This window comes from Haliotis asinina, chromosome 10 (assembly GCF_037392515.1).
Source record: "Haliotis asinina isolate JCU_RB_2024 chromosome 10, JCU_Hal_asi_v2, whole genome shotgun sequence".
Taxonomy (NCBI): Eukaryota; Metazoa; Mollusca; class Gastropoda; order Lepetellida; family Haliotidae; genus Haliotis; species Haliotis asinina.
This window is the reverse complement of record NC_090289.1, coordinates 4,032,890-4,300,149: the sequence shown is the minus strand read 5'-3', so window position 1 is coordinate 4,300,149 and position 267,260 is coordinate 4,032,890. Positions and strand designations below refer to the sequence as shown.

At 39.9% G+C, this 267,260-nt stretch overlaps 12 protein-coding genes across 15 annotated transcripts in view; 5 read left to right on the top strand and 7 right to left on the bottom strand.

Annotated features, from left to right (window-relative positions):
* Nucleotides 1-11,026: 11,026 nt before the first annotated feature.
* LOC137299208 (cytochrome P450 3A21-like) lies at nt 11,027-24,153 on the bottom strand. The gene is made up of 14 exons (XM_067831796.1): nt 23,948-24,153; nt 21,558-21,645; nt 20,682-20,734; nt 19,471-19,567; nt 18,386-18,502; nt 17,648-17,736; nt 17,069-17,220; nt 16,760-16,896; nt 16,349-16,454; nt 15,668-15,825; nt 15,009-15,097; nt 13,223-13,360; nt 12,778-12,928; nt 11,027-11,807 (listed from the first exon to the last, which is right to left on the bottom strand). Exons 1-14 carry the CDS (start codon nt 24,019-24,021, stop codon nt 11,727-11,729), a joined length of 1,530 nt encoding a protein of 509 aa, XP_067687897.1. The 5' UTR covers nt 24,022-24,153; the 3' UTR covers nt 11,027-11,726.
* Nucleotides 24,154-31,122: 6,969 nt separating this feature from the next.
* Nucleotides 31,123-42,166, bottom strand: LOC137297827 (cytochrome P450 3A29-like). The gene is made up of 12 exons (XM_067829784.1): nt 41,892-42,166; nt 38,409-38,505; nt 37,394-37,510; nt 36,688-36,776; nt 36,112-36,263; nt 35,774-35,910; nt 35,473-35,578; nt 34,804-34,961; nt 34,155-34,243; nt 33,647-33,784; nt 33,202-33,352; nt 31,123-32,234 (listed from the first exon to the last, which is right to left on the bottom strand). The coding sequence occupies exons 1-12, from the start codon at nt 42,164-42,166 to the stop codon at nt 32,154-32,156; spliced, it is 1,590 nt and encodes a 529-aa protein (XP_067685885.1). The 3' UTR covers nt 31,123-32,153.
* Nucleotides 42,167-52,658: 10,492 nt separating this feature from the next.
* LOC137298218 (uncharacterized) lies at nt 52,659-60,764 on the bottom strand. Of its 2 annotated transcripts, none has more exons than XM_067830389.1 (11): nt 60,576-60,764; nt 58,993-59,062; nt 57,454-57,525; nt 56,942-57,091; nt 56,123-56,215; nt 55,768-55,830; nt 55,322-55,366; nt 54,957-55,042; nt 54,645-54,720; nt 53,425-54,334; nt 52,659-53,064 (listed from the first exon to the last, which is right to left on the bottom strand). In XM_067830389.1, exons 3-11 carry the CDS (start codon nt 57,523-57,525, stop codon nt 53,042-53,044), a joined length of 1,518 nt encoding a protein of 505 aa, XP_067686490.1. In that variant the 5' UTR covers nt 58,993-59,062; nt 60,576-60,764; the 3' UTR covers nt 52,659-53,041. The 2 variants fall into 2 exon arrangements, with proteins under 2 accessions (XP_067686490.1, XP_067686491.1); XM_067830390.1 differs by having other exon boundaries at nt 58,993-59,059; nt 60,576-60,741.
* A 1,812-nt stretch (nt 60,765-62,576) lies between these two features.
* Nucleotides 62,577-72,431, bottom strand: LOC137298191 (cytochrome c oxidase assembly factor 1 homolog). The gene is made up of 4 exons (XM_067830347.1): nt 72,193-72,431; nt 67,394-67,545; nt 64,490-64,566; nt 62,577-63,696 (listed from the first exon to the last, which is right to left on the bottom strand). Exons 1-4 carry the CDS (start codon nt 72,287-72,289, stop codon nt 63,606-63,608), a joined length of 417 nt encoding a protein of 138 aa, XP_067686448.1. The 5' UTR covers nt 72,290-72,431; the 3' UTR covers nt 62,577-63,605.
* Nucleotides 72,432-72,650: 219 nt separating this feature from the next.
* On the top strand, nt 72,651-150,506 carry LOC137298143 (dynein axonemal heavy chain 7-like). The gene is made up of 71 exons (XM_067830253.1): nt 72,651-72,806; nt 74,755-74,938; nt 78,678-78,816; nt 80,554-80,656; nt 80,949-81,053; nt 81,572-81,650; nt 81,958-82,156; nt 82,276-82,395; nt 82,770-82,953; nt 88,690-88,869; nt 90,593-90,751; nt 91,090-91,203; nt 91,493-91,620; nt 92,051-92,354; nt 92,576-92,722; nt 93,363-93,499; nt 93,906-94,041; nt 94,202-94,465; nt 94,974-95,122; nt 95,615-95,888; nt 96,332-96,438; nt 96,563-96,761; nt 97,165-97,518; nt 102,839-102,948; nt 103,500-103,668; nt 103,789-103,891; nt 104,344-104,471; nt 104,951-105,163; nt 105,848-106,081; nt 106,346-106,459; nt 106,677-106,826; nt 107,366-107,548; nt 107,917-108,096; nt 108,447-108,578; nt 108,773-108,868; nt 109,317-109,442; nt 109,759-109,956; nt 110,488-110,643; nt 110,925-111,093; nt 111,769-111,895; nt 112,202-112,418; nt 112,986-113,302; nt 113,690-113,831; nt 121,953-122,066; nt 122,207-122,325; nt 122,785-122,965; nt 123,403-123,632; nt 124,244-124,433; nt 125,092-125,232; nt 126,726-126,929; nt 127,533-127,675; nt 127,955-128,206; nt 128,779-129,057; nt 129,482-129,635; nt 130,670-130,861; nt 131,219-131,352; nt 131,819-131,951; nt 133,681-133,959; nt 134,544-134,789; nt 135,169-135,261; nt 135,678-135,854; nt 136,134-136,295; nt 137,368-137,568; nt 138,050-138,067; nt 140,191-140,352; nt 140,677-140,862; nt 141,339-141,476; nt 145,839-146,069; nt 147,163-147,493; nt 147,846-147,949; nt 148,982-150,506. The coding sequence occupies exons 1-71, from the start codon at nt 72,792-72,794 to the stop codon at nt 149,186-149,188; spliced, it is 12,045 nt and encodes a 4,014-aa protein (XP_067686354.1). The 5' UTR covers nt 72,651-72,791; the 3' UTR covers nt 149,189-150,506.
* Nucleotides 150,507-152,979: 2,473 nt separating this feature from the next.
* Nucleotides 152,980-163,470, bottom strand: LOC137297723 (uncharacterized). Its single transcript, XM_067829660.1, has 2 exons — nt 163,154-163,470; nt 152,980-153,292 (listed from the first exon to the last, which is right to left on the bottom strand). The coding sequence occupies exons 1-2, from the start codon at nt 163,468-163,470 to the stop codon at nt 152,980-152,982; spliced, it is 630 nt and encodes a 209-aa protein (XP_067685761.1).
* An 8,957-nt stretch (nt 163,471-172,427) lies between these two features.
* LOC137297826 (uncharacterized) lies at nt 172,428-178,551 on the bottom strand. The gene is made up of 4 exons (XM_067829782.1): nt 178,398-178,551; nt 176,263-176,395; nt 174,018-174,125; nt 172,428-173,359 (listed from the first exon to the last, which is right to left on the bottom strand). The coding sequence occupies exons 1-4, from the start codon at nt 178,549-178,551 to the stop codon at nt 173,350-173,352; spliced, it is 405 nt and encodes a 134-aa protein (XP_067685883.1). The 3' UTR covers nt 172,428-173,349.
* Nucleotides 178,552-183,198: 4,647 nt separating this feature from the next.
* Nucleotides 183,199-208,706, bottom strand: LOC137299056 (uncharacterized). The gene is made up of 2 exons (XM_067831541.1): nt 208,603-208,706; nt 183,199-187,572 (listed from the first exon to the last, which is right to left on the bottom strand). Exon 2 carries the CDS (start codon nt 187,513-187,515, stop codon nt 186,334-186,336), a length of 1,182 nt encoding a protein of 393 aa, XP_067687642.1. The 5' UTR covers nt 187,516-187,572; nt 208,603-208,706; the 3' UTR covers nt 183,199-186,333.
* A 36,446-nt stretch (nt 208,707-245,152) lies between these two features.
* On the top strand, nt 245,153-246,770 carry LOC137254676 (uncharacterized). The gene has a single exon (XM_067792521.1). The coding sequence runs from the start codon at nt 245,280-245,282 to the stop codon at nt 246,768-246,770; it is 1,491 nt and encodes a 496-aa protein (XP_067648622.1). The 5' UTR covers nt 245,153-245,279.
* A 68-nt stretch (nt 246,771-246,838) lies between these two features.
* LOC137297825 (uncharacterized) lies at nt 246,839-248,269 on the top strand. The gene is made up of 3 exons (XM_067829781.1): nt 246,839-246,953; nt 247,281-247,785; nt 248,164-248,269. Exons 1-3 carry the CDS (start codon nt 246,839-246,841, stop codon nt 248,267-248,269), a joined length of 726 nt encoding a protein of 241 aa, XP_067685882.1.
* A 601-nt stretch (nt 248,270-248,870) lies between these two features.
* On the top strand, nt 248,871-263,749 carry LOC137299106 (cytochrome P450 3A13-like). 3 transcript variants are annotated; one of them, XM_067831608.1, is made up of 15 exons: nt 248,871-249,110; nt 251,683-251,804; nt 252,398-252,485; nt 252,788-252,840; nt 253,411-253,507; nt 253,695-253,811; nt 254,036-254,124; nt 254,321-254,472; nt 256,121-256,251; nt 256,764-256,875; nt 258,095-258,252; nt 258,891-258,979; nt 259,265-259,402; nt 259,868-260,018; nt 262,183-263,749. In XM_067831608.1, exons 2-15 carry the CDS (start codon nt 251,731-251,733, stop codon nt 262,258-262,260), a joined length of 1,527 nt encoding a protein of 508 aa, XP_067687709.1. In that variant the 5' UTR covers nt 248,871-249,110; nt 251,683-251,730; the 3' UTR covers nt 262,261-263,749. The 3 variants fall into 3 exon arrangements, with proteins under 3 accessions (XP_067687709.1, XP_067687707.1, XP_067687710.1); XM_067831606.1 differs by having other exon boundaries at nt 248,888-249,110; nt 256,761-256,875; XM_067831609.1 differs by lacking the exon at nt 262,183-263,749 and adding an exon at nt 260,406-260,567 and having other exon boundaries at nt 248,902-249,110; nt 256,761-256,875.
* A 2,742-nt stretch (nt 263,750-266,491) lies between these two features.
* LOC137297824 (cytochrome P450 3A13-like) overlaps nt 266,492-267,260 on the top strand; it is a 13,187-nt gene continuing 12,418 nt past the window's right edge. Inside the window, exons 1-2 of the mRNA XM_067829780.1 lie at nt 266,492-266,572; nt 267,031-267,118. Coding sequence (XP_067685881.1) covers nt 266,499-266,572; nt 267,031-267,118 — 162 coding nt within the window. The 5' untranslated portion in view covers nt 266,492-266,498. The remainder of the gene's footprint in view (nt 266,573-267,030; nt 267,119-267,260) is intronic.

Here is a 267,260-nt window from a genome sequence, read left to right as displayed (position 1 = left end):
TGCCTATACTCATAGTAAATTTTTAACATAACAGCAACATTTATACATTGTATAGATTGCCAATGTGGATCCTATTTCACATACATACGCGATCTAGTGTGTGTTTTCTGTCATACAGATTCTGCTGAATGCTACAACAAATAAATTAAAACAAAATGCAAACAATGAACGTAAAACAGACTAATTTTATAGCAACAGTGTCAGGCAACTACCTTGTTCAGGAATGTATCCATCAATATCCACGTAAAAGAAATCGTATTCCATTCATCTGCAGCTGGTAAATAATCCTGCTCTGTGTCGCGTGTCTTACAACTGTCTCATTTGCGAAAAAGTAACACATCGTTTCACGTCTTTCGTTGGTGAAAACTAGATAAACCTCTCATTGGTCTCCCAAAATAGCACACCTGGCAACTAATTGTATGATGTCCACTATTCTAAGTAATTTAGTTGACCAATATTGAGCAACCAATCAATCAACGCAAGGGTGGTTAATTCTTTGAAGGGAGGATGTTGTTTTTGCACTCACACTTTACGACAGGGTGTAGTCATCTACACACACTGCCTTTTGACAAATCCGCTAGAAGAACAAAAGTAATTAATCAATCAGTGTGTTATCGGTTAATCCTTTGATCGATGTTTGTTTTTGTAACTCAGGTGATAAACCCTCTTGCATCACTTACATGCACATATTACATAACATACAATACATTTGCCATTACAGACCTTAATTTATACTGTTGAGTATTTACTCCAGACAGGAGAAATGCCAAATGGGAACCTTTGTTGAGTAACCGAAGTGGTGTTGCTACTAATTATACCTGTTATAAATTCATGAATTGACCATCAAGAGAATGATGACAAATAACACGTGTAGGTTTACACCATCAAACGCGAGTTACAGCAAGGAAGATGTAATCTCTGTGTCGCATGCAGCCTGAAAACACTTATGGGCCGAAACTGTTTTGAGGATACCAACGGAATTTCGTTACATAAGGAATACACACAGGCATTTGCTGTGTACTTTGGTAAATAAGTGAAATAAGTTTTTTTTTACGTAAGACAATTTTCAGATTTCTCTACCAAAGCCCAGGTCATCGTTTTTTTGTTTACGAATTCAAATAAATCAACTGTGTGTTTTATTATCATAAATAATAAACCATTGTAGCTACCATAGCTACCAAAATTTACGTATGCTATTTGCTATCACAGCTCAACCAACACTCAAAACTACCTAAATATAAAGCTTTGCAATCTTCCGTACTGAAACAAATGGGTTGCTACGTGCCTGTAGACATCATATTTTCATGTAACATGATTAAATATCGAGGTTAAAAACACAGAAATAGTAAGTATACCATCCAAGCATCCGAAAAGAACTACACTGCTGGGATATATGGTTACGATCAAACAAGGAATACCATGGATATTTTTAAACAAATGGCATGTGATGGGCATCCGGCCTCCTGACTGTTTAAGTGAAGAAATTTTTCTAATATGGACAGGAGCCCAGTTCCTTTGTCCGTCACGGTCGAAGGAGTGGGCGCTGACCAATTTGCGGTCTGCTTTCGTAATTAGACCGTTGGCGAGAAGCATTATTCGCTCCGCATCAGTGCCCCTTTAATACTCTCTGAATTTGCGTTCGATCCAATCGAAAATCATCTCAGTAGAGATGGTGAACTACTGCGTGACTGGAAACTGTCATTTGTCCAAGTACAAAGCAGGACTTGAAACTGACAACAGTTTGCAACAGCTTCCGTCAGATCAAGTCATCCCAGACAAAAATTGATGTAGTTTGTTTGCAACCCACAGACGTAAAAACATGTCATGTGTACAAGTATCACAACTGCCTAATTACACAATGTGGCAGAGACAGAGTTATGTTATAAGCAATGTCATGTAAAATCCTAATGTCCATCAATAAAATAATTATTTTAATACCAGTGAAAAGTAATTTTGATTTTGTAAGTCAGTGAAAACAAACTTAAATAGCCATTCATCCACAGACAGGGCGCCGCCATTTTTGAAAATCGTGAAGTTACGGGCTAAAGTCCGTTAGAATTATTGAGATTATGGTTTGTTCTCATCAAGTTAGAAAATGAAAACTACTTTTTGCTAGAAAGTTAAATATGCTTTGGAATCATGGCTAAAAGGATTTTGCATGACACAACTTTTAACATAAGGACTTCTTCCTCGGAAGCAAGGTGGTGGTCGAAGTGACATGAATATTGCAAGCAATACTAGTATTATATTGACCTCCAACTCCCTTCCAAGAGTGAAATTGTTATGGTATAAACAATGTCATGCAAAATCCTATTGGCCATTTATAAAATACATATTTTACTACCAGTAGAAAGTAATTTTGATTTTGTAAGTCGGTGAAAACAAACTTAAATAGCATTCATCCTAAGACAGGGCGGCGCCATTTTTGAAAATCGTGAAGTCAAATCCATTGCAATTAATGAGATTATGGTTTTTAGCAAGTTAGAAAATCAAAACTACTTTCTACTAGTAGTTAAATATGTATTTGAATCATAACCAAAAGGAGTTTGCATGACACAACCTGTAACATAACCTAATCGAGGTCGGTGTCGAAGTGAAAATACTGCGCGATAAATTTCTTCACTGGCTAAATTTACATGGTTTGAAACGTTCACTCACCAGTATGTAGACACTTGTCAATATACGTCTTTATACTTGGTCTCATAAACCTAATTACTTTATAATCATACTTGTATGCATTTTGAAACTTAAAGGTCACATGCAATGTAAAACACAACTTTGCAGATTCTGATACCTTTCGGCATGCACTTACCAAAAAATCATCAAAAATGGCAATTCAACCTATAAAGTTGAAAAAAAAACGCGATGAAAAAAAGCCCTCGAAATCGGAGTCCTAACGATTCACTAAAGTTCCCCCAGCGCTGGGGTAAAAAGTGGTTTCAACAACTGTGCTGCGCTGCGCTCTAAGCGCATTCGTAGTGAATAGGTTGGTGGAGCTTGAAACAGTATGTGTCCGGAGTATGAGGTCGTGACCAGTAGCCCAATCTTGGTTGTGTACACAAACAAGTAAATAATCTACTCGTTACATGAAAAAACTTGTTGATTGTGGTAAGCAGCCTCTGTCACAGAGAAAGCTCAATGTCTGGTTTATTGACACCCATATGTCCGCCTGCCTGTCTGCTAATGACAATATGCAATACACAGCTTCAATCATTGACCACATGCAATTTGAACTTGACACCTATCAGGCTATACGCCATAAACAAAATAAGTTGATTTATGACTCGTGCACCCGAGTCTTGTCTCTGGCACATTATGTAATCAGGCAGGTATGATACTTGTACACATGACATGGTGTTTTTTTATGCCTGTGGGTTGCAAACAAACTACATGTACAATCATTTTCTCAGATGATTGGGATCTGACAGAAATTGGTGCAAACGTTGATCAATGGCTTGTCTGGTCCACACTCGATTATTTACAGACTGCCGAGATATAGCTGGAATATAGCTGAGTGCAGCGTAAACTAAAATTACCCACTGTCACTGATATAGCATTATTTACTTTTTTTCTGACGAGGTAATTCAAGACTTGCTCCATGTTGCTCTCCATATTGCTCTTGTCGTCTGCGAGCCGACCTACAACGGAGCTTATCAAACCAGAGTTGTTGATAATCAGTAGTGTACTGATATTATCTATTGTTCAGGGCCGAGCAGCAGGGTTTGATGGGACGTACGTAATAACACTTATATACACTTCCAAACATACCACATTTTGAACTGTCATACATACTGAACCCTTCTCAGTTGTGTCTGAACCCTGCGTTAGCGCTTTGATAGCAAACATGTGAAACCTTTGTATTCTATGTAGGTCATTGTGCAATATGTATTGGGCAATAAATGGAGTGTGGTCAGTCTCGAACACTACCCGTCTCTCCAAACAGTTATAGAATCAGTAATAGACGATTTGACTGAATTTGGATTTTGACTGAACTGCGCTTCTCATTCATAGGTACGTGTGTACTCAAACAGAACATGAACATTGCTTGTTGAATGACCTGACTTCACATTACACTTGTGAGTGTAAACATGCTTTGTTGGGCTAGGATAAGAGGATATTTAACCATGCCGTTTAACCTATAAAATGATGGCGTTATTTTAGGCGTATTACTGATGGCAGTCTTGGCTTGTCAGTACAACCCTGACGGGCTGGTATAGCTTGTTTATATAGCAGGGTCAGTGTGGGTACAACAACTACCAACGCTCTTCTGGGTATGAGGCTGTTTATTCTGGCCAGGAGAGAATAGTCAGCGACACACTGTAATAAGGAATACAATAACATATAACATACATCACGCGTAATAAATACAAGACACATAATTCCATACACGGGTAAATACATAGGGATAACTACCAAGAATAATGTAGTAACCTGAAGTATGAATAACGTTACTTATTGTACATATAAAACATTAGAATTATATAGTAAATACTACATCATTACGCTTATAGTAATGATAATACACACACACACACACACACACACACACACACACACACACACACACAATGAAGTTCGCTTAGGATAGGTAATGATACATCATTACATATTAGTCGTAATAATAACGTATACATGATTATTCATTCATTGCGTGATGATACTATATACATGTACAACACAGTGATAAAATACACATGTACACTTACCGTACGGGTGGTGCAAGGATGTACACCAATCGGGCATACCACCGGTATTATAGACGGGGACTTATCTGTTATGAATAATATCAAATAGTAAATCATATACGAGGGGATGTCAATAAGTTTTGAGCCTTGAGCATTTGTCATGCCCAGGTGTCACAGCCTATGGTACGACATTGAACCTTCAGGTGTAGCTGATGTGATATATAAGTTTTGGTATTCTACTCTCAGAAGTTATTGAACAGCTCACATTGACAGAAAGAGACCCCCCTCACAGCAGTGAAAATGAATAAAATTGAGTATAGAGCAGTAACTAAGTTTTTAGTTCTTGAAGGAAACTCGGCGAAGAACATTGAAGAAAGGCTTTCAGCAGTTTATGGGAAGTCTTCCCCTTCATCTGCTACCATCAAACGATGTGTCAATGAATTTAAGCATGGTAGAGAGAGTCTTGAAGATGACCCCCGTCCAGGTCGCCCAACAACAAGCACTAGTCAGGAAAACATTGACAGAGTGCATAGACTTGTGCTGGAAAATCGTCGAAACACACTCAGCGAGTTTGAGGAGACCACAGGCATTTCACACGGATCCATCGAGACAATTCTTCATGAACATCTCGTCATGTCTAAGGTGTGCGCAAGATGGGTGCCAAGAATGCTTACACATGAAATGAAGTATACAAGGGTCAGCATAAGCAACTTCATGCTAACCAGATTCAACAAGAATCCAGAAGGTTTTCACTTTAGGTTAGTAACCTGTGATGAAACCTGGATCCACCACTATGATCCTGAGAGCAAACAAGAATCCATGGAATGGAAACATGTCACTTCTCCCAGGACCAATAAGTTCAAAGCCTCCAGATCAATGCAGAAGGTAATGGCGACAGTCTTCTGGGATAGCAAAGGCGTCATCCACATAGATTGCTTACCAAAAAGAAGAACAATGAATGGGGAATATTACGCTAACTTGTTGAGGCAAGTGCGACAGTCAATCAAGGATAAGTGTCGGGGCAAGATCAGACGTGGTATTCTTCTACATCAAGACAATGCTCCAGTACACACCTCTCACGTTGCAGCCGCTGTTGTCCAGGAATGCGGGTACGAAATCTTGTCGCATCCCCCCTACTCTCCAGACCTGGCACCAAGTGATTACCATCTGTTCCTAAATCTCAAGAAACACTTGCGTGGTCGTAAATTTCAGGATGATAATGAGCTTATTGCTGCTACTGAGGCTTGGTTTGAGGACCAAAATGGCGCCTTCTACAGAGATGACATGAGCGACTGGCAGAAAAGATGGAACAAGTGTCTTGACTCACAAGGGGACTATGTTGAAAAATAAATGTGGTTCGTACCAATATTTTGTGTTTTTCTATGCAAGGCTCAAAACTTATTGACATCCCCTCGTACAATGTAATGTGGAGTAGAGTTGGGGCCACATTCAAGAACTTGAAACTACTTCCACACATGGATAATTACACTTATATTTATCATACTATTAGTTAAATTATAGCAACTTATGTCAAGACACATCCTCTCATCTCACACATTCAGCGAAATGATAGTTAAGATAAGAATATATTATCGATTCATGTTTATAAATAGGAGAAATTGTTATGGATAACAACTTCTTTATGGCCCGTGTGCCATAAAGAAGTTGTTATCCATAACAATTTGTTCCATTTGTACATGTCAACTTCTAAAATGCCACTCAAACAAGTGATTCCTATTTATGTTTATAGCCTGGGTTTGGAAAACTAATTAACATAATTACACACAACACACTTGCATGCTATACAATATGATACCTATTTAAGTTATGGTAAATAGACATACTTTTATGACGAAGATACTGTAAGGATTAAATGCAATAATAGTTTAATTAAATGAATACTAACCTTAATGTTACAAGCTCTCTGTCGGTACATGGAAAAAGGGTCAGCGCAGAACGAGTGAAACTGTGCACGGAGTTAGAGTGACCAATCAGCCGAAAAGCGTCATGGCTTGGACAACTAGTTGATATGGCCAAGCTGTAAAGCTTAATTAACCCTGAAAGTGACTACTAATAACATGACTCTCAGCCCTCCTGAGGTCGTACGCATCCTGGAGTCCGAGGGCTCCAGCAACCGCATGACTGATGGAATGGTCAAGAGTCGAAAATATGGTGGCTGTTCGAGGTAAGAGGAGTTGAACTCCTTCAAGTCATGAATCAGCCGCCATTTCTCCGAGTTGCGTTTGGGCCTGACAAAAACGGAGGAATAGAACCCGGGAGTCAGATCCTGAAGGGGGATTTCCTGAACTGCCCCCTTGGAGATGAGACTCCACCTATTCTAAGGTGAGTTGGAACCTGAGCGAGTCCATCGGACGTTCCACCGGAGAGCAGGTTAGAGGGGGCGGAGAAGAGATCGGGATGCAGAAGCCCTGCTCCAGGATCTAACACACAAACGGGTCTAGTCCTAGCTGACGCCAGTTCGGGACAAAGAGGCCCAGACGGCCGCCAACGGGCAAATCAAGCGGAGGAATGATAGGTGGTGGAAGGACTGGTGGGCACCAAGAGTCAATTCTTCTTGAGGGGTCCACTTACCTTTGGTCCTTTTCCGGGGAGTTGCTGGGGATTTGGAACCCCTGGTTAGCCTGGCTGGGCTGGTTAGACTGGTTCGTGGGTCCTAGGCCACAACCTCCGAACCGAAAGTCCACCTTCCCCGTCTGCTTCCTAGGAGTGAACTGGTCCGCTGGAGGACCTCCCTTACGCTTGTGGGGGGTGGAGTCTGCGGAGGGTCAGACACTTGTCATAATCCGATTGGTTAGATCCTGCTGCTGGATCTCATGGCGAGTGCAGAGGGCTTCTGGGATCTCCCCCGCGAACCAAGTGTCTGCGGACACTGAGGCGTCACGGATGGAATCCCTAATCTCAGGAGGGAGATTAGTACGCCCCAGGAAGCCTTCCCGTCTGAGGTTGATAATGACGGCCGAAATCCTAGCAGCTGATAGGGTGACTTGTGCTGGCTACAGCTCCAAATGCCCTATACAGAGGCTCCTCGCCCTGCTCCATCCCCGCCTCCTTAGCGAAAGTGGCCATTGGCAGGCGTGGGCAACTATGTTGGATCTTGCCTCCTTGTCGAAATGGATGAGGTGATTGTCTGACACCTTGTGGGGCACATCTACAGATGCCAGTCGAGAGATGTCCACGTCCAAGGAGGGAGTATCTAGCGGAATGGGCGAGTTCGCCACCGGAAGCCTAATCCTCCTTATCCGAAAGGAGGAGCTGAGGGATAAGGAGACCTGGTCCCGCAGAGACAACAGCCTCCTTTAATTCCTTAGCAGCTGCCTCAAGGAAGCGGTGCTGAGGGAGGACCTTCCATGGGGAGAAAACCGAGTCTTCAGGGCAGAAGTACTCTCCTCTCGCCTTAGACGCGGCGGAAGGTTGGTCCTCTACCTCCGCCAACACCACGCCAGTCCATTCGGCAATAGCCTCCAGCCTAGAAGCAGAGACAGAGACTGGAGGGTTAGGTTCCAGAAGGATAAGGTCGCTGTCATCCCCCACCTCTCCGGAAGGATGGGAATATGAGGAGGGTCTCTTGTGTCAATGAACTCCGGCCGGACTGAGAGTAGAACTCCTGTGCCTTCTCGTGAATAACTAACTCCTCAGAGGCGGAGGGAGTAGGAGGACGGGGGGGAGAGGGAGGCACCGATCGTCTGGACGACGCCAAAGAAATGGGCGAAGGTGGATGGCGCCGCCTTCTTCCGGTGAGACTCCCTCTCACTCTTCTTAAGTACTGCCAGGTACTGACGGAAGTCCCGCTCAGATAGAACATCACACTCTGTGCAAGTGTTTTCCTCAGAGGCTCTTGCAAAGCCTACACAAGGTGTGAGGGTCCCACTTAGTCGACTTCCAAGTGCCGAACTGAGTGCAGAAGGAGGAAAATACCATGGTGGGAAGGGGCGAAAGGGTTCGCTACTAAGGGGTGACGTCCGTTTAAGACGAGGAGAGACCCGTCACAGGTGAAGGGTCCAATCAGATGGAAGGTTCGCCTATCCTCTACTCCGCACAGGGGGCGGAGGGAACGACAGAAGAAACGCCTAACTGAGGGTCCACCTTGGCGGAGGGTCCGTCTGTCCTCCGCTACTCCGCCCAGAGGCGGAGGGGTGCGATAAGAAAGATAACTAACGAAGGGATCGCCTGTCCCCCGTCTCTCCGCACAGAGGCGGAGGGTTTCGATAACTAAGAGAACTAACGGAGGGTCCGCCCAGGGGAAGGGATCGCCTGTCCCCCGTCTCTCCGCACAGAGGCGGAGGGTTTCGATAACTAAGAGAACTAACGGAGGGTCCGCCCATGGGAAGGGATCGCCTGTCCCCCGTCTCTCCGCACAGAGGCGGAGGGTTTCGATAACTAAGAGAACTAACGGAGGGTCCGCCCAGGGGAAGGGATCGCCTGTCCCCCGTCTCTCCGCACAGAGGCGGAGGGTTTCGATAACTAAGAGAACTAACGGAGGGTCCGCCCAGGGGAAGGGATCGCCTGTCCCCCGTCTCTCCGCACAGAGGCGGAGGGTTTCGATAACTAAGAGAACTAACGGAGGGTCCGCCCAGGGGAAGGGTTCCCCTGTCCTCCGCCTCTCCGTCAAGGCAGAAGGACAATGGATGAGACAGATTTGAGGTAATAGTAAAATACAGGACAGGAGCAAGGAGCGCCCATTACAACAGTGAAATATCAAGGACGTGTTTTTTGGGTTACATTGAAATATTTTTCATTATATATTTCGTCATATCTATGTAATAATAGGATCTAGCACCAAATTTCCCTCTTCATAAAATAAAAAATGTCATCCAAGTGTCTTTTGATATCAAATATAATCACCACGAGTTGATAAAGTTACTATCAACTCTTCATTTGTTTTCAGTGAACACGATATTCCATTGTCATGTCACAGCCTTGTGATGTCATCAACTTCATGGCGTCGTAGCATTGTCAGGGCATTGTACAAAATCTACTGTGAAAACGTACACACGTATTTTCTAGGAGATGATAAATGTTTTATGATAAATGGTAAATGTTGTAAATGTTTACAGAAAGAAGGGATTTTTATTATTTTATCACCCAAAACTGTGTTCCACTGGAGATATGGCTTGTGTGAGATCCTTGGAGATATCGTTTGACAGTATAGTTTTTAAAATGTCCTGACAATGCTATGACGTCATGGAGTTGATGACATCACAATGCTATGACATCGCTGCAGTGCAAATGTAATAGCAGTACTGTGTTCAGATTTTTACATTTTGTATTAAAAGCCAATGAAGGATGATTTTGGATGAGAAATAGAATCTCACCCTCAGTTATATCAACACTCGTTGATAAAGGTAAAAATATCCTCGCCAAGCCTCGGATATTTGTTACTTTATCAACCTCGACAAGCCTCGGATATCTGTTACTTTATCAACTCATGCTGATATATTTGATATCAGTAGACACTTGGACGAGATTCGCTATTTATTCAGATCCTTACTGTGTAAGTTTTATCAAGCAACAATCCTCTTAAAATGAAAAAAAAAAAACGTTTCCAGACATGCTGTGTTCGAGAGATGTGTTTCCAGCAATTTTCGAAAAGACTGATAACAAACATGTGAAACGTTTTTCGTTCGACGTAGGTCATTGTGCAATATGTATCAGGCAATAGGTGGAGTATGTTCAGCCTCGAACACTACCCGTCTTTCAAAACAGTTATAGAATCAATAATAGACGATTTGACAGAATTTGGATAAAGGTCCTTATTGACAGCGCTGCTCATTCGTTTCTTTTGGACGCTAGTTTATGTACGTTTGCAGCATCTTACATTCCTGATTTAGTGTTCACGTATATAGTCGAATATGATTCGGGTCTAACCACAGATTGCGCCTCTTTCCTCTGCAGCCTTGCAGTCTGCGGTGACGTCATCTACACCTCACGCTGGATGTACAGTGAAGCCTTTCTTCAACGTACAGGGCAGCTTAACATGTAAATGAGTTTTGATATATTTGTTCTACGAAAATACGCTTCAGGTTCTATTTGTAATCTGTCAACATGCTCAGTATGCAAACCCGAAAATAAACGTTAAACCCCCCCCCCCTCCAAAAAAAAAAAAATACAAAACAAAAAAAAACCCCGAAAAACATCACGGCTCAAGGAGAGACTGTCATGGGGCAATCATTTGAGTTTTTGTAACGTCATGATAACCTATAACATTAATTATAACTATCAACAAAGCTACGAAGCAGTTTCATTGATATGAGTAGTGACGTCGGGGATATGGACGCTTGGATGAAAGGAACACTTGTTCGAACAATTATCTCCACTTGCAATTTCTAGAAAAAATGTTTATTCAAGTCAATAAATGTGGAATACAGTACAATTGCTAAATGACACATAATAATATAATATATACATATTTTGCTATACACTACATGTGGATGTTCGACGTGATCGTGGAAATAATACACAATTTCTATGAAACAAGGATTCCAAAGTTAATGTTACATGTCATTATTTAAACTAGCTCCGCTTCTATTCTAACATCACAGTTATGTGGTTCTTTACATTTGATACAACAAGTGGAATCATCGGAAACATATTTAGCAAAGACTGGAAGGACCTAACAATTTGTGATCTGCTGAAAACATTAAATCTAAAAGTTGGCGAAGACTCGGGTGCTGTTGTACAAAACAAACCGACTACCTTAACTCTATGTTAAGGTATGGGAGTTACGATCGCCTTAGCGCTTTTTACAATGGCACATCGGAAACACGGTGTTAGCTGTTAAATTCAAGCGTTTTAAAATGCCGTTATGAATCCTTAACAGGCACTTGGTTAATACATTAGTTCAACTCTAATGTTTAACTCCATGACAGATAAGCCTCAGCATTACTTGTATATGTTTTCCCCACTTGATGTTATCAGGTGAACAGGTTCTTGTTTCTGGCAGTACAGGCCACTTCCATACTAGGTCATGCGTGCTCTGACCGAGCGAATCTGTTGTGTTGTGTTGGTGTCGTGTCTCCCTCCTCAGCATCTTGGCGACACTTTCAGAATGATTTCTTCTTTCGGCTGAAGAAGGATACTGTCCTGTCTGAACGTCAACACCTCCTGTGAACAAAACAACAAATGCAGACATATTATCCATAGTGTGTTCTTTGTGTAAGGGCACGACTCACTACACATACATATGGCATCCATTGTTGTTTTTATCCGCACTCAGCAGTATTCGAGTCTGAACAAGACTGTCATCATGAGCATTTTTTCTACCCAATGGGGATACAATGGCATGAATCAACCGAGTCTGGCTGGATGCCTATCCACGAAGGGTTCGTAACCTTACGACCTGCCGTAACTCATTAGTCCGTCTTACGAACGTTGTAGCTCTATGGTCACTTTGTGGATCGGGGCCCTGTAGATCATTTCTTATCCTGAAATTTATAGGTTAAAAGTCATGATAAAGAACTGGCACTTGTGGAATACATTAGAAGGATGTTTCCTCAAACGGTTCACCGAGCATCATGTTCTTGGTTAAGGTCTATCACTAACCTTATGCTTCCATAACATGTAATAGTCGTGATGTGAGTCTGACATTGCCATCATGTCATGCGAGTACAGCTGACATGACGATATTGTCATGAATATGGTGAAATCACGAGCACAACGTATTGTTTCACGATGTCACGGATGTGATGAAGCCATAACAAGCACAAGTGAGTGAGTGAGTTTAGTTTTACACCGCACTCAGCTATATTCCAGCTATATGGTGACGGCATGTAAATACTCGAGTCTGGACCAGACAATCAAGTGATCAAAAGCACGAGCATCGATCTGCACAACTGGGAACCGATGACATGTGTCAACCAAGTCAGCGAGCCTGACGACTCGATCCCGTTAGACGCCTCTTACGACAAGCATAGTCGCCTATTACGGCAAGCATGTGTAGCTGAAGACCTATTATACCTCGGACCTTCACAGGTCTATAACAAGCACGATGTTGTCACCGTGATGTAATATATTAAATACTATTTTGGAATATCAGATGTAGAAACATCATAACTCATATTATATAAAATAGTACCGGTGTGTGTGGAGCACGTTCAAACTTGATTGTTCTCAGAACATGAACCAAGGCAATCTTCGCCTCAACCAGAGCCAGGCGCATCCCAATACAAGCTCGAGGCCCATAGCCGAAGGCAAGGAAGGACAGCGGATTGGTCTTCTCGTCTTGTCTACAAAGCAGGAGTAAAGGGAAACTCAAACAGTATGCTCAGCTCAGTCGTCTGGTATTTACGTGGAATTCATATGCGGAATGTAATCATAATACACACACAATAATTTGTCAAGCAAATAGATACAATTTCACATCCAAGTCACTGGTCATCGTCTCGACCTGTACTGGAGATAGGCAAAAGACCACTCCGCTAAGTCCCCTTTGACGGAACCCTCCGCGATAATGTGATTTGGTGAAGAACAATGTACATTGTAATGGTGGCTACAGATATATACGCTAAAGACAGCATTACCTCTCTGGTTTGAAGGTATCCGGATCCTTGTACAGCTGAGGGTCTCTGTGCATAGCCTGGGCGGGTACAATGACGGTTTGACCCTCAGAGATTGTCACGCCCTGGACCTTGATGGTCTCAGAAACTTTACGATTTATCCTAAAAAGAGGAACACAAGCAAGTGTGAATTATAACTTGTTGTCTGTCAAATAGCGTCTAAGTGATGAAGCAGAAAATATACACTGACTGACGATAAAGGAGGTTCAATACACACTGATTAACAGTAAAGGAGGATCAGTACACCCTGATTGACGATAAAGGTGGTTCAATACACACTGATTAACAGTAAAGGAGGATCAGTACACCCTGATTGACGATACAGGTGGTTCAATATACACTGATTAACGGTAAAGGAGGATCAGTACACCCTGATTGACGATACAGGTGGTTCAATACACACTGATTAACAGTAAAGGAGGATCAGTACACCCTGATTGACGATACAGGTGGTTCAATATACACTGATTAACGGTAAAGGAGGATCAGTACACCCTGATTGACGATACAGGTGGTTCAATACACACTGATTAACAGTAAAGGAGGATCAGTACACCCTGATTGACGACACAGGTTGTTCAATATACACTGATTAACAGTAAATGAGGATCAGTACACCCTGATTGACGATAAAGGTGGTTCAATACACACTGATTAACAGTAAAGGAGGATCAGTACACCCTGATTGACGATAAAGGTGGTTCAATACACACTGATTAACAGTAAAGGAGGATCAGTACACCCTGATTGACGATACAGGTGGTCAATATACACTGATTAACGGTAAAGGAGGATCAATACACCCTGATTGACGATACAGGTGGTTCAATACACACTGATTAACAGTAAAGGAGGATCAGTACACCCTGATTGACGACACAGGTGGTTCAATATACACTGATTAACAGTAAATGAGGATCAGTACACCCTGATTGACGATACAGGTGGTTCAATATACACTGATTAACTGTAAAGGAGGATCAGTACACCCTGATTGACGATACAGGTGGTTCAATATACACTGATTAACGGTAAAGGAGGATCAGTACACCCTGATTGACGACACAGGTGGTTCAAAATACACTGATTAACGGTAAAGGAGGATCAGTACACCCTGACTGACGATACAGGTGGTTCAATATACACTGATTAACGATAAGGGAGGATCAGTACACCCTGATTGACGATACAGGTGGTTCAATATACACTGATTAACAGTAAAGGAGGATCAGTACACCCTGATTGACGATACAGGTGGTTCAATATACACTGATTAACAGTAAAGGAGGATCAGTACACCCTGATTGACGACACAGGTGGTTCAATATACACTGATTAACGGTAAGGGAGGATCAGTACACCCTGATTGACGATACAGGTGGTTCAATATACACTGATTAACGGTAAAGGAGGATCAGTACACCCTGACTGACGATACAGGTGGTTCAATATACACTGATTAACGGTAAAGGAGGATCAGTACACCCTGATTGACGACACAGGTGGTTCAATATACACTGATTAACGGTAAAGGAGGATCAGTACACCCTGACTGACGATACAGGTGGTTCAATATGCATTGACTAACGACAAAGGCGGTTCAGTACACACTGACTGACGATAGAGGAGGTTTAATACACACAGGCTACGACAAAGGAGGTTCAAATAGGGGAATAGCGTGTACTTCATCTGCTCGGCCATACAAGCAGCCATTCGGCGTCAATCTTACCATATCACTTTATTCACTCACATAACAGCTGCTGGGTAGAGTCTGAGCGTCTCAGTAATGATGTTGTCCAGATACTTCAGTTTCCCTATATTATCGTAGTCAGGCTCCTCCTGGAGATAGAAACATTCAGACTCTTTGTGTCTGGCATTGGGTGCCTCTTACAGAGTGGTAGGCATTTTCGTAGGATTTGTGTAACTTGATGATATCTTGAATGTGTGCTTGTAGTGTTTCTTAGCTCTGGTATTACAAAAACAACTTTAAAACAGTTACTGGTTTATTGAAATGTATCTGTTATATAAAACACACCTGTTGCTAGTCGTGTTTCATGCTGGACTTATAATATGTGACAGTGACCTGTTAAACATCAAGCCTTGACCAGACAGTGATTGATATCATGAGTGTCTGTCTTCACAACTAGGATAAGTCTCTGTTGACAAGCATGATCATGCTGCTGAAGATTGATTCTAGTTTGGACACTTGGTCCAGAGGGGCGATGGTGTAGTCTAGTGGTTAAAGAGTTCGCTCGTCACGCCAAAAGATCCGGGTTAGATTACCAACATGGCTACACTGTGCAAAGCCGATTTCTGGTACCCCGCTGTCGTGATGTTGTTCGAATATTGCTAATTGTGGCGTAAAACCATATTCAGACACTCACTTATTCCAGAACCTACAACACATACATTTCCTAGCATTTCCTTTATTTCGTTGTATGCCTTCTCCTGTATTTCCGGGTGAGTGGCCAGACAGTAGGACGCAAACTGCAGTGTTGAAGCTGTTGTGTCGTATCCAGCAATGAAAAACAGTATCCCTTGAGCAATTATTTCATCTGTGGCAAGACCTAAAAATATAAAGAAGTACATGCTGGATCCTGTTGAAGAAACGTGTTTTTTGTTTCAGGTCAGCAAAAAGCTAAGAAAAACCGGATAAAACTAAAAATCAACTAATACCATTCCACACAACATCTTCCGTAACAAACAGCGCGCGTCCTCGTAGAGTGATGATACTCTCAAACTGTTTTCCAGAGTACAACTAACTTACTTGTAGACACAGCATGCTTAAGCTCGTATTTTTAAATTCAGATTATTATCTGTTTCACCTTACTGATGTTTTTACAAACAGTATCAGAAATATAATTGCACAAAAGCAATCGAACGTACTAGTGAAAGAATTCTCGAGACCAACTAGAGCGATGATGTGAATGTCTTGGTACAATTAGGGTCAACTGAATCAAATGTATAAAATCATGCTTGTGACCTTGAATGTTCATGTGATGCAGAGTTAGAGCTATTCTACACTAAAACTGTCTCGATTTGATTAAGAGGGACATCACCATACGCTGCTTCATGTTTGGCTGTACTTACGGCTGATGGAATGATTGTTTGTAGTTCCGTTAGTCGAGTTACCATTTTCTTCTTGTTTAGTCTGCCATTCTGCTTCGATCAGGTGTTGCAGGAAGTCATTCCTCTTCTGTAAATACACATTAAAAAAATATGCTTAAATTGTGTTACGGTAAGATTCCCACTCCCTTAACTGACAAAACATTGGAGGAACAGTGTCCTTTGTACATACATGTATTTATCAGTCCTTTGTCATTCATGACTGAAACAATTACCAAAACAAACAAAAACTTAATTTTATTTCCATTGTTCCTGTCAGCTCAAGTCGAGTTTGGTTGCGAACGACATACATCCTCAACCATATCTTAAACAGACGAGGACTTTTGCCTCATGTTTAATTTCTGAAAACTGAAAAGAACAATTCTGATATCCAACCTGTCGCTCTTCCTTTGTGTCATTTTGACGTTGTTTTATCATTTCTGAGATGTTGTTCCGGAAGAAGTTGATGACGCTCATTGGAAAGAATCCCATACCAAGTTTCACCATTAAAGGAGATGCCGCTGGACACAGCACTGTAGAGTGAAATGACGCTATATACAGCAGATATAACCGTGATGGATAGGGACGTTAAGGAGAGAAAATATGTAGCATTTAAGTATACTGTGTGAAAAACTAGGGGCACCTTAACATTCCATTTGGATTTGTTTTTCTCTAGTGTGAAGCACATATACTGCATCAACTTACCACCAAGGAATGCGAAAAAGGTTCTCAGTTTTGTGGGGCGAAATATCTGTTTGGCGTTGAAAACAAAGGGGTGGTTGAAATCGTTCTGAGAATCCACTTTAATACCAAAGGCAGTTCTTGAAATCACGTCCATGGTGTATGCTCCAAAAAATCTGAAAAAGATACATACAGTAAATGAACCTTTATCTCCGAATTAGGAAGGTTTCAATGTAGAAGGCGTTCCTAAACACAACGTGGTAATCGTGAGATAATTGAAGTAGTGAGTGAGTGAGTGAGTGAGTTTAGTTTGACCGACAATATCACGGCGGGGACACCAGAACGGGACTTCACATACTGTGCCCATGTGGGAATTCGGACCCGGGACTTCAGAGTGACGAGTAAACGCCTTATCCACTAGGCTACCCCACCGTCCCTTAAAGTTATCATTCGTGTAACATTTATAAGTAGAAAACATCAGAACCTGAGAATTTGTAATTGTCAATATCGTGGGCGTACAACATTTTTTCAGTGTGTAATGGATTATGAAACGTTTCGTATGACATTTGATATACATTGTATACTGATGTGTAAAACACTTACGTTTTCATAGGCACCCCTTCATCTTTTCCCACGACTTTAGAGAAATTACGTGCAAGTGTCCGAGCACAGTCGTTGATAGGGTCACACATCTAGAACAAGGAAATATCGATATTCGATATACTACCTTCTCCACACACTGCCATCTAAATATTTTGCTACCTTTGTTTGTTAAAAGCAATGCTGAAGAGATATCATTTTGCACGAGGTTTCACAAACATACACAGTTCGCTTGCTATAATGCCCTGACAGATTGTGTGTTCTCCTGTAAGTGAATCATCCAGACGTATTGTCTCTGTGGTCAAAACCAAATCCTATTTAAAACATCCTGCATTTACTTAGGGCTGACATTTGGTACCTGGAACTCTCAAAATACACGAAAAGGACACAAAATATTGAAATGATAACCCACTGTATGATACTATGTATATCACATGTTATTGCATTGGTTTGTGGCAATAGCAAACGTCAACTTGACCATACACGGGGACGCATGTGACCAATGAAAACATAGAACTGCATCCACCAACATTTCTGTCACAGGTGGGTCAAATTCGGGAATGTCCTGCAAAAGTCTAACTTGAATCGTTATAGGATCTCGGAAAACAGTAAACTTGTACGAAACGTCCTCATTCACTGACTTCGTGCAAACAGAAATAGCTTCTGTTTCTTGCGGTAGGCAGCCGTTATAAAGGTGATCACTTAGACGTTTACCATTGGGAGAAAAAGAATGTTGCTCACCCGTCTCAGTTTGGCGCCACTGAAAGTTGGGCTGATGATGCTTCTCACTCTCTTCCAGGAAGCATCCTCCAAGAATGCCAGCCCCAAATTAAATGGGTAGGGTATGACCACTGGAAACTGAAGTTAGTTGAGAAACGTATGTATTGAGAGTCTCACAACGTGAACACAACAGACAAACCCTTCCCATGATAAGCTGCCATAGCTGTCACAATAAACCAACCAACCGACCAACCGACCAACCGATGGACCAACCAACCAACCAACCAACCAACCAACCAACCAACCAATCAATCAAGAAAAACTATCTGGGGTTCAATGCGGGATATGATGCATGCATGCAGCCTTTTCATGACAGATACTGCATGTGTTTTAGGCATTATACATCGTACTTGTCAAAGTAGGGAACTGGATAGGACATCTTTCTTTGTCACTGATGCAGTAAACGTTTCTGGTCGTGACTGTTATTACAATCTTTACTCAGGACTCATTAACATGGAATAATGATAATAATAATGATCCTGTTTCCTGTTCCTGTTTCCACACGCTTTTGGATGCTCAAAGCATTCTACTCACTTGCCCTTATAGTCCAAGCTGCCTGTTAGACACCCGAAGGTGATTGTCACGTGACTTATCACACCGAATACCTATTTTCTGCTGGGTGAAAAGAAGCAAAGTTTTAACAAACACACTCGCCCAAGGTTAGACCGCATGTGTCACATGTGCTCTCTAATGGGGCAAGACAGAAATCAATCAGGAGCCAAGCTGCCAAATTCGCTCACCCATTCCAAGGACACTCCATACCCAGCATTGCTCAAGTTCAACTGTTTTGTGACCTGAGCTCTATGAACTAGACCACACACCGCAACCAGAATAATTACTATTTTATCTAGCACCAACCTAGAAGCTATCTTTAGTTAAAATGAACACTAACATCAGATGTTACCACGATAGCTATAGGATCATGCTAGTCACACCCCACCTGACACTGGTTATGGTTTCAGAATGGTGATTTGGATATGTATAGGTACTGGTAGGTACAGGTTTGTATTAATAAAGTAATTAAAAGAATTTGCATAATTACTCACTGCACGGTTTCGGAAAACGTTGAAACTCTTGACGAGGACCTCTTTCAAGATTTCCAAATCGGATATGACGTAGAATGGCTGTCTTCCCCTGAAGATCCTTAAACACAGAACAAGAAACACAAGGATAATACATCCCACATAAACCGAGACGATTGCATCAGAACAAAACATTGATGGTCTGACTTCAGTGTAGTACTGCCAGAATTGTAACATACACTGTGAGTGACTAGAAGTATGCGACATTGCCTTTATCAAGGGATACCTTCTGGCGTCAGGTTTAGGCTAGGCAGCTAGTGTTGACTATATTTGTGTTGAAGTCTTCACAGTTATCTTAGACTTGAACTTACCCAAACACATTTCTGTAACGTGTATGTGTCTTAGACTTGAACTTACCCAAACACATTTCTGTAACGTGTATGTGTCTTAGACTTGAACTTACCCAAACACATTTCTGTAACGTGTATGTGTCTTAGACTTGAACTTACCCAAACACATTTCTGTAACGTGTATGTGTCTTAGACTTGAACTTACCCAAACACATTTCTGTAACGTGTATGTGTCTTAGACTTGAACTTACCCAAACACATTTCTGTAACGTGTATGTGTCTTAGACTTGAACTTACCCAAACACATTTCTGTAACGTGTATGTGTCTTAGACTTGAACTTACCCAAACACATTTCTGTAACGTGTATGTGTCTTAGACTTGAACTTACCCAAACACATTTCTGTAACGTGTATGTGTCTTAGACTTGAACTTACCCAAACACATTTCTGTAACGTGTATGTGTCTTAGACTTGAACTTACCCAAACACATTTCTGTAACGTGTATGTGTCTTAGACTTGAACTTACCCAAACACATTTCTGTAACGTGTATGTGTCTTAGACTTGAACTTACCCAAACACATTTCTGTAACGTGTATGTGTCTTAGACTTGAACTTACCCAAACACATTTCTGTAACGTGAATGTGTCTTAGACTTGAACTTACCCAAACACATTTCTGTAACGTGAATGTGTCGACGTGTTCATAGTTATCTTAGACTTCAAGTTACCCAAACACATTTCTGTAACGTGTTTGTGTCTTAGACTTGAACTTACCCAAACACATTTCTGTAACGTGTTTGTGTCTTAGACTTGAACTTACCCAAACACACTTCTGTAAAGCGTTTGTGTCGACGTGTTCACAGGTGTCTTAGATTTGTACTTACCCAAACACATTTCCGTAACGTTTCTTCCAGGTCCCCAGCTTATAGAAGATTCCCTGTAAGAATAAACACAAAGAACTTTGGTTTTTGGTTGCGTTTCCACACTAGAGCTTAATCTAGAAAAGGTGGGTGGTGTTGCCACATGAGAAGAAATGGTTACCTTCCAACTGAGAGACACCCATCTAACAGACAGTCAACTTACAGACTCTGAACAGGAAGGTGAATTAGGGTAACACCTATGGATATACTAGAAAAGCCTACTGTCTTGTGAGTAGAGTAGGGTAGGATGAAACAAGGTCGTTACTGAGAAGTAACTTTTCTTTTCAAAATGAAATTGTTTTTACTATCATTTACTATCGAATATGAAAACAGGTTTGTCACTCATGTTTCTTATTGAAACATATTTTCACTCAAGAAAAGGGTTGGGGAATTATTCAACCTACAAAAGCCCTCTCCAACTCAAGGAAGTAATGACAAACATTCTGATATCCATAGCCAAGTTGCCATGATGTGGCATATTTCATATTTATTAAAAATAAATCACAATTAAATGTACTCATCATATGTCTTAATCTTGTGTGGAAAACATTTAACCTCCTTACTCCATATGAATAATGTTTAGATTCACTATTATGAGATTTGAGGTAAATAATGCAACAGAGTAAGTTTTAACAGCGAAGGGAATATTATTAGAGTAAATGATGATGTTTAATTTTGTACATGGTTGGCTAGAATTATTGGAGTTTCTTAACTCATAGCTTTTCTTCAAACTTGTGTGTAAGAATAACTATCTAAAGGAACGGACTAGTTGGATGCTAAAAGAGGAATGGATTAACGATGAGGGAAATACTGTTAAATATATTTATCATTTAAACCTACAAATCCAGCGTTGTTTCCAATGAAAGGGTACGGTGCTGGCCCTGGAATGCCCATCTTCTTGAAGTGGTTGAAGTTCCATGTTCCATATCTGTAAACAGAAACCATCTTTCAGACAGATTCATTATGGCGTTGCTACCGTTCAGTGATGACGCCGTTTATTCGTGCTTGGGGCAAACAAATAAATTCCTGTCCTGTCGCTATAGCGACCACTAGTTATTCAGTAAAGGTGTTTAGTAAAAAGTATTCGTGATCCGTGATGCCGCACACACAAAATTTGGCTTTACGTTTCTATGACATTTGTCCGACCAATTTACGTAAAGTTGTTGAATAAACAAGTTCTTTTATCGGTGTGTATCGAAATTGGAGAAACTGTAAAAAAATGTCTGTCAGTACTCAGAAGTCTTTTTCATTTTTGAACCTGTTTATATTTACACCATCAGACCGTAAATATAGGTAGGTTTATGTCAAAGTACTTGTCCCTGTTCTCAAGAGACAACACCTCTAAATATGTCTGTATAGTTAAAAGGGACATGAACTAACACTACACATGTGTCTATTGTCACTAAAAAACAACATTTCACATGTGTCTATTGTCAACAATAAACAACACTACACATGTGTCTATTCTGCTGCAGCTATATTTACGGGGAACAACCCTCTCTACAACACCCATTATCAGTTTACACAAAGGAACATCCTAACCAGTGTCTACTGCCAAGGTGCCTATGGGAACAATATTTCATATCTCGTGAAGGTGTATCTGGTATAACACTCCTACTGATGTCGGTTGTTGTAATGTCTAATTTAAGACAGACGTCAAATGTTTCTAAAAACCCCAAAACATGTAGCCAAACCATATGAGACATAACTGTTATTATTCAATCTGCGTTCTTTATCTTCATCACTATCATACTGTACATTGATATTTCTGCCACACATTCACATCACATTCATGTGTACGTGTTTATGTCATGTGGTGTATAACTATATTTAGAAATTTGAACTCAACGTATTCGTTCGTCTTCGTCAACGTAAACGTTGTCTTAATTCCAAACTAATTCCCCTGTCGACGCACCACATATATCATAGTTGACACCATTAAGGGAGTATCTATGGAAACGATGCTATTAAGATCTTTCGACGATGTATCTAGGATACCACTCCTACCAATACCTAGTGCCAAAGTATCTATGGAAACGATACTATTAACATCTTTTGATGATGTATCTAGGATAACACTCCTACCAAAACTTAGTGCCAAAGTATCCATGGAAACGATACTATTAAGATCTTTTGATGATGTATCTAGGATAACACTCCTACCAATACCTAGTGCCAAAGTATCTATGGAAACGATACTATTAAGATCTTTTGATGATGTATCTAGGATAACACTCCTACCAATACCTAGTGCCAAAGTATCTATGGAAACGATACTATTAAGATCTTTTGATGATGTATGTAGGATAACACTCATACCGATACCTAGTGCCAAAGTATCTATGGAAACTATACTATTAAGATCTTTTGATGATGTATGTAGGATAACACTCATACCACTACCCCGTGACAGTCTAACGAATCAAAGGCACTGATGGATGTGCAAATTGGAAATGAAAAAGGCGTCGAGGGCGTCTCGTCAACGTTCTAGATAGTGAAACCTGACGTCTCTTACACAAACTATACTCTTCAAAAACTTGAACTTTCAATTTGGATAGAAAGTGTTAACGTTAAAAAACGTTTCAGTGACAGAAACTTTATGAATGAACCGCCATTTCCCTCTATTACCACCCCTAAACACAACGCATGATATGCACTTGCACAATGCAGTAGCCCAATCACGTGCATGGGGTCCCATTCTTGATTTTGATGTTTCTTTTCAAGAAGGTCGAGAAATCAATTAGAACATTAATTTTGACACTCATCGTGTTTTGACACTCGTTTGTTTTAAAATGAAAATCGCATACATGCAAATTACATGCCATACACCTATCATCTTTCAAAAGCGACCGCATTCCAAATAACTATGGTTGTAAGGAAGTGCAAATAGTGAAGCACTCTCAAAACATCCAATACATATAATATCATATCAACGCTGATTGACTCCGATAAATCTCCCACATAGTTTTAATCGTAAATTTTGAAAAAATGATGATCCCCTACTTTTTATAGAGTATAGATAGAAAGCATTGCCATGCAGGCACAGTTTACCATCAGCTATCAATATTTATCATGCCAACAAAGTACGATTTTGACAACTCACAGATTTCCAGTTTTTAAACACTCACCCAACAGTTTCCGCACAAGTAGACATCCTTCAGACTCAACATTGACATTGTGTAAAATACAGTTCACATACATTTCCACAACTATCACAAATGTCTACTTACATGTAGAGCAACACAGTCGTCGACAGGGCAAGAATGAGATACAGCGGGACGTCCACTAGACCCAAGATCTCCATGTTGTTGTGGCGAGCTGCAGCCAGTCAGTTGCAAATTAAATTTATCTCACATGACCTCTTTATTCGCCGTGTCGCGCTGACATGCGTTTTGTTAAATTATACCACCTTGCCCACCCGGCTCGCAAATGTGTCGGGGTTACCGCCAGAGGTTAGAAAATAGGTTGTGTGTATTTGTGTCTGTGTTCATGTTTGTCTCTGAAAAAGTACATGCGACTGTGTGTTTGTGTACGTGGATATGCGTATCTTTTCGTCTGTGTGCATCTTAGTACTTGAACCTGAATGTATCTTTGGTATAGTGAGCGTTTTGAGTCTGTATATGTGTGTTGTGCGTGTCTGTTTATGTGTTGTACATGTCTGTATATATGTGATTTGCGTGTCCATATGTTTGTGTGTTGTACGTGTCCATATGTTTGTGTGTTGTACGTGTCTGTATGTTTGTGTGTTGTGCGTGTCTGTATATATGTGTTGTGTGTGTCTGTTCATATGCTGTGCGTGTTTGTATATATGTGTTGTATGCTTATGAGTATGCGATAGGGGGACTGTATGTCTATTCATGTTTTAGCCTGTCTGCACATGCGTCTGTGTGTGTGCGCGTGTGCGGTTTTTTTTTCATGTACATATGAATTAATGGGATTTTGCGGGATTTAATTAATAATTACTGCCAACCTTCCTGAAGGACTAAACTCGCTGTTCTGTCAGAGATGGTGCCCACATCTTGTTACCAGCCGGAAACATGTTTGCCTGTTTAAGAGTTGGCAGTACTTGAATCCCTTCAATACCAAGCACCAGATGACGACGACATCATACAATGTGTTTTGGAATGACACGATCAGGGATTTGACCACTAGCCTAGCTGATTCAGATCTGGGTAGATTCTTCTATCGGTGGCGATCAACTTACTGTGACATTTATACCCATTAAACTCCCCTTCTCAGGACGTTGATCAATAGACATGGTCGGGGTACATGCGTTTATTGGACTGGACATGGACTGGTTATTCCCATCTATATCCCATGCCACATATCAAAAAGTACCTCGGTGACTCGTCGTTTCTCATAATATATCTAACATCTTTTATCCAGCATATTTGCATATAAGGTTCAAACTTCTGACACGAGTGCTTTCAGCCTGCTAACACATGTAATGTAAATAAAACAGGTTATCATTTGTACTCCTTTACTTTGACCTTCCTCTTGCTTGTTTTTAATGTCCGCCAGTCTGTATGACGTTGGAGACCACACTATGTACGTTCATGGGTAAGTGTACACAGCTAAGGTGCCTGTAGGTGACGGTGCATTACTTAAACGATGTGTTTGGTTGGTGAATATTCATCTTGTAGATCCAGTAATAGCTGGTTTCAGCGTGTGACAGCCCCTCATTACCTGGCTGTTAGAAAGGGGTACTGGTGACGAACGAATTGACACAAATGAATATGAGCTTATTTATCACGTGAATGCTTCTTAGAACTCTGCTTATGTTCTTTGTAAAACAGTTGTTAGGAACATACTTTCTGAGTGTCCTGTATATAATCTAAACCATGGAGGTCAGAGGTTGAAAACACGACCAATAAGTCACTGAATGGGACACAGGATAAACTATCGAGAACTGCTTTACATATATCTGGGACACAAAATCGGTTTACCTACCAAGATCACTGAAATGGTAAAGCTACTGAGGACTCAGAACATGTTAACCTATAGAGGACACAGAGCCGGTTAACCTATCGAGGACACAAAACAGGTTAACCTATCGGGGATCAAGGACAGAATGTTTACTTTGTACTGAGGGGATACGGGGAGGGTTAAGTATGGTGGCGGAATCCGGCTTCAGTTGTAGAAGGTTATGGTTTGTTTTCTGTTCGAGAATTTACCCACGGTGTTTATACTATTTATCCATTATAGGATATTGATATAGTGTACATATCCACGCAACTAGTGCTTGCTCAAGGCGATGGTATTTTTTTATGTCAATCTCAAAGGCACATAGTATTATCATGTTCAACTTCATGAGGAGTATACAAGCGTAGGTGCAGAGTGCGAGATGGATCGGTATGTAAACGATTTCAGTTTGTAGGATGGGATGACCAGTAGATTTTGTGTGTGACCGCAAGTTGCATGCGTGGATATACGGAATGTTTAGAAGTCTTGCTGATGATGAGGGCGGTAGTGTTTTGTATCTATTCAAGATCATTGAGGAGGTTAGATCCGAGGTGCTGTTGCAGTAGTCAAGCCTCCGTGTAACAAGGACCGAGTTCGAACAAGGACTTCACTTGTCGCAGCATGAAATTGTCAGGTATGGCCGAATGTTACCTATGGATCTTAGGTAACAGTAGCAGATCCTGCTCAAACGATTAACATGAACACTCAGAGTCAGCGGAGAGTCGAGAGCCAACCAAATCCCAACACCCAAATCCTTACCAATGCCAGACACGTCTGCCTATGCAGCTGTAAGAAAGTCGGTTTGACCTTGTTAACTTATTGCTTTGTATCAACGAGATCTGCTTCTGTGTGTCATTAATGTTTAAGCATATTTGCTGCACATACAATTACAACACCTTTCATCTCTCACTACCAATGACAGACAGACTGCCCTCGGTCAGACAGATACATCCTTAGCTCAAAGACACTTGCTCATCCGTGACGTGCAACAGGGCAGTCTCCTTGCTATAGTATTGCCCCCACGCTACCTGGAATTCATCAAACAGATGTTTGGGGAGATGGACTTTCAGCATCACATGCACAACCTTAATAATTCTCAGTTGTCTTGTTAACGAAGGATAAATCTCAAACAGGTCGAAAGTTATGAAGATTCTGAGGGTGCAGATAAGATTTTTGTCAGTAGAGGCTTGAATCCAGCCTGCTTGAATCTGTTTGGAAATACACTACCCTCCAAACTTAAGTTGACAAGTTTGGTAATGCTTGGCAGCAACAAGTCAAGGTTTTGAAGAAGTTTAGCAAGCATGGTATGTTTCGAAGGGCGGATAACTTTCAATGTATTCTGGACTGGAGGATGCAGACTGTGTTAATTAGTAGCCTGTGAAGAGAGGTTCCCTAAAACACCTATCAACGTCCGTCACTGTAAGTACTTGTCGAATGGTAACAATCTTTGAAGTGAAGAATGAGTTGAAGGAATCAGCGAGTTCCTTGTGATTTTGTCCAGAAGATAATCTATCACCATTCCCTCCCTTACCAATTAGGATATTAATAAACCTGCAAAGGAAAACATGCTTCCCTATACCACCCTCTATACTGTCAAAACAATATTTCCTTTTAACGGGGTTGATTAATGGTGTGGTAGTATTTCGGCACTGATGATATATCTGCTGATATGTAAAAGTCGTGGTGGGGTGGTAGTGATGTAATGGCTTTATGAGTGTGGGTGAGTCGGGTGTCAGCAACTTTGTACAAAATAATATTGAACAAAATATGCTTAATAATTATAGGAAGGGATGTGTGTCAATTTGCGCATGACATACAAAGGTTCGGGAGGGGGGAGGGGCAGTGTATGTGTGTGCTAAAATTGCTTTGTACCTAAACTTTAAGGGGAGGTGGTCCGTTCATATCATATATGCTTCTCCATGAAAATCATCATCAACCCTGGTGGGAGGGAGGGTAGTCCAGTGGTTAAGGTAATCACTCGTGACGCCGGAAACCCGTGCTCTATTCCCCATATGGACACATATGGGCAACCCCTTTCTGGTGTCTCCCAGCTACTTGATTATCAGAATATTGTTAAAAGCAGCGTAAGACCTAACTCACACACTCACTGTATTGCGGACCGGAATAGCGGCATAAAAGTCATTCACTCTTAGTAAATCTCACTGAAAGAACCCGCGAAGATCCGAGTTAGAACATTGGCCCTCAGTAACTCAGGCTTGTCGTAAGAGGCAGGGAGCTTATATAGACAGGGAGAAGAAACGTATGTTTCGCCTGGTCACGTGTAGACAATATGGCGGCAGCTTAGTATTTAAGATTGAGCCCGGTTTATTTTCAACAGCTGATTACATTCGCTGAGTGTTGTGACAACTGAACACCTATATGTAGAAGATAAGGTAACTATGTTGTCATTTCAGATTAAGTCAAATAATTGTTATTAGTATTGGGACAGTAGATTTGTTGTTAAGTTTCAAGTCGGTATGTTATAGCTCACTGGCTTCCATTCTCGATTCACCGCGAAGATAGACTAAATTGTGCCGATAAAACGTATTTCACACATTCGTTTAATTTTCAGAAGGGAAACATGACTTTAGTTGAAATGTATTTGCAAGCAATAGTAATAGTTTTATGACTTAAGAATGGTTACGGTGTATTTGAGGTGTGTGATAAATGTGACATATCGCCGATCTGTTCTGATCAGCCATTGATATACTACACAACGTTGTTTGAGTGTTCCTAGTTATTGCTTCAAAAACATCCATCACATACACCTTTCATTCTTATGAGGGGAATATACTGTCAAGTGAAATGTGTTTGCAACTAATAGTGATAGTTTCATCATCTAAAAAATGTGTTAGAGTGTATTGGAGGTGTGTGAAAAATGTGACATACCGCTGATTTGAGCTGATCAGCCATTGAAATACTGCACTGCGTTGTTCGAGTGTTTCTACTTATTATTCTAAAACTTCTTCACACACACCTTTAATTTTTATTAAGCGAATATACCATCAGGTGAAAGGTGTTTGCAACTAATAGTGATAGTTTTATGATTTTAGAAAAAATGTTAGTGCGTATGTGATGTGTGTGAAAAATATAACAATCTGACCTGATCCGCCATTGATGCTGGTGATGCTAGAGGGTTATAGTTCTGTAACTTCTTTCTTTCTTGTTGATCTTGATATTTCTTGTTGATCTTATTATTTAACAAAACTGGAAAGGTGTTTATAACGCTTTCTGATAACTTTACACTTTCTGTTTTTGAGGGATGCGTGACAGTGTCAATTAACATTTTGTTAATATCCATGCCATTCCCCACGTGCAATAAGATATCTGAATTATTAATGTAAACAATTATGTAAAGGACAACTGATGTTAACACGTGTGTTCTAGCGATACTTTTGCGTTCGTAAATATGTTTTGGGAGGGATGGCCGTGGTGTATCATTTATTCTTTCATTCATTCACACGTACTTTTGTCTTTATTTCTTTCATTCATTCACTTATAATTCTTGCTCTTAATTCTTACTATAATTCATTCATTCATTGTAAAATTCCGACTGATACAATACACAGGCTGCAGTATTGTTACTGTGGTAAACACAGCTGAAGTAGCGCTGGGAACGAGCCATGTCACTGTGTGCGATGGAGCATGACGAGGCACACGTTATTTGGTACAAATGGTAAAGAAAGCAAAGGAGGGACCTGTCCTTGTTGTAGATTATCCCTATAAGAGGCGACTAACGGGTTCGAGCGGTCAGGCTCACTGACTTGGTTGACACATGTCATCGATTCCCATTTACGCAAACTGTAGCTCATGCTGTTGATCAGTGGCGTGTCTGGTCCACCCTCGATTATTTACAGACTGCCGAGATATAGCTGGAATATAGCTGAGTGCGGCGTAAACTAAAATTACCCACTCTCTCTGATATAGCATTATTTACTTTTTTCTGACGAGGTAATTCAAGTCTGCGAGCCGACCTACAACGGTGCTTATCAAAACAGAGTTGTTGATAATCAGTGCTGATATTATCTATTGTTCAGGGCCGAGCAGCAAGGTTTGATGGGACGTACGTAATAACAATTATATACACTCCCAAACTTTCCCACATACCGAACCCTTCTCAGTACTGTTGAAACCTTGCGATGGTCCCTTTGATAGCAAACATGTGAAACCTTTGTATTCTATGTAGGTCATTGTGCAATATATCTTGGGCAACAGATGGAGTGTGGTCAGCCTCGAACACTACCCGTCTTTTAAAACAGTTATAGAATCAGTAATAGACGATTTGACAGTTTGCTTAAAGGTCCTTTTGAACAGCGCTGCTCATTCATAGGTACGTGTGTACTCAAACAGAACATGAACGTTGCTTGTTAAATGACCTGTGAGGGCAAACATGCTTTGTTGGCCTAAGACACTACGATATTTAACATTGTCATTTGACCTATAAATGGCTTGTCAGTACAGCCCTAGGATTGGTTTAGCTTGTTGTTTATATAGCAAGGTCAATGTGGGTAAAACATCTACCAGCACTCTTCTTGGTGTGAGACTGTTTATTTCGGCCAGGAGAGAATAGTCAGTGACACCCTGTAACAATGTATACAATAATTTTTAACACACATCACACATAATTCCATACAAGACACATAATTCCATACACGGGTAAATACATAGGGATAAATACAAAGAATAATGCAGTAACTTGAAGTATGAATAACGTTACTTATTATACATAAAGAACATTAGAATTATATACTACATCATTAAGCATATCGTAATGACAACACACACACACACACACACACACACACACACACACACACAATGCAGTTCGCTTAGGGTAGGTTATGATACATCATTACATATTAGTCGTAATAATAACATAGGCATGATTATTCATTCATTGCGTGATGATACTGTATATATGTGCAACACAGAATTAAAATAAACATGTGCACATACCGTGTGGGTGGTGCAAGGATGTACACCAACCGGACACACCGCCGGTATTATGGATGGGCATTTATCCGTGAGTGAGTGAGTGAATGAGTTTAGTTTTACGTCGCACTCAGCAATATTCCAGCTATATGGCGGTGGTCTGGAAATAATCGCGTCTGGACCAGACAATCCAGTGATCACCAACATGAACATCGATCTGCACAATTGGGAACCGATGACATGTGTCAACCAAGTCAGCGAGCCTGACCAGCCGATCCCGTTAGTCGCCTCTTACGACAAGCATGGGTTGCTGAGGGCCTATTCTACCCCGTGACCTTCACGGGTCGGATTTATCTGTTATGAATAATATCAAATAATAAAGCATACACCATGGACAAATTGTTATGGATAGCAAATTCTTTATGGCGTGAGTGCCATAAAGAAGTTGTTATCCATAACAATTTGTCCCATTTGTACATGTCAACTTCTAACATGCCGCTCGAGCGTAAAATAAATAAAATAATTCATTTACACTAAAATACACCTACCACATGTAGCATCGCACTCAGCAATATTCTAGTATTCCGACTATATATGGCTGCGGTCTGTGACTGAGTGTGGACCTTACATTCGACTCTGTGAGCATTGGTCTACACATTTGGGGTGTGATGACACGTGCCAGCCAGGTCATTGAGCCTGACCACATCCCTAGATCCCAATTCAGTGATGATGTTATAGGTGCATGTGTACTGAAGGTACGCCACGTCGTCCTCGACCTATCAACACATGTCTTGTATTTCCTGACGACGATGTTTTGGGTGTGTACTAAATCCACGACTTGTCGTCAAGGAATATATGCTTAGTCGTTAATCAATGGATGAGACAGATTTGAGGTAGTAATAAAATACAGGACAGGAGCAAGTACGCCCATTACAACAGTGAAATGTTAAGTTCGTGTTTTTTAGGTTACACTGAAAGACTTGTCATTATATATTTCCCCATATCTATATAATAATATTATCTAATACCATATTTCCCTCTTCATAAAACGGAAAATCTCATCCAAGTGTTTTTCGATATCAAATATATCAACACGAGTTGATAAAGTTACGAATATCCGGGGCTTGCCTATGATATTTTTGACTTTCATCAACTCCTCAGTAGTTCTCAATGAACACTAGTTTCCATCGTCATGTCATAGCATTGTGAGGTCATCAAGTTCATGAGGTCATAGCATTGTCAGGGCATTGTACAAAATCTACTGTGAAAACGTACACACGTATCTCCTAGGAGATGATAAATGTTTTATGATAAATGGTAAATGTTGTAAATATTTACAGAAAGAAGGGATTTTTATTATTTTATCACCCCAAACTGTGTTCCACTGGAGATATGGCTTGTATGAGATCAGACGTATATATTTTCCCCACTTGATGTGGTGAACAGGTTCTTGTTTCTGGCAGTACAGGCCACTTCTATAGTAGGTCATGCGTGCTCTGACCGAGCGAATCTATTGTAGTATGTTGGTGTCATGTCCCCTCCTCAGCATCTTGGTGACACTTCCAGAATGATTTCTTCTTTTGGATCAAGAAGAAAACTGTCTTGTCTGAACGTCAACACCTCCTGTGAACAAAACAGCAAATACCGACATATTCTACATAATGTCTTCTTTGTGTACGGGCACAGCTCACTACACATACATATGGCATCCGTTGTTGTTGTTTTTATCCGCACTCAGCAGTATTCGAGTCTGAACAAGACTGTCATCATGAGCATTTTTCTACCCAATGGGGGAACAATGACATGAATCAACCGAGCCTGGCTGGATGCCTATCCACGAAGGGTTCGTAACCTTACGACGTGTCGTAACTCATTAGTTCGTTTTACGAACGTTGTAGCTCTATGGTCACTTTGTGGATCGGGGCCCTGTAGATCATTTCTTATCCTGATCTTCATGGGTTAAAAGTCATGATAAGGAACTGGCACTTGTGGAATACATTAGAAGGATGTTTCCTCAAACGGTTCACCGAGCATCACGTTAAGGTCTATCACTAGCCTTATGCTTCCAAAACATGTAATAGCCATGATGTGAGTCCGACATTGCCATCATGTCATGCGAGTATAGCTGACATGACGATATTATTCGTGTAATGTCATGAATATAGTGAAATATTGTATTGTATCACGATGTCACGGATGTGATGAAGCCATAACGAGCACAAGTGACTGAGTGAGTTTAGTTTTACACCGCACTCAGCTATATTCCAGCTATATGGTGACGGCCTGTAAATACTCGAGTCTGGACCAGACAATCCAGTGATCAAAAGCACGAGCATCGATCTGCACAAGTGGGAACCGATGACATGTGTCAACCAAGTCAGCGAGCCTGACGACTCGATCCCGTTAGTCGCTTCTTACAACAAGCATAGTCGTCTATTACGGCAAGCATGTGTAGCTGAAGACCTATTATACCTCGGACCTTCACAGGTCTATAACAAGCACGATGTTGTGACCAAGATGTAATATATTAAATACTATTTTGGAATATCAGATGTAGAAACATCATAACTCATATGATATAAAATAGTACCGGTGTGTGTGGAGCACGTTCAAACTTGATTGTTCTCAGAACATGAACCAAAGCAATCTTCGCCTCAACCAGAGCCAGGCGCATCCCAATACAAGCTCGAGGCCCATAGCCGAAGGCAAGGAAGGACTGTGGATTGGTCTCCTTGTCTTGTCTACAAAGCAGGAGTAAAGGGAAACTCAAACAGTATGCTCAGCTCAGTGATCTGGTATTTACGTGGAATTCATATGCGGAATGTAATCATTATACACACACAATAATTTGTCAAGCAAATAGATACAATTTCACATCCAAGTCACTGGTCATCGTCTCGACCTGTACTGGAGATAGGCAAAAGACCACTCCGCTAAGTCCCCTTTGACGGAACCCTCCACGATAATGTGATCTAGTGAAGAACAATGCACATTGTAATGGTGGCTACAGATATATACGCTAAAAAAAGCATTACCTCTCTGGCTTGAAGGTATCCGGATCTTTGTATAGCTGAGGGTCTCTGTGCATAGCCAGGGCGGGTACAATGACGGTTTGACCCTCAGAGATTGTCACGCCTCGGACCTTGATGGTCTCAGAAACTTTACGATTTATTCTAAAAGGAGGAACACAAGCAAATGTGAATGATAACTTGTTGTCTGTCAAATAGCGTCTAAGTGATGAAGCAGAAAATATACACTGACTGACGATAAAGGAGGTTCAGTATACTCTGAATTTCAAAATAAAATGACTAACGATAAAGGTGGTTCAATATACACTGATTAACGGTAAAGGAGGATCAGTACACACTGACCGACGATAAAGGTGGTTCAATATACACTGACTAACGACAAAAGCGGTTCAGTAAACACTGACTGACGATAGAGGAGGTTCAAATAGGGGAATAGCCTGTACTTCATCTGCTGGACCATAGACTGTAAGCAGTCATTCGGCGTGAACCTTACCATATGACTTTATTCACTCACATAACAGCTGCTGGGTAGAGTCTGAGCGTCTCAGTAATGATGTTGTCCAGATACTTCAGTTTCCCTATATTATCGTAGTCAGGCTCCTCCTGGAGATAGAAACATCCAGACTCTTTGTGTCTGGCATTGGGTGCCTCTTACAGAGTGGTAGGCACTTTGGTAGGATTGTGTAACTTGATGATATTTTGAATGTGTGGTTGTAGTGTTTCTTAACTCTGGCATTACAAAAAATCAATTACTGGTTTATTGAAATGTATCTGTTACATAAAACACACCTGTTGCTAGTCGTGTTTCATGCTGAACTTACAACATGTGACAGTAACCAGTTAAAAATCAAGCCATGACCAGACAGCGATTGGTATCATGAGTGTCTATCTTCACAACTAGGATATGTCTCTGTTGACAAGCATGATCATGCTGCTGAAGATTGATTCTAGTTTGGACACTTGGTCCAGAGGGGCGATGGTGTAGTCTAGTGGTTAAAGAGTTCGCTCGTCACGCCAAAGACCAGGGTTAGATTATCAACATGGCTACACTGTGCAAAGCCGATTTATGGTACCCCCGCTTTCGTGATATTGCTAGAATATTCCAAACTGCGGCGTAAAACCATATTCAGTCACTCACTCATTTCAGAACCTACAACACTTACATTTCCTAGCATTTCCTTTATTTCGTTGTATGCCTTCTCCTGTATTTCCGGGTGAGTGGCCAGACAGTAGGACGTAAACTGCAGTGTTGAAGCTGTTGTGTCGTATCCAGCAATGAAAAACAGTATTCCTTGGGCAATTATTTCATCTGTGTCAAGACCTAAAAATGTAAAAAAAGTACATGCTGGGTCCTGTTGAAGAAACGTGTTTTTTGTAATTTCAAGTCAGCAAAAAGCCAAGAAAAACCAGAAAAAACTGAACATCAACTAATACCATTCCACACAACATCCTCGCTAACAATCAGCTCTCGTCCTCGTAGAGAGATGATACTCTCAATCTGTTTTCCAAAGTACAGCTAACTTACTTGTAGACACAGCATGCTTGAGCTCGTCCTATATGTTTTTAATTCTGTTTCACCTTACTGATGTTTTTACAAACAGTATCAGAAATATAATTGCACAAAAGCAATCGAACGTACTAGTGACAGAATTCTCGAGCGATGATGTGAATGTCTTGGTACAATTAGGGTCAACTGAATCAAATGTATGGAATCATGCTTGTGACCTTCAATGTTCATGTGATGCAGAGTTAGAGCTATTCTACACTAAAACTGCCTCGATTTGATTAAGAGGGACATCTCCATACGCTGCTTCATGTTTGGCTGTACTTACGGCTGATGGAATGATTGTTTGTAGTTCCGTTGGTCGAGTTACCATTTTCTTCTTGTTTAATCTGCCATTCTGCTTCGATCAGGTGTTGCAGGAAGTCATTCCGCTTCTGTAAATACAGATTAAGTAATTATGCATAAATTGTGTTTCAGTAAGATTCCAAGTCCCTTAACTGACAAAACATTGGAGGAACAGTGTCCTTTGTACATATTTATCAGTCCTTTGTCAACCCTATTCTAAACAGACGAGGACTTTGACTCATGTTTAATTCCTGAAGACTGAAAACAACAATTCGATGTCCAACCTGTCGTTCTTCCTTTGTGTCATTTTGACGTTGTTTTATCATTTCTGAGATGTTGTTCCGGAAGAAGTTGATGACGCTCATTGGAAAGAATCCCATACCAAGTTTCATCATTAAAGGAGACGCCGCTGGACACAGCACTGTAGAATGAAATGACGCTATATACAGCAGGTGTAACCGTGATGGATATGGACGTTAAGGGGAGGAAATATGTAGCATTTAAATATACTGTGTGAACAAAATAGGGAAACCTTAACATTCCATTTGGATAGGAAGTATAAGCCCTAAACATCTTAGCTTGTTTTTCTCTAGTATGAAGCACATATACTGCATCAACTTACCACCAAGGAATGCGAAAAAGGTTCTCAGTTTTGTGGGGTGAAATATCTGTTTGGCGTTGAAAACAAAGGGGTGGTTGAAATCGTTCTGAGAATCCACTTTAATACCAAAGGCAGTTCTTGAAATCACGTCCATGGTGTAAGCTCCAAAAAATCTGAAAAAAGACTCATGTAATTACCCTTATCTCCGAATTAAGGAGGTTTCATTGTAGAAGGCGTTCCCAAACACAACGTGGTAATCGTGGGATAATTGAAGTAGTGAGTGAGTTTAGTTTGCCGCCGCTATAAGCAATATTACAACAATATCACGGCGGGGGACACCAGAACGGGACTTCACATATTGTGCCCATGTGGGAATTCGAATCCGGGACTTCAGAGTGACGAGTAAACGCCTTATCCACTAGGCTACCCCACCGTCCCTTAAAGTTATGATTTGTGTAACATTTATAAGTAGAAAACATCAGAACCTGAGAATTATTAATTGTCAATTCCGGTGGCGTACAACATCTTTTCAATGTGTAATGGATTAGGAAACGTTTCGTATGATATCCGATAGATAGTGATGTGTAAAACACTTACGTTTTCATGGGCACCCCTTCATCTTTTCCCACGACTTTAGAGAAATTACGTGCAAGTGTCCGAGCACAGTCGTTGATAGGGTCACACATCTAGAACGAGGACATTTCGTTATTCGATATACTAACTTCTCCACACACTGCGATCTAAATATTTTGTTACCTTTGTTTGTTAAAAGCAATGCTGAAGAGATATCATTTTGCACGAGGTTTCACAAACATACACAGATTGTGTTCTCCTTTAAGCTAAGCGAATTATCCAGACGTATTGTGGCTGTGGCCAAAACCAAATTCTATTTAAAACATCCTGCATTTATTTAGGACTGAGATTTGGTACCTTGAACTCTCAAAATACACGAAAAGGACAAAAAGTGATAACCCACTGTATGATATTATGTTATTGCACGTTATTGCATTGATTTGTGGCAATAGCAAACGTCAACTGGACCATACACGGGGACGCATGTGACCAATGAAAATAAAGAATTGCATCACGACAGGTGGGTCAAATTCAGGAATGTCCTGCATGTTCTTTCTAACTTAAATCTTTATAGAATCTCGGAAAACAGTAAACTTGTACAAAACGTTCCTATTCACTGACTGTTTGCGTGCAAACAGAAATATCTCCTGGCAGCCGTCGCCATTGTTATAAACGTGGTAGCCATGATCACTTAGGCGTTTACCATAGGGAGACATAGAAAGTTACTCACCCGTCTCAGTTTGGCGCCACTGAAAGTTGGGCTGATGATACTTCTCACTCTCTTCCAGGAAGCATCTTCCAAGAATGCCAGCCCCAAATTAAATGGGTAGGGTATGACCACTGGAAGCTGAGGTTAGTTGAGAAATGTATGTATTGAGTCTCACAACGTGAACACAACAGACAAACCCTTCCAATGACAAGCTGCCATAGTTGTCACAACCAACCAATCAATCAATCAGTCTGTACCAACTGGATGGGGTTCAATGCGAAATATGATGCATGCATGCAGCCTTTTCATGACAGATACTGCATGTGTTTTAGGCATTATACATCGTACTTGTCAAAGTAGGGAACTGGATAGGACATCTTTCTTTGTCACTGATGCAGTAAACGTTTCTGGACATGACTGTTATTACAATCACTACTCAGGACTCATTGACATGGAATAATGATAGTATTATTAATAATTATCCTGTTTCCACACGCTTGTGGATGCTCAAAGCATTCTACTCACTTGCCCTTATAGTCCAAGCTGCCTGTTAGGCACTAGAAGGTGATTGTCACGTGACTTATCACACCGAGTACCTATTTTCTGCTGGGTGAAAAGAGGCAAATCTTTAACATACTCACTCGCCTAAGGTTAGACCGCATGTGTCACATGTGCTCTCTAATGGGGCAAGACAGAAATAAATCAGGAGTCAAGCTGCCAGATTCACTCACCCATCCATGGACACTCCATACCCAGCATTGCTTAGGTTCAACTGTTTTGTGACCTGAGCTCTATGAACTAGACCACACACCACAACCAGACTAATTACTATTTTATCTAGCACCAACCTAGAAGCTATCTGTAGTTAAAATCAACACTAACATCAGATATTACCACGATAGCTATAGGATCATGCTAGTCACACCCCACCTGACACTGGTTATACTTTCAGAATGGTGATTTGGATATGTATAGGCACTGGTAGGTACAGGTTTGCATTAATAAAGTAATTAAAAGAATTTGGATAATTACTCACTGCACGGTTTCGGAAAACGTTGAAACTCTTGACGAGGACCTCTTTCAAGATTTCCAAATCGGATATGACGTAGAATGGCTGTCTTCCCCTGAAGATCCTTAAACACAGAACAACAAACTCTATGATAATACATCCCAAACACATTTCTGGAACGTGTTTGTGTCTTAGACTTGAAGTTACCCAAACACATGTCTGGAACGTGTTTGGGTCTTAGACTTGAAGTTACCCAAACACATGTCTGTAACGTGTTTGTGTCTTAGACTTGATGTTACCCAAACACATTTCTGTAACGTGTTTGTGTCTTAGACTTCAATCAATCAAAGGCCATCGGGCTCATATACACATGGCTTCAACATACAACAGAAATTACATATATGTATACACACCCATCCACATACATACATACATACATACATACATACATACATACATACATACATACATACTTACATACATACATACAAACATACATACATACATACATACATACATACAGACATACAAACAAACATACATACATACATACATACATACATACATACATACAAACATACATACATACATACATACATGCATACATACATACATACATACATACATACATACAGACACACACACACACACACATACATACATACATACATACATACACACATACATACATACATACATACATACATACATACATACATACATACATACATACATACATACATACACTTACAATGTGGGTTAATAAGGGTACACATCTGTAAGCGTAAAAGTAGATTCTTAAAGTTAGACATGTTCGCAACGAGGTCACTGGGTAAGTATTTACGACGTAAATTATCATATCTTGGACAAATGATAGTAAAATGGTATTCGTCCTCTAGGCCTCCCGAACAGACAGGACATGCTCTCAGATTTGTGTTAATTTTATACCATCGTCCTTCATTAAATTTTAGCCTTAAATAATCCACCTCTAAATCTAATAAATATTTACGTAATTTGTAAACTGCAATTTCAAATAAGTATTTTCAGGGTTTAATAAGGTTTTGAATTCCCTGTATAAAACATATCGTGTACTGTTGTCAAGATCAGATCTCCAGTTTTGTTTAGAAATATCCACTAAACGCGTTTTAAATATTCTGATGAAACACACACGATTTCCAACAGTTTCTGAAAGCCAAACAAATCCAAATCCGTAAGAAAACAGCAAATACCGTATTTATCAAGATTAAGTAACATTTCATAGACTTTCCTTGGAATTCGATCTTTATGCATAGTTGTTATTTTAATCCTGTAGTTTAGACAACGGGTAGCTGCGTTTACAAAAATGGAATAACGGCCACATTCACCATACACCACTGTGTTAGGTGCCTGAAATCCAACATTTAAGTATAATTTACAAGCAGAAAGATGTATTTTCTCAATACATTCATATTTTTATAACCCCACATTTCTGAAGCATATAATAGTATTGATTGTATTTGACTATCGAATATTTTGAAAAAGATATCCGGTGATAACGCACCAATTTTTCAAGTTTGCCATTTAGTTACATTAATGCTTTTTTGCCACGTAAGGAGAGATCTGATAATGACTTGCCGAAGCTAACATTGCAGTTGAACTGAAAACCAAGATACTTATAGCTATTGACTATTTTCAAATTATTACCTTTAAAGTACCATACATCTGTACCTTTAAGTCTACCTCCCCTCCTAAATACAACAATATTAGATTTATCAAGGTTAACGTTTAAACCCCACTTGTCTGAATACAATGCTAAAATGCGTAGCTGGTTTTGAGGACCACATTTAGTGTCTGAAGCTAAAATAACATCATCAGCAAAAAGTTTTTGTGAAATTTCTGTGGAGAGCTCATTTATGAATAGAGAAAAGAGTACAGGACTTAGCATACAACCTTGTTTTAGACCACAAGGACAGTTAAAGTAGCACGTTAAAAGAGAATTACATTGTACGCATGATTTAATGGAAGAGTAAATACCTTTGAGCGCTAGCATCATTTTTCCATCCAAACCATAGCTTGAAAACAACTTCCATAATTTATATTTGTCTATTGAATCAAAAGCCTTCTTAAAACCTTTAAAAGCAACAAACATTTTTTTCTTTTCTTGCTCAGGCATTTTTCGATAAGCACATATAAAGTGAAGATATGACCCATAGTAGAATAACCTTGTCTATAACCCGCTTGGGTTTCTGATATCTTGTCCTTCAGAACTGCCCATTGTGTTAGACGATTATTCAATATGCTAGTATATAATTTACTTAGAATACTTAACAGAGAAATGCCCCTATAGTTATCTGGGTTGTGGATATCACCCTTCTTATGTAATGGAATTATTATTGATTTACTCCAGGGATCTCGGAAGTTACCACTCTCGGACAGTTTATGAAATAAAACAAACATAAATCGCGTAATGACCTTTTCAGATGATTTGATCATTTCTGCTAAAATATTATCAACACCAGGCGACATACCAATCTTCAACCGTTTAACAGCATCATGAATTTCTTCTTCTTTAATTACAGAATAAAAAATCTGTTCCTCAGCATCGCTTGATTCAGGACATAGACTTGTGGCACATGTGGCAAATGTATTTTGATATTGGTCGATAAGATCAGTTTTATCATACAGTGATTTGAAGTGATTAAACCATGATTCGTCAGAGATGTTAGGCATTGGTTTTCTCGGGTTAGATATATTTCTCACTTCCTTCCAGAATAATTTAGGGTTATGTCTAGAGTTATATAACTTTCTGACTGTTTGCGGTTGACTTATTTTTTTCCATTTTCTACAAGTATTCCTATAAGTATTTCTGAGTGTGCAGTACTTCTTTCTGTTTAAGTTATTTCTATCATTTCTAAAGCGCTTAAGACCTTTTCTTGCTCCTAATTTAGCCCTGTGACAGTCGCTACCACAATTTAAGCTCTTAGGTCTAGTTTTACATGGAGGTGGCATTTTCATACGACTTGCCGCTTCTACAATATAATCTGCAAACTTGGAGACAGCACTATTAATGTCTATTGAAGTTTCATCTGTGAGTAAATCTAGTATATGTTTTCTGTCATATATGTTACCTACGAATATTTGTTCATCACATGGTTTCCATTTATATTTTACGTTGTAATCCTTTTCCTGTTGTTGCTCATAGTTACTTTTTGCACTTTTAAAACTAAGTGCTAGTGGCATGTGTTTGCTTTCAACTCTATCACCTATTTCAAAACTAATAAAGTACTTGAATAAATTGGGGGTCGAAATAATAAGATCAATAACACTACAGGGGAAGGGAACAAAAGTGTTCTTATTGCAGCAATCGCTACAATTTGTGTCATCAGCAGGTATTTGTAATTGGTTACAGGCCCGGCCGATGTCCGATTGTGGTGACATTGTATGGGCGCTTCTTGTGGGTATAGGCGTGGGTGCGGGTCTCGACGTCGTCGGATTGTCAACAATAAAGCTGACGTTGTTCAGGCGTCTCACTGCTTTCGCAAATGTCCTGTCCAGGCCTGTTTCGGTTCCTTTGGGGAGTGTTCCTTACGTCGGGTGACTAGACGTCCATTCTTGTAATAAGCAATGAGACCGCTATCTGTGTGTTCACTGATTTTGTCACGTTGACGCTTCGTCGGGTCTTTCGATACTCCAATTGCAGACTTCTGGAGTTCTGGTCGGAGCTTTAATGCGCTGATTATATCCTCAGAAAAAGCGAATTTGACAATGAGGAGGCGTGGTCGTTGACTGTCGCGTTTCAGTCCCATACGATCTTTACGCTTTCCCAGGTGCGTTGGGAATGCTGATTTAAGATATTTAACACAGTGTCTTTACAGTTTCGTAAAAAGGTTTGTTTTGGCTCTCATTTACATTGTAAAATATCACGTTGTCTCTGCGACTAAAGGCCTCGAGCTTATCCAGAGTCTCAGCTTGTTTTCAACTTGATCTGTCACATTGTCGAGCTTCGTTGATAAATTATCCATATTTGAACAAAATAATTCCTGTTGATTTTCAATCCTGTTAGCATCCTCCTCAACCATACTGGCACGATTTTCTAAGCTTCTGAGTTTCGCATTGATCTCTTACATTTCTGATTTCAAAAACATTGATGTCATCTTGCATAAATCTGCGATAGTCTCTAATTTCATCCACAAGAGCATTATTTACAACGATCAGATCTTTTTGTGTGGCATAATCTGGTCCAGGATTTGTTTCAATGTCATTGGAGGGAATGAGCTGGGAGCGAACCACTACACCCGCAGTAAGATTGTCCATGGTATCCTTGATACGGTCGAGCGAGCACAGGTAGATGACTGGTGACGTCACCAATGCACAGGTGTAAACAATCGCATTCCCTTGGTAAAAGACACTCAAACCACTGGTATGACTGGACAACAATATTCCCAAATCTCATCATAGTCAGTCAAAGAGATAGATACACTGTAAAAAACACCGCACAAACACTCAGTCTACACATGCAGTGAAAACTGCTACTGCGTTGTGTGTCAGGGGAATACCTGGCCTACCTGTCGTGTCCCGGGTGGGTGTGAGAAAGTCCCGATTCCAGCCCTATACAACCCTAGATCGATCATCCTTCGGGTTAAAAATGCTCTCTGATGTCTTAGAAGTGAAGTAGATGTATTTGTTAAGGGTGGTTGTTCGATTTTTTCATATTATAGACACTACTTCATTAGACAGATTGATATGCGATGTATGACAGGGGCATGTAACTTGATGTTACCCAAACACATTTCTGTAACGTGTTTGTGCAGACATCTTCACAGTTATCTTGGACTTGAAATTACCCAAACACATTTCTGTAACGTGTTTGTGTCTTAGACTTGAAGTTACCCAAACAATTTCTGTAACGTGTTTGTGCAGACGTCTTCACAGTTGTCTTAGACTTGAACTTACCCAAACACATTTCCGTAACGTTTCTTCCAGGTCCCCAACTTATAGAAGATTCCCTGTAAGAATAAACGCAAAGAACTTTTCAGGCAATATACCAGTGGCAATCTTAGAAACACAGGCTCCTAAACCTGACCCTCTTCCTGTCTTACATATTATGCTTTAAAACTCTCATCTGAAGCCTCTTCCTCTTCTACGCTAACGTAACCAAGAGCGGAGACATTGTATTCACAATTTTCAGAGCATAAATTAGAAAAGGTAGGTGGTGTTGCTATATGGAAAGAAATTATAGAGGAGTGAATTTGCAGGAACCACAGATGTTTTTCATTAGTGGCAATGTCAAAACACAGAAAAATAGATCATTTTATTACTCCGTGAAAAAAGAGTTTACAGAAACATAAACCGTTGTCGGTGTTGTCATGTCAGTGTTGCCATGTCAGTGTTGTGAAAACTGTTGGTTATCATTTACGGAAACTAACTCATAATTACATATACGGGTGATTAATTTGAAAGACCTACGGAGGCAACAATTCGTCACAGAAAGTGACACTTGCTCATCTCATGGTTCCCCAGGCCTGTAATCTTGAATCAACCAATATTTTATACTAACTGTTAGCTATGCCTCTTGATTGCTGCATTACGAATTACTAATGACCCTGCTGCGTAATGGAAGAGTAAGAATTAGCCTGGAAATATAAATGTCTTTTCTTCAAACTTGTGTGTAAGCATAACTATCTAAAGGAACGGACTAGCTGGATGCTAAAAGAGGAATGGATTAACGATGAGGGAAATACTGTTAAATATATTTATCATTTAAACCTACAAATCCAGCGTTGTTTCCAATGAAAGGGTACGGTGCTGGCCCTGGAATGCCCATCTTCTTGAAGTGGTTGAAGTTCCATGTTCCATATCTGTAAATAGAAACCATCTTCCAGACAGATTCATTATGGCGTTGCTACCGTTCAGTGATGACGCCGTTTATTCGCGCTTGGGGCAAACAAATAAATTCCTGTCCTGTCGCTATAGCGACCACCAGTTATTCAGTAAAGGTGTTTAGTAAAAGGTATTCGTGATCCGTGATGACGCACACACAAAACGTGGTTTTACGTTTCAATGACATTTGTCCGACCAGTTTACGTAAAGTTGTTTAATAAACAAACCGAAAAGTTGTTTTATCGGTGTGTATCGAAATTGGTGAAACTGTAACAAAATGTCTGCCAGTACTCAGAAGTCTTTTTCATTTTGAACCTGTTTATATTTACACCATCAGACCGTAAATATAGGTAGGTTCATCTCTGTGTATTTTTACATATGTAGGTTCATGTCGTGTATAACTATATTTAGAAATTTGAACTCAACGTATTCGTTCCTTTTCGTCAACGTAAACTTGGTTTTAACTCCGAACTAATTCTCCTGTCGACGCACCACATATACCACAGTTGACACTATTAAGGAGTATCTATGGAAACGACACTATTAAGGTCTTTTGACGATGTCTCTAGGATAACACTCCTACCAATACCTATTGCCAGTCTAACGGAACAACGGCACCGATGTATATGCAAGTTGGAAACGGAAAAGGCGTCGAGGGCATCCCGTGACGGGAACAACGCTCTAGATAGTGAAACTTGACGTCCCTCTCACACAAGCTACAGTGACATGCCCTAAGTATTGCAACAAACACATTAGCAATGAAAAAGACGGAAATATTTACGAACAAAAGCCTCTGTTTGGAAACCCACTGAATGTTTTCTTGTAAAATTTGGAGTGATCATATTTGAGAAGCTGCCTCTTCGTATGACACCGTTTATGACGTCATTAATTGTTTGTGTTTACGTCCTTCACGTACCTAGCAGACGACATGGCTCGCAGTGCGAAGGAACTGACTGGAGGGCAAAAAGAATTGATAATTGAATTACATCAGAAAGGTTTGAAAAATAGTAAGATTGCAGAATTGCTAGCTGTTCACAGGTTTACTATTGGACGAATTTTGAAAAAGTTTGGCAACGGTGAAAGCTTAGAAAACAGGCCTCGAAATGGTCTGCCTCGTATGATTGGTTTGAGGGGTGACAGGAGACTCTATCGCGTTGTTCGTCAGAATAGGAGACGTTCTCTGACAGATATAACTGAACAATTTAATTCTCAACATTACAATCAAGTTTCTAGCAGAACAATTCAGCGACATTTACATCATGCTGGCATTTAAAAATGACAGATAAGAAAGGGTATCACCATTTCACAGGTCAACCGTCAGAAGCGTATCAGATGGTGTAGGGGTAAATTGATGTGGGGACTTGATAGGTGGAAGAAAGTGTTGTTCACTGATGAAACACAAGTTGCTTTGGGAAAAAGTAAAATTATTTCTGTTTGGAGAAAGGCCGACGAAACGGGGAGACCGGAATGTCTAAACGTCTTGAAATGTCCTGTCACAGCGAGTGTAATGTTTTGGGGATGTATTAGTTACAATGATGTTGGCGTACTGACTCCAGTCGAAGGAAATATCAACTCTGGCAAGTATATTGATGTACTGGATACCAATATGTGGCCTGTTGTAGCTAAAGAATTCGGAGACGGACCCTGGATATTTCAAGATGACAATGCGCCTGTACACCGATCTCGGAAGACCACTTCCTGGAAAACTAATAATAACATCCCAGGAATGGACAGGCCTGCACAATCCCCGGACATTAATATAATAGAAAATGTGTGGAGATGTGTAAAAATTAAACTTCAGAAACGCTGTGAAAACATCTACTCCCATGAGGATTTAATAGCTGCTGTACAGCAAATCTGGGCCACTCTTCCACAAGTGTACATTCGGAGTTTATACCGGTCGATCCCAAAGAGAATTCGAAGTGTCATAATCCATAAGGGTTTTATTACCAAATATTAACAAGTTTCGGTAAGTCACTGCATCTGTTTTTATTCTACGACGTATTTTTGTTGAGCCCGTTTGGTTCCACACCGGTGACGTCAGCCATGTTTGTTGCTTATGGCACGTCACTGTACGTACGAACAGGGATAATCTACTGATTCCTATATAGTCTCCCTGCTACAAAGCATTGCCATGCAGGCACAGTTGGCCATCAGCTATCAATATAGATCATGCTAACAAAGTACGGTTTTGACAAATGGTCATCACAGATTTCCAACAGTCCACGCACAAGAAGACAACCTTCGAATTCAACATTGACACTGTGTAAAATACAGTTCACATATATTTTATATTACAAATGTCTACTTACATGTAGAGCAACACAGTCGTCGACAGGGCAAGAATGAGATACAGCGGGACGTCGATCCACTAGACCCAAGATCTCCATGTTGTTGTGACGAGCTGCAGCCAGTCAGTTGCAAATTAAATCCAGAGGTTAGAGACTAGGTTGTGTGTATTTGTGTCTGTGTTCATGTTAGTCTCTGAAACAGTACATATGACTGTGTGTTTGCGTATCTGGATATGCCTGTCTTTTTGTATGTGTGCATCTTAGTACTTGAGCCTGAATGTATCTTTGGTATATGAGTGAGCGTTCTGAGTCTATATCCCATGCCACATATCAGAAAGTACATCGATGACTCGATGTGACAGTGTGTTTAGGTGCATGTGTCTATATGTCTGTGACTGTGTGCCTGGATATACCTTCCGTTTTGTCTGTGTGCATCTTAGTGCTTGAGCCTGAATGTACCTTTGGTATATGTCTGTGTGAGCGTTTTGAGTCGGTATATATGTGTTGTGCGTGTCTGTTTATGTGTTCCGCGTGTCTGTTTCCGTGTTATGCGTATCTGTATATGTGTTGTGTCTGTACATATGTATGTGTTGTGAGTGTATACATGTGTAGTGCGTGTCTATGTGTACGTGTGTTGTGTGTGTCTATAAAAATGTGTTACACGTGTGTGTATATATGTGTTACACGTGTGTGTATATATGTGTTATACGTGTGTGTATATATGTGTTACACGTGTGTGTGTATATATGTGTTACACGTGTGTGTATATATGTGTTACACGTGTGTGTATATATGTGTTGTATGTTTGTGAGTATGGGATAGGGGGACTGCATTTGTATTTATGTTTTAGCCTGCCTGAACATATGCATGTGTGTGTGCGCGCGTGCACGTGTGCACGCGTGTGCTTTCCATTTACGTAAACCCCGACACACGTACATATGGAATAATGGGATTTTGCGGGATTTAATTAGTAAGTACTGCCTTGCTAGAGGACTAGACTCACTGTTCTGTCAGAGTTGTGCCCATATCTTGTTACCAGCTGAAAAACATGTTTGCCTGTTTAAAAGTTGTCAGTACTTGAATCCCTTCAATACCGAGCACCAGATGACGACGACATCATACAATGTGTTTTGGAATGACACGATCAGGGATCTGACCACTAGCCTAGCTGATTCAGATCTGGGTAGACTCTTCTCCGCGGTGGCAATCAACATTTATACCCATTAAACTCCCCTTCTCAGGACGTTGATCAATAGACATGGTCGGGGTACATGCGTTTATTGGACTGGACATGGACTGGTTATTCCCATCTATATCCCATGCCACATATCAAAAAGTACCTCGGTGACTCGTCTTTTCTCTTAATGTCTAACATCTTTTATCCAGCATATTTGCATATAAGGTTCAAACTTCTGACACGAATGCTTTCAGCCTGCTAACAGATGTAATGTAAATAAAACAGGTTATCATTTGTACTCCTTTACTTTGACCTTCCTCTTGCTTGTTTTTAATGTACGCCAGTCTGTATGACGTTGGTGCCTACACTACTGGTAAACACATATAAGATGATCCACGACCTGACAAATGACCCCAATTTGCATACTTGGGAACGCCCCACAGAACGATCCACTTGAAACAAGAGGGAGACAGGTTGTCTGATAAATATCGAGAAGTTCATTTTCCTCGTGCGTTTCACGCATGAATTGTTATAGCACACTCGATTTGGGAACAGGTACAATCCCAACGAATTGAATCAACACAATATACTGAGCAAATATGTTTAGGACCACCGATCCATTTCACGAAGCAAATGACATTTTCCTGGGGTTTTTTTTAACAAAATTGTTGAATGTCTAAAGTGCTTATCAATGCCCCAATCGTCTGTTTGTCTTCGTCTTAACTAAAGGTTAGCGTGGAATATCAGTATCTTATGCCTGAAATTGCCGTCTTATCATTCGAAGGAATATGCGGTGTTGTTTTAATGGGTAAAGCTGACTTTTCGTTTGCTAAATATTAAATAGATAATAACTACATATAGTTAATTGTGTTTCATTTAACTTTTTGATTTGTTAAAAGTTATCTGTTACTGAATGGTGGTGGCTAAATCTACGACGGCGTATTAGGGCCACGGTGAAAAAATTTTTTGGTGTCGCTATCTCCTACGTAGGAAATATTAAGTCCTACGTAGGTGATATTAAGTTCTACGTAGGAGAAAGTATGTCCTACGTAGGAGATAGTGACACCCAAAAAACTTTTCACCGTGGCCCTAATACGCTTCCGTATAAATCAGAGTAGCAAGGGGAAATATTTTTATCCCATAATTTTGTTCCTATTTCTCTGTACGGGCTGATTTTCGTCCATAATTCCGCTGGTGATCGAACGGGAATACGTGTCTTGGAAATTTATATAACCGGTTCCAGAGAAATGGTTAGTATTCAAAGAATATTTCCAAATTTCTGTCATCTTTTTATTATGGTCACCAAAATTGTGTACAGAAAACTGAAAATACCTTTTGACATTGATAAGTCAGTGAGAAATATCTTTGTACACAAATTTGTCGTTTTGGGGATTACTCAGTACCAGACGCTGTTGCTTCAGCATCGTGTCTACTCTGTAGACAGGGCCCGATTTGTTGGATTTTGCAAGAAACAATAGTTCGGCTTTAAGCACTTTCTCATCAAATGAGATATTGTGCCTTTGTAGCCACGCTTTTATGTCATCTTTTCTGTTGGCGGTTGTCGGACACTTGCTTGCTATGTTATGGCGCATTATCCATAACGATGACAGAGTGCAGTGGAAGGTCTGGGGTCAGCTTTTCCTGGAGCCATTTAAAAAAATTATCAAAGATCATCTCGTCATGATAGTCTGCTGATTTGAGTTTGGAATCAAAAACAAGCAAAGCATTTGGGACAAAACCGTTTTCACCCCCTGCATGAACCACAATAAGCCGAGGTCCTGTGCCAGACGGAGGTTGAACCCATTTACAGTATGGTTCAAAATTATTGAGAATAGCTAAAGCATTTCATATTATTAAACGAGAACAAATCAGATAAAATTGAATGTATTGTGAAAGTGAACTGACCTTTTCATGTTGTGTAGGTAGCAATTTAATATTTTATCAAGTCTCCTTGAGCTTCACGGCACAGTCTAAGACGGGTAGGCATACTTCCTATCAGAGAGGTTAGTGTCTCGTGAGTTATGCTGTCCCAGTATCGGACCACTTCTCTCTTCATGTCTTCAATTTTTGTCAACCCCTTTTGATTCACACATTCCTTCATCATCCCCCAAATGTTCTCAATGGGATTTAAGTCAGGACTATATGCAGGAAATGGTAATGCAGTCACATTTTTCTCCTGAAACCACTGCTTGGCATGTTTTGCGGTGTGTTTAGGATCATTATCTTGCTGCAAAATCCAGTCATTTCCATAAAACACATGTGCACTTGGAAGGAGAAAGTTATCTAATATGTTAGTGTAGCGTTGACTTGTCAGATTTCCCTCAAACACACACAGCGGGGTCGTTCCTAATAAGGAGATCCCTCCCCATACATGAAACTTTGGGCTGTATTTAGGTCGTCGATACAACGGTGCTGACGCAGACTTTGTCCCTATTTTCACATTATTGGGATATACCCATATTGAGCTTTCATCAGTAAAATACACATTTTCCCAGTCAAAGTTTTCATGTGCCAAACACCACTCAACACGCCTGTCTTTATGTTTTTGTTTCATGAGAGGAGAAGGAATTCCAGTCTTTTTCTCCCATCCAAGATCAATCAAATTTCTTCTAACTGTAGATTTTGATACAACTGTTGATCCCCTTTCTATCATTTCATACCTGATGTTGGAGATGCTTGCCCTTTGCTTTTTAGACACTAAAATTCCCAGCCGGACGCGATCTGAGAAGTCCAATTTTCTGGGTCTCCCTGCTCCTTTCTGGTGCCCAAAATCCTTTCCCTCTTTAAAATTCTTCCTAATCCTATACACAGTAGAAAGAGGAGTTCCTGTTCTCTCTGCCAATGTATTTACATCATCAATTCCTTGATTACACAACTCAAAAATCAACCTTCTTTTATCTTCAGCAGACATTGTTGACAGTGCTGAGGAAAATGACGTCTGCTACAAATTCAGGGGAGGTAACTCTAATTGTACTATACTCAGTAGGCCAAGATGAGTTACCTCCCTTATACCATTACTTAGTTTTAAGTATCAGTGAATCAGTTGAGGTGTTAGGATAGCTCAAAGTAAGAAGACAAAATTCTCAATAATTATGAACCAGACTATATTATGACTTCACCCTCAAGTTGCCAACACTTTGGGACAATGTGTTGTACATGCAGCCATGTTTCATCGATAAAGATGAGTGTTCGATTTTCTTCTCTGTATTTCTTTACTGCACGGAAGTATTGCAAACGCTTGGAAACAATGTCTTTACGTTCCATTAAAAGTTTACGGTTTGACTGCGTTTTTCGCCACCTAAATCCCATGTCTTTGAGATTTTTTCGAAAACATTCCTTACAACCCTTATAGTTCAACTGGCACTTTGCCATATCATACATCGTATCCAGAGTGGGTAGTTGTTTTTGTTACGCCATATAAACTTTGTACAAATTAACGGACTGCACACCGGTCGAAATCATCAAGTTTGTAACTGCAAGTTTTGGGTTTGCGCAACTTGGTGGGACTGATAAATGTAGGTCCACTCGCACTCCTACCACCTTCTGCCTTAATGCGCTTTAAAGTTGCCGTTGAGAGTCCAGTAGCAAGGCTACTTTGTAAAAGAGAATCTGCTTTGGTTGCACAATGTTTGTCCATATACATGATAACATTGTATGCTATCTCCCTTGTCTGAGAATGAACTATTTGCCCACTTGGACATTTTTTACTACAACTGAAATCTGTTTAACAGTAGCGAGACAGGTGTTAATCAGTAGCGAGACAGGTGTTAATCAGTAGCGGTGTTGATTTCATGTCACGGTTAGCATGTTTTGCACGTGCATAATCGTCAAGCTACCTGTAGCAGCCAAGTGTACTCGCCCAATTAGTTGTACCGCCTCTCTTGTCAAAAATGCGTTTAGTGCGCAGGATCATCTAATATGTGTCTAGTAGTAGGTAACTTCATGGGTAAGTGTTAAACAATGGGTTTGGTTGGTCATGTAGTAATAGCTGGTTTCAGCGTGTCGCAGTCGCATTTGTCTATTCCTAGCGCTTGTATTACCTGTTTACAGATCTGTAGTTAATACTGAGGTGGATACTTGTACTACGGCAGCGGGTCCGGGCCATGATGACAGTCAGCAGTGTTCTACATGGATATCACCTGTAGCAGCTGATCACGCTCTTATCACCATTACCATTACATGCTGCAATGACCGAGAATGCATATCACTCACTCAATCACTTACTCATTCACGCACGCAAGCACGCACACACACACATACAAACACACACCTCTATGACATACAGACACACTCCTGCACACACATGCTCGCAGGCATATTCACACACGCACGCACGCGACATTAAATCACACACATACACATATAACCCCATACCCAAGTACACATTAACTCAATCATGGCTCAACCTCACAATTATGGTTTGATATATATTCCATGTTCAGAAGCTGTAATGCTGATAGCACATGGTTGATTCTTTCATTAATTCAATATAATTTCGGTACCCCCACATTCGTTTATATCGACTAATGTACCCACGAGTGGACGATGGTAGATATTGGAACACATGTTATCATTCTGGATGATTGTAGATGTCCTCTACCGGGTTCATTACTCCAGGACGTCATGGGCACCACCTGTATCATGAAATAACGTTTCCGTGCTCACACAATGAAAGATTGGTTTCAAATTGTAATTATTACAGTATAGGAGCTAGGAATGCTGCGAGAAGAGTTAGGAGAATTTAGGCTTACTAGAGCTTTGTGGAACGGGACCGCGGCAGACAGACAAATGGACGTCGTGATGGTATAGCTGGGACGTGGCTTGATGGGGATATGTTCAGTGGATGATTTGAAAACATGCTTGTGAACATACTAGCCATAAGTTCAGATATTTTTGCTTTACATTTGAGTATTTGGTGAGTATTGTAAATAAGTGAACATGTAACAGTCATTACGAATGTTCGACAACATGATTTAATACAGCAAGGTAGTACAAATAAATGACTGATTAGATCTGGACAAACAAAGCACCTTGGCGGTTCATACCTTGGGAGATAATAATTTCGGACACGGAAGCTTTGTGAAAGGTTGCACTCAATCTGCGTAGATCTGGACATTATTCTAGAAATGTTTTAAGAACAAAACCGGAAACATCAAAAGTTTCATCCTGTTTACAACTGTTTGATATGTTTACCGTGATACAAACACCATTGTCCATACACGGGCTTCGACTGTGATGTAACACAGGGAATCGTTAAAACTGTTAAAGTCTGAACATTAAAACCTTTCAAGAACAAGGAAAAGCAACGTCATCTCCTTCTCAACATCAAGTTCTCATCCGTTGCATTCGTAGAAAACTGAAACACAAAGCAACAGTTATGAGGTGAAGAATGATTTGGGAGGTGTGTGCTAAAACAATGACGCTATGCTTGACTGACGCGAGAGATGTGCTGTAAAACTAAGAGCTGTGCTTGATTGACGTGAGAGGTATACGCTGAAACAAAGAGTCGTGCTTGGCTCACGTGAGATGGGTTTGCTCAATGAAAATGAAAACAGCAGCACAACTTTCGACAGATTATATAGAGCCCATTTTACCGGTCCATTTGAAATATGTAACAGAGAGAAAAAAATCTACCATCTGCAGGATACCAGAGATTTTCGACCAATCAAATAGTAATATATTCCACCATTCGTAATTCACTAGACGTGGAGCTCACCATTATCGTGGCTATCAGGATTGGTTACTTTGAAGGGCAGCCCAGACTTTCTCTCACCAGACCATGTCCGAACGGGTGTCTGTGTCTGTCTGTCCTGCCCAGACGACCTCTTGATTCCACGAGTCTGCTCTGTTGTACTGGTTACAACCGTCTGGTCCCTGACGCCACTGTAGTTCTGTCTGCTTGAGGTCGGTGGTCGGGATGACATCACCCCATTGCTGTCCAAGTAGCGGGCAGTGTCATCAGCATCAACACTTGAGGATCTGCTTTGTCGCCCCGAGTTTTCTCTACCATTGCTGGGAGTGACGTACCTAGTTCTCGCCCTGGTGGTAGTGTAGGTAGCTTCTCTGATCCCTTTCTCATCATCGTAGCGATAGCCCTGTCGTGCACCATATTCATAGCTGTTCACAGTGCTCGAGTTGGCATGAGAGGTGGCTGTTTTGGGACGTGTGACTCTTGTCACCTTCACTTCTTCATGGGCAAAGGTAGTGCGGTAAGGACGGGCAGTGCGGTTGAATTCGGTGTAATTGTCAAGCGACATTCGGCGCGGTTCATTCCTGTCTCTAGAGTACTGGATTGCACTAGCAGGTCGATCTTGTTCAGATGCTTCTGGTCTGGTGGTAAGCTCGGTCTGAGGTGGTGACTGGGGTTGAGCATGTGTTTGCCGAGGTTGGATAGCTTTAGTTTGGGTTCTACCTTGCGGCGTGCTTTGACCTGCAGCCTCTGGCTTTGCTTTCTCAGGGAAGTAGATTGCCCTCTTGGAACTCAGATCTACAGGTGAGGAGCCGACCTTGTCAACGACCTTCTGGACGTGGTTCAGGACAAATTCAAGGTCATCAATTTGTTCACCTTTCTTGTTGGTTTTCTTGACAGGCGATGCCCGCAGAGTATCTTGAATTAAATCTGAAACCTGGAAATGTGGAAATGTGGAATGAACAATTTTATGCGCGGTGGACATTTAAAAGTTGGAAGGTAAAATAACAACGTATAGTATGAATTTAAAACTGCTTCGGGTGAACGATAAAAGGGCATGAAGTAGCCCAGAAACGTAGTGCTGTAACAAAGAAGCTCATACCGTACGCTGTTGTAGTCGCCAATCATGACAAATAAAGAGAGTTATTAGGAAATGGGCCAAATCAATACCCGTGGTCTCAACGACATCAAAGGTTTCAGTTTACTGTTTAATAGGACATTCTAGGGTTATCCGTTGTAGACGTTACCTGACCACCCTCTACACAGGTAACTTTCACGATATCCTCAAATTTCAACAGCAGTTCTTTTCCAAGCTCGGTTTGACTGGAAATGAAATAGTTAAATTAAACAGTTACATAAAACAGATTTACAAAGGAAAGACAATCAAACATAGATGGTTCAGATAGAACATTTTTTATTAAATTTAAAAATATGTTGCAAGAAGGATACAAGTGTATTTCAGTTATGCGGTAACGTGTCTAAAAGACATGTAAACGAGTGCTCAAAAAAAGAATTTTCCTTAGATAGTTCTACATTTGAGATTAAGAGCCAATACTAACGAGCGTCTGAATTTCAGCATCTTGTCCTCCACCACCTTCCGGATGGCCACGAGAGCACGTCCCGACTCGCGGAGCATGTACTCGATCTGCAAACAGCAGGTGTCATGGTACGTCAGGTGTTCACTCAGTTACGTTTATTCACAAGAAACAGCAATGAACAGTTCCACCGGCTAGTGAATTAACAGTATCGCTCTGGCGGATATTCAGGTGTGAATTTCATATAACATCTGTGTGTAAAGGTTTATCATGACGCATACACGTTGAGTATTAGGCAAGACTTTACCTCAACTGCTACAAGAAAATATGCAGCGAATGGTAAACGCGTTTCTTCTTTACCAACACTAAATACAAGGTACGATAACTACCTGAAACTGCTGTGCCCTGGAGACACGCGAAGATTTCTTCATGAGCTGTAAAACAGTCGTGTAGTTTTATAAACGTTAGCAGAGAATTGACTAAGCATGTGGTTTTAAAGATTGTGGTAGACTTGTTCATGTAAACATGAAATGGTTTATCAAAACAAAGGCACTTGCAGAGTGTGGACGTTCTATCAAGTGATACTGACAGTAAAATTCTGATGCCTTAACATACTTAGTATTTCAACAGTTAATGCTAGGGTTTTTTCAGCATAATTTAACCCGGTTATCTGTTGTTTGTTTACCAAAAAAAACTTATGACCCAATACATATAGCGATGTAGCTATATATTGACCAACAGGCGTACACATGCAATAACCGCCGCCATATAGCTAGGACGCTCCGGAGTGCGGCGTAAAAATAAAGTCACTCACTCACACGTGCAATAACATCACCTCATATTCCGCACTCATTATTTTAACTTCATTGAGGCGAACTTCAAACTCCAGCAAAGCTTGCTGTAAGACAGATAAAGCATACTGTGCAAAACGAATCGACTTGCAGAACAACATGATAGCATATCATTGAGAGTATACGTGAATATGTTCATAACAGAATGAGAACCAAGACTGTTAAGTATAAGAAATTATCGAAGTTTCGTAAAATCTGCATTTCTGGTAGATAAGTGACTGTACAAATAAAACTGTATATGCGGAACTGTGATATAATCGTATTCGTGTGTCAACTTTTTTTGATACCTCATTATGTGCATATTTCAAACAGTTACGATACCATCATGTCATGTTTTACCTTTGCTCCCTCTGCGATGGCCTCATAGTTCCTTAAAGCGGTGAACAAGGGCCGAAGCGACGACCCGACAAGACTCCATAACATTGACTGGTCCTTTGTAGAAAATGGTTACACTGCAGTTAATACCATCTAAATCCAAAACTAAAAGATACAGATTAAGTACATATCACTAGGTGAACGATACATTGACACATGGGTCGTTAACACATAACGATAGTCCCCTGAAGAACTCGAACTGTATGGCAGAGCGTGGACATTCTTGCGCTGGGCATTAGTGTTAGAATAAGGATAGGAAAACACACACATACAATAGTGCTTTTAGCAGTATCAAAGCAATATCACGGTGGGTACACCAGAAACTGGCTTCACACACTGTATCCACGTAAGGAATAGAACTCGGGTTTTCGGCGTGACGAGCTAACCACTTGGCTACCCCACCGCCCCGGCAAACACGATAAGACGACCTGAACCAAGGACTGGTGTTTCCCGCGCGAGATACCCCAACAAGCGTGCACAACCGCTATTTCAGTTTAAATAAACATTGTACACAATACTGTATTTCCGAATAGTCATCTATACCATACACCCTTATTTGTATACAACCCCACTATTAGGACCGGATGGCCGTAATGTGTATGTCTGTTTGGATACGACGTGGGTCGTTGCACATTTCAGTGACGAGATCGCCTGACCAAGCTTTCTTACATACGTGATTTAGAATGTACTGCTGTCTCTAAGCTGCATGCAAGACTGTACAATATCAATTACTGCGCTTTCACATCGACACTGGGTGTATGTGCTCAACATTGACAGACTGACCTCGAGGTAGATCTTCAGTTCCGGAAGGATCTTCCATGTCTTGGGACACATGTCCACCATGGTGGTCAGCAGATGGGCGTTGGCGTCCTTCGTCAACTCCACCTTCTCCATGTAGGCTTGTAGGGCCTTGGTGACCCGGGCCACGTGGCGCTGGTGGAAGTGTGTACAGACAGTCTCAACAACAACAACAACAACAACAACAACAACAACAACAACAACAACAACAACTAAGTCTTATTTAGATTAAGTCGGAGCCAATACTAAGACAGATTTATTTAGATCACACTGGAGCAATAATTAAGATAGTTTTACTGAAGTTCGTCTGTAGCAGCAACTAGGATGGCCTTACTTAAGTTAGTCTATAGCAACAACTAAGATAGTCTTGCCTAGATTATTCGACTAATGACTATCTGACATGATCTTCATAATATTTCAGTTCCTAAATCTCGACGACGAGCATGGTACCAACGCTTGTTTAAGGACGAGAGAATGGCGTGATGGAATCAACTTACCGGAGGTCCTTTGAATATATTAAAGTAGGAGGGGGCGTCATGCCCCTTGTCTCCGTGGGCGGGCTTGTCCATCTGAATGGTCGCAACACATCGACATTAAATGATATAATAAGGGGTATGTATGTAATGCAGCGTATATATGTGTGTATATGTTAGAGTCAATCTGTCAAACCGGTCATCTGACCAAACGACTGAAAATTTCAGTTATTTGGTCAAAGGACTGAAAGGATAGATGTCTAGCTAGACTGATTATCATTTCCATTCCAGCAATGGGTCGCGGTGAAGCGAGGAACAATGTGGGTGTGATCACCAGTGTGAGTGACAACGGACAGCATATATATAATCCCTGGTGTCCTCTAAAGCAAGTTCTCGAGGAACCAGTTGGATTTGTGTGCACAGAAACTTCATCAGGTCAACGCTGAAATGTCAGTATCCCTTCGTACTGCAGCTGTTGGAGCCGAGTCTTTATCAGGAAGCCAGGGTTTCGTGAAGTGTAACTATGTTGGTAACAAGAAATGTGGAACCAAGAAATGCAAATGCTTAAAGAACACTATTCCGGTGCCATTCAAGTATTCAGTTCTCACTTGTCAAAACACGTAATGCCAAGTTCTGTGTGGACACTGAATAAATAATGCGTTCGCTTTATTTGCTTGTGCGTTTCATGTTTTAACTTAATCGATCTAGTCACTTGGTCAAATGACATTTTAGTCATTTGGTCGAATGACCGATTGTTTCACTCATTTGACCAGATGACTGGTTTGATAGACTGACTGTAACATATATGCATTGTTTTAGATTGTAAGTTGAAGCAAACATTGTGGTGTTTTTTTTGTCTGAAATAATTTCACTAACCACGATGTGGTTACATTTATAATTAATCATAATCAAAACATTAATGTATATATGTATATACATATTATTCTTATACATACGTTCAGCAACACACGTATGAATACGAATTATTGCAGCTGTACCGTACGTTATCTGTGCAGGTTTAAAGGTAAAAGTATCACGACTTTTAATGTATCTTTGTTTTTGTTCCAAAAGTAAAGCAGAAGATAAGACATTTCGCTGATCATGAGCAACGTCCCTGGATGAGCAGGATGAGATCGATTACATCACTCGATGCTCTTTTGACATACAACGGTTTCGTCATGTTATTTGTGCTGAGCATATCTTTTGAATGGCCTACCTTTAGAATACAGCACCACAAACTTTAAAGAACACGTCATAATACTCTTGTAGGTAACTGCAGGTGATTAGGGTTAGGGTTAGGGTTAGGGTTAGGGTCAGGTCAGGTTAGGTTAGGTTAACCTAACCGTAACGTCCTCATGAGAAGTTGTGGTGCTGTATTCTAAAGGTGCTCCCTGTTGTATTTATATATAGAACTATTTCATGTCAACTGGTCTTGGACAATGACGTGGATTCGAAACAACCAAAGCTTTCTCAGCCTAAGAAAGACGTTTGAAAGACTTTCCGACTTGACAGATAAACATACATATGTCTTTAAAACATGTCACAAGCAGTTTGGGATCTCACCTTTAATGTACGTCCGCGCCTGCACGTCTAGAGGGCAATGTCGACGGACGGAAAGAATGACGACGTCCTTCTATGACGTCACAGTGTTTGTTACGTCATGGTGTCCATGAAAGCAGGAGTGTAAAATGTATGCGGAAATGCATTTTTGTATTGAAATATTCGTTGATTGTAAAATAATCAAATAATAGGAACTGAGAACCCGTGTCATCTCGTTTGTTTTTTTTTTAAAAAAAATCTATGCTGTTATACCCTTTAGGGTTTAATAGCTTGTGTGTTTTGCAGTAAGCTTGCTTCAAGCCCATATTTGTAGCAGTGCTAACTGCCTCTCAGCGCCTCGGCCATTTATCTATTGATATGTTTTTCTCATCTCTAACTTCAACCAGCTATAGAGTGAGTGGGCAAATTTTGTTTTTACGCCGCACTCTGCAATATTCCAGCTATATGGCGGAGGTATGTAAATAATCAAGTCTGGACCAGACAATCCGGTGATCAACAACATGAGCATCGATCTGTGCAATTGGGAACCAATGACATGTGTCAACCAAGTCAGCGAGGCTGACCACCCGATCCCGTTAGTCTCTTCTTACGACAAGCATAGTCGCCTTTTATGGCAAGGATGGGTTGCTGAAGACCCATTCTAACCATGGACCTTCACGGGTAAGCAGCTATAGAGAGCAGGCGGAGTGAAGTAAATAAAAATGACAGGAAAAATGTTTTGTATGTTTTGAATTGCATAATTCCCTGAAAATCATTTAGTATTTAATTTTGTTTATGCAGATTAGGTCACACTGCCTTTGGAAACGTTTGTTTTAATACGTGTAAATGTAGTAGGTCGGATAGGCCTGTTTTCTGAAGTGCATGCAACAGTAAGAGTATATTTGTTTTTCACATCAGATCTGAAATTTCTCCAGTGGAGTGTAAAAGTGTATTCAGGTCTGCATAAATATTCAGGGCGGGTGGGAGATGAGAAAGTATAAAACACCGACAGAATTCTCATACTGACATAATCCGTGCAGTGACAAGTCAATATCAAAATCGTTTATTTGGAGTACAGAAATATGTCCATTTGTTATAAATCTTGTGAACATAGTCGTCTGCCAACACACTTCAGATGTCTTACGTCTTTTTTCCCCTCCTTATATGATCAACCAGCAGTTCCGTATTTGGACAAAACTATCTGAAATGCCACTATTGAAACAGGTCACTTCCTTTGCAAACATGAAGCACTTGTGTCAAGACATTACGTGGAACTGGTCAAAAGTCCGACTCCCCGTAGCCGACCGAGCACTGTCTGGTCGGCGAGTCGGCACTGTCTAGGATGTGGGTTGTTGTGGGTGATGTGGACGTCTGAACCTGATGTAGCGATCCTGAAAGCGATCGTAGCGCTACGTACGACAGTCGCAGTGTCAAAGTATGGTATAGTTACGATTATCGTAGCGCTACGATCTATTTAAGGAACGGGGCCCAAGGCGGCGGTGGTAAGTGGGTGGATCTGACCTAGGTCTATCATTATCACTCTCAGTATTGTTATATTGGGTCCTGAGGTTTGAGATGGTCCGTCTGGACACGCCGAAGAGCCTTACCACTTCATGCTGCCATGCCCGTTACGTCCTTGTAACGGCGATGGAGTTGTGCTCTTGTACGTCTGTCAGTCTTGGTATTCTTATGTCGTCTGTAGTGGCTTAAAACGACGCTTGTGAAGTACCATTGACGTGGCGTTTTAAAGCCCACGGTTACAGGCTTCTGATCGGCGGGATACACAATTTCATGATTCACGTGCATTCCATGAAGTGTGCATTTTAGTGATTCAGCTTGACCTGAGCTGCTCTACATATGCATGAGTCGTCAGGTCATATGTCACAAACGTCAGGTCGAGTTAACTTCGTTATATAGGGGAGCTTTTTCCTTTTTGGTTCTATTCGGCCCAGAAAACACCAGTTGCCGTTGCTGCTCTCTGACTAAAATCCCGAGTCCGAGGCTTCTCGTGGGAGGACTAATTGGGCATCTAAAATTAAATCCTTGCTCTATACCTAGGGTTTTGACTATATCTGGGAAGCGTAAAGTGTAGATTTCCTTGTTTCTTTTCTGGCAGAATTTGAATCTAGATTAAAAGCCATTTACAAACAGAATTGGCATTCAGCTCTTGACAATAGCCCTAAGATGTGTTCGTATTCTCAGTTCAAGACTGCCCTCATTGTTGAACCTTATTTATCACTAACCATTGAGAAGTTTAGAACAGCTTTGGCGCGTTTCCGTTGTAGTGTCCCAGGACATCAAAGGGTTTGTACACTCTCTAATACTGGTACTGTCGAAAATGAATTTGTCTTCTTGTATGCAGCGCTTACACTAATCTTAGAAAACAGTTTATACCACATGAGAATTTCACAAACCCAACAATCCATAAGTTTAACCTCCTGTTGTCCAATATTGATGCTGAAATATTGCAATGCTTGTACAACGTGCGAGGCAATAACGTAACTCTATTGATAAATGATATACATGTATGTGCCATGGCCTATACTACTCTTGAAATTATGAAACGTGCTGCAGTGATTCTACTGAGGGAAAATACTGAAACTCTGGGGATCAATGACATATGATTACTAATGTTAACGTTACGAAACCTACTGCACCGAGCGCACTATGGGCGAGAAACTAAAATTGTGCGTGCAATGTTGTATGCTTGTATATTTACATTATGGAATGTGTTAACCAAACTGTGACCAATGTACCATGGACCGATGGCCTACATGTACCTGTCTGCAAATAAAACAAATCGGAAACATTAAACCATACGCAGCTTCTTTTTTAAATCAAGTTACGAAACTGCTGATGATTTCTCGACATTGAGATGTCAAACCGCGACCTTGTCTCGGCTGTTCGGACACCTGATAAATGCGCACCCCTACACAATAATAGACACAACCAGTTGCCACACGGTCACACCATGCATTAGCAGTCACTTGATCAGCACTCCGTTCCTCAGAATGACCGCAGAGCCCAGATATCCGTAAGTCCATGTTAAAGTATAGCATTTACGATCACGTTAGCGCTACGACCCTTTGCGGTCAAGCTGTACAAACGTGAGTGTAACGTTACGTTTTTTCGTTCACCGTTCCTTTTTTCAAACGTTTTGTCGTCGGCCAATGCTGTTTGTACCTGCACATGTTGAGATTCAGCACGGATTGGTTTGTGAAAAATGTTTTCCTAACCTTCCACTTGTTCCTATGTACAGTTTCTCTTTTTTTCTCTTTTTGAAGAGTATAGTCCTCAGTTCTGTGTTGTGCTGTGGAGCACAGTGGTGTAGTGGTTAGTATGTTGGCCTCTCATGCCAAAAGCCCAGGTTCGAATCCCGGTGGAGGCACTAAAATTTGTGACCATGGTCGCATACTGTGTTGCGTCCCTGGGCAAGGCACTTCATCCACATTGCATTCAGTCCACCCAGCTGTTTAACAAAGGTACCAGAAAAATGTAGGTACCAGTGGATGTATGGACCGATACAGTCGCGTTTAGTAGCAGCTTTGAAAGTACAGTTCTGTCAGGGTAATACTGTGAGCATACTTGATGTATGAACTATTGCACACTACAAGCATCCACATTATTCTTTTTATTATAATCCCAGATTTATCCTAGATTCGTCAAGACAGGGATAATCTGTCAGTCTCCCTTGTCCAGATCATGTACACAGTGAATGGGCAGATTTGCCAGATGCGAAATCCTACATTCTAAGATCACCCTTATACACCCCTACCCCTTACCAGAAATTCAGACAACATCCACTGAGAGGCAGACCTTAGGTATTTGTCACCCTCTTCATGGCAGATTGGTACTGCTTAAAGGCAACAATACTGCATGCAAAGAATGACTTTCTAGTAGTATCCATTGAAGATACAGTTGTGGAATTTCATGGTTTGTAATAACTAGCTGACTTGTGAAGATCTAGGTTCACTACTTGGTTCACATATATGTCATTGTATCCCAAATGCGTATATCTACATGACAAGTGATTTTTTGTTTAATTCCAATTTTAGGAATATTCCATAATTATCGCTTTTAGGGCAGACCAGAAATGGTCTTAACACATTGTACCTGTGCTGGGAGTTGAACCTAGCCCAAGGCATGGCGACAAGTGATCACTTTAAGCAGTATGCTACCTCACCATCTTTACCCTGCATAAATACAACTCCCTGAAATCACATTTATGACTGATCTCATTACAGTTCAACCTGTACACTTAACTATACGAATCTGAATTCAGAACCAAATACAGAGTTGGATATCAAATGTTCAAATTACCACTTCAATCAAAGACCTAAGAGGAGGAGAAAGAGAATCTTCTCAACTATAATGTGACAGAATTCAGTTGATGACTTTCCAAACAGTAGGATGTCAAACCAAACCATCTAACAGGTAGATGATGCATGACGATGCTAACTTCAAGCTGAAAGACTGATTTTTCACACACAAACGTAATTTATCTGTGCGGAAACAAACATTCACAAGGAGCAACTACTGTTTTCATGACAGTTCTCCAACATAATCTGAGTGCATGGTCAAGTCAATCCTGGTTCATGATGATAGTCTTTGTGTTATTCCAATCTCCAACGAAGGTGTCAAGAGGCAGGCTCTTCTGCAGGTTTTCTGTAAAATGTCCACCGTTGACCAGTGCTCTTCAATTCCAGGTCCAGTTGGTCAACAGCCCAGCTGAAACAAACAGGGAGTGAATACACCATGTGTGGGAGAGATTTGGGTAATATACAATGAATGACTACACAGTCTGTGGGAGTGACTTGGGTAATGTACCATGAATGACTGCACAATCTGTTGGAGTGACTTGGGTAATGGACCAAGAATGACTACACAATCTGTGAGAGGGGCTTGGGTAGGAAGCAGGAGTGAATACACCATCTGTGAGAGGGCAGGGGTTCAATTTTTGTTTAAAAGCCATTAGCCACAGGACAGGTGACTTTCAGAAAGTCTTGAATAATTTTCCACTTGACCTGATTTTTATGACATAATCATGATGATTTAATTATGAATGAACAAATCAACATGGAATTTGATGGTAATGTTTAGTGGGCTATTTATTGAAAAGTGATAAATAGCAAAGACCGATAACTCTACTTAATGATCCTTTGTGAAATTTAATAGCGACACATTGAGCACATATGAAATGAAATCCAAGTTTATTTGCAGTGTGAAGCCATAAGCAGAAATTATGGACAAATAAGACACCATTATTGCCTGAAATGAAAACTGGCTTGTCCCAGGTGTCAGGCAATGGGATTTTTTAACCCCTGGGGAGGGATTGGATAATATAGCAGCAGTGAAGTAAAGACCACCTTTATCCTTGAGGCACACCTACCTGTCTCTACCACTAAGTTTGCTGGCCTGAATGTAAAGACTGCCTTTATCCTTGAGGCACACCTACCTGTCTTTACCACTAAGTCTGCTGGCCTGAATGTAAAGACTGCCTTTATCCGTGAGGCACACCTACCTGTCTTTACCACTAAGTCTGCTGGCCTGAACGTAAAGACTGCCTTTATCCTTGGGTCCTTTCACTGGTATAAGCAGCTGAAAAACATGTCATGGCAAATCACAATATCTGTCCTCACAGAAAATAGATAATAGCTGAACAGCCTTTCCTAGTAAATTTGTTTTGTACGAATGGTTCAATGAAACCATGCAAAATAGAAACATTTGCATCAGACCTTGCTTTCCATGGTATAAATACACATAACCATGAGTTTATCGTGTGTTGAATTCTGTCAATAGGTGTACACCATTATGATGTCACACAATGGTAGCTGCAGATGATTCAGAGCCAGGAATTCACAGGACATTATACGTCATTATACAGCAATATACATCACCCAAAACATGGTTAAAGTAAAAGAAATCACTCAAGTCCTTTGAATCCATAGAACTCCCAAAATATCTCCATTGCACAATTTCCCATGCAAATGAACACTACTGTAAGGAGTTTAGTTTTGTCAGGATTTGACATTTTCATGAAGATTCAGTTTGTGACTGAATCATTTGATGATCCTAAGAATAAATACCTTGCATGATAAAGTCTTGAAAATTGTTTACTTGTATGTTATAAAAGGCAGTAAGTGAGTATGATTTTGTGCCGCCTTTAGGAATGTTCCAGCAAGATTTCACCAATATCACAGCAGGCATAACCAGAAATGGGCATCACACATTGTACCCATGTGAGGACTTGAACCCAAGTCTGGAGTGGTGTCTTAACATTTTAACCACTAGGCTACCCCACCACCCCTTATGCAAGGCAGTGTCAAATCTTTTATCACCACTGATCATGCATACAGTCTAAGTAAACTTAGCCTCAGTACTTTTCCTTACACTACACTGCTGAGTCTAACAAAACCTTATGGGAGGTTGTGTCATGTGACCTTTGAGATTGCCCAATCAGAACACAGCTTACCAAATCGAGAAGGTGGACATTCGCACATACCTTTTGAACTTTTTATCTTGAAAAGGTTCGTACCCAAACGATTCCAAATCCTGCTTTAGTGTATGATCACTTCCTGGTGATGCGCATGGCGCACGTTACAACCATGACGACAGTGAGTCAACAGTCACTGAAAATAGTGTATTTGGCAATATTCAAGGATGTCATCTTGCGGAAATATTAGCTAATGGTAACCATGTCGACAGAAACCTCAAAGCGTACACACTGCAGGTCAAATAACTGTTATATGCAGATTTTTGTTTGTGGAGAGATCTGTGTCAGTGACCTGAATATTTTGTAAGTCCCTCCAATCCCTAAGTACATTCTTCAAAAAAAAGAAACTACACATTGGAAGTTCAGATGGATTTAATGTGTGAGCAAATGTTAGGTCAACAAAATGAAGAAAATATGACAGCAAGGTCATATCAGCACAATACACAGCAAACAAAACCACCGTTAATGTCAAAGAAACACACGTTATGCAGTCACATTGATGCCTGGGGTCAGTGAAAAGTCAATAGCAGGTATGACCACCATGAGCGGTGATGACAGCATGACATCGCCTGCCCATAGATGCAGTGAGGGTCCGAATCACAATCTGGGGAATGTTCTGCCGCTCTTGTTGAAGCGCCAAGGAGAGTGTCTGAGGTGGTGGCTGTTGCTGATGTACATGGTGGTCAAGCTCATCCCAGAGGTGCTCGATTGGGGATAAATCCGGCGAACGTGCAGGCCAGGGTAGAATAGGCTCATTGTTTTGCTGCAAAAAGTCCATACACACACGTGCGACATGTGGCCGAGCGTTTGACGTTGACGTTGATGAATGAGACGTGTGGCTGCAAGATCTCGTCCCGATAACGTACGCCAGGTAAAGCTCCTGCCACGCCAACGAGTGCTGTCCTCCCACCATGTTGAATTCCTCCCCACACCATGACACTTCCTCCACCGATAGGATCAACACGTTGAATACAGTTTCTGGCGTAACGTTTGTTCCGACGTTGATACACTCGGGCACGTCCATCAGCTTATCTCAGCAGGAACCTCGACTCATCGGTGAATAAGACATCCTGCCATCTTGCCAGAGGCCACCTGACTCTTTGACGACACCACTGAAGACGTTGCTGGATGTGACGTGGCGTAAGGACATTACGTCGAACAGGCCTCCTGGCGAAAATACCTGCTGCCCGCAGACGATTACGGACAGTCTGATCAGAGATTCTGCACATACCCGGGATCTGTGAGGTTGTTGACATTGCTGTAGTGAAGCGATCCCATAGGTGTTGTCCCGGATGTACCGATCCTGAGCAGGTGTCGTTACTCTAAGTCGTCCTGACCTGGGTCTGTCACGGACATTACCGGTGTTGTTGTACCACAGGTTAGTGATGGTTAACCTTGTCACACCCATAGCCCTTGCCATTTGCTGCTGAGTATGGCATGCTTGTAGACATCCAATGGCGTTGTTCCGTTGTTGTTCTGTTAGACATGGCATGTTGATGGTTGCACTGTGGATTTCTGAAGTGTGTGACAGTAGTCGTTCTGCCCTTGATGCACATGCAATTTGCTATGGCTGTGTTTTGGCTGATCGTAGAGCGTGATGTGAGGAAGTTACACTTCGGCATCATTTGATGTTTGGGCGATGATGTGGTAAAACAGCATGCCAACTTTCAAAACTGACAGTTACCTAAGCCATAGAAATACTCTGATATTGTATTTTCACCATATTTATATATGTATAGTTTCTTTTTTTTTTAAGAGTATAGTAGCCATTGTCTGATTGGTTAAATCTATTTAACCATCTCACGTTTGATTGGACAGTCATAGGTTGCTCAAAGGTTACATGACATGACCTACTAGGGTTTGCTAGACTCAGTGGTGGAATGTAACAAATAACACAGAGACTAAGTTTACTGATCATGCATACAATCTTACACTGGCATTCAGCCCATCCACTCGGTTATGTTGTATGTCACCCAGGTCAAGTCTCTTGCTGACTATTGGCTGACCAAATGCCTCTACTGCTGGTTGATAGTTCCTCAGCATCTTCATTGGTAGACGATAATAGTCTTCCTTCCTAAACCTTTCTGAAAACCATAAAGTATGTTGCTATACCAATGGTGACACTACACAAGCGTTTTATGAGCATTCACCACATATTTTATGGTTAAAGACAAACTATACCTTTTCTTCCTAAACATCTAGATGCTGTTATTATTACAATGGGTGAAAGAGATATTATTGCTGAATAACAGAGAATTTGTTTGGTAGACATACATGGTTCCCACGAGTTACGTGCTTACTGACGTAAGAGGAGCCATATTGGGGTTAGTTGCAATTTCATGATGGGGGGTGAGGGGTGAGGGTGGGATGTGTGTGTGGGCGGCTATAATGTCACTTAGGAAGAGGTCTGAGATTTTACTGTTATTAGTTGATGGTGCTTTATGTATTTACATAAGTAATAAAACATATAAACAGGTAAACTCTGTTAATGTTTAAGGCTCCTATTGCTTCGGGATATTCAATAAACACTGTGATGTCTGCAAGCAGATTTACAAAGCTCACAATAGGTGTTGGGTGAGGGTTTGCTGGTAACATTTTATGTAGCTTACATGCATCTCTGTTATATCCCTTTATCATGTTTATGGAATATCATCATCTCTGAGGAAATGATGTGGTTAAGTTTGGCCCCAGTTTCACTTGTGTATAATGTGATCAATTTCCACATAAGTAATTTGTCATGAATATTTATGAACCTCAGTGTCTAAACACATGGCAGTTTGAATCTAGCCCCTTAGAAGACAGCACAGCAACACTTACCTAACAGGGAATAAAGTGCTAAAAGGGTAGAGATTAAAAAAGAAAAAATTCTATCAGTGGGGCCATGTATTGATCTGCTGACTGCCCTATGTTAGTAAAAGTAGCCTCGTCCATACACCCCTACCAGCACGTTTGTCATTGAAGAGCTGGTCAAATAATAATTAATGATATTGATTGATTGAATGATTGATTGATGGAAAGACTTCAGCCTGTATCTCCACCCCCTTATATTTCATTCTATTCAAATCATATCACCAGAATATATATTCCTCATCTGTTAAGGATGAGTGACTTTTTAAAATTGTATCCGAACTGTCTGAAAGACATATTTAACTTCTATATAAGGGCCAGAAGATAGAAATGTTTCCTTACCGCAGAACTTTAGGGAGAATAAGGCAGATTGATTGATTGGGTACCGGTATGTGCTATTTCCAGCAATATTCCATCAATATCATGTCGGGAATCGAACCTGGGTCTTGAGTGTGATGAGCAGTCGCTATAACTACCTGCCGCTCCATCGTGAATAAATGATAATCACACGATAACTTACTTTATTTGGTTCTGTAGCAACATTTGAGTGCTATACTTCATACACATTTATCTTATAAATAAAACAATTAAAAACTGTTATACACAGAAAGTGTCATGTACTCATGTACCACAAACTTCTAACTCGACTGTACTCTTTAAGAACCATGAGCAAAGTGAATTCCAAAACTTGCGTAGATGATCAGGATGCTCAATTAATATGCTTGAACCAGGGATACTCTATAACAGGGATTGGTCGCTTGCTTTCCTTACCATTTGTACTAATTAACGTGTGCCTCGTCATGCTCCACTGCACACGTGGGCTTGGTTTGTTCTCAGCGCAAATCAGCTGCGCTTAACAGTATTTCAACCAGTTTACTGTCGGAAACTATCGGCATCTCCTGGAGTAATACTCGGTAAATTGGAGTAGGCTCCCCTGAATGTTGTCACAGCAAGCTGGTTACACTTCCTGTCGCCGAATGATGCATGTGTGGATTAATGAGAGGACTTGAGAATGTGTTTACACATTGCCTTGTTCAAAGACTCTCTGTTTATGTGACAATTTTGATACAGCGTTCGAAACGATCGCCAGCCCAGAGGCCCAGCGTCGGTTGTTAATGTATCAGGCCAACAGTTTCAGTTATCTGCAGGCCCTTGTGGTCTTCTGTCAATTAGATCTCATTTCTTTTCAACTAGCATCTTGCCCATAATTTGTATTAATGTTCAGGAATTATCCTTGATCCCTCATGTTTGGATAGCTTCCAGTTTCACTTCATAGTATTATATATTCAGTGCCGCATAGGAATGTCAGCAGTCTATAACTAATGTAAACTTCTCTGTGCTCCATACACTTCACTAATGGATTTTGTAGGGACTGTGAAACTCTCTACAATGAAGACTATTTTGTTTTTATTGGTTTGATTTCAACAAAATGGGTATGCAGACTTTAAAGACTGCAAGTGGCAGCAAGCCCTGATGGCCAAATGGCAAACTAAAGGTTATTATGTTATTATATGTATTTGAAATGATCTGTTACACAATTAAAATGTCTCATTATGTTTCAGTGGTTTTCTGTTTGTGTGGAATGCTTAGGCTGAATAAAAATATGTTTCTCAGGCACATTCTTTTCAAAAGTGACGAGTAAGCCTTTGATTTTTAATTTTTGATAGAAAAAATGTGACGAGGGAGGAACACATTTTTATTTCTTTTTCCTTCAGGAATACAGTTTGGAAAGTCAAGCACATGTTAATGAGTTGTAGATTCAGTCACTCTCATTCTTACAGACACTCAGTCTATAATGGACGGTCGTGGCAAAGTCGAAATTACTTTTTTAAGAGGGCAGTTAATGAAGATGACCAGATGTCTTCCTGCATGTGCGCAATTGCATGGATACTGACAGAATGTCAACTGACACAGTCACTCCCCGCTAAAAAAACAGAAAGTTTAAAACCATCACAAAGCGTTAAAAAGTCCTTTGCAGTTTTGTCAAATATCAACAATAGTTTCAGAACTAAAACATTCAAGCATCAAAGGCATCCATGGCAGATTAGAACAGATCAGATATGTCATACCTCACACTTTCACCAGATAGAATATTCCCCTCAATACTTAGAGGTGTATTTGAAAGAAATGAATTTTAGGACGACTAAACACATTCAAACATTGGCTTGTAGTAATGAGTGATCAGATCAGATCAACGATATGTCATATTTTTCACACACATGAAATACTTGTGAATGTATACACCCTACCAATTATTTTTGTAATTCATAAAATCATCACTATTACTTCCAAACACCTCTCATCAGATGGAACTTTTTACCCTAACAGAAATTAAAGGTGTGTGTGAAAGAAGTTTTTTGAGCAATAACTAGAAACACTCAAAAAATGCTGTGTAGTATTTCAATGGCGGATCAGAACAGATCAGCGAGATGACACGTTTTTCACACACCTCAAATAAATCCTAACAATATGTTTAGATTATCAAATTATAAATATTACCTGCAAACACCTTTCGGGTCATTGTATATTCCCCTCATAAATATTTAAGGTGCATGTGAAAGAGGTTTTGGAGCAATAACTAGAAACACTCAAAGTTATACTATTTCAATGGCGGATCAGAACAGATCCGCGAGATGGCACATTTTTCAACACCTCAAAAACACCCTACCGATTTTTTTAAAATTATACAATTAGCACTATTACTTCCAAACACCTTTCACTAGATGGTATGTTCCCCTTATGGAAATTAAAGGTGTATGTGAATGAAGTTTTTGAAGCTGAAACAAAAGCACTCAAACAACGCCTTGCAATATTTCAATGGCGGAACGGATCAGGTCGGCGAGATGGCACATATTTCACACACCTCAAGTACGTCCTAACAATTTATTTTAGATTATGAAAGTATCACTATTACCAGCAAACACCTTTCGCCTGATGGTAAATTCCCCTCATAAAAATTAAAGGTGTATGTGAAAGATGGTGTTGAGCAATATCTAGACACACTTCAAACAACGGCGTGTAGTATTTCAATGGCGCATCAGATCAGATCGGCGATCTGCCACATTTTTCACACACCCCAATGAAACCCCAACATGTTTTTAAGTCACAAAACTATCACTATTGCTTGCAGATACCTTTCAACTAAAGGTATAATTTCCTGCTAAAACATAAAGGAATGTGTGAAAGAAGCTTTTATTGACGAAACTCAGTCTATCTTCGCTGTGTACCGATAATTGAAGCCAGAGAGTTACAAGATGCCGACTTGAAACTTTACTACAAACATATTTTCTTATACTGACACTAATTACAAATATGTGACTAGAACTGAAGTAACAGAACAGGTGACTTATGTTCTACGTGTAGGATCCGAGTTGTCACAACACTCGGCGAATGTAATCAGCTGTTGAAAATGAACCGAGCTCAGTCTTTAATACTAAGCTGCCGCCATATTGTCTCCACTGGTCACGTGACAAAGCGAGACATACGTTCAGCGGTTTCGAGGAGTTTCCCCTCCCCTCTCTATATAGGCTCCCTGCTTGAACTGACATTTGCCACCTGAAACTTTTTTCAGTAACTTCTGTAATTTGTAATAATGATTTTGTTTGAAAACTTAAATTGGTGTGTTAAACATTTCTTTAAGTGCACATCATTTAGAAGCTGGAATATGGTGAAGAACAAATTTTATGGACTGTCAACTTTGTAGATAGATGAAACGTTATCAGTCATAAACGTGAATAGAAATAAAAACAAAACTATCAAAGACGTGTTTTAAGTTGGGACGAGCTGGGTTGTATTAATTGCACAACTAATTTTGTTAACTGCGGGAGATATACTGAATAGCTCAAAGCCTTTGACAAAGGTCGACACACGTATCTTTACGTTACCTTGAATTTTTTCAGTCATGTAGAACGCACTGCCAAGAACAAACATCCCACCAAAGGCAGCGACATTCTTCAACGCACTTGTTGGTATATGTACCATCCTGACAGTACTGTGATAATCACGTTCATAAACTTATAAAATTGTGTTGTACAGCATCATTTATGTACGTAACAGTAAGACCCTCCATTTTCGTGCATTCGCGCATGTGAAGGTGAACATTTTGACTGGGTATCAGTCTACTAAAGGTCAAGCGGTTGCGCTTGTTAATGGTATTTCCAGTTGTTAAGTCATAATGTGCATTTGTACATTCGTTATTTTTTTACATGTCTGTCAAACATGCTTCCACAAGGTCCAAAGTAAAGACACCCTTCCAAGAAGATATATCCATGCCTCGGTACATTACGTAAATGTACGGAAATTACCGAGTTGAAAAGCTTCTAATCTCCTAGCAACCATCCTCATCCGCCATATTCCCAATGCACTAGCTTTGACAGCTAATTACACACTGGATATCACACAGTTTGTGCCTTGAACAGGTTGATGCAGGGTTAAATTACATCACATGAAGTTATAACAAAACAGAAAATACCTTTGGGAAGTAATGGCGGAGATTCAGGTGAGTGACAAGGCGAATTTCAAGCGAGAAATGCACACCATCATTGTTTGTTTATCTCGTTGAGTTTTGAAACCGTGGTGTCTATAGACTATTACTATTTGCAGATTTGCAGGAATATTTCACTTTTTAGTCGACCACAGTCGTTCAGGCGAATTCACTATTACAAAAGTAGCATATTCATTACTAGATCAGTGATACACATAAGTGGTTTGGCTGTCAAATGTCCAGTTTGAAAGTCATGGAGTTGGGATCGGTGCTCGATATAGGGGAATGTCGGTTGAGAGACAGCCTTGGCATTTCGTAACAATAATTCATGTTCAGTGGTAACATCTCAACACTTGATGCTTCAAAAATGGGTGCATGTATAAAGTGTGTGGTACAGTATTCGGAAATTCTGCCGTTTACATTCCTTTCCCAAATAATATTTCCAGTGACAACTCAATACTTACACCTCTCCCGTCAGTATGAATATAAATTAGTAATTGTCATATAATCCATGCAGCCCTACACTACCTATAGTTTCCTGAGGTCTAGGATTTTGTCAATTAAAGGCTTTTATGTTGCATAAGGACTCGTGGCCAGAATACATTCAGCCACCTTTGAAAGCTGGCTTGTTTACTTTTGGTTTGGTTTGGGGTTAGTGATAGGGATGGGATAAGTTTTAGGGTTAGGGTGATGTGACAGTGAACGATATGCATGGTTAACTTCCACATAACTTCTTGAATAAAAGTTTTTGTAAGTAAGGCTAATGTATAAACTGAGAATTGGTAAGTTACTGAGGGTTTGTTAAAAAAAGTCACCAAAGATAGTTGTCACATGCTGTTATGGAACTTCTGTGCTTTTGCAGTGATAATTACATTCAGCTGGAGGTTAACCTTGAACATGGGAAGTGTCCAACATTCATCAGAGCCATATATCAGGCCATGTTTTAACTAACAATACATTTTTCGTGAGCTTTTACTTAAAATAGATTTAATGTTATTTAGGGCAAAGGCCATTGGCTAAAATTGTGTCTGTAGAAGTTAGAAATAATTGCTAAGTATGTACTTATCTCTTACCAAAATGTCAGACGAGGTCCGGTTGATAACAATCTAGTCAAACTGAAAAATCTGGTATATCTGATAAAGCAGTAGGGTTTGGTTAAAACATTTGGTTGTCACGCCAAAGACCTGGGTTCAATTCCCCAGATAGGTACTATCTTGGAAACCCATTTCTGGTGTCCCCTGTCACCAGGTATTGATGGAATTTTGCTAGAACTGAAAGTGGTTTAAAACCATACTCTCGAACTCCGGATAAAGAAGTTGTCATATTGAGTGATATATTATCCTATTTTTCTTTCTGTACTTTTTATACTCATGAGCCCCGTGAAGGTCCCGGGGTAGAATAGGCCTTCAGCAACCCATGCTTGCCATAAAAGGTGACTATGCTTGTCGTAAGAGGCGACTAACGGGATCGGGTGGTCAGGCTCGCTGACTTGGTTGACACATGTCATCGGCTCCCAATTGCGCAGATCGATGCTCATGTTGCTGATCACTGGATTGTCTGGTCCAGACTCGATTATTTACAGACCGCCGCCATATAGCTGTAATATTGCTGAGTGCGGCGTAAAACTAAACTCACTCACTCACTCACTTTTATACTCATGATTGTTAAAGTTTTGCAACAACTTTTGATAAATATTTGATTGGAAACTTTGCTCCATGTATGTATCATATGTAAAAGTAAACCAGTAACATTTTAATTATGTCAACTCACTTATTGTAATAAGCTAGTTCTTTGTCATCAAAAAAATATTTTAAAAATTGGTGGGCACACCTAAACACTCTATAAATGCACATAATAATACAATATAAACATCTCTCAGATCTCTACAAGATAAATATAAATATCTCTTAGATATGATATCATAAGGCATATCCTTTGCATAAAGATGGCATTGTATTTTCAGCCATCCCCAAGAGCTGCAGGGGGAAGCAAGGGCAAAGGAACCGATGATCCAATCCGGTTCCTGCCTGTACTTCCATCCAAGCGCAGCAAGCCAGCATGGCAGTCCAATCCACCACCATTTTTCCTGTCTGGGAGACCAGATGATGAAGAACGTCCAATTGACCTTGTGGGAGAACTTACAGCAAGTGAGTGACTTCTAAGAAATTACTTTTAATCTTTATACATAATATTTTCTGTTTAACCCTTTGGGAGAGGGTGTCATCAAGTTGGATAACTTGTGCCCAATCCTTTTCTTCAATGAGTAAAATTTGTTTAAATCATACTCTTGAACATAATTATCAATGTAAAACATGTATCTAATTATAAGAGTTCCATCCTTTGTTAAACATATGTTCTTATACTCTAGATCCCCTACAGGCACAGTTGTGCTGTATTGAATCACTGCTTTGCCCTGCTTTGGGAAATATTTGAATATCTAAATGGGTGTTGTAAACATAGTATGACACAGACTCCCATATAATATTGTCTATCTAGCTGAATCTTTTGAACCATCTGAATAAGATTTTCTCTTCCAGCAAAATAATATTAAAGATTATCCTTCTTCTCTGTTCCATTGTTTTCTAAATATAATGTTCTTTCAGTTATCATTTCCTTTGCATTTGAAAGAAAATTCAATTTCACTTGTGTTAAAAAATTATCAATTGAGAGGTCTATTTCTGTAGCAAGCCTTCCCAGTATATATGTATATGGTGTTGCAGAATATTGTTGCTTAGTTTTGCTGTTTTGTTGTTGTTTACACATAATAGTCCCGTGTCATGACATTTGCAGAAAGCTGCTAAAGGTGGTGTAACTTCCTCACTGTATATGAATGTGTCTGATTATCATCATTAAACATTTATCAAACTGCTTTCACAAGCCAGTCATTATTGTAAGTTTTTTCACAGCATTTTCATTTGTTGTACATACATGTATAACTCCTGATTATAAAAACGTAGGAAAACACAGGAATGTGAATGAATAATTCTACTAACAGTAGAAATGAAGACCTACATGTAGTGGTTTGAAGATAGCAACCTCCAGTAATTAATTGATTGATTCTATGCCCCATGTCTGTGATTGTCTTATTGGCATCAATAATTTAAGTGGTGGCAGCATTTGTTACCTGTCTAGGTGGAGTAGGTAATTAGATTTGTAAGGTAGACACATCTTGATTGGAACTGAATCTTTACTGATGTCTGGTGGAAGTACAGTGCCACATGTGTTCATGGCAATATAAGTCAGGGCTAGTTTAAAAGTTTGCCAAATTAATGTTGTGTGTACATGAATAATTGAGATTGGTTTCCTGTAGAAGTGCCCGATAGTTGATCTTTCCATGGATGGATACTTGTGGGTGTTGGAATCAATCAGCTCTTTGGTTAAGTGCAGTTAGGACAGTTGATGGACATGTAATGCTTAACAATGAAGAGCTTTCTTGATGCCTTTCATTTTACATGGAATCAGGGGACCCTCTAAATTTATAACTTTCAATACTTATGGGTTATAACAAGAACCATTTTATTTAATGGAGAAGAATCAGTATTTATTGTTTTGAATTTTTTATTTGAAGGGCTTGCATGAGAATTGATTTCTGAATCTACGATTTCTTTGTACATGTATTGTTCATTCTTTCAACCTTCATTACTTGTTGTCTGTGTTGATGTACTTTATCACAGGTCTTTAACATTTAGTTTTGATCTCTTCAGAAGATAAGAAATATATAAAATACATGTATTTGAATAAGAGTTGATCATCCAGAATGGGAAAAGATTGCCACAAAGACGTTTTTGTAAATACAGTCAGGCCGTGTTTAAGTTCGAACCTTGATCTGGTTTTTTGCTGTGTCTGAATGGTAGGTAGCTGTAACTAATCTTGTTTACTATCGTTAGCTCATTAACTGTTGATTCATTAATCCAGTGCTTCACTCTCTGGATCTGGAGGTGACTTAACAGTAACAGATTGGCTAATTACACTTGGTTTTGCTTCATTACTTTGGCGGTACATCCCAAATTTTTGGATAATCCCCTTATTATCTTGTGAGCTACATTGATTAGCACTTACCGTCATTAGTAAATGTCAATGGTAATTGAGAAGTGAGGTGACACTTTGGAGTTGATCATTTTAATCAATAAATAGGGTTTCACGATTAGCTGGAGTAATAACTGTCAAAATTAGATCAGCTGCACGTGACACTTGTCATTCACCTAAAAAAAGAAATCTGTAGATACAAAGACAAAAATCCTAAAGTGAGTTTTGATCATTAAACATTTTGAATAAGAATTGTGACATTCTATTGGCAAGTGCCTAATATCAGACACTAAGTGATGTAATGAGTAGAAATGGTTCAACATTGCTGAAGATTTAATGTTTCTTCATCTTGGACAAGTAATGCAAAGCCTCCAAAACTGGCAGAGGCACTTTCATTGGACAAAGGAAATGACTAGTAAGAATCTTTTGTAGTAAGCTAGTAAGCAAAGGAAGTTGGTAACAAAATGGACTCTGACTTTGGCTATTCTCATGGATAGCTTTACTGCTTCAAATCTCAATCATTTGTCTCAGTATGTCGAAGTGAAGTAGCTCTACTGTACTGTTGTACATAATGGTTTAGTTTAGGATTCCCTACGCCTCACGATCTGAACGTGTTTTTATGAAAACGGAAGTGTTTGGATAAACATGTCCTGAGTGTATGCACAGTGTTTCTTAAGGTGTGATATTACATCAGTGTACAACATTTTAATACCTTTTTTACTTTGATTATATGTTGGTTTTGATGCTGATCCGGGAATATTTTTGAATTAGATGTTCTTTGGATACTTAGATTTAATAGATCTAATAATAATTCATTATATGATCTGTGGTGTTGCAAGTGCTTAGATGTGCCAAGTCTTTGTTGTAACCTTTGGGAAAAGGGTAGGGCAATAGTTTGTAAGTGGCAAGGTTATAATCTATAGCTTATTGTAGCTCTGTTGAGTCATCGCTATAAGTAGTGTTGTTGGCACAGCGTCAAGCCCAGCTATAGGTGGTATTGTTCTAGGTCACTTTGAGTTGGTCTTTTGGTGACATACTTCAAACAAACATGCAGTGTTCACGAATGGTGTTTCAATGTAACAGGACATTGGGTCCTGTAAGTTTCAGATGTCTGTCTGACCCACTGAAAATTCACAGGACCCACAGAATAAAATTAAACACACATTTCAGTTTTTTCATTCCTCATAACTGACATTAAAATTAGTAATATCATAGATGATAAACGCTATAAACATAGATTTATTGACAGTGAACAAGCGTCATGTGCCACAAATAACAACTTCAGACAAAGTCATAGTGATATATTCAGTCAGACACTGGGGCTAGCAGGTTAAGGACTTCTGTCTGACCGTTGGTAAATCTACCGGATTTGTCAGAGGGTCAGACACTATTCGTGAACACTGAACATGTTATGTGATTATTGTTGCATGTTAATCGTGTAATGATACATGAAGTTATTGGTGTACTGTTTAGCGTATGGTTTGATGGGCATCTACTTGGTACTGTTTCAAGAGTGCAATTTCTTTTCTATTTATGAAGCGCTCAATCTTTGAATTCTTTTCATGACACGAAACCTTTATTTTTTATGGAACAACATTATTAACTACCTACAAATTCAAAAGATTGGTTTAGCTCACGGGATTAATCTTTGAGCTGTAACTCAAAACACATGAGTATAAAGTAGAGCAGTGTTTGCTGTGGAAGCCAAGAATGACCAGGTCAGTCATGTGTAAAAGTTTAGTTGGTTGCCACAGACTCATCTGATTGAAATAATATCAAGAATCCTAGGTCCCCTTGGACATGTATCACTGTTTCATTTGGGCAGTCATATTTTTCATATGATTCCATCTTTTTCTGCAGGAGATAGTCGAAGGAGAAAACAGCCCAGCAAGTTGAAGCCAATAGAACCTCACAAACAGCAAGATGTCAACATGGACCAGTTCAAACAACCGAAGAAGGACAGGGAGAACTTCCGAAAGGCTCTTGTGGACATCATCATGTAAGTCAAAATGTTTTTTGGAAGTAGTGTAGTGTTTTAGCAGCTAGTAAACTCTGTTGTTCTTAGTCCATGTACTGATGTTCAACACTAATGAACATGAAACCACTTTAGAGACCAGTTTGATGTTGCAAGATTAAATACTTTCCAAGTTTGGGCACAAGCTGGAAGTAATTTATGGTGTTTGACATTTATCAGAGCAAATTCTGAGACATCTACTGGAGTTAAACACTTGTGATGTGATAGTTGTCTGAAATGAGAATGTGTACTCTTGTGCATGGTTGCAGTGGTAATTGTGAATTGAAGTTTGTTTCTAGACTTCTCTCTTTTGGCCAGGCACTGACCTCTCATTTCTAGATTTTTGTAGAGATTTCCTGACACAGATATTGTCATAATGATAATGAATGGTGTCAAAAAGTTTTAGGATTTAATCTTTTTATCCCCTGGCATGTTATGAGGGAGGATATGGTCGACACCTCGTGCGTCTGTCCCTCTGTCCATGCATTGTCTAATCATTTTGTTTCCTGAGCATATTAAAAAAAGCATTCAATATTTTACAACAAAATGTGCTAGGCATATGCTCAATATGCATGACAAAAACATGAAATATATTACATAAACAACAGAAAATTTACAAATATGTACAAAAATGAGGTACAAGCATTTCTGGTACACAGTGGGGATGAAATGAATATACTAGAGATAGCGTTTGAAAAGATGTGTTTTAAGACATGACTTGAAGAGATTGAAAGATGAAGTTGTTTTCACATGGAGAGGTAGAGAGTTCCAATATAACAATCATAACCTATGATGGTGTCTTTTGCTATTTACAGATTTGTCGTTTTTATTTTTCTCAGTTTCCATGACAACGTTTCGGACTTAGTCAAGGGAGGGGTGGGATTCGTTTCTGGAGCATAGCTCAGAAACTGTTCAATATTTTCTGCAAAACCTGGTAGATATATCAAATTTGAAACTTGGTAGAAGTGGTGCCTTTTGCTATTTTGCAGGTTTTTGTTAGTTTTATATTTCTTCGTTTTCATGGAAATGTTTTGGATGGATGAAGGGAGGGATGAAATTCGTTTCTGAATAACAACTCAGAAACCATTCAGTATCTTTAAAGAACATAAACATGGCATATATATCAAACAGATCTGAAGTGGTGTCTTTTGCTGTTTACAGATTTTTGCCAAACATTTAGACTTGGTCTAAAAAGGAAGGGGTTGGGTTTCATTTCGAGCACAACTCGAAAACCATTAAACCATATCTTTCTACAAGACATGACAGATATATCAAATGGATCTTGAAGTAGTACCTTTTGCTATTTGCTGATTTTAGGCATTTATATTTTTCATGATTTCGATGGAAACAAATTGGCCTTAGTTAAAAAAATCATGTTAGTTAAAAATACATCAAGGTGGACTTCAAGTAACTGTCGGATGATTTTTTTTTTCTTTCAAATTTGGGGCAGGAGGGGGGTTAGGGATTTGTCATCTTCTGATTACGGTTGTATTCTTGATATGTTCCTCCTGGTCAGGAAGATAAGCCATTACTCTCCCATGTGAAAGCACCCCAATTTATTGAAGGTGATCTGAGGAAGGGAGCCACATGACCTTACATGACAAACCCATACTCCATACATATTTTGTACCTTATCCTCAGTTTCCATGTGTCAATACAAGAAACATGCCTATCTGCACTAATATGTTTAATAACAACTGAGGACATATTTGCTTGTTATAGGCAAGAAGAGAGCCTACCCAGGAGCAGTGCTGGGTCCCCTAATGGTGAACTCCCCCCACTGTCCCACACTGGCTCCCCTACTGCTGCCGAGAAGGATATTCTGGTACGTATTCTGTCATGGTAGATCAGACACTCTGGGAAAGGGTTTGGTGTAACAGCTGTCTGAAAATTATTAGTGTGTTTGTTCATTGCTAATTTTAACCTCATCTAAAGAATATTGTGTCACATCAACTTGATGTGAAAGGAAAGCCCAAAGTGATGAGGTATCAAATCTCTGTATTGTAACCTGTGAACAAGAATATAATGTTTGCAAACCCAGAAACAAAATAAATATAAGTCTGAGCTTTGATCCAATGATTAGAAATTGTTCCCTATGAATTGTTTTCCTTTTCCAGAGATACTACTACTACATACACAATGGTATTGACACAGAGCATGTTGCGCCAATGGAAGACTCCTGGCTGGAGAATGTTCTGTTTCTTGTACCCCAAACACTCAAGGTAAATATTTAAACACAGCATAAAAGAAAGTAGTGTAGACAGAAATATTATGTTGATGTGTCTCTGATACAATGTGCATGTTGTATTTATGGTTCACAGATCCAGTGTACATGTTGTATTGGTATTTCACAGATCGAATATACGTCATCTCGATGTTTCACAGATGTAGTGTACATGTTGCATTGGAGTTTCACAGATATAGTGTGCATGTTGTATTATCACAGATCCAGTGTACATGTTGTGTTGGTGTTTTACGGATCCAGTGTACATGTTGTATTGGTGTTCCACATATCAAGTGTGCATGTTGTAGTGGTGTTCACAGATATAGTGTACATGTTGCATTGGTGTTTCACAGATATGGTGTGCATGTTGTATTGGTGTTTCACAGATCTAGTGTACATGTTGTACTGGTGTTTCACAGATCGAGTGCATATGTTGTATTGCTGTTTCATTGATCCAGTGTACATATTGTACAGATTGTGTAGATACAAACTGTACATGATATTTCGTTGTTACAGGGTGGTCATGATGAGACGATAGAGAACTTGTCAGATGAGATGAGAGAAGATTACCTGCTGAGTGTGAAGAAAGCTATTGGTGAGCAGAAGTTTTCTGTTCATAGTGTTTTTAATAACCCTTCATTATTTGATCAATAAAAAAAGTACAATATAGTTTTCACTAGGCACAATTTACGAAATAGCAGTTTTGTTATGTCCTTGGAAAATACAATTTTACTTGGCCTTTGTTCCACACTACGTAACAGGTACTATAACGCTGATGTCTAATATTACGGGGGCGTTGTCATCCATGGACCCCAAGACCCTCGTTATGGTAAGGGATGACTGTATATAGAATTTTTGGAAATGTTTGAAGTAATGTATACTGACTTGTTTTCTGTGGCCAGTTGACTTTGTGCTGAAAGATCCCCGGGAGAAGGATGAGGACAAAAAGGAGAAGCTGCTGCCTCACCGAGAGGAGCTGGCTGTCGTCCCCAAACCCTGGAACAAGTCCTTCCTTGGCGGCCTGGAGCAGATGACTCACCATCTCCATGTCACAAACCCTTGCATGCTGCAGGTGCTTGATCTCTGGCATGTCTCCTTTGGGTAAGTACTAGCATAATGAGTCCTAGTATCACACAACACAACTACTGTCCCTGGTACAACTCACAATGTGTTACAATGGCCATTTAGGTGCTAAGATTTTGATGTTTCTTGTGTTCCAGACTCCTGAGGTTCATCGACATCGAGGAGTTTCACAACCGACAGGACTCCATGGAACTGGCCACCTTCCAGAACCTGTGCATGAGACACATTGAGGCTGCCAAAGAGAGGCTGCTTAAGAAGTCAGTGATAAGTGTATATTTTTGCTTGATTTTCAGAGATACCATGAGAGGGAAATGTGTGGTATATTAGAATGTTTTTCCTTGTTCCTTACATTGCTTTGAGGGCTCGTAAACAGGTTAAGAATTGAGGAAATAGTATGACTGATAGTCAGGAGAGGGTAGTACAATGTTTGTGTGTCGGGAGAAGGTTGCTCCGGTTCTAACAGTGTCATCCTATCAACATTATGCATTTGCAGAAATCTTGCACTGTAATTACTGTATTCACCAAATGATCCATAAGCAATTTTTTGCAATCTCCAATTTAGGTCATTTAAGATAGGGCCTGTTCCACAAATTGATCGCGGATATTGTAATTCCCATTGATTCTCCTCTAGATGGTTCCCAGAGGTGCAGAACATCTTCTACCAGGGGAACAAGAGGAAGCAGGTGCCTAGCAACCAGGACCAGGAGATGTTGGAGTCCTTCTTCAACTGTGCAGCAACTCTAATGACTGACAACCTACAGCAGCTAACCCTGAATTCACTCAATGACTACACCGACCTGCTGTGGCAGCCCGAGGTAAGTAGTAACACGCTGGGACATTGTGCAAGAAGTTCATATAGGTCAAGGCGCGTTCTTGTTCCAGGTTTGAGGTTATTCTTGAACCAGTCTTGCAGTGTCTGTTACTTATTTTCAAGATCAGTTAGTTGACTACCAGCAAAAGGTGATTCTTGGATCACTTGGTTTCACAACATTTAAGCCAAGTTATCAGCTTTGCAGGAAGTCAATGGGACCAAAGAACTTTTGTTGATATTGAGGGAAAGCTGTTGACGCTTTCTGACCATGTCAGTCACATAGTTTGTGAATGTTATTCGTGAATGTCATTAATATGAGGGATTAGCACCTGATGAAACACACACTGTGTTGACACCTGCTAACTCTGCGTTGTGTGACTGTCGGTCATCACTGATGTTCATTTCACTATCTGGTGTATTCCATGCACTGTTCATAGATATGACTAAACACTTCTAAGAGGTGGTTTTACTTCTCATTGTTAACTATATCAGACTCTTTGCTCACAAAATCAAACAACAGAATTCTTGCTGTTCTAATCTGTTTTTCCTACTGCAAAATACACTTTCCAACAACATACCTACATGGTGCTTATCTGTGCATGTTTACTTCTCCTTACTATCTGTGTGATTAAATGTAACTTACCAAAATAGTTTAAGAAAATGTGTCAATTAAACTTAATCTTAAAGTAGAGAAATATGTGTCTTAGGTTGAACCAGCCTTTGTATATGTTCATCACTTGTCTGTAATATCAGTTAGAATATGTCCCCTGCAACATGGGCTGGTTGTCCTCAGACTGTAAGACTTGACAGCTTGTGGTGATATTGTTGCTGTATCCTGACAACAGTGATTACTGATCATAATATCAATCACTGGATTGTCTAGTTCACAGATTATTTACAGGCATTATACCTGTATTATTATCTTCTATAACGACCAAATAGACAAAGCCAAAAAAGAATTTAAATGCATTCGTGAATTTGTTTCTACATCAGTGGATTCTCCATCTGTATAAAAGTGACAATTAGTCATGTCTCTTGTATAGTAAAACTGATACATATAATACAAAGAAAGAAAACAGATATATGATTACTGTGTGTTTTGTCACCTTGATTCAAGTCTTTTAACTATATGTCACTTTAATAGTTGCTTACATTTCCCAATCGAAGGGTAAGTTTGTCTTGCTGGGCAGCTGTCTTTTTCCGCTCCCAACACTTATTTTGATTTTTTCAGACTATCTGATATTTATGACCTCTCTCTCTGCTCCTTCTCTTCAAACACTGTGCACTGTACAGTTTTACAGATATCACTGTGCATGTAAACCATTGAGTGATACTTTGATGCTGTCAGATTTTGAAGATGACCCCAAAATTATGTAGTGTGACTTAAGAAATAATAGTTCATGGTGAAAGTGTGCTTTATTTCACTACACTTGGTGGTAGAGCCAACTGTATTTATTTTTATTTAAGATGCCAAATTTAATACTTTCTAAGGATAATCTTGATTAAAAGCTAAGGCAGAAAACAAATGACTGTGTCGGTGACCTGAATTAGGAATTCTTGCAACAGTCTTTTGATGTGTCTGCCCCCTACATTAAGAAAGACATTAGCAGAAAAACAAATGATTAAACAGTTTGGTGATATCTTCTCTAAATTCTTTTAGTTACATCTGTGAGTAAGGTAAACAAGATGGGACAATGACAACATCACCTTTCTACTAACAACGTAAATTTAGATAAACACCTCCACATGAAGCTGAGTAGTGAAGCGACATTCCACGACTCCATTGTGGGAATGTAAACATTTTGAATGTTACCATGTCTCTGTAAAATTGTGAGTTGAACTATGAGACATTTTATCCATCGAAAAACAAACACAATGTTTCCACCAGTGATGTAAGCTGAGTGACATTCATTGTGACGTAATACAAAAGAGTTTGATTATGAGGGGGCAGACTAGAATGGTGCAGTGAGGCCAACACATTGTGATGTAATGCAAACAAGTGCACATTATTGTCTGATAAAGTACTGTTGGCGCCCTTGATCTTTGATTGAAGCACCTTAAAATAGTGCTTTGAGACTGCTACCACTTCAGTACTAGTCAAATTCAAACTGTTACTCCTGAGATTTTAAAAGGCACCCAAGGACTTTAGAGTGACTGAATGTTTTCATGCCCTTTGAAGCAGTGTCCCTGTTACAGTGGTCTTTCCTGTGATGATCCAATGATAATCCTGGAAAATAAATTTGAATAGTTTGAGAATGACTTTTTCTTTTGACAATATCCATAAAATCTTCAAATCAAAGAATGTGAATGGGTACTTCAGGACTTTATAATCCCCATTATCACTGATATTCTTGTACTTATAGCCGAACTTGGCCTAAATAGCATCCCCACTTTCACTTTTCAAAAGACATCTCAGGTACAACAATCATTTGTTAAAGAATGCTGCTGCCCAGAATGAAAAATTTCCACATTACTGAGGTCCATTCAGTCTCCCAGCATATCCAGGTTTGAAATTGTACCTAAAGTAGAAAAAAGCTGTTATTTAAAAAGTAAATTCTCAGACATTCCCTGATCATGTTACGCTACCTTCTAGTTTATGAATGTTAAAATAGTTAAATTTGCACATGAAAACAGTTTGCAACATGTTTTTTTTATTCTTCCCATCACATCCAATTCGGCACATCAACATCATCAGTTACTTTCTAATTTTGAAATGTTTTCATGTTTGATTTCCAAAGTTATTTAAGTGGTAGAATTAATGTGAGTTTAGGTCACCTGAACAAGCACTGTGTTCCATCACAAGTGTAGTGTTCCAGCTATTGATGACACTTGTACACCTGTGATGCAGTCACCAAGTGTAACCTGTAGATCTGCACAACATTGTCAACACATCAAGGCATTGTACACACCATGGTTCTCCGTCACGTGACCACAGTAGTAGTGATGTGTGTAGGTTTAATCAGGAAGTGAGATTCAAAATATTAATTGACATAAGCCCAGTTCTCCATAGGACATGGAGCTACAGTTATCAGATATGGAAGTAATGTTTAGAATAGATAGTCAAAAACTGTGGCTCATGTTGAACAAAAATATAGAAAACTGATGCTTTTTGTCAGAATTTGGTGTCCATTCTTTAGTTAATGACATTAAGTATGCTTCTAATGGGCAGTATGTATTTGTGAGTGATGGGAGAACATAGTGTCTGCAAACCATTGAGGTTCTCATCATGAACCATGCACTACTAACACAGTAACAGAGACAGTGTCTTGCCTGTCTTTTACTAACATTTCTTTTCCTGATATGAAGAAATAAATTGTTGATTGGTGGTTTTTAGAATGACATTATATTTGCTAATTACATATCTGATTGTACCATACATTATTTTGGGGTGTTTTGGTTTGACAGAATTTTATTACACAAAAGTTCATATTCCATACTTTATTCTGAATTTGTTGTAATTTGAAATATTTTTTCGATGTAACCAGTGCAGAATTTACCTGATAAATGAAATAAGAGAAGTGTTAATATTTCTGTCAGCATGGTACCAAATGATCACTGCTTTCTGAGGTAGTAATGATTGTGTACACACATGCAATTATATGTACATCACATGTAATATACATCTGTCACTCAATGTGTACACATGTATAGATAATCTGTCACTTGGGACTGTTGTAGTATGTTGTTGCTCATGTTTTACCTGTGCTAATTAACTCTATTACTGCTGGCTGTCATTTCTTCTTAAAGATCATACAGGTATGACTGATTGTTTTATGTTCTCAAAGCTGTATCAATACATGCTGCACATTGCAATATCATGCCACACACTTGCATTACATGCTGCATGTGCTGGCTATATTGAAGCCAGTTTGGGGAATCTTTTACAGGTGTTTATTTATCAGTTGGTGGAAGGTTGACTGTGTGTGTCATGTTTCATTTCACAGAAGTGACATCCTTGGTAGTCCAAGGTAATATATCTCCATTCTGCTGTGATCCATTCCCTGGACGCAGTCACTACCACTGCCCTGTTGTACAAGCGATGTCAACAGTTCCATCTCATATATCACTAATTAACTAAGTAGCATTTCTCCTATCAGAATGAAAAAATACAGATCTCTTTTGCATAGATCTACATCAAAATTCATGCTGCCTGTTTCATCTGGTTCCCATGGTAGCCTCTGGAGCTGCTCATTTGTGACGTCATTCTGACTTTCGTCACAATATGATTTGAATGACGTCACCACTGTGGATGACGCACCAAAACAACTATTTGCGATGTTTCTTCATGTCAATACGCAGCAAATAGTCTTGCAATATCCGGGAATCAAATCCCATTTGATAATGTTTTTCAACCAATCAGATTACAGAACACAGTGATTTTGGTTTACAATAGTCAGTTGAGTGATTTTGGTGGGAAGAAGGGAGGTAACCTAGGGGTGAATGATTGTACATTTGCTTCAAGGGAACAGAAGGGATGCAAGTTTCCATTTAACCATTCAGAGGAGGGGAATGTGAAAGCCAATAAGCATGATTCAGGATACATATAAAATATTATTTTATCATAAAAATTACATTATTATCCTAAAATATGGTGAATATCTTCATATACATGTCTGGATTTTAACCCAATATCGGGCTGGTGAATTCGAGAGTCTGGCACTCCGTGTTGAAAATCACACGTCCCGGTGATTTATGTTGGAAAACATGATTTCCTGAGTCCCAAGACCTTATCCCAAGTTCCAGTATGTTCTTGTGTTTATGACAATACGTAGACATTGAGACAAAACTGCTAGCTTACCTCATGTGAGAACACTTTAAGTCATTTTTATTTGATATCTGTATTATTCAAGACAGGTTCAAGACAAACCTGAGGTGGTGACTGTTCACATATCCATCACACTGAATAGAGATATGATACATTGGAATTCCTGGATGGACATTTGATTGTTTTGGCACTATCTTCCCATTTTCAGGTGGAGGCATGGTTGTGGACTTGTTTTTCAGAGTTATGTTTTCATTGAATGCCGTTTGAATGCTTTAGTAGAGGTGACATACATTGTGATTTTATCAACTGTAGAATAATAATTATTTGTTCGGTGTTTGTATTTGCATTACTGAGATGTATTACTTATGTCCATTTGCCAGACAGATATCAGTGTTTGATTTTAGACATGCTCTATGATTGTTTTATTATGCAATAAATGTCTTTTTAAGAACATTTGCTTCCTGTTTATAGTCAGATATGTCTCTTCTTGTCTTTCAGTTTTGATTAAATGCAGATATTCAAATTAACACAAGCTTTTAAACAAATGTTTTCTTTCAGCTAAAGTTTAAAGAAAATATTAAACTTATTTTGTACAGATTCTTAAACCTCGGTCTATAGTCAGTGTCCCTTGACTTAGTGTGAGGACTAACTATTTTCAAAGTATGCAATGTGATGACACATCCAAATCATATCACCAAATAGTCACTTCAACCTGATTGGTTTTCTAAGAGGGGTTACTTATATTAGTTTATAAATGCAAGAATGGTAAGAAGCTCTTGTCTATTCTCTTACATCAGTTTAGGAACCTCTTTAAAACATGTTTTGCTCTTAAAAGCAACATATTTAGCTAACCTTGACATGATTTCATGATATTGATGCTGATCGGTAGACGTTTGGATTCTAATCCTGGCCTTTATGTACCATGAGCATGTTATATATAGCATTCACCTGACCTTTTTACCTTTTTCATTCTAGGATTCAACAAGGGCATATGAACATTCAGGCTTTGTCCTGAGACTGATCTTGGATGAAAATCAAATCAAGTTTGAACCAACTTTCAAAGATTTTGAAGTTGTGCTGTTGAACGTCTATGATGTTGTCATCAAAGCATCTGCCGTTGTACCAAGAGTGGAGACCAAACTGTACTCAGAATGGGTATGTCACTTGTTTTTAACATAGCAGTCAAATATTCACCCATTCCAGTTTGTAATTGATATTGATTTCAAGGTACAGAGTGCTTAAACAATCCAGAGTTTGAGAGACATGCAGAGATTCCTGTATATACTTTGACAGAGTTTAATTGAAAGTTTAGCAATGTGTTGTACCTTTTAACAGTTAAAGAAAAAAAAGCGAAAGAAAACTTTTGTAAGTATGTCTTGATGGTGTGTGCAGTCACCGAATATTCATAATATCTTTGTGAAGATCATTGTACATATTCACTCTGCTGTTGTGACACACAAATCACTCTAGATATTGTGACCCGTGGAGGTCCCGGGGTAGAATTGCCTTCAGCAAGTCATGCTTGCCTTAATATGCGACTATGCTTGTAGTAAGAGGCAACTAATGGGATCAGGTGGTCAGGTTCACTGACTTGGTTGACACGTCATCTGTTCTCAGTTGCGCAGATCAATGCTCATGCTGTTGATCACTGGATTGTCTGGTCCAGACTCGATTATTTACAAATCTCCGCCTTATAGCTGGAATATTGCTGAATGTGGCGTAAAACTAAAGTCACTCACTCACTGTAGATATTGTAGAGGATACATCAGCAAATTTCTTCCTTGTGCATGACATATCTTGCTTGGAAGGTGAGCCAGTAAGGGATTTTTATTGTATGATATCACGCATCTCCGTAACACACTGCATCAAACCCCAGACTTAAATAATGGAGAACAGTCTCCGCACAAGAATGAAGATCAAACACTTGACTTACGTATGTTACATTTCACTTCATTGATGAGAAACATTCATACATACATCTCTCAACATGTATTGGAATCAAGTTTACCAATCACTTCTTTGGGAACAATCAAACATCTGACTTCATCTGTTAGAAATAACACATGCTTCATTGATGAGAACAAAATTCTTTTCATTCATTGAAAACAGTCACCTTATCAGTGGGAATTAAAGACAACCTCAAGTATGAAGCTGTCAAATATTTCACTTCGTCATTGAGTCACCCCTCTTTCTTCATCAGTGTATCCCACTTTGAACTTCATGAACTAGAAACAAAAACAAAGAGTTCACAGAAATATACTTCATCGGATGGAGTATTTGTAAGACATTTCACAACACTTTTTTTATGTGCATCAGCATGGTCAAGTGATTTTTCATTGAGAAGGATACGTCACGGAGCATGCACAAGTTTATTGCACAAAACAAAGCATGTGATTTTGCATGTGAGTTTAAGCTACCTGTATTATGAAACATGTTTGCATCATAGTAGTTGACTTTGAAACAGGCAGTTTCCATACCACTATTTAGATGAGTTTTTGAAAAACGATGCCTGCATGAGTAATTCTAATAGAAGACTTCATAGAAAGCATGAAACTAGATCTTCAAGTAGATGATATGTGCCACTAGAACAGGAGAGTAGGACAGACCATTCACTACAGATCGGAAACTTTTTAGCATAGTGTAGCTGTTCGATTCTGAAACAGAAACTGCCTTGAAATTTTGATTGTTGAAAGTAGAAATAGTATTTTGTGTATGCATTTTTGACATAGCAATATATGGTTGAAAATAGAATTATGATAAACAGTGTTTTAGTTTTGCAGAGTAACTGCTGATGGTAAAACATGTAGTTAATGATGGGCATCTTGTTTGTAAGATGTGAAGGTTCCCTGTCTGATCAGTCAGTGTTGTGATATTCTAGAATGGCAGCAAGAACAAGGCATTCCTCAAGCCTGTAGTTCTGGAAGAGATCCTGGAGGAACATCGGCAGATGGTACGGGAGCTGATCAAGAAGGAAAGTGTGGGACCAAGTGAGCACTGCAAGGTGTACGACCAGTACAGCTTCCTCATCACTAAACAGGTGAGTGTTAGGAAGGATAAATCATCATTGTCAACATGATTTTCAATGTCTTATTGACTTTCTTCCTTGTGTGATGGAGACACGTATGACAAGTGTGCTCAGTGACTAAGAGAGGGAGATTATGTCAGCTTATTCTAGTTTGTGCAATAGCTTGCATGCTCTGCTTGATGTGTACATGCTTCCATCATGCCATTTGGGCTAACTTTTATCCCTATTCTGGACAGTTACTGAAGAAACTTTTGATCAAATTCATTTGAATGTGCTGGTTAGACCCTAGAGTATAATTGATGTCCCTATGTATTCTGTTTGTAATGCTTGATGCCATCTTTTTCTCCAAGGCTGAAACAGATGTGGATGAGTTCATGAAAGAGGAACACAGCTTTGATGATTATGCGAAAGAAGTTGCTCGTTTCCACCACCTGACAGAGGAGATCTCCTTCAACTCTCGCAAGGTATGTCCGCCACCCATATTGCAACTGTATCACTGGTTGATGCTTCTGCAATTACAGCATTAAGGATACATACTGCATTCCTCATTTGAACCATCTGGTGCTTTCTTCAAAAGTGATCTTGCTGTTACTGTTGTACTTCTAAGTGTGGACGTTATAATAACTGTTTTGCTCTGAGACCATGTTATTGACTTGTTGAGATGGCCTGTAATTATCAAACACAAACCAGCATATCAATGTAGTGCAGTTCTTTGTGACTTGAGAAAGAAGTCAAAGATGTATTTTTGTTCAGGTTCTGCGTCTAGGGATGTTTGAGGTCCACTGTGATGAACTGATCCGTGCCCTCACGAAACGGGCTGACACACTGCGCAGTCGACTCTTGGTCCGCATGTGCAAGGATCATCAGGAAGCAAATAAAAAGTGAGTTATCTGCCCTTACATATCAAACCCAAGAAGTATACTTGTTTTTCTTGATGCTAATGCAACAGTGTTTGAAGGAGGAAACCTGTTTATTCCTTGACATAAACCCACAGCCTGTGAAAAACTGTGTACCCAAGCACCTTGCTAATTATTTGTCTAATATGAAAGTAGGATTCTGGTTTCATTGACTTAGACGTGCAAGAAACATAATCTGTATGTTTCATCCTGATGATATAAAGTTGGGTTCAAAGCCACATTCTTTGCATGGCTTTTAACTGTGATGTATCTGATCTCTTGTTCAAATCTGCGTTAAACCAACAAAGTCATTTTGTTCTTCTGTGGCCCTGCTTCTCCATCCCACTGTTAGTAGTCTTTTCTTGAGTTGGAACAGTAGTGATGTATGTTGTCATCATATTCGTCCAAATTCCAGGCTCTGTGATGACTATGAGCAGATTGCTGAGAAGGCTTTGACTACGCCCGCCAACACAGATGAGCTGATGAAGCTCAAACAATTCATCGAGAAAGTTGAATCAGACACCATCTTTGTCATGGAGAAGAGGCTGATGGAATCCAAAGATCGTCTGGCATTCCTGTCAGACTACGCCCAGTTCAATCCAGCTGAGATCCGTGTCAATGCTCAGGTGTTCATGTGGCATGGACGGATGCCTGCAGTGTTCGAGGAACACAAGCTGATCGTATCTGAGAAGAGGAACCAGTATGAGGATGCTCTCAAAGTAAGTCATGTTGGAGATTGGTAGAGACCCCAAGAAAACCTTATTTGTGTTCCATTGAATTGTTCATCACTATCTTAGGGCTAATTATGAAATAAAATAACTAGTAAATATTACATATGGCTTAAACTGGTCCTTGTTCTATGAAACAGTGAAAAGCTACAGAAGGTTCTTTTGAGTATCTTATCTGTACAGACAGTACATTTGATTCCTGTGTGTTACAGCTACGTCGTGACCGCTTTGTCGAGGAGCTGGAGAGTTTTGCCAAGCAGGTGGAGGAGTTCCAGACATTTGGGGATATGGCTGACATACAAAAATACCTACGTCGTGCACAGTCCCTGGACACCAAGTTGCAAGCTGCAGCAGAGAAGGTACACCTGATGTCCATCAGACATGCTAGGAAAACAGTGGTTTATCAGTAGGTGTGAAGTGAAACAAGCTTTTTGCGATTTTGCATTCAGGAACTTTCTGTATGTGATCCGATTTTGCATTCTGAAAGATTTCTGTATGTGATCCAGGATGGCAACAGGTGAAAGTGATTTCATCTGAAAATCAGCTTGGTGTCTGGGAGTCGCATGCCCCCAACTGGGTCCAGGATGGGTCAATAACGATTGATTTGTATTTAAATCCACAGATTTCTGTGGATTCCCAGAAAATTACCATCCCTGTGTAAGGAATATTTGTGAAGTTCCTTTATTTTCGTTGTATTGATATAAATGTTACCTAGGTCATCTGAAATAAGATCAGTGTCACGAGCCATGTTAGTTAGGCCAGATCATTATGATCTTCACACGGTCACAGCAGTTGGTATTCATGAAAGAGGAAGTCGACTTTGCTATTTATCGATACATGATGATACATGATTAAATACTGTAACACAATATGTCATTTTTAGTCATTTTCTGAGTTGAGGTCAGGAATGATAAGCATTACTTCATTGATAACCAGACATTTTAAGTATTGTTGATTTTGTAGTTTGAAAAGATACTTTATGTTCCCTGTTGTGTTCAGATTGAGATGTTCAATGTGGAAGAGGAAGCGTTTGGCTGGCAGACAACAGCCTACCCTCAGCGACAGACAGTCATCAACACACTCAAGCCATATTTACAGTTGTATGAGACCACTGTAGACTTTAACTCCAAATACAAGTAAGTTCTCGTCATCGTGACACTGATTTCAGTGAAGAACAAAGGGTAGTCCACCATCTGGTATCAAATGAAATAAACTTGGCAAAATAGTTAGAACTAGTATTGGATGTGGCTTTGAATGAGAAGACTGAAATTCTGATGTATAGTGTAAAGATAGTCTGATGTACTTCATGGCTTTGAATGACTGAGTTGGTGGACCATTGCAATAGATGGATGTACTTTGTGGTTCTGAATGAGTGAGTCAGTGGACTGTTGCAACAGATGGGCATACTTCATGGTTGTAAATAAGTGAGGGAACTGCTACTGTTGATTCTAGTTATAGGTATCACACTGCTACAACTGTATAGTCAAGTGGCTAAATGTCTGGCTCAGTGGCAACTTGTGATGTTTAACTTCTGTCCTGCAGAGAGTGGATGGATGGCCCCATGGGTGGTGTAGATCCCGATGTGGTGGATCAGGAGGTGGGCAACATATGGCGAGGTCTCTACAAGCTTGAGAAACAGTTTGATGGAGTTGCTGCTCCCAAGAAAATAACAGCCAAGGTATGTTTCTTTAACACGGGAATTGTGTATGTCTGCTGCCAATTTGACAATGTGACACAATTAAAGACCTGTTATAGTCCTTGATGACATGCATTTTCATTGCAGTTTCAATATTGTCCTAAAATGTTCTTTCGATTCAATGGCACAATTGTTTATGCAGGTGAAAAGCAAAGTTGAGGAGTTCAAGGAACACATGCCCCTTGTGCAGACCATCTTCAACCCGGGCATGCGGGATAGACATTGGGAGCAGGTGTCCGAGATTGTTGGATACACCATTCGTCCCGATGAGTCTTACTGCCTGTCCAAGTTTGTCGATATGAACCTGGATGCGTACATCTCCAAGTTCGAGGGCATCTCGGAGGCAGCCAGCAAGGAGTACTCTCTTGAAAAAGCAATGGAAAGCATGAAGGGAGAGTGGGCTCCGGTAAGTTCTCTACTGGACACTTATACTGTCCACTGCATGGAGATTCAGGGTTCAAATGAGTCTCAGCAGTTTAAGTTAGTCGTTAGAGCTGACCAGATGGAAAGGGTCATCAGTGTCATTTACATGGTTAGTAACATAACAATGTACCGTGATGTTGATGCTCATGATATCCATCACTGGATTGAAACAGGCTCTATTATCTACTGACTGTTTACATGACTGTTTACATGACTATGTTTCATAGTGCAGCATTAAACAACACACACAAACATCTTCAGGTTGATATGTACGTCCCCATTCTAAATCCAAATCGGTAACTGCCAATATGCTGATGTGGTATTTAGCAATAACCAGCCAATCAGCCCATTTTTAAAGTCTCACAAATAGGCTGAGCTCCGTATTGTCTTACTTATCAACATCTTGACCTTGCAGTTTTTACTTGGTGTGACATATCCTGTGTATGTGACATATTGCTGTATTACATAACATCTCATCTATGTGACTCCAGATTGAATTCACGATGATTCCATACCGTGAGACGGGAACGTCCATCTTGTCCTCCGTTGATGATATCCAGCAGCTGCTTGACGACCACATCGTCAAGACCCAGACCATGAGAGGTTCACCGTTTATTAAGCCATTTGAGACGGAAATAAAGTAGGTTTCATAACTCTTTAGCCTCGCTTAACTGCTTAAGCCAGAAGTTGAATTAAGTATTTCCATGCATAAAAGCTATAAACTATCAGTACAAATTTGTATAATTTAGAACTTAGTCTTACAAACTCTAAAAACTGCGAACTGATATTTAATGATGTACCCTTGGGAACCATGAAATTATTATGAAGAAAAAACTAAACAAAACAGCTGTGAGTAAAAGGGCTTCATTATTTATGTACATGATGTGTAGTGTGAAATCTGCAACGAAAACTTTACAATCAAGTACATTAACCAGATTGTCATTGTTTTTTGATAGATGTTACATCTTGCAGATGCTGCAGCATTTCATATTTCATTTGAAATTCTGATGTAAGATTAGAAATTATCTTTGTCAATGTCTACTGTTCCTATGTTTGATTAGTAAAGTTTAACACAAATAACCTGCACGTTTATCATAAACACATTTGGCAAGTGACTATGATCTGGTTCCAGGGACTGGGAGTCGAAGCTGATGACCCTGCAGGACATACTGGACGAATGGCTGAAGGTGCAGGCCACATGGCTCTACCTGGAGCCCATCTTCAGCTCCCCAGATATCATGGCTCAGATGCCTGAAGAAGGACGCAGATTCACCACTGTCGACAAGAACTGGCGTGACATCATGAAGTCTGCCATGATTGACAAGCATGTTCTGGCTGTTCTTGATATTGACAAGATTCTTGAAAGGCTGAAGAAGTCAAATGAACTTTTGGAACTTATCCAGAAGGTAAATGTGTTATGTGGAAGATACGTCAGAGCTGCCTTAGTCAAAGATTTTAGCCCAGGAAAGTGGATTTCAGATTTCATAAGAAAGAAGAGGGAAATTATCTGATATTACTTACACTCAGAATGAAAAGTACTAAACAACATTTATCAGATATTGTTTGTTCCAAAGACACTTTCAGGAGTTGGGCATAAAATCTTTTCTTTAGAATCAGAACCTCTAAAGCATTGCAAGGTAGATGGAGGTTGATAACTTGAAATATCATTTTGTGATCTGGAACGATGGATCTTTGCATGATTACAATAATTGACCAATTATGCCGTTTAGGTGTTTTGACTCAGTGACATAGCCATGTCACTGTCTTGTCAAGCTGGAATATTCCTGACTCTTCTGTTCTAGATGGCATAACTGGTAAATCTTTGTTACTTTGACATTGTTTTATTCAGGGCTTGAATGAATACCTGGAGAAGAAGCGACTTTACTTCCCCCGTTTCTTCTTCTTGTCCAATGATGAACTGCTGGAAATCCTGTCTGAGACCAAAGATCCTACAAGGTAACAATCAGTATGGCAGTGATTGTCTGGGATTTGAATCTAATCTTACCTTATTCACTGGAACCTCATCAGTAATGTGATGATCAAATCGGTGTAAACCAAGAAATATTTATCATTTTTTCAGAGTGCAGCCCCATCTGAAGAAATGCTTTGAAGGAATTGCATCTCTGGAGTTCACAGATGTCTTGGATATCACCCACATGAAGAGTAGTGAAGGGGAGGTAGTTGAGCTGCGTGACGTCATCTCCACGTCCAAGGCCCGTGGTCAGGTGGAGAAGTGGCTACTAGAGCTGGAGGGTGACATGATAAGTTCATTACACAAGGTAGGAAATTATGATGAACCATTTTTAAGACATGGTTGAACATGTGCAAGGCTTGGAATTATTTCGTAGTCACACTGTTAGATTACAAATTATAGTATGACAGTATTTTTCTTCATGGTTAGAAAATTATTGAATGTCATTTTCTCTGTACAAAGTTGTGACCAGGTTGTGACTCACCAAGGCATACTCTCACTAGTTGCTTGTCACTCTTAATCCAAGACACTGAAAACGTTCTGTGCTATATTCCCCAAGAAAGTGTCTTTGAACAAGCTTGGGAAGTTTTCTAATACAATGTCTCTGTACAGTGTGAGGAAATTTTTCAGTGAATCATGGAGTAATTTGTAGTTTTTACTATTTTGCTGGATTTACTTGAATACTGTATTTCCTGCTGCACCAATTTCAGGTTATTGCAGAATCTCAGGAAGCCTACATGAAGACCCCCAGAGGAGAGTGGGTGAGAAGCTGGTCTGGTCAAGCTGTCCTCTGTGTATCTCAGAAATACTGGACATCATGCATCCATGAGGCCATCAGGAAAGGCCAACAGGCCCTTGCAGACTACTTGAATATCAACAACGAACAGATTGATGAGATTGTAGCCCTTGTCCGTGGTAAACTTTCCAAACAGCACCGTGTTACCCTGCAGGCTCTGATTGTCATGGACGTCCATGCTAGAGATGTGTTAGCCCACCTGGTGGAGAGTGGTGTCTCTAGTGAACTGGACTTCAAGTGGTTGAGTCAGCTCCGCTACTATTGGGAGGTGAGTTTCTGATGGAAACTTTTGAACAGCAAAAGAAACACAAGTTTAAAAAAGAAATCTCATGAAAGTAAGTGTTTATATTTATGTCTTCTATTTAAAAACTTGACAAAAAACAGTTCAGTGTACATTGCTTAACAATCAAAGCATTTAAGTAAGCTGCAAATTTTTCGTTATCCAGACTCATGCTTATTATGCTTATCTCCTTCCTCCATGCGAAGATAGTGGATCTATTGAAACCCCTTGAAGTTCCCATCAAATTGAAGCAGACGTACAATACACTCACCCTCTGGAAGACTCCCTTTCCTGCCTTTATAGTCACATGGCAATGCATGATTGACACTCTCTCCTTTATCACCTGACACAGACGATTGGAGGCAACTTGGATCCTGTTATGGCGATAAATGTTTTGCTTATATTTCGGTCATGTAAACTAAATTGTGGCATATTCGGTTTTTGGTTTGTAAATATTATTGTCGTGATGTAAAATTATTGTTGAAATATATAGCAGTTCATGTGTTTTGGACATGTTTTTTTCAACTTAGACTTAGTCTAAGGTGATGAAATCGGGCCTCCAGTTACAGCTGTCGGCGGTTAATCCGTATATAATTTGTCCTTCATGCAAACCAATTTGTTCTTACCCTGTTAGCTGTGAACCTTGTAAGAATTTGTATGATTTGCACATATTTATATACTGTTCAAAGGCGTGCCAAGGACAAACAATGTAGGCTCCCTCAAGTCATGTCAAATAAATCGGTTGATTCTGCTGCTAGTAACTGTATGTTGATCACAGCTAACATTCATGGTTTTAGTGATCAACCAGACCTACCCTGGGGGCATCGTCAAGATACCATCGAGACTTTGTCAAGATCACAGTTGTGGATATCGTCAGAATCTGGATCATATCAATGTGAGGAGTTGATTTCATTGTCATTGGCTGAGACTAAGTCATCAACAACTAGATCAGTGTTGAAACTACACACTCTATGGCTTCTTTGAAGTCCTTCAGCAATGAGATGGTCCCTCCCAACGAATGTCACATCTACAATGAACCTCCACAACTACTTCCTGAGGTACAGATCATCAGCACTTGTATCAATGTTCAACGTCTGCTAGGCTTTCATCAGCTACGTCGACAACAGCGCTGCAACCTTCAGAGAGTCTACTTTCTATGCATACATCTACAACGTCTACATTCAACACGTCAAATGCCTCTGTGAATCACCCACCACTGCATGCACCAGTCTCTTCATGCAACAGTTCACCACTCATATGATGGATCGCTGTTTTGAAGAGGAACAAAAACACCATTCAGCAGCTACATCTACAGTCGTCCTACATGATGGTTCATTGGCTGCATTAGGTCCATCGGATAAAGAGAAAGCATTGAATGCACGTTCCTGACGGAAATCATCGTCATCGGCTGTATCATCTCATCACAGTCTGGATGAAGTTCCTTCCATGGACTTGCTGAGTGCTCGCGCTCAAGGATCTTGCTACAACTGCAAGCATTCACTGTCAGCATCCCCTGTTCGTTGGAGATGCCATCATCATTTGTCTTCTTCATTGAATGCAGATTCACGCAGGCATGCTTGAAGGCATTCACACAATGACATTATTTCCAGGGATGCACACAGATCATGCAGACGTTGGCTGCATGAACATCAGTCCCCACTCGCAAATGCATTTGCAGAAGGACATAGGGGGTTAGATGGAGAGAGATAGAGGTAGATCTCCTTCACTGGAGAAAGCCCTCTTCTCCAACTCAGAGATCATGTCGTGGATTACAAACGGGTTGGACCTCATGTCACCATCAAAGGACTCAACGAAGCTCGACATGTTGACGTTTCTTCCTATTGCGCCGACATCTACGATCCCAGAAACTTTGTCAGCAGCCTTCCAGAGGGCGACCATGTACCAGCAGCAACACATTCCTGCCTTCAGTGCTCGTAGATTCCCACCACATCACATGGAGCCCATTATGAAAAAAAACCCAATGTAGATGAGCCTACAAGCTCATCAGTGAGACTTGCAACAGGCCCTGCAAAGTGGATGATAAGCGTTTGACTCACTGGATACAACTACTCGGCATACCTTCTTCAGACTCACCCGTTCCAGGGCTATCAACAAGGCTCTCATCTCAAGTTCAGCAAACTGGAGACTGAAGAAGAAAGGATGATCTCCTTGCACTCACCACCCAGAAGAATGATCAACAATTCATCTCAGAGCATCTAGCATCTGTGTCTGCAGAATTGAATCTACTATGCTGGCAAGGATTATTATCAGCATCATCTTAAATAAACTCTTGTATTAGGCTCCCTGGTCAGCATCTACATTATTCAATGGCAGAAACGAGGATGTTGCTTAATCCGTCACCCAGGACTCCAGGGAAGTAATGATGATAAAACTGACACTTTGACTACTGTCCTCAAGCAGACATCTCAGTGTTACTCCAAGAAGTCAAAGTTCTCTGAGTTCGGAGACCGAGAGACAAGAAGTACAACGCTTGTGGCGGCAAGAGCTCTTTTCGGCACTCAACTGGAGGAAGTAAGCGCTCCCCTGGAACAGGACATCCTGCCAGGGATGCTAAAGGAGGAAAGTGCTGAAGATCAGGTTTGGAACAACTGGAGTGTTTCACCCCTAGCCATTCCTGTACAACCTTCACAAGTAGGTGAGTGTGTACAGCGCTACTAGTAGAATTGGGGGCTTCTCAACAACATTGCGTTATGAGCATCTTACGAGACGATTACAAGACCCTGCTACAGGCAGCACCACCGCATTCAAGCTCATCATGAGACAAGTCAACTCAAACTGCATTTAGACTTCACCATCAGACTGCTAAGTCACCTTGGATGGCTTGTGAATCTACGGAAATTAGAACTGCAGCAAGATCGTCAATTCCTTGGGATTTGATTCCTCACTCCAGTGAACTGCATCGTTGTCCCAGAGGATTGGTGGGTCAAAATTCAAGTCATGACAGAACAAGCTCTACACCCTCTGTTGCCACTAAGACAGTGGCAGTGTCTACTCAGTCTGCTCACATCAGCGCAGGATTTGTCCAGAGGAGAATGTCTACAACTATGACCCTTACAATGGTTCTTGATTCTGCACCTCAACACCTCGGATGTGATAGCTTTGCCGGACAACTTGAGACCATATCTACTATGGTGGACTCACTGATCAAATGTCTGCACAGGGACCTTTTTGATAAAGCCAGCATATCAACCACCTGGAGATGAAAGCTGTAATCAGGGCAGTAAGTCATTGGTCGACATCACTGATGAACAAACTACTGATGCTTCATACAGTCAACTCCACAGTTCTACTCCACGTTCTACATAAACAAGCAAGGATCGACACAATCTCACATACTGCTACATCTGACCTTTCAACTCTTCGACATTGTCAACAACTTGAACATCCACATAAAGGCATGTCTCATACCAGGTACAATATTTGTATCTCCGGTGCCAGATCCGTTAGCATGGGCAATAGACGCTCTCAGCATCTTGTGGGAAGAGGTGAAAGGTTATGCTTTCTCCTCTCCAGTACTACAACCAAAAGTCATCGGAAAGATAAAACAGACGATACTGATACAACTAATTTTGGTTGCACCTTATTGGCCAGTGAGAGACTGGTTCCCAGTACTGATTGAGGAACTAAAACTACAACTGCCAGAGTGGAAGAACCTACTCGTCCATCCACACACCAAACAAGCACACAGATATACCTGCACCTTATATGATGATAAATGGATGTGTTTTGAAAGATACACCAGGAAGAAAGGCTTCACTGCAATGAAGGCCACACATCCTCATATAGCAGACTACTTATGTCATCTATGACATATCAGAGGACTGAAAGGTTCTACACTCTCGATATACTTGGTGGCTTTGTTATCATCATGAAAGCAGGGATCAAGCTGACTCAAGAACCGGAACGACTTGCCATACTACATTCAATCTGGAAGACCAGCAATGCAGATTTAGGCTCCAGCTTGTGATTTGAATATTGTACTACAATACCTTACGAGTGATGTCTACCAGCCACTAGACCAGACATCAACTGCCTGGACAATTCCACATCCCGGCATTATCTACAGTCCTCGGCCCTCATGATACACAGGATTTATCATTGTGCCCAGTCAGAGCATTGAAAGTATATCTCCAACGAACTGAAACAAGGAGACAACGTTTCAAGCCTCTGTGAGATTCCAGTCTACATGAAGTGAGAGTCTTGGCATTGACACTTGCTCTACATGGAAACTGCTCGCTAACAACTATAATGGAGGTCTGCTTTTGGAAATCAAATACGGTGTTTGCCACCTACTGCCAATGGGACATCGCCATGGAGGATGTCTCTGACATTCACCAGTTTGGACCGCTTGTTGTCACACAACAACTAATTGTTCTACAAAGGTGCTGAGTTTCACTCAGTCTTTATCATGTGACTAGTTGAGACCAAGACTCACTGCGGAGTAAAATGGTTGAGAGTCCATGCGCATGTCCTGAACAGGCTTGCATGAGTGATTATGACCCTCTCCTTGTAATGCAGATACTTGTACATGGAGAAGGATCACGACTGGCCGCGATGGAAATGGTGCCATACAATTGTATTAGAGACTAGCAGGAGGCTAGCTGAACTATATGTAGCATGACGTTCCAGTCAACAACTACTTCACGAGAAGACAAGTTTGACTGGATGTGATTCATCAGATTCTGTAAGCATAATAAGCATGAGTCAGGACAAGGAAAAAATGTACTTTTCTGAATAAAATGGATATTTTATACTTAGACTCATAGCTTCAAGCCCTCCCAAACCCCTCTCAGGCATGTTGAATTCACAATAATTCTCGTGTCTTATGAGATTTCAGAGAGAGTGACAAGCATGGCTGGTCATTTGACCGTATCCATTGGTATTGTATGTCTGCTTCAGTTAGAAGGGAACTTCAAGGGATTCCAAGTGTTCCACTATCTTCACATGGAGGCAGGAGATAAACATAAAAAGCATGAGCCAGTATAAGCATAAAATATCAATTTTACTCAGAAAATTACAGTTTTGGACTTTCTTTGCACCAATGTTCACAATGCCATGTTCTTGTGAGGTGACTTTTAAGAAATCTGATTGATGGCATGCTACTGTTTTGTTGCTATAATGGATGGCTTTCAAGCATGGTATATACCTGTTCTGAAACATTACTTTCATGGAAGAGAAGCTATGTAAGTCCATAAGTCAACCTGGTCCTAAGTATGTCGGTTTGACAGCATGGTTACAGTGTGGAGTGTATCCTACTTCAGTGTCAACCTGGTTTCTGTGTTTTCAGGATGGTCAGATGGTGACCCGTATGATCAACTCCATGCTGAAGTATGGCTACGAGTACCTTGGTAACACTGGCCGTCTCGTTATCACTCCTTTGACTGACAGGTGTTACAGGTGAGTTTACATCAGCGTCTCATAAACCATTCAGGTAGGATTGTGATGCTGACTGTGGGTTTGAATCCCAGAACTGTTTCCATGGGTTTTAGTCTGTCGATCTCTACAATTTCATAGATGCATGCGAACATGATTGTCATAAGTTATGTCTTTGGTGCCTCAGGCTGTGTTTCCCTGCACTGGGGTTATATCTCTCATTTTCCTAAATATCAGTGCCATTGACCAAAGTGAAACTTTAAGTAGTATTTGTCTCTTCTGGTCATTAAAAAGTCATTCATTTATGTAGTATGTCTAGTAGTGATTTCATTTACTAAATGCATTGCGTTGTGAGGATATAACCTGTTTTATAATCAGTTCTTATCAATACAGTTAGAATGAGAAAGGTAGGTGGGAGATAAATTGAAAGTGATAATGTTGGCTGCTGTGTTCCTCCAACACTATGAGTCAAAGCCCATTTTGAGCTTTATATCTTCACCGTTTGTATCACAGTGAATGTTACTGGTGTGGAGACTTACTGTCCACAAGACTATAGTGTGGTTATTATGTGTCAGAACCCTGTTCGGAGCTTTACATCTTCACCTGGGAGGAGCTCCAGAAGGCCCAGCTGGAACTGGCAAGACAGAGACCACCAAGGATTTGGCCAAGGCTGTTGCCAAACAGTGTGTCGTCTTCAACTGCTCAGATGGACTTGACTACATTGCTCTGGGAAAATTCTTCAAAGTGAGTGGCACCATAAGAATCTAACAGTTATGACAGACATGTGATGAGTCAGGTGACATCGTCCTACTAGGTTTGTTTATGACTGTGAATGGTGACTGTTCATTCATCTGTCTGTTCCAGGGTTTGGCCTCCTGTGGTGCCTGGTCCTGTTTTGATGAGTTCAACCGAATTGATCTGGAAGTGCTGTCTGTGGTTGCCCAACAGATCCTCACCATTCAGAGAGGTAAACTATTGTGGTTATATTTTTGCATATTTCCTTTGTTGTGAAATCACTTTCTTTGAAAGTCAGCAACTTGCAGGTGCTTCTCTAGCTACTCTAGGGATGAAAATCTTCTGTCATACAGTATGTCTGTGTTATACTGTATAACCTGCGACATATCTTATCAACAGCAAGTCTGCATTTGCAAATGGTTTGTCATCTGAAAAATGTTCTTTTCCTCAAATCTCAAGTAGAAGCATCAGCTCAGTGAGTGTATTGCTAATGTTGTTTGAACAGTGTCAAGTTAAGACCATTTGAAACATCATGACTATTTGTCTACAAATAATGTCATTTGCGACTGTCTTCTTTCAAATAGTGAAAACTCTTGGGATGAACTAATTCATCAGAATGAAGTGAAAATACTCAGTGATAATTCTTGAAAGTAGATGTTAAAGCAGTGTAATGTTGGTATACAGGTATCGGCGCTGGACAGGACACCTTGTTGTTTGAGGGGACTGAGATCCATCTGAACCCAACCTGTTCTGTTTTCATCACTATGAACCCAGGTTATGCTGGACGTTCCGAGCTGCCAGACAACCTCAAGGTAGGCTTCAACATGTCCATATATAGCTGGATTCTGTGTGCTTCACAACATTCTGATCAAATTGGAGTGGAATAATAAGATGTGAACCTGTTTGTGCCAAAACAAAGTTCTTGCAATCTTGTGAGGTATTTTTTGGAGTTTAGGAACACTTTTAAAAAACCCAACGGTCTGTGACATCAATGGACTGTGTATCCAAGGTCCACTTTAATTCATCAGCCCTGTACACACAAGAGGCACTGAGGTTACCTAGTGGCGTAAGTGTTTGCTTGTTGTGCTGAAGGTGATGCTGAGTTTATTTCCACACATGGTTGTATTGAATGAAACCTATGACCTGCGCCTCCTTCTGTGGTATTGTGTATATATTGCTGAACACATTGTAAAACCATGTTCACCCACTCCCTGACTGTACTGGTCATGTGTTTACTGGTACTACACTGGAATGTGAAAAGTCTTTTCTGTGTATTGCTGTCTACTTTCAGGCTCTGTTCCGAACTGTAGCCATGATGGTGCCGGACTATGCCCTAATTGCTGAGATCTCGCTGTATTCCTGTGGCTTTGTCCAGGCACGCCCGCTCTCTGTGAAGATTGTGGCAGTATACAGATTGTGCTCTGAGCAGCTCTCCTCACAGCACCATTACGATTATGGCATGAGAGCCGTCAAGTCCGTGCTAACTGCTGCTGCAAACTTAAAGGTACTGTAGTCATGTCAGCTGATAGTTGATGGTTCTGTGTCCTTGGTAGTGTTAGTTATTAATAATCATTTCAGTGAAGTACTAATATTAGGCATTGTTTGTTATTAAAGGTGGATTAGACAAAGCACTGTGTATGTACAACCACTAGAGGTTAAGAATCTGTGATGGTCATGGTGATATTTGCGACAAACCGATTTAATGGTCTGGCTTGCTGATTTGGGTGATGCATGCTATTGCATCCAGATTGCATGTATTGATGCTTTGACGTCAATCACTGGGTGGTCCTCATTCAGTGATTTACATCCTGATGTCATATAGTTGAACTATTGATGAGTGCAGCATTAACATAGCAAAACTTATACTAGATCAAGGTCAGTTAATGCACACTATGATCAATTATTCTGATCAACCTATGGGAATCAAGTGTTTATAGTCTGTAGAATCTATGAATGACTCAACTGAGGATGAAAATAAATACAGCTCAGAAATCTAGATTGATGATAATTGGATGCATGAATATATTTAATTAAAGATGGTGTGAAGTGATCTTTAGAATAACTGATTGAAACTGTATTTGATAAAATATTATACTTTGAGTTTGGTATGAATGATTGATAAAGGCTTGCAGATGGAGTATATGAGGACTGAAGGATGCTTAAGGATGTCTTCATTAATCTTCTCCAGCTGAAGTATCCAGATGAAGATGAGAATATCCTGATGCTGCGATCCATCATTGATGTCAACCTCCCCAAGTTTCTCAACCATGACTTGCCGCTGTTCCATGGCATCACATCTGACCTGTTCCCGGGCATCAAGCTGCCAACCCCAGACTATGAGGTCATCAACCAGGCAGTGGCCGAGGTCTGCACCAGGATGAACCTACAGTGCACAGACTTCTTCCTGGAGAAGATCCAACAGGTTAACTTCATCATTCTCAGTAATTCCAATTCTCTGGAGCGTTCACAGTTGGATTTAGCTAATATTTGGCAATAACAACCCTGTCTTTAACACCCAGAGCTGAGTTTAACGTTGCTTCTCGTACGTGACTAACTTACTTCAGATTAGACTTTTTAAGGTCTTTGTGTTATGAAAATGCTAACCACTTGAACTGAAGTAAAGATGAATGGGTGGATGGATGGGTTGAAAGATGGATGGATAATGTTTTCTGGTCATGTTTTGTAGATCTACGAGATGATGATTGTGCGTCATGGTTTCATGATTGTGGGAGAGCCATTTGGTGGCAAAACATCAGCATACCGTGTTCTTGCAGCAGCTTTGGGAGACATCCATGAGAAGGTAAGCACCAGCTATGTCTAGGACAACAGGAAAAGTAATTACTGAGTAACCTCAGAATAATGCCACATGTGTCACATCTAGCTTGCTCACTGGAGCACAGGTTAGAGAGAATGTGATAGTCAGTTCTCTAACCTTATAGATGAATTTGTCAGCAAGTCTACAATTGCTTGTACTGTTTGGTTTTCATCCATGGCTAATTCAGGATGATGTTTTCCAGGGACTGCTGGAAGAAAACAAGGTCCAGATTATTGTCATCAACCCAAAGGCCATAACTATGGGACAGTTGTACGGTCAGTTTGACCCTGTATCCCATGAGTGGTCAGACGGTATCCTTGCCGTGTCCTACAGATCCTTCGCCACATCTACAGTGAGTACTGACAACATATCAGATTTCAGTGTACACTTAAATAGTTCCACCCGTAAGTACTTATTGTGTTCATGGTTCAGTGAGGTGCAGTGTTGTCAACTCTAATCACTCTTTGTCTTCTGTACTGTGAATTCCTTTTCCAGAAATACTCTACATCATCTTGCATTTTCAGACTATTGGTTGCTTTCTTCTTGATGTAATTAGCAATAGGAGTATCAGTCTCATTTATAAATATGAATATATATTTCTACCTAAGATACCTATCAAAGATATAAAGGAAGTTATTCTTCTTTCATTGTTTGTTCTTGAATTTTAAGACTGAATTCATAACCCAGTTAACCTACATGAAAATTATAACTACTAGTATTAGCATGAGGATCCATATGCTGGAAATTCAAGTGTAACACTTAGCACTGTGCTGATAAAGAGCTGTATTTTGTACTTCTGTTAGACCAGTCTCTTGTGAAGTGGGACTCTGACAGTTGGATATGGTGCGCAGAGAATCCATTTTTTTTCAAACATTTGATCACTTCTTCCAGACCCCTGACCGTAAATGGCTGATCTTTGATGGTCCAGTGGATGCCATCTGGATTGAGAACATGAACACTGTGCTGGATGACAACAAGAAGCTGTGTCTGATGAGTGGTGAGATCATCCAGCTGGCTAACACCACCAACCTCATGTTTGAACCCATGGACCTCGAGGCAGCCTCCCCAGCCACAGTAAGTCTGTTTATCACTCATCTTACCAGTTGTTGCGCTTTGATGCCAGTTGTGATTGATGCCGTCAGCTTGCGAGGCCAATTGTATTCAGTGATTCTGAGACAAATATTATTTGTTTTTAGGCATGTGTGTCTCTTCTACTATTCATTTCAAACCAATGATGTCAATACAAAGTTACAGGTACTTTTAGTGATGATCTTTTTGTCTGTTCTCAAACAGCTGGGAGGAACACATAACAAGCAGACTTGTTTGTCTGGTTCAAACTCTGTGCAATAATTGACTGTATATATGAACTGAACCTGTCTTTATGGATCAAAAAATAAAAGGTGGTATTAACTGAAGACAGTATGACTTGGTTTTGATTTCAGGTATCTCGGTGTGGTATGATCTACATGGAACCTTTGTCTTTGGGCTGGAGACCACTGGTCAAGTCCTGGATGAATGTCATGCCGTCCACCGTCACAGAGACACTCAAGAGCATCATCAATGACTTGTTTGAGAGATTTGTTGATACTTGCCTCCAGTTAGTCCGCAAGGGAGGAGTCAAGGTAAGAAAGAAACCTGATTTATTGAAGCTAGATCTCATGACCATTGCAATTTGTCACTATGTGTCTTGTTACCATGATTACCTGGACTTTCATCACGGAAACGAATCATAGTAATGTAAGGTTATCAAAAAAGTGATCATCATTCTGTTATCCTTTTCATAGTTTTCAAATAATCGTTATGCAATTCATGTTTGACAATGCTTCTGCTTTAACCCTCACTAAACATATGTCCTGTGTGACATATTGTCTCTGGATGATAACATTGCCATTTTTATAGAAACTGAAATATGCTGGCAGATGAGTTTCAATGTGTTGAATGAAACAGTGACATTCCTCCCTTGTTACTCCAGGAACTGTCACCAACTAATGATTCCAACTTGGTCAAGTCCCTGATGAACCTGATGGATTGCATGATGGATGAATTCCAAGATGAGGCTAAGATCTCCCAGATGGAGGAGAGAGAGATCGTCACATGGCTGGAGGTTGGTATTTTCACCGACAGGTCAGCTGTTATCAGTAATCATTCATTTCAAACCATATCTCAATGCAGCATTCATGTATCCTCTCCCTATGAAATTGCTTTATGTGTCAGAAACAACGTCTGTTGACCAACTGATTAATTACACCATTTAGTTATGGGATGGAAATCCTAAACCTTGCAATTTTATTTTTTCAGAGTATATTTTTCTTTGCGATCACCTGGTCAGTTGGTGCCAGTACTGATGACAATGGCCGGGTCAAGTTTGACAAACTCCTCCGGGAACTTATCTCTGTGAGTTCTCATGAAGCAGACTCTCATTTTTAATGTTCAGAGTGAAGGCAGTTTTAAATCAAGAAATGAATTTTTTTTCTTAAGTAATAGATTATATCAAGTTGTACAGCTGTCCATGAGCCATGCCAGGATTTATGTCTAGCTTTGAATCCTAGATTCACCTTGATTAGGATCCTGTGAACACCATTCCTGAGTTTGCTTTAATCACTGACGTGGTTTTCTCCCCACATAAATTTAAACCACATTATAAAACTGACACATTGCTAAAAACAACATATGAATCAGCCAGACTGGTTGGAAGGATGCCAAATTGGTGAAATTTTCATATCCTTATTAAAAAGCAACTAATTATGGTAGAACCTGCAGTGTAAAAGTGAGAGTAGTAATGTTGTGTTGCCTGCTGTGAGTGAGTTAAGACCAGCTGTTGTATGTTGTATGTTGTTTATAGGGTGGAATGACAGAGGAGACGAGGATCGCACTGAGTCTGTTGGAGTTGGTGGAGCCCCCGATGAAACCTTACCTTAACCCATTCCCTCCCAAGGGCAAAGTCTATGACTACAAGTTTGTGAAAGAGGTATGGTACTGTTTCGACTGTATCACTGGTCACGTGGATACTTCCGTTTGATATGAAGAATGTGCAGGGAGGTTGGCACCATCTTAGAACTATATTGTCATTTATCTTAAAGTTTGAAGCAGCTTTTGTTAGTATCAGAGTGACATATCTGAACTTTTCTGTCGAAATGCTGTGATAATTATGACAGTTAGACACTCAAAGACATAGGACTGTGTTACATGTCATTGTTATGCTAGTAATCCATCTCATGTTATGGCCAATGATAGTTTTGATGATGATGATGATGATGATGATGATGATGATGATGATGATGTAGGGTTCTGGCAAATGGGTACCCTGGAGTGAGGAGATGAAGGAGGCTCCGCCCATCTCCAAAGATGCAGTGTTCAATGAAATCATTGTGCCCACCATTGACACCATCCGTTACACCAGTCTGATGAACATGCTGGTGCAACACAGCAAGCCCTGCCTCTTTGTGGGACCCACTGGCACAGGGAAGAGCTGCTACATTATCGTGAGTACATCACCTCTGCAAGTTCCAAGTCCTTGGCTCCATACAAATATACTGAACAAATATAGTTAGGGATATTTGTAAATTTTGAAATTATGAATAATGATGTGTTATTCATTGACATAACTGGTGAAATATCAGTCAAAGAAATAGCAATATCCCTAACTTATTTTGCCCAGTATATGTGCAAATGAGTAATGTTATATTTCTTTAGCTCTGTTACAGTTTCTTTCATAATTTGAATAGAAAATAAGCAAAGTTGAAACAAGAAACTACTTTAGGTCATATTGTACCTTCACATTTGAAAATTAGTAAAACATTTCATATGCATAACAGTCAATCAATAATCCGATGATATTTCTTCATATCATATGATGCTCATCGGTAGCCCCATTATTTAAGGAAACTCACTGTACTGTGCAGAGTTCAATGGTCAGATGTTTTCATTCCTATATTTGCCTCATTTTGTATCCTTGGTTACATGATTTTACAGTGCACTATGAGTCTAGCATGATGTGTTGTCTCATTTGCCAGGACTTTCTCCTGAACAAGCTAGACAAGGAGGTATACAAGCCCAACATCATCAACTTCTCAGCCCAGACCAGTGCCAACCAGACACAGAACATCATCATGTCCAAGCTGGACAGGAGGAGGAAGGGTGTCTATGGACCACCACTTGGAAAGAAGGCTGTGAGTGATCCATTTATACACTCCACTGTCTATTGCTTTGTGTTATTTCAACTCATGTAATTATTTTGCCAAGACATTAATGAAAGAAGGAAGAAAACTGATATGGGTCCTTTACCAACTACAATCTGCCATAATCTCTTCTGTGGTGAATTTAATTCAAACTGAATTTGCTTATTTTGAAATATTGATCAAGATAGCCTTAATGTGAGATGAAGTGTTTTTTAGTGTCTGGTGTTTTAATTCTAAGCCTTGTTAAGTCCATAATCCACCGTGATTTACAGATTGCCTTTGTTGATGACTTGAACATGCCAATGCGAGAGACATATGGAGCGCAGCCCCCAGTGGAGCTGGTCAGACAGTGGCTTGACCACTGGAACTGGTATGACCTTAAGGAGGTCGTACCCATCAAGCTGGTGGACATCCAGTTCATGGGAGCTATGGGCCCCCCAGGTCAGTTAAGGCTACACCTGGTCTGTGACCAGTTAGTCTTTGGAGAACACTCAAGCATTAGCTATCAACTGGTTCAGGCAGTTCTCAGAAATCCTATGGCCCTGGTATTAGGCTTCGCTGTCAGACATATATACTCTGGTACGTAGTAGGTTCAATTTGAACCTGGTGAACGTAAGCAGGGAGAGCTGGCTCTAACATTCAGATAGTTGTCTGCAGATTGTACAAGTTAAGGGAGTGGGCAGGTTTGGGGTTATTGTTCTGGGATGCGAGTTGATTGTTCAGGAAGCTTTGACACTTTATAGAGATGTCTGCAGTTTGAAGCGTGTGGAGTGACAACATGAGACCAAAATGGTGAAATGTTTCATTGCTTCTAAGAATTACATTCACTGGAACAAGTGTGGTGTAATAAAAGCTTTAGTTCATTACATGGTAGGTTGACAAGTTTTATCAAAGTCATGGGACTGCATTGTCTACCAATGTTTCATCTATCTGGTTATCTCAGTGTTGTAAGTGTTGTAACTCTCATGTTTCATACACAATGCCTGGCTTGCTAGCTAGTAGGATCACGGTGTCCCAGTGATATCACCCTGACCATTAAACAGATATAACATCATGATTTCACAGTAATGTGTGCTCGAACTGTCATACTGAAATGTAACTTTTTAACTTTAACAGGAGGAGGACGTAATCCAGTCACTCCGCGATTCTTGCGTCATCTCAACACTGTCACCATGAATGAGTTTGATGATGACAGCATGACAACCATCTTCAGGAACATCATGGAGTGGCACATCTCAGCCAGGTACTGACAGCTGAATCTGTTGCATGTGTGAAGCATTCAGTTGTGATGGCTCTTCAGTATGAATATAGTGGTAACAGTATTTAAGGCATGGGATGATCACAAGAAACCCGGGTTTGACTGCACCCAATGTTCAAAAACCTTATCTATAGTTATTAAAATGTGCAAAATATATATTGTTCATATATAAATGATGATATACTTCAACATACAGAGTATGCTCAACAGAATAGTGCTGACACGACTTTATCAGTGGACGTTAGGCATCTATAGTTTCCCAGCTAACATTATTGTGAATGTTCCTTGCAGAGGGTTCAGCAATGAGTTCAAACCATGTGTGGACCAGATCGTGAATGGTACACTGCAGGTGTACAGAGAAGCCATGACCAACCTGCTACCCACTCCTGCCAAGTCCCATTATCTGTTTAACTTGCGAGACTTTGCTCGAGTCATCCAGGGTATCCTGCTGTCCACCCCCGACACCATGGAGGAACCTGCGTCCATGAAGAGACTGTGGGTGCATGAGGTAATGTATTCCTCTTGATAATGTTACAGTGACTATATCGACAATTTTGTCAGATGAGTTGACATACAGGGCATATCAAATAAACAATATGTTGTATATGTTATGGTTAGGATGTCCTGTCTTCAATAATTGTCTTAACACTAGGTTTACGTCAACTATGATTCATAAAAACAAGAATCAACTTGCTTTATTCTGTCACTAACTTGCCTTGTTAGACATTTTGCACTTGATGCCCAAGTTCTGCCTATGCTAAATTTACCTGAACTCAGGTTCCACAGCATGATGTGCTAATAATTCAGGCTTCCCGGCCTTCTGCCTTCTGTTTCATGGAATAATTTTAGCACCCTCATAAGCCATGGAAAAAAAGGTATGGGGCTACAATCAGACAAATGTTCACATTGTATTGTAAGGCATGGCCTTAGTGTTTTGTTTCATATCTTACTTACACCCCATAAAACTGAAAAATTCAAACAATGTATATTTTGTTCAAGGAAACATGAAAAGGCTTCTTTAAATACATGTTTTCCTTTTTCCTTGTTCTGATCCACTCAAATGCTTGTATTGCAGTTGTACAGAGTCTACTATGATCGTCTTGTTGATGATGGTGATCGTGACTGGCTCTTTAACTACTCTCGGGAAGTCATCAAACAAAAAATGCGTGAAGACTTTGACCAGCTATTCATTCATCTTGATTCAGACAGTGATGGCAAGGTTACTGAAGATGACATCCGTAGTTTAATTTATTGTGACTTTGCTGATCCTAAATCGGACAAGAAGGATTATGTAGAGGTGCGAGACTTGGAGCAGCTGCGTCATGTGGTTGAAGGTTATCTGGACGAGTTTAACAATCTCAGTAAAAAGCCTATGAATCTTGTTCTGTTCAGGTATGTTTCCTTGTTTCCTCAACATTTTAGTAAATATGAATATTTTTACCATGTTCATATATAATTGGAATTTACACTGAAGTGAAAATGTTAGCTGTGTTTGATAATATGAAAATCTGTACACAAGCCAGATATGATATAAAACAATTATTCTGTATTTGGCCCCATCTAATGTTATACTGTTCCTGCAGAATAGATGCACAGTATGCTTAGAGCCAGAAATTTGAACCTGTTAATGCCTGACAAGTAAAACACACAATGGCACTGACGCCCACAAAGTTGAACTCAGTCTTATCCACTGATGTTTACAGCAGCAGATGAACATCAGTATAAGTTGTCTCAATGAAACTTTTTGTTGAGCTAGTTATGTTTTCAACATATTTTCAGATTTGCCATCGAGCATGTATCCCGTATTGCTCGTGTAATCAAGCAACCCAGAAGCCACGCCCTGTTGGTAGGTGTGGGTGGTTCAGGTCGCCAGTCCCTTACAAGGCTTGCAGCTCACATGGCTGACTACGATTTACACCAGGCAAGTAACTGTTTACTTCTGGAAAGTGAGGAACACTTGGTGTTGCTGACATTATCTCCCCTTGATGTATTGACAATATCTAATATTTCCTTGTGACATTTTAGATGTCCAATTGTAATTTTCGTGAAACTTTTTTTTAAAGAAAATAGTCAATTATTTGAAGACCGCAAACCAAACTCTGACATGTGGTGCTTTCATATTGTTCTACACAAAGGGAGATAATTCTCAATGAAGTTTGACTATTTCCTTGTCAACAAATATCATATAGAGGGGATGATTGTATACCACATCACAGAGCCATGCCTAGAGATGCTATATATTTAGGTGTATATTATGTATATATTGGAATGTTTATATGTCAGTCCATGAAAGATTTCACTATTTCATGATCCCAGGACGTCTCTGCTGACGTGTTTGAAGATGTATGTTTCTTTGCAGAAGAAATATAGATTTATTTAATATGTATGTTCAATCCCAGTACTCTGAATTAAATCATAACTGAAATTACTAAGGCAGAATTCTTCCAACAGTAGAGGTAATGTGTTATGTGAGAGTATGTTGGAAAAGTTGTAGAAGCAAGAAAAAAGTTCCTATTTTGGATGTATTTTTCAATGTTTTCCATAAGATTGAGAGAGTTAGATTCAGTTAAAGTGTACTAATTCTGTGTTAATCTATAGTTATTACTGTATTACTGCCTGAATTACACACCACAGAAAAATACATTTCTTTCTTTGAGTGCTAAACACCTACTAGTGGGATGCTTGTCAGCAGGGTATTGGGTGGAAACATATGAATTTCTCCATGAAATCCTTCATGGACTGATATATGCATGCATACTAGACGTCATTAATAGGCCTATATGTATTGGGTGTACAGTAGACTGTGTGTAGTATTGGTAGTCTCAACAAAATCAGCTGGTTACTGGTCATGAAAGTGTGATTTGTGTCACTCTGCCTTATAACCATCATTTTCATCCCTCAGTAACAACATAGAATACTGACATCCATTCCATTACCAGTATGTGCATTGATTGATAAATGATGGTACTTTAGACCAAGCTTGTTGTCGCTGCAGTCCTTTGTTTATGGCTGTTTGCTCTTATTATTTTGTAACATGCTATCAACTTTATTGTTTTGCACATCTCAGGTAGGTATTTTGGCTGCGCAGGTAGATTTTCGCTCTTACACCACAATGCATCAGAGTTATCTGCTCTTGGCACAGTTTTTCTGGTTGTGCGCGCTCCTGAAACCTGTTATGAAAAGATTTGGTTTGGTATTGAAAGAAATCTTTTACTTTTATGGAATGACTCTTGGTACCAAAATAGTTCTTTGTAAGAATGTAACGTGCATGATAGATCAAACCTTCACTCTTGGAGGTTTATTATGGTAATTTTGCTATGATTTATAATTTTAGAGTGAAAGGATAAATGTACAAAATGTAATGCAATTTTGTTTTTGACAGAAAATTGAGTAAATGATTTGATTGCACTTAGCCACATACAAAAGCTTCATTTATGCATTAAACACAAAATCCAATTATATTTTTTCAAATTTCACAGTGAAATTTATTGTTCATCACCTAATTAGTTTTGGGTTTCTGGAGTGATTATTATTTGATCATTGAGATTTTTTAACTGAATTTAACTCTACTTAAATATCTCTATGAGAGATGTGATCCTAACATTTTCAGTAATTTACCTCATTGCAAACTTTACGAAGCTAATGCGCTTGCGAGTGTTTTATATTGGTCATGTAAGTGTTGCGATTGCTTCATTTGAAACTTATAAATCATAATGCATTTTCATTAAATCATACATGTTGAAATTGTGACATTATTTTGTGAGGAATACTTACAAGTTCTACTTTTATTTCATTATACCAAAGACCAAATTCAAATCCAAATGAACATAGTTGTTCATAATAGTTTTATACTTTAATTGTGTAAAGATGTGGATTACCTGTTCAAGTAAAACATGTACTGTATTCCATTATCACCAGAAGTTGAATGTCATTTGGCTTTGGGTAGACTGTCATTTTTCTATAGAAGCAGAATCTCTTTAACACATTTTCACACTTCTTGTAAATAGTTTTTGTCATGTTAATATTGACAACAGATTTGAAGAAAAATGTTGAAGTAGTTTGCATCAGTTTCTTGAATGCTGCCATATTGCTGGAATATTGCTGTGTGCAGCGTTAAAGAAAACTGTCTCACTCAGTTGCTTGAAGTATGAAGTTTTGTCTTTGATTGTGAAATATGTTCCCCAACAAATTATGCACCGGTATGTCTTTGAGGACTTTCTGTGTGAAGTAGTAAGACGTTTCCTGAATCTCCCTGATACTGTATTCTGTTTGTCTCTGGAATCGCCAACTCATACCCACAACTGATCACAACCATCTCACTATCCCTACACACAACCCCTTCTCAAATCCCAGCACAACCATCCCACTATCCCCATACCTAACCCCCATACTCTAACCCCGAACTTAACATCCACACCCATCCGGCCTTTACCCCAAACACCCAGCTCTATACCTGCATCCACCTCCCATTTCCACACTCATCCCTGATAACCCCAAACCTTGTGACATTACATACCTAAATAAACCACACCCAACCCAATCCCCTCTGGGAGCAAGCCAGGCTCCCAGTCCAAACCTGTTCTCTTTTAACCACACCCAACAGACTGTATACTATATTTGCTAAATTTATTAGTACCTGATAACATGAATTGTGCATGTTCAAGAAGCATAAAGCTTTGTTGGAAGCCTGATACAAGCCAGGGCAGTTCTACAAGCTTGAGGACAGTCCTACAAGCCAGTATAGATCTAAAAGCTAGGATAGTTCTACAAACTAGGACATTTCTACAAGCCTTGACATTCTACTTCTGTAATGTCCTGACATAATCATCCATGTTCCCATGTAGAAGTGACTTTAGTAGCAAGCCAAAATAAGAAACAAACATGACAGTGTTGTCAAACATTAATGTTACTATCCTCTGTGTCATAAACAGGAATTATTCCTCAGGAATCTGTAAAATTCTTGGCACAAGGTTCCTGAAAACTATAACCACGGTGACCACTGTTATGGCTGTACCCAACACATTGTCAGTTATGTTGAGTAAGATTTTCATTTCTGTTTTGGCATCCTTACAGTTTTGTGAAACAGGAGTATTAATAGTTCCTTGAACATGTACTTCTAATGGGAACATATATAACCACACTCTCTCTCAGAAACACTTCACATCATACAATTTCTTTTCTATTCTTCTAAACAGTATGCATATGATCATCAAGGTCATGACTTGATTTGATGATTTCAAAAATGAAGAAACCCTTTGTTTCATGTCTGGAAAAGTGTACTGATGGAGAGAGTGTGGTATTTCATTGTCTTTGGTCATGCATTTGCGCTGATGTCAGCAAGATACCGTAGATTGAGTTTATATTCCTTCGAGCTTGACATGGTTCCTGTACAACAGACAAAGGCACCCGGGAGCAAGGTGGGTCATGTGACACAGGTCACCAGAGGTCATAGGTCACGTGACTGGAATATTGTACTTTTCACATTCACACCATGGGTCAGAAATGATTACATTAAATCAATGTTTCTTGCTAAAAAAAAACCCCGTGAGGTTAATGGTATTCTTGTAAAGTTGAAATACAGAAGTAGATACCCATCTAAATTTTGAATTTTCTTGATTTTTATTCGTGTATTTCAGGGAAAGAAATAAATATAATCTCATATCTTCTAGGCACACTCTGAAGCACTATGGATACGTTACAAGGAAATCTTACTGCAGTATCACTACGATAAGCAGGACTTATCTTTTAAACTGTATATATTTAATTTTCTTTGACAACCTGTTCCTGTTTTGACTGATTTGAGGCAAATATGCCTATGGATTGCTTTTGCAACAATTTTCACCCTTAGAAATATGAAAAATGGCCCCAGTTTGGTATTAACACCAAACAAGTTAATCATGGGGTGTGGAAACACTTTAGAGAACTTATCTGACAGTCAATTTTTTTACAAGACCAGCAAATCTGTAATGAGGATGACAGAAGACTGATGATCTAATGAAAATATAGGTAACCTTATAACTTCTCTGAGTACTTCAGAAAGAAACACAGTGAAACTTAAACTTCAGTTCCTACCAATGAATTTATTTATCAGTAGCATGTAATCATCTCTGACCCTAAGACACAGACGGTTGATACATATTTCTGACGTTGGTATTGTTTCACAGACAGTGTGGACATCAGTCACATGTCTGTATGTTGTGGCACAGACAGTGCTTGTCTGTAACAGTGTCACACAGATTTGTCTGTCATCTGCTGTGAGCTGAAGTAAAGTTGTGCATGTCTGTTTCCAAACCTTTGAAAGTGCTACAGCTTTTGCTGTTGTTCTGTCACTGTCAGGGAAATCCGAGCATCAGGAGAGTTTGATACACAAATATATTCCCTTCTCATTTATCATTTTAATGGGGATTTTTTGTTTGATTTTTTTCATTGTATTTTTTTTTAAATTATTGATTCTGTATCAAATGAAATCTGTAGCTTTTGTTGTCAAGACTTAAGTGTTCTGCTTTTAAGATGTAAATGAATGAGAGTTGCACAATCACCATTTGGAATGTCACCTTGATTTTAATTAGATCTGTCTTGAGTCATTTGTAGTAGCTGAAAAAATAAATTTAGCTCAAGTTTGTTAGAAATAAAACTGAGACACTGAAATTACTTTTGTTAGTATTAGAGAAGTTTAGAAATATTTCCATTCCTGGTAAGATATTTGTCTTGACATTTTATGTACTTACTTTGTGTCTTCAACAGTTGTTCCTAATGTTTACATTGACTCCTTCTTAAGCTATATGTCAGACCTCTTCTGAATGGAGGACATATTACATGTGATGCTGTAACGGTTAATTACTTCTTCAAATTAGTATAATTGTTTTGTACATATTTCACCTCAGTAAGCTACATGATATTCAGATATTGTACCTAGTGTATATGCAGTGGGGTTTTGTCACAAAGTATCCATATCATATTGATCTTTTCTTAGTTAAAGGGGCACTGATGCGGAGCAATTTCCGTGGACTGGTGTAAACTTTTGTTATTGTTTTTCTCCCGTGAGTACCCGGATGATATCCCAGAATTCGTGACTGGTTCGTGACCTCTGCTGCGCAGTCCGTAAGCGCAATTGATAGTTTAATCATAGACAGATCAACTGAGGTGAAGTCATTTTTACTTCATTCCAAATGTATTATGAAAACAAATGAAACACTTTGAAGGTTAATCATCTGCCCGTGGCAGAAATGGTAAAAAACTATTAGGACGGAAAACGTCTCTATATTTTGTCTCATAACCGTAGTTAGTTTATTGTCATACTAGTATGATTCTGAAAAATAATAAAAGAACACACGATCTGCTTATACTCATAGTAAATTTCTAACATAACAACAACATTTATACATTGTATCAGGGATACTCTATAACAGGGATCAGGGATACTCTCTATATAGGCTCCCTGATTGTATAGAATGCCAATGTGGATCCTATTTCACACGCTTACGCGATCTAGTGTGTTTTTTCTGTCATACAGATTCTGCTGGATGCTACAACAAATAAATTAAAACAAAATGCAAAAAAATGAATGTAAAACAGACTAATTTTATAGCAACGATGTCAGGCTACTACCTTGTTCAGGAATGTATCCATCAATATCCACGTGAAAGAAATCGTATTCCATTCATCTGCAGCTGGTAAGTAATCCTGTTCTGTGTCGCGTGTCTTACAACTGTCTCATTTGCGAAAAAGTAACACATCGTTTCACGTCTTTCGTTGGTGAAAAACAGATAAACCTCTGATTGGTCTCCCAAGATAGCACACCTGGCAACTAATTGTATGATGTCCACTATTCTAAGTAATTTAGTTAACCAATAATGAGCAATCAATCAATCAACGTAAGGGTGGTTAATTCTTTGAAGGGAGGATGTTGTTTTTGCACTTACACTTTACGACAGGGTGTAGTCATCTACACACACTGCCTTTTGACAAATCCGCTAGAAGATAAAAGTAATTAATCAATCAGTGAGTTATCGGTTAATCCTTTGATCGATGTTTGTTTTTGTAACTTAGTTGATAAACCCTCTTGCATCACTTACATGCACATATTACATAACATACAATACATTTGCCATTACAGACCTTAATTTATAATGTTGAGTATTTACTCCAGACAGGAGAAATGCCAAATGGGAACCTTTGTTGAGTAACCGAAGTGGTGTTACTACTAATTATACCTGTTATAAATTCATGAATTGACCATCAAGAGAATGATGACAAATAACACGTGTAGGTTTACACCATCAAACGCGAGTTACAGCAAGGAAGATGTAATCTCTGTGTCGCATGCAGCCTGAAAACACTATTGGGCCGAAACTGTTTTGAGGATACCAACGAATTTCGTTACATAAGGAATACACACGGGCATTTGCTGTGTACTTGGGTAAATAGGTGAAATAAGGGTTTTTTACGTAAGAAAATTTTCAGATATCTCTACCATAGGCAAAATCATCGTTTTTTGTTTACGAATTCAAATAAATCAACTGTGTGTTTTTATTATCATAAATAATAAACCATTGTAGCTACCATAGCTACCAAAAGTTTCGTAAGATATTTGCTATCACAGCTGAACCAACACTCAGAATTACCTAAATATAAAGCCTTGCAATCTTCCGTACTGAAACAAATGGCTACGTGCCTGTAGACATCATATTTTCATGTAACATGATTAAATATCAGGTTAAAAACACTGAAATAGGATCAAATTGGATCAGTAACTATACCATCCAAGCATCCGAAAAGAACTACACTGCTGGGATATTTGGTTACGATCAGACAAGGAATACCATAGATATTTTTAAAGAAATGGCATATAATGGGCATCCGGCCTCCCGACTGTTTAGGTGAAGAAATTCTGCTAATATGGACAGGAGCCCAGTTCCTTTGTCCGTCACGGTCGAAGGAGCGGGCGCTGACCAATTTGCGGTTTGATTTCGTAATTAGACCGTTGGTGAGAAACATTATTCGCTCCGCATCAGTGCCCCTTTAATGATGAGTATCTGTGATGGATAAAAAATATGTAAGAAATTATGTCATTGTTTGAAATTATACAAGATAGTCTAAGCCAGTATGCCTTTATCTAATGTTGAAAATTTGAAATCCATACGGCATGTGTTTTAAGTTGACGCTGTTATCAGAAACATTTAAAATATCGTAATTTGGCCTTCAGCTGATTGATGCAGGATCAATGACTCACATGAAACAGTCACATCACAGCATTGCATCATTTCCCATGATGGATCTGATCAAAATGATCGATATTGTTCCTGACATTCATTTAGATGTATTTCACAATGTGTATGAGTGATACATTACACATGCCTTACGCATGTCAAATGAGACATTTCAACATTGTGCATGCATATTACACGGATGTGCATCCCAGCATGAAGTCACAGAATTATCAGAAATATTTTCAATTAATACCTCTTTCTGAGTTTTCAGGATCTTGAGAGAATAATGTTGTATGAGTATATTGATGAATGTTTGTACGAACTATGATGCATGCAGATTCTTTGAATCGTGGGTAATTGTTATGTGAATTATCAAAGCTGTATTTTTATGCAAATGGTAAGACAATGTTGTTGTTTGCATGCTGTGGGATATTGTTCACTGTCTGGGATTGACTGCATGCTGAATTATCATCATGCTCATGGTTTTGTTTCAGACTTTCTATAAAATTTCCAGATGAAAATATAAAATATTTTGAGGACAATGTAAAGTTAAAAGGACTTTTTTGTGTCTTAATATATTTGACATTAACATAAACCTTTCAGAAAGGATTCCATCTTAGTACATCTTACCATGTTGGTTGATACAAGCACAGTTAGGTTGTAATTGACCTTGTTTTGAAAACAACAATTGAACCAAGTTTTAAGAATAGCAACTGAAATGGTCCATGAAATATGCTGTAAAGGATTTTCACTGAATACATTCTGTGACAGCTCAAGTAGGTTTGTTACTTCTGATTGATATTGTGTGTAACTCCTGATTTGTCCATGTGCAGGTTGAGATCACAAAGAGTTACACATCTACTGAGTGGAGAGAAGATCTGAAGCGGATCCTGAGAAAAGCAACTGAAACTGATAACCATGCTGTCTTCCTGTTCTCAGACACACAGGTGAGCTACAGTGTGAACTCAGTGTATACAGCTTCTTGACACGTCTGCAGCTGTGGCTGGTCAGAAGCTGAGTCGAGCAAAATTTTTTTTTCCAAGTACAGGTCACTCTTAATGCATCTTCCATTTTGTAAATGTTCCAGATCAAACAAGAATCCTTCCTTGAGGACATCAACAACTTACTGAATGCAGGTGAAGTCCCCAATCTTTACCCTATAGACGAGAAACAAGAGATCTGTGAGAAAATGCGGCAGATCGATAGGTGAGGTCGTTGAACATTTCACAGCTTCACATAACATCATTGTCCACTTGACAGTGTCTTGTGGCTGGTGGCATCCAAAAATTTACATTCTGTTTTAACTCTGTTGGAAGTCAGAAGAAAATTAGAACCCAAGATGCTGATCCTTGTAAGGTCTAATGATATAGATTTGGGTGACAGATGACTTTGTGTCTATTATGATCACTGATACTGATTGTCTTGTCAAGACTTGATGTTTTAAAGGCTTGTCTGATATGGCTGGAATATAGTTTACTGCCGTGTGAATATATGGCTTGGGATTTCCTTCTTGATCCTCATCCCCAGCAGCCAGTGATTGTGATATAAGATATTCTGGCTCGGCAACTTAGTTGACACTTCACACACTTACAACAGACTGATCCACAGACTCTCAGACCTATTTAATGCCATCTACTCACTCTGGTTGCATGTATGTATTCACAGGCAGAGGGATAAGGCTAAGCAGACAGATGGGTCTCCAGTAGCCTTGTTCAACTTCTTCATCCAGAGAGTCCGAGACCAGCTTCATGTAGTCCTAGCCATGAGCCCCATTGGCGACGCCTTCCGAAACCGCCTCCGAAAATTCCCTTCTCTCGTCAACTGCTGCACCATCGACTGGTTCCAGGTGAGACTGATGACCAGTTGGAAGTGTTTTGACAGTGTTAAACCATGTCCTATTTCTCAGGAAACATCTTTTCTGAATAACCATTCTTGGTGATCTACATAGCACATTTTTCAGAAACAATGGTTCATTTATCTACTATTTGTTTAATTTCACAAATTACCAGGGGTCAGTAAATCTTGGATAAACATGCCTTTTGGGGGATTTGTTTTGTTATATGTTCTGAAATAGGTACAGTAGCCAGAAGGATTGCTTTGAAAGAGGCTTTAAAAATTAAGTCAAACACACTAATGCCAAGAAATATTGTGGGGAATTTGATAGAATTGATAGTTGGAATTGAATGGTGAGACTTATTTAATTGGCTAAACTGCATGCCATCATGACCCTGTGGGATGGATTACCGATCAATCCTTTAAGACACACACTCTGTGTCTCCACAGTCCTGGCCTGAGGATGCTCTGCAGGCCGTAGCAACCCGCTTCCTGGAGGAGATCGAGATTGTGGAGGATGAGCGAGTGGGCTGCATCAACATGTGCAAACAGTTCCACACATCAACCAGAGACCTGTCTGAGAGATTCCTCCTGGAGCTGGAGAGACACAACTATGTCACACCCACGTCTTACCTTGAACTCATCAACACCTTCAAGAACTTACTGGAGAAGAAGCGAGGGTATGGAGAACATTTCTTCTGTGTTCTTTAACATTTGGTTCTTTATATATTTGGAATGTTTTTTTGGCATGTTTGATAGTTTTGATAAATTAGAGAAACTAAGTTACTAAGAAGCTAAGAAACAGAAAAAGCATCAGTAGACCTTTTGAACAATATTTGATCCAGCCTATTGAACAATTTTCTGTCTGTCCCTTATCAAGTAAACAAATTGGTCAGAAAGCCTTCTCTGACTCAAAACAGTGCATTTAAATTTTCAAAATATTTCCAAGAGGCATTTTAGTGTATTTGGGCAGGATTTTCCCCACCATATGGACTGATAGAAACAGATATTGGACTAAACCAAATTATATTAAAATATGTTTTCATCCAACTCAGCCTCAGGGGTTAGCAACAAACTGGTAAACCAACCAAACAGCCACTAAAAACCCTCAGATGAGAATGAGTGATCAAACCCCACTCTCAGCTACCAAGATTCATAACAGGAGTTCTTATGCTTAAGCCTCTCATGATGGTCTTTAGGAGGACTTGCTGTCATGCTTATGCTGAAAATTTAAAGTAGACAATAATATCTTGCCTTTATAAATTTGATAGATATGTGTTTATGTTTCCAGGGAGGTGATGACCGCCAAGAATCGGTATGAGAAGGGTCTGGAGAAGCTGGACTCGGCCTCGTCCCAGGTTGCGATCATGCAGAAGGAGCTGACCGATCTGCAGCCACAGCTCATAGAGGCCACCAAAGATGTATCTGAGATAATGGTCATCATTGAGAGAGACTCTGTTGAAGTGGCAAAAGTAGAAAAGGTAGGTAGGGTTTGTGCTTTCAGATGTTTGTTTATTGTCTGAGATATAATTGAAAGGGTGAAGTTGTGGGATCAGTATCTCTTTAGTTATTTTAGGCAGTTCTGTATCCATATCTGTTGTAAATGTACTTGTTGTGATGTATTCAGTTGGAAAATTCCTGGAGTTATGTCACTGAACAAGAACATTCTTTCATTTTGTACTGTCAGTGAGATCAGAAGTCATAATCTGTTATCACTGAAACCAAAAGGGCTAATATTGGGGAAGAAAGAAGAAGTAACAGTTTGTGTAAGAAGTGAATAATCATGGAAATCCATGGTCAGTAGTCGGGGTAGTCAGGGTAGTGGAGGGGATAAGGGTGGTAGAGGTGCAGGGTAGTGGAGGGACTGGGTAGTCAATGCTTTGTAGTCAGGGAAGTGGTGGGATGGGGTGGTAGAGGGTCAGGGTAGTGGAGGGACGGGGTGGTAGAGGGGCATGGTAGTGAAGAGATCGGGTAGTCAGTGCTTTGTAGTCAGGGAAGTGAGAGGACAGGGTAGTTGAGGGTCAGGGAAGTGAGGGGTCAGCTTAATGGTTAGTCCTTATTGGTGGTAATTCATGAAAAGAGAACTATTGAGATCGACAAGGTTTGGCTGTTGTATTATGATATGCATGTCCATTCTAGGTTGTAAAAGCAGATGAAGCAGTAGCCAACGAGCAGGCCAAGGCTGCCCAGTCAATCAAGGATGAATGTGACCATGAACTGGCCGAGGCTATCCCGGCTTTAAATGCTGCTCTTGCTGCCCTGGACACTCTCACACCACAAGTAGGTGTCTTGTAACCTCCACACTGAAATTAGCTTTTGTCATATTGCTTTTGTTGGTAGTTTTTGTTTTGAAAGTTTTATTAGAAGACTCATGTAAATGAGGTTGCTTTGAGGCTTTGTCTGATATTTCTTCTCTCCTCTAACACTACTGCAATGTGTTTTGAAAACAATGTAATGCTTGGAAACATCGCAGGAATATTTTAAGTTGTTCACTGGTCACGAGGAGACCATGGGTTGATGTACCCTTGATGTTTGTGTATGTTCCCCTTGCCGTTCGGGCTCAGGGAACATAAACAAACTTTAAGGGTACATCAACCCATGGGCAATGAGGGACCAGTGAACAGCATGTTTATCTTACCGAACACCTAATTGTTAATTTAAAACTGTTTGAAGCCAATCTGTGTCAATCAAATGATTCGAATTCTGCATCTTGCTGCTTTTTCTGCAGGTATTGTCTTAGTAATATCACCACAGTGTAATTCCCCTTCTTAATGTTCACAGGGACTACATTTGAACGTTCTGTCAAAATTTATTTATTGGAATGCGATTAAAATCTAGCCATTGCTGCATTTAGCAGATGACACAAGTTATCTCCCCTCCATCGATTTGCATTCAGTAATTTCTGTGCATTATGCTTGAGTCAGTGTTATTCAAGATAAAGATGTACTACTGTGAGGTACCAAATGAGTTCCTATTGGCAGCGGGGATACATTGCAATGTACCTCACTTGTAAGTAGGGTACAATGAAAATAGAGCGATCAGACATATTTTGTGTGAGGTACATGTAAGATAAAATATCATGCTGAGATGAAATCGAACAATTTGCCCTAAATGTAGCACACTGATTAGAGAGGTTTTTGGAGGATTTTTATTGAAGGTCAAGGTCTGTGGAATGGTCTGTTGTAGCATGGTTCTTTGAATTTAAATGAAATGTTTGTAGGAGCAAACACACGTTTTCTGGTACAAAAAGTCAAGTATGATTCACTGAAACTGTGGGTAAATGTCTTAAAACTGGATGTATTTGTCCCCATTCATGTTCATATGGTTATGTTTGGGATATTCTGTCTCAAAACTGCAATGACTATGGTATTAGTTTTCACTAACAGAGAAGGCTGTTTTTACCCTCAAAGTAGTTTTTGCTTTGAAAATATGTTCCCACCATAACTGGGAGTGCTCTTAACTTTGTCAAGAACGTAATTATAACAACATAACAGAAGAAAGTTGCACTGCAGGTTTCTAAATCAGAGGTGATGTTACTCATGGTGGGATTAAAACTTGGTTATCAAACTGGAAGTGCTTTCAGCTGTAATACTATGTTTGACTGGAGGCACTTTTGACCTATAAATGCAAACACTCCTCTTATTGATACAGTCAGTGTTTCCAATTTATATAATAAACAAAAAAATGTTGTTGCTATTAACATTTGAGAAATATTCTCTGTTTAATCAATATGATTCTTAACAAACTTCCTCAAAGGTTACTGTCAATTACAGGACATCACAGTTGTCAAAAGTATGAAGAGTCCACCCTATGGTGTCCGTCTGGTCATGGAGACCATTTGTGTCCTGAAGGGTGTCAAACCAGACAGGATCCCAGACCCTGCAGGGACTGGTAAGAAGATTGAGGACTACTGGGGGCCATCCAAGAAAATCCTGGGCGACATGAAGTTCCTGGAGTCTCTACATAACTACGACAAAGTGGGTTTAGTCCTAAGCTTCTACAGCCGTGAGTGAGTGAGTGAGTGAGTGAGTGAGTGAGTGAGTGAGTGAGTTTTACACTACACTACACTGCAATATTCCAGCTATATGGTGGCGGTCTGTAAATAACCGATGGGAACCGATGACATGTGTCAGTGAGTCTTAACACCCGATCCCGTCAGTCGCCTTTTATAGCAAGCATGGGTTGCTGAAGGCCTATTCTACTCCAGGACCTTCACGGTCCATGAAGATCTCTGTTAGATTGGTCTTCAACAACGTATGCTTGTTGTAGGTGACAACTAATCATGATTTGATGGCCAGGCTTACTGACTTGGTTGACACATGTTGTCTTATCCCAGTTGTGTAGATCACTGCTCATGTTGTTGATCACTGGATTGTCTGATAAAAATATGATTATTTACAGACTTCCACCATGTAGCTGGTATGGCTGGTATATGGCTTGGTGTGACGTAAAGCAAAACAAAGCAACCAACCTTCTTGTTTTCTACCATTGCCTTGCTACATATGGCAAAATCTTAAACTTTTTTGAATACCCAAGAACACACTATTTGCGTATGGTTGTGATGCTTACCTCTCTTACAGGACAACATTCCAGTGGCATACATGAAGACAATCAGATCAAAGTACATCTCCAACCCTGACTTTGATCCTGAAAAGATCAAAACTGCCTCCACTGCTTGTGAGGGGTTGTGCAAGTGGGTTCGTGCCATGGATACCTATGACAGGTCAGTACTTGACCAGCTCCTCACTTGAATGTCCATTTATTTGGATTAGTGAAAAAGTACATTGTCATATTGGAAAAAGAAATCCATAGAAATGCTTTTATTTTTTTGTGATCGTACATTGTCATATTGGAAAAAGAAATCCATAGAAATGCTTTTATTTTTTTGTGATCTTACATTGTCATATTGGAAAAAGACATCCATAGAAATGCTTTTATTTTTTTGTGATCTTATTATCATTGTTGTACAGTGTTTCTTGACAAAGTGTATTCCTGTCCACAGAGTTGCCAAGGTAGTGGCTCCAAAGAAGGAGGCCTTGAAAAAAGCAGAGGGTGAACTTGCTGTTGCCATGGCATCCTTGGAGAAGAAGAGAGCATCGCTGAAGGAAGTTCAAGACAAGCTCTTCAAGCTGGAGGAGAAGCTGGCTCAGAACAAACAGAAGAAGGCTGATCTGGAGAACCAAGTTGACCTCTGTCGGAAGAAGTTGGAGAGAGCTGAACAGCTGATCGGTGGTTTGGGTGGCGAGCGAGAGAGGTGGGTGTTTGTGAGACAGTTAAAACTGTAGTAGTAGTAGAGATTGTGAGACTTTGAGGCATTGGGCAGTTGCAAATATTGAGAAACAAGAATTCAGAATGTTAGGTGAAAATTTAAGTATGGGTTGAGATCTTTGATCTAGATATGATTGAATCAAAGCAATTATGCAAGACATACATTTGATGTGATTTCTCAGCATTCTCACTGGTAGTCAGTGTATTTGTTGGTTTCTAAAACTGATAAATGCAATAATTCATAACAGGTTCTTAATTCATTACCTTATTATTTACAAAGTGTAGGTTATATTGTGGCATAATATCAAATTCAAGGAACAGGTCTATTTTCATGCAAATAGCTCCTCCCTAACACTAGTGTTTTCCAATGGGGAAAATAGTGTATAAATTGAAAGAGGATCAGAAGAATGTGACAGTATTGATGACATCACATCAAAATTGATATGGAAACAACATGAGGGCAGTGATGACAGTGTGATCACAGATCAGATATCAGCCATGGATGCAAGTCCCTCATACTTGTAGGTACGTGAGTTACAGTTCCTTTTGATGTTACAGATGGAGCGTTGCAGCCAGAGAACTGGGCAAGAAGTATATTAACTTGACTGGAGATGTTCTCATTTCCTCTGGAATTGTGGCCTACCTTGGTGCCTTCACATCAGCTTTCCGTCAGGAACAGGCTCTCCAGTGGCAGAAGCGTGTCAAGGAGATTGGTATCCCATGTTCTGATGATTTCTCTCTCATCCATACACTTGGAGAACCTGTGAAGATCCGGGCCTGGAACATTGCTGGACTGCCCACAGACAGCTTCTCCGTGGAGAATGGTATCATCATCAGGTCAGTGAGATAATGTTGATTCACTGTATGAAATAAGGCCTGACTGACCGCCAAAAATAGGCTAGATTTCTTATGGATGGTCTAAATGTACATCTAGTCAGTACGATGGTCTGGTCAAAACTTACATGTTCCGTACATTTGAGTAAGTTCATAGTATCTTGATGTCAGATCTGGTTAAATCCAACATGCACTTATTCCATACAGTGGTTGATTACAAAGATGATATTGCTACTTATGATATTTATGATGCATATTAAATTCCAGAGCATATGGTTGAAGGGTTGTACAATATAAAAAAAATTATTGACAGTTTGGTAGCTAACAACTGAAACTTGTTCATGTAAAAATGTCTTCTAATATTTTTTAGCATAAGAATTTGAGACTGACATTTGGACCTGGACTGAAATCTGATATGTTATTTCAGCAATGCCCGTCGTTGGCCTTTAATGATTGACCCTCAAGGTCAAGCCAACAAGTGGGTGAAGAACATGGAGAAAGCCAACAATCTCCATATGATCAAACTGTCTGATGGAGACTTTGTCCGGACCCTGGAGAACTGCATTCAGTTTGGAACACCTGTAAGTTTATTATGTCAGAGTCATTGAATAAGGTTATCTAACTCAAACCAAACTCCTGTCAAGAAACATTCTCACACATCATCCATGAATGATTGAAGTACCAGTACTTCTCGCTGCTGACCAAGGTATCATTCGTGTAGCTACATATGATGTCCCCAGCTGACTGATTGTACTTTGCGTCCTCATTATAGTGAAGGATACTCGTGTTATCAACCATATGATTGTCTGGTTTTGACTGGAATTGTTTGTCTGGCTCAGATTTTAATTTCTTATCTGTCTTCGGTTTAAATTATTTGTCAGATCCAGTCCTGAACTGTTTTTCCAGCCATAGCAAGAAATATTGATCACTTTTATGTTTTCTGAGCTTCATTTTCAAACCAGAGGGTTTGATCAGTTGTCTAGTCCAGACTTGTATTAGGCTGGTTTTGTAATTGAACACTTAGGTTGGGGAGATGCTTCTATGATAGGAAACATGGTTGTCATGTTTGAGATGGAGAATGCAGATATTGTGGCCTGAATGCTTCTTTCACACCTAATAATCTACAAGCCTCAATGCTGATTGAACAGATTGTAGATCCAATATTAAAGTAATTGTTTTGTTGCCTTTTTTCCCCCTCAAACAGAGCAGTGATGTTTATACGATGAAAATATGATCAGTATGATTGATATCCTTTAGCTGAGCTCTGTAAATGTACTGTTCTGACACATCTTTGATTGAACCACTCATTCCCAACATTTTATAGTTATGTTGTTTCAGACTCAAATTGGTTGTCTGTGCCAGGGAACCATTTCACAAAGCTCTTGTAGCACTATGACTGTTGTAAGTGTATGTTACAGTATAGGAGGTACAATTGGTATGAGAAAAGTTATGAGATCCGAGGCTTATGAGACCTTTGTGGAACGGGGCCCTGGCTTGAGTCCACACCATCCTGTTGTTATTGTCTGATATTACATACATGGGGTACTCCTGCCCTGCAATCCCAAATTCTCTGTTTCATTCTCCTGACATAGAGTACTTTTGTGTGTGTGAACAGGTACTGCTGGAGAATGTGGGTGAGGAGCTGGACCCCATCCTGGAGCCTCTGCTGATGAAGCAGACGTTTAAGCAGGGAGGCAGCATGTGCATCAAGCTGGGAGACAGTACAATAGAGTACTCCCAGGACTTTAAGTTCTACATGACCACCAAGCTGAGGAACCCACACTACCTCCCGGAGGTGGCTGTCAAGGTACCACAACTACAACTATGTTGTCTCGGAATCACTGGCTTTGTGAAGGAATACTGACCTGAAACACTAGTTTTTTTTGTTTGAGAGGCTTCAGATACAATTTTGATTGAGTAGAACATTCCTATGGAGGGTCACCAAAATGCAGAGAGAGATGTCCTACCACACTGTAGATGTGATTTTTATGTAATTGTTTTGGTACACTTTTTTCCCCCTAACAGAGCAATGATGTTTCAAACGATGAAATATGATCAGTGTGATTGATATGCTTTTGCTGAGCTCTGTAGATATAAGTTGTGGCACAAGTGTGATTTTATTCCCAACATTCCCAACACTTTTTTGTGTGGTGTTTCTTCCCAGGTGACGCTGCTGAACTTCATGATCACCCCGGAGGGTTTGTCTGATCAACTGCTGGGGATTGTGGTGGCCAAGGAACGTCCTGAACTGGAGGAGGAGAAGAACGCACTCATTCTTCAAAGTGCAGAGAACAAGAGGTGGGTTCAGATGGAGGACTGGGTTGTTTGGGACCCACACATTTAAAGCCCATAAATCTTCCTGTGAAATGAGGATGTGAACAATTCTTAATTCACAGTGTGTTCATTTTTTTAGCTTGCCTGTCAAATGTACTTATCTGTTCCTTTTGAAATTTGCAAAATATGTGTTCTGTTATTTTCTGGATCAAATCATCTCCTCAGACAGACACTGACATCACTAATCACATGGTCAAGGCCCCTGTACATATATCTACTCCTTAGGTACTTTCTTACTTCATGAAACAAAAGCTGTCACCGTACAAAATGCATCCTTAACAATCATATGAAAAAAAACATTTATCTTTATAGAAATCAAAAGCCCTCATTGTAGTCGGAATATAGAATGCAAGTGTAAATAAACACAAAGACAAGACATCTCTTCAGTGAATTACCCTCAGTGTCACTAAGATGTGTGCTTGTGTTACAGACAGCTACAAGAGATTGAAGACAAGATCCTTGAGGTGTTGTCCAGCTCCGAGGGTAACATCTTGGAGGATGAGACTGCTATCAAGGTCTTGTCTTCATCCAAGAAACTTGCCAATGAAATTTCGGAGAAGCAGGTGAGTCCTACAATGCCATTTAAACATGGGGGTGATACTGACATACTTGAGGTGATACTGACATACTTGAGGTGTTCTTTGGTGTTATTTGAATCGTATCAAATGTTAATGATTTAACATCAGGGCTATGAACATGGCCCCCTAGTTTTCATTCTCTTCCCTCTGTCTATGTATATTGTATGTATATGCCCATCACCTTAACTCTATTAAAGCATGGTAACTCTGTATTATACACTGCTAACCAAGTCAGTTTGTATCCATGATACATTCTCATCTCTGTAGGGAGTTGTAAATATTTGGCCTGTTGTTCAGTAGTGTAATGTTTGATTCGTCTCTTATGGTTGGTGTGTTAAGACCTTACTTACATGATATACCTGGACTGTTGCTGAGTTATTAGATGCATTAAGATACACATATCTCCTCAGTAATACATACATACCATCTCTTTGCACATTAGAATAAACAGTGGCCCATTCAAATTCTGAAGTTTATTGATACAAAAGCAGTGTCCCATTCTGAATTCAGAAAATGGCTAAATATCCTGAAAATGACCCATTGTCAAAGTTCTCTATCCCATCAGATTTAGCGTGATGTGTTCTGAATGACAGTAAGATAACACTGAAAAGTCTACATCAATCATTGGTAGACTTTCATTTTCAAATCATTTTGAATTTTTATGAAACAATACATCACAAATGTGAAAGTCTAATAAGTTATTGAACTAATGAATGAACCCAATATTTATCCCAGGTAAAACAAGGATATGGTAAACAGCGTGGAGTAGTTAGTTTGCTGCAGGATGAAGGAGTATATGTGTTTATAGCACAAATCCTCTTGAATGAATTATTCCAGTTCAGGAAGATTTGTGTTGTGATGTTTATTTGCAAATACATGAATATTTCATCCTACTAAAATGCTTAGTCTGCACAAAAGAGGTTTGTGATGCGTGTAGTCATCAGAGTGCATGATGCAGTGTGGGATGACGTGAGTCACTGGGATACTGGAACCTGCACATGGGAAGTGGCACATTTTGCATGATTGAGATGTTTAGGGATGCAGTTTAAATATCGAAATTGAAGTGTAAGGCTGTTTTTAAGGAATAACTGTTCCAATGAACATTTTGTTTATATATATATATAGACACACATATTATGTATATTGTGTACCACAATATAGAATAGAATTTGTAGTTAGCCAAGCAATAAATTGTGTAATGTCATTTCTTTCATGTTACATATGCTGCCATGTTTAATACTGTTGTGCTATTTTCTTATCAAGCATGTCATAATCAAAAATAATATTAGGAATTGAATTGTTTAACTTTTTCAATAAAAATGCTAAATATCTTTAATTTTTGCTTTAGTGTATTTATATGTTCAATACAAGAATATCATTAAAGAACATGTTTCTAAGTGGTATAGCCTATAAACTGAATGTTGTTTTCCTTGGAACATACCATAGATATGCAATGTATCATAGGCGTAAGAATTCAGTGAATGCTGTAAAGTTTTGCAAGTGCCAGTCTAAATTGAGATATCTTTTTATGATTGATATCAGTTCTTTTTCAAACATAATAGAGGAATTTTAAACCCAACTAAAGAAATATCAGTCCAGTGTTTATGTAAAGCTTGTATAATCAGTTTTAAGTACAGGCTATCAAATGTTGTATGTTCTAATTTTATTCTGAATCACTGAAATATACATCACTCATCTGAAATGTACATGCTAGGCCGTAGCTGAGGAGACAGAGAAGAAGATTGACACAGCCAGAATGGGTTACACGCCAATTGCAATCCACAGCACCATCCTGTTCTTCTCCATTGCTGACCTAGCCAACATCGAGCCAATGTACCAGTACTCTCTCACCTGGTTTATCAACCTCTTCACCATGTCCATTGAGAACGCAGAGACATCTGAGGATCTTGCAACCAGGCTGAACAACCTGCATGATCACTTCACATACTCTCTGTACTGCAATGTGTGTCGTTCCCTGTTTGAGAAGGATAAGGTAGGAAGACATTGCTGTAGACTGCCTTGATGAGGGAATGGTTAAGATCATTCATGTCAAGAACTGTGTCTTTTCATTCTAGCTACTTCAAAACACATGGTGTTGATTTCTGGGCAGTCTATATACATGCTGATCATTGCAGTTGACCTTTGGTCATTAATTAATTACAGTGTGAGACCTGTTCAAGTGTGTGGTATTGTACTCATTATGGATTGTCATTAATGCTATCAGCCACTGATCGGCCTTATAACTCTTACATTACTGCACTGAGTGTCTAGAACTTTCAAAATTTGTATGTCCTTTATTTACAAAACTGACTTTGCTTGAACTTTGTTTTATTCTTTTTTTCTTTATCATGAAACTTAGATGTCAGTAACAATGATGCATGTATATGGATTTCAACTTCTAACCACTTTGAGTGTTATATTTCGGGACAGATGCTATGTATCACTTATGTCAAAGTATTCTAAAGATATCTTATCCAAGGTTGTGCATAAAAGGTAGAATATTGTTGAATGCAGGACAAGACAACATGCACTCAGCTTGCATTCATTCACTGACCAGGGCTTATTCTTCTATTTCAGCTTCTGTTCTCCTTCATCCTGTGTGTGAACATCCTGAAGCACAAGAAGGAGATAGATGATGATGAGTGGCGCTTCCTGCTGACTGGCGGCATCGGCCTGGACAACCCTCACAGCAACCCAACCACATGGCTGCCAGCCAAGTCTTGGGATGAAATATGTCGTCTTGATGAACTTGCACGCTTCAAGGGAATCCGCCAGAAGTTTGTCAGCTACAAGGATTCATGGAAGCTTGTCTATGATAGCCCAGTAAGTGTATTGTGACAAGTTGATGTTGATGTTGTTAGTAAGATGACAGTAATATACTCACCGTCTGTGCATGAACATAATGAACAAAATAATCTCATGATGCTGGAAGTGATTGAAATGACAAGGATGATGGTGTCACTGCAGGGAAACCTGGATTGATAATTAGATATACATTTCCAACAAGGATGAACGTGATGATAATCAGTCTTTGAGGATCATGATATTTGTGATGAATCATCCAAATTGTGAAGTAGTGATTTGTGAGGGTACAAACTTGCACAGTAGACAATGTTCAGTTGTACTGAAGTACTACTGACAGCAAGTTGGCTGTTATTGTTCTGTGGCAAGATGTCTCAGTGACAATTTCTTGTTCTTGTAGGAACCCCACCATGTGAAGTTCCCGGGAGAGTGGGATGAGAAGTTAGGATCTTTCCAGAAGATGTTAGTGCTGCGCTGTCTCCGGTCAGACAAGGTATGTAATCATCTAGATATGTGGTTGACGTTTCTCTGAGCTTACAGAGGGAAAGAGTTGGGTCATGAAACCAAACATTCCTCACCAGGATATACATTCTGATGCCCATGCCACTCCACTGAACTGTTGCTGGGATATTGCAAAAAGTAGCATAAATCTTTGGTTTAATATCACCTCAACTGACCAATCCATCAGCGTAGAGAATTGATTCAAGAGAAAGAAATATTAGAAAGTGACTGAAGTTCTCATTTATATATTAAACCCGTGAAAACTTTGTTCTCGTTTCATATTTAACTCGGACTCATGATAAATCTCCATATGGAACTTGCAAACACATGGTAATATATAATATAGGGGAAGTGAACCTTGCCCAGCCCATTTGAAGTTTGACATCACATGAACTTTCTTTCCAACAGGTGATCCCGTGTGTCCAGGAGTTTGTCACAGAGAAGATTGGGAAGAAGTTCATCGAGCCTCCACCTTTTGACCTTCCCAAAGCCTTCGGAGACAGTCACTGCTGTGCTCCATTGCTGTTTGTTCTGTCCCCTGGTGCTGACCCCATGGCTGCTCTGCTCAAGTTTGCTGATGACCAGGTGAGCTATAACAGAATTCAGTGGATTTCACTTATAGCTCTCTTTAAGTTTATATTCTTGTTTAGGATGCTTGATTAGCCACTGCCTCTTTGACACATGGCAGTAAAAGAGGAGTCATTAATATAGTCATATAGTGCAATGGCAGTTTTCAGGAAAACATTTGTCACATAGGAGAACATTGTCTTGGTCATGTGAGTCAGTTTATCAAAGGAGATATTCTTAACATTTTGGTATTGAAATTTTATATTTCATTGTAGTAATAATTACTTCTAAATTCAGGGCTTTGGCGGTGCCAAGTTTGACTCCCTGTCTTTGGGTCAAGGTCAAGGTCCTATTGCCCTGCAGATGATAGAGAAGGGCGTGAAGGAGGGAACCTGGGTCATGCTGCAGAACTGTCATCTCGCAGCATCATGGATGCCCACAATGGAAAAGATCTGTGAGGTGAGATTCAAGATCCTGCATGTGTCATCACAATGACTGCAGCAGAAAGCAGTTGTCCAGGCATTCCTGGCAATGGTCGTTGCTGTTAAAAAGATCTAGCTAAGCCCTCACAGTTTCCAGTTGTCCTGTGAGGATCTTCTATCAACAGTTTGGATCCCAGATAGTCACTGTTTAATTGTTTGTCAACACTATATACATTCTGACTGGTGGACAATAATATCTAAGCATTGCGTCACTTTCTTTTAGCTCATGTATCATTCTGACACACCATACATGAAAAAACTCACTTGTGTACTTATTATACCAGATCTAGATCTTGCTTGAATGCTTGAGTTTATGTATCATTCATCTGCTTCCAGCTCTAGCAGTCTGTCATTCTTGTTACAGCTCTGGAATCAACAGACTTAAGGTTTAATTTACACATTGTTTCCAGGAACTATAATACAACAGTTCAGGGAAATATCAGGGCATGAAACTGAAAATTTCAGCCGGACCACAAAAATATGCTAATATACATGTCTTAGAGTTTAACCCAACTGTCAGGCAGGTGAAATTTGAGAATCTGGCAGTTAAAAATAACCTGTCCTAGTTCATCGGGCAGTTAGGTATTTCAAACGCTGAACATATGGAGAAGATTTGTTCTACAGATGTCATGGAAGGAATGGAGATATATAAATCACAATGGCAAATTGAGTATCAACTGCATTAGGTGTAATGATTCTCTTCACAGTCTGAAGTGATAATTAACAGTCTTTCTCATTGGCTGAGATGTATTTTTACAATCAGCTCCTTAAGGGGCAATGCCTTTCTTTATTGTGGATTCAAAAGTTGCTTATTGTTTGCATTTCAATGAGATAAGCTTGATGGTTTTGTGTTCAGTATTATTCACTTTTACTGGTTCTGCAAAGTGGTTTGTAATTATAATGGTGGCACTAGTAAGGTGACTGAGATTAGAATAGTGTCCTTTAAGAAGTAGTCTGATTGGCTGAAAACATGTAAGTCTTTACCGTCAATGCTGATCACACAGTTCACAGAGGAGGACTCCCTGTTCACACATGCCCCTCTGCTTCAGGAGTTCAACCCCGAGACCACCCACCCTGACTTCCGGCTGTGGCTCACCAGCTACCCATCAACCACCTTCCCTGTCTCCATCCTACAGAATGGAGTCAAGATGACCAATGAACCACCCAAAGGTCTCCGCTTCAACATCATCAAGTCCTACCTTAGTGATCCTATATCAGACCCCGAGTTCTTTGCTAGTGTCAAAAATGAGGTAAATTTTGTTTTTCATGTTATTGTAGTGATTCAATACAAGATAGAATGTCATCATTTCATGTCAGTTTTGTTTCAACTAGCAATGAAAAGAAACAGCTGCGTTTGATGATATGCCAAACACTGTGCAGTGTTCTCACTCTTCATCTTGCATAGTCAGCTTAGTTGTTTACATGTTTTAATGATGATTGTGACGCATCTATGAATGATATGTTGGAATTCTGTTTACAGTTAGCTGAAACATTTTCATTCCTTTGAATTTGTTAAAAAAAGGGTTTCATTCACATTCAATTTTTAAAATATCTTCAGAGTTACTTATAATGAAAATACTTTCCTAATCTGAAAGAATAAGCTGATGCCAGAAAGTCATTTTTTCTTTATTTTCTTTCACATTACCTTTGATACAACATTCATGTTATCCCATGTATGACTGTCTTATATGGACACAAGTATATATATGTGGGATTTTGCCATTTCAACAGGGCACACTTGATAAAGCGGTGAGTTTCAAGGATCAAGTGCACAGTAAACGCATGTTCTGAGATATTCTTGTTGGTTATTTCAAATTTGAGTTTGTTGAAAAGTTTCCAGAGTCCAGGTTGGTATGATGCAGATTAAGGTTATTGTTACAAAGTTTCAAGTTTTGTTGAATGTTATTTTTTAGAATTTCTCTACATTTCTTTACATTTTCTTTGAACCTTAGGATATTTCTTACATAAGCAGTCATCCTGGTGTAACTGTCCACTATATCAACATAATGCCACATGACAACAGAATCTGTCTTTGAATTCCAAAAGGATAAAATATTTTTTGTCAGACATTTCCACACTATCAAATGAAAAGGAAATGTGAATTGAAATACTATAGTCAAAAGCTGTATACACACACTGTCCTCGCCCGAACAGGCAAACCCTGGTGTGTGAACACTAAGAAATACTTCAACACTACATCCTTTAAATGACTGAACTATCAAGTGTTCTTCAATGTAAATGTTAAAAACAGAAGCAAGTGTCATATCAGATTTTGGAGCTTTTTTTACTTAGTTTGTACTTGATATCAAATTTGATGTGTGACAGTAAATTTCTGAAGAATCAGTTTGAATTGTCTCGGTTTTCACATGGCGTCTTTGATGGACCAAACGTAGGAGCCAGTACATTTGTTCATTTTTGTCATTACTCGCTGACTGTCTGCTGAAAATGTCCATGGTTTATCAGAATATAGTCTGTTGTTGAAAAGCTGAAATATTGGTGAAACTGACACAAAACATTCATTAAACACTTTGAACTTGTTCTGAACTACTTCATTCTGACTTAATGACTTAAACATTTGGTCTAGTTACACATGGTGAGTGCTTGTATATACTGTAGTATATTTTTTACAGTGAATGTTGTACTTGCAACAGATTGCCATTCAACTGAATGATGAAGTTGATATGTTCTTTCCCAGTAGAAAACTAGAAGCACATCTGCGCATGTATGCATATGTATGGTTGTTGATTGAGAAGCGTTTCCTACGGAAGTAGATTCATGCATATTTGTTTTTCATATTCTGATTTGAAAACAATAATATGGCAGTGAATACACTGTATGATTCCAACAATGTATGTGGTAAGACAGGAAACATGCTATTCAAGCTTCATATCAAGCAATGCAAATACTTGTTAGAGTGATCCCTCACTCATTCTTCTCGGTCATCAGAAATAATCTAATCTTATGTATATTTGGACAACTCAAGCTGGATTTTGTACTGTCATGTTTGAAATACTGTAAGGCTGATGAACTGCATCCACAATGACTCAGTGACATGGTTGACGGTATGTGAAGTATCCTGATGGCATTAAGTTATGGTCACAATTTCGGTGACCAGATAATGATTCTAGACTGTATACTGAAGATATAATTAGTTCAGCTCTCACTCGTCTAACTGGAATATGCTGAGTTTGTTGTAAGAAACAATGTACAAGTAATAAACCCTAAAAAATTCAGGTGGCAAAGAGTTTATTGCTTTTAAAATATCATAGTGAACAAGGTTTTATTTTTATATCAAATTTGTACTACCTAAAGGTTTTCATGTATTGCCAACAACTATTAAAAGCAGAAACAAGAGCACCTTTATAGATTTTTAAAGGATTTACATACTCCAAAATACCAAAGTGAAAATCATTTGGAAACAACTTTGATATAAACATTTCAATGCTATACCTCGATGAGGCTGGTTGTAAACTACCGGTACCCTACAGAGTGGAATGTGTCTAGACTAGATATCTGTGCTGCAAGAAGTAAACTATTGTTTAACAACATTTATAATGTGTAACAACATTTATAATACAGAGAAAATACAACAGGGTAACATGAGAATTTACTATTGCATGATCAGGATGTAAGTGTATGTTTATATTTTTCTTATATGGGTATTTATATAGTGCTATAGCCCATCCCGCATGCATTCTCAAAGCGCTTCTTTGTTTTTCTTTCAATCATTAGACGTCAATACAGTTTTGACTCCCAGAATCATCAGATATGGTTCCACTGCATCATGTTCAGATCAATCATTGCTCATTGTGTGCAGTGAGGTTCCTCCTTTAGAACTGTTTATGTCAAGATACTATTTGTTGTTGTTTCAGGCTTGTTGGAAGAAACTACTATATGGCCTGTGCTTCTTCCATGCTCTGATTCAAGAGAGGAGGAAGTTTGGTCCACTGGGCTGGAACATCCCATACGAGTTCAACGAGACGGATCTCAGGATCAGTGTCCGTCAGCTGGCCATGTTCCTCAACGACTACGATGTAAGTATGAAAGTATAGCTGGGTTTAGTTTTAGAGAACAGAGTCATCAGGTACATTTTCATGTTTTCTTGACTACGACCGAAACTCTGGATTGTTACCATGGTTTGATGAGCTGGTAATGCAACTGTCAATGCCCATGTGCCTTACGACTTTTGTTTTGTATACACCTCAAGGAGATGAGAATAGAAATCAAGTGAACTCTAATTCATTGAACAGGTTTGTAACTTTTGAAGACTTTGTAGACAAATGTGAAATAAGCACATTATAATTGTTACTTCTTGTATGTCCATCCTTCTCTGACCAATGACATTGCCCTGTGTCCAGACCGTCCAGTTTGATGCCCTGCGCTACCTGACCGGAGAGTGTAACTATGGTGGTCGTGTCACTGATGACTGGGATCGACGAACGCTGCTCACCATCCTCAACAAATTCTACTGTTTTGACATCATTGAGCGTGAGGACTACTATTTTGATGTCAGCGGTCTCTTCTACTCCCCACCCACAGGAGATGTATGTTTTACTTTTCATTACAAGCTTCGTTGAAGCCTGCCACTTGTCTTCGATGTGACAGTAATATTTGCCAGCTTGCTTCAGTGTACTTTTGATCTGCAAGTAGTGTTGGTAAAAGCTTACCACACACATGATGAAAATGAATTAACAGTCTTCATCAAATTGAACATGTGATATATTCTGAACAAGGTTCACATAGTTGAAAGTGTCATCATGCACCATCATTTTGGAATGTGACGTCACATGTTTATCGCATCACAATTCCACCAACTCTGACACAAAATGTACAAAATTCTTCACAAAGATATATCTACATCCATTTTCAAAGACAAGTTGGTTGCTAAGTGTCCTTACAGACTTTACAAGATAAACATTTGAGTGTACAACTTGACCTTCAGTTTTCAGATATACAAGCCAGTTCACATGTGTGAAGCACCACATATGACTCCCATTGCATATGGTTGTATTTCTTTCAGTACGAGAGCTACATAGAGTACACTAAGAACTTGCCTTTAAATCCGTCCCCGGAGATCTTTGGTATGAATGCCAACGCTGACATCACCAAGGACCAGAAGGAAACTCAGACCTTGTTTGACAACATCCTTCTAACTCAGGTCAGTGGATCTCTAGTCAGATCTCTAGGGGGAGTCATGGTTATTGTAGGTTCTAGAGGATAGTTTGGATTTAGGATTGCCTTTTAAGAAAATAATTATGATTTTTATGATTGGGGGTGCAAAGTTATCTGCAAATTTATATAATGTCTCCAAATGCCTGAACATGAGTGCTGAGTCATGCATTACTCTGGCAGAAAATGTAGTAGGATTACTTTCCATTTGGTTTTCAAATGTTAGTTAATTAAACTGGAGCCTCCTAAGTACTATTTTCTGCCACCAGTTGGATCATGTTCACATGGGCATGCTCCTCTGGCCATAATTAAAAGTAGAGTTACATCCCTTGGTTAATTCAGAATCATGGGTGTGAAACATCATGATTATTGTATGAAACCATGATCAACCTGTTGGTTCACCAAAGTTGTACATGCTTTTGACAAGTGTCACTTTGCTCTCACTTCAAGCTGGGCAGTCTGTCATAATAATTTGAATATTATCTCGATTAGGCTGTGATCATTGTGGTTTACAAGTCATCACTGTGATTTCAATAGGGAAAGACAATCTTTGTGTCGTTGGCTCAGTTTGTGAAGTTGGAATTTTCCTTGTGTCATCTGTTTGTTCATGTCAAAAAGCATGTCAGCGTTTAATTGCTTTTTGTCCGTGGCAGTGGGCCGGGAAAGCGAGCTTTGTTTGGTTATTTGACATGTGTTTGTGTATAGACATTAATGTACATTAACTGGACCAGAATAATTCTCCACAGTGACTTTTTAGATGTGATGCAGTTGTCTTGTGGTCAGTAGCATTATCAATTTATTTGTAGCAAAATATATGCAAATATTTGAGTTGGTGATATCTAAGTGAGTTTGTTGTCTGTATATGTGATGAGTAGTAAAAATCCGTCATGAAATGGTAGGCATTACATGATACACTGTGTATATTGACATTGCAGTAGATGTTCATGTTATGCTGTGTGTTCTCGTCTCTTGAGAACCTAGAGGGCAGAAGAAAGCGTTAAAATTTAATTCAGAACACTACTGGTCTGTTGTATGGCTGTAAATTTGGAAGAATCACCAAAATCCGATCTGCTTCCTCTGTCTGCCGCTGTATCGCTGTTTGTAAGGGGACAGCATAAAAATGGATAGCTGAAGCTGTAAGGCAGAGTTACTCAACTTCATTTAGAAAATACTTCTGATGAAATACAACAGTCACATTTCTCTGAAAGAAGAAGTTTTAATTTGTGTCTAAAGATATATTCACGTAGGAAAATAGGTTAATATGTATATATTTAAGTTTTGGGCAGGATGGCACTTTAGGACCAGTGTCAGATGAGCAACACACAGCAAATATGTATATATGTATAAACACACTAGAAATGTTCATTATCCAAGACAGATGGCCACAAGTAACTGCCACATGTTGATGTGGCACCAGCAATTTCACACTGTTGACCAATTTCATATCCGTATACATGCACAGTGTAGTATTCATGGAAAAGCACACAAATGACATAAAATTTGGACATTGCATGAACTAATGTATTATGTATTTCATTTTTTGCATGCTGTATGCACTCTCCACTAAAATTTCATGTGGAATGCGTCAACCCCTATTTGCTGAATACGCTGTGTTGTGTGTTTGGGGTTTGTAGAAACGGGTAAGACAGACATATATAGTACTTGACTCAGTCTGTCCCTTGCTGCATAGATACTCACCTTTCCATCTCTAGGGTGACTTTATTTCAGTAAAATCTGAATCTAAATCTGTTGACAATTTGAAGTCAGATCATCCATCTTGGAAAAAATTTAATGGATGAAATTTTTGAAAACCGACTTTATTTTAAACATTTTCATATTTTGATGATTTTTTATATAATCACAGCTAGTAAAACTGTAAGTCTTGTTAAGACTGTTTTATTTTAAGGTCATTTGTATATATTATTTTGGCTTTTTAAAAGAAACCCTCTAGACTTTAATGAAAAAAAATTGTTATGGAGGATTAGCTACAGAAACATGTCTTATTTTCAAATCCTAATCAAGATCTTCAAAATGTCTGACAATCCTACCTGGCTGTCGCTGAACTGTGACCTGGTTATCTTACATAGACTTGCTTCTTTTTTTCCTTAATAAAAGCTCATAGAGGTACTTAAGCATTTCTTGCCAATCTAACAAATGCTTATCTTAAAAACACTGCCTGTATAAGATGTGATCTATTTGAATTTTTTTTAATTTTATAGAGAAAAACCAAGAATTGAAGTCAAAGTATGTTTTAAATGACGCTTCATTTTCCTTCACGTACCTGAATGAATGGTTGTCATTAAGGATCTTTGATTCCATGATGGAATTAGACCTTATACAGGCAGTTGTACATGTAGTACTTAACAATTGCTAGTTTCTTAGTGAGTGAACTTATATATGTATAATCACTAAACATTTACTGAGGACCATGCTTTTGAATTATGATGACTGTTTTCGACTGACTTTTCTCATCTAGTGTGGAGTTTAGTATTACAAGTATTTATTCTTTGGCACTTATATCTCATGTGAATAATTAGACCTTTTATGTGGTTGTGTAGATTTAGTGCATTGTTTGTGTCACAATGGTGAGAATTTTGTCAATATTTACGGTAAGTACCAACAAATGATGTTAAATGTTCATACCAAATTAATTTAAACCATGGATCTCATAATTACTGTTACTAGGATTCCAATGTGAGTTACAGTGTGTGATTGATGTACATTTGAAATTGACAACACTCACATGCATGCTACACTCCTTTCTTACATGTCATCAGTGAAATTTACAAATGTAATTTTCTAATTACTATATACAGGCAGATATCCAGGTAGTATAAAATATAGTGTAATGAACTAGACAGGTAATGCTAGATGATGAATGCTAGATGAACGCTAGATAGGATATAAGAATAGTGGATGACATGTCCTCACTGTCACATTATCCTTCATGTCATGTTCATTGCACACGTCTCACTCACAGGTGACCATTCTTGACGAGAAATAGAAATGTAACAGTATTTAATAGTAATGTACATATTTGTACAGAAATTGTGCCATGTTTAAACTGTGATGCATCTTGTAAATAGTAATGGGTATAATTTGTGAGCCAGTTTTTGGTGTTTCCAGTCATGATATTGCTGTAGTATTGTTAAAAGCAACACAAAACTAGACTCATTCACTGTAACTTGTTATCATTTGTCTCAAATATTCTTTGAGTGAGTGAACCTGCGTCCATCCAAATTTTACAGTTACAGGATTTCTTTTTTGGTAAGATGTACTGATATTTCTATTTCTGTATCTCATCAGCACTTCATTCAAGAATTAATTTTCATTAGATGTCCTGTGCAAATCCATATGCATACATCACCTGAGAATGACGATAGTTTAGATGTTAAATCTTTATCATTACTACACAATGGATATTTGGCAGCAAATTGGAGAAAAGTATTCAGTCATTTAGAATGTGTATTGGTAAATTGTTTCTGAAAATGATTTTGTCTACAAATTGACTCTCAGTTTAAATGAATCTATGTTATACTTTGTAGTTTGATCCTTATAACCCCAAATAACTCATTGACAGATTTACATTGTACAAAGGATATAGTCATTTGAAAGGAATATTCTGTCATTAAAAGACTTAAATTGAAAACTGTAACCAAGCTAGTGAGACCACAATTGAAAAATAAATAACAATTTGCTTTGTTTACACAGATAAGTAGAAAATATATCCACAGCATGAATATCAGTATAAGCATTGTCCAGTAAAACTTGCATGAACAGATTTTTCATATCTATATCTATATGTATATATATAAAGATGGATATAAATTTCTAAATATTTTACCTGTCTGCATGACCTCATTTTTTAATTTCAAAATGCACATTTTTTCAAACTTTATTCCATATAAACATAAAGTCACTTTATGAATTAAGACATGTGATTTTATGTATGATTTCATTCAAAAGTAACAGCCTGGAACAAGTATCTGTAATCAATATCATTGTTATTTTCATGAAAAGAATTATGTGAAATGATTTGTTTACTTTAGCAATGCTATAGAAGGGATTATCAGTATTGGACCATCTGTCATATCCTCCGTGTGCCACCATCACTGTTGTTGATTTCACAGTATACCGTACAAGGCTGCCATGTAAAGATATTCATATGTCATTATTGTATTGTGAAGCTGTATTCACTCTGTTCCAATGTGGCTTTCTTGCACCTTCAGAACGCAGAAGTATTGTTAGCTTTACAGGTGCTTTTGTTTTCTTCCAGATGTAAGACCGTTTGCTTACATGTAGAACTGTGGAACAGAAAACAATATCGTCATCATTGTTTACCTTCTTGCAGGCAAGAGCTTCAGCAAAGGGAGGTAAATCTACTGATGATGTTGTGGACGAGGTTGCGGCAGACATCTTGTCGAGACTACCCAACAACTTCGATACTGATGCAGCTCTGCGTAAATATCCAACATCCTACAAGCAGAGCATGAACACTGTGCTTGTACAAGAGATGGTTCGCTTCAATCGACTGCTCATCACAGTCAGAGCCAGTCTCATCAACATCAGGAAGGCAATAAAGGTCAGTATACACATCAGAAGCAAATGATTGGTCATGCTCGGTCAGAGTTATTGAATCATCCTATGACTCAGATGTTTCGGTAACACTGGGACAGAAGTATGGAGAGGTCACTACTGCTAAGTCACAAGTATCAAGTCACCAGTTATTCTCTGAAGTAGACAAGTTGCATATTTCAGCCAACAATTTTGTCATTAAAACATTGTAGTTGTAATGTATGTAGCTGAACTATCTACACCTTAGTTTTAGGGTGTGTTTCTTCTTCTGTGTCTGGACTTTCCCTTAACTGAGCTATGATTTCGTATTGTGAAATCATATGTGTGGTGATTCTCACTGTTGAAATGCTGAGAGACTGGTTTGTCTCTTGTATACTCTGAAGTATTTATGTGATTAGCCATGCTTCATCAGATGTGTTAGTTGATAGTCATAAAGGAGTGACATAGAATGATCTATCATGCTTTGACTAACATGTCAAACACTGGTATGGCAACAATACTGTTGTAAAAGATATGCAGTATTCCATCTTACAAAGTTGTTAAGAATTTACACTTTCAATGCCTTTACACTCGTAGATGAGGTGAATCTGATCAGCAAAATGGAACAAAAAATGCATTTGCATTATTTTTTTTGTGAACCTTATTTAAAACCACCTAGTAAAATCCTTCAGTGAGTTCATTATGATTTATATGTCGGTCATGATGATTTATATTTATATGTCAGATACTTCCAAAGAAAAACGCCAGCTGAATGCAGGTGTTATATGATGAATCACTGGCCAAGGGAAGATTGTCAGTATGTGACAGACTTTCTGACACTATGTTCCTCCATCACTTTGAATACCAACATCCGCTTTTCACCAGTGAAGCAAGCCACTCACTGGTTCCACCACTCCATACAACAATTATGACTCCCAGGAATTAGAGAAGGTGTCACAGCATTGCCTGGCACACATTAGATGTGCAGCTTTTATGCCACATTGCTGTTGTGTTTATTCTGTGGTCATGTACAAACAGCTGTACAGAAAGTATTGACTTTGGTCCAGAATGACTTCACATAGGGACCACACTGTAATTCTTCCTTCTCTTTCCTTGTTCAGGGCCTGGTTGTCATGTCGTCAGAGCTGGAGGAGGTGGTGATGAGCATCCTCAAGGGCAAGATCCCTGGGATGTGGATGAAGAGGTCCTACCCATCTCTGAAGCCATTGGGCAGTTATGTAAATGACTTCCTGTCTCGTCTCAAGTTCCTCCAAGACTGGTACGACACTGGCCCACCTACTTGCTTCTGGGTGTCAGGTTTCTTCTTTACACAGGCTTTCTTGACTGGAGCTCAGCAGAATTATGCCAGGAAGTACACCATCCCCATTGATCTCCTTGGCTTTGACTATGAAGTTCTGGATGATAAGGAGTATGATGAGCCCCCTGAAGATGGTGAGTATTCATATTGTAGTTGATGATGATTATTATTAGCCATGGCAACATTGTGTCTGTTGGATGTTTCTGCTGCAACTGATCTTTTATAAAGGATTCAGTAAATCATTCATTTCATAAAGATAGAATCTTTTTCAGATCTGTTTTATTCCTTAAACATTCTCAGTTAATGTCTTACTGATGTAGAATATTAATGACAGTTGACAGTCACTAACTTATCATCCTGATTTCAGTTAACACAAGTCAGGAAGGCATGAAAAGGCTCTGTAATTTTTCATATTCAATCAGTCGGTTACGTGTTATAGAGATTAATATGTTATGAACTTCTCATTGTGGAACTCCTTGTTTCCAGGTGTGTATGTTTATGGTCTCTTCGTGGATGGTGCCCGATGGGATCGCAAGGGCAAAAGACTTGCAGAGTCATTGCCGAAGGTCTTGTTTGACACTATGCCACCGGTAAGCAGATCAGTGGACTAGACACTTACAGAGTCTATGATGTCTGCCTTTGCATTTCCATTCCTCTAATTACCCGCGAAGGTCCAGGGATAGAATAGGCCTTCAGCAACCCATGCTTGCCATAAAAGGCAAATATGCTTGTCGTAAGAGGCGACCAACGGGATAGGGTGGTCAGGCTGGCTGACTTGGTTGGCACATGTCATCAGTTCCCAATTGCACAGATCGATGCTCATGTTGTTGATCACTGGATTGTCTTGTCCAGACTTGATTATTTACAGACCTCCTCCATATAGCTGGAATATGGCTGAGTGCAGCATTAAACTAAACTCACTCACTCACTCCATTCCTTTAATTCTTTTAGTTTATGTGACTTCGGCAAGATCTGTCACTGTACCTTGTAATATGCATCTGTTTGAATCAAGCAGTGAAGGTCTGGGTTAGAATGGGTCTTCAGCAACCCATGCTTTTCATGAGAGGTGACTAACAGGATCAGATGGTCAGATTTGCTGACTTAGTTGATACATGTCATCATATGCTGAGTCCTCGCTGGATTGTGTGATCCTGACTTAATTAACTACAGACTGCTGTCATACAGAGTGCATCATGAAACAAGAAACAAACTGTTGTTCAGATGCTGTTTTCTATGTCAATGACTGTAAATATAGAAACACACCAGGAGTTTGTCTCTCACATTCACAGCAATATGATTGGACTTCAACATATTTTCCTGGTGGTTATAAGATCATAAGAACCAGAAGGGCAGTGCATTTGTGGGGATGTTTGGTGATGTGTATTACATTCTGCAATATGTATGATATGTGTGTAACAACCTCACACATGAGGCAGAACCAGCAACCAGCTGGTAAACAATAAGATTACCAAGCTTGAAGTGTACAAGATGGAAGACAGTCAAATTGGCACCGGTATTCTCAGTATTACTGCTGACACTTCTCATTTTAGCATCCTTACCTATTTCCATACCCATTTAAACCATTAATTGTATTACCTGACCTAAATATTTTCTGTCCTCAGCTTTGGCTGAAGCCATTAAAGAGGTCTGACATCCCGGACAAGCCTGTGTACAAGTGCCCAGTGTACAAGACCAGTGAGAGAAGAGGGACATTGTCCACTACTGGCCACTCTACAAACTTTGTTATTGCTATGATGATTCCATCAGACAAACCAGAATCACACTGGATCGGACGGGGAGTTGCTTTGTTGTGTCAGTTGGACAACTAGCTGACACTTTGGAAACACCTTTATTGTTACCATGGCAATGTTGTGCTTTTGTTTTGTCTTTTTAAAAAAAGTATTTATCATTTCTAGTTTTTGCGATTACTGAAATATTGCCTTTCCTTGGCCATGGAAACCAAATTTTACCATTCATTAATGGGTATTTTCTTTATATGTATGAAGCAAAAGTAAAACAGATATAACACAAATGTTACTTACCAAGCAATGCAGTTTTTGCTGTTTGTGTTAATGTTCATGCATGGACTGCACACTGTGATATCTAGTTTGTTTGTTTTTATGCTATATATTATTATTTTTATTATTTTTTTAATACATGATAATTTTCAGCATTGCCAAAGTTTGAGAGAAGGGGTGTAAGATAATCCATCCAATATTTGTGTGTGTATTTCAGTATTACTTTCTTTAGTTTTAAATCCTGCAGATGTTTAATAATTTGTTCACATGTCAGCATCCACAGTTTTCTACCTCTGGGATTCATGTATGTCTTGCAATGATATATTAAACTTTTTAGTTCCTGATAATAGTTAGTGTAATGGTCATACTTGAAAAATACCGAATATTTAAAATCAGGAATTTGTAGGATATGATGATAAGCATACAAGTTTGTGTTGTTGGTTGTCCACTACATCGGGACTTTAGCTGTCAAAAATCTAATGGCCATTACTGTGAAATCAGACTATGTCTATGGACAAGTCTACTTATAAACCATTGCCAGTCATTTTAGGAATGTTTTGTAGAATAATTCATGTGCCAGTGTCCAGTAGCATGGAGTGTATCAGTGTGTAGACTAATGTTGATTCCGGCATATTTGAAGGTTTCCTTATTATTACCTGGTCTCAGGATACTTTATTGAAATCACCAAAACTGAAAAAAAAACCAACAACGTTCAAGCCTTCTGATGAAACTCAACTTGTGAGTTAATTATATCTAAGGTGTACTTGCTGGATTTGAGTTTTTCTATGATTTGTGATAGGATTTTGCAATGATTCCGTCCTCAGCATTTGAAGTGTGCTGTATAGAAGTGTTATGTGGAGTAGATATTTCTATACATACTGTATATATCTTGCTCATCTGTGATACCTACATTGTACATACTGAGATATGTTTATTATTTTCTATTGACAAGTCGTTCACTGTGTACTGACTATATTGCTTTAGTTGCTGTGAATATAAATCTGTACTTATGGATTGGAGAACCGTCACTAAATATCATGTAGGTTTTGTATATGAATCATTGGGAAATAAAGAACGGCTGTTTGAAAGTGAATATGAAGTCAATAAAAATATTGATCTGATGTATAAACTGTAATTTATTGTAATGCTTTTTCTAACAGTTTAGAAGGAACTAACTAGCTTCCTTTACCAGGCAACAAGAACTCATAAACACCTTCGAAATGGAAAACTCATGTTTTGCAACAATATAGCAGCTATAAATCAGTTATAAATATACAGTTATAACTGTATCAGTAGCAGTGTCTGCACACATGTCACAGTTATGAACTCTACTTCATGTTGGATGCTTCAGGGTCAGGATGGAGAGAATGGGGATAGGGAGAAAAAACAAAAATATTTCAATATTGATAGAACTGAATACTTATTCTGTCAATTTGTTTCATACATGGGGCACATAACTGAGATATGCTGCTGACAAAAATATGGAAACTGATAAAATAATCATGAAGATGCAATGACAGTGTCTATAAATTCATGCATAATAGTGTGTAATTAGTAGGGCGATGTGTGTAACAATGCATGCAGAGAACCTTGCCATCCTGTTGATGAACTTGCGTGTAGTTACTTTTGTTATTGCCCTCCGCCCAAAGCTGCGTGTTGAAATTTTGGAACCTAGCGAGGAGAGACAGGCACAGGGACCTTATTTACCCTCCAATCCCAGCGTGGTGAGAAGTACTTAAGTTCACAGACGGGCTATATCTATTTCCCATGGCTTTATACTCTGAACACCATCAAAAGGGTCCCATGTCAAACTCTTAACAGTAGAAGTTTTATTCTTACGAAGAAACGTATATATTTACCACAGAGTAGCGTGTATTCACTAAGGCGTTTGTGCCTTCAAACAAAGCGTACGCTTTTTATGTAGACAATTGCTTGCTTCAGGGAAGATAAGTTCCCAAGGATTGCGCCCCCAGAACCTAAAGGGGATAAACTTTCCAGATAATGTTGCCCGCCTGGACCTTCTTTACCTGTGGTCGCAATCGTTCAACCCACTTTTCATTCCTCGCTATAAACCTTAAGACGGTTTGAAAGGACAAATCAGCCTCAAACAGATCGGCTATCACCAGATCTGTTGCACGTGTTACGGATGTGTATCAGATGTGAAGAACCTAACGAACCTTATTGCCAAAGCTTCACAGGAAATGTAATGTACCCTGTCCCGTGGAATGCCTACCGTGTTTGCTTTCTGGAAGAAAGGGGTTGGGTTGGTTGAGGTAGGGCGTCTTCAGATCTCTCCCTGCCAAAATAAGGTGACATAGGAAGGCCTATACGACAGATCGACAGATGATGAAATATGGATTGTGGCAATGTCGATCTTGCGGAAAAATGTTTTGATGACGCTTCATGACTCACCCCCTAACCCGCATCGCGATCTTCACACTCGTAAAACTGAGCAGAAGTCAACAATTATAACGAGTGTAGGATGTGACCACAACACAACAGTCCACGAGGAAAGGAGAACCTGTTGGAGCAGTTAAACCAGGCATCGTCGTCGTTGGTCAGAGAGTGCTTGCGCAAGTGCCTGTAAGGTGTGGGTTCTAGAAGGTTGTGCTATGATTTTGGAATGTCCTTCCATGTACCTGCAAGAACAGTAGTAGAACTAGACTTAGCCCCGATACTGTACGACAGTAAGATTCCCCTGGAAGACCAGCAATTGAGATTCGCCCAAACCATTACGTCTCCAAATCTGTCAACCGTACAAACACAACAATGTGTGATCTGTCACACACGGCGCACCGTGGCCTTAGCGATCTACAAAGGTGCCAATCGCCTGAACATGGGTCCTCAGACAACTACAACCACTACTACCCAGGACTGTTGCAACTACTGCAACGGATTGTCCACCACTAGCCAAACAATGGCTGATTTTTCGGGGCATACTCCCTTGGTTACTGAACGTCATTGTATTCGAGGCGTTGGGGAGCATAGACGTCAAAGCGTTCACTCATAACGCTGAAGACCCGAGTTCGATTCCCCATGTGGGTACAATGCGAGAAAATCATTTCTGATCTCCCCAGACGTGATATTGCTGGAACATTGCTAAAAGCAGTCATTGCATAACTATAACCTAATAAGAACCACCCCACATACAAGTATTATTTATAACGTGGAGCTTTTTTAATTTTGTTGAATACATTGTTCATTGTTGGCATTTCGTAGACTATGCCTGCATGTACTGGATCACTGCTCGTTCCAGAAGGTTGCCTATTTTCAAAAAGTCAACGACGCAGGCATACTTAAGTGACAAATCGTAGGGAAACAAGTTTCCCAATTTACTCAATGTCACGTAATTCTTTCCATTTGATGCCCAGAGCTCAACGGTTCACTTTTTTATAACAGAAAACAAACGCAAACATGGCCTTGCACCTTTAATGTGAAGACAGTTTTACGGTGAATTTCTTGCAGTCACACCACAGAACAGGAACAGCCCTCTCTCTAAAGTGAGACCTCGGTTGGCATTGTGTCTACTGCATGTGTTCATGGCCTGCTATATCAACATCTGAGCCATGAGCCTTAACCTGCTAGCTTTCTATGTAGAACGTCTAACCAAAAGCAGATTTACAACTGACAGAGGACCACGATCCATCGGAAAGGCATTTCAAAATTCCATCTCGAAGAAAGCCGAAGTTGCACACGTAGATCAATGTATGTCCCGGATTCCATGTTTCATCCAGTGAAAGAATGTTCAGGACGGCTCCATTTGGAATCGGATCTGGCTGTGAGCACATAGAACTGGCTCCATCCGTTGTCACGCAACTGGTTGTCGTGTCAACACCGACCTCACATTTTGTGTTGCCGTCGCAGTTGTGACCTTGACATTTACCTGCCAGGGTGGTGGGCCAGTCGTTGATCTCACTGTAAATACATGCATTAAGATAGACATGAATTCGAAACATTGCTGAGAATCAACATTTACTTTATTATTGCAAAGAGTGACACTCAAAACACGTCAAGCACCAAGTCACGCTCAAGATGCATGAATCACCAAGTTACACTGAAGATGTTGGAAGCAACAAGTTACACTCATGATGCCCGAAGCACCAAGTCACACACACAATATAGGTGAAACAATAACTTGCACTCAAGATCAAGACGCACCAGGGTACACTCAATGTGGGTAAGCAACAGACCTGATACTAACAATACCGACGCTGTAAAATGTCTTAATTGAAACAAAGCAAATTTATACAGGCGCTACAGATATACAGGCGACAAAATCTTTGCTACTTCGAACAGGTCTGTTTTCATATGAAGAACTCATAAACATTTTTGTGCGAAATCTGTTCTGCTAATATCATATACACTGTTCATTTATATTACTGCGATTAAAACAATCACCATGTAAAAACCACCACTGGCGACCAGTATCTGGGGTAGCCAGCCACCCGTCACAAGGATAACATCTGAAAGTTAATACATGCTACAGGTTAATTGTTTCATACTGCACATCACCCATCACAAATTAGCAATTAGCGTGCCATACAGTTGAGCTGAGTGCTAGTAGGCACACCCTGAGCTCTGGCACATGCTGCTCCTGCGGTCTGTGCACCCACGTGAGATAAATGCTACATGTGCCATGTGCGTGGCACACACCATGCTGGCAGTGGCAGCTCTCCATGTAATTTCACTAATTACAGGTATGCAAGTTTGAATTGTTCGTATTTAAACAATTTCTCGTTAAGTCATGTATTCAAATAACTGTATTTGATAATAGGTTAGTCACCATTAACTATCATAGTTATTTATATCTAATAATTATGTAAAAATGTTACATTAGTTTTACTTTGCATGTTGATTTATACAGACACGCCATGCTGGCAGTGGCAGCTCTCCATGTTATTTTATTAATGACAGGTTTATTATGGCGCGCCAAGTCTTTCTACAATAAATGGCAAGTGGCAGAATAAAAACACCAGCCCAATCGTCGTGCACAGGCAATGGAATCCTCTACCAATCCTCATGGAGTGCTTGCGTCAGTTTCAGCAGATTATAAAAAGGGGGATCTCCAGCTTGAACTTGGCGTCCAAGGTTGTCTAGAAGTTGTTCGATTGGGCTTCTTGTGGGCCATGGTAATATTTCGATGGCGTGTATGTGTAAATGGGCGATGTGGATGGTGAGGTCTACCGTTGTCACCCATGAATATCGGACGATGGATACGCGTTAATATGGCGGAGTCCAGTTCTTCCTGTTGATGACACTGACCATTAAGTGTTTCGGGTTCTGTAATAAGGTCCTGTTCACAGTCATGTGAAACCCAAACCATCACTGAGCCACCAACAAAGGGTTCAGCTGCATTGGGCAAATCCTGCTGATATACCTCGTGCCCATACGGTCACTGGTAACTTGTCCTTTATCACGTTGATTGATAACACTTTACTTTCCCAAAAGGAAATGGATTTACATCACTGGATACACATGTATACATGTAACAGGCATTATGGAATACACGGCTCTAATGTTAGCCCTAGACCATGTGTTGCGGCGGGCATCTCGCCAAACATTCCGTCATGTGACTATGTAATTCGGGGGCGACGTAAATTGTCCTTCTGATGGTGCTGGTGGAGAGCTGGACTTTCAGGTCTGATAAGTCATGAGATTGCTTCTTCGCAGTCGAATTAGGAGTCCGTGTTGTGCAGGCTCCGGGATACACAACTTGAAAATTACTAAGTCTTTCAATTGTGTATTTTCTGTAGGTCTGCCGTTTTCCCCATGTCATTTAAAGCATAGTTTTTTTAATTATTGCAGTCGTAATTTATTTCATAAAACTGAGGTGCTTACATTGCAGTTGTGAAATTTATACCCCAGTGTGCTTAGTTTCTTGACAGCGACACACGTGTTGTACATTTGAATCATGGATTGATATTCATGTGCATGCAATAAATTAAGATATGTGTCCGTTGGTCTCTAGCTACCTTATTGGCGTTAAGCACCAACTTCTGTTTCATGGTGCATTAAACATGCCCTTAAAGGTATAAACGTTGTCTTTTGTTAAATAAAATGACATTCCCTCGCACTAAATCACGCTCTCAGTGAGAAAACTTGGTTGAACAGATTGCTACAAGATGAGAGGGTGCAAGCACGGACTCCAGTTGTCGCCTGCAGTCGAGTGGGTAACTCGAGTAGTGCTCCATTAATGCCCATGTACATATTTGAGCAATAACACAACAACTCTCAGTTTCGACATGGAGACAAAGGCATGCGCTCAGTGTGAATACGACATACTGTGACGGGTAAGTAAACCCGTCAAGAGTCTTCTTACCAGTACATGGGTTTTGGGTAAGTGAACCCGTCAAGAGTCTTCTTACCAGTACATGGGTTTTGCTCGGTTAAGTATGTTACTTTTCCGTTTTTTATGATGTACAAAGAGGGAGAAAACTCCAAAAAGAGAGGGAGAGAGGGAGTGTTTTTTGTGTCAGATATACATACACGTGGAATAAAGAAGAATGTTTCACTCCCCAATAAGGGTTGAGGCTTATGTGTTCACATACAAGTACAGCAACCCAGCTGTAACATATATGGTGGAGATGCTAATGATCCCGATAATTGCAGTATGAAAGACATTCAATCCATCTGTTTATGTGAGTAAACTTTCCATTGCCTTGTGTATCTTTGTTCGCCGCCATTTTGCCAACCATGCCGCCCAAGAAATCAAAACATCAAGAAATTAGTGACGATGACTTTGAAACTGTCAGACCATCTAAGCCATTTTCTGGGGTCGGTAACTTGAAACCTCATTGTTTCACTGGTGATGTTTCTGAGGACCCCGAACTTTGGTTGGAGAAATTCGAGGCATGGCGCCAACTGTCCCGGTTAGCAGATAGTGATACACCGAATGTTTTCCGTCTCATGCTGGATGGGAGGGCAGTCCAGTGGTTCAAAACCCTGTCCGAGGAGGACAAGCAAAATAGAAAAGCATTGTACCATCGGTTTATCACACATTTCAAGAGTTCTCAACAACCGTGGTTAATTGAAAAGCAATTATTTGAAAGGGTTATGGGGGAGTGTGAGCCTCTGGAAGACTATATAAATGCCATTGAAAACAAATGCAGCACACTGGCTAAACCAGACGATGAAAAGATGCGCATTTTTGTAAGGGGCCTCTTGCCACATTTACGAACATTTGTAATCCAACAACAACCCACAACATGTCAAGCAGCCATCCAATCGGCTAGAATAGCAGCCGAATCCATCGCTTATGGGGAAACAGCAACCCACAGGACCAGAGCTCAATTAAACTGAGAAAGTTAGAAGAACAGGTAAACAAACAGGACCAAACCCTATCAACCATGCTGGATCTTATCATGTCCTTGAAGGCCAAACCCCCAGAACAAGGCCCTGTGAACATGTTGAACACCGTGACCTCATCCACAGTTAGCTGTCAGTTGTGTCTCGAAGTTGGCCATACAGCGAGAACCTGCCCCAAGTACATGAAAAAGCCCATGTCTAAAGTTGTTTGCCGACGTTGCCACCAGAATGGTCATTTTGAAAGTCAGTGCACTACTAGTCAGGAAAACTAACAAAGTCCACCCAGAACAATGGGGCTCTAGGTGGACTCAGTGAAACCAATGATACCATTAGGCTATCAACGACTTCCTTACCTGTCTTAAAGAACTTTGTCCCAATTTCAATAGGTCAGGACAAACACTATGCACTCATTGATACTGGTGCGGATTTTTGTGTTGCCAAATATGAAACCATTACCAAGAAGTTATTTCATCTTGCTCCAATTCATAAGTCTGACAAAACATATATAGTTACGGCAAGTGATGAAAAGGTAGAAATTCAAGGGACTGTTACATTACAGGTGTGGTTCAATCAGACAATGTTCAACGTGAAATTTTACCTCGTTCCCGGTCTGAACACGGATTTTATTCTAGGTCTGAACTTTCTGTCAAGTCACAATGCACTGCTTGATTTTAGCAAGAATAAGCTGTCTATTGACCCCAGAAGACAGACTATTGCAGCAGACAATGTAACTATCCCTCCGCGCTCAGAGATAGTTATTTTGGCAAAGCTTAAAGGCAACCCTCTTCCCAACACTGTGTTAGGCATTAGCGAGAATGGAAACTGTGCTTATCCTGAAGGTGTTTTATGTGCCAAAGTGTTATGTCATGTAAATGACAATCATGTATATCAGCGCCTAGTGAACCTGTCTGATGAACCAGTTGGAATCTCGAAGGGTAGTTACATCGGGAAGTTTGTGTGTCTCAGCAAGGATGACAGCTTGTACTACCTTGGAGACGAAGGTGCAGATGAACAGGGGTTTAGTGTCAACAGAGGTGCAAATGAAACTATACCTATCTCTCCTTGTGATAAAGATTCAGATAAAGCCTCTCGGTTCGTAAATCTCCCCCCTGCCAACAGTGACATAACCGAACATCAAAGACAGGACCTCACATCTTTGATTGACGAATACTCTGATGTGTTTGCTCTTCATGGCAAGGTTGGATCATGTGACATTATTACTCATAAAATCAGAGTGAAGCAGGATCAAGCTCCAATTAGATCACGGTCGTACAGATTAGGCCCTCAACAAAAAGCAGCACTTGAAACATGCATCAATGATTTAAAGGATCAAAACATTATTGAAGATTCAGTGAGTCCCTGGGCAAGTCCATGTTTTCTTGTGACAAAGAGACAGAAGAACCAATACCGATTTGTTGTGGACTACAGGAATTTGAACTCTGTCACGGAACTATTAGCTCATCCTTTGCCAACCACTGATGAGTGCCTTGAAAGTATTGGCCACGCACAACCGAAGTTCTTTACCACCTTAGACCTACAAAGTGGGTTTTACCAACTCATGATCGACCCGGACTCGAGAGAGTATACTGCCTTTAAATGTCATCTTGGACTTTTCCAGTTTCGAAGGCTTCCTATGGGGCTCAAGAACTCTCCCGCCTTATTTCAGAGAGTGATGGAAACAGTATTGCAAGGCTTGACATGGAAATCTTGCCTCATCTATTTAGATGACGTCATCATATATTCCAAGGACTTCAGTCAACATATGACTCATATCAGAGAAGTTTTAGAAAGATTGCGGACTGCAAACCTGAAACTCTCTCCATCAAAATGCTTCTTTGGTCATCACAAAATAAAGTATCTTGGCCATATCGTCACTCCCCATGGCATCGCTCCAGACCCTGACAAATTAGCTGCTATTCGCGAATACCCTCAGCCAACTACCTTAAAAGATCTTCGGGCATTCTTAGGCCTCAGCGGTTATTACAGAAAATTCATTGGCGACTATGCAAAACTTGCTCATCCTTTGAACCAGCTGACCAAGAAAGATACACCATTCACCTGGACTACAGAGTGTCAAGAATCATTTGAATGTCTAAAGCAGAATCTCATGACGGCACCCGTAATTGCATATCCAAACTACAATGCCCCCTTTGTCTTATACACAGATGCCAGTTCATTTTCTGTTGGATCCGTTCTATGTCAGGAACAACAGGGAGTGGAAAGAGTCATCGCGTATGCGGGAAGGTCTATGAACAAACCCGAGAGAAACTACACTATCACAGAAAAAGAATGTTTAGCGGTTATTTTTGCCATAAAACATTTTGATTATCTCCTTCGACATGCTCAATTCACAGTAGTAGTTGATCATTCAGCATTAAAGTGGTTGTTGTCTGTAAAAGAACCAACTGGTCGCATTGCAAGATGGGTGACATATCTCATGTCATATGATATGACTGTTGTTGTGCGCCCAGGAGTATTGCATGGCAATGCGGATGCCATCTCAAGACGAACATATTCGGATGCTGAAGAATCTCTGGAGAATGAGGAAGATGATCACTCTATCCTTACCTGTGACGTTCCAGATACCACAACTGTCTCGCCCCTGATTCAGCAACATCCACTGCCGGAAATCGAGCAAACTGCTTCAAATGAGGTCTGTGTCAATACACTGAAAACACGACAAGCTGACCCCGAACGTCTTGTGAAAGGAATTCCACAAGTGGCGACAACTGGATATACTAACTCTGCAGACATGGTATGTTCAGAAGTGTCAGACAGTACGCTCAATAAACTACAATTGGAACAGTGCAATGATCCACAATATCAAGACATGATCAAGTATCTGAAAGAAGGTGCTCTTCCTGATAATGAGAAAAGGAGGCAAGATGTTTTTAATGCCTCCAGGTTTTATTTTCTGCACAATGATATCCTATTCCATGTGTGGATCCGTGAGAATCGGACGAGGAACGACAGCATGGCATCTATTCAGCTTGCCATCCCAGATTCAATGAAGTCACAGATACTTAGAGAAATCCATGATGACCCCCTTGCTGGTGGTCATTTCGGAATTGATCGAACAATTAATAAGGCCAGGTTGAAATACTTTTGGCCTCGTATGTGTTCAGATATTACAAAATGGGTGACTTCATGTGATGTTTGTAATCAACGTAAACGGCCATCTCAACCAGTGCGAGCCCAGATTACACCCATAACTGCATCTGCTCCTTTTGAGAGAGTTAGCACAGACTTTCTTGGACCTCTACCACTGAACAAACAAACTGGAAACAAATACCTATTAGTGTTTGTAGATTACTTGTTCCCTGTTTCTGACATGAAAGCAGTGACTGTGGCAAATAAGTTAGTGTACAACATCATATGTAGACATGGTGCTCCGAAATATCTACATAGTGACCGTGGTTCAAATTTTCTCTCTGAAGTTGTCAAAGAAACTTGTAAGCTGATGACAGTGAAGAAAACTCAAACTACCAGCTACCATCCAAGGTGTAACGGGCAAAGTGAAAGGTTCATGTCAACTGTCCAAGCTTCACTTTCCAAATACTGTGACAAAATGCATGATGAGTGGGATTTGCATGTACCTTTCATACAGTTTGCCTACAACACGACACCATCCCTTGACACAACGAATTATTCTCCCTACTTCCTTGTTCACGGACGCCATCCTCGATTCCCCAGTGACACAACACTCGATCTAGGCCCTAACTGCTCTCTTACAACGGCGGACTATGTATCTCAGTTAGTGAGCGGTTTGGAACATGCTAGGACAATCGCTGAAGACCTTCTAAATGAAAGTAAGAAGACCATGTGTGACAAATTTGCAAGTAAAGTAAACTTACCAGATTTCAAGGTTGGGGACACAGTGTTTGTGTACCAACCAGTGATTGTCACAGGCCAAACAAGAAAACTGGCCAGGCCTTGGTCCGGTCCATACTATATCACAGAGAAACTTTCAGACATTCATGTACGTAAGAATGAAGATTTTATGGATATCAACTTCTTTATGAGATTACACAACGTTTCGGAGTTAATGCTTACTCCTTCATCAGGTGATTGAGAAAGGGATACAGAGGTGTATTTATATGTACAGGTAAAACAATAACAAAGTAACAAGTGGAATGAGTTAACGAAAGCTAGTATAAACAAGCACTGATAGGAAGCCGATAGTTAAGATAACAATGATGGAAGCCAATGGTAATGCATTACAGTTGATTGGATATGTTTACATAACATGATTGGGGATAAGGATGGAAGCCAATGGTGATACATTACGCATGATAGGATGATGTACATAACACACGATAGGGGGTGAGCATGTTTACATGAGGGTTGGTGATGTACAAACACAAGTATGTACTCGGGTAGATAGACTATACATGAATTACATAGATAGAATGTACACAGGTAGATGAGATTAATTTATCAATAAGTCCCAGGCACTTGGTAGGTACACTCCTTGGTCGCGGTTGATGGCTGGTTTCTGTCTCCGGATCTCGATGGCCTCTTGCAGTTTCCTTTGGCGCCAGTTGTTGTTGTTGGTAGATAGTATCCTAGTGTCCTCCCATCGAATTGAGTGTTCAGGGTTCTTGAGAATATGTTCAGAGATGGCCGATTTCTGGTCGAGTTTCCTGACTGAGGTCTGATGTTCCTTCATTCTGGTGTTGATTGGTCTCAGCCAATCCGAGACTGTCAAGAACATGTCTGACAATCCTCAGTATTATGAGATAGAAAAGATCATTTCCAAGAAATATAAACATGGACAGTGGTATTACCGTGTCAAATGGTTATCATTTGACCAATCTTACAACTCCTGGATTTCCTATAGTGATCTTTCATCTGACTGTCAGAAAATGGTGAATTCCATCCACTCTCAACTGAGAACAGATAGAAGAAGCCAGCGTAAACAGTAACGCTGAACTAAGTAATCGTTTGGGAAGTAAACGTGTGTAATAAGCAGAGAAATAGTCGTTAACTGTTAATTCCAGAAGCCATTTGTAGTGTTACCTTGATAATTCCTTCAAATTAGTTACCAGTGTTAGTACAAATATTGTGTTATGTTATTCAATTGTTGTTTTTCATGCTAGTTCTAATGTTATCATTGTGACATTAGTTTCAAGACAGCACTGAAATGTGAATCATGAATAGAATTCGAAACACGTGACTAATAATGAAGAATCAGTTTCCCTATCGGAAACACAAAGCCAATGAATGGTATTTTGAATATGTTTAACCATTTTTTAAATGGTTTCTGACTTTACCACGAAAATGATGGTGCATTCAAATGCCAATTTCAACATTGTATATGTTTCACTGGACCACAGGGACTGATCATGAACCCTTGTGAAGTACTGCAGTTGTGAACAAATTTGGTAAATATTTGATCATGTTATACTCTGTTAGTTACCTATGCATCTATCATGATTCTGATTACTTATGCAGTGTATGGTATACAATTTGATATATTGTTTTTCTAGTCGGTTTGCTTCCTTCGAAACAAACACTATCTACTAATACTCAGTTAAACAGTATTATTATACTATATGTTTGCTCAATATCCAGTATTAATCATTTTGACATTGCATTGTATGCATACTTGAAGTTTATCTCACCTATATAGTTTAGTTTCTTACATGTGTCACATATTCTTTATGAAGGCGATTGATACATCCATTGCATTCAGTTAGATATTTCACAACATTTCATCGGTACTTCAGCATGTTTGATCTGTAAAGCTTTAAGTGTCCTACTTATCTCACACTAGTGCAAGGGCCCTGCACTGTTGTTAGATTGGTATCATACTTCCGACCTATTATTACATTTTGGTTAGTCACAAATCCTTTCGTTAGGGGGGGAGTGATGTGACGGGTACGTGAACCCGTCAAGAGTCTTCTTACCAGTACATGGGTTTTGCTCGGTTAAGTATGATACTTTTCCGTTTTTTATGATGTACAAAAAGGGAGAAAACTCCAAAAAAAAGAGAGAGTGAGAGTGAGTGTTTTTTGTGTCAGATATACATACACGTGGAATAAAGAAGAATGTTTCACTCCCCAATAAGGGTTGAGGCTTATGTGTTCACATACGAGTACAGCAACCCAGCTGTAACAATACGACACGTGGATGTATGAACAAAAACATAATGTTCTAAAGAATTAAAATGCTGGTTATATGTCAAAAGTTATTCTTTCGGCTGTACAATAGAATTCCTTATCCCATACAATGCGAAAAAACAAACAAAAACAAAACAAAGACAAAAAACAACAAAAAAGCAAAAGAAAACTCGAGATGAATAAAACTGAGTTGGCTTTTTCGCAGCTTTTAATAGCATTTCGCAACTTCACCGCGGGTGACAGGAGTAAAGCATTGTTAACATCTGCCTTCTACCTCTGAGCGGAATCGACCCTCAGCTTTACCTTTAGACTCCGTGACAATCTCGGGTATAAGGAGAAACATACTTGCCTGAAATAGTACCCCGTTCTGTGATGTTCCAATGCTGATGTCATTGTGTTATTATTCAACTCACAGTCTGAGGTCGGGAGGTAAAAGTTGAAAGAGCTGCACCTTCTCCTGAGGAGACACTCCCTGGCACAGCCAAGAGGACTTGAGTTTTGAATTGTATTAAACATAGATCCAGGGAGACGTGTCGATGATTCAAGCTGTGGAAAGTAACTCAAATCAGAACAAGTTCCACCAACGTTCGTACGAACGGGACTGACTGCAAGCCACATGGCCAGGTGAGCCGTGCAGTGCCAAATACTGCATTGTCGTCTTGTCATTTTGTGAAGTACTGCAGAAAGCGGACCAGCACTGCCGAACCAGTCTGTGGCAACTACATGTATCTCCCTCCCTAACGGCCGCGAGTGTCTGTCAGATATTACGGAAGGGAGACATCCGTGTGTATTGATTTGCTGTATGTTATATCTCTTTAATCATTTTCTTTGGAATTTGCCTTTATCAGGTGTCTATTTGACTGTATCAGGTATGTAGCTAAGCCTAGCGACGGGTGGTTACATGTAAACGTTGCACGTTTGTAACTGTAGATGAAGTCTCTGCGTTAACAAAATTGAAATCGACCAAATGATCACGAGACTGACTCTCAAAAGATCAGCCCTATTGTCACCGAGATTGATCACACCAGGATACAATACATTCGATTGTATCGTCAGTGGAGATGTGTACAAAGGATTGGTGTTAATCGTGTCGTTCTACATCTTTAAAGGATTTTTTTTATTCCTGCGTGTTTCTGCTGTGGTTACGTTAACTAGGAACACGCCCGCTTCTTGTGTTAGTTCAACTTGGTGTTGTAAGGCAGCGTATCTAAAACACTTTTGTTTCAAGTTATATTTCTGTCTCGTCAAGTATTATCCGGGATGTTCTAGCATGAGTGAGTATGGTTTTACGTCGCATTGAGCAATACTACACCGCGGGGAACACCAGAAATGGGCTTCACACATTATACACATGTGGGGACCTCAGATCATGCAGTGAAGAGCTAACGCTTAAACCACTGGAAAAGCAGGATGGTGAGGCAGCCTTGTGGTTAAAGCGTTCGCCCGTCACACTGAAGGCCCGGGTTCGATTCCCCACATGACTACAATGTGTAACGCCCATTTCTGGTGTCCCCTGCCGTGATATTGCTGCAATGTTGCTAAAAGTAGACTAATCCAATATAGTACTGAACATTCTGGAACGTGTTTACACAGGGCAGCCCTCTGTCATATATTATAATCTGTCATATATAATAAAGTACTCAAAACTCTATACACAAACGATCTTTATTACGAAACACTGACGACTGACGTACATCCGGCCATCCAGACAAAATGCCAGGTTTGTACTCAACCATGAAATTTTCGTGGCAATCTTTACCGCCTTAATGCGATACCACTGTCAGGCGCTTCTAGCATTTGCAAACCACGTACATTGGAACAAATTTGACGTTTGAGAATGGCAGCCCCATACAATGACAAACAAAATTACTTTTCCACTTGGCAAGTCATACTTTTTCGGGTTTTGCAGGGGAGCATTGTCATATGGAGATGAGTTTGATTTGTGAATCATGTCTCATATAAGATATTTTTGGAGTAACGGTGAATGGTATTGTAAGCTTAGCAAGTAATAGTTACGTATACTAGTTTGTTGTTTTAGTTGTCACATGTCGTGTGTCGAAGCCAGCAGAAACATAAAACACGTGTTGGTTCCGTCAGTGAAGCGCGTTATTCAATGTGCAGTTATGCTTAGCATTGTGTAGTAATTGTTGCCAGCGACAGAGCTTCGACTCAAAGGAATAATGTATGCCAGTAGTAAACGTAGCTCATCCCCATGCCAGTTTCTGCCGTGGCGGTTGTAATATCCTGATTTGTTAAGTAATAGTCACATACGCGGAACTTCGTTGTAATTAAGTTTTCTGTCAGTGTTTGCCGAAGTGCTCTGGGATCGAAACGATAGCATGATTCTATTTGCTCTTTCCACCGGAACTGTTTCGGTATGTAGGGTCTGAAGGTGGGACTTGTCATTCTGCTTTGATGAAGTGAAACGTTGATATGAAACATCTGGCTAATACCGTTGTTTAAAAATGTCTTTCCAGTGACTGAAAAAATCAAGAATCATTCCGATGCATGAAATCACATAATCTTTATCTGTTTTGTAAAATAAACAGATTATAACTGCCTTGAGAACGGGAATGGTGAATATCCAGCATTATGTACAGACGTCATGCTTAGTGCGACGTGACGCTGTGTTGTGTGTCGTGCTTCTGTCAGGACACCGGTACAGCTACTTGTTCTTACCGTGCTTGGCGTCCAGCAGTTCCTGGATAATAGAAAGACTGATCTGTCTGGAACTGCAACAGTGAGTCAGAGTAGGATATCCATGAGAATCCGGGACTGAATTGGTCTTCAGCAACCCATGCTTGTCGTAAGACGCACCACACCGGTGGTCAGACTGGCTGACTTGGTCGACACGTTAATGTATCCCAGTAATGTAGATCGGTGCTTATCGTGTTGGTCAGTGGATTGTCATGTCGAAGACTCGATCTTTTACAGATCACTGACATATAGCTGGAATATTGATGATTGTGTCGTTAAACAACAAACTTACCAACCAAGCAGAGAATCCATGTTTTACTGTGGTAAACATGAACATGGCATCTTATATGATGGTTGGTTAGTGGGTAAGGAAGTTTTATAGTTTTATGCCGGGGAAACAGACAAATGGGTTTCACACACTGTACGTAAACCCCTGTAAAGTCACAAACACCCTGTACGATCACAAACGCCATGTAACAAAATCCCCTTTAACAGATTGCGTGCTAACCGGTTACAAGTTTTGTTCTTGGAGGTATCTGACCCCCATGTGACGTCAGCTGACTCCGATACTGTGATGGCCAAGGTCTCCTTTCACAAAACACTAAGGTGATCCTAAGCTTGAGTCACTAAGGTAACCTTAGCAGTTACAGTTGTTAAGGTTAACCTTAGTTAAGACTACTTCGTGCACAATGAGCCCAAGGTAGCAGCAGTGCCAGCTAAGGACGGCATCTGGGGGATAACTCGGTGCCTTTCTGCCTGAAAGAGAAGCAATATTTCTCGAGTACATACCTGTGGTAACTTCCGCTGGCAAGCTCCCCCAGTTCATAAGACGCTGATGTGCTCGAGCTGTTCATGTCGTTCAGATCACAGTCTGATGTCTGGAGGTAAAAGTTGAAAGAAAGACATCTGTTTCTCAAGAGACACTCTCTAGCACAGCTAAGTGGAGATGAATTTTGGAGTGTTTGAAAGGTGGACCCAACTAGACGTTTTGACGCCTCAAGCTGTGAAATGTTGCTCAGATCTGTACATGTTCCTGCTGCGCTTGTCCCAGTGGTGACGAACCATGTGGCTATCTGAGCTAAACCCAGGCACCGACAGAACAGCTTCTCCATCATGAAGTCCGTAGTGACTCAGACGTGACTTCGTTTAGAAGTATATAAAACATGAACATGATGTTTACAATATAAAATAAATATAATAAGAATCACTTTCTCTCTATTCGTGTTTACTGAACTGTTACCGACTACCTTGATTGATGGATTTATCAGAAGGTAAGAATATGATAACCCTTAAAAGCCTTAGTTACTGATAAACATAATATGGATGTCAAGGACATATGTTTCACCATACACAAAAGGGATACCGTCTTATATTGAGACACTCGTTGCTACTTCAAACCTTACTGGAGAAGGTAAACAGGCGGGGAAATTCAGTCTGTTGTTACATATGCTGGATTGGCATAAACACTGACTGTTTGCATGCTTTTGCATACTTGTGACTGATTTTGTAAGTAACGAGTTCATATTGAGCGATACATTTGAATCGATATACATTGTGGGAACCTCTAAGTACAAAATTTCAATATTACGTGACACTGTAGTGTGTTTGTTCGGGATGAGCTCGAGTTCTTTGTCAATGTTATTGTAGTGTTTTGCTTGTCTGAAAGACAGTTTAGTGTGGAAAGAGTAGAGGCTAAATGTAGTTTTATTACATCCACTTTCGTTTTCACTACTTGTAGTGTCGTTGTGAGTGCTGTAATGACGCTGGTCTTCATAGCTTTTACCTATGGTGTCGTACATATAATGATATCTTATCTCTCGCGAGTGTTATCGCCCCGTGAAGGTCCCGGGGTAGAATAGGCCTTCAGCAACCCATGATTGCCACAAAAGGCGACTACGCTTGTCGTAAGAGGCGACTAACGGGATCGAGTGGTCAGGCTCGCTGACTTGGTTGACAAATGGCATCGGTTCCCAATTGCACAGATCGATGCTCATGTTGCTGATCACTGGATTGTCTTGTCCAGACTCGATTATTTACAGACCGCCGTCATATAGTTGGAATATTGCTGAGTGCGGCGTAAAACTAAGCTCACTCACCCACTCACTCGCGAGTGTTATCACAAAACCCGAGACATGTGAACATTTTAAAATAGAATAAAAATATACTCCGCTTTCATAGTTAAGAGCTACATGACACAATTGTTGCTGGACTACAGGTGAGAGTGGCGCAATGCAATCCATCCAAACGACATAATGGATATCGAACCTATCAATGCCAGCGTTGTAGCTGAGGGTGTGTCCCGAAGGCTTGTCACATAGTATGGCTGTTAGCAAGCATCTCCACCTTACTCTGATAGCTTGTCTTGTTTTGTATTATTCCTACCGTACAGTTACCAGTAAGCACAAATCAGCGTGGTGGCTATTCTCTCTGGTAACAGAAGTTACACACTATTCGCCATGATATCTGTCACTCAAAGTATGAACCCAGATTTTGAACCCTGAACCCTGAATATACCGTAACGAAATTCACTGATCGACAGTATCTTAATAACTGCGTGTGATATTTTCAGCAACTCTGGTCACGTGACTACAACACCAATACATCACTAATGTCAGTCTTTGCTTAGGAAGTATTTGCTGCACGTTGTGAAGCTGCACGTTGTGAATGCTGCATGTTGTGAAGCTGCACGTTGTGAAGCTGCACGTTGTGACGCTGCACATTGTGAAGCTGCACGTTGTGAAACTGCACGTTGTGAAACTGCACGTTGTGAAGCTGCACGTTGTGAAGCTGCACGTTGTGAAACTGCACGTTGTGAAGCTGCACGATGTGAATGCAGCACGTTGTGAAGCTGCACGTTGTAAATGCTGCACGTTGTGAATGCTGCACGTTGTGAATGCTGCACGTTGTAAATGCTGCACGTTGTGAAACTGCACGTTGTGAAGCTGCACGTTGTGAAGCTGCACGTTGTGAAGCTGCACGTTGTGAAGCTGCACGTTGTGAGGCTGCACGTTGTGAATGCTGCGCGTTGTGAATGCTGCACGTTGTGAATGCTGCACGTTGTGAAGCTGCACGTTGTGAAACTGCACGTTGTGAATGCTGCACGTTGTGAAGCTGCACGTTGTGAAGCTGCACGATGTGAATGCTGCACGTTGTGAAGCTGCACGTTGTGAAGCTGCACGTTGTGAAGCTGCACGTTCTTAATGCTGCGCGTTGTGAATGCTGCACGTTGTGAAGCTGCACGTTGTAAATGCTGCACGTTGTGAAGCTGCACGTTGTGAATGCTGCACGTTGTGAATCTGCACGTTTTGAATGCTACACGTTGTGAATCTGCACTATTTAATGTCTTCGAATGTGGCTAAACCCCTTTAAATAGCATCTAATATTCTGTGTTACATTAGGTTGTCTTAATCTGGACTTGTGTTGGTTTGGTGTTTTACTCTAACGTATTAAAGTAGTGGGAACACACTCACTTGACTAGAACTTAGAGAGGGTGTTATGGCTTTTCTCAAACATTTGGAGTGTTTCAGTCTGTATATACCCGACATTTTGGTTGAATATTTCAATCTTTATCGATAAAAATATAAGATTCAGACACTCCAGAAACGAACTTAAATGCCAATTCAAGGCGCATTTGTTGTCTTCGGGCGAGGTTTTGAAAGTCTCCGGTGAGTTCATCTTATACAGACGCTTTAATGGTTATATGTGGTCACACTCTGTCTGTGTCGTAAAACCCAAGAAGATCTGGCTTAGAATTAATCAAACAAGTTAACATTGCTTCTCGTAAGAGGCAACTAACGGGATCGGGTGGTCAGGGTCGCTCGCCCGCTCGTATCACCATTGTGTAGATTCATGTTCATGCCGATGATCACTGGATTGTTTACACACCGCCGCCATGTTGCGTATATATGGGTGTAGGTGTATGTTCTTGTGTGTATATGGATGCATGAATATGTCTGTGCGTATAATTGGATGTATGTGTATGAGAGATATGAAGCAATGTCTCCTTCTCTCGTTATCCCTGAATCACCCTGACTGACACTGTCTGACGACTCACAAGGTGTCTGACAGAACGAAGCATTGCTTTTCTAGGCTTATGTTTACTGCCCGTCGAACGTATTGTATCAACAGCTGTTTAAACCAGTTATATGTTTCCATTCCGTTCAAGGAGTGTCACATGCGCACTTTTAATCAAAATAGAACATATATTTTCGTTATATTTGAGCGGGTTTAGCAAATTTTCGGATATATCAACAGTCGTGGCATCATTTGTGATAAATAGTTCAAAACATGGCGCAGTGAATGTTTGACTTGAATGTTGATGTTAACAATAACATTGCATTGAAAAGCAATTCTATATCTTGCCGTGTTTTTATCCCGTAAATAAGATATATTAGGAATTACAACACGTATTGAACCCGTCTTGTGCAAACTGTATTCCGAAACGCTTTCGTAACATCATGTCTTTTCACGTCCACTAATGTCATGTCCATCATTTAAGATAAAAATTCTGTTTGTTGTGTGGCCACAAGCAGTTTGTCTGACTAGGATATCTGTTTATGAAAGGAACATACTTATTTCAGCACACAAAAAAGAGTTCATGCCCGTGGTTTACAAGACTCCCTTTGTCCTTTACGAACGCTCAAAGTAGCCACGGGCAGACAGTACTTCAACAGCATGTTTATATTCATTTATGTACATGTCTCATTGAAAAACTATTAATTTGTTTCAGGACGTAACCTTTTGTTCCATGCGCAATGCCCTGGGTTATTATGATATATTAAACAAATAATGTCTTCAATCTTGTTATTTGAAGAGGAACACATTAATAGTCATCAAGGAGGGATACACAACATATGCACAAGGAGAAATATACACATGACTCGTGCTTGAGTTTATACACTAGAAGAGGTTGGCGTACTGTGTGTTGAAATGAGACTTGTGATAACAAATGATTAAAGCCAGGGCACAAAGGGTGGGTTATTCTTGACTAGGTTCACGAATTCAGCAAGTGTGTCGCCTGTCAGCGCCTTTAAATCATTGTGTTGGTAAAACACCCACTATGCTGGCGATGTAGTGACCTAAGCTACCGAACGATATCGCTGTTCAAACACAGCCAAGTGTTAAGAAGAGATCGTAATACTAGGCCTCACACACTTCAACAGACATTCGGTACATACACCCTACAACTGATTATTGAATCGGAATCCTGGGTGTCTAGTTTCAATTTCCACCTTTAAAATTTACGAATTAAATGAATATACCTTTAGGCCCCCAAACATGGATACACACATGGTAAGTTTCTGGGATGCTGTTAAGTGTGCTTCATAACAACGTTCACATAGACATGACAATTGCTTGTTTGTAATGGACCATGGTCTATGTAACTGTTATATTTGTGAAATAACCCTTAACGCCTGTTCATCAACTGTAGAGATGGCGCCAGGTGTAAGACTTGTATGGGATTTGAGGGTTTAGAGATGTGTCAGTGTTATTCATTGTGTAACTAGGAGCGGTGGCGAAACCTAGCGGTTAAGGTTTTCACTCGTCGGGCCGAAGACCCGGGTTCGATTTCCCATATGGGTAAAGTGTGTGAAATCCCTTTTCGGTGTCCTCTGTTGTGATATTGCTGGAATATTGCTAAAACCGGTGTAAACTTAAACTCGCTCACTCGTCCTTGGTTAAATGTGTTTAACAAATGTAAGTATTGTATATATTCAATGAGGTACTCTGGTATGCTATAGCTAGACTTGTGCTGTATACCTCCTTATTATTCAACATTAATAAATGCCTGTATTTCTGTCTGACTGAACAAACCGAGCCATGCTAATTTTCTTCTTGCTTCCTCTCACTAGATCCGTGAAGGTCCGAGTTTAAATATTGGCCTTCAGTAATCAATGCTTGTCGTAAGAGGCTACTTACGGGATCGAGTGGTCAACTTGGTTGACACACGTCAGATATATGTTCATGCTGTTGATCACTGGATTGGCTGGTCCAGACTTGATTATTCACAGACATCCGCCATATAGCTGGAATACCGATGAGTCCGAAATAAGCCTAATCTCGCTCACCCACCCTCTCACTAAACAACAGCATACATAGCCACGGTTATACATAAGACGTCTTACTTTTGCTCCTTGACAAATAGCAACATTGCAAAGTAACACACTGAGCACGACCAGCCAGGAGTATCTCCCGCATAGTTTCTCGTAATAAAATAATACTATTTCTATGTAGCACACTGAACATAACGAGCCACAGTCAATCTTCGGCTTATTTCCTCATAGTGAGTGAGTGACGAATTTAAGTCACATAAACAATATTTCAGCCATGTCGTGACTAGAGACAAGTTACAATTTCAGCAACTGGTAATTGAGTGGTAAGAACGTAGGCATGTTCTATGGGTTCTGGTTCGATTCCTCAAATGGTTACAATGTGCGAAGACTAGTCTTAGAAGGATGCATCGTGTGTGCGCCCTATGCTTGTGCGTACCATTATTGGGTGACGTCAAATTGAAATATGAGAATGATGACATTTACTTAATGCATAAATTCCCATGTCAAGCCAGTACGTCAGTTACCGTTCTTGAGATCATTTTCCCCCACATATTATCTCAGGTTTTCCTGTTTTTCCTTTTGTGAAGATATTCAGAATAGAATATACCATGAACACTACGGGACATTATTACAATGGTTGTTTCATTGTGAGCGACGACGACAAGCTCGTGATGGAGGTAATGGACACTAATGATGATTATGGTTAATCACCGGTTAATCGAATCTGGTTCCTCTCTGGTCTTAGCTCCCAAACATGCCGTGTTACATTTAATTGTCCATATTATTGTGCGTTTCACGTTTGACGGTAACTATAAGTTCAACTGCAAGATATTTCCCCTGATATTGGGAGAGTAATGTCAAGAGACACGGACAAACTGGTGTGCAGTGCTTTATTATAACCGAATACTTTTAACCATAAAAGTTACAGAACTTAAACACCACAAGAATTATTTATCCGTAAATAAGCCACTTATGCCAGAAAACAAATCTTACATTGTTTGTGGATTGAATTAATGTGGAATTACCGATTATAATGAAAATGTAATTAATTTTTACAGGTAGTACAACGTTTGTCTTTTTTCGTGTAATGATAAATTTATTTAGAATTCAAAAGGCAACATTTGTAAATTAAAACAGGTTTAGAAGCGGTTTTTGCAAGAAAGATTGTATAAAGTCCATATACTATCTCAGTGGTCCTGGCAGGCAGAATGGGGATAGTGACGAGTTGTAATTAGAAAGTGTGTATTGCGTTGAATATAGATATAGATATGTATAGACAGAAATATGTTCGGAATAGGTTATCATTTATGCGTGTTAGAATGTTTATATAATTTGCAAAATGGTTAAGAAGGGTTTGATATTAACTAAGTTAATATTAAGTTGACAGATAGCGACAAAGGTCGTGAAGAAGCTGTGGTGTGGACAAATTCACAGTCAGGCGCGTGATAATATGCAACAGGTAAATGTCTTGACTTTACAACTAGCTACAACTAACGAAGGGGGTATACATTAACACACCAACTGTAGGGATATACACAAAGACAATCGTTTTGTTGGCATTAATAGTAATGCAAAGGCTGAACGTTTTACAAAATGCGTTGAAAATATTTATTGGAAAAAGATATTAGGTTTGAAAATAGTTTATGCTCTGAAAATATATTCGAACTTTAGAAAGAGCGTAGAATATTGCTCTATTAAACTGATGCTACAGTGAGTGAGTGAGTGAGTGAGTAAGTGAAGATGGATCCACGGGGCTCATCCTGTGATGACGTTTGTCATACTTGGCTCTCATTGATCAGCCTAACCTGAAACACGACAGGACATATAAGAACTATTTGTAATAACTACAGGTTGTCTCAGACTGGGGTGCAGGTATGAGTTGAGCTTTAACCTCAAAACAACATTTGTCACTTTATACAGTGATATTTTTCCTGATATAGCCCATGCTACTCGGATATATGCAGGGTCGGCGTGGTCACATCCTAGTTTAGGCAGGTATTAACTGACAGAAAGGGTTTTACACTTCATTGTTCATACCTTCCCGGTATCATATCGAGACAGCCATATCTGACCGAGGCCTCACTTCCAGATATGGATGTCTGGAGGCCTGACGATCAGATAAAGGTGTTTCGGATGATATCAGGCAAGATATGAAAAACGAAGTGTAACAGTCCCTACCTGCTTACCTCTGCAGTGAAGGACATCATGTGAATACACACCATCAGATATCAGAGTTACACACAGAGTCCCTTGTCTAAACTATCAGTTGTCCGATTTCCATTTCTGTGGACATTTTTTATGGTTGACATTGTGTGCTGGCGATTAGTCCATGAGTGCGATGGTACGGGTTCGAATCCTTCCAAGAATAGTACTACAACTGGTACTTTACTGAGAAAGTGTAATCCCAATCACGTGAAGTATATTTTCAACACAAGGTGTGATGAATGCGAAAAGTCAACTCACCACTGAAGTTGGGGTACAGCCAGCATGGCGAGACATGCAAACAGGATGAGTTGGAACGTGTTCATCTCAGGGGAAGCAACTCCTGAATAACCTCTGGTTGAAGAGTCCCTGGACGAAATAGAGGAAGGCATATTAACGATGTGATCTGCTTACGGAGATTATGTGTTGTGCAATCACTGGTAAACCTCGGAGCGCGAGTACACAGAAGGAGAATCCTTAATATATATGAATATTAATGAAATATTCAAGAAAATAGCTGTATATTTCCTTTATAGCTTGTTTGTTTAAAAAGTGTTTCGAACGATTTCCTCTGCCACAATCCTCACCACTGTGATTGAGACGTTCAGTAATCCTTACCTCTAATCATGTATCTAGGGTATTCAAGACTGTGTTATCCCAAAACTGACAGTCTTCAGATGACGTAATTAGACAGGTGTGATAATCCACTGTCAGAAATCAGACATACGGAAATTGCACTGCCAGAACAGGGACAACTACCGTCACTAATTAGAACTAATTGGTCTGTGTAAAAAATGGAACTGGGTTCATTAATCCTTGATTAGTCCATTGCTACCTGCTCGATCAGGTGCTACTTGGACAGGTTAATCCTTTCTTCATCTATTGATTATGAACAGTCCGTTTGGTTTTGGGAACATCTTATTTATTTTGGACAGGATATGGTGTACATGGTTTTGAACACACTTTGTTTTGTATTGTAAGTACATTTCTCTGGTACACTGAGTCAGGAAATGTTTACTTTTCTGGATGAGTTAATCTTGTTTCTTTGCTACACTGAGAGAAAGAAATATGCCTAACAAATATACTTGTTATCCAGCATTTTGGTCACACATAGCGACACGAGAGATACATTGCTTCATATCTCTCATACACATCCATCCATATACACGCTAGGACATATTCATGCATCCATATACTCGCAAGAACATACACATACACCCATTTACACACGCGGATATATTCACACATCCATATACACACAAAAACGTACACATACACCCATATACACACGCAGACATATTCATGCATCCATATACACACAAAAACATACATACACCCATATACACACGCGGACATATTCATGCATCCATATACACACAAAAACATACATATACACACGCGGACATATTCATGCATCCATATACACGCAAAAACATACATATACACACACGGGTATATACAAGCATCCATATACACACAAGTACATACACATACACTCACTCACACACTCTCTCTCTCTTACACACACTCTCTCTCACACACACTATCTCACACACAGTCTCACACACACACTCGCCCTCACACACAAACACACTCTCACACACACACTCACTCACACATACTCACACACACACGCTCTCACTCACTCACACTCTCTCTCACACACACACACACTCACACACACACACACGACGACGACGAGACGCCATTTAGTAAGTCTGAAAACATCAGCGCCATTTGTATGGTGATGTGGTAGGTGGGTACGTCTGTAACAGGATTTCTCAGGGAAATGATCTCTATCTGTGTTTGTTACAGTGTCCTGGGTTCAACCCGGATGTTGTCTCTCTACATGTAGTTGTGTTCTTTCGAAATTCACCTCTACCATTAAAACACAACACGCCTCGCGACTCCCGCCCCTCTCTCGCCCCATTACACATTACACGCACAAAAGAATTATGGAATCTTGGAGGGATATTACCGCCGGAATGATATATTAAATATCATTTACTCTGCCTTTTTGCTATTTCTTTGTGGGACATGAGGCGCCGGAGTTCACAATGCTTATGTTTTGAGTCATAAGATTTTTCACAATGCTTATGTTCACAATGCTTATGTTTTGAGTCATAAGATTTTTATGGGAATCTGGATCATTGTGGATATTTCGAACTGACACAGCACTATACCCATTTTCGCTTCCCTACCTCAAAGGGCTGGCTGTTACCTGCGTCACGTCTGATTGCCTACATTTAGCTGACACGCAATGTTATTACCAAACTATGGTTAAATCTGCGTTAAATCAAACTCACTCACCCTCACTTCCTCACTCACTCACTCGCTGACTCACTTAAATGTTACTTTTGAAAAGTTGAGAAAGTGGGAAGATGATATGAATGCTTACAACAGCATATCAACGAGCGCTGGTTTGTCTGGTCCAGCCAGACTCGATTCACTTTGTGACACTGTATAGTGTGTTTACTTGCATAAAAGGACATAGACAATAATTTACATTTTGTTGGTGGTCTTGATGGTTGTATCGCCACAGCACCGAACTCCCGAGCCATCCAAACAACAGCCTGTTGAACATGTGATGTTGATCTTCACCACGGTCCCCTCTGTAATTGTACACTGGCGCGCCTCACCTGCAGGTAGTAATGGAGCGTCGGCGTTACACTTGGAAAACAGTCTCTATGAAATAGTGCTTTAGCTTGTGTGTGCGCGTGCGTACGTGTGTGTGCACGAGAGAGAGAGAGAGAGGGAGGGGCGGGGTGGAAGAGTGGGAGAGAGAGTGGGGAAGAGAGAGATTTGAACCCGCACCCTCAAACTCAGTCACCAAATTGCCAGCACACAGATTAGCGATACAACCCCACTCAGCCACCTCGGCTTACATAGGATGGTGGTCTGGCAAGTGGACCACGTAGTTTGAGTAACCTTCTGACCAGATATTGTGGCACACCGCACATGATCGAAAGGTATGTTACATGCAACTACTTTCTAAACATCACTGTGTACCCCCAGGTTACCTACAGGAGGACATGTACAGACACAGTCATAGACATAGACCCAGGCACTAACACATGCACAGGCACAGCAACAAGCACATACACAAACACCAATAGAGAAACAGACTCAGACACAAACACTAGATGGACAAGTAAAGAACTCGGTTGGTCAGTTGGTCTGTATGTATCATTGTACACTCTTAAGAAAAGATACGCAAAACCGAAATAGCAATGAAAATTTGGTGTTATTCAAGGACGTGTAGACCAGCGGAAAACAAAGATACTTGAATGAATTTTTTTGGGCATCTTGTCCATATGTCATGAGAATAACTGTCACCACAGTCATTACTGTTGTCCACCGGGTGGTGTTGAAGTCAGTACCTCGTATACAAATCGAACCAGTCGTTGTTCCACAGTTTTGTTGTGGAATTCTTCTCCATTCCTCCTGCGGCATGTGGAACAACTGTGGATTACGACGTCTACGGACCCGTCTATCGATCTGATCCCAAAGGTGTTCGATTGGGTTCAGATCCGGGGAGGGCCAGGGGAGGGTATTGATGTTGTTATTGGCCAGGTAGTCTATATGGGGCTTGGCGTTGTCCTGTTAGAAGAGCTGCCAATGTATCGATGGCCGTCAGATTGCCTTGGACATGCACAGGTTTCGATCTGCATGTGTATGAGATCGCTCCCATCACCATAACACTCACTGAATCTGTCCACCTGTCTGATGCAGTTAAGAGCAAAACGGTCTGGACGTCATCTGTAGACGCGGTCTCTACTATCACGTCACTTGAGGATTCATCACCAAACCATATGTGCATCCAGTTTGCCAGGTTCCATGACAGCAACGTGTTACACCATCTCACTTGTCGACGTCGATGTAGTCGTGTGAAGGAGGGGGGCAACCTTTGGACGTTTGACACGATGCCTACTTCTCGGAGACGGTTCCTGGTTGTTCCTGTGTGTTGTCCCAGGCGGTACGATGGCGGTCACGTAGGCAGGTTACCCATCTTGGGCAGGGGTGGTGATTCTAGGTCTTCCTGATCTTGGACGGTCATTTGTCGAATTGGTTTGACGAAATCGACCCCACAATCAAGTTATTGTGCTGTGAGGAATGTTGAAGATCCTTGCCACCTCACTCTTTGATTCGCCAGCTTGCAATCGTCCAATTCCCTGATTTCGATCGGCAGCGTTGAGATATTCCATTTTCGTGTGCAGTACTTGCAAAGATCGTGGATGAAATCGTGAGATTCATTTAGGTCTTTTATTGTCACATGTTGTACTCATGTTTTGCACGTGAGAAACAATCATTATGCCTGATATTCGCGCTGCATGACATCCACGCACATCATGACAATCCCGATTGATAAAACCGTTCAAATCATTTTTGGTTGCTTTTGGTCAAGCATGATCTTCTAAAACATTCCAGAAACAATGTGCAACCCTAAACAAATGTTTGAGTTTACAAATGCGTACAAAATCGTAAGTATTATTTTTGAATTTCATTTTGCGTTTCTGTTTTTTTCCAAGTGTGTAGTTAATAGGTTGGTTATATAATATATTTTAACTGGGTTTTTGAAAGATGAAATACGTTAACTACAACAGTGATGTGGAAAGGGATGCTGAATGGTGGCATACTCACAATGGCAAATCAAACTACACAGCATCACAACGGCGAGTATATACATGGCGTTGATGAAGATGTTGATGACAATGTCGATGCGAATTGATGACCCGTTATGGCAGAAACGTTGCTCAGGCAAACTTTGCGGAGTCAACCCGCCTACCGTGTACATCAGCAAATTTAGTCTCGCTCTACGGCTTTTCATATTATCATGCATGACGGATCTACCCTGAACAGACTAACGAAATCACATCGTGGTTAACATTCTGATGAAAACTCCCATCGAATGTTTCTCAGAAATTAAACGACATGCGGTCGAAATACTTTTCCCGTGTAAAGCGATTGCCTTTCAAACACGTGGCATTTATTTTATTTCACGGTATATTCAAATTGGAACAATCACAGTGTGGACTTCATGAAAGTTTCATGACACAATCCTCTTCCATTGTGTCAGAACTGCTTGTCTCTGTATTCGGGGACTGTTTTCCACTCTTAAGGAAGTAATAAATAACCACACTGAGAATTTGCTTAAAAATTGCAAACATTAATCCGACTTAAAATGACTTGGATACCCCCTTTCGGCTTATCTGTTTTGACGCATATGAATTTGAAGTGCCGCATTTGGTTGGTCATAACAAATCGAAAGGAAACATGGCTAAGAAGGTTGACAGCCACAGCCACAGCCACAGCCACAGCCACATACACAAACACCTGCAGAGATAGCGACACAGGTACAGGCACAAGCACAAGCACAGGCACGCACTGCCACGGCCACAGCCAAATACACAAACACCCATGGGGATAGAGACACAGGCACAGGCACTATCACAGACACGGATACAGGCATAGACACGGACACATACATTGATATAGACATAGACATTGATACATACACAGGCACAGACAGACATCAATACAGGTAGACACAGAGACATAGGCACAGACAGACATCAATAAAGGTAGACACAGAGACATAGGCACAGACAGACATCAATACAGGTAGACACAGAGACATAGGCACAGACAGACATCAATACAGGTAGACACAGAGACAAAGGCACAGACAGACATCAATACAGGTAGACACAGAGACACAGGCACAGACAGACAACAATACAGGTAGACACAGAGACACAGGCACAGACAGACATCAATACAGGTAGACACACAGACACGGGCACAGACAAAGGCACAGACAGCTGCAGACACAGACAGATACATAGGACCATATACCGATGCAGATAGAGACACAGGCACATACAGACACATTGGCTGCAAGACAGACTGGTAACATCTATTGATCTGTCATTATCTCAAGGTATTCACCGTTGATGCTAAGTAAATGGACATACGTCTAGTGTCAGCCTTCGGGAGAGGGTGGTTTTAACATTCATGCATATATGGTTTATACACATTTTTAAATATCCATGGTCCTATGTCTGTAGACAATGTTCTACTAAAGTCAGTGTAGAACATGGTGACGATACCTACGTCGAAAGAGAAGTATGTGAACACCTCACAATCTGAATGGACTAGATGGACAAATAAAGAACTCGGTGTATAGTGGACAGTTGGTCTATGTGCATCATTGTAGTTAAAAGGTTGGTTATATTTTAACTGGATATTTGAAAGATGAAATACGTTAACTACAACAGTGATGTTGAGAGGGATGCTGAATGGTGGCATACTCACAATGGCAAATCAAACTACACAGCATCACAGCGGCGAGTACACATATCTTCAAGAACATGGTGTTGAAGAAGGTGTTGATGAAGATGTCGATACGAATTGATGACCTATTGTGGCAGAAACGTTGCTCAGGCAAACTTTGCAGCGGTGTGAACAACTGTTCGTCAACCTTCTACCGTGTACAACAGCAAATAAAGACTCGCTTTACGTCTTTTTATATTATTCACCCTGAACAGACTAACGAAATCACATCCTGGTTAACACTGGAAAACTCCCATCGAATATTTCTTTGAAATTGAACGGCATGTGGTCGACATACCTTTCCCATGTAAAGCGATTACCTTAAAAAAAAACACGTCACGGTGGTGTTTACTTTATTTCACGGTATATTCAAACTGGAACAGTCACAGTGTGGGCTTCATGAAAGGTTCACATGGTAACAAGTCATTCGAAAAGCAGGATAAATTGCACGTGGTTCACCTTCAGTTTCGCTGTTTGTCCAATATGTGCCGCAGTAAACACTCTTTAAAAGACAACATGGTTCCAGTTTACTGGCACCCTGACCATTTTACTTTCTACTTATCGAACATGTGATTTCTGGCAGTATTCACCGAGTCCGACTGGTAATGCTGTCCACGACCATGCTGCCTGAGCAACGTGTTCACTCCTACTTCTAGTGTGTTCATCGAAGGAATGAATATTGTAATGAAACAATTCTCTTCCATTGTGTCAGAATTGCTTCTCTCTGTATTCAGAAACTGTTTTCCATTCTACAGAATGTAACAGAACGAGAAACACTTTATACACGTAGTGTACCTGCAAACTTTAATTCGACCAAAAATGACTTGGGTACCCTCTTTCTGCTTATCTGTTTTGATGCATATGATTTTGAAGCGTCGTGTTTGATTGGCCATAACACATGGCAAACATGGCTAAGAAGTCTGAAATAAGCTTCAGGTGTAACAATAATCTGATGTAGTTAACTTACCGTCACAGACAGTTACCTTTAGCGTATTTACCTACATTAACAAGGAAGAAACATGGCCAGCGTTCAACCTCAACTGTCTCGTAGTTGGACATAAGTTAAGAGAGTAACTAATACCCACAAGGCCGTATGACAAGAAGATTTCAGATGTTCTGAGAGTCAGATTTTGCTTTATGATACTGCGGAACTCAAGATGGCGGTGCTTTTAGCAACATGAAGTTACAAACGAATTCGGTACTGGGGACTGTAGATTTTTTGGGTTTAGAAACGGATTCAGATTGGAGATTGAGGATTGGGGATGCGAATCCCGAATCTGTATTTTGTGTTCATATTGGGCATTTGATTCCTGAATCTGAATGTTTTCTTTACATTAGGGATTCAAATTCCGAATTTAATTTCTTTTTTGTTTAGATATCGATTAGGATTCAAGGTTATGGACTGGGGATTCGATTCTCTAATCTGACTTTTTGCTTCACATTTCGAATTCAAATCTCGAACCTGATATTTTTTCACATTCGGGTTCTTCTTTTGCAGATTCGGCATTCAGCATTCGGAATTCAGTACTTCTACTCGATTATCCATTTCTTTTCCACATTTGGAATTCGGAACTTGGGCGTTCATGCAGCTATACTCTTTGCACCTTCATCTGTCTATACTAGCCGTTGCCGTGCACCTCTGAGATAGTTGAACGAACCTGAACCTCCTTCCTGCGAACGGACCTCAACTCTCCATGACGACTGAAGAGAGACAAATAATTTCAATATACATTATTCTATCTCCCTTCTAATGTGGTAGGTGTTCGTTGTATGCCTGACTAACCTAACACATAAAAAACAAACTACAGTTTTCGATACTTTAACATCAAATTTAACCTCAAAGTTTTCCCAATCTGAATCCGTTTGTGAACAAACAATTCAGATTCGGAATTGAAATCCCTAATCCTCAATCCGTCTCTAACTTCATGTTTCCGTTGCTATTGAGGTACAGTGGGTTATGGTCTTTCTGCCACGATATCCAAGTGTCATACATCTCAATGGCTATAACATTGTTTGATCAAGGTTACGACATCGATATGTCTTAAATATTGTAGTAGACGCATTGGTCCCATGTAATTGCTATTTTGTATTGTACCGGTAATTCCCTTGCCGTTTTCATAGGAACATGTGACTGTGGCGTTGCATCATTTCTTTGTCACTAGTGTCATCTGTAGAGGAGGATACTCGCACCGTTTACTCGGTCACCTGATTACATACTTAGTTGTTAGTGAATTACAATGCAAATGCTCACGATATTGCGGACAGCATACAATCCACCGTGCCAATTCACCCGATATTTGTTGTGAATATGGAAACGTTACCAGTTCCATTTATCAGCAACCATATAACACCTCCCAGTGCGGTTTTCAACCGAGCTGCTGTGATGGTCAAAGCAGCGTTGATGGGAAAGGATGACGGGCGGAAGCAAGGATGTAAAAAATCATTTGTATTAACCATCATGAGTATGTGTTGTAACATTTTATCAATATATTGATGATCTGGTTTTCAAGATTGTTTCTATTTTTAACGATGCGTTGTGGTTTACTTTTACAGTGTTTGCTTTTAATGTGTGACTTATTACCGATACAAGGCACTATTGATTGCCTTTAACTTTGTTTCTAAGTGTTCTGGCGTGGCGTGGCGTGGCGTGGCGTGGCGTGGCGTGGCGTGGCGTGGCGTGGCGTGGAAAGAGTCGTCAACTTTTAAAGCATTTGCCTCTCAAAGCCGTTAACGTTATGCTGAAGGAACTTTGTCTGCTATTCTATTATTTTCAGTGTACCCAGCTTACAGGCGATGCATTATTTTCAATGTACCCCGCTTACAGGCGATGAATTATTTTCAATGTACACCGCTGGGAATTCCAAACTCTTCTGGTGCGTCATGGTAGTACTTCTTTGTCTCGAATACCATTAAATCACGCATGATGCACGGAAATTATCGATGTTTTGCGATTGAAAATCGATGTAAGGGAGATACGTCTATATCTGTTTACCTTGTGTCGTCTGTAACATGTGCCCATTGCCCCCTCGTGACCAGTGAACAACTTATAATGTCTCATATGTTCATACACCCAGCACGGTCCCAACAACAACAGAGACTCAACACGAGGTCGCTGTAAGGCACTTTAATATACATGCTGCTAGTGCAATACATGGTCATACAGTAGTTGAATGACGCCAATACTGCTGTCATCTCTTGCATATAAAGGTAATGTCAGGACATCTTGCATAGAACATGATGCAAGTTTATGAACTGTCGATAAACCAAATATGACACTAACCGAACTAAAAAGGTGAAACATTCAAAGATAATCGAAACAGTGATTATACCATCAAGGATTACCGTTATCCTCAGAAACGTATTGCCCACAGGGCGAGTGTGAACATAAAATTACTTTTAGTAACTTTCACCGATCATTACATTCTAATTTATTGGCGCCAACTGGTCTTCTGCTGGTGGAGATCTGTGGTTACGTAACAACACATTAACATATAGTTGGAGACAATCATTGTTCCAGCAACATCAATGCTTCGAACATTTCTCAGGAAAATACGCAAGGTTTATAAGGTAAATAATCTACGATGTACGTCATCTGTCCAGGGCGAATACAATGTATTGTTCCGAGGGTATGTGCAGGCGCAGACCGTTTGTTACGCCCTGCCTAACTGTGAGATAACGGCAACATTTTGTTTGTTGATGGGGACCAAGTGTGCGTGCGTGCGCGTGTGTGAGCATATGTGTCTGCATGTCTGTACTTGTACACGTGAGTGGTCTGGTGTCGGTGTGTATGTGTGAGCGCGTGTGTGTATGTTTGTGTGTACACGTGTGTGTTCCGATGTCGGTGTGTTAGGGTATTTAAGGTAGGGAGTCTCACGAATGCGTATGAGTGAGTGAGCTCATGTATGTGTATGTGCTGTCCTTGTACACGTATGTGCGTGCTTGCGTGCGTGCCTGCGTGCGTACGTGCGTGTGTGTGTGAGTATCTAGGGTAGGGTGTCCTACGTCTGTGTGTAGGTATGTATGTATGCATGCATGCATGCATGCAGGTAGGTAGGTAGGTAGGTAGGTAGGTAGGGATGGATGGATGGATGGATGTATATTTGTGTGAGAGCGTGCATGCGTGCGTGCGTACGTACGTGGGCACGTGCGTGCGTGTGTGTATGTGGATGTTTAAGTCTGGTTTACTTTGTCGACACCAGTAGGCAATCCTGACACCTCGAAAATACTCCTGTATGTATGTATGTATGTATGTATGTATGTATGTATGTATGTATGTATGTATGTATGTATGTATGTATGTAAACGTACGTGTATACGTGTGGGTTTGTGGATCGGGTTTATGGTCTAGGGATCTTAGGAAAGCGTGGACGCATGCGTGTGTACCACATGTCTCCAGTCAGAGGGTACGGGCAGTGATTTGAGTAAATCATTCATTGACGTAAATCAGCATGCCCTACACTATACACTGCGTTATTGTGTCTCAAAATGTCACATACCGAGCAATAATTACGTGAAGACCCTTACTGGAATACGAGACAGGTGTTGTAACATTCGGGGACACGTTTTGTCCAGTTTTTCCGGTGAGCTCCATCACAATGGGGAAGCTGGGTTGTAAGGCGCGTTTACAATATGCCACCCATAAAAATATTGTAAATTGTCTCATACCTGTTCGTTTCGAGTGAAATGGTATAATCACATTATGCAGTAAAGAATAAAACAATCAAACACCTATGCCAGTAAGCACGTTACTGCTGTTTAACTTGAATTAGAAGGAAATCAGAATGGAATTTAAACAGAAAATAGCAACATGCTGAAAGAACGTTAAACAAACCTTTCATTGAAAATCCACATTCCGACTTCGTCGCCATAACATGAAAAAATCTAATTTACATCAATATCACAGATTACGCGATGACATGATAACACAATAAAACTGAGTGAATGAGTTGGGTTCAACCCCGGTATTCCAATTATATCATGGGTTGTAAGCTTACCGTGGAAGCCAGAATTAATGGAGCCATGATCCTTCATCTCCTTGTTGAAACAAACAATCACAGGTAGGTCTTTGACAAACCATAATCAGGGTGAACTTGGGAATCGAGCCGTTATATTCCGGCGCGATAAAGGGACGCATCACTTCACAGTTAATTGCGTCGCTTTCGGCAACTGTACCATCCACTAAGAAACAAATAATAATATACGTGCTGATGTTGGAATTACTGAAACCAGTTTGACTTAATGTGAATAGTTTTGTGACATTTTGAGTTTGGCACTTTTCACATTTAATCAAATACATTACCCTCCGTTCTCCACATGTGTATTGTCGTCATTAAGGTATAATAGGCCAGTAAAATATTTTATATCACTTATGTTTAAATAACGCATCTGAATTAATTGCAATAATGACATTTCCGCCAAGTTTTGTCGAAACGTCTTTTACTAACAGGGATCAAACTCGGTTAGGTGTCTTTGCATGTGTATATAATACCATCATATGTCAGTCAAAGCAACTGGTGTTTGTATTATTCCTGCATGGTTCAATACGTAAAATCGTTCAGTAAGTAAACTTGGTTACAATTATACTGTATAGAAATGAAATATGTACATCACAGAATATGGGAACATTCTTAAGAACCTATCCAAAATACACAAGTCCTCTCTGTCTGTAGTCACTTGAAACATCAAATAAAAGGGATCAGAGCCTTCTTCAGATGAGTCAGCCTTCTTATCACATTTTCTCACGATAGTGAAGTCTGCCACATAAAGCGTTATCAGTGTATATCGGCTACCTTCTCTGTGTGAACTATAAATACAAGTTCAGATTTGTGTAAACCGAATACAAAGAACAGCTTGGTGGAAAAATATAGTTGTAGCATGGCACAGCCTGCAAAATGTCATGTTGTCGTGTTTCGTAATAAAAAACCCAAACCTTTCACATAAAACGAGTGTTCGAGCCTAAACGCGACATATTCGGTCATTTTTTTTCAAAGACAAATGTCAATATTAAAATCACTACATACAACGCTTACTAGTTTCACTTCCCATTGTAAGTGTGACGTAGTGCTCAAAATGCCACCTTGGAATTGAAAAGATTGTCAATGTTCTTCGTTCTTCAACACATATTTGCAGAAACCTGCTAATAGCTCCAGTTCAACTGGAAAGTGGCCAACGGTGAAGTACTGAAACTTTAATCAAGACGAGATTAATCAATTTATCAAACCTCTCCATTTTGTCGTGACTCACTTCATAAAGATATGCTCGTTTTGGTCGAAAACCGATTCCTACTAGCTTGCCGATTTATGGCCATTAACAAGACCGCCACCATCACTATCAGCACTGTCAACACTATAGAGAAGAGACTTATGTAAATTGATATCCTGGCTCTCTTAGCTCCCTTCTTCTTCTCACCATCTCTGTAAGCTTTGGCGGACATCAATGCATAGTAAATGGCCAAGGCACCCAATGGGAAATTAAAGCATAGTGTTACGAGGAAGGCAACGGCGATGTTTGTATTAGGAATATCTGGAATCTGAGATTCAGTAGACTTGGAGACTTCAGAACCATGTTCATTTCGGTCTATATCCTGGTCCTTGGGAACAAGGGGTTGTACAATATCCTTTTTGGGTGGACCAGAGGGCTTCTCTGAAGGGTACTTCCCGTAGGGCTGTACTAGGAATGGCTCCTGATCAGTGGATTCTGTCGCAGGGGCGGTAGCAGGAGATGAAGGCCCTGATGCTCCATCTGGTTCTTTGAGCTCCCTTCTGTTCAAGGCAATAGTCCCAGAAGGGGGTTTATCATCTACAGCCTCATATTCTATCGGAGGACCAGGTGTACATTTGCCTTCCAGTGTATCGTTGTTAGTATTTTTTGAAACCTTTTCTTCAGTTGTAACACCCTCACACATCGCCTTTAGGTCAGATGACGTGTTATCATCTTGCGAGGTGATTTGACCTGTGGGTTTCTTGGAAGCCTTTTGTGAATCATCATTGTAATTGGCTGCATATTCATCCATGCCGTCCTTACATTCATCCAGGGTGAGCCCAATGTCCGATTCTGAATATCCTTCTTGTCTTGGGGCTTCCACATCATCACAACTCTGCGCATTGATGGGAATGCCAGTATCGTTTGTCTCTTTCCTAGACTGAGGACCTTGTTCCATTATTTCGTGTGGTGGCTCCGTGGTTCTCTCAGATATGTCCATGTCTACCTCTGACAAGTTCTTTAGACCCAAACTCTCTGCAACGTGTGACCTAAATCCTTCTTCTTCCTCTTCACGAGAAGAACGACTCTTCGGTGAGCTGTCTGTGCTTGAGGTACCAAATGTAACCTTAGTTCCTTTCGTTTTAGGTGAACGCTTTAAAGGAGCCACACCAGTCCCATCTGCAGGCAACGAGGTGTCTTTGCCGTCAAATGAAGTATAGTCCATTACCTGATGGAGTTTTATTAACGGATGTTCTTATCTCCGGAGAATCATCTTTGACAACTGCAAAGGAAGAAAGATAACATTAGGAAATGTTCCCGTCGTGCTTACATACGAGACAGCTGCTAATGCATGATGCCATGCTTTATAAACAGCCAAGAGATGTTATTATTCAAACATAACATTATTCAGTATATAAACAGATGGAATAAACACTGGGGTGCGATGAAGAAAACAAACCAAGCCTCAAAATTCTGTGATGTGACTGTTTCATGTGGACTTGACGGGGAATAAGTGTGGAACTTGAAACGACCTATAGTCAACACTGACGTCATTGACGGAGAATTCAGACTGTCAGAGGATGGGACTGTTGCTCCTCGATACTTAAAAAAAGACGTGGAGAGGTGGGAACATACTGGCTGCTGCTGCAGCAGCAACCGGCGTTTGGAATTTGCGCGATGGGTGATGCTAAGGCTATTAAGATTGAGTGATAGACTGTATCAGCATTAAAGGTGTGTTCATGAGTGTGGTGCGAGAAGGACAGATTACAGACGAGTGCAGGGTCGACATTATCACTCTAAAGTCAACGGCATATAAAGATAGCTGAAAAATGAGCTAAGGTTGACATTATGTTATTGTGAGAAGGACACAAGGATACTCTAAACATATTATTGGAAATAATACTCCTGGTGACGAACAGTTTTTTAACCGTCACTGTAATTTACATCGATTTATATTGGGTTGGTATTCAATTTAATGCCATACATGATTTTTAAGGTCACCCATTTTCCATGTGATTAACGAAGACTGTTGCATGATCTTAAGACGTTGACAGTCCCTTGTGCCTCTTTTGCCAACACACGAAAATACCACTGATGCAGCTATGAGATAACTCGTAATAGCAAATTTCTGTTAGATTGATAACATGAATGAACTCGTGAGAGGCAGGTGTTATATACTTCACATACTTATATACTTAATATATACTTCACATTTAGACTGACCGTCTGGTATTCCGGGTGACTGGTGACGGTATAGAGTGGAGTGGATGGATGGGGGAATGTTCAGCCATATCAGCAATTTGAAGAAAGTTTTCTTTCCGAAGCAAAGAAAAACAATCATAAAATTTATGTAACCAAGTATCTTCTCTGACTGCAACAGATCTATAATTCTGCGATGAAAAACTAGGGACAAATTTAATTCCATTTTTAATGGAACCCGCTCCGTCCAACCCAAAATTAACAAATAAACAAATAGCCAGTCCCTTGGCATGGCACTTTGAAAGGTGGGATCGATTTAGATGAACGCGCAAGGTACCAGAATGTCTTCCTTACCCTTCCCATAGATAACATATCTGTTGTATCTGAAGCAATAACACACACCGAGACCTCGTCGTAAGAAACACCACATGAATCTGCAAAGTGCAGAAACAATTCCGTGGCACGTCAAGATTTCAGTCTGTGACGCCAGACGCATTCAAACACCGTCTGGTACAAACAGCCATAAAGATAATGGACTTGTTAAAATTACTTCCAAATAAGATAAGGAGACACCAGGGATATATTATTAAGATATCTTTGTGCTATATAGACAGCAAAGTGAAGGCATTGGGCAAATACCGTAATTCCAAACAATGTATCTCACCCACTCGGAATTTTACGGATGATCTTCACCTTTATATAAATGCTTTATGACACGTTCGTTTGTGAGTAAAAGTCGTTTAGAATAAATACCTTAAATGGTAATTATATTGTTCATTAGCGTATTTAAGAAAAGTAGTATTTATCAATTGAATGATATATATTTATCACCTGTCACTTCCAATGTGTCTTCACATCAGAATAAACCTCTCATGTATTCATGATTTAAATATACCATCTTTTAGTGTTTTCGCACACAGGATATCAACATACAGTTTATGGCCAGCTATGATGCCATCAAATGAAATACATGTTATGTTTGGAATTACTCTTTGAGAAGTATTTATTACTGGACCAAATTTGATATGTATGAAGTATTTCTGAACGTCTCGTGATATGAATCAAAGTTTGTTGAATATGGATCAATTGTTGCTGATATTGGATACTGACTCATTACCATTTGCCTGCGCGTTGCGCTATATCTGTAGCAGTACTCCACAAATCCAACAATACAAACGCATTTACGGAACCGATACCAAACTGCCACCTTAACCACTCTCCCAATTCAACCAGAGACACGTCCAGCTTTGCCTCCACTTCGTCGTCATGCATGGTTGAAGAGAAGACAAGGACAATCTACAGCAAAGAAATACATTTGCAGCAGTAAATACCTGCCCACACGTTGCATGTGTTTTACCAGACCGTCTCTTCAGAGAACATGTCTGTGATAAGACGAACCACACCTACGACAGGACCAGAAGCAGTCGACACAACATCCACAGTGTGGTTTCAATGTGCTATAGTGTCTTGTATGCACTACATAGCCGCTCTTAACATTCTTGACTGAGTTCTTATTCCAACCCTCCTTCGTGGAATGTCGCTCTGCTTATCAGGTTATCAGGTATCCGTAACATTGAATTTGTTATGATAAAACATTGATGAGACGAATAATTATTTCAACATCACTTTGTATGAAGTACATTTTGCATAAGTATACAATATCAAAATCTGATACAGTGATCGTCGTATCTTTTTATGTTAACGTTCCGCTGTCTATAGTACGGTCAACAGGGCTGTCTACCCAAGTGATATTTTATCAGACACATTACCCTATACCTGTAACGGCAGTGACACTGGATACACCGCTCCAAGAATGCAGTGATAATGGCAAACCGATTTCAGACGGAGAAGAACTGTGTGATTCTTATCACGAAATATAAAGGCTCCCAGTAGTGTAACACGGGCGGGTCTGTTACGCACATGCCTCTGTTTGCAGTCTGCACACCGGGGAAGTCAAATCATTTGGCACTAAGGGCGCTCAAGTGGTATAAAAGTGGCAGCATGAAGGATTGATCAAGAACAGAACAGACAAAAAGTCTCATCCTTTCTCATTTATATGTCACAGGTGGTTATGACTAATCCACAAACCATTTGCTGAAAACCTTTCTTTATCACATCTTACAAAATGCTTTAGATGATTTCAAACACCCGACGCATACATCCGTCCATGATTATGTGCCATTTATAAGCTCGTTCTAGAGTTTGTGAGATGACTGTTGGCTTTATATTATGTTCACTACCCATATCAGCCTCAGTAGTTGTAACCAGCCCTATTACTCTTTTGACATGCGCACATGCGTTAACAGAAGCTACAGAGTTTTGCCCAATCAAACGAGCATACCTTAGCACACTGGATTGCCCGTGCAAACACTGTGCTACACACAATAGCTTAAAAGCAGCGGATCACACGATCACTTGTTGCAAAGGCGCCAAGCACTTTGAGGTATAGAATTGAGAATTGTAGAATTTTCAATACAGGTTTGTCTGAATACGAAAATAATTTTAACTGGCATGGCAAGCAAACACGCAGAAAATACAAGATGCAGGTGTTGGCACGTTGGTGCTTGTCGACTCGTGAAAGTCTAGATGACTGAGGAATGCAAAGATCTGAATGACAGAGGAATGACTAATTTGTCTCGCAAGACGCAATCCCATGTCGTCCGATCAGGCAGATATAGATAGGCACAGGCAGGAGTGTCTGTCGTGATGCAGGCAACTTGAAGATATGGTGTAAGGTACATTGGTCTGATGAAAGTGGCTGTCTGCTACACGTACGTTACCGACGCGTACGGCCTTTGTAGAGACGTCAACATGAGGCATATCACCAAGAGATGATCAGTGCAGCTGAAGCCTGTAGCAGTGACTCAGTTATGGTGTTGGATGAGTTACTTATGACTGAAAATTTTAAGTCAGTACTGTACCTGGGACACAAACTGTCAGTGCTATCAACACTAAATAATGGATACCGCCGCCCTGCCACATTTTGAAAACCATCCCCGTACCAGTCGTCTGACATTCATGCTTCACGTCACTTTTCTCGAGTCGTCATCGTTTATTTGCTGAGAAAACACCATCGAAACACTGCCCGCAAATAGACCCGATATCGAACAGCATCCCCAAGCTTGAGCTGGAGATATTTCTGTTCATAATTTACAGAAACTGATGCAGGCATTTCACGAAGAATAGTACAGTCAGTATGAGGAGAAGACTGGCGAAGTTTGGAAGGGCTGACCAGTGGTTGATCACACAATCATAGCAATCAGAATCTGAGATTTGCGGGGCAATCATGTTTGTGTCGTAGGCTTAGGGGCCATGTCTGTGGCGTGATATTGTGTATCATCTCAGACTACAAGAAAATAGTTACCAAGGTTTGTTTGTGTGTTAATGAGAGTAAACTATGTAGTAGGTACTATTATAGTAGGAGAATCAGTTATGATTTTCAAATCATGTGCTACATGTAGGTAGTGGTACTTGGTTAATGCTCATGAGTATATTTGTATTTCACAAGAACGATATAATAAATACAGCTTCACGGGGATTGCTATCATAGCGTTTAGACGCAGACATTGCATTAGGCCATTTTCCATGCGCTCAGAAAGAAGCTTTAAACATCCATTAAGAATGGCCTCTGTGAGTCCTGGTATGTATGTTTTGTGTAGCGTCAGTTGGTTTCAGTCTTACTTGCATGCATGTACGTACAGAAACACCTGCAGACAGATACACAGAGCTGTGGGAAATACCGCACATTGGAGAAATACGCCGATGTTTGTCGCTCCACAATACATGCCCCAAAAGTAATCCTATGTTGTTTGGGTAAAAGAAAACAATCATAATGCTTGATGGTAGAGAGCAAAACAGAATATGCGAAGGAACCCAGAGACTTTCTTCATGTTAATAGATCCTGACACAAATCTTGATTTGCCACATTTTCTAGACTTGCGTGGGCTTTTATGGATATAGTTGCTTCAGGATCTGTATGTCAGATCAGTTTGTCGTGTACTGGCCCTCTCCTTAGACGTACATATGCCATGTCCCGCAGGCTTGTTTAGTTAACGGGTTAATCAGAATAGTCTGCATGTGTAGAACCACTGTAGCATTCACTGAGAAGGAAAGATGAATTTGCTGAGTTGGCTATTTCTGACGTGTGATTTATCATTAGGAGACAGTAACGACGCAGTTGGACATGCATGCGGCCTACTATCAGCACGGCTCAGGTACAGAAAGTCGGGGGCACGATTTCACAAAACCACTTATGGATGTGGGTATGCCATTAGCTCACTATTAATCAAGTAACAAGATCCACGACTCCAGACATCAACACGAGTAATGTCGCTACCAGCTGCCGATTCCATACATGATAACGTACCCTGAGAAACATTTGGCATAACGCGTAGGAGTCACTGCAGGCAGTGGGAGTTATACGTAGGTTTTCAACAAGGGCGTATTTTACATCATCTCGTTTTTACACTCCGTGACGGAAACCTAAAGGCTTCCTTTGAGCAATGTGAAACGTATTGTTGTTTTCATCCTTACGAAATGTCAATGCATCGGAGAAGAGACTGTGACGGTGACATTACGCCAGTTTGAGTCTCCTGAAAGTCCCGCACACAATCCTTGTTGTAAATACTTGAAAATAACAGAGGTTAGATAACACATTCAAGTGGCTTATATCATTAAAAAAAAAAACAATAATCGCCGCCCTCGGGGCACAATAACATGGAATCTACCAAGTCTCCAATCCTGACTACTCGATCAATTTGGACGCCTCTAGCGACATCCGGAACCCGAGTTCAGTGAGTGAGTGAGTTTAGTTTTATGCTGCTTTTAGCAATATTCCAGCAATAACACGTCTTGGGACACCAGAAAATGGGCTTCACAGATTGTACCCATGTGGAAGCCCTGTTCAGATTCTATAGATCGCAGTGCTATAAATATGCTATACAGACAAACGAACCATAATACAGCCAATCACAGTCTAACACAGCTTAGTATAGGACCTTTTGGGTACTATATATAATGGGCAATCACATGTTTCTACCATTTGTACTGTGTGCTGATATTGTCATAATTTTGGTGCAATTTTGGTTGATTTTTAAACCAAGCTAATGTCGGCATACAACAGTAAACGTCTTCACATTACAATATTGATTGTCGGTATCAGTAACTAAAGTGGAAAGATTTCAGGGTTCCTTTCTGACTCACTTAATGCATTCAACACATTTGTAGTCTATTCGGTGTATTAACGAAACTCAAAATTAGAAGAAACATCTCCGTGTTCTGCATCTACTGATAGCACACATTCACATACTGACACAAAATCACATGCTTCAAGTATAGCTTTATGTCAAAAGACATGTCAAAGGTCAAAATGCACAGTTTGTTTATTCAAAAATAATTATATAGATTAGTATACTTGCCAAACCTAAGCAAGCTGAACGAGTAAATGGATGGATAGATCAACTGAATAGTTTACACGTTAAAGTAACCGAAAAATAACATATCGTGGTCGTTGTGACCTCAACACAGGAAACAGTTGTAGACATATAACACACATACAGTCAGGTTGTTCGTACCCTGGGCGCACACTGTTATATGTTTCATGTTGTTTGTGACGTTTATCTGCAGGAGTCCTAGGTTACAGGGGGAGATAAGGTTTGAGACATTGATGAGCTGTGTTGCTTGCTAGCTTGTTTTCATCATTCCCATCGAGGTACACACATTTACCGATAATTCGGAATGCCTGCATCCGTCTGCCGTCAGACATCATGCGTCCTCTTACAATACATCAGAAACTACGTCATAATGTTTGCCAGTTCTTGTGTTGAGTTAAAGGCACAGCCAGGTCAAGATTTAAGCACGGGTACGTTGTACTAGTCGAATGCAACATCATCAAGACATTTGGCCTGTTGCTTGTAGAACTCTTCCTCTCATTTATCGGGGAAGGAGACATTATGTAGCTACCACTGTAACTATTTCAGTAAGTGGTTAACCTGCAAACCCTCTAATCCGGACCGCTGACTCAAGCCTGCTGACACCCTTGTCAACGCCACTTTATATGTAAGAATGTTCTCATCTCTCTCATATGAGATGTCCACGGTTTTGTCTGTCTCATCTGTCTGTTAATTCATAATTATATCAAGGTCCTGACGAGTCCACATTTAGTACCATGCTACCCCACACCAAATGGTCTGTTCCTACCAGGTGCCCACTTTACTAAGATTCCAGAAGTTGTACAAAATTTCTGCTTTGCGAATTGTACACTGGACGTGAATGGAACGTATTCGTTACTGAAATATACATATACGTCAGAAGGATTGCAGAAATATGAAGAAGAAATATGAACATCAACGACTTTCAGTATAACAATGCCATATCATAAGAATGACTTAAGGAACTGGTAGTGAATGTCCAGTGGGTACCCAAGTCCACCTCCACACAAACCCCGTACCACTCTCAGCCCCACTACAAGTATCAATCTATCCTGAGTTTCATCATTGCTGGAACATCCGGTCGCCCATTTCCTACAATGCTGTCATCGTGTCCACATGTCCTTGGCCTTGTTAGCTGGAGATACGTGATGACGTGATGACATTCAAATAAAGTTACTTGTACTGCAAGCGTTTCTTCTACGATTTCATGGAGTTAAAGAACATCCTCATTTCTGTTCCAGTATTTAGTCAACAATGACACGTATAATTATAATAGGTTAAGGAACATCCTTCATATTAGAATATGTTGTCAAGCATCGCTTTTATACTTTAAATACTATTCACAATATGTTATGTAACATCAGCTTCCTTCATATTACCATAGTTTATTTGTCATGACGTAACATACCATGTAGGTATATACCGTTCACAAGATATTAAGAACCATTTGACTCATCCACATTACTCAGATGTCTGTTTCATGGCACCATACAAGTGCATTCATAATATAACCCATTTATTATGGTCACATGAAAGAACCGCGTGTTTCGTACATTCTTTGAGAAGTATAATGTTTTCCACTGTTCCCATTCGCACGAGGACCATGTTACGTCGATTTCCCCAGAAACAACAGTATAGTATTACACAGTTACCAGTGCAAACAAATGAAACATTTCAGAAACAAAAAGTATGTCTGTTCACGGCTCGCTGCTGGTCTTAGAACATTCCACATAAAAACAAACAGAGTTTTCCCAATTTCTTCACAAGCACAACACAGAACAACACATAATTTAAACAACTACTAAACTCTAACCCATACCTACTGACATGAGAAGAGAGGAAGCGGGAACAGACACAATAGGAAATAGAAATTTCACACTCGGAGACCCACACTTTGTTGCTACAGTGGAGGAAGGAGTTTGAAATACGTCCTGACAATCACGATGACTTGAAGTAGTGTTTGTCTATGAAAACGTGAAAAGCACACAAGAATAAACGTGCAGAGAGACGCACGTGGCTTACATTATTTGGACGTGTACTTACATACCCCCAGAACATCTGTCTAGATGAACGTAGAGAGCACACTATAGGTGGAGGAGAAGAGTATCTATATCTAGCCAGAATAACATTGCAGCGGGTCAGATGAGTTTGTTTAAGCCTTAAGGAATTTGAAACCCTTGACTTACCAATCAGAATCAGATAATGTCTAAATCCATGGGAGAATAATAAAGTAAAGTTTCTTCGACTGATCATTTGGATCTATCACATATACACATACCTTTTTGCTCACTGTCTACTTTTATGAATTGTCAACATGGACAGATTGCATCGTCTGCATATCGTCACAAACACTTCCAATCCAAGTTTGTTCATAAATTTTGTTTGTCACACTTTCCCTTAAACATAAGAATGGCTCCATAGTAACCATTATTAAAGTGTTTTAAAACTAAAATGGATCGCGGCTACATCACCCAAGGCCTCTGCAATGTGCTGACATTTCCTCATCTGACGCATCAGAATTTATTGAGACAAAGTTGAGTAGCTAAAAATCATCACGGATAGAAATATTGCTGACATAGCAGAGAGGAAGTTAGTTACAAGGGCCATATATACCGGACAAAATAAGTTGGGGATATTCATGTCCGACGAAATTCCAATTCTAATTGTTGTGTTAGATCCACAATTGACAAGTGTGGCAGTTGTGTCAGGATACGATCATTTGTGCAAGAACAAGTGGTATCATCACCGACGTGCCTCGTAAATACACGCCCTTCATATCATGTCATTTTATCATTCATGGGATTATTGAAACTTTTTCGTCGCTTTAACATAATTATATGTAATCTAGTCAGAATAATTTATATGATTGATATATAGTTATCTCACAACGGACCTTCAGCTGGAAAGTATAAGCAGGTGTTCTAAATGGTAACAATATGTTCATTAACGCTATCAGAAGCATGGGATTCGGTACCGGGTATCTGGCGCTTTGCATATGTCAAATCTCCACGGATCGATATATGAATTGTGGATGCAATATCCTCTGTAGGAGAAAGTGTTGCGTACTTCGATACTGTAAAGCTTGAAAGGTTATGTGTCGTATTCGTGAAAGGTGAGTAGGAAAACCTGCTTGGTGAAACAATTAGATATTAACCTTTGCTTTCATGTTACACATTAAACCGAACACGAACACATTATATGACGCACTTCTATAGATCCTTCACCAGAACAGTCTACTGTTTTCACTAAATGTAGATTTTCACTTATTTATATGTTATGTCTCTATGTGTGGTTGCATCGAAGATGAATTTCTTTATTGACTTCGGGGAAACAACTGCAAACCTTATGCAGATGAATTGCAAGTATGGTGCATGTGAGCAGCTGCGGGTTGGTGTAACGTTTTGGTAAGAACTCTTCAGTTTTCCCCGAGTGTCATCATTGATTTACTCATGACAACAATCTTACGAATTTGTTTTACAATATATCAGTTCATATGTAAAAAGTACCTTTAAACATTATGGAATACGTTGCAAAATCCAATTTAGAACTGTTGATTGATGTAGTGGATACAGTTACACACGTCAGTCTAAACTTTGATGGCCTGTATATATAAAAGATAACTCGCACTCTCTTTCATATCTATGATCATGAACAACTGAATAAAGTCTACCATCATGGTTATTGCCCAAACAGGAATCAGTGTCTCGCCGTCGGCACATCTCACATGAGAAGGAAATAATGTCACCTCCTTAATGACACCGATACACCAAAACCTCACTGCAAAAGTCTCAAGAAAACATCAACCATTGCAAGAGTATCAGATATCATGCTCAGTACAAAAAAACCTCTTCGCTAACTTGACGATCAGCAAGCCAACAAAGTTATTGAACCGTACATTCAGGTGCCGTCTAACACAGACATAAATTTGCCGAGTCCTCATCGTGACAGGCGTTAAGCAAACACCAAGCATATATATTATCGCATATATCTTAGGGCGTGTAAAATAAATGACGAGAATGACTACTGGAAATTAGAGAAAGACGAACCAGCTTTTCATCACTGGTATGTGGTTTTTTGTCAGAAATGAAGCATTGCGACACATGCACATAAATCACATTCCTGAGTGACGCTGACCTACAAAGCAAAGGCATGAAATTACCTGTCTGTCTCGTGGTACAGGCTGATGGTGCAACATGTTTAAAGGGACCAAGATTACATACATCCGTCTCTTGAAGTAGGTGAAAGTTTAGTGTGTCGATCAGTGTACGGTGAAACGCTTTTGGAGGAAATGGTTATAGATCAGCATGAAAGAAAACACGTTTAAATACTTACGAAGCACCGCGGCTTTTGAGTCTTCAGATCCAATTATGTTGAGTTTTGCTGATTTAATGGATCTCTTGTAGTGCTGATATTCAACCACTGACTTTTATCAGTAAGCAACTTTGTTAGACAATGAAAGTCAATATGGTGGTGACATTGTGAGCTTCTACAGGTTTGCATGATCCACCTTTTAAACGTGAATACATTAGGTGATGTTTCTTATGAAGTTGAAAATGAATATATTAACATAGGGTACGCTCAAATTCCATTTCCTCTGCGCATGTGTGTCCCGTATCACTGACTGTCATTAACGTAACGGTTTTGGCAGATAACGACAATGCCAGGGCACACGTAGTCTGTCACATTCCCTGAACCATGTCATTTTTCTCCAATGATCAAGCCCAGGGCCGAGATATTCTAACCTTTCTTAGCGCTAAGATAGTCGTACGTTAATGTTGCACTTACGACTATTTTATCGCTAAGAGAACTTCTGGATCCTGAAGAATGAAGCAAGTCTAGATTTTCCTCAGGTTCAGGTTTCTGAACCTATCGACTCACTGGGTTCATTTTCATTTTAAATGGAATTAATTGTGGTTATAAAAACTATATATCTTTAGGGACTAAGCGCTAGTCGATGACATACGTTGCAGGAAGATGTACCTGTGGCTCTTACCCTCCTCTATTGATCAACTCGTGTTATTCCGGGACAAGCCTGTTCTTGGCGGTCACGGAAAGAGCCGTTAGAACTATTTGTCTATTTGTGCAGAGTGTGCTCATCCTCGAGTACCCGCTGGCTTTCCCCGCAGTAATCGGCAGGAGTTTAGTTGATCCGTTGGATGGTTGTCGTATGATTGTACGAGTGTCTGGTTCTAGGGCACGACAATGTGGCCCACTAACCAGTAAGACACTCACTGGTGTACGTATGAACAACTATATGACACTGAAATATTAGATTATCGAACATGACGTTCATGTCACAGATTACACACGCATGCACACACATGAACGTTACGGAACATGTCGGAGCAGTAATGTCGAATCTCGAAAACCCCCATCAACCACTCTCATGAAAATACCATTTGAAGCAAACACCCACATCTGAACGAGTAACAGATCAACAATTACAGATGCCTTTCATACATTATTGAGCAACAATTTAATTAGGGAACTAGCTCTATGAAGAAAAGAAAAACCCTTTAATGCGTGAAAAGTAAACGTAGCTTCGTCTTGAAATAGAACCGAGTTATAAAAAATATTTCAGTCAGTGCCTCATTCCAAGACATTCACCACAAGACTCTTGCAAGTTGCATTCCTGCATTGCAGTTATCGCCATTGCATTTTCTTGAGTCATAAATTCCTGTCCCAAAACTGGAAAAGAATATATCTGATGTATATTCCAGACTGGACTTCAGTCGGTCTGGAGCACATTCTGACTGACAAAAAGGAGCAACGGAAACACAGACTTGGTCTGTGCGGTATAAATACCAAAATAACACGCGTGGTTCCGGCAGGTTTCTTTTAATGACATAATCTGAGATGTTCGGCATGTTCGTATGAGCGAAATACAGCCATGGCTACCTAGACTTGCTACTGATGTGGAGTTATTGAGCTCATGGCATAAATAGCAGACATAGAGGATCTGCCTTAGATCAATGTTAAGTTTTGTACCTGTCAATCGGTTAAACCTCTGTGTAATAATAAAACATAATATTTAGGATAGATTACTTCTTTATTGCAACAGATGCCACGCGTTCGGTGTAGATGGTAACACCATCATCAAGCAATTTATACACAACTTTTTGCACAAGAATATGTACATGAAGGGTATTACACATGTTTAAGTTTATACAGTGGAAGATTGAAGAGGTTGAAGTACAGTGTGATGACATTACTGATGGTAGCATCTACACCCAAAAGCTGTCTATCCATAAAAAAACTTTTCTCTTCATCACACCTGCTTCTACATGCAACTTAAAGAAGAAGTGTGTTTAGCATTGTTAGATAATGGTTTTGCTGCTACACTTAAGTCAGAGTAGGTTTTTCTGAGGTGTGAGCAAAACCTGCTTCTGAAAACTTGTCTTGAATGCTTATGAAAAAAATAGCTATTGCTTAAACAGATATCTTATCTCAAAACTTTCGAAATAAAAGGTTTCACTGACACTTATAATAGTTATGCGTACCTGTAATCAAAATTCCGTAATGTTAAACAATTTAAACTGCCCTTATTGTTGTAAATACAGGGGTATTGTGGTAGGTTACAGAAGGACATTGGAGGGTAAAGGCCATAAATCAAGAAGAAATAAATATACGCCTCGCCATTATCGATCCACAATCGTAACATTACTAAGACCAGCCAGTGAACATTTTTCCCGACATCTGTTGATATTCACTTTTCAAATTTTTATTTTTGTTTCAACCCGAGTAAAATGTGTTATCAAAATGAGCAATTTTGAATTTACAGCATACACAACATGCAGTGTTCGCCGCGAACATATCTTTTGACACGAGTGTGTGTGTGTGTGTATGTGCGGTGTGTGTGTGTGTGTGTGGGGGGGGGTCTTCATTAATGCTTACCTTTCTTTGTCAACATTGCGAACAAGAACGATAATTTGAAGACACTCCTTAGGCCCGTCTTGACATAATTAGGGTGCTATTGTCGTAGGTACACTTCTCTAGCATTATATAACACTGAGCTTTCTAAACATTTTCCAAACAACTAGAAACCTGCTAAAAACAGTGGACCTTGTTTCAGGCGATGAGGCCTAAGTACGTTCTGATCCCAGGTTATCTGCAGCAAATCACTTCCACTTAATTATGATTTCATTGTTTGATTATATGAAGACATGTTCCAATTAAATTCTGCTATTCTTTGATACCTCCTTGAAATCTTCCTGATTATGAAAGGTCTTCTATAGTCATTATTGCAGAACGTCAAAGTTCATTACACAACTATACTTATCGTAACATTGTGGATGATGATTTCAAAATTGCACACTCATGCTCAACAGCACCTAAATAAATCCAAAGGAGGCTAACTTTGTAATGTCGCAGCATAAAGAAACACCAATCGATAGGACACCCTTGTCGTAAACCAGCCTTGGGTTTATAAGCCAGGGTTTATAAACACTGGTACACAGCTGACACACAGTCACCCACTTCCAGAAACAGCCCACGTCCAGAAACATAGGCTTTTTATGTTCTGACATGACCTATGGAAAAAAGCCCTCGTTAATTACTGGAGAAATGCACCGAGGACACCTGTTTCTTGCTCTGCAACCGGCATGGAGCAGCATAACACTAACACTAACGACGTACACTAAGAACGGTAGCGTCAATCTGGTTCACAATCCTAGGTCGGTGAGCAGTACACGCACAGCACCGTACCTTTGTGCAGTGTTTCGTGTATGTTTGTAATCGTAACTACGTACGTAAATATGAACTAACGCTTGAAAATGGTTGCCTATAAATAATATTAATCGTCGATAGTGAACTGCCAAGGCACCTGCCGACATCCGTCCGTGAATGTATTCACAGGTTTTCCTCGGATAGTCATTTCTCTGTGCACATGTGTATCCCTTCGCCTGTCTCCGGTTATATATATATATACTAGCCAGGCCTATTATTTTGCCACGCAACTCTTCCATGTAGAGTGTCTTCTATGAAATGTTATGAACATGAAAAATGTACATTCAGAAAAAGCAATGTTTGGAGCAGTTCAGCATGCCACAGGCATGAATGAGCACATGTCCTTTCTAAGTTGCTTAGCTATTCACATCAGTGAATTGTTAAAGAGAATCCCCATTATATACAGATGCTGCTAGTAATAGTACATCCTGAATATAAGCCCAATCGTACCAGTGGTAACAGCTCACATCACCGGAGTACGAGGAAACAGAGGGGTAAAAGGTCCAACTAATGTATTATCATTAAGCCAGTGATGTCGGATGTGCTTACATTTTGCAGGAAGTTTTTAGAATATTAGTTATTAAGGAGACATTAATTTTAAAAGGGAACCCGATTTTGAAGAACTCTGAGAAAATCAAGAGGATACGCGAAGCTGGCGGTATGGAAGGAAGTTTCGTGAGCTTACACAGATGCTGAGACAGTGATGCTGAGATGTTCCCATACGTCGTCACAACCAAGGTTAAGGTCGTTACCGCGGTCCCACACTCCCTGAGCCACATTATTGCACTAGCTCCAAGTAGCGCTAAGCCGTTAAATGAAGCAAGTCCAGATTTCATCAGGTTAAGGCATCTCACTGGGGCTCCTTTTAAATTTCCTGGGTTTATTTGTTACTGTCAAAAATAAGGGGCTGTATGCTTTAGTCGGTGGTCTCAACTGCCTATGTTGATTTTTAAGAGTCTTCCAGTCTGGGAAACTACTATTATTCATGGTGTATATCGGTTTATGTTGATTAGATTAACAAATGGGTATTAGATGTTTTATGAACAGAAGTGTGTGTTTGAAATTTCTAGTTTCTTGTCGACATACGCGAACTGAGTTGGATGGTTGGAATGGATAAACAGACAAGGAAGCTGAGATGTATGACAAAGCCAGTCATTCATGCGGAGACAGGTGGAGATACAATCTCATATATTGCACACACATATACTATCTAAACAACATAAGGGTAGACTTCATCCTCGAAGACAAGCAGCCGACTGTCGAATCAGACAACCAGTTGTGTATGAAGGAAGTTACACGGAAACAATAACACAAGTCCGCTGGTGCCTGGCGCCTATTTGCTCTGTATGTTGGTCGACCTGGGTACAAGTGAAAATACTCCTGGCGTATATTGTAAAGGTGTTGAGTGAATGAGTGAGTGAGTGTGTGAGTGTGTGAGTGTGTGAGTGTGCGTGCGCGTGTGTGCGTGTGTGCACGTTTAAGCCTGGTTTTCTTTGTCGGCATCAGTAGGCATTCCTGAGACCTGTGCTCCCAACATCTTTGTTAAGCATCGTCGTGCCGTGGTAGTCACATTACATGAGAAAGTGATGCAAACTGTCTTTCAGTTCTGCTTACGCACAAACACAAAACATGTTGCATGTTGCAGAAAAAGGGAAATCAATGAAAATAATAACATATTACAATTCTTGGAATATATGTACATACGTTTACAAATTTAATGAATATATGAAGAGCCAAGTTGGAAATCAAACTTCTTGTGTATGTTTGGCTGATACACAGAAACATACAGATACACAAGAGCTGAGCATGACTTCAATGCAACTTTCATGGTGCCACATAAATGTACAAATATAACGGCTTGAATAACGTTTACGCTGCAAGTGACATTTACATACCGCAGACTAATTGTCACAATCGTTTAGCGAGCATTTACTTGGCGTTTATAATCACTGCCTCATTATCTACAACTGTTGCAGTCATGACGGCCAGCACATCTAATCAGTAGAGGTTTACCGTATTTTTGATACGTTCAAACTACAGCCCCTGCCGTGTGGCTAATAGATATGTCGAAGTGGCCTTCCAAAGAAGAGAGAATTAATCCCAGCAATGTATTCAGTGTACGAAACCAAATTACAAACGTTCACGCAAAGGAATTAGGCATCTGACATTACCATTCATTTTTGTTTGAAACTGCAAATCAAGCTTTGACTATCAATAGCTAAACCGGAATCTGTTTGACTTAAGATAAAGGCATAATATATAAATGTTAATCGCGGCCAAGTCAAAATTATTTTCTTTAAATGGCATTAAAAAATATTACGCGTAACAAATAGAAGTCACGCGCTGATGCCGGAGAAACATTTCACTTTTTTATTTAGCCTTAATGATGTCGATGAACACGGAAACCGGTGCTTAACTATACAATCCGATGTAAAATGAACATTGCACGGGAATGAAAAGTCATTTTAGTACAAATTTATAGAGGAACGGAATGAGAAAAGGGTCAAGAGGTTGTCAGATGAGTTCATGCGTCATGAATTTCACACAGGTCACCACTAGATGCTTGTGTAGGTAAGGCTAAGCGTGTCTAAGTTGTCAATGTAGACATTTCTTGATTTCGTCTGTTTCGAAATTAATGTCAACATGTGCAAATTGAAATGATACATCATCCTGCTACATGGGAAGAGTCATGTGTTGTTCCTCCAACCAGGGGCTGCCACGTCATTATGGAGGAATGTGAAGGACGCGTTCTCTATAATCTGCCATGCAAACACCCATTACTACAGCGACAACTGGCATGTCAGTACCCAGTACAACCAGGCCAGGGATAAAGATCGGTTTTCTGGATGGAAACACATGTGGCAGATCTGAGCTGACACTGTCAGTAAAAAAGCGAAGTAGTACATGGGATATACACATGCCGTCGGTTCTCTCATATCCGCCAAGGTCTGCTGTCTAACCAATGGTCAAATTGTGAGGCCGTGCATGGTCTTCTACCGCAACTATTGACTCTGTAGTCTTATATCGACCCTGTGGTCTTCTGTTGAGTGAGTGAGTGAGTGAGTTTAGTTTTACGCCGCACTCGGCAATATTCCAGCTACATGGCGGCGGTCTGTAAATACTCGAGTCTGGACCAGACAATCCAGTGATCAGCAACATGAGCATCGATCTGCGCAATTGGGAACCGATGACATGTGCCAACCAAGTCAGCGAGCCTGACCCCCCGATCCCGTTAGTCGCCTCTTACGACAAGCTGAGTCGCCTTTTATGGCAAGCATGGGTTGCTGAAGGCCTACTCTACCCCGGGACCTTTACGGGTCGGTCTTCTATTGAAGCTATGCTCATTATGCTTACGCACTTCGTGGTTTACTCTCGAGTCTATATTGTCTCTGCTTAACAGTTGACTATGTGTGGTCTTATAATCAGCATATGCCTAACCATTGACTATGCTCGGTGGTCTTTTATAGATTCTATGCTCAATTATTGACTTTGCAGTCTTCCATTGACTTAGTTATTTTCTGTTGACTATTGACTCTGTGCTGTACTGACTCTATGATCTACTGCCGACTCTATGCTCAACTATGATTTAATGTCGACTCTATTTTCTATTATAGATACAGTATCGATTTGTATGTGATGGTCCTCTAGATCTAAAGTTAACAAAGAGCTTTAAATATGTTATAATGTCGAAATTAAACCGGTATAGAAAACGACTGAGAATGTAAGTCATCGTATGGTTTGGTCACATTTTGCATCAAAATGTCATGCATTTGTTGAATACATTAACTAACACTGAGGTTGTTTGCTCTAAATTACCTTCAACCCAAATGAAAATAATTTAAAACTAAACCAAGAGAAAACAAAAGAAATCGCAAAAAAATCAGTGAGTGTCAAATTTGGATCTATGTTTGTATCTCACTCACGATCAACAGAAACGAAACTGCCTCAGTGAAAATGCCATTCATGTTACAAACTGGAGTCCTTTAAAGTCAAGCATGCCACACAATATCCGCGATATAATTAGAATACAAATCACTATGCATCCTACGCTGCAGATCATAATAACACACGCGCCACACACACACACACACACACACATACACGCACACGCGCCACACACACAGACTCACATACACACACACATACGCGCACACACGCGCACACACACACTCTACCAATTCAGTTAAAGATTCAATGGTAAAGTCTATCGGAAACAGATACTACCTTTTTACAACAACACGGTATTCTACCTCAATACAGATACTTTCCACAACTTTGTCAGACCGTTCTCGGCTGTTTTGGATGATTAAAAATGTGACGTTTATGGGTTGAAAGCTATTTCATGTCCCAAACGACTGAGCGGTAATTGCCTAGAGTCGTATCGTAGACACCCAATGTACATACAGCTATTGGTATGGTACTGATAAACCAAGGATAATAATCAGGAATAATCTGGGATCCGAACCCAACCGACAGCTTATCAAACAAAACAGAGCATATCACTGTGGAGACATCTATACCCTAGACTAACAACTTGTCTCTGTAATAAATATATTTACAGAAGCAACAGTTCATTGCAAAACAGCTATATTTAAAGGAGACCTGAGACTTAATTTTCAGAAACTGTGGAAATATAGACTGCCACACATTCAAGACTTGGAAGACTTTTTGGATATATTTGTTTCAGCGTCGGTATGACAGGCTATCTGTAAGATTCTCTGTTGTATATATACAACCAAGCAGGAGATAGAAGCACCAAAGCATCGTCTACATGTCTGTTGCTCACTGTAGACGTCCTCAAGGACTCTCCGAAAGAGATCACAAACATTCGACAACTTGTTTCCTTTATCATGACAGACAGCATGTATTCGCCTCATGTCTATGTCCCCGTTAGAAGCCCCTATCTTTGTACACCTTCGATTTTCCTTACAGTGAAATCGATACAGCGAGCCAAGAAAACAAACACTCACCATAGCACTATCGCTTGAACAGCTGCTTACATGGGAAAGTAGTCAGCTCACATATTCAGTGCATGTGGTGCTAATGAGAAACACTTGCACATGCTGATATGCACGTGGCATTATAACATGGCATGTGGTGTGATTGAAATGGCATACTACTTTCACCTTTACTAACATTATCATAACTTGTCTAATAACAACGCCATGCAGCTGAGTACAGACATATGCACATTTGTATGAAACATATAAAGTGTAACTAAACAAAATGTCATGGAGTTGATGGATGTAAAACTTACTGTAATTATGAGAATCCATGACGGCATGTCAGAGAAATGTAGAATAAATACCACACTGACGCATTTTCTGGATATTTCAACATTTCTCTGAAACCCATGACCATCAATAAAACGGAATCATCGAGTTGAGGATTAGAAACCGATATCTACAGATGTTGACATGGCATGAGATATTAGGAATGATAAATGTTGATACGAACAAATATTTTCAGTTATAAATAATAACACAGAAGCAACTCCTCGTGCCCACTTCTAGACTAATATAGTAACAAAGCACTGCGCATACTAGCTTCACTTGATTAAAAGTCTCCAAACATTTCCAATGTTTGAATTAAACTAGATACCTGGAATAAACAGAAATGTGATTAGTTACAAAATACCAAAGACTAAATGTATACAGTATATTATCGCCCTTCACATGTGTATTATCAGATGTATTTAAGCCCACACTGAGGAAAACAGAAACATGGCGTCATCATGTGCTGGTGTACTGTTATACACACATGTATATAGCATACAGAATGGATTAAAGTGAATACATTTCGCCCGTTGCTGGCTGACAAAGACTGTGACAAGAGGAGCTGATTTACCTGACATCCACACGTTACCAGTATGATGCTACAAGCTACAGGTAAAGGTATAATATGTGCAGTTCGGTTTCCATGGAAACCCTTATAAGACTTGTTAAATTCACGGTATTGTGAAACAGATGCGTCGACTAAATAACAGGATGTGATGCACAGTAAATGTATCTATATACACACACATATTCTCACACCACCGTGTCATTCATATTCATTACGATATTGAGCTAACAGCATGTAATGACATGTTTAGTGTATGTACTGGAAATGCTGGTATGTAAATAAACATTACGTCTGCTTGTTTGGGGGGAATACAAGGCGTTGGTCACATGAAAACCGATGAGTTGATATCACCACGATAGACCAATGCTTCTATCTACAACAACGACAGCCTCACACCTTCGTCATGGGCTTTAAGATATATATAGTGACAACCACAACGAGTCGACGCATCTCGAGCGGGTTTCTTTACAAGTTAACACCATTCAGGTTCTACATGGGTCATAGCGTTTTATTGTCTTGTACAGTACTAAATTAAGGTGTAATTAACGTTGATAACACCCATCATATGGAATCATCTCCAGATTATAAAAAGATGTGCCCATCCGTAGATCATACTACTATTATAGTCTATTTCGGGTACTCTATCTCAAGGACGTTTCAAAACACACATTTTCGTCAATGCGTGTTCAAGGAAATCACTGTACCTAAGCACTTCTTGTCGAGAGAGCGATACACAATAAGTCTGGTGGGATTAATGTCATGTGTGTATGAGACTGTTGATTTATAGGACCCACGTTTAGTTGTAGCTTGTGAACCTGTTGCTGAGAGAGTATTGACGTCCGTTTATACTCGATACGTTTATCTACCAGCGAGGCTACTAGGCCACTGTACCAACACCTACAGGGTAGTACTACCTATGCTCATAAAGAGTACACATGGAAAGTTCTCATTTACACAAATTATTTACATTGAATATGTATGCATGCCAAAATGGAGCTTTGACTGGAAGTAATGATGAAGTAGTTCCACAATATAAATGATGAAAATGGAAAATTCAAAATATACGACAGTTACAAACTGGGCATGCAAAATGGTTAAAAACACTTTCAACTCACCTTGTGATAGAACACAGTATATAATATGTACTCCCAGCGACTAACCCAGAGTTTACAAACTTACAAGGTGGCTGTCTGCTTTAAACAAGCTGAGCCAACATGTGTTAGCGTTCTCGCCAGCCAAATGATGCAGATGCATACGTTGACACGCAAGCCTTCAGTTGCGGAGCTTGGCTTGATGGAAGCACCAATGAAATGCAACCACGGGCTATCTTGACGCTAAGACCTTGCCAACATTCGGGAAAACTAAGACGTGAATGCTCTGATGTGGAATGCGTATACTAACGGCTACGAGCGGTCGTGTGCGGATTATACGCTTGTTGCAATGGGTACACTCAGGTTAAGACTGATACGGTAATGTTACTGGTGTAATGCCGGGTGATGATGCCCCGCCACTTGAACTGACGTAAAAGATTGTCGTAAAAGATTGCGATACGGTTGTTGCATGCTGTTGCAATACTGTATGGCAGTGATGTTGGAATGCCAACCCTTTGTGTCTCTACTAATCTACTCGAGTTGGGCCTAGGTTTCATTTTAAGAGGAGAATTTCGTTTCCAAAGCGGAACATACTGCCCAAACTCGACTGTCAAAACATTTTTTATTCATTTTGTACAGTGTATATCTGCACTATTCATCTGGCTTGTTGAGACAATCGACAACTGATATCTTCATGACATATCTGTTCATAAGCAACACGTGTTAACAGAAACTGAACATTAGCCCAAGCTGTTACAATATCAGCACGTGCTACAAACGTCATGTCTGGTAAGTAAGTACCCGTATACACCAGCAGATCCAAGGGATACACAAAACGCGTAAGACGAATTTCAAAAGTAAAACTGTAAGGCTGATTCGGACACAAGAGCACACCTGCATTTCTTTCGAGTCAATGTTTTGGACGTGCATCTTCCCTTGTGTCAAGGTCACTTTGATGAACAGTCAAAGGAAGTGAACATGGCTCCATGCACTACTTACAGATAATCCATACGTTCTGGAGCCACTGTGTCTATCCGCTTCCCTGATGTTACAATGGATAAAGTCTCAATCGCATCCTTGTTGAGGCAAACACACCATCGACCAGTGTGTCCACATCGACTCGTCCAAGCTGTCACAAAGTTTACAACTACGACCGACGATCAAGTGAATGGAGAGTAGCAATGTATCAGTATACATACAGTTTTGAAAGTTAGCTCAAATTGTAAACCTTTGCAAAATTTGCCTTGGAGATGCCATTAATTTGAATTTAAGTGACGCGATCTAATAATAGATTCGATGAACCCTAAAGTCATTTCAACAAGGTATGTTAAATTTAGGCATTATATGTTTCTTTGGACAATAGACTCTTTGGGAACATATATCCCCACGATAATCCACCAAATATTACACCATTAAAAAGTACGGAATATTGGATTTACAAGATTGATAAAATGCAAATGATGAATTCACGGAGGAAAGAGATGATGAAGAGAAATGAAGAGAAAATGTGACAATTTATTCCATTTCTCTGGAAATGGTTTATATGTATGGAATAATTACTTTCTCTCACATGCATTAGCACAGGCTAGCGGTATGCTCGCAAAATGGAACATCTGCAACCTGTTTTAATGGTATTATAATTATATTATAATAATATCTCATAAGGTTTGTTATTTTCAAATTATTATCAAATAATTTGTTCCCGTTGTGAAAGATTCCACTTTCTTAAGTTTGGAGACTAAAATGCAAAATATTCATGTGTTATCTCACAACCTTATCGCAACTGTCCCCATGTCTCAATCAAAATTCAATTTATTACGTAAATAAGTAAAGGATTAATTATATTTGACCAGATATGTGGGATTAGATGTAGTAATTTGTTACTGAAATAACGCTTGACTTATTTCCCTAGTGTTTAGCCTTGACTAGATCCCCTGTTCTGAAATGGCACGCTTGCTATGTAGTTGCACTAATAAGGCTTCTCATACGGTCTAAGTAGCAAATTCGCGTGCGGTATTTAGTGAACACTCTGACATTTGTTATCTAACTTGGATTGTAGACGTAGCAAACAGCTGTAGAGGGCTAATGGATTCTACAAAGTGGTCGATTACAGGGTAAACGTATGTTAATATTACCCGTAGCCTGCTCGTTATGTATGATAAATGCTGCATCGTATCGGCTGACCTTGTCATTCTCTAACTGATATGTATTGCTATGTATAATACTCCATATGTGTCAATAGGTGATCTGTCACCTCACACGAATGTACGTAATCGCGTTTTACATGGCGGTATGTCACATGTGTGTGTGTGTGATTGTGTTTAGTTTTACACCGGTTTTAGCAATATTTGAATGATATGACGGCGGGAGACACCAGAAATGGGCTACGCACAATTGATACTGCCTCACGGGCGTGGAGTTTCCGGTCACATTTCTTCCGAGTACCCCATTCACTGCTGGTTTAACAAAGGCACATTTCGGATGGATGTATTGTATAGGGAAAAATTACATCTAGCCTGCGTTTTACGGCGCAGTTGTACCGAATACTCGCAAAGGCGCTTGATATATATCCATGAAGCAAGGTTTGAACACTTCATTGTATGGTGGTAACAGACAGGCAGAATATGATGTTCACTTACCATCACCATCCGCATCACAACAGATGAAGCACCACCGATCACCTTCTCCTAGTATATATGCAACCGTAGGTTAATAGTATTAATAGTCGATGTTAACATGTTCCTGCAGAGAATATTACACTCAGCTTATTATCTGCGCGACCAACCACAATGCTTATTTACCAAGCGAAATGTTAGCGGTTCAGTGTGGTAAGAATATACTGGACAAGTACTGCTCACTGATTTGAATAGAACAAATCTTGAAGACAAGTAGCTGATGCGTGTGTGTGTGTTTATGTGCGGGCGTGTGTGTGTGTGTGTGTGTGTGTGTGTGTGTGTGTTCGTGTGTGTGTGTGTGTGTGTGTGTGTGTGTGTTTCATCACTGTCAAAGTGTGTGCACGTACACAACGTCATGCATTCTCTGTGAGGAAGTCTTTCCCCGCTCGGATGTGTTTAAGTGCTTGTGCTATTCAAATGAAGGTTGTCTCGTGCCAAGCAAATCATATACCATAACATAGTTTGAAATGCCTACCCGACTCAGATACTTCATGGTGGCGGCGAGTCCACCAGTCCTGATTTTATCGCAATGACTGCTAGGCAAAGTAACAACAAGTAACACCCCTTGACGTTGGTTGAGATGACGTGGCCGGGAAAGGAACCATTGACCTTCCGCTTGCAGATAAAAGGGCACACTGACCAGGACACAGAGGCAATAGACCTATGACACACAGCGCCTTTGGTTTGACGTCATTACAGAAAAGGTATGTATGTTTATGGCCCTTTTCGAAACTGTGACGCCAGTGTTTGTCTACAACTTGTCAACAGCCAGTAACAAGAAAGTGCACGTTGAAATATGTGTATTACTGAGAACCGATGTTATCGAACTAGTCCTAGACCTGTAACAGTCACCAAGTGACCGAAATTTAAAGTCGAAACTCACCTATGATACTTGTTTCATACACATCACAACAATGTCCTAGTCATCGACATGAGATTCCACTGCCATAAAGTTCATATTCTGTACAAGTTGTTCTTATGTGTGAGGAAGTGAGTGGGTTCTAGCAACGTATGCCAGCAATATCCCAGCTTCACACATTGTACCTATGTCGGGAATAAAACCTGGGTTCCCGGCTTGACGAGTTAACGCTTTAACCACTTGACTATCCCATCGCCCCCGTATTTATGAGTATACTACAGTAAATGCAATGGTCACTGAACTAACTACTGCTATTTAAGCTCCCCTCTAAAACACCCTCCAGTATAAGGTGATTAAACGTGTACAGTGATACAGTGATGTCAAATTCAGATGAGACGAATGACATTTCCTTTTGTATAACTGTCTCTGTGAAATAATTACCAGCAACAGAGCATTTCGTAATCTATTTATCATTGGGATCATGTTTGGATAATTTTGACAAGGACCTTTAGAGAGATTTAAGTAAGACTATACAAGATCTATTTCTGTTGACTGTTTCACCGTGGAGATCTGTTTACCGTGTTAAAGTTGGTCCATATCCATATGTTTCAGCGTGAGAGCTGTCATGGAGATTATGGTGATGAGAAGGAGCTGGTCGATGAAACGGAAACGTGAACTCGTGATGCCAGTGAACGGATACAGCAGTAACTGTGTTAGTTATACCTTACAGTTTGCGTGTAATCACCGAACACAACATGTTGAATGGGGATTCTTATCAGAAGCTTACAGGCATTGCTTGAGTTGTTTGTTTTTAAGAAGTAACTTTGCCCTCTCCCTGATGTAACTCTCAACCACTTGTATTGAGATGCACGTCCCGTGTTGTCCTTAGAGCAGGACTAGGTTACCTGAAGATTTCACAGTTGATTTTATGTGTATTTAACATTTGAAACACCACGCCGCGCATCCAGTCCAGAGTTAAATCCGGCACGGGCATAACCATTTATCTCAAAAATATCATGATAATGTGAAAGTCGGACACTTTGATGTGAGTAACTAGAGTCAGTGAAGCGGGGTGGTTTTGAGTGGGATTTGAATTCGGAATCACCTACAACAGTTTATGAACTACGGCGTTGTAAATGCTCAAACAGATGTTTTTACACCGGGATATTTCACTCAAACAAACAGCAGGTATTTGAAAGTATGTAGTACAGGAAGTTAACATGAAGAGAACTCTGACGAATATCTTCACAGCGGTAACGTTCAGCGTAAGGTTAACGTAAAACATACGACTTCGGTTGTTTCTAATATAAGCGGTAATGTCAACAACCACTTTGTGGGAAGTCTTTTTGAATCTGTTAAATGCAGAAACTGTACTAACGAAAATATTATGAAACGTCAGTTACTACGTATACTGTTGTATTTTGCAAACGGTGTAAATAACCGTTCAGAATTGACTGAAAAAATATATTCTATACATATTTAATATCAGCATCCGCGGTGACGCCATTTAGTTTCCACAAAAGGTAACACTTTTGTCTCCATAATTCTAACTGGCCAGTAAGAATCGAGTAAACCTAACTGAACGAGTAAACCTAATCGAATCTGAATCTGAATCTAATCTGAATCTGAATCTGAATCTGAATCTGAATCTAAAACTGAATCGAGTAAACCTAAGCTGAACGTTAACTGAACTATGTACCTTTAGAAGATACAGTTATAACTATTACTGAGTAATTAAGTTACTTCCTGCCTGTATGGAATGCCACCCCCTACACACACATATACACGAACGCACGCACACACCACCCTCACCCCCATCCCCCCACCCCCACCTCCCCTAAAACCCCAAACCAACAAAAAACCGTTGAAGTCGATACTTCGTCAAACAGTACCATTTCTACACTACAAGGTGTTACCTACAGATATTGGTAGATACTTACAGTATATAAAAATGTCTCATCTGTTCTACATTTACTTAAGCACATTTTGGCTGTCTCGAACATCAGTTTATTTCGGGTAGGAAACGATATTCACGTGCTAAAATGTACCTTGTCTCCGGTATGAAGTGGTACAAGAAAGACGATGAAAAGTAAATTGGCTCGGTGGGCGAGCTGGCTAAAACGTCAGACTAGTGATCCAGCGAGGTTGAGGTGTCGGGATTGAGCCAACCTGTGACCTGGTGTAAAAACCTTGGAGTCAACTTTGTGTGCAGACCCTGTGACTATGTGTCCAGTCCATCCAGCTGAGAAGTCGGTACCTCGACAGGATGCGAGAGCCACAAAAGACTCCTAGTGGCAGCACGTGGCAGCAAGAGCTGTATAGTCCCCAGGGAGATAAGACTGATAATACGACATGACACTGAGTTTAACATCCAATGATCGAGGGAAACAAACACCAGCGCCATGAGCAAGCACTAGTTGCATGGATATGTGCGCTATATACATGTCCTATAACGAAATAGTATTGAAATGCATGACCGTTCCAAATCGAACTTCACGCACGATTTCAACGCTAAAGAGGTGATCACGAGGCACGCAGCACGTGATTACTGTGTTCCACGCTGTGACTAGTGTTTTCAAACAGCCCACACTCCATATTAAAACAATGGCCATGTCATTGCAAAGTGTATCGCACCAAGAAGGGATTACTCACATAATGTATTGTTCAAGCAGCTGATTATGCCTAGAAGACATTCACGTCACTTTTAGATCGTCACAGAGCTATGGGATATCTCCTGATTTCCTGAAGCTCAAAACACCAGGTAGGTCTTTGTCAAAATATGAGCCCGTACATTTTTGCTGATCTGGGGCGACTTCGGTATCGTTTTTGAGTGACCATGGGTACAAGTTCCTCTCGTAGCCGTTAGCTGAACTGTCCAAATGTAAATTGGAGTTAAAAAAGGTGTGAGAAAAGGTGTAAGTCTAACGGAACCATATTAAGAAAATATGGTCGGTTATGAGGGTTCAAAGCACTGAATTCACGCATTGTACTCATGGTATTCACTACTTCGTACCTGACCAGTTTTTCCAACTGATGACAGAGTATATATCTTCTGTCATAGTGGTGATGCCAAATAGTTCCACTTTGTAATTGGTTGTTTAAGGGTGAAGTAGTAAAACAGTGTTGTATTCAGAGAAACAGTCGCTGCAACAACACTTCCAGATTAGCTTCTCATAAAACCCAGTCTGGATTACCTATTCCCTTCTGCTGATGTTCTGTGACAAGCAGAGGTTGATGCTTTCTTCAATACCAAACCGATACATACATACCTTCAGTACATATCTAAACTGTCTCCGTGGTGTTGTGGAGGAATGTCGCGCGTTCGACGTTAAAATATGGTACGCTGTACATTGGTACAGCAAGAACTGGTAAGCACGGTGTCAGTATAATGTGTCCGAGTTGTGTATTCATGCTTAACTGAGGCATTGTATCTCAGAGAAATAGCACTATGCAAACGTCTCAAGTCTTGGATAAAGTACAGTCAGAAATAGACAAAAAAATCGGTTCTTAGGCTGTTACTCTGTACCCCTCAAATTTACACAACTGCAAATAGGATATGTGGAAATAATGCACTTCGGCCTACTGGGCATTCAGTGGGATGCGTAAGAGGGTATCCAGAAATACATGTTTATTCGTAAAATCGGGCACAATGTAGAAGAAATACGAATAGCTGCTGACAGAGTAGATCAGACTATTGATATCTGTTCGAGCGCTCAGCCATCTATGACGACGGAAAGTCGACTCACCTGACATGAAGTCCATGCGCAGCCTACTGGCGCAAGGGGTCATCTCAAAGAAGTTTTGTGGGTTTATTTCAAGAGTGTTGAATATGTCTCATCTATTGACTAACATCTTAAGTGTCTCTCTTTCGTTAATTTTATCTTATGATGCCTGTATTAAAAAGAGTATGATACCTTATACCCATAGAAAAGCATCGAATTAAATTCCCTACTTTAATTCCCCCATGGGATTATCACATCTCAGCTGTTATCCCTATCCCCCAGTCCAACCCCAACCATCGTCTGCTTTACCCGTCCTGGTTTTGATTTTGTGACGACCCCTCCTACCTGTTTCTTTCTATAGTGATAGTGAGACGCCATGGTAACTACATCCTTAATAGTTTCAGCATGAAGTTTATTAATTTATTATTTTACGACAGCTATCATTCATAATAAATATGTCTTCTTTCAAAATGGCCACTTAAAAAGTGCCCCTTCTAATACAAGTCCATCGCACACTGATTTGCATAAAGCCATGGTCTGTTCCAAATAAGTCGTTTTGGACTGAAAAGAATCCACATTGCTCATTTCTGCACCAATCTCTACTCAGTAAAGTCCCCTTTTCACGTTTCCTATCTCCCAACCACTGGAACTGTACTTAGGCCGAACTTACTTAACCGGATATTTCACACTTTCGAATATCAAGTACATATATCGTAAAGATAAACGTGAAAAAAGCCGGGTTTTTTAAAATTTTCGACAGTACTATAGTAAAAGCAGCCATACATACGTACGCATGCACGTCGTCATATCAGATAGCTTTTCTGTTATTCCAGGAGGAGAAGCGATTTCTCAAAAGCGGCCCTGAATATTGACTTATTCATTCAAAAGCAATTACCCAAACTGAAAGCATGGACGTTGTGTGGTTGTGTGAGTCTGCAGAGGGTTATAGCGGTCGGCACTGGAGGAACAATATAGTTAATGTTCTCTTCTTACGTGACTACTCCCAGGACTCAAGCCTTTCTTTACGTTGTTTTATCTCCAAAACGGGAAATAACAGCCCAGATAATCAGTCTTTGACTTTGTCAAAACAGATTCAGGTTGGCCAAAATCCAGAATACTGACGACAAACATGGCTCAAGCAGATCATAAGTGTATATTCAAGACAGTCGTTTATGGTTATACGTACAAACCATCCGAAAATATTTCCCATTTATCCCTGCAAACCACATGTTTTTCAGGCGGAAATCGTTTCAAACACAAAATCGATATTAGAAAGACATTACAAACGTCAGCTGATAAATGTCATGTTTTCTGACAGACATTGCATGTGATGGTAGAAATATCTGTTACCTTCAACACAGAGAGTTCTATAACTGGCCACCATATTCCTCGCCATATACTGCCGCTACATACACTACATACATACACTTGATGTTTAAGTGATCGTTACTGCCTGCTAGATTTGCATTTAGACACTCCAGGTGTTTACTTACTTCAGACACTGTTACTGTAACAGAAACTGTGACTAGCGGGGATTATTCCGCATCGCATGATAGCAATCTCAGCTACTGCGACCGGCAACCCTCAGCACCAATATTTGTATGGAATATATACTTAGATTATTGTTGCCTTATCCTGGGCCAGGCAAACGATGGCCAGTCCAGTCTGAAACATGTGAAAGAACAATGACGTCATTGGTAAGAACGACCTGCAGAGTGAGTGACTGAGTGAGTTTAGTTTTACGCCGCACTCAGCAATATTCCAGCTATATGGCGGCGGTCTGTAAATAATCGAGTCTGGACCAGACAATCCAGTGATCAACCTGAGCATCGATCTGCGCAAGTGGGAACCGATGACATGTGTCAACCAAGTCAGAGAGCCTGACCACCAGATCCCGTTAATCACCTCTTACGACTAGCATGGGTTGGTGAAGGCCTATTACCTGCAGAGTGAGAGAGACTGATGTGATAAGACTTGTTCCAGTTAGATTATTATTTGCTTAACCGTTAGCCTGCAGTCCCGAGCTGCTCTACCATATAGATTTACTTCACGGTAAAGCAGGTTTGATGTAAGTGAAATTAATCCGGCGTAGCCGATTAGGCAGATACGTGTCGTTAGACTGGAAGGAGCGATCACGATAGCCTTTGATATGTACACCTAGTTTTTCACTGTCATAAGTCGTGAGAAGATAGTGATGCTGTCAGAAAATACCGACTGACAGGATAAAGAGAGAGATTCACTATTACATCAAGGCTCACGGGTGGCAAGGGGTATCAGTCGTTTGAGAGTTCCCTATGTGTCCTGACTCGAGCATTTGGCTCCAGTCCACGGTTTTGCCTGATTCTGACAGCTAAACTCACTGACATAGCGTTAATAGTCCAAACGGAGAACTTAACGGTCCACATACAGATGGAACACTGCTGTGTATCTTCACTATGTGGATTAAAAAGTCAGCATGCCTGAACAAAGTTTCATGCTGGTCTCTGCCTTTGCTCTAAATAATCTCTTTCATCTTGCAAAAACTGATAACAGAATGGATGAGATGAACTCCTACAGGTGCCAAAGCCATTAATGTCTTCTGAAACACAATCCCTGCTCTAAAGGCACGTCGTAAATGCTCTCTTGGGTAGGTGTGTCAACAGAGGAGGGGTTTCCGTCCGGGACAATGAGTGAGAGAGTTTTTATTTTACGCCGCACTCAGCAATATTACAGTTATATGGCGGCGGTCTGTAAATGATCGAATCTGGACTAGACAAACCAGTGTTCAATAGCGTGTGCATCGATCTGAGCAAATGGGAGCCGATGACATGTGTCAACCAGGTCAGGGAGCCTGACCACCCGATCCCGTTAGTCGTCGTCTCATAAGACGAGCATTGTCGCCTATTGTGGCAAGCATGAGTTGCTGAAGACCTATTCTACCCCGGATCTTCATGGGTTCTTTCCGGAGTGGGGGAAAAACGTCGGACTGGGAAGAAACATCCCACACCCCATAGCCGTCCATTTTACCGGTCTGAATATAAAAGAATAATGCATTATATGTATTGAAGTACATTCATTTACTCGTGTTGTTGATCATTAAGTTTCTGAAGGAAGGAAGTATTCGCGATGGTTGGGTGCCGACAGGTAGAGTTATCAAAGTTACGTACATATTGCATTGTGTGTCGTTTATGATCTTGGATCTGTTAAGTGACGAGCCTGGGTGACGCTACTAATGTTTGTGGATGAAAGGTGAGGTATGTACTTGCGTGCGTGTGTGCGTGCGTGCGTGCGTGCGTGCGTGATCAAGGTACACAAAGTCACAAGGCAATTTCACAATGCTGATTACAAATTCAATACAAATCTAAGTCAGTGGGTCACAAAATACAATATAGGAAACTCATCAAAGTCTTAGTGCGAGAGAGAATCAACTATGACATCAAGGTATAGAAAGAGATCAAGGTATACAAAGTCACAAGTCAATTTCACAATGCTGATTACAAATTCAATACAAATCTAAGTTAGTGGGTCACAAAATACAATATTGCAAACTCACCAAAGTCTTAGTGCGAGAGAGAATCAACTACTAGTATGCAAAATGTAAACACAGCGATCGGTCTGACAGCAAATAATGTAGATTCAGGCGTTGACGGGTTTTGAGCGTTCAAGCGTTGGCAGTGATGTATATCCTCCAGTTAATATGAATGAGTGCCGCCCTCAACACGCCAACCAGCCTTTTCATAAAAACTAACAAATTCATTTCCCGAAAGTTCGGGCACTTACGACAATCGTCACTGTAGAATGCCCTCGAATAAGTCTCGATGAAGTAAACGCATAGAAAACTAGGAGCAGATAAATTCCGGAAAACCAGATCCTAAAAGTGTTAACCATCTATTAAACGAAATGTGATCCATCATAATTATTATTCAAAACACTAGATGTGACCCAATAATAATTATTGCTTAATTAATAACAAAAACATACAGAAAATACACACTCGTAACAGCACACACACACACACACACACACACACACACACACACACACACATACATACATACATACATACATACATACATACATACATACATACATACATACATACATACCGCTTCGTGGCTGACGAACATCCGTGTGATGGTTATGATTAACGCACATCGTTTTTTCCTACATTCCTTCCCCAAACAAAACAGCTAACGACCCCAGAAGTAAATTACTGCAGTGATGTAATCGCATCTATCTCAGAGTCAGATCTTATTGAAGTGAATATCAAACATGTGATTATCTGCAAATGTGCCGGGAAACTGACGTGTTCTTATAGATCATCACCTGGAAATGAAAATTCCCGATAATTACCTGACAGAAAAATATGCTAACTTTTTACATCTCCAGGAAAACTCTAATTTCTAAAAAGACATTCCTCATAAACAAACAATTATACTGCCGTAATGAGCTAGTGTTGGGTGTTTGTTCATTTTCAGTAGAGAAATAGCGTCAGTATATTAATCTGCCTTATCTACCTATTACTAATAACCTCAATTTCCATGACATCTGACTTTTTTACATCACCAGAAGAACTCTGAATTCTAAAAGCTTTCCTCATAAACACATAATAGTACTGATAAAGACAAACTTCATGGACAGTGAAATATACCGTAACTGTGTCAATATAATTCTTTTAATTATCTTCTTCTTGATTTGTTAATTATATACTGTACATATAAACTCTTGTTTTCAAACCGATTCATACTCGCTTGGCAATATATACGAATCGGTATCGAAACGAGCCATACTTTGCTTGAGCCGATTGATACAGCGACGCAGTTAGATTAGGTCATATCGAGATCATCTTGACTGTTATATCTTACACATGTATGGAAACTATCCTGTTTTCTGTTCAGTGCCTGCGTGTGGTGTTTTATTATGTCGAGTGTCTCGAACGGATTGAATGGTCGAAGGAAAATATTATAGACTGATCTCTGACAGGTCGAATCACATATGTCGAATTTTCGATTATGTCGAACATCATTTGACAACCAAGTGATAAGTGACACTTTAATAACGCTTTTGTTTCTCAGGTTTCTGATCTTCCTGAAGGCTTATGGTAAACTCATTCATGTGCCAAAACAGCAAGCAGTTATATTCTGTGAAACATCTTGCCGTGAGGTCAAATGATGAACGTGTTCTAACTAACATCAAGTCTCTGAAATGAAATTAGTCTACAGAAAAAACGGTCCCTGAATAATTACATATAAATAGGAGCTCAGAGACATTCGTCATTTTATGAAACTGTGGCAATAAAGACTTGTGACATATTCTATCCTTGCCTCAGCTTTCTTGGCTGTATTTGTTACAAATACGATGGCTTCATGTTCTTAAAATTTTACAATTATTATCAGGTATGATGTTGAATGTTTCTTTTGAAATGGGACCCTGATATCTAGAGACTTTCTTGAATCTGCCTTGTGAGTCTTTTTTCTGACTATCGACTTGTACGGCAATATATATACAGTTGTGTTTATTAGCAAGTGTGTATCAAATATGCACATATCAACACTCCAGGCAACACATCTCAGACAAACAACATTGTGACTGACTAAAACCCACACCTATTGCTGAGGGTCCCATTTACGACGTGATAAACGGAACAACGGCAGGACGATGGGTTTACTTTGAGATTACCATGATGACTGATGTCCGATGTGACCGAGCACAAAGTGTAATGACATCTACACTTACTGTTTGATTTTCACATTTTAATTATTCGAGCACATGAATCATGTACTTTGTGACAGACTAACATCTGTTGGACTAACAGCTGATAACAGCTGGTATAATTACCCATTTCAAATAGATCTTTTTTCTGTCACCATCAAAAAATCAACTACATTTCAACTTCATTACTGAATCTAAGTAAACACATTCATCTGGTAGCCAGATCTGATTACAGGGAATTTTTAAACATTTGCCTGTGTATCTAACCCGCCTTCAATAGCTTCCACACAGCCTCTAGTAACCGGCTACCATACTTATAGACATATGCTTCCCTATTTGATGTTTTACCAGCTGCTACTGTTGCAATGATTTCTATATACTTAACACTTCTCCGCTGCACTGGGTTTATTAGGTCATGTCGTGAATATCTGAGCCCCCTTTCACAAAGCACTAATGTGATCGTAAGTCACTAGGGTAGCCTTGGTGCTGGGAGTTAAGGTTAAACTTAGTAAAGGCTGCTTCTTGAAAAATCCCCAGGGTACTGTGTTAAGTCTGTGTTAAGGTATGGGAGTTACGGTCACCTTAACGCTAAGATCGCTTTATACAACAGCACCCAGGTCTAAACTTACTGGTAAAACAAACGATACATTAGAAGAACAACGCATGTATGTTGATACAAGTACCAATGTTTCATTTAATTCGGGCTGAAAACCAAAAGATGTTCAGTATTCTATCACATCACAATAAACATGACAATCAGCGGAACCTGAAGTGTAACACATGCCATCAGTGTTTCTGAAGTCCTCGATTCTTATCAATACAGACCCCTATTCGACATCGTGCTGACGCCTGATAGTGAGTGAGTTTAGCTAAACCCCACGCTCAGCAATATTCCAGCTTTATGGCCGTTGCCTGTAAATAATCTAGTCCGGGCCAGACAATCCAATCTGATCAACAACGTGAGCATCGATCTGCACAACTGGGAACCGATGACATGCATGTGTCAAAGAAGTCCGCGAGCCTGACCGTCCGATCTCGCTAATCGCCTCTTACGACAAGCATGGGTTACTGACCTACGTGGGAAGGTACCTCCATCCCTGCCCTGGGATAGTCTGAACACGCTGTTGTCAGTTTTCGAGAGCCATAGGTCTCGCACGAATTTGTTGATAGAAATGGCTTCAGAAATATTCAATAAGTGACTAGAAATGTGCAAATGGGCGTTGTTTTGCTGTAAGAAGATCTGGATTTGGTGTTGTTGCAGAAACGGTAAGACAATTGGACGCATTATTTTGTCAAAGCGCGTTTGGGCATCCAGTTTTCCATCCACTACAACCAGCTCGGTCTTCATCTAAAACCTGTCCACATCAGAAGACATGACTCTCTGCCACTGGCTGTTCTGCTATGGCGAACGATGCATACACTGTGCAGGTGCGTACGCGTCAGCTGTACGTCAGGGAAGGGTTTGTGAGCCAGGATACCGTATCATCGGAATTGTCGTGCAATATTCTTCGGCTTACAGCAATTCCAAGACCAGTTACTGCTGGTGACACAAGAGACAGTCAACAGATTTCCTTCTTCACCTTGATGGCCAGGGGTCTTCCACCTCCACAGAGGCTGTACATTGTATGCCTTCGCTGCCCGTAGCGTCTCATCAGCCTCGTGAATGTAATGGGAGTGCAGACCGAGATTGTTGCAACATGTGCATGTGTAACGTCCATTTATATCATTCAAATGGCCATCTGTGCAATTACCCCATGATGCGTTGTTATTGGTACCATGTCACAGAAAGATTCAATAATCTTTTCATGCCAAACTGATGAACTTCCTTCCTGCTGACATGTTGCGCAAAAACGTTGAGCCCAAACACTTCTGATAAAAGTGACGGCTACAGCGGGATGATGTTTCATACCAAATCATATCAGAAGTATGTGTCCAACTTAATTTATATGTATTGTTTTGGTTTCGTTTCTTTTGCCCTGTAGGTTTTTAAACCTTTCGCGTATTTGAAAACTATTTTGACAAGTATATTAAGGGACTTTACAGACATTCTCCAAACCGCCGCCATATAGCTGGAATACTGATGAGTACGGCGTAAAACTAAACTCACTCACTCTCTTTGAAAAGCGTCCAGGTTATAACGATAGTAAGCTGCACTGCCAGTCACCTGGCCCTCAGTGCTCAAACAACTTATAGGATTAGCCCTGACGGCCAATGTCCAATTCAAGTTACTCTGTCTCACATACAAGTCTCCTTGTTGTGAATCTCCTCAATATATAACGGAGGTATGTCTCCTTATGTTCCTGTCCATGAACACCATCCACTACATCAGAATCTCCTGATTTTTTTCACACTGTATCACACTACAATCCAATCTCCTGTTCATTAAAAACAGATAATTTTGTGTTTATTTTAGAGGTTAAAGCCACTTACACAAACTTGAAAGTTTAAGCTAAGAAGTTAAAAATCCACATAATGATGAAACGGCGTCGTGAATCTTAACCTTGTGGCTTTGAAAGTCGGCTCGCTGGAAGCACAGTTTATTGAAGTTCTTGTCGAACTTTCATCACTCACCACCCTACTTACAGACACTACCATGTCTTAATGACTATGGTAACAAAACAGATAGGACGTACCTCTATATTTGCCAATAACTGCAATCGTGTTATTTTTAAAACACCATCGCACCAAGCCATGTGGTGAATGTACTTAAAGGACATACTGTATAGTTGTCTATTTTAAGAAGCTAAACGAGATTACATTGCATATAGAAACAGGTATATTAATATAAGATAACAGAATCAACATTCACTGACGCCAACCCTCTATCATAACGTATTTGCATGTAGGAAATTTATGTCACCAATCCCTTACCTATCAGTAGCTTAAGACTACATTGCAGGCGTCCCTTTGAAAACAGGCATCTCGTTGCGATGTAGTGTTTCTTGCAATCGCAAAATATGTAAGATATGTTTTTGTTAGATTGTATGCTCAATTAGGACAGTCGACAGTTCAAATCACTCCTAGAGTTCTGGACGAATGGGTTCCTGGACGTGTACACATGTCCCTTGGTGCCCACCCTAAACATTCCTTCACCCAACAGAAAATCAAAGACCTTTACAAATAGTACTCAAAACAGTACTAGTAATAGTACAAATGATGTACACGGATTGATCTCGCTGAAGTGAACGCTGGAACATCTGCAAATCCTCCGGAAATGCTATATGTTGATGCAGGTATGAATACGAAACTGGAATCAACGAGACCCGCTGATGCCAGAAAAAATGCGACTTTTTTTCATCTTACTTATAAAGCAGGTTCAACACCCACCCACCTGTAATTGGCTTTAATCACGCACATAATTATGTAACTTCCACTGTTCCACTCATGTTGAACTAGTACTACGTACTGTGTTACAGCGGTATTACATGCCAGTAATTACCTGTGCTCAAAGATTAAATTCTTCCCACTTTCGTAAGATATCTCTGGTAAATATACTGTCAAAATGAAACTTCACAAAATGATACATCTATGTATCCGAAATGGGATCCCTATCTTTCGACTCTAGAAAAACGGTCGCAAAACTCACCCATTCGTCGTGCAAATGACGTTAGTGCCAAATCAGGTTTTGCACGTGCAGTCAATCACGTGATCTTCGAATCGAAGTTTTCTTCATTTGTACGTGTTTGCACTGGCCTCGAGAAATGGAAAAACTCGTTTAAACCACAGTTCTAACGGTACTTTAAATGCAAAGATTGCCAAATATGCAACGTGAACGTGCCTTTGGCATCTTGCAAGCGGGAGTATCAGTTACTGATGTCGCAAGAGCAATGGGATGCAGCCGTCGTACTGTGCATGACTTGCGAGGTCGTCTACAACAAACTGGCACCACTTCTGATCTCCCAAGGTCGGGTCGTACACGTATGACGTGACGAGCAGAAGACCGTCAAGTCGTCCTATGTCACCTACGTGACAGACCATTTGAAATCGGTTCCTGGGTGCCAATCTCCATTCTCGACATCCATATCGTGGGCCAATATTGACACCGTTTCATCAACGTCAACGTCTGCTGTGAGCCCAGCGTCACCTCCCATGGACCCAGAGAGACTGGAATTCAGTCGTCTTTAGCGATGAATCCAGGAATACCCTCAGATCCGCGGACGGCAGGCATAGAGTCTGGAGACGACCAAAGTTGCCCAAAGTTGTGAACAGGAAGTCGACAGATTCGGGGGCGGAAGTTGCATGGTGTTGGATGCGTTTTGTGGGAACAACCGGTCACGACTTCTGGTCATCAGTGGAAACCTCACAGCTACTGCTACCTCGACCAGGTGTTCCCCCCCCTGAAATCGTTCCTTTCATGGCGCCTCATGAGCCAGGCGTGCAGTTCCAGCATGTTAATGCTAGGCCGCTTACTGCGATGTTGACACGAAATTTCCTTCAAAACGCTGGAATCAACGTATGGACTGGCCATCGAGATCGTTTGGGATGCACTTGGGAGAAGGTTACGTGGCCTTAGGAACTAGCCTCAGAATTTGCATTAACTTGGCGCTGCCTTGCAAGAGTACTGGCGCAGAATCAGGCAGTCGATGAGGAGACGGTGTTTGGCAGTGGTGAATGCACGGGGCGGCCATACACAATAATGGACTGAGAAATTTCGAATTTTTATTCTTGTAACTTGACATTCTGTATATCCATGGTTTGGAACGGCGGTGTAGCCTAATGGAACCGATTGTGGGACTGTCAGTGTATCGAGTACATTAGACAGATCTCAGTAATGAAATAATAACAATTCAACCATCTTACCATCTCTTGTATAGTGCCTTGAAAAAAGAATGTGAAGTTGCTTTTTTGACTGGTAAAATGAGTCGACTGCACAATTCTTGATATGAGTATATGTTTGTAAAGGGCCTTCAGCCTGTGCTAGTTGCGTGAACATGTTCGCTATGTATAATATTACAGATCTAACAATATTATCGATGTACAGCGGGGTCTAACAGAACAAGAAATACATCCTCTTAATACAGCAAAACATACTGAATCGGAAAAGAATAGTCGCTTTTTCTTAAAGGACACACGTTACTTCATATCAATTAAAAATCAAAACGGGGGATTGAGTTCAAATTTGTCAGTGATGGTTAACCCTTTTTCGGGAATCACGCTTAGACTTCACACAAACAAAATCAAACCGTTAAGATAGCCCTATGTCAGTATCGTATATGGCCTCCAAGAGCATCGATGAAAGCGTTGCATCGTCTGTACATGAAGGTCATAGCCATTTGTGTCCATACTGAAATGCGAAATGCCTGATGGAGTCCAGCTGCCATTATCGGCCTTGGTCGGGGACATTCAGTCAGTCTACTGTAAATCTCTCCCCAAAGTTGCTCTATTGGACTTCATTTCGGACTGATTATACTTCGGACGATTATATTGTTTGGATGCCATGTTGTCTGAGGAAGTCCACTGTCACGACACTTCCTCATCCTGGACCGAGATTCTGGAAACCCGCGGTGCCGACTTTCCGGTTCAGTCTCTTTCAGCAATTGCAATACATTCACTGGAAAATAGTTCCTCACCCCTTCCCCGTATTCTCACTCAGTTATCGGTTGTCGAAACACAATGTCGGATTTTGTCCAAAAAAAGACACAGTTCTCCATTGTCGATAACGCCAGTTTCCATACTGAGTTGCCCATTGCATTCGGTGTTGGCGGTGACGAGCGGTGAGGACAGGACCACCATCCCGTATGTGACAGCAAAGGTTTTATTTTTCCGCGCAAACATACATGTACTGTATCGGCACCGGTCTATTGTGAGTCCGACTGGTCTGGTGTGCTGGTTCCGTCGGTCTGGAGAAGCAATATTGCAGATGGTTGTCCGCAAACTGTCGGTCATGACGTCGTGATGTTACAGAGGGTTGTCCAAAGCTTGGGCGGTCTTGGATATTGTTTGTGACCTGATTCTGCCCCTACTGTCGGTGGATTGCCCTTATATGAACATTAAAATGATTGGCTACCCTCCATGCAGTCTGGACAACATGCGATCGTCCCGAGTCTTGGTTCCATGAACTCTGGTGGAATGGTGATTGTGTCAGCAAACGATAGGCATTTTCATTTTCACGAATGTGATACGTTTTACCACGCCTTTCTTTCAGATGCGTTAGGTCGATGTGTTTTTTTATCAGAGAATACTCTGATGTTGGTAATAGCTGTCAACTTGGATTGGAAAATATGTGCAGGAAATGGTACAGCTATCACTAAAACACCACAATGTTACAACAACATTTATTTTCCATTTGGTCTGAAAGGCAACGTTTATTTTGTGGCTCAGTATATTTCACTAGTTGGAGAAAACGCTCATCTATTTGTTAGAGTTGTATGAACTCGGCCTTAAACAATGATTGTTTTTGATTGTACTAAATATCGTTGTCGCTGTGATATACACGTATTATGTAGATCATTAAATTTGAATGCCTCTCAAACAAGAAGCCAGTGTTTAACCGGCACAACGCGTTTTCTTTACAACACTTGGGTTCATGTGGTAAATGAGTAGGTCAGCAGGACAATATAGACAATAAGACAATGCAGACAATAAGACAATATAGACAATAAGACATCATCATTTAACTCATTTCTTGCCACTGTAAATGACATGAAGAGTAATCAGTCTCAAGTTGCTTTTGTATACCTTTCTTTCAAATATCTACCGAAAGTTTTTTATACAACAGGAAACCATACACAATAGAGACAAAACATAAAAACCTACAGTGCTATTTGATTGTGTATTTTCGTTTTAAATGCTTTCTTAAATCCATAAAAATATTCAGTTCCTCACATCAGTGCCCTCATTCACTGACGCGCTTCACTGATGACGTTTAGGTGTGTAGAAACTCTATAATCTATGAGAGATTTGTTAAGAGATGTGATCTATTACTTACTAGGAGCTCACAAGAATCACCCTGCAAGCATCCCTTGTAAGTCTGCCTGCATCTCCATGTACCTCTGTCAGTAATGTATAGAAATATTCGGACTGGTGGGCGTTCGATGGACCTGAGACAGACATCCTTAAACATTACCCGATTTCACTTGGTCAGCCAAGTTCCTACTCATTAACGCTTTCGTGCAAGACGTCAACGACCTCTGCAATCAGTTTCTGCCAAGATGTAATCTCGCAATCAGGCCTATGAACAGTCAAACATTTCCTGTCTGCAAATATCCAAGCAAACAAACATGCTTATCAGATGGAAATAGTTTCAAGTGTAAAGTCGATAAGTAAGGAATAAAAAACTTTCATAACAGTTTACCCCATCCTTTCCCTCAGCCTCCTGGTATTTGCTGCCATGTTCCAGTACATATATATGTAGTGTATAACTGTTTCGTACCGCCTGAGTGTGTAATGTGTGTTTCGCTGTGTATATATAGCTTGGTTACAACACATAGGTGGATGGGATTGATTGTTTAAATAGAAAATTTCTTGCCTTCATTATTTATGGGAAAACCTATACTGCTTTGAGATCCAGACTAAAGTCTGACATTTCGCGACCACTGTAGTTATCATGTGTATTGTATATGTATCGTGTTTGTATAACAAACATGTTGTGTCGAACATGACATGCCAGATTGTCGGTAATCTATAATATCTTTGTATTACACATAATATAATTGTATTACACACCTTTGAATCTAGAACATCAAGAACTCTAATATACTTTAACGTCGGATATTTGTCATGCGAGGCCAAAGTCATGAGTCAATGAAGCACTGATTAACGGAGAATAGAAAGCATGGAAATAATGCAATTGGTGTAAAACCATTTGGTATTCAAGAGAAGATACTTTGACATTCCCCATGTGCTTTAATGTCAGTGTGGACTAAAGCTACATAGGCACTATGAGAACGGCTGCACTTAGGGGAAGAACCTTGACGTCATCAGTAAGGAAGAGCTCCAGAATGAGATTGTTGTGATAAGACTTGTTCCAGTTCATTGTTAGTTTAACCGCTAGCATGTACCGTGTAATGGTGTTGCCCTATTACCTAGATGTCGGAGCATGACCGAAGGGCTGAATGGGCATCAGCTAACAGAAATGTATCCAGTTCTGCTCATCGGGACAAGATAAAAGAGATCTGATCACGAAGACCCTTACCTGACATATACACCTTTCTGTTCACTGATGGAAACGATGTTGGAATGAAGACGTTGCTATGTGTTGAAAATGTGAAATAATGTTATCTGGGTGCTCGCAGTCTCAGTTGTATATGTGCAATCTTATCGTATTATAGTCTAAAAGCCGTAACTCAAAGTTATTAGTCCAAACAAACCAGTTAAATTCTCACACATACATAAATCGCTGAATTCCATCCCCCGAGCCCCGCCGAGCATTACTCACTCACCAGTGTACGCAAATGCACCATTATCTTCTGTTCTGATTAGACACGGTAACACAATGTATTGGGTGAACCTTCCCAAACTACAATCATTTATACTTTTTAACTGCCATCACAGCATGGAAACCAGGCTATGTTGTAAAGGTTCAGTAATCGTGTGCCAATCCGAAAGGTTTTCTGTTAGATACGGCAAACAACACACTCTCTAGTATGGCAAGCCGTTTTCACTTTTATTAAGAAATTAAAGATATCTTGAACTGAATAGAAGATATCTAAAACTGAGATGATTAAATATATCTCCAATAAAATTCATGATGTCGCGAACTGAATTAAGGATATGTTGAATCAGATTAATGATGCTGGAAAAAGAATTTCTGATGCCTTGAACTGAATTAGAGATATCTTGAAATGAATTAAAGATATGTCAAATAGAGAATATGTACCCAGGTATTCCTGATATCTAGAATTATTTTAAACATATCTTGAATTGAATTGAAGATGATCAAGATGTTCCATGACAGTAATGTGTGATTAAGAATATTTTATTGAACTTAAACGTAACTCACTTTCCTCTCCCTGTATCTGACCAGTGAAGATCCTGGATAGAATAGGTCTTCAGCAACCCATGCTTGCCAGAAAGGGTGACTATGCTTTTGGTAGGATGCGGGTGGTCGGGTGGATGGGATCGTTAACATTGTTGACACATGTCATCGGTTCCCAGTGGCGCAGATCGATGCTCAAGCTGTTGATCACTGGATTCTCGGGTCATATTGCTGGAATACTGCTGGGTGCGGCGTAAATCTAAACTCACTCACTCCCTCACTCACTCCCCCTGTATCCAGACAGATACCGCCCCACTTGATGTCGGACTGAGTGCTACCGCTACAGGGTGTTATGTATATTCCGCTCGTGTATATGTCTGTGGTGAAATAGACAGGAGTAAGGGAATGTTTGTTTAGATAGCGGATTTCCTGTATGCAGTTGTTTGGGAAAACCTTATATTGCGTTCAGGTGTGGAATAGTGTAGTTTATTTCGAGACCCTCTCGACTGTAATCCCTATCATCTATTCATTGTATTACACTGCATAAAGTCTTTGGACATAAGAGCTGTATTAGTAGCTGAAATATGTGAAACTGCTGTGTCAACAATGTCAAAATACTTTCACTGTGCCGACTAAGTCGAGTTTTGTCATAGGACCTTTTGTGTTCGAAACAACGATATTACACTGCAACTTGTTAAACATATTCTGAAATTTTGTATTTGTAAAGCAAGTATAAAGAGTATGAAAAGTGACATTCCGAAATTGGAAATACAAAATCTTAACATATTGATAATATTATACTTTCAGTCGAAAGGGCACTCATTAAAGGTTCTAGGCTAGACTCTAACACATTCCACACTCGTACGCAATGTCACGTTCTGTTTCAGGTCCAACTTCAAAGAAACACAACAGAATATTGCTTTACGGTGTCTTTGCTCTCTTCATCTCCAGAACTCAAGTACGATTTTATATATTTCGACCCCCCCCCCCCCCCAACCAACCATCCGATGCCCGCTCTTATGTTGAATTTAAAAACATATAACTCAGTGTGATACCTGGGAGGTACGTATGTTACGTGTTAGGGGTTTAAGGGCGAGTGTGCTCTGTCACAGGTGGTAGAAACATGACGTCATCAGTAAGGAAGAGCTCCAGAGTGAGACTGTTGTGATAAGACCTGTTCCAGTTCAGTGTTAGTTTAACCGCTCGCCTGTAGCGTGTTGTCCTATTGCCTAGAGGGATATATACCCAGCATAGCATGACCAAAGTCTGAACGGGCTCAAATACAGTTAAACTGATCAGCCAGATCTGTTGAAACCAGATACTAAAGGCGACCACGATGACCTTTAGATGGTGTATGTATTTACTTGTGTTCACTGATCGTAACCCTCAGAAGCTTGAAGACAGACTGCTGACATATGGAAATGATAAAGCTCATACATCTATGCCGCTTCTCATTGTTACTCGCTCGTAATCTTATATCGGTATAAGAGTCTATAGCTGAACATCGCATCATAATATAATCTAGGCGTTGTTATCCATAAAATATCGTACCTTTCTTACTATTCATCCAATTGTAAAATGACAATCAAACAGAAGAATTCATAAACACATTATCGTCTGATTGTCGAACTCATAATCATGTACTTGTAGACCCCCGTGGTGTATTTGTTAGAGCCTCCGCATGAAAAGCGGAAGGTGGGGGTCCCATTCCCGGTCGCGTCATATCAAAAACGTTAAAATATGCTTCTTTTCTCTGTGTAAACCAAGGAACGGTCAGCTCAGAGGTGCTTTAATGTTTCTGTGTGGTGTGTTCATGCTTAACCGCTGCATGCGTTTCTCAGTGAGCTGGCACTATAAAGTCAGTTTAAGTCTGGTCTAGTACAAAAGGCCACACATACACACGCATGCACGTCGTCATAAGAGGGAAATACACGTGCCCCCATTTCACCTCACCTGTAGGTGTGAGTGCATAAACAGGGTCAGGTAATGGGCACATGGATGTGAAAGGGGTTGTTGGGTCGCCACTCCGAAACGACAAATAACGCAACTGTCTATAAATGTTTGTAAGTAATTTCCTTACTTTGGCCCACGATTTTATCTTAGGTGTTTTAGAGTATGCCTATAGGTTTTAATATGTATAAAACAATTAATATTTTCTCTGTGCATTCTAGTCTTGCATCAGAGTGAACATGACTTTGTTGTACTCGCATATATTTTTACGTCACCCACTGTTGTTTGTTTGCTCGTATACTACCTACCGCCTCACTCAGCTCTACTGCAACCATATGATGCTTGACAAAAATGAACCAGACAATCCAGTGATGACACGCAATCAGGAACGACTGACCATCAATCGTGGTCGCCTCCAACCCAAGGTCACTTCTAACCAGCACTGTCGTTGGAATCAAAAGCTTAAAGATATATACAGTATAGGTCCTATGTCTTAAATCAATTCAATCCTGGCTGAAAACTGGAACTTATGGATATCTACTCAGAATATGGTAGATGTGAGAGATTGTACGTGCGCTTCAGGTGGGTGATCTGTTATCGTTCTGCACTCGAATTGATCAACGAGATTGTTACCTTGACATAGTCGATGAAGTTTGAACATTTTGGTATATTGTGAGCAAGTGGAGATTTCGTTGCAAAAGAAAGTTTCATGCATTAGATTTGATAGTGGTTCAAATAGCCTTGAATGGTATTTCTGATGGATTACATCCAGTACAGCATGATAGTGGCACTTTCGGGATTTCGCCGTCCAGCGATAATGGACGCACGCGGTGGTGTATAGCCTGGAAACAATAGGACAATCTGGACTGATTTGGAAAAGACACGTCGAGATGTCAGCTTGTTATCTTCTTTGTGATTTTCATTGTTAAATTATAAATATTGTTTGGGAGGGACGGGGCCTTGAATTGTACATGATTGACAGTCGTTGATGATTGCTTTATCCTACCTCCGACTATGAAGAGCCAAACACTTGACTTAAACACGTTTTTATTAAATAGATAAATAGGGATGCGGGAAAAAGCTGCAATAGCCTGTTATCATGCGTTATAGATTAAAATAAACCTGGATCAGAGAAGGCCCCATTTCAGTGTATGTATCTGGACGGCGTGTTTCCCATTTCAAGATGAGTATTAGGACATCCGGATTCTCATTTCGGGGTATGCATCTGGACATCCGGATTCTCATTACGAGGTATGTATCTGGACATCCGGATTCTCATTTCGAGGTATGTATCTGGACATCCGGATTCTCATTTCGGTGTATGTATCTTGGCACCCGGATTCCCATTTCGGTGTATGTATCTGGACACCTCTATTTCCCATTTCGGTGTATGTATCTTGGCACCCGGATTCCCATTTCGGTGTATGTATCTGGACACCTGTATTTCCCATTTCAGTGTATGTATCTGGACACCTGTATTTCCCATTTCGGTGTATGTGTCTGGACATCAATATTCCCATTTCAGGGTAAATATCTGGATATCCAGATTCTATTTTCAGTGCATGTATCTGGACACATGCTTCAGTATATTTATTGTGATAGCTATCTGGATCACCATATTCATGCTGTACTGGATGTAATCCATCAGGAATACCATTCCTATCGAGCTGTGTACAGTTTTTGAACTTCCACCTCACTATATGGTGAGAACGATGTTGCTACTGATATTGTATACCACGTAGAGTCTTGGGTTCTAGTTCAGTAAAGGATGTCGTACGACCTGACACTGATTCATATCTACTTTTACCATGCACGACTTTGATATCGCTTACGGTTAGTTTCACGAATCCACTTTAAATATACAACGAATCAAGCACAGTTACAAGTAGGTTTATAATGCCACAATAATAAAACAGAGAGTGTTTATGTATAATTCCTCAACATTAACTGTAAGGAACACACTGTAATTGACAGCATGCTCATCAATATTCCAAAAAGTAAAATGATAAAACTGAGAACAACCTGCTTAGACATCTGGTTCGTGGTACGAAATCTAGTTTCACACCACCGGACCTGATCTTATTTAACGTTTTATCTCTGTATAACTCTTCACAAGCTGAAAATGAGCATGCGTCGTAAATGGCGAGACTTTTGGTCTCTTTAGGTATCTGTATACTGTACTTTCGGTAAACCTGCAAAATACACCATGTTGTATTGTCTAGTAGGAGCCATTAGACACGCATCTAGGCATGCACGGTTACATACCAAAGACAAGACGCTCGTTTCCTATAATTCGTATGTAATGAAACCGAATGAAGTACATGTATTCTCTTTGTATAAGTACAGATTATACACTGGTAACTATTCAAAGTCCACAAAAGATAGGGGTCCATTACATCAATAATTCGTGTACCGTCTTCTCATTTATGCTCACTGTTCGTGAATTGTTTACTAAAGTAAGTAAGTAATCTCGTTATATTACTCAAAAGGACCCACCATCGGTGGTACATGAGTAAAACATACTTTTATACTGAATACACAACAAGATGACAAAACAGGGTATCAGTTAAGGCTTTTAAATACACATGTATCTTGCTAATGAACTGAGATAGGTTTTTGAGGGTTGAAATATTACATGAAAAAATATGACGGAATTTAAATCAAGTAGGCCAGGAGCAAATGGATTCTTTTAACAAAGATTTACGTGTATCTGCAAAATAACAACATTTAAATAGATAGTGGAACTCATCACCAATCAGATCCGAATTACAGAGTTTTCAAAATCTCTGATTCTTTGGAATATTTTGCCATTTCCCAGTTTCTATGGGTAAATTATGGTTACACGTTCTGAACTTAAGATTTGGTTTAGAAATAGCATCTGAGAGAAGTAGGTACTGTTCGCTTCAAAACTTTATAATATTTTCCCTTGGAAGAATCATCGATATCGCTCATCCTTGATTGTAAAAACTGGTCTTTTAACATTAGTTTGCCATTTGTAATGATCCATGAACTAGAGTAGAGATGGGGGTTTCCAAAAACATCAAGTAGTCCACACATACAAAAGATATCCTTTGATATGGCTTAGCCAGGCATAATTGCTTGATGTTTTACTTTGGTTTGTAATGTACTGGAGAATAAAAGCTGCTATTTTGTTTCTTGGCTGAGAAAATCTCAGTTTACACCAATAAGAAATAATTATTAATCTTGTCGAGATTAGAAGCCGAATCGCTTCTCTACCAAGTTCTCCGTACACCATAAAATTATGTGTGTTATACCTCAAACCAGTGGCTAGTTTGAGAAATTTTAGACGCACTTTTTCTATCAATTTAGTGTTCTCATATCCCCATATTACACATCCATACAACAATATTGGTAGAACTAATTTATCAAATGCAGAGGGGAGAAGGTCCAGAGGCAGTTTAACATTTCTGGCACGTTTCTATAACGATATAGATGCCTTCTTACCGAGATCAGCTATATATCTGACGGCAAAATGCACACAGCCATTTCTATGTCATAACGTTCCAATGTATTTATAAGCATCCACAACGTCTATCTTTTCATTATCTAATGTAAAAAAATCTCTAATTAATTAGCTACAGGCCCGGAACAAAACACGACAACCTTAGACCTATTGACATTACCCTGAAGTTTCCATTGGACGCAATATTTAGCAAATTTATTAAATGTATTTTGTAAGTCATCATGTGTCTCGGCTAAAAGTACTGTATCGTCAGCATAAAGTAGGATTGGCAGTTTGAAATATATAAGGAAATGGTCATCATTTGTTTCTAGTTGAACACCAACACAAGTCTCTTCCGTTAGGTGGGATTCCAGGTCATTTAGAAAAATAGAGAATAAGAGAGGGGAAAAGTTTTGTCCTTGTCTCACTCCGGAGAGGCAATCAAAGAAATCTGATCTTTGAGAATCTACCATAACTCGTGATTATATGTCCGTTACATATTTTGGATTAAAGTCAGAATTTTACCCTTAATACCAGTTTGTCTCAGTTTGGTCCACAGCCCAATTCTCCAGACTCTATCAAATGCTTTAGAAAAATCGATAAAAGCGCAAAAGTGTTTCCTTTTGCATTTTTTAATACGATTTATCAGATTATGGATAACAAATACATTGTCTGTTGTAGCGAAACTTTTTCTGAAACCGGAGTGGGCATTTGATATTATGTCATTATCATCACAAAATTTATTCAGTCTCTCATTAATGATACTTGTAAAAAGTTTGCCAAAGCAGCTCAAGATGGAGATCGGCCTATATGAACTTTGGGCCATGCGATTTCCTGTTTTCTTATAGATAGGGTTTATTGTGCCAGTAAGCCGTGCATCCGGCAAGGATCCAGTTTGAAGTACAACGTAAAACTATTCCACATATAAAGGTAACAATTTTGATACAGATGGCCATAAGTGTTCATTTAAAATCTGGTCTAGACCAGGCGACTTCTGATTCTTCAATTTGTTGAGGGCAGAAACTATACTACCGACAGAAAATAAGGGAACCAAGAAATTGAATGTAGATGACTTTGACTGTGACAGGGTCCGTTATCGTGGCGTATCTCCCAAACGCAACATCCAATGACAATGGAATTTAGCATAATGCATGCCCAGCACGTGCTACACGTGCATACAGAAGTTAACTCCTGTAAATGTACTGGAGAAGTCGCAATCACTAATGCAATAGAGATTGACACTTACTGACAGAAATGCCTCCGAGGCAGTATCTCGATGAAGCAACAAAATGGAGAATTGTGGGGATGATAGAGGTGGTGGTGGGGGGGGGGGGGGGGGGGGGGAGACATCATTATGTGAAGTTGCCCGGCAGATGGGTAAATCAAAAAGTGTAATTTCACGCCTGTGGGATAAGTACCGTCAAACGGGTGGGGTTGCAACGAGACCTGGGCGAGACTAAAATCAACGACACCACGACAGGATCGTCTCATTACGTTACTTGCTCTACGCGATAGGTTTAAATCGGCCCCTGCCATCAATAGAGAATTCCGCACACTCACTGGAAGACGCATTTCAACCTCAACCGTTAAAAACCGACTCTATCAAGCTCGTCTGAAAGCAAGACGGCCTTTTAAGGGTGTCACCCTTTCAGCTCACCATAAGCGCCAAAGATTGGCATGGGCTAGGCAGCATCAGGGACGGGCTATGCGCCACTGGCGTTACACCATGTTCTCTGATGAGTCAAGGTTTTGCCTACGATTCACAGATGGCAGAAAACGTTATTGGCGTCGGAGCCGGGAGCGATATGCCAGAGCAGCAATTCTTGACCATGATCGATATGGAGGTGTTAGTGTCATGGTGTGGGGTGAGATTACACATGACAGACGATCAGATTTGGTCATCATTAACGGAGCCATGACTGGTCAGCGATACGTTGACCAAATATTGCGTCCTGTTGTGGCTCCATTGGCTAGAGTTATCGGCCGAAATTTTGTATTCTAAGATGATAATGCCAGACCACATCGGGCCCGAATTGTCTCCGCTTATCTCCGACAAGAAGGTATCCAGACATTGGACTGGCCCTCTAAGTCCCCAGACCTGTCCCCAACTGAACATCTCTGGGACGTTCTTGGTCGAAGGATGTACGCCAGGGACCCAGGACCCGCCAACCTGGCCCAGCTTGGTGCAGCTCTCCAAGAGGAATGGCGGGCAATACCACGGGCAACCATCTGGAAATTGATTAACAGCATGCCATCAAGGTGCCGTGAATGTGTTGCCCAACATGGTGGACACACCAGATATTGAACTTGACGCCTAAAATTGATTTAGTGGATATTTAAAGCAGTTTCAAATTCGCTATTATTTCATTAGTTCCCTTATTTCTTGTCGGTAGTATATCTCACAGGAAGTTATCTCAGCATTGAGTTCATTAACATTGTAGTTTGGGGCGTCTATTATTTCATCTGGATCTACACTGTCATGAATGCTTTCATTTATCCCTTTGAAATGGTTATAAAATTCAACTAATGGAATAGGACATGTATCTTCTTTCAGTTTACCCTTCAAATGTCTCCAATATCGTTTTGGGGATAAATGATGGGTTTCTCGTAACCGATGTCTAATAAAATTGTTTTCTTATAATCTGTACTTGCTTTACGAAAAAAGGTTTCATTCATATCTGTTTTGATCCTATGAAACGCATGTTTTGCTTTAAAAAAACTTTTTTTCTACACTCTGGTCCAAACCACGGCTTTGAGTGAGTGTTCATTTTACTATGAGTAGTGTTTTTTTCCTCATAAGGCACACCACCAAACGTTTTCCGTGCAGAATCAAGAAGCACGTGCGTGTCCTCATTAACTATTTCATTCACAACCTCGACAGGGTCACCTTGACCTTCCGTAAGTGACCATGTCTTCATGTACAGTGTGTTTACACAGTCATCTGGGATGTTTTCAAGGAATACATCAACTTTATCAGGAATAAATTTACCTGGTTTATGTCAGGAGTATTTGTGTTGTTATAGGGATATAATCATGACATAGGTTTGTATTATGGCCATCTGATGTATGTAGGCTGAAATGGATTGGTTTATGTACATCAGATAACACTGGAAAAATTCTTCAGTATGAAGATCATTAAATATTGGCAGTGCGTTTGGTGAAGAAATGATATAATCTACTGTACTGATATCTTTACATGTTCTTTTACCTTGGTATTTATCTTTACCGAGTCTACCATTACAAATCAATCAACCAAAAACATTTACATAGCTCAATCAATCTAAAACCATAACTATTTGGTTGACCGATGTCCTGAGATGTTCTTTGTAGTGGAATACCTAGATCGTCAAGGAATGACTCTGAGTCCAGTTTTGACTTCATATCATCAAGGTCAAGATCTTCATATACATATACATATATATGTCTGTCAAAAGTACAATAGTCAATCAGAGATTTAGTTCTGGCATTGAAGTCACCAGTCAGGATGGTATCTTCAGTTGAGTTGATAATAATGTAAGATCATGTTCAATGGACTCAAACATGTCAACACTAGAGAATCTAGAGCATTCTGGTGGTATATATATATACTACCGACAAGAAATAAGGGAACTAATGAAATAATAGCGAATTTGAAACTGCTTTAAATATCCACTAAATCAATTTTAGGCGTCAAGTTCAATATCTGGTGTGTCCACCATGTTGGGCAACACATTCACGGCACCTTGATGGCATGCTGTTAATCAATTTCCAGATGGTTGCCCGTGGTATTGCCCGCCATTCCTCTTGGAGAGCTGCACCAAGCTGGGCCAGGTTGGCGGGTCCTGGGTCCCTGGCGTACATCCTTCGACCAAGAACGTCCCAGAGATGTTCAGTTGGGGACAGGTCTGGGGACTTAGAGGGCCAGTCCAATGTCTGGATACCTTCTTGTCGGAGATAAGCGGAGACAATTCGGGCCCGATGTGGTCTGGCATTATCATCTTAGAATACAAAATTTCGGCCGATAACTCTAGCCAATGGAGCCACAACAGGACGCAATATTTGGTCAACTTATCGCTGACCAGTCATGGCTCCGTTAATGATGACCAAATCTGATCGTCTGTCATGTGTAATCTCACCCCACACCATGACACTAACACCTCCATATCGATCATGGTCAAGAATTGCTGCTCTGGCATATCGCTCCCGGCTCCGACGCCAACAACGTTTTCTGCCATCTGTGAATCGTAGGCAAAACCTTGACTCATCAGAGAACATGGTGTAACGCCAGTGGCGCATAGCCCGTCCCTGATGCTGCCTAGCCCATGCCAATCTTTGGCGCTTATGGTGAACTGAAAGGGTGACACCCTTAAAAGGCCGTCTTGCTTTCAGACGAGCTTGATAGAGTCGGTTTTTAACGGTTGAGGTTGAAATGCGTCTTCCAGTGAGTGTGCGGAATTCTCTATTGATGGCAGGGGCCGATTTAAACCTATCGCGTAGAGCAAGTAACGTAATGAGACGATCCTGTCGTGGTGTCGTTGATTTTGGTCTCGCCCAGGTCTCGTTGCAACCCCACCCGTTTGACGGTACTTATCCCACAGGCGTGAAATTACACTTTTTGATTTACCCATCTGCCGGGCAACTTCACATAATGATGTGTGGCTGGCAGGATGAAGGTCTTGAGGTGGGGTGGGACTTGATAGGATGGAGGAGTGGGCACAGGGTGTAGGGCATTATCCACAAACAACTTGTCAATGACGATATGGGCTTGTCTGCTTGGCTTCCTCGCCTCTCTCAGCAGGGGCATAAGTACTTCTCTATTGTAGGAACTAATTTCCTTAGGAAAGATGATGTATGCCTTTGAATTTCTTTCCTGACTTCTTAACCAGGTCCTTTTCAGCGGTGATGTTGAACTTTGCGATGATGGAGCGGGGCCTAGTTGCTCCTCTCTTCTTCAGTCCAATCCTGTGAGTCCTCCTGAAACTGAAGATGCTGGAGTCCAGCTTAAGCTCCTGCTTGATGAATGTTCCTAGCACATCGTCTGTGTGTTCTGGTTCCTGTGTCCGGTAAAGACCCTCATCGATCTGCAACGCTGATCCATCATGTACTCCTTCATCTGTAAATTTTCTATTTTGAGGTCAGAGATAGCATCGGAGAGGTCATTTACTTTATCATGAAGCGCCTTCAAATCATCTTGAATATTTTGTTTGTCAACACCCCACTCATCGAAACTGGTGCTCACAAATTCAATGCTTGACTCAATGCTAGTAACTTTTTCTTTCAAACTATCCAGTTCTGCAACCTCAAGTTCTGGCCCAGATACTTTGACTAGAACATCTGAGATGGGTTTCTCCATGCCATCGAGCTTTGACAGGTTTTGCTGCATATTTCGAAGCAGGTTTATGACTGTTGTCATATCTGCGTTACATGGATTTGAAGGGTTAGGATGGCGAAGATCGGAGTCGGCTGAGGAGCAAACAAGGACAGCATGGCTTCCCTCACAGAGGCGCTGATATCCATGTTTTGGGTTGACGTGGAGACAGGTGTTCCGGTGTAATTGAAATCAGGACAGTTTTCAGGAGTATTAGCGGGTCTCTTCTTGGAACTGGTTTCCTGGGATGGGGTTTTCTTTACAGAGCTCATTTTGAGGGATTAATGGTTTGTTAGATTGCGAAAACAGGGACGGCAGTCAGTCAGCTCGGGATTACAAAATTTAGGCAGCTGTGACGTCATCCAATATGTACGGCGTCGTACCGGGAAGGCTAAAATCTATTTTTCAGAGGTCCCGAGGTGGCTAAAATGTAAATTTCGGTTTTCCTTGGGGAGTACCGTTAAAGCTAAAGATGCAGTAACAAGAAGCATAACCCATGTCGACAGTGGAGAGATATCTTTTCAAAACATTATTATGATCTTCTTCGCTTGTATTGAATCGAACTTTATATAACATGCCTCTTCGCTTGTTTTGAAAACACTGGAGGAAGGTTAATCCATGCTATTATATGTAAGTAGCGATATCCAGCCAGGGGAGATAACCAAAACAGCTCTTCTCGTAAGCACAAAAACATGGTCAGAAAACGGGGTGAAAACAGGGGGGTGCGTCCACGCGCATTTATAACGTTGTTTGTGATTGCACAAAGAATACAAATGAACCAATGGAAAGAAGGATAACAAAGCTAAACACACCCTTTTTCATAATTTGAGAAATGTGTCGTCACATGTTGACTTTGTGAAGGAACAAAAATTTCCGAAGTGTAAAAATCATATTTATGCAAAGCGCACATGTTTGTAAAAATTCTCATAGTTAGAAAAAAACATTCAGCTTCAAATTCCACTAGTAATTGTATTTTTTAACGTGTTGATGTCGAAATAAAAATGGAAACGACCCCACCATCTATACCGGAAGTAACTTTCGCTTGCGATGAAGCAACCATCCTGGTTCCCGGGCCACCCATTAATGTTGAGAGACCCTGAACAAGGATGCATACAGAGCCTGCCAGTTGAGATCGTATTTGTCAACAAGCGTAGATATACCATCTTTGGTGCGAAATAGGTGAGTGACAGCATATTTCATACTTGCGATATGATACATCTTAAACTAATGAATGAATATAAGCCATTTATTACCGCCGATCGATCCAATTTTAACACATATTTGGTATAAGCAAATAGCGTGCACACTGATTCAGTGATTGAGTAGACGTACTTCTTTATGAAATTGACATGTTTATCAAAAATGAAATACTACTGACAGTGAGTGAATTAAAATGTGATTGACTGTTTGTATACACAAGTTAGTAGCATTTGACAGTTGGGCATGCCGACATTTTATGTTGTAAATTTATCATCTCCATTTTCAGTTGCATGGGCTGACCAAATGAACAGAAGAAAGAGAAAATGTCAGGCTACTTATGTTTTGCAGAATGACACAGTGTTATATCAGATTCGCATGATTAACATGCAACTTGACCTGTATGGATTTCTTTGAGGCATTTATACCTGCTATGCATTGATAATTTGTGATAGAGTTGAAAGAACAAGACTAGGTACTCTTTCAAGGAATAACAGTATTTCTTCGTATGTTGTACTTTAAACTTTGCCAAAATGGATACATAAGCCCCCAGGATCATTGCAACTGAAACTGTATTTGCTGGAATGTATTTGCCTAAGTATTTATGATCACATCCAAAACAGACCTCATCCCTGACCTCTAAATATCCGATATGGTGTATCCATCATGTATGAAATATTGTAAATGATAGAAAAGGGCTTAGCTGAGATTTGTTTGTTACTGGGGCCAAATGTAGTTTTCAACCCAGTGATATATATTTTATGGATTATGTTGTAGAAAAAAAACTTTAATCATTCAATTTGTAGTGGCACTATGTTGTCTGTAGAAAGTTTATGTGGTTGCACCTGTCTTAGAAAGGAGCAAGAAGTCCTTATGTTTTGCTTGGTTGTTACTTATTTTGACAAACTTTGGTTAACATCAAACTTGCCTTGCATACAGTTATTGTCTGTTTCTAGTCATTATTACATTACTACATGTCATATGTTTATGATGGTGTTGAAACAGCTGAGTTGGGTACTACTCCGTCACTTACAAATTTCTCCGGTGTATGTGTTAGATATATTACTTTTGTTGCACAAAATACAGACTTGGTACCAAAAAACAAGTACAATGCATACTAATGTTTTTAGGAAATGTAGATATATTTTTATAAAAATTACCCTAGCAAGTATATGGCTAGAAAGAAATGAGGTAACTTTTTGATGGAACGGGTGTTTGAATGCTAATATTATTTTTTAATATATATATATATATATTTTTTTTTTTTGTCGAAAACAAAGTGTACTTTGATAAATTTTCCCTTGCCCTAACTCCACGTAACATTTCATGTAAAACTTTACAGGTAGAACACTAGATATTCTTCTAAATACATTTACATATAAATTACATTTACAAATTTTACTGTCACCCTTTTGAGATAGAAAGGCTTGTTGTACCATGAAAATTAATATGTATGCTTATTTTGACGATTTTTACTCACCTTTAGACATTTATCATGAAAACTTTGTATAAAAAGCAAAAAAGCTGTAAAATTATTGACATGGGGCTGCTCTTACAAGGCCAGATTTCCATACTGTATGTTATAATTATGTGACTGCCATCACCAAAATGGATATATAATTTCTTTCGTTTGAGGTACGAATTAGAATGAAATTTCTTTCTCCTAGCGTCAGAGGATACAACAAAGGGAAGTAATGCTATAGGTATGGGGGCGCTCTGGTAGGTACAAAGGGAGGGAAATTTGAATTAGGTTATTCTCAGCTGCGGTGCACCAGCGGTCAGTTTTGATTATGGACAGTCCCGCGTGAGTCAACACTGACAGTGACAAGTTAGACGCCATTTTGAAAAAGTTGGATCAATCACAAGCTGAAATTAGGAAGGCAGTTAATGAGAAGATTGAAGGTCTGCGAGATGAGTTTCATAAAACATCAAAAGAATTACATAAATTGAAAGCTGAGAGGGACTATCAGTGGAAAAGAGTAAGGGAACACAATCCAGTTTTCTTTTAATTCAGAAGCTCTGGAAAACTTAGAACAATTACGGTTTGCAGTTCAATATGGTAAGACTGATTACGCCTTTGAATTGATTAATGAAGAAGTTTCCAGGTTCCAGACAAGAAACAAGCACATAAACATAGCCGATTCCTCAGAGGGAGGGGGGGGGAGGGGGGGACACAGGGACAGTGCGCAATTATGTGGCTTATGAATTGCCGTCAGATTCTGATGACAAAAGAATCAACAGAGCGGAAAGCAAAGCCATTAAGAAAATCAAGACAAGGGCGTCTCGTTCCGTATGGTTGCACCCTTACAAGTCGACCCAGCGTCCTTCCTCGACAGTCACTCAAGTTTCAGTGGATTCCCATGCTGGTGACCAGTCTAGTAATTGTCGTGGCCGAGGTCAAAGGTCTGGAGCGTCCTTCATGTGTGGCGACTTCAGCCATAGGAGACGTCAGTGTCCCTTGCTCAGCAACACAATACAGCAACGTGGGGAGCTTGACTGAGAGTAGGATACGTTCCAAGGAAGCAGAACCTGAAGTTGAGTATACTTTATGTGATGATACTGTAAACGTTGATGAACCTGGCCTTACAAATGACTTTTATGAATATGAACAAGATGGGCTAGATATAATTGTGACGGGTAGACTAAAACGTCATGTTTCGTTCTGGAGAGAAATATGTGCTGTTGATTGTGTTGTAGACATTATTGAAAACGGGTACAGAATACCATTTTATTCTACCCCAAAAGGAATGAATATAAGGAACAATAGATCTGCCAAGGAGAATTCTGACTTTGTGTCATCGGCTGTTCAAGATTTGTTGCGCAGAGGGTTGATTGTTCAGTGTTCAGATAAGCCTTACGTTGTAAATCCTTTATCTGTAGATGTACAACACTGGTAAGAAGCGTCTTATTTTACAGAAGCAGTTTCTAGGATTTGCATGGGGATCAGGAAAAGACAAAAAGTATTTTAAATTTCTAGTCCTTCCGTTTGGTTTGAGTACAGCTCCTTATGTGTTTACCAAGGTTACCAGACAATTGGTAAAGTTTTGGCGTTTCCAAGGTTACAAGATTGTTACTGTTCTAGATGATGGGATCCTGTCAAGTTTTTCCGAATGTGAAACGACAATTGTTGGCCACATTGTCAAACACGATTTGTTAAAAGCAGGTCTTGTTCCAAAAGCAGAAAAGTCACTATGGAAGCCGGTTCAGGAGATCGAATGGTTGGGTTTTATCATAGATACTAGACACATGAAGTTGTCCATCCCTCAACGGAAAATTTGCAAGCTTAAGCAAGGTATAGGAGAACTTCTGTCTTCTACTGCACCAGTTCCGGTGAAGAGCTTAGCTTCGGTTGTTGGACAGACAGTTGCTATGAAGATGGTTGTTGGTACTTTGTGTCAACTAATGACAAAGTTTCTGAGTATTCAGACACCCCAGGCTTCATCGTGGAAGGCACCTGTGGTGCTATCGTATTTGAGTAGAGATCAATTACAATTTTGGGCTGCGCATATTGACAGACTCAGTAAGTGCACTCTATGCTATGCAAGCATTCCTACACGAGTAGTTTACAGTGATGCTAGTAATTCTGGTTGCGGTGGGTACTGTGTAGAAGTTGGGCAAGCCATATCACATGGTCAGTGGTCAGCACTAGAAGCGTCACGAAGCTCCACTTGGAGAGAGCTGAAGGCAGTGTTTCTGGTTATGAAAAGTTTCGTTTCCATTTTGGAATCTCACAAAGTAAAATTGTTGACTGACAATCAAAATGTAGAGTCGATTGTGTCCAAAGGTAGCATGAAAGCTGATCTTCAAGCTTTGGCTTTAGACATATTCAGGCTGTGTAATGAATATAATATCAGAGTTGACATGCAGTGGATACCAAGGTTAGACAATGAGCGTGCTGACTATCTGAGTAAGATAGTAGATGCTGATGATTGGGGTATCCAGGATTATGTGTTTCAACACGTCTCTGCCAAATGGGGCCCATTTGACGTTGACAGATTTGCTTCATATTACAATACTAAAGTTGTAAGGTTTAACTCCAGATTTTGGAATCCGGGAAGTGACGGAGTGGATGCTTTATCCGTGTCCTGGGGTGACGACAATAACTGGATAGTGCCTCCTATATGTATGACTGCACGTGTTCTTAAACACATGAGAGAGTGTCATGCCACGGGAACTCTCGTGATTCCTGTATGGTATCCAGCTAACTTCTGGCCTATTTTGTGCCCTAATAGGGTATTTATACCCCAAATTAAAGATTGGATGTATCTTCCCACTTGGAAGGAAGCATATGTACCAAGCAGACAGTTTGGGGGGTTGTTTGGAGTACACGATTTAAAATTCAACATGATGGCTTTACATGTGGAATTTTGATGTTGTTTGCGTGTTGCAGGTGTGTTTGAACATGTATATAGAAGTGAGATATTGACTTTCCTCCACCTATGAGGGAGCTCGTGAGAAGTCTTCCAGAGCATTTGTCCTGTTCGAGAGCAAACTCCACAAATAAGAAGTATGATTACGGCTGTAAAGCATGGAAGAAATGGGCTTTGGCCCATGGTATGTCGACAGATATGCCCTTATCACCTTTGCACTGTTCTTTATATTTGTTAGCGATGTGTCAGCAGAGTGAATCTTTCTCACCTGTTCAGACAGCTTACTATAGTTTGAGACATGCCCATGTTTTGGTTGGTTTGGAAAGCCCCACAGAGAGTACGTTAGTGAGAAATGTACTTGAAGCCGCAAAGAGGAAGTTAGCCAAGCCTGTTTGTAAGAAAGAGCCTGTAACAGTTGAGTTGTTGAATATTAAGATTATACCAGACAGTGCTGATGAATGTTCATTGTATAAAATGAGAACTGTTGTAATGTGCCTTCTACCCTATTCAGGTTTCATGAGATCGTCGGAGTTATTAGCGATAACTCGGAATGATGTTGTATTTTGTCAAGCTAACATGGCTGTTTTTATTCAGAAATCAAAAACTGATGTCTATAGAGATGAGGCCTGGATTATTATAGGCCGGACAGGTAAAAATATGTGCCCTGTAGCATGGTTGGAGCGATATTTGAAGCTTACCAAAGTGAAAGATCCTGAATTTGTATTCAGAAATATGAGTAAGACTAAAAATGGTTACATTTTGAGAGCTGATAATAAGCCGATGTCATATTCTCGTTTGAGAGAGCTTTTCATTGAGGCGTTTAGTTCACATGTTAGTGATATTTCAAAGTTTGGTCTGCATAGCCTGAGAGCAGGCGGAGCTACTGCAGCCGCAAACAATGGCATTCCAGATAGAATGTTTAAGCGCCATGGCCGGTGGAAAAGCGAAAATGCAAAAGATGGTTATGTAAAAGATGATATTGAGAAGCGTTTGAAAGTTTTTCTTTCGCTTGGATTGTAAATCTGCCCGTTCTTTATATCTCAGTTGGTGCACCGTATAGCATGCCACGTTATGTAAGTGTTTGTTGTATGTGAATAAGGGGTTGGAGAAACATAATTTCTTTCGTTTGAGGTACGAATTAGAATGAAATTTCTTTTCTTTCTCCTAGCGTCGGAAGATACAACAAAGGGAAGTAATGCTATAGGTATGGGGGCGCTCTGGTAGGTATAAAAGGGAGGGAAATTTGAATTAGGTTATTCTCAGCTGCGGTGCACCAGCGGTCAGATTTGATTTGTCCTGTATGTTATGTGATGTTTATGTGAGTGGATATATACATTGTCTGTATATACGCATGTGGTCTATACTGAATGTTTAATTCTCGTGTCATGTTACAGACCGATGACTGGCACTGTTGAGTGGGACGGACATGTCCAGACTGGGGAGCCGTTAGAATACGTAAGTCATCGGGGAGCATTTGCCATGGAGTGGTCCAACATGTAAACTTGAGATGTTGTGTGCAGATTTGCAGCTGATTCAGTGATGTGAGGAGACGACGCGTTATCTAAGTCTAAATGAATGTACTCTGGCATATTTGTAGCAAATTACATAATTATTCGGTTACGAATAAACTGTGGTCTCAATTGGTGCACCGTACAGCATGCCATGTTATGTAAGTGTTTGTTGTATGTGAATAAGGGGTTGGAGAAAGTCAGGATACCATTACAAAACTAGAATACTAAAACATATTGATTTAAAGTGCAGAAATATTTTTAAAATGTTCCTAACCAAAAGAAAATGGCTGAAAAACAGTTCTTTTTTTTCGCAGGGTAGGTGTCTTGTAAATCTAAGAACTTTTTAATATTTTTTTAATATGAAAATCAAAGTGTTTTGTTGTTACTGAAACTTCATTCTAGTAACACACCAAATTTTGTTGAAAAATTCCCATAAATAAAACATTACTCGTTATGCCTAATTCAACCGAGAAGCGTCACAATTTTAGCTTTGCCGGTCATGAAAATGTAGACATGTATTGAACTTTCACTCGTGTCCTTGAACTCTGCCCGCTATCCTGTTGACAGCTCCCGTTATCTGATAGAATGTTACGTAAGACCCCGCTTGAAAGGCCGCCACTTGTATTTTGTTGTCTCAGTGCGTTGCAGCAGGCTATCACTGGGCTATGCTGTCCCGTATCTGACTCACCTGGGCTGCGCGTACTCAGACGTTCTCTCGGTTATAAGGCATACCAACTTTCAGAGAGCAAGAGTGAACTCAGCTGTCGTGGTTTTCGAGCTGAAATCTCATAGCGTCTAAAACCCCTTCCGATGTCAACCAACGACCACTAGTGAGTTATATTAGTTTCGTTTTACGTCACCTTCAGCAGTATACCACCTATATGGCGGTCCAGGACCATGGATGTGATATAGTTTACAAGTGTGTAGAGGTCCTAAACACTTTGTAACGATACTGATTCGTGTAAAATGTGTGTGTAAATTAAAATGGAATACAGAGTTCTCAAAATTGCTCCATGTCGTGTATATTTCTCCTATTATTGAGTGAGTGAGCGAGAATTTACTCTCACATCGACAATATTTCAGTAATATCGTGACTAGAACAGGTTATAAATTCACCAGAAATACGTGTACATTATAAAAAATAATGTCAAAGAAGGACAGTAACTAGAAGATCACACTATCAATAATTAAAACTAGCATACCTCTCTAAAACTGGATTTCAGATCAGGACAAGATAGTGTACAAATTAGCTATAGATCGACAGCAACAAATTAGCTATAGATCGACAACAACTGAAGGTGGATCACCATACTAGTGACCACTGGGACTTTACAGTGCATTTCCTACCATCATGGATCCTAGTTGGATTTTCACCATCCCTTCAGATGTTAGTACGTCTGTTTACAAGACATAGTGATCAAAATTTGTCTATTACATTCTATCTATTCCAAACTGTAGATAATAAAATTATGATTAACATATCCTTAACAGTTTTAACACTGAAATATTTATCCCTTGTGATGGAAAAATCAATACTGTCAAACAGGAGATGCATGACCGTGATTCTTTCTTCACTAGGAATGTAAAACGGATGAACTTCACATTTCGATAAGTATTCGTGTGTATACCTGTTGTGGCCAATGTGACAGAATGACCTCCTCAAATCTGCACCGACAACCCAAGTAGGTGTAACCAAAATAGGGTGTTATTTCATGTAATGTATTGATACCTATTTTGGTGTCCCACTTCAGCATCATATGGCATCAAATGGTTTCTTTGTAATCGGACTATGGAATGATAAGTGGTGTCACAGATTTCGTAGTGTTTCCAGAAATATGTGGCTGGTCACTAGCACGGTCACGATGTAATTCAGTAATTTCTATTAAAATTGGACGGTTGCAAGATAGATTTTGTATATCCCGAAAAAAAGGAAGAAAGTCTGAAAATGTGATACAGTGTTATATATGTCTTTTTATACATTCAAGAGTAGTTAGTATTGTTATAGTGTATTTAGGAAAGCCTTTGTACAGATATTTCTAAAAACCAAAACCTGTGTAGCCTAGCCATTAGATATTTATTTGCTTTATTAATCTGCATTCTCAGTCTTCATCACCACCGCAGCTTGCTCTGTCATGTCAGCCACCCTGCTCCTCATTGTCACTTCCATTAATTACTGTATATGATATTTATGACCTATAATGGTCACCCCCCATTAGCTGTGTCTGTTATCACATCAACGTTAACTGTACAAGGAAGCAGTATTGTTTCTCAATCTGTTGAGTCCTTGCCGTGTTGTCAAAGACTATATGTGTGCCCACATCTATATTGAAAAAGTAGAATCCGACTTTTGGTGTAGGCACGCCCGCTAGCAGGACAATGCTGCTCGTCCGAAACGCCCTGGTGTTGAGTTGGAACTCAGCTCACCTCATTTATGTATACCGGGTTATGTCTTGTGTAAGCAAGTAAAGAAATCTGAACTCAACCCTGCCTTCGTCAACGTATACTTGTTCTAATACCGAGCTAGTTCCCCAGTCGACGCACTATACACCGGACCTACGCGTTGACAGCGTTGAGTTTGCTTCTGCTGTAAATACAGAGCTATTATCCGGTAATCGAGCAGATATTGTTCTGGATCAAACGACAGTAGGACAAGCCAAGGAAGCGGATAAAGAATATTTCTCCAGTTAAGATAAGGCATTTATAAATGCTTTCAAAACACTTCGCATCCGGTTGCGAAACATATTGTTGACATATTATATTGTTAATTTACTTATCTAGTTTCGATAACATGAGTCTAGTGGTGTCTCACACTAATGTTAGCATGCTCTTGTCCTGAGTTAAAACGTTACCCTCAAAACGAACTAGTTTCAGACCTTTGAACGACCCCTGTGACTGAGCTATTAATAACACGCATATTCACAGCCGTTGGGGGGTTTCTCCGGTGTAAGATTGAAAACATCCCCGCTTTGAAAAGGTACCCAACGCGAATTAATACCCAGACTCACTTTTCAACGCCAGGGGTCATTTTCCAAAATCGAATAATCACCCGACTCCTACTGAAAATTAAGCCGTGTCACGCATTGAAAAGATACCCCGAGGTGAATAATTACAGGTATATATCTTACTTGACATTTCAATATATTTCAAGTAATATTTGCAGCGTAGAAACAGCAAGGGTCATTATTCAACAAGGGGTCTCTATTCTAAACGCGACCCAGGTTACTTTTCAATAGGGACCGGGTGATTATTCGATGTTGAAAAAAGCCCGATGACGCTGAATAGTGAGCAAGGATATGTCACAAATGTACCCGTCGGGTACCTTCACAACGCGGGTTTGTTTTCAGTGTTACACCGACAGGGCCGCGGGTGACCTCGAGGTTAAGTTGTTTTGTGTTTTGACAGCTTGGCGAAATAGTTAAAACCTCGCAAGAAACCAACCATCCCATCACCATGGAGATCGTGGGTCTCGCGGACGTCCCATTGTATGTCCTGTTAACCCTGGCAGTGGCTGTACTGGTCTACGTGTGAGTAAACAATATGGAGGTACAAAAGTAAATAACGGGTGTGTACCCTACATGTGCTGGGACAACCTTGAATAGGACTTGAGTTAAATCACGGCTCTTCATGTACACTACAAACACAAGAAATATAATACTGAGCAGTAACAGAGGCTCTGTAGTGTTTTCTTTCAACACATACAGGGATAATCTGTGTAGAGGATATTGATTACAGGGATAATCTGTGTAGATGAAATTGATTACAGGGATAATCTGTGTAGATGAAATTGATTACAGGGATAATCTGTGTAGAGGATATTGATTACAGGGATAATCTGTGTAGAGGAAATTGATTACAGGGATAATCTGTGTAGAGGAAATTGATTTTTTCCACACTGATTTTTTAGAACGTATCATGACACGTCTGCTTTGAAATGTATTCATTTACCAGTTTGTCTAAAGTGTGAATCTGCCGTGAATCGTAGACACAATCGTTAAGAGCCTCCCCTGAAATCAGGCAAAAGGTGTTTGCATACAATTGTACAGAGATCATTTTTACCAATATTCCAACATGTATCAAAGTTGTGGCTCATGCAGTACAGTGATGCATATTTTTTCAGACATGGAATCTGGAACTTCAATTACTTCAAGAAACGTGGCATCCCTGGACCAACACCATACCCTCTTTTAGGAAACGCCCTCTCATTTGTAGGTTCAGTTAATTATGTGCTATCCGACATATTTTGAACATATTATCGACTGAATGACCAAATGTTAAGTAGGTTACTTTTTCTGCAGGAAATGATCATATGTGCGTGTGTGATGTAAAATACTCAGGCCCCAATCCAATATGATTGTCATATATAGTCGTTGTAAACAGACAATATGATATGCATATGTATTTTGTACTATCCTCCTTAACATCTGTTGATCTTATACGGAGACGAGTTGCATTCGAAGGCACCATTTTTAAAATGCAGAATACAGAAGCTTATTTTATCCATTTACAGTCTTTCTTCCACAAATTCAATGAATGGAACCGACAGTACGGAGATGTGTGTGGGTAGGTTCATCTCACACGCATATTGATTTGACTTAGCATACATCGTCCGGAAGATCTGGCCACCAGAATCAGCACCCTGTTCCACTGCAATCGGAAACAATGCTGGAAGCTACTGATTTGGACATGCAGAATAACCCTTCCTGTGTCCAAGTTTTGTATATAAAATTAGTAGTAGGTTCTTTACGTTAAAACACTGTTTTAGCACTCTTTTGGTAGTATTTTAGAAACCTGCTAGCATGCTGGTTTACTGTGAGTGGATCTGAAGGTCTTGCTTAGTGATATGACTGACTGAGTGACATCTTGTTCAAGTGTCATTCCTGGTCCTTGATTCAAATGGACTTGGCCCAAATGGAATTATAGCGGCTTGAAATAACTGCTGCATAACACACTCTCGTCAATATGAACTGTCAAAATACTGTCACAACTATTCCACTATTTACAACAGTATTTCTTGTTAAAGTTGACATTTTTGGAATGGTTATCAGTTATCCAATAGTTGTTTAAAACAACAAAACAAAAAACAAAAAATGAAACACGTTTTTCTCACATTCTGTTGTTTCTTGATCTAAGGATATATATTGGAAGGACGCCATCCTACATTATATCGGATCTGGACATCCTGAAGGAGGTGTTTGTCAAGAGCTTCAACACTTTCAGAAACCGGGTGGTAAACATTACCTTCAAGTATTTTATCCATGACATATTATTACTGTAAAGGACAAGCACGGAAAAATCTCTTTCTGAATGCACGTCAATGTAAAACAGAAAATCAAAAGCACCGTGATGATGAGAATATTAAGACCGAATCTTACATACATGTCTTTTATAAACCTTACTGTTCAATATGTTTCCAGAAATTCTCATTGGTGCCTTTCCCATTAAATTTGGGTGTGTTTTTCTTGGACGATGAGCACTGGCGGAGAGTGAGAAGCATCATAACACCGAGCTTCAGCAGCGGCAAACTGAGGAAGGTGAGTTCTGTCTTTCTATTCCACGTACATCCCGAGCACCCTTTGTACGAGGATACGAAATTTATCGAATTTATCAGACACTTTGGTTTTGTTTGTTTTAATTGGCTTGATGACCAAACAGTAATGTGACACGATGTGTCTGATGCCAACATGTCCTTTTGTCCATAGGTGTATAATGTATACCATTTGTATACATGTTATGGGTTATCTGTTTGCACTCTTAGATGTGCGCTGCCATCAACGATTGCTCAAGGACTCTCACAGCTAACTTCTCTAAAGCCATTGGGAAAAAGGAAGGGGTGATCGTGAAAGAGTGAGTATTGTGACGTATCGAGCAGTAATCTATATTGGATCAAATGTGATGAAATGTAAACTCCATGCTATGTCATGTTTGTTGTTAAACTATAAGCACGTGTTGCAGAACATGGCAGTTTATGATATAGATTGTTCCTGCCCAATCTTATACCTCTGACTCCCTTTAAAAAACATAATATTGCTATATGTTTCAGCTACTTTGGAGGTTACACTATGGACGTGATTTCACGGACTGCCTTTGGTATAAAAATCGACTCTCAGAACGATTTCAACAATGCATTTGTCGCTAATGCTAAATTGATGTTTAGACAGTCAAACCCAAGAAGACTACTTCCAATGCTAGCACGTACGTTACATACTTCTTACAACCATTACCCATCATTCAAGAACCGTGTTTGAATTTTGGGCATTGGGCAAACACATTTGTTTTAACAGTTTTGTCTTAATTTTTGGGATATGCCCTTTATACGAGGTCATGGGGTATGCATTTTTAACGATAACTATATTTATCATGAGGCTATGGACTATGTATCTATAATGATATATGTTTTAACACAAAGGTATGGTGTGTGCAATTTCAAGGGTATTTCCTTTTAACACGAGAGTATGGGTAGTGCACTTTGATAAATGTTTTTAACTCGGAGGTAAGTGGGTAAGGGGGTGTGCATTTATACAGATATCATTTTTCAACTCGAGAGTACAGAATATGTACGTACATGAATATCATTTTTTAACACGAAATTATGGGTTATGTAATTAAAACGATATCTATTTTAAACGTGCGGGTAATAAATATACATCTGTAAATATTTATTTAAACGCGAGGAAATGGTTGGGCGTTGGTTTTATCAAGGAACTGCCGTAAATGATATATCAAACACTGCAATAGTTTATGCTGACGTTTTAACTAACAAATGAATCCTGTTAAAATAATGAAAAATGTAACAGTACGTTTAATATATCATTTGCCTCAAAATACATGAAGACATCTTCCTGGCTCTTTGGAATTTCCATAGTTTCATAAACAATCGAGCCCTTCGTTCCCACGAAGAGAAACAAACAAAAACAAAACAACAACAATCATCCAGTGTAACACCAAATCTCCGTCTCTAAGATCAATCAATACGCTAAATACAATCAGGGCATGACTTTCACAAAATAATTTCCTGGTAATTGAATCACTTCCATGTGTTCCAATGCATGAGCCAAAAGATTATCTGTGGCTTGGAAAAGTTCTACGGTATTCAAATAGCCAATTCACGTCAATATCTTTCAAAGATGAACCGTCCTTGTATGTTAAGTTCTAGATATTGTCACACCTGGTATGCTCACCAGTTGATAACGCACAAACGATAACTATACAATCGTACAATGTGTTAGGCTTATAGATCGTATTTCTAACGATAATGGAAATAATAATGTCGCTTTTGTATCGACCACATCGTTGTGTCCGAATCCGACACAACGAATTTTTTGTTTTGGTGTTTTATGATGTACTGTTCTGCATGACACACATTTCTATATGATGGCAATCTGTAAATAATTGTATCATCCAAAATTGTGTTCTAGAGGAGATATCGATGGAGACATCGTTTTGACAAAAGATTTTGTACAATGCCCTAACAATGCCATGACGTCATAAAGTGCTGTGCCATGGCTGCACTGCAAATGGAATGACTGTACTGTGTTCAGAGATGTAAATCTTTCACTGAAAACTAATGCAGAATGTTTCTGGATGATAACAGAATCTCATTCTTATGTCTACTGATATCAATTATATCAACATTCGTTGATAAAGGTAAGAAATATGTTACTTTGTCAACTCGTGTTGATATATTTGATATCAGTAGACATTTGGGTCAGGTTCTCTGTGTACCAGACAAACCACTGACTGACATCATGAGCATCAACGAAAATTCTGATGTTCACGATGTCATAAATATTTTCCAATCCCACAATCGCTGAAACAAATTTTACTCGTTTTTTTTTGGCAGGCTTCTGTCCACCATTGGTATGGTTTATCCGCAGGATTGGAGTTTTTCCAAATAGAGTGATGCACTTTTTTCAAACTAATATCTTGGAAATGATCAAACATCGACAAAACGAAACAAAGGAAAATAGAGAGGTAAGATATAAATGGCTGTTCGGTATGGTCTATTTCTCATAAGATGTGTTGATATATAGGTAGTAAAATTATTTTTCTTGATCCCAAAACCTAGACGTTGTAAAAAGACAACATTTATAATGGAAGGTTATATCTTCTTTTGTCACGTGTCGTAGCAGAGAAGCAGAATCACATTTGGTAAAACAGTCAAACGTTGTGTGTCACTTGACTATCAAAATAGTTAGAACACAAACATGTGTTAGATATAGAGTAGGTAACTCAGTTGACTAAATAGAAGCAGCTGCAAAATGTGTGCAAAGATATTTTCCATGACGTTAGTAAATATATGTAAAATGTATAATCTTGCTTTGGAATTTCATATTGTAAATCATTATTATTCCATGATTCTATCCCATAGCCTGCTTGTCTGGTCAGGGTATCGCCTCATGGTATCATTATCTATTAATACAACCTGTGGTCAATTTCTGTACACTAAGTATATAAATCCAGAAAGCATATGGTATTTCCAGCAGAGGGTCGACTTCCTGCAACTCTTGGTGGACGCTGAGATAACGGACGATTCAGTTAAACAAGAAAACGATCATACAGCCAATGGTCATGCCTCGGAGAAACATACAGTCAGGCGTGAGTACTGAAACACATCTGAGCGTGCTGAACCTTAACGTAAGCATGCTGAACCTTAACGCGGGCATGCTGAACCTTAACGTGAGCATGCTGAACCTTAACGTGAGCATGCTGAACCTTAACGAGGGCATGCTGAACCTTAACGTCGGCATGCTGAACCTTAACGTGAGCATGCTGAACCTTAACGTGGGCATGCTGAACCTTAACGTGAGCATGCTGAACCTTAACGTGAGCATGCTGAACCTAAACGTGGGCATGCTGAACCTTAACGTGGGCATGCTGAACCTTAACGTGAGCATGCTGAACCTTAACGTGAGCATGCTGAACCTTAACGTGGGCATGCTGAACCTTAACGTGAGCATGCTGAACCTTAACGTGGGCATGCTGAACCTTAACGTGAGCATGCTGAACCTTAACGTGAGCATGCTGAACCTTAACGTGGGCATGCTGAACCTTAACGTGGGCATGCTGAACCTTAACGTGAGCATGCTGAACCTTGACGTGGGTATGCTTAACCTAAACGTGGGCATGCTGAACCTTAACGTGAGCATGCTGAACCTTAACGTGAGCATGCTGAATCTTAACGTGAGCATGCTGAACCTTAACGTGGGCATGCTGAACCTTAACGTGAGCATGCTGAACCTTAACGTGAGCATGCCGAACCTAAACGTGGGCATGCTGAACCTTAACGTGAGCATGCTGAACCTAAACGTGAGCATGCTGAACCTTAACGTGGGCATGCTGAACCTTAACGTGGGCATGCTGAACCTTAACGTGAGCATGCCGAACCTTGACGTGAGCATGCCGAACCTAAACGTGAGCATGCCGAACCTAAACGTGGGCATGCTGAACATTAACGTGGGCATGCTGAACCTTAACGTGAGCATGCTGAACCTTGACGTGGGCATGCTGAACCTAAACGTGGGCATGCTGAACCTTAACGTGGGCATGCTGAACCTTAACGTGGGCATGCTGAACCTTGACGTGGGCATGCTGAACCTAAACGTGAGCATGCTGAACCTTGACGTGGCTTTGAACAGTATTTCACCCATGTCATGGACAGTGAATTTATATATTGCATATCATCATGCATCGACAACGAGATCTAGACACGACTGTTCCCTGGCTGGGTTATATCATGGTACTGTAGCTGAGCGAGGCATTAAGTGACTCACAGAAAACTGTGTGTGCATATTCCACTGCAAGATTACTCTTACAGGTTTGACAACGGATGAAATAGTTGGTCAAGGGATCCTGTTCTTCGTTGCTGGATACGAGACAACGGCTTCCACACTGACATTTGCATCGTACAGTCTAGCAATGAACCCGGAAGCACAGGAGAAGACTTATAATGAAATCAAAGAAATTCTTGGAAATGTCAGTATGAACTTTATGATATAATACCGTCACACGCGCTCTTGAGGAATTCATTCGATAATATTATTGTAATTGTCAAGCATTTTTGTTTGTTTTGTTTTGTTTTGTTTTGTCTGTATGACATATAAATATATTGTCCATTACCAACTGCTGTCATAGTTCTAAGCTCTAATGTATATATTTTTCATTAATTCAGTTGATGAAATTAATAAATATACGGATTTACATTTATGGTAAAATTTAATAGCAGTCTCCTATGTTATTATATCCCTCACATTTAAGTATAAAATGAAAATTTGCCATTGCTTTGTTGTATATGGGTCAAATACGTTGATTAAAATCTACACAAAGGGTACAGTAATTGTAAATACGATATCAAAGTGAGGTTTCTCTTGATGTAGTCAGGGTATTGATCGTCTCAGGAATTTGAGAGTGAGTGTTCGTGGTACCTTTCATAAATCAGTGTGGGATTTATGGTCGTGTTATCTGGCGGTACATTGAGGAAACAACACGGTTATGAGTATACTTGTTCCCACACAGAGGAAACAACGTCGAAACACGATCTACTTGAAGCTTGGGGATATAAGGTGCATAAGGTAATAGTCAGAGGCAGATATAGTCTAATTTCTCTGTCCCAGGAGGAACCAAACTACGACAACATTGGGAAACTGAAGTATCTGGACAACGTCATCACCGAGACGCTCAGACTCTACCCACCAGCCGTTGCGTAAGTTTAAAAGATGAATTTTGTATTGGATATGAACAATGCTATCAAATAATTGAATTTGGGAGAGGTATATTATTCATAGACGTCTTAAAGTGATCGCATACCTAAAGGCATCAAACAATTGCTACAATCCCATAATCTGCACTTATCTTTATCGAAATCAAAACCTCGACATCTCCCTTTTCCTTTGTTTACTGTGCATTTATATGCATGGCAATAAAGTGCTTTCCCTGTTATTGTGGGCGTGCGATATAAATATATTCTAGAATTTATCGTGTTTTTCAGATTGCATCGCAGAGCGTCTGAGAATATTCAGATCAAAGGCCTGACAATTTACAAGGGTCAGAATGTCTTCGTGCCTACCTTTGCACTACAAAGAGACCCTAAGCTCTTCAAGGATCCAGATTCCTTCAAACCTGAAAGGTAATGTCACCTGTTAAACGTATCTAATTGTATGGCTGAGGTGTCTCTACACACCCGACAGCTGCTCGCCTATTCTCTCTCTTCGCATGTACACATACTGACGCTGTTTGTGTCTGATCTTCAAAACATCTATGTGTATGTGCTCCAAACGATCCCCGTTTTCTTAGCTAAGTGTGCTATAATAGATCACCTTTCTTACTTAAGTGTGCTTCAAAACATTTCCTTTCTCAGCTCAGTGTGCTTCAACACATCCCACTTCTTTCCTTAATGTGCTTTGTTTCAGTTCAGACTGAAATAATAAATACCATAAACTTCATTTATCTGAATGTGTCAGCAAAAGGGATGTCGTTTACTTATAATATAAAAATTATGAGCACGAAAAGATTGTGTGTAATATGTGACTGAAGATATTTAATTCATGCAACCCTCACATTATTCAGTGTTTTATTTGTCGTGATTTTTCAGGCATGAAGAAAAAGCCAACCCACTGTCCTTCTTGGCGTTCGGATACGGTCCAAGAATCTGTATTGGGATGCGCCTGGCCCTGGTTGAGGCTAAAATAGCGTTGGTTAATGCTCTGAGAACAGTGAAGTTTGAACGTATGTCGGATACACAGGTATAAGCATTTCTGTATCATCATCATCATCATCATCATCATCATCATCATCATGTATTTCGTGATCTCAACGATTCTCACCTGTGTCATCTGTCATCTAAAAACTTGACGTGTCAAAAGGTGTAAGAAATCTCCTCAGAACCAGAAAAATATAGCGCTGACAAGTCTAAAAGTGTCAGTAATATATATTGAGCAAATAAGAGTAAGATATAAAGATTCACAATAGCTAGAGGTTTCATGTACTATGCAACTGAGTCAAATGTTAAGTAACGGGTCACAAATATAAAATCAACTCACCAAAGTCTTGGTTTGAGTGACTTACATGACCGCTGCTTGACTGCTCACCGCGTTACATTCAGTATTACTCTTTCTCATTCTCAAACCAAGGCGAGGGACGACTAACGGGATCGGGTGGTCAGGCTCGCTGACTTGGTTGGCACATGTCATTGGTTCCCAGTAGCGCAGATCGATGCCCATGTTGTTGATCACTGGATTGTCTGGTCCACACTCGATTATTTACAGAACGCCGCCATATAGCTGGAATACTGCGTGAGTGCGGCGTAAAACTAAACTCTCTCACTCATTCATCTAGTCCTTTCATCACGATATACGTGCCTAGTCATTTCTTGACGATGTGCTTATTCATCACAATGTGTGTGTCTTGTCTGTTCATCATGATGTCTCTCACCAGTATGTTCGACACGATGCACGTACCTAGTCAGTTCATCACAATGCACTTACCTAATCTATTCATCAATCGCAATGTACTTACCTAATCTATTCATCAATCGCAATGTACTTACCTAATCTATTCATCAATCGCAATGTACTTACCTAATCTATTCATCAATCACAATGTACTTACCTAATCTATTCATCAATCGCAATGTACTTACCTAATCTATTCATCAATCGCAATGTACTTTCCTAATCTATTCATCAATCGCAATGTACTTACCTAATCTATTCATCAATCGCAATGTACTTACCTAATCTATTCATCAATCACAATGTACTTACCTAATCTATTCATCAATCGCAATGTACTTTCCTAATCTATTCATCAATCACAATGTACTTACCTAATCTATTCATCAATTGCAATGTACTTACCTAATCTATTCATCAATCGCAATGTACTTACCTAATCTATTCATCAATCGCAATGTACTTACCTAATCTATTCATCAATCACAATGTACAGACCTAATCACGTCTGTTCATCATTATGTGCGTACCTCGTCTTTTCTTATGTTTTCTTTTAGCTTTAACGTCATATGCTGGTTTTATTCAAACTATGATTATCGAGTTGTTTTGCTGTCCTTTGACGACAGGTTTTATAAAATATATACATTCTTCATAAACGACAGGTTTTATAAAATATATACATTCTTCATAAACATCAAATTTGTTCTCTTCACGATGTGGTTGAAACATTGCCAATGTGACGTCCAATAACAACACACTTACCTTTTCTTTCCATGCACGTATATCGTTAGTTCATTCTGATGCTTCAGGTGGTGGCGATCTATAGCCCATTGTACGCTGTAATGTTCTAAGTAATGTACACTTTTAAGTTACATGCTAGTTTTAAATCTCTGCCTGTGATATGCTAGTTGTTTTACTGTCCTTTCATGACAAATTTTAAGTTATTACCGTTTTAGTCACGATATGGCTAAATTATTACCAAAGCGACTTAAAATGTTAACTCACTCACTCATTCTGATTAACGTAGACTCATGGAAACGAATACGTACAACAATACTTATTTCCACACGAAAGTACAAGTGTTCCTTTATTCCTTTCCAAGTTTCTTCACAAGGTTTGTATTGTGTACTGTACTGTGGGTGAAAGTCTGGGAATAGATAAAGGACACTTTTCTTTCATGTGTTTTTTGTCCGTTTCCATGGGTACACTTAGTTTGTTCGTCATGATGTACGTACCAAACAACTCATTACGATGTGCGTGCCTAGTCTGATTATCACGATGGACTTATATATCCCAGTGTCCTATTCATACCATTGTATGATTCTGATGCGCCTCGGTAGCGCAGTCAATACATGCGGTAGTAAATAATTAATGTTGACCTTGACGTTCAGTTCTTCACAATTACATGATTAAATGTTAACATTAACATGCATATACATTAATCGTTTGTTTACAGGAAGTATTGACGTTTAAAAAGTCCAACATTCTGCAACCAGAAAAGGACATTAAGCTGAAAGTATCGGCAAGATGCTAAGCACGGACAAGAGGAACCAGCAGTCCTGTTATGATAAGCAGAATTAGAAAAACTATTGTATAATATTGTCTCATGATTCAGCACTTAATGTGATAATTGGATGCAGAGAGACAGACTGACAGACAGACATAGAGTTGTTCCAAGTGATCTGTTTCCACTTTAATGACATATAGAGTGTATTGTGTGTATGATATACATTGTGTTGGGTTCCAGAAGCGATCACATGTGGGCTCAACATTTTAAGTTGTTCACTGGTCACGAGGGGACCATGGGTTGATGTACCCTCGATGTTTGTATATGTTCCCAGAGTCCGAAGGTCTAGGGGAACATAAACAAACATCGAGGGTACATCAATTCATGGGCCACAAGGGACCAGTGAACAACGTATTTATCTTACTAAACATTTCAATGTTAATTTTGAACTGTTTTAAGCACGGGCATCGGATCGTACACTTCAGCCTACCTATGTGAGCAAAACGATTCGAATCTTGCACCTTGCTGTTTTACCGCATGTATTGTCTTAGTCAAGTCGCCACGGTGTAATTTCGTTTTGTCAAAAATTATTTATTTGAATGCAAAAATCTCTTCGTAGCCATAGCTAGACACAAGAAAAAATAGATTTAGAGTTATCTCCCTTCCATCGATTTGAATTCGCAAAACATCGGTAATTTCTATACATCATACGTGGGCCAATGTTACTCGAGATAAAGAAGTACAACCACCAAGTACCGCCGAAGGAGTTGCCACTGGCACAGAGGTGCATTGCAATACACCTCGCTTGTACATTTCACAGAAAACTATAGAAGAGCGATCCGCCAATCAGAAAGCGACATGCATATACGAGGTAAGATACAAGGACATGTAGATATGTTACATGAAATATGTATATTTCTAGAAAATGCACGCTGAAATTTGTTGGTTTATTTTATGAAATACAAGTGGAACATGGTAGTGTAGACATTTACGAGTGCAAGTTATCTATGATTATATAACAATTAGAACCAAACATATATCCAGGAACTAAACACATTAAATAACAAAATATGATGTTCAGGCGTAATTGTAACACTTGATATCTACTGACGACACACCCTATTTATCCGTACAAAACTATATGTGAACTATAAATTACCGTTGTATCATGAGAATAAATGCTGTGTCATATTTTTATAAGAAGTCTCGTGTCAGTTCTCAGCTGCATTATAAACCACATTATACCCTGACAGGTGCCTTTGCGCTCGACAATATAATCTTCAAGCCACATACAAATGAATAGTACAATTTCTTGCAAATTCTAGTGTCTGCGCCCTGTAAGTGTACTGCAGGCCATAGGGTAAAGGGGTTTAATGTAATTTTGGCCTCCGACCCACATCGTGTAGAATATCCTTTGTACATACTGAATGTCAGTGCTACATTTAAACTGCGGTTGTTTAACCTGTTTGTCGTACATGTGCTAGTTTTGAATAAACTTTGTTCTAAATGTGGAAACTGATTCACCGTTTTTATTCACCTGGTCAGTTTCAACGGAACAACAAGTGAACCAAACACGGAGTAAATCGCTTATGTCGGCATGCACTAACTGATCCAGTTTTCTTTTGTTGGTGTCCCTCTGGCAGATTGTGTGTAAAATATTACTAAAGATATTCCATAAGCTAGAACAAAAACATAGGAGGAAGTTGGAAATTTCTAACCATAGAAAATACGTATTTAAAACTAATTCCCACACACCCATGTTCAAGGGTGGAACACCCATGTTCAAGGGTGGAATACGATTAAAAATATTACAGGCGAGGGATGAAAATCTGAATAAATATGAAATTGCAAACAGACTCTAAGCACAAAAATACTTGCATTTACGTTAGAGTATAAATGACCTCACCACGTTCAGGTTCATACTTGACTATCAAATATTAAAGTATGTTAACATAGGTTTGGTTTGCAGTATACTGAATAAACAATACATAAGACTGCAATGAATGACAATACAGATTTCCAATACAATTGGGTCACAAATCTAAACATTTAACTCACCAGAGACTTGATATTACTGGTAAACAGATGCACTGATTAAAGATTAACTACTAATGAAACATCAATGTAGACGAGGCCGAATGGTAGGTCTTGAAACGTCAATGTTTGAAGACAGAAGGTAAATCCAAAGCACCAGTAGTTCCGTCATACATCTCAACAGCCATCCCCTATATACCTATTATACAGCTCGAGACGTTTCTATCAGACGCCACGCCAGAATCATGTAGAAATTAGTCACAGCTTCTCATAGGTTCCACAATGAGACCGGAAGTAAAGGATGGTGAATTCAAAATATTCAAAGGACAGACAACTCCGAAATCCACCCCAACAGGTGAAAATACATAGCTCAATAGGTGGGTTCAAATCCATACCCAGAGCGTTAAACTTTTGTGACTAATAATAAATAAAAGTTAATTAATGTAACATTTGAATGAACACATCCAGCGATCCTCATAACACTCGTACAAGCACTGCCACGGCACATGAATGCCAGACATACACTTTTGTGGATAGTTACGCTACAGAACAGATGCGTCTGTGCTCTACGCAAGTGAATGACATCGTACAATCGCATACATTGCATTTGTATTGAATGCTTCATGACTAAAATCATCATTCTTGGCCCTTTTAGTAACGGGACTAGGATTATTTGTATGGCAACCTACAAAGATGATTGTGCACACCTGAAGTGTATCGTCATTAGATTATTCTTAATTCATAAAATGAGCCCACTATAAAAAGGTGTATTGGGAAGTGCATACCTGACAAAACCTAATAAGGTGTCACACATTTCAGAGGGCTATTAATGAAAGACAGGTGATGTGTCAAAAAAGACATTTGAGAAACGAATCCATGAAGCACACATTTCGATTTGATCTGATTTACAGTCTTTGAAACTTGGATGTTAAGAACGTGTTCCCCCAACAGCTAACTTCACGAAACAACATCCGAGTGGCAAATGGATGTCATAACGCAGATAACGGGCTGAAATCTCGACACGACTTCGTGCCTGTCTTGTCTATACCGCTTCCAGGGTTCGTGTGTGTCTATTATCGCTGGATGACGAAGCCTCGAAAGTCCCACTATCTGTACACAGGTTTTGAACTTCCACCTCAGTGAGCGTGATGATGTCAGTGATATTGTTTACCAAGTCGTGTCCTGGGTCCTAGTTCGGTAAAGGAGGACACAGGACCTGATACTGACTCACATCTATTTATGCATGACGTGACTGAGGTATCCGAAAACAGCGATATCGTTTGGTTTGCAAAGGGGTTTCACAAATACACTCAAACCATACAACGGACATGTGTCTTGCATGTACATGTATTTCACAAATATTACAAAAGAGTGATTGTGTTTTAAGCATAATTGCGCCAGATGAACTGAACGGAATATGCTGATATCTGGCAGGCTCCTTCATTGTCAGCATTCAAAAAAATGAAAATAACCAAACTGGTTCATGTCAAATGATATAGTTTGAAACCAACGGGCCTGATTTTATTCAGAATTATTCAGCTTCTCAATATTATTATTCACGGGATGAGACATGACATCAAATACATGACGAGACTATTGGCCATTGAAAAGTGAAAGATCTTTATCCACTTCTCTCCAAATTACTCTATAATTAGGGATTGCATGAGACAATCTTGAAATGACACAGGGTACGCGATATTTGCAATGTGCGATGCGGGTACATTTAAGTGCTGATAATGTGCAAATAACCATGTAAAAGTTTAATAAGTTTATTATAATTTGCTCATGAATCGAGGGTAAACTGTACTCAGTTATCAAAGTATGTGTCCTTGAATAGTGAGGACAACTATGCATGCTTTTCAGTTTTACAACATACAAAATCTGTAGGCTCTTAGTGCAAGAACGTCACTTCATGTGTTACCGTCCATGGATGAATAGGGTGTTTCTTAAAGACATATCTATTTTCGATAAGATAACTCATGTAAGTCTAGTGTTGTTAGTGCGCAACTAATTACGACACACTGATCTGCACATGCTTATGTCGTCTCGTGCCGAATCAGAGAAAGACGATCAAAACGAACTAGTTTCCGACCTTTGTATGACTCTTGTGACTGAGCAATCCACCAATAATTTTCCACAGTCACTCGGAGTTGCACCACACGAATTGACGCGATTGAGCTTGGGGATTATTTTGACAACTTTTGTTAGTTAGCAGGAACCATCTCTTCAAAATGGAGATCTTGGGCTTCGTGGACGTCCCGTTGCATGTCCTGTTAACCCTGGCGGCGGCTGTGCTGATCTATATGTGAGTAAACAATACATCTATTAGTTTAGGTGGACCACTTGTCTCAAGATTGTGACAGGCAGCATGTCTGGTAATCAATACAGACTGAATAAATCAGGAATTAAGGTTCACTAGCGGTTACTCTCCTAGGACACAGACATCATAACGTGTGAATGTACCATGAAATGTAGACACACTCCTTGCGAGTGTATTTTGAAATCACACCATGTTTGAATGCAACCGTAACGTGCTCATTTGCTCACGTCGAAACAGCGTACTTGCATTGAGATGTATTTTCAACATCACCAATGCATTGTTTAAATGTAGAAAATAATGCCTTTTGAACAGTTTCTCTAAAGTGTGAGTGTGTCTTGAATCGTGGATATAATCGTAAAGTGATCATGTCGACATCGCCAATGTTTCCAAACACTTAAGAAATTTTCAGAGTGGCTCCTGAAGTAATGCTGCATATTTTTCAGACATGGAACCTGGAATTTCAAATACTTCAAGAAACAGGGCATCCCTGGACCAACACCCTACCCTGTTTTAGGATGTGCCTTCTCACCTGTGGGTTGAGTGAATTATTTGTACAACATCGACAATGAGTGTATTTTAATTATAATGAGTGTATTTTTTTATCACTTTTTTATCTTATATACATAAAAAGTAGTTTCCGAAATAATAACACAGCGCGGATCTTCTCCTACAC

Bases quoted from the DNA above. Each gene is read 5' to 3' on its own strand.
- LOC137297723 (XM_067829660.1), bottom strand. From the start codon at position 163,470: ATGACAAGACGACAATGCAGTATTTGGCACTGCACGGCTCACCTGGCC. The intron at 153,293-163,153 runs GCAAGTATGTTT...ATGTATTTACAG, and splicing joins AGAACGGGGTACTATTTCAG to TGAGATCAACGACTGGCCCA.
- LOC137298191 (XM_067830347.1), bottom strand. From the start codon at position 72,289: ATGGTACATATACCAACAAGTGCGTTGAAGAATGTCGCTGCCTTTGGT. The intron at 67,546-72,192 runs GTAACGTAAAGA...TATGGTTTTCAG, and splicing joins CATGACTGAAAAAATTCAAG to AAAGGTTTAGGAAGGAAGAC. The intron at 63,697-64,489 runs GTAGGTGTGCCT...TGTTTGTTTCAG, and splicing joins AGACTTAGTGGTAAAGACAG to CTGGGCTGTTGACCAACTGG.
- LOC137298143 (XM_067830253.1), top strand. The intron at 96,762-97,164 runs GTAGGAAATTAT...CACCAATTTCAG, and splicing joins TGATAAGTTCATTACACAAG to GTTATTGCAGAATCTCAGGA. The intron at 125,233-126,725 runs GTAGGTGTCTTG...TGTCAATTACAG, and splicing joins TGGACACTCTCACACCACAA to GACATCACAGTTGTCAAAAG.
- LOC137297827 (XM_067829784.1), bottom strand. From the start codon at position 42,166: ATGGGACTGAAACGCGACAGTCAACGACCACGCCTCCTCATTGTCAAA. The intron at 38,506-41,891 runs GTGAGACGCCTG...TCTGTGTTTAAG, and splicing joins ACAGGACATTTGCGAAAGCA to GATCTTCAGGGGAAGACAGC. The intron at 32,235-33,201 runs GTACTATTTTAT...TTTTGTTCACAG, and splicing joins AACGTGCTCCACACACACCG to GAGGTGTTGACGTTCAGACA.
- LOC137299056 (XM_067831541.1), bottom strand. From the start codon at position 187,515: ATGGACTATACTTCATTTGACGGCAAAGACACCTCGTTGCCTGCAGAT.
- LOC137298218 (XM_067830389.1), bottom strand. From the start codon at position 57,525: ATGGACAAGCCCGCCCACGGAGACAAGGGGCATGACGCCCCCTCCTAC. The intron at 56,216-56,941 runs GTCAGTCTGTCA...TTTTCTACAAAG, and splicing joins AACTGAAGATCTACCTCGAG to GACCAGTCAATGTTATGGAG. The intron at 55,831-56,122 runs GTAAAACATGAC...TCTGTCTTACAG, and splicing joins CCATCGCAGAGGGAGCAAAG to CAAGCTTTGCTGGAGTTTGA.
- LOC137297825 (XM_067829781.1), top strand. From the start codon at position 246,839: ATGAGGGAGCTCGTGAGAAGTCTTCCAGAGCATTTGTCCTGTTCGAGA. The intron at 246,954-247,280 runs GTATGTCGACAG...TACCCTATTCAG, and splicing joins GAAATGGGCTTTGGCCCATG to GTTTCATGAGATCGTCGGAG. The intron at 247,786-248,163 runs GTAAATCTGCCC...GTCATGTTACAG, and splicing joins GTTTTTCTTTCGCTTGGATT to ACCGATGACTGGCACTGTTG.
- LOC137299208 (XM_067831796.1), bottom strand. From the start codon at position 24,021: ATGGAGATCTTGGGTCTAGTGGACGTCCCGCTGTATCTCATTCTTGCC. The intron at 21,646-23,947 runs GTAAGTAGACAT...TTCTGTTTACAG, and splicing joins ACGACTGTGTTGCTCTACAT to ATATGGAACATGGAACTTCA. The intron at 11,808-12,777 runs GTACTATTTTAT...TTTTGTTCACAG, and splicing joins AACGTGCTCCACACACACCG to GAGGTGTTGACGTTCAGACA.
- LOC137254676 (XM_067792521.1), top strand. From the start codon at position 245,280: ATGTACAACACTGGTAAGAAGCGTCTTATTTTACAGAAGCAGTTTCTA.
- LOC137299106 (XM_067831606.1), top strand. From the start codon at position 251,731: ATGGAGATCGTGGGTCTCGCGGACGTCCCATTGTATGTCCTGTTAACC. The intron at 252,486-252,787 runs GTAGGTTCAGTT...ATCCATTTACAG, and splicing joins TAGGAAACGCCCTCTCATTT to TCTTTCTTCCACAAATTCAA. The intron at 256,252-256,760 runs GTAAGATATAAA...TGGTATTTCCAG, and splicing joins AAACAAAGGAAAATAGAGAG to CAGAGGGTCGACTTCCTGCA.
- LOC137297826 (XM_067829782.1), bottom strand. From the start codon at position 178,551: ATGTACACGGTAGGCGGGTTGACTCCGCAAAGTTTGCCTGAGCAACGT. The intron at 176,396-178,397 runs GTGAGTATGCCA...TACTACCTGCAG, and splicing joins GTGTAGTTTGATTTGCCATT to GTGAGGCGCGCCAGTGTACA. The intron at 174,126-176,262 runs GTAAATTATTGT...TATTTCGTCCAG, and splicing joins ATCAAGACCACCAACAAAAT to GGACTCTTCAACCAGAGGTT.